This window comes from Myodes glareolus, chromosome 9, assembly GCF_982192425.1.
Source record: "Myodes glareolus chromosome 9, mMyoGla1.1, whole genome shotgun sequence".
NCBI lineage: Eukaryota > Metazoa > Chordata > Mammalia > Rodentia > Cricetidae > Myodes > Myodes glareolus.
In genome coordinates, this window is record NC_142034.1 from 93,534,395 (window position 1) to 93,808,130 (window position 273,736).

The 273,736-nt window shown below is 49.6% G+C and overlaps 16 protein-coding genes, 5 long non-coding RNA genes, 1 other non-coding gene and 1 pseudogene across 50 annotated transcripts in view; 13 read left to right on the forward strand and 10 right to left on the reverse strand.

The window, feature by feature from the left end:
• Positions 1–1,338: 1,338 nt before the first annotated feature.
• Positions 1,339–85,055, forward strand: Rab11fip3 (RAB11 family interacting protein 3). 4 transcript variants are annotated; one of them, XM_087910735.1, is made up of 15 exons: positions 1,339–3,366; positions 32,780–32,873; positions 50,681–50,772; positions 58,145–58,356; positions 59,980–60,129; positions 61,867–62,001; positions 64,914–64,949; positions 69,340–69,433; positions 76,390–76,493; positions 79,951–80,091; positions 81,633–81,714; positions 82,392–82,529; positions 82,711–82,866; positions 83,003–83,143; positions 83,234–85,055. In XM_087910735.1, exons 1-15 carry the CDS (start codon positions 1,477–1,479, stop codon positions 83,345–83,347), a joined length of 3,579 nt encoding a protein of 1,192 aa, XP_087766861.1. In that variant the 5' UTR covers positions 1,339–1,476; the 3' UTR covers positions 83,348–85,055. The 4 variants fall into 4 exon arrangements, with proteins under 4 accessions (XP_087766861.1, XP_087766862.1, XP_087766863.1 ...); XM_087910736.1 differs by lacking the exon at positions 61,867–62,001; XM_087910737.1 differs by lacking the exons at positions 61,867–62,001; positions 64,914–64,949.
• Positions 80,198–89,261, reverse strand: LOC148121026 (uncharacterized). The gene is made up of 3 exons (XR_015738910.1): positions 87,967–89,261; positions 86,352–86,498; positions 80,198–83,014 (listed from the first exon to the last, which is right to left on the reverse strand). It is a non-coding gene; the product is annotated as an uncharacterized LOC148121026 (long non-coding RNA).
• Positions 89,262–89,363: 102 nt separating this feature from the next.
• Capn15 (calpain 15) lies at positions 89,364–115,672 on the forward strand. 8 transcript variants are annotated; one of them, XR_015738909.1, is made up of 12 exons: positions 89,366–89,605; positions 100,619–100,907; positions 108,621–110,094; positions 110,628–110,836; positions 110,938–111,121; positions 111,189–111,412; positions 111,978–112,103; positions 112,185–112,337; positions 113,225–113,386; positions 113,472–113,698; positions 114,050–114,228; positions 114,303–114,440. XR_015738909.1 is itself a non-coding variant. In XM_087910741.1 (12 exons), exons 2-12 carry the CDS (start codon positions 100,732–100,734, stop codon positions 114,314–114,316), a joined length of 3,396 nt encoding a protein of 1,131 aa, XP_087766867.1. In that variant the 5' UTR covers positions 89,366–89,605; positions 100,619–100,731; the 3' UTR covers positions 114,317–114,450. The 8 variants fall into 8 exon arrangements, 6 of the variants coding, with proteins under 6 accessions (XP_087766867.1, XP_087766865.1, XP_087766868.1 ...); XM_087910741.1 differs by having other exon boundaries at positions 113,472–113,970; positions 114,307–114,450; XM_087910739.1 differs by having other exon boundaries at positions 89,367–89,605; positions 113,472–113,970; positions 114,303–115,672.
• On the reverse strand, positions 106,714–108,630 carry LOC125401738 (uncharacterized). The gene is made up of 2 exons (XR_007232454.3): positions 108,517–108,630; positions 106,714–107,310 (listed from the first exon to the last, which is right to left on the reverse strand). It is a non-coding gene; the product is annotated as an uncharacterized LOC125401738 (long non-coding RNA).
• Positions 115,673–121,129: 5,457 nt separating the features above from the next.
• Prr35 (proline rich 35) lies at positions 121,130–125,906 on the forward strand. 2 transcript variants are annotated; one of them, XM_087910745.1, is made up of 5 exons: positions 121,130–121,314; positions 121,670–121,815; positions 122,194–122,342; positions 123,677–124,782; positions 125,052–125,906. In XM_087910745.1, exons 4-5 carry the CDS (start codon positions 123,716–123,718, stop codon positions 125,695–125,697), a joined length of 1,713 nt encoding a protein of 570 aa, XP_087766871.1. In that variant the 5' UTR covers positions 121,130–121,314; positions 121,670–121,815; positions 122,194–122,342; positions 123,677–123,715; the 3' UTR covers positions 125,698–125,906. The 2 variants fall into 2 exon arrangements, with proteins under 2 accessions (XP_087766871.1, XP_087766872.1); XM_087910746.1 differs by having other exon boundaries at positions 121,130–121,815.
• Positions 122,883–127,098, reverse strand: LOC125401748 (uncharacterized). The gene is made up of 2 exons (XR_015003525.2): positions 126,960–127,098; positions 122,883–123,104 (listed from the first exon to the last, which is right to left on the reverse strand). It is a non-coding gene; the product is annotated as an uncharacterized LOC125401748 (long non-coding RNA).
• Positions 126,670–128,956, forward strand: Nhlrc4 (NHL repeat containing 4). 2 transcript variants are annotated; one of them, XM_085694807.2, is made up of 2 exons: positions 126,670–126,933; positions 127,734–128,956. In XM_085694807.2, the coding sequence occupies exon 2, from the start codon at positions 128,050–128,052 to the stop codon at positions 128,689–128,691; it is 642 nt and encodes a 213-aa protein (XP_085550933.1). In that variant the 5' UTR covers positions 126,670–126,933; positions 127,734–128,049; the 3' UTR covers positions 128,692–128,956. The 2 variants fall into 2 exon arrangements, with proteins under 2 accessions (XP_085550933.1, XP_048292058.1); XM_048436101.3 differs by lacking the exon at positions 126,670–126,933 and adding an exon at positions 127,073–127,286.
• Positions 128,957–129,129: 173 nt separating this feature from the next.
• Positions 129,130–147,662, forward strand: Pigq (phosphatidylinositol glycan anchor biosynthesis class Q). 3 transcript variants are annotated; one of them, XM_048436094.3, is made up of 11 exons: positions 129,130–129,237; positions 134,569–135,268; positions 139,750–139,881; positions 140,025–140,145; positions 142,021–142,147; positions 142,399–142,552; positions 142,668–142,779; positions 143,203–143,283; positions 143,764–143,878; positions 145,411–145,472; positions 146,308–147,662. In XM_048436094.3, the coding sequence occupies exons 2-11, from the start codon at positions 134,580–134,582 to the stop codon at positions 146,458–146,460; spliced, it is 1,746 nt and encodes a 581-aa protein (XP_048292051.1). In that variant the 5' UTR covers positions 129,130–129,237; positions 134,569–134,579; the 3' UTR covers positions 146,461–147,662. The 3 variants fall into 3 exon arrangements, with proteins under 3 accessions (XP_048292051.1, XP_048292050.1, XP_085550929.1); XM_048436093.3 differs by lacking the exon at positions 129,130–129,237 and adding an exon at positions 130,053–130,212; XM_085694803.2 differs by lacking the exon at positions 129,130–129,237 and adding an exon at positions 130,369–130,569.
• Positions 147,663–152,462: 4,800 nt separating this feature from the next.
• On the reverse strand, positions 152,463–155,147 carry LOC146892859 (uncharacterized). Its single transcript, XR_015003523.2, has 2 exons — positions 155,014–155,147; positions 152,463–154,276 (listed from the first exon to the last, which is right to left on the reverse strand). It is a non-coding gene; the product is annotated as an uncharacterized LOC146892859 (long non-coding RNA).
• Rab40c (RAB40C, member RAS oncogene family) lies at positions 154,707–193,599 on the forward strand. Of its 3 annotated transcripts, XM_085694806.2 has the most exons (8): positions 154,707–154,829; positions 154,932–155,116; positions 181,351–181,411; positions 182,520–182,580; positions 190,420–190,497; positions 190,770–190,992; positions 191,763–191,923; positions 193,419–193,599. In XM_085694806.2, the coding sequence occupies exons 1-8, from the start codon at positions 154,744–154,746 to the stop codon at positions 193,434–193,436; spliced, it is 873 nt and encodes a 290-aa protein (XP_085550932.1). In that variant the 5' UTR covers positions 154,707–154,743; the 3' UTR covers positions 193,437–193,599. The 3 variants fall into 3 exon arrangements, with proteins under 3 accessions (XP_085550932.1, XP_085550931.1, XP_048292056.1); XM_085694805.2 differs by having other exon boundaries at positions 191,763–193,599; XM_048436099.2 differs by lacking the exon at positions 154,707–154,829 and adding an exon at positions 173,226–173,332 and having other exon boundaries at positions 154,977–155,116; positions 191,763–193,599.
• A 141-nt stretch (positions 193,600–193,740) lies between these two features.
• Wfikkn1 (WAP, follistatin/kazal, immunoglobulin, kunitz and netrin domain containing 1) lies at positions 193,741–198,147 on the forward strand. Its single transcript, XM_048436097.3, has 2 exons — positions 193,741–195,949; positions 196,607–198,147. The coding sequence occupies exons 1-2, from the start codon at positions 195,770–195,772 to the stop codon at positions 198,083–198,085; spliced, it is 1,659 nt and encodes a 552-aa protein (XP_048292054.1). The 5' UTR covers positions 193,741–195,769; the 3' UTR covers positions 198,086–198,147.
• Positions 198,148–198,436: 289 nt separating this feature from the next.
• Mettl26 (methyltransferase like 26) lies at positions 198,437–200,112 on the reverse strand. Of its 2 annotated transcripts, none has more exons than XM_048436103.3 (6): positions 199,877–200,112; positions 199,512–199,674; positions 199,178–199,237; positions 198,903–198,981; positions 198,737–198,815; positions 198,437–198,663 (listed from the first exon to the last, which is right to left on the reverse strand). In XM_048436103.3, the coding sequence occupies exons 1-5, from the start codon at positions 200,071–200,073 to the stop codon at positions 198,769–198,771; spliced, it is 546 nt and encodes a 181-aa protein (XP_048292060.1). In that variant the 5' UTR covers positions 200,074–200,112; the 3' UTR covers positions 198,437–198,663; positions 198,737–198,768. The 2 variants fall into 2 exon arrangements, with proteins under 2 accessions (XP_048292060.1, XP_048292059.1); XM_048436102.3 differs by having other exon boundaries at positions 198,914–198,981; positions 199,877–200,111.
• A 265-nt stretch (positions 200,113–200,377) lies between these two features.
• Positions 200,378–200,448, reverse strand: Trnag-ccc (transfer RNA glycine (anticodon CCC)). The gene has a single exon. It is a non-coding gene; the product is annotated as a tRNA-Gly (tRNA).
• A 6,362-nt stretch (positions 200,449–206,810) lies between these two features.
• LOC125401526 (protein arginine methyltransferase NDUFAF7, mitochondrial-like) lies at positions 206,811–210,432 on the forward strand (annotated as a pseudogene).
• Positions 210,433–213,401: 2,969 nt separating this feature from the next.
• Positions 213,402–218,546, forward strand: Mcrip2 (MAPK regulated corepressor interacting protein 2). 6 transcript variants are annotated; one of them, XR_015738911.1, is made up of 6 exons: positions 213,402–213,560; positions 213,640–213,769; positions 216,545–216,679; positions 217,511–217,632; positions 217,872–217,979; positions 218,205–218,546. XR_015738911.1 is itself a non-coding variant. In XM_087910748.1 (6 exons), exons 2-5 carry the CDS (start codon positions 213,686–213,688, stop codon positions 217,918–217,920), a joined length of 390 nt encoding a protein of 129 aa, XP_087766874.1. In that variant the 5' UTR covers positions 213,402–213,560; positions 213,640–213,685; the 3' UTR covers positions 217,921–217,944; positions 218,205–218,546. The 6 variants fall into 6 exon arrangements, 5 of the variants coding, with proteins under 5 accessions (XP_087766874.1, XP_085550928.1, XP_087766873.1 ...); XM_087910748.1 differs by having other exon boundaries at positions 217,872–217,944; XM_048436104.3 differs by having other exon boundaries at positions 213,403–213,560; positions 216,545–216,645; positions 217,511–217,638; positions 217,878–217,979.
• A 2,501-nt stretch (positions 218,547–221,047) lies between these two features.
• On the forward strand, positions 221,048–238,739 carry Wdr90 (WD repeat domain 90). 3 transcript variants are annotated; one of them, XM_048436107.3, is made up of 41 exons: positions 221,048–221,398; positions 221,498–221,674; positions 221,760–221,868; positions 222,045–222,215; positions 222,432–222,546; positions 222,640–222,707; positions 223,073–223,167; positions 223,237–223,455; positions 223,801–223,869; positions 225,009–225,119; positions 225,198–225,343; positions 225,423–225,480; positions 226,485–226,603; positions 226,694–226,855; positions 226,935–227,065; positions 227,133–227,249; positions 227,614–227,849; positions 228,169–228,308; positions 228,481–228,611; positions 229,753–229,883; positions 230,157–230,318; positions 230,434–230,562; positions 230,769–230,884; positions 231,626–231,666; positions 231,853–231,984; positions 232,232–232,420; positions 232,644–232,741; positions 233,147–233,249; positions 233,428–233,549; positions 233,692–233,851; positions 233,943–234,133; positions 234,435–234,603; positions 234,692–234,803; positions 235,152–235,323; positions 236,585–236,707; positions 236,824–236,998; positions 237,108–237,238; positions 237,323–237,466; positions 237,539–237,658; positions 237,796–237,880; positions 238,234–238,739. In XM_048436107.3, the coding sequence occupies exons 1-41, from the start codon at positions 221,063–221,065 to the stop codon at positions 238,473–238,475; spliced, it is 5,757 nt and encodes a 1,918-aa protein (XP_048292064.3). In that variant the 5' UTR covers positions 221,048–221,062; the 3' UTR covers positions 238,476–238,739. The 3 variants fall into 3 exon arrangements, with proteins under 3 accessions (XP_048292064.3, XP_085550925.2, XP_085550924.2); XM_085694799.2 differs by having other exon boundaries at positions 232,334–232,420; XM_085694798.2 differs by having other exon boundaries at positions 237,323–237,658.
• A 271-nt stretch (positions 238,740–239,010) lies between these two features.
• On the forward strand, positions 239,011–244,989 carry Rhot2 (ras homolog family member T2). Its single transcript, XM_048436109.3, has 19 exons — positions 239,011–239,159; positions 239,245–239,303; positions 239,390–239,471; positions 239,573–239,616; positions 240,381–240,434; positions 240,806–240,858; positions 240,936–241,044; positions 241,144–241,245; positions 241,391–241,489; positions 241,578–241,686; positions 241,763–241,883; positions 242,151–242,235; positions 242,304–242,446; positions 242,531–242,631; positions 242,704–242,834; positions 242,935–243,015; positions 243,165–243,287; positions 243,386–243,588; positions 243,767–244,989. The coding sequence occupies exons 1-19, from the start codon at positions 239,123–239,125 to the stop codon at positions 243,891–243,893; spliced, it is 1,863 nt and encodes a 620-aa protein (XP_048292066.1). The 5' UTR covers positions 239,011–239,122; the 3' UTR covers positions 243,894–244,989.
• Positions 244,990–246,143: 1,154 nt separating this feature from the next.
• On the forward strand, positions 246,144–248,822 carry Rhbdl1 (rhomboid like 1). 2 transcript variants are annotated; one of them, XM_048436112.3, is made up of 8 exons: positions 246,145–246,320; positions 246,744–246,905; positions 247,120–247,344; positions 247,420–247,568; positions 247,700–247,812; positions 247,907–248,007; positions 248,084–248,144; positions 248,225–248,822. In XM_048436112.3, the coding sequence occupies exons 1-8, from the start codon at positions 246,282–246,284 to the stop codon at positions 248,494–248,496; spliced, it is 1,122 nt and encodes a 373-aa protein (XP_048292069.1). In that variant the 5' UTR covers positions 246,145–246,281; the 3' UTR covers positions 248,497–248,822. The 2 variants fall into 2 exon arrangements, with proteins under 2 accessions (XP_048292070.1, XP_048292069.1); XM_048436113.3 differs by lacking the exon at positions 246,744–246,905 and having other exon boundaries at positions 246,144–246,320.
• Positions 248,823–249,029: 207 nt separating this feature from the next.
• LOC148121027 (uncharacterized) lies at positions 249,030–250,421 on the reverse strand. Its single transcript, XR_015738912.1, has 2 exons — positions 250,109–250,421; positions 249,030–249,896 (listed from the first exon to the last, which is right to left on the reverse strand). It is a non-coding gene; the product is annotated as an uncharacterized LOC148121027 (long non-coding RNA).
• Positions 250,422–250,426: 5 nt separating this feature from the next.
• Positions 250,427–252,673, forward strand: Stub1 (STIP1 homology and U-box containing protein 1). 2 transcript variants are annotated; one of them, XM_048436115.3, is made up of 7 exons: positions 250,431–250,680; positions 251,069–251,267; positions 251,350–251,515; positions 251,696–251,783; positions 251,969–252,025; positions 252,105–252,221; positions 252,297–252,673. In XM_048436115.3, the coding sequence occupies exons 1-7, from the start codon at positions 250,522–250,524 to the stop codon at positions 252,420–252,422; spliced, it is 912 nt and encodes a 303-aa protein (XP_048292072.1). In that variant the 5' UTR covers positions 250,431–250,521; the 3' UTR covers positions 252,423–252,673. The 2 variants fall into 2 exon arrangements, with proteins under 2 accessions (XP_048292071.2, XP_048292072.1); XM_048436114.3 differs by having other exon boundaries at positions 250,427–250,680; positions 252,105–252,673.
• On the reverse strand, positions 251,563–254,415 carry Jmjd8 (jumonji domain containing 8). 2 transcript variants are annotated; one of them, XM_048436116.3, is made up of 9 exons: positions 254,116–254,402; positions 253,940–254,035; positions 253,773–253,821; positions 253,602–253,698; positions 253,445–253,513; positions 253,233–253,352; positions 253,092–253,159; positions 252,871–253,005; positions 251,563–252,797 (listed from the first exon to the last, which is right to left on the reverse strand). In XM_048436116.3, exons 1-9 carry the CDS (start codon positions 254,271–254,273, stop codon positions 252,717–252,719), a joined length of 873 nt encoding a protein of 290 aa, XP_048292073.3. In that variant the 5' UTR covers positions 254,274–254,402; the 3' UTR covers positions 251,563–252,716. The 2 variants fall into 2 exon arrangements, with proteins under 2 accessions (XP_048292073.3, XP_085550926.2); XM_085694800.2 differs by having other exon boundaries at positions 251,563–253,005; positions 254,116–254,415.
• Positions 254,416–254,526: 111 nt separating this feature from the next.
• Wdr24 (WD repeat domain 24) lies at positions 254,527–259,515 on the reverse strand. Its single transcript, XM_048436111.3, has 9 exons — positions 258,469–259,515; positions 257,376–257,553; positions 256,588–257,260; positions 256,060–256,178; positions 255,856–255,977; positions 255,679–255,783; positions 255,212–255,552; positions 254,916–255,100; positions 254,527–254,838 (listed from the first exon to the last, which is right to left on the reverse strand). Exons 1-9 carry the CDS (start codon positions 258,947–258,949, stop codon positions 254,670–254,672), a joined length of 2,373 nt encoding a protein of 790 aa, XP_048292068.1. The 5' UTR covers positions 258,950–259,515; the 3' UTR covers positions 254,527–254,669.
• Positions 259,516–261,979: 2,464 nt separating this feature from the next.
• Positions 261,980–273,736, reverse strand: part of Fbxl16 (F-box and leucine rich repeat protein 16) — a 12,735-nt gene continuing 978 nt past the window's right edge. For both annotated transcript variants that reach the window (XM_048436118.3, XM_048436117.3), the window contains exons 2-6: positions 266,130–266,776; positions 264,952–265,460; positions 264,526–264,610; positions 264,181–264,244; positions 261,980–263,825 (exon numbers count right to left, since the gene is read on the reverse strand). In XM_048436118.3, coding sequence (XP_048292075.3) covers positions 263,677–263,825; positions 264,181–264,244; positions 264,526–264,610; positions 264,952–265,460; positions 266,130–266,762 — 1,440 coding nt within the window. In that variant the 5' untranslated portion in view covers positions 266,763–266,776 and the 3' untranslated portion in view covers positions 261,980–263,676. The remainder of the gene's footprint in view (positions 263,826–264,180; positions 264,245–264,525; positions 264,611–264,951; positions 265,461–266,129; positions 266,777–273,736) is intronic.

Below are 273,736 nucleotides of genomic sequence, written 5' to 3' on the forward strand. Positions count from 1 at the left end.
CAAAGGACAGATGGATCCTTACCATAACATCCCTAAATAGAAAGGCTGGCACTTACTGGAACCGCCTCTGAGGGTGTTAGCTGGCCAAAGGCTATTTCCAGTCCTTGCATTAGACGGAAGTGACTCTATTTTTTTTAATGCAATTTTCCTTACAAAAGCATACAGTTCTTACAAGAAAATGAGACTATGGTTTGGAGAGGGGACCATATCACATTCTTTTTCCTAAAGCCAGATGCACAAAGCCTCCTATCATGTGCTGGGAATTTTGCCATGGGGGATGACTCAGAAGTCTGGACGGCTGTACACCTAGAAAGAGAACTCAGTTTTCAGCTTTTGCCAAAGCTGCTTATGAAACCATTCTTATCTATGGTACCCACGAATGCAAAAACTGGTTCAATACTTTCTCTTTGCTATTATTGCCTGGATGCACCTCATCTGATCCCAACAGGCCTAGTCTACTGTGCTGCACTCCTGACCGTGACCTCTGATGACAAGGATATTGGATGACAAGCTGACGATCAGCACTGGATATCAAATTTAAAAACCTGCGCTGAGCGGGTGGAGTCAGTCTGTAATCCAAGGCAGGAGGATCAAGTGTAGCTTGAGCTACATGAGTTCCTGTTCCAAAAAGCTACCAAACAACAAATCAAAGAAAAACAAAATCTGTGCCTCCACACTTCACAGTTCGCTCCCGTGGAGGAATGTGCGAGCCCTTCAGATCCTAGCCTTGTCTGACTTTGGGCAACTCCTCACCTGGCGCAACGTCAGAGCGCTCCAGTGCCTCTGCTTGGTAGCCTGCCCATTGGTGTTCTGTTCTGAGCTACCAGCTAGAGAAGGAGTCACACAGGAGAGACTAGCGGCTTCTCTCGGTTATGGGCATGTTTGGTTTCCTGTTCAGCAGTAGTTTCCCAAAGCCTATCCTCACGCGCCTCTTCCCGCGACATCACGCTTCGCTCGCTACACCCGCGCAAATCATACAAACCTCCCAAATGGGGGAGAAAGAACAGCATCACCCCTAAACAGCGTCTGCTTCGAACCTGCCTTTATAGAAACTCATGGGGGCGTGGTCAGACCACAGGACGTACTGACGTCACGCGCGACGGAGGGCGGGTCAGCGCCGGCGCCGGCGTCCCTCACTGGGTCCCTAAGCTCCGGCGCTCAGGCTTCATCCTCTGCTGCCCGGCTGGTACCTGTCTCCTACTGTCCGCTCCCCGCCGCCGGGTCCTCACGTCGTCCGGGCCGCGCCGCCGACATGGGCCCGCGCCAGCCGCGCTGCGGGGCCGGGAGCCGCTAAGGCGCGTAGCGAAGATGGGCGAAGGCGGAGCAGGGCCCGAGCGCCAGCCCCAGCAGCCCGGGCGCCCCGCGCGCGCCCGCCCGCGTCGCCGCGGGGATGCCCGCGCCCGCCGCCGCGCCCTGAGCGCCTTTGTCTGCCTCCCGCGCCGCTCACATCATCCCTAGTTTAGCCGGCGCCGGATCATGGAGCTGAGCCAGCCGACCTCCCTGTCGGACCACGACGAGCCGGCGTCTGGGCCCCAGCGCGGGGTCAAGGGGCCGTTGGGGCCCGACGCTCCTCGCGGCTGGTCAGATGAGCCCGAGGAACACGCCCAGCTTCAGCGGTGGCCAGAGGGACCCAACGCGCCAATCTGCTGGCCCGAAGAGGTAGAGGAGCCTGACGCTCCTAGTCGCTGGGTCAAAGCGCCCAACGCCCCTCGCTGTTGGTCTCAGGAGCCCGACGTATCCTGCCACTTGGTCAAGGAGCTGGAAGAACCCGACACCCCTCGCTGCCGACCCCAGGAGTCAGACGCACAGTGCCACTTGGTCAAGGAGCTGGAACAATCCGATGCCCCTCACTATTGGCCCCAGGAGTCAGACACACAGTGCCACTTGGCCAAGGAGCTAGAGGAACCCGACGCCCCTCGCAGCTGGTCCCAGGAGTCAGACACTCAGTGCCCCTTGGCCAAGGAGCTGGAAGAACCCGACGCCCCTCGCTGCCGACCCCAGGAGTCAGGCGCACAGTGCCACTTGGTCAAGGAGCTGGAACAATCCGATGCCCCTCACTGTTGGCCCCAGGAGTCAGACGCACAGTGCCACTTGGCCAAGGAGCTAGAGGAACCCGACGCCCCTCGCTACTGGCCCCAGGATCCAGATGCACAGTGTCACTTGGCCAAGGAGCTGGAACAATCCGACGCCCCTCGCTGCTGGCCTCAGGAGTCAGACACTCAGTGCCCCTTGGCCAAGGACCTGGAGGAACCCGACGCCCCTTGCTGCTGGCCTCAGGAGTCAGACACTCAGTGCCCCTTGGCCAAGGACCTGGAGGAACCCGACGCCCTTTGCTGTTGGGCCCAGGAGCCAGATGCACAGTGCCACTTGGCCAAGGAGCTAGAGGAACCCGACGCCCCTTGCTGCTGGCCCCAGGAGCCAGACGGACAGTGTCACTTGGCCAAGGAGCTGGAACAATCTGAAGCCCCTCGCTGCTGGCCTCAGGAGTCAGACGCTCAATGCCCCTTGGCCAAGGAGCTGGAGGAATCCGACGCCCCTTGCTCCTGGCCCCAAGAGCCCGACGTACCGAGCCTTTTGACTAAGGAGTGGGAGGAATCCAACTCACCGTGCCTCTTGGCAGAGGAACTGGAAGAGCCTGACGCCCTTCCCTGCTGGCCCCAGGAGCCCGATGCACCGTCCTTCTTGGTCGAGGAGTTGGAAGAGCCAGACGCCCCTTACTGCTGTTCTCAGGAGGTGAACACAGGGTGCCTCTTGGCCAAGGAGACAGAGGAGCCTGACGCTCCCCACCTGTGGCCGGGGAAACCCGATGTACCGTGCCTCTTGGTCAAGGATCCGGAGGAATCCGATGCACCTCGTTGCTGGCCCGAGGAGCCCGATGCACCCAGCTCACCGTGTTTCTGGGGCAATGAACCAGAGGAGTCCGACGCATCTCGTTGTTGGTCGGAGGAGCCCCAGGTGCTGTGCCTCTGGCCGGAGGAGCAGAACGCAACGCTGTGCTGGCAGGAGGAGCCGGATGCGCCCTGCTTCTGGCCGGAGGAGCGAGAGGAACCCAGAGTTCCATGTCTCCAGTTTAAAGAGCCAGAGAAGCCCAAAGTCCCGTGCAGCTGGCCGGGGGAGCTGGAAGACTGCCGCCCTACGCGGGGCTTACCCCTAGAGCCTTTGCCCTCCGAGGGCGAGCTGCTTCAGGCATGTCCCGGGCCACCCTCGGACCCAGGCCCGGCGTTGTCGCTGTCCAGCGAGCCCGGGACAGCCCAGGAGGAGGGTGCGCGCCTCAGGACGGTGTTCGACGCCCTGGACAGGGATGGGGATGGCTTCGTCCGCATCGAGGATTTTATCCAGTTCGCTACGGTCTACGGGGCGGAGCAGGTACGGTTCTGGTAGGGAGAGGTATTTTGCTAATTTCTATTTAGGGTAGTTTTCTGGAATTCTTCCCTTTTAGAGGAAGGTATATCCAGTAGTCAGGCGTCCCCTCCTATAGCGTTACTCTTGCTACTTATTTCCTAGAACCGGGTGTGGGAAACCGTCTTCAGTGCGTCGCTTCTGCCACCCTTGTTAGGACATCAGAGGCCAGACTTGTAGATGCCTCTTGAGTAGTTTACTGTGTATCCTGTTTGTTGTACTCGGGTTTGTTTGAGAGACAGTGCAATTAGAAGCCAGAAGGACTTAGGAATAAAAAATTGCTGGAGATGTAGATCAGTGGAAAAAGCATCTACTTCAAGCTCGGGGCCTGGAGCTCAGTCCTTTGAACCACCTAAAGGATTTCTGCTCTGCAGTAAAGTGACAAAATCAACACGCACAAAAATAAATCTTAAGCTGGGCGTGATGGTGCATGCTTGTCACCCCAGCATTTAGAAGGCTAAGACAGCATTGCTGCAAGCTGAAGACTAGCTTAGTCTGCATAGTGAGTTCAAGACTAAGTTGGTCTTCAGAGTAAGATCCTGTTTCAACACACACACATGCATGCCTGCACACACCAGAGTACACAAGAGTTAGTTCTGCACCATGATCAAGAAAAAGAGAGAAATGAGCCCAGGAGCTTCATGACAAGTGCCAGAGCTAGCAGAGCTCTCAGGGCCTCCTCTCTTACGGGAGTGGAGAGGGAGAGATGTGTGGAAAGGTGACAGGTGCAGTTCATGTGCAAAGGTCTCACACATTTACTGCCCGTTCTTGGGGGAAGCTGGTTCTGAGACCAAGCCCTGGCTGTCCCCTTCAGCACTTTGTGTTGGCTGAAGATGACAGCAGGGCTGTTTGCTCTGCTAGTAACCTAGAAGACATCAGCTAGGTTACATGTTCTCCTTTATTTTATTTATTGGTTGGAAGTCTCTGAAAAGACATCAGTTAGGTTATATGTTTCCTTTTATCTTACTTATTGGTTGGAAGTCTCTGAAATTTTCATCTGTTCATCTTCATGTTATTCATTTTTCACACATGCAAACATTTGTTAAGTGGGTGTTCAAGTACATTTGCATGTTTGAGCTTAATTTTTTTTTTTTTTTTTTTTTTTTGGTGTTTTGAGACAGGGTTTCTTGTAGAGCAGGCTGGCCTCAAACTCACAGAGATCCATCTGCCTCTGCCTCCCGAGTGCTGGGATTAAAGGTGTGCGCCACCACCACTCGGTGAGCTTAATGGTCTTTAAGAAAAACGCTAAAAATAAGCAGGGTGTGGTGGCACCCAGCATTCAGGAGGCTAAAGCAGGAGGATGTCAAAATTGAGGTCAACCTAGATACATAACAAGACTTTCTCCAAAAGCCTAGAGGAAGAAAAAAGCAAAATTGATAGATTTCTATTAGTCATAATGTTAAAACCTCTGTTTGCAACATCTTTGGAACAGTTGGAAAGCACTGGGCCCTGGTTAACTCAGCTGACACCTGGGCCAGCCAGCTTCTGCCAGGCTTCACCGGTGAGCGCTCCCGCTGGCCTTTATCCATGGAGCTGCTTGGTTCTTATAGTACTTTCCTTCTTCCTGGCCAGAAGTCTTTCCAGTGCTTGGCAGTTGTTTACTGGTGTGCTGTGTCTTTAAACATACTCTTGCCTCCAGAGCCAGCTTACCGAGCCAGGCCAGAGCTGCATTTGCTCTGTACCATGCCCTGACTCTGCTATTACGTTTTCATGGTATCATTGCTGTAGTCCTCTGAGGTGGTAATTAGGCAGGCCCTTTTCACCCTTCCTCCACAGGTTGGAAGCTGGGAAAGGCTGTGTAGCTTCCCCAGGCCTCACTACGACTGGACTGGAGAGTCTCTTTTTCAGCTCTTAACCCACAGACGACTCTAGATGTAATGGTTGGGGATATTTCTGCCGCATCTTAGTTTAGTGAATTACACACAGTTATTGTTGAGAAATGTCTTTGGTCATTACCTCTCCAACTTGAGTACTTTGGGGAAAACTTGGCTACACTTATTGCCCCTGGCCTTAAGCTTCTTCCTCAGAGGGCCTCACTGTGCAATTCTGGCTAGCCTGGAACTCACTATATAGATCAGGCTGACCTCAAACTCATAGAGGCCCTCCTGCCTCTGCCTCCAGAGGGAGTCACTACTCCCAGTACCACACAATCTTGAATACAGACTAGAAATGGGTCGCAATTCTCTGCTCGGACAGTTCCTGGTGGAATTTGCAGTTTGGGAAGCCCTGATGGCCAAGGATTTGCTGGCATAGAGAGTGGAGGAAATCTCCTAGGTCCTTTTGCTTTTTAGTAGCTCAAGAGGAAGAGATGTTGGTTGACTTAGCCTCCTGGGGTTGTTTTTTCGTTCTGTGAGTGGTCTTACTGTTTGCAGGAGATAATACAGAAAGGAATCTTTTTGTCAGTGTAAGATGAGGCCGGTAGCCCTCATGGCTCAGACATGCTGAATACATTATAGAGGAGCAAAGACAGGAATATTAACCAGTAGTGCAGAAGTTTAGAGAAACGAAGCATTCCCACAATATATATGTATTTTGAAATTTTTAAGATGAAAAAAATCTTGAATATACATAGTAGAGAGAGCTGGTGAGTGATGGCCCTAGAGCTCTCAAGTCCCAGTGGTTTCAGGAGCTAACTCATCTGTGAACATTTAAAGGATTTATTTTATTACTTTTTATGTGTCTGTGTGAGAATACTCGGCAGGGGCCTGCCTGCAAAGCTGGACCTACAGGAGGCTGTGAGCCGCTTGGCTTGGGTGCTGGAACGTGAACAGTCTCTAGAAAGGCAGCAAGCCCTCAATCACTGAGTCAGCTCTCCAGCCCCTCCACCTTTCAACGCAGATTGCTGACGCTTTGTAATTGTTATCTGTAAATGATTCTGTATTTATCTAAAAAATTGAGGTGGTTTTTTGGTGACACTGGGTCTCACTCTGTAGCCTTGACTGGCCGGTTAACTCAGGGTTTACTTATCTCTGCCTTCCAGGTGCTAGAATTAAAGGCGCACACCTCCTAGCCTAACCTAGGCCTAACTTAAACTAAGGTTTCTTTTTCTTTTTTACATTTATTTTGGGTGTGAATGAACAGGAATGCTTAGACTTGTGTGAGGGTCAGGGGACAGCTTTCAGGAGTTTGGTTAACTTCTGTATTTGTTGTCAGGCCTCAGGCTTGGCGGTAGGCACCCGACCTACTACTGAACTTTTTCACTACCCTCTGTGCTGTGGAGGGTAACCTTGAGCCCCTAATCTGCCTGCCTCCACCTCCCAAGTGCTGGGATTCTGAATGTTAACCACCGAACTGGGCTTCAGTGTCTTTTATGTAATATGTTTATGAAGATAGTGTTTTCAATTATTAAGCAGGTTGTCTGAATTTTTTATAGAGCACTCCCATTTATAATAGAGATGACTGTCATGTCCCTCTCTGTCATGGTCTGTGTGGATCTTATTACCTCACCTGGTGGCATATCAGGTGTGGTGTAAAACCATCCAGTGTCATTCTCAACAGTCTGAAGGTGGAAGAAGGGGGAAGGGGCATGGTAGAATGTCTAGTTTCATAGTGCACGCTCGCGCTCTCTCTCTCTCTCTCTCTCTCTCTCTCTCTCTCTCTCTCTCTTTCTCTTATTTATTTATTTAGGCTTTTTGAGACAGGGTTTCTCTCTGTAACAGCCCTGACGTCCTGGAACTCACCCTGTAGACCAGGCTAGCCTTGAATTTACAGAGATCCACCTGCCTATGCCTCCCAAGTGCTGAGATTAAAGGTGTGCACCACCACCACCCGGCTCTCAGCATTTACTTTTTTTTTTTTTTCTTCTTGAGACAGGGTTTCTCTGTTTAACAGTCCTAGCTGTCCTAGAACTTGCTCTGTAGACCAGACTGGCCTCCAATTCACAGAGATTCACTTGCCCCTGCCTCCCAAGTGCTGGTATTAAAGGTGTGCGCCACCACACCTTCAACATTTACTTTTTAAGGGCCACTGATCCTTTCCAGAAAACACTACTGGTTGGAACCATGAGTACTCTGATTTTGGAAGTCATGGACTGCCCTCCATAGCACTTGCAGAGGATGCAGAAGTGAACTTATTTCTTCTGCACAGTGTTCCTGGTTCTTGTTCCTGCACTTTTGCCCTTGGGCATTTGGAAGTTCTTAGAGATAGTTGGTATTATGCTTAATTACTCCCCTGTTCTTTCTGGTCTCTGACCTAGCTTTGTGTTGGAATGAAAATGGGCATGTGTGATCTGACTTGGTGGCACATAACTTTAATCCTATATTTAGGAGACAGAGGCAGATGGATTTCTGTGAATTTGAGGCCAGCCTTGGCTATATAGCATGTTCTACGTCAGTCGGGCTACATAGTGAGATCCTGTCCCAGAAGGAAAGAAAGAAAGAAAATGGGCATGCATGAGCTTGGATATGTGTGGAAGTATTTGTGTGTTGGAGCGGGCTGTGTGTGTGAGTGACTGTGTACGAGAGTTTGCGGGAGTGTGTACTTCTGGATCCCTGTTGACTGAATTGCTAAAATCAGATGAAGTTCCTGTTTGTTCTTGGATAACAGATAGCTTTGTTAGCATCTAAAAAAAGAACTGTTTTGTATTCTAAAAGTAACACATGCTTATTATTAAACAAAGCACAGGAAAACAGTGGTGTAAAATATAAGACCATTTGGGCATGGTGGTTCAGAACTTTAATCTCAGCACTCAGGAGGCAGAGGCGAGCAGCTCTTGGTGAGTTGAGGCCAAACTGGTCTACATAGTAAGTTACATTCCAACAAGGGCTACATTGTATAAATAATTAAAATAAAAATAAAAATTGCAGAGTGGTGGTGTCACATGCTTTTAATCCCAGCACTTGGCAGGCAGAGGCAGGTGGATCTCCGAATTTGAGGCCAGCCTGGTCTACAGAGCAAGTTCCAGGACAGCCAGTGTATCTAGGGCGACACAGAGAAAGTGTCTCAAAAAAATCCAATAAATAAAAATTAAACAACAAAATAAAAATTATTATATGGGCCTGGAGAGATTATTCACTTGTTAAACACATATACTACTGCAGAAGACCCAGGTTTAGTTCCCAATACCCAGGCTCACAACTGCCTGTTAACTCCAGCTCAAGGAGGTGCAATGCCTTTGGCCTTTACAGGTACTGGAACACACACACACACACATATACCCACACACAGACACTTAATTAAAAATAATAAATATGTCTTTAAAATAAGTAATACAGAAGCCAAGTGTGGTAACCTTTTTCTCTAATACCAACCTTAAGGAGGCTAAGGCAGGAAAACTGATGTGAGTTCAAGGCCAGCCTTAGAGTGCAACCCTGTTTCAGTACCCACCAAAGGGAAAGAGACCCCTAACGATAACAGAATGTGTGATCAGTATCTCCTACCCTGAGATTATTACATGTTAGCACATTTCCTTTCTAAATTTTTTAAATTAAAATTTACCTTTATTTTTAGAGTTGTGAGACCCTATCTCTCTGTAGATTGCTGACCTTGAGCTCATGATCCTCGTGAGTGCTAGAAGAGGCATGTGTCTGTTGTAGGAGGCCACTGTTTGTTTCTTGGCCACCCAGACTCCCAAAATAACCACACAGAAACTGTATTAATTAAGTCACTACTTGGCCTATTAGCTCTAACTTCTTATTGGCTAGCTTTTGCATCTTATTTTAACCCATTTCCATTAATCTATGTATTGCCATATGGTTGTGGCTTACCAGCAAGGTTTGACATCTGTCTCTGGTGGCAGCTCCATGGATTCTCTCTGACTCCACCTTCTTCCTCCCAGCATTCAGTTTAGTTTTCCCCGCCTAGCTAAGTTCTGCCTTGCTATAGGTCCAAAGCAGTTTCTTTATTAATCAGCAGTAATCACAACATACAGAGGGAAATCCCATGTCACCTCTCCTTTTCTATTTAAATAAAAAGGAAGGTTTAACTTAAACAAAGTAAAATTACATATAACAAAAACAGTTATCAAGCAAGAATTACAGTCACAATATTTATATCTACTTTATCTTTTATCATAACGAAGGAAAACTAATAATAACTATTCTTCAACTTCATCAAAGACTCCAGAAGTGGGCTGGAGAAATGGCTCAGCGGTTAAGAGCACTTCCTGCTGTTCCAGAGGTCCCGAGTTCAGTTCTCAGCAACCACATGGTAGCTCACAGCCACCTGTAGTAAGATCTGGTGCCCTCTTCTGTACTGCAGAATGCTGTATACATAATGAATAAATAAATCTTTAAAAAAAAGACTTCAGAATGATATATTACTTAAGTAAATAGAAAGTGCACTGTAAACAACTTCCAAAACTCTAGAAATGACAGAGACATCTCACTGTCTGGATAGTCACTAAAAGTTCTTTTGTAATGTTGAGGGCATCCAGTCTTCAGCCTACAGTCCCATAGTATCCAGCAACTTTTCAATTTCAAAGACAGTTCCACCTATATTGGCAGTTTGTCAGTCACTTTCTTCTGTGTCCTGCAGAATGTCTGGCAGACTCTTTTGTGTAGCAGGAACCCCGAAGGACTGTCTCACCTTTAGTCAAGTTTAGCAGTCATTTCTCTGTGGGTCCTGCATATCTAGTTCATACAGTATAGCATTAAGCAGTCCAGGCAAAGCCAGTTTCTTGCCCACATGGCTAACCAACGCCATAAGGAGCCTCTTTGATGCCCATCATCCTCTTGAAGTAGATTGGTGCTGCCAGGAGCAAATGTGTCTCACTGTCATGAAAAGTCCTAACTTCGTAAAACATTTTAAATGCCACATTCTGAAGGTGTCCGAAAGATTTGAAGAATACCTGCCTAATCGAAATACATCTTTATATATCTAGAAAACCTAACTAACATGACTATAAGCTTGACTATTATGGATGACTATCTTTTAACCTATATTTCTTAATTATGCATTATATTTTAAAATAAGCTGCACAAATACAATACCTTAATCAAGAGCAGAAATATATATACTGTATAAAAAATTGACCTCAAATTTGTATTAATAAACCAAGATCTGTATCAATGCAAATCTTTATAGCATGTGCTACCATGTCAAATTTTTTCATTTTTTTTGAAACTGAAGTTTACTGATGTCTAGTTTGTTTAAACAAACTGTGTTTGTTTAAATTTTGCTTATTATTTTATGTGTATGGATATTTTGAACTACTGAGCCCCCTGCCTCTGCCTCCCAATATGTATTATAAAATATAATACATATAATACACATATATGTTAGTAGTTAGTATATATATATGTATATTTGCATATATATGCTATAATAATCACAGGCATGTGTTACCATGCCTTGCCATCTCATCTTTTTTTGCTTATATTTTGCTGAGATATATCACCTCCTGACTTATTCTCCTACACAGAGGCCCATGTGTACACACACCTTTTCAGGCTTGTAAAGGCAGATGTGAAATCCTTCCCCTCTATAAGTCATTGACCTAATAAGTGGAACATTGTTCACATGAGAACTTTGTAACTGTTGTTTAGGTTACATTAAGCAGTCTGCCAGTAAGCTGATTACTCATACTTTTTAAAGTTAAATGGTAATTTTAATTTTACTAACTCAGCACCAATAAAAGTGAACAAAAGTCCACTTGATTAGTAAGATTAAAATTTTCTCTAAAGAAAACCAAACAAACAAACAAACAAAAAAAAGAAAACCAAACAAGAAGATCATCTTTCTTGCTGGCAGTGGTGACAGGAGGCAGAGATAGAGGCAGGTGGATCTCTGTGAGTTCGAGACCAGCCTGGTGTACAAAGAGAGTTCCAGGACAGCCAGAGCTACACAGAGAAGCCCTGTCTCGGAACACCAGAAGGAATATCATCTTTCTCACTTACAGCTCAGGTTTTGGGGGAGAGAACGGAGAATAGCTGGCTTTCTGCTTCTCCTCTGCACAGGCTCTCACTGTGCAGCCCACACTGCCCTCAGCCTCCCAAGGCTTGGATCACTGTGGTTTCTCAATGGATTCTTGATGCTCTTGGGCCCTGTTGAGTTTGATCCTGATTATGCTAGTGGAGGAACTTCGGATCTTTCGGTTAGTTGTCTCTGCAGCTGGGTGGAACTCAGGATCTCACATGTGAAAACAGTGTTCTTACCACAGAGCTCCATCCTCTCCCAGCATTCCCAAGCTGTCCCCAGCCTGTTGTCATTGTGACACTATGTTCTCATCTACAGAATTCACTCCAGAACCATGCAATTGAGTTAACAAACAACCCTCCCCACCCACAAAACAAAACAAAAAACCCAGAAAACCTACCTCTCGATGTTTAGAATAAGTTTACAATTCTGTTGGCTGCCTTCATAGCTATCCCGAGTCACACACAACTCATGGGTCAGACTGCCTTTGTTCAGTGTATTTACCTTTTGTTTTTTGAAAAATTGTTTTAAAGATTGATATTGTTTTTAATTATATGTGTATATGTGTTAAGTCTGTGTGTAGTTAATGCATGTAAGTGCTCGTGCTCAAGGCCTGAGGCATAGGGTATCCCTGGAGTGAGAGCTGCAGTTGTTATGAGCCACCTGACACTGGTACTAGGAATCTAACTCTGGTCCAACCCCAAGACAGGCTTACTCTGTGTAACCCTGGCTGTCCTAGAACTGGCTTTGTAAACCAGACTATCCTCGAACTCACAGAGATACACTTGCCTCTGCCTCCCGAGTCCTGGGATGAAAGCCTGTGCCATGCCCACCTGGCTACCCCCGCTCCCTCCCCATTAATACTCTGAATCACTGAGCCATCTCTCAACTTCCCCTTTTAAGATTTACTTTTTTTTTTTTAAAAAAAATGTTTGTATGTGTCTTGCCCACAGAAGTTAGAGGGGTCAAATTCTCTTGGGGGCTGGAGTTATAGATGGTTACAAGCAACCTGACACAGGTGGGAACTGAACTCAGATCCTTCGCAAGAGCAGCAGTACAATCTGAGGTGATTTGCTTATTTTTGGAGGCAGGGTCTCATCTAGCCCAGTTGATCTCAGCCTTGTTACGTAGTTGAGGATATGAACTTGAACTTCTGATCCACCTGCCTCTGCTTCTGAGTGCTGGCATTTCAGGCACATATGACCATGTCCATGTCCGTTTACATGGTGTCAAGGCTCCATGCTAGGCAAGCGCTCTGCCCACTGAGCTACAGACCCAGTCCTGGGAAGTGATTTCTAGGATCTGCTGGTGGAGAAGAAAATGTAGGTTGGTCTGTGAGCATAAGGACTATCCTATAGAATTCTTCGTCTGGGAGGTAACCAGAGCAGCCAATTGTAGAGACCCAGTAGGATAGCTTGTGAGGGATTCCTGGAGGGGTTTGAGGTTGGAATGGGGTGGTTTATGGGGGGTAGAGTTCAACTGGGGAAGATAGATGTGAATGGTGCTTACATAGAGTGCATCAGTTCTTAATACTGCAAAAGCAAACACACAAATCGACCTCCCCCATACGTTAGCATGAATGGCTTTATAGCTTCTCTCTCTTTCTTTCTTTCTTTCTTTCTTTCTTTCTTTCTTTCTTTCTTTCTTTCTTTCTTTCTTTCTTTCTTTCTTTCTTTCTTTCTTTCTGACAAACAGGGTGACAGATAGCCCTAGCTGGCCTCAGATGTACTCTGTAACTGAGAATAACCTTGGACTTTTGATTCATTTGCTTCTACCATCCATGTCTGGTTTATGTGGTGCTGGGGAGCAAACCTAGGATTGTGTGTGTTAGGCAAGGTCTCTACCAACTGAGCTACATCCCTATCCCTGTAAATGGCACTTTTATAAAAAAAAATATTGTAAAGACTGCTGTTGGATGATTTTTTAAAAACCGGGCAGGAGCCGGGTGTGGTGGCACATGCCTTTAATCCCAGCACTTGGGAAGCAGAGGCAGGCAGATCTCTTGAGTGTGAGGCTGGGGTTAAGGTGGGAGGGGGAACTGTGGCAGGGTAAGAAAGTAAACTTTAAAAAATTAAAAAAGAGAGAGAGAGAAAGAGGCTCAAGACAACTAGGGGTGCTCCCAAGGAGAACCCAGGATCTGGACTCAGGATCTCAGCAAACTCATTCTGAGATCCAGACTGACGCAGTGGTACAGGACCAGGAACGCAAGGTAAATCTAAGTCCCCAAGCAGAGTCCAGGAGGAACTACTGAGGCTGCACTTTTGGGGAATGTACCATCCCCCCCAAAAAAGCTTGAGAACAAGCTTCTTGGGTGGCTCCCGCCTGAGGCTGGCTGCTGTACCTGCTTCCCCAGTGTGGATGGCTGCAGAACTGTGCCACCTGGCCTGGCCTCTCTGCATGAGCTGCTCTGTATGGAGCTGTGATACAGCAGGTGTCTCTGAGGTCCTTTACGTGTCCTTTTACATATATTGCGCAAGAGCCATTCTTCTATCTACAAAATGAATGAAGTTTTTGTTGTTTTGTTTTTGAGACAGGGTTTCTCAATGTAGTCTTGACTGTGCTGGAACTCGCTCTATAGACCAGGCTGGCCTCAAACTCACAGGGATTTGCCTGTCTCTTCCTCTGAAGTACTGGGATCAAAGGTGTGCATCATCACCACCTGGCTTGTGGATATTATATTTAAGGCAACAAACTCGTAAGTCTCTCTGACGTTGGGAATAGACGGGCCTGGGTTACCAGTTCCACAGCTGCTCTTTCCTTTGCTTAATGTTTTTGTGTCTGCTGGGCATTAGGCAGTGTCCTGTGGAGGTTTGTGAGTAGGACGGCCCAGGTCCCCTTCTCTAGGCAGTAGGCAGCCCATGTGTAAGTCTGGAAGGTGGAGGTAATCTGGAGGTTGTATAACTGGGAACCTGACCTACTTACAAAAGCTTCTTTCTGCAGGAAGCAAGTGCCTTGCTTTTTATTTCTGAGGTGAAAGAAAGGGTCTTGTGTAGTTCTTCCTACATCCGCGCTTCCATGTAGCTGAGTCGGTGGTGAACTTCTGACCCCTTGTCTCACCTCCACAGCACTTGGAATCTCAGCATGCACAATCACGCCCTTGAGGCAACTTCTGAGCTTACATTCTGCAGCCAAGTAGTATATTAGTAAGGCAAGAGTGAGGGGAAGGAGCCTTCCGTGGTGGTGAGCCTAGAGCTGTGTGTGTCTCTGTAGAAGTGCAGGGTAGTAAGTTTGAGGGAGCTGTTGCCATGCAGAGGCTGTGGGTCCATTCTGAGAGCGACTGGAGGAACCACCTTAGGGTGTAAGTAGAGGACAGCTAATGGGATTTGGGGTTTCACCAGGTGGCATAGTTTGGAAAGGTAAGAAATGGACAGGGCAGATGGTCAGGTGGTCAGTTCCTGGTGCTACAGCTGGAGAGCCTGAGTGACAGAGAGGAGTGGGGCCAGGAGGGACCTACAGGTAGGACTCTTTCGGGAGAGCTGGGCACAGGCTGTGGAATGAAGACATCCTGCAGTATCCAGGTCCTTCTTGTCCTGCAACTAGAGAAGAGTCAACAGGTCAGAGATGTGATGGATGGACAGTTATAGGGATTGGAACATCCTCAGTAGCATGGGTCAGGAAGTCCTGCTGAAATCCAAAGAATAATGAACATACATTGTCTCCTCACACAGTGACACTAGGATGGGTGGCACTTCTCTCTGCCTCCCGTGCTACTCACTGTCTCCAGAAACCCCACCTTGTTTTCTCTTCTGTAAGGCAGTCTCCTATTGCCCAAACCGCTGATGGCCACGGTTGGCAGTGTCGTGTCCCCCAGCTTGGTCTTGGCCTGTGGCAGTGGTGCTGGCAGTGGCAGAAGTGTTTCTTGTGAACTCCTTACGAAAGCTTTTCTGCAGCTCTGGGCCCATTGGTCCTGTAGAAAACCCTGCTTGCTACAGAGATCAGGCCCTAACTCACTATTGTAGACCAAGCTGCCCCTGAATTACAGAGATCCACCCGCCTCTGCTTCCAGAGTGCTGAGATTAAAGGTGTTGCACCACCATGCCATGCATAATTTTTATTAAGTGGAAAGGCTAACAAGGCATGTGCTAGGTGCTTGGTGGCACAGGCCTGCACCCAGCACTTAGGAGTGGGATATAGGGTCAGAAACTCAAGGTTATCCTTGACCACTATATAGAGAATCTAAGATCAGCTTAGGCTGACCTAAGGGGCCTTATTTACCTGCCTCTATATGTGAGCAGACAGCTGCCTTTATTTTATTTTCTGGTAAATTGCCAGTTATTTTACTTGGTAAACTGGTAGACATTTTCACAAGTTGGAAGGCATTTAAAGTCTTTGTGGAATACCAAGTCTGTATTCCTCTTTATTTTTATTTTTTGTTTATTTAGAGACAGGGTCTCACTGTGCAACCCTGACTGTTCTGGAACTCACTACATAGATAAGGCTGGCCTTGAACTCACATAGATCCACCTGCTGGGATTAAAGGTTTGCCCCACCATACCTGGCATTCCTCTTGTTGTGAAAGATTTGATGTGAGTGACTTAGAAGCTTAAGATTCCATGCTAGGGATGCTTTCCACCAAATTGGGAACAGAGAAGAAGCCAGTCTGCAGACTCAGCACACCTGGGACCTTCGGAACTTTTGCTTTCTTCTTTCCTCCTACAGCAGTGAAATCACCGTGGTTATTCTTTTAGATTTTGTCAGTACCCAGATTTCTAAAGAGAATTTCATTTGACCGAAAGAGGTATCTTTGCTTTGCTGTCAGTTTCTTACTGTTGGCTTTGGTGAGGTCAAGGGTGTATCTCATAAGGGATATCACAGATAGAGTCTTTTGTCCTTCATGGGAATGAAACTCACTATTCCTAGCCCTTTCTCTCCAAGGGTCCCATATATTTCAGGCTGGCCTCCAACTTCCTGTGTAGTGGAAATAACCCCGAAAGTAACTTCCTGCCTCCGTGCCCCAAGCTCTAGGATTATAGGTGTTGGCAACCACACCCTGTTTATATAATTCTGGGGATGCAAACCCAGGGTCTCATGCATGCTAAGTGAGCACAGTGACAGCTGAGCCCCAGCCTCCGCCCAGGAGAATCACCCTGGTGATGCTGTGCTGTAATCTTGAGTTTGGACCAGAGGCACAGCACACTGCAAGTATGGAGAGGCATTCCTAGTGCCAGCTCGTGTTCAGCTCTGTGGACCTGCGTTGCGCTCTCCTCCTCTTCTCTCCAGAACCACGGAACATCTGCCTGGGCTCAGTTTTTCTGAATTAAACTTCTCGTGATTCAGTAACTTGTTAGCCCTGTCAACTAGTATTTACTCTTAATGAAGCCAGTAAGTGTTGAGCATGCACAGCTAAGCATGGTCACTGAGATTTCACTGAGAACGGACACACCACCCTCTGCACTACCTCTGGTAGACTCCTGACAAATTTTACAGGGCCATGTATAGGCAGTTGGTGAAAATAAATTACTTGAAATACCCTATAATAGCAATAAAGTGACCCCTGTACCTACTACTACAGACTCATGTCACGGGTATAAATCCCACCATGCACTGGGTATAGACCACAGTTGGTGCTGGTCCTCTGAGCTGCAGACTTGAGTACCTGGCTGCTCCCACACCTGGGGACAATCCATGCTGCCTCTTCAACTGGGATTTCTGTTTGAGGCTTGTCTAATATAGTCACTCTTCCTACTGGTAGGTTTTGGGAGTGGAGATGGTAGTAGGAATTACAGATTTAACCCAGACCTTTGGTTTCTTTATCCATTGAAGTCTACCCTGAGCCGGGCCCTGTTCATCCAAAGCCAGAGGTTCCTGAGCTTGATATATCAGATCACCTACAGGACACATCGAACAACACTCGGCTTTGCCTTTACAGTTCTTATTCAGTGGTGCAGCCAGTCTAGGCCCAGTCCATAGTGCTACTTCTTGGCTGGCTGAGGATTCTGTAGGACTTGAGGGCCTTGTCTCTGCCCTAGACAATTTTGAGGGCAAACAAGGGGATACCTTTAGACCTTTTTTTCTCTGAAGAAAAACCTCATTCTTAAAGATTTGGGAGTGCTTGAACTTAGTTGTTTTTGCCGCACTAGAGATGGAGCACAGGCCCTCGTGCGTGCTAGGCAAGTGCTCTTCCACTGAGCTACATACCAAGTCGGGATGCTTGAACTTGGAACAGATGTTGGGTTCTCCTCTTTAGTGGGTCTTAGCACAGGTTGTGATATGGAACCTGTTGCTGGTTTGTCAGAGGACAGCTTTGGGACCAGGACACTTTGTGAGAGGGGTTGAGTTTCATATTAAAATAATTTTATTATTATTGTTGTTTTGTTTTTTGGGACAGGACTGTATAGTCCTGGCTGTCCTGAAACTTCCTTTGTAGACCAGTCTGGCCTTGATCTCACAGAGATCCACCTGCCTCTGCTTCTCAAAGTGCTGAGATTACAAGCATGCACCACCATGCCTGACTCTTACTATTTATTATATATCATTATTTTAATATGCATAGATGATTTACCTGCATTTATGTATGTCTTATGTATGTGTGATTTATGTATGTCTCTGCACCATATGTGTGCAGCACCTGAGGAGGCCAGAAGAGGGAGGCATACCTGGAACTGAAGTTAGAAATGGTTGTGAGCAGCCTGGGCCCAGCCTTAGTACATGGAGGGTTGCTTAGTCTTACTGCAACTTGATATACCATGTTTTGTTGATACTCATGGGAGACCTGCCCTTTCCTAAACATAGGAGGAGTGGATCTGGGGGTGGGAACAAAGGGGAGTGGGGAGGGGAGCTGGGAAGGGAAACTTCAGCCAGCATGTAAAATAAATAAATAAATAATAATATTATTGTATATGTTAGGTTTGTGGCGATGTGTGGCCTGTGGCGTGTGTGTAGGGCAGAGGACAACTCTGGAGTCAGTTTTTTCCTTCTTCCTTCATGTCGTGTTGGGCACTGGACTCGGGTCATCAGGCAGTATGACAAGTGCCTCACTCACTGAGCCATCTCACTAGCCTGATATTGAACTGTATCCTACATGTGAGGGACTCTAAGCTAGTTCTCTGTCATATTGTCCATAGGTGGCCTGGTCTACAGGGATAAAAGAGTCATGGGTCTAGGTGGCTGGGTATGGAACCTTTGTTGCTGAACCAGAATTGTGTCCCATGGCTTCATTCGGTTCCCTGGGGACACCGTCTCACAGTCCTGTCCTGCAGATGGAGTTGCTGGGCAGGGTTCTGCCCCTGTGTAGTGTAGGCTCAGTTAGTTCAAAGCGTTCTCAGTACAAACTTTTGGGAGCTAGTGAGACGGCTCAGTAAGTAGATAAAGGCAATGGGTGGACGGGACTCAGGCTGTGGGTGGAGATAACTGACTCCAGCAAGTTGTCCTCTGGCCTCCACACTCTCTGCGGCGCCTGCAACCCCTCAAGTGAATAAATAATGTGATTTTAAAATGTTAAGATTTGAGTGGCTGCATGAGCTTTGACTCAGAGAAAGTATTTTCTCCCCTCTTTGGAGCCTTCCCTAACTCACAAGGGGTGTGGTTATCTAAAGGAGCTGATGGACTCTGCCCTGGTGGGCAGTCTGCTTCTTGCTTCCCTTCCCCAGAGTCTCAGGATACCTCTGTGGGCTTCTGCAGTGGGTGGCAGCAGGCTAAGATAGTCAGGGAGCCATGAGAACTTCTTTTCTTTGTCACTGGGCTTGTCAGTAGAAAGCCTGACAGTCTCTGCCTTTGTTTTGTCTTTGTTTTACTTTGGGTCACCTCATTGCTTCCTCGGGTTAGGCAGGTTAATCATTTAAGGAGTGTCTGTCCAACTTGTCCATCCCCCTTTAAGCTTGAAGGCACAGCGAGCAAGTCATCGCTTTAAACCTGCAGTCACCTTGGATTTCAGCAAGAACAGAGTCTTGGTTCCCCTCTCCCCCAACAAGGGCTGTTGTCCTTGAGGAGCAATTGTCTGAACCCTTGAGCAGAAGTAATCAGTGTCCCTCTAGAGACTAACAGTTTGTCAGGAGTAGACCACCCTGGAGGAGCTGAGCTAAAACCATGATGGGGCCAAGATAGATGGGGATTTGACTAACTGCTTAGTTATTTGTACCTCCTGGCCTCTGTTTAAACCTAAATTTTATGTTAGTACATGGTGCCTTTTCTCCCTTTTAACAGGAAATATTTTTATTACTTATGTTTTGCCTTCCTTGTCTGTGCGTTAAGTGTGTGCCTGGTGTCTGTGGAGGCCAGAACAGGGTGCTGGATGTCCTGGAGTTACAGATGCTTGTGAACCACTATGTGAGTGCTGTGGGGCCTGGGAACTGATTCCAGATCCTCTGGAAGAGCAGCAGCCCCTAAAAGATACAGCTGCATATCTCTATTTCTATCTCTGTATCTGCCTGTCTGTCTCCGTATGTGTGCATGTATTTGTCTGTCTGTGTGTCGTGTGCATGAAGCTATCACTAAAGGCTAGAGGGGCATGGGTCCCCTGGAGCTAGAACGAAAGGCAGAGATAGGGTGGTAAGGTAGCTCAGTGGGTAAAGGTACTTGCTAAGCCTGACAAACTGAATTTGATCTCCAGGGCCCAGATGGTATAAGGAGATAACCAATTCCTTAAAGTCTCCGACTTTCACATGGTGCTGTGGCACACACAAGATGTAACTTTAAAAGTGAAGACTTAAAGGAGGTGTTGGATGAGGCCTTTAGCTGTGTTTCAGGTTCTGTTGGTAAGAGAAACCCCATTTGCTATTTTAAGGCAAGCACTGACTGCTTCATAGCTTGGTTCTGTTGAAGGACAGGGACAGCTGGGGACCTTTCAGCACCTGAATGTAGATGGGTTCTCCAATGTGATTTGCCTCTTTCCGGGCCCTTGGAGTGGCCTTTTTCCATGTAAGACAGTGTTTTATCCTTACAGTGCCTGATCAGTTCATCCTCGCAGGCAATTGGCGTGGGGTGTCCCTGCCTGGTGATACAGGGAGCTATTTTTATATTGAGAAAAGCAGAACTGCAAATGAGCACATTCTGTGTTGGAAACCTCCCAGTATTTAACCTACCTGTCTCACTTTCAAGTTAAGTTCAGGAATAAACACACATTGCTTTTAGGTTGCTGTTAAAATAGACATCAGATTTGCGCAAATGATGTCATTTTCTCTATTAGCACCTCGTAACCAGTGTGGTTAGTTGTCTTTGCTTTGTATTACAGGGCCTGTCATTTTTTTTTTAATGACAATTCATTTTATTTATTGCGCATGGTGGTGCATGTGCACCTGTTTGTGTAGAAGTCAGAGGATAATTTCCAGGAGTTTCTACCTTGCACTGCATGGGGCTCGGGGACTGAACTATGCTTGTCTTGTTTGGAGTCAAGAACCTTCACCTGCTGAGCCACCAGGCTGTTGACTAGTCAAGATTTTTGTTTGTATGTTTTGGTTTGGTTTTAGTTTTTCTGAGACAAGGTTTCTCTGTATAGTCCTGGCTGTCCTGGAACTTGCTCTGTAGACCAGGCTAGCTTCAAACTCAGAGATCTACCTGCCTCTCCCTCCTGAGTACTGGGATTAAAGGCCTGTGCCACCACCACCCAGCTCCGCTTAGTCAAGTTTTTTAAAAGTGTTTCTAGTTATCTGGAGAAGTCTCTTCAAAAACTCATGGTTTTCTTCGGTCTTGTTTATTCGCTTGAGACTGTCTTTCTCTTTCTTTGTTTTTTGAAAGAGGGTTTCTTTGTGTAGCTTCAGCTGTTCTGGAAATCCCTCTGTAGACCAGGCTGGCCTTGAACTCAGAGATGGTGTGTTACCACTACATATCCCCAGTCTATAGCCTTGGAACTTGAGGGGATCTTTGTGTGCTGGCTGGTTTTGTTTTGTTTTGTTTTAAAAGACTTTATTTATTTATTATAGACACAGTGTTCTGTCTACATGTATGCCTGCAGGCCAGAAGAGGTCACCAGATCTCATTATAAATGGTTGTGAGTCACCATGTGGGTGCTGGGAATTGAACTCAGGTTAAGAGCCAGTGCTCTTAACCATCTTAAGACATCTCTCCAGCCAGTGCACTGACTAATTTTATGTCAGCTTGACACAAGCTGGAGTCGTTTGGGAAGAGTGACTCTCAGCTGAGAAATGCTTCCATAAGATTAGTCTGTAGGCGCGTCTGTAACATATTTTCCTGGGTGCTATAGGAAAGCAGATGAGCAAGCTATAGAGAGCAAGCTATAGAGGCCCTCTTCTTCAGCTCCTGCTCTGACTTCCCTGGGTGATGGACTACAAGCTCTAAGATGAAATCCATCCTTTTAAACCAAGTTGATTTTGGTCATGGTGTTTCATCACAGCAGTAGAAACCTAACTAAAACATTAGCTTTGCCTTCTTAGTACCAGGACAGCAAACACGTCACCCTGCTCAGCCAAAAAACAATTGCTTTTTGAAGAATATTAAGCATACATGTAAACACAGTCTCAGCATGAAGGAAGGTGACAAAGAGGACGATGAGATCCAGGGTGGCTTGGGCTGTGTGCTATGATGGCATCTCATATTAACCAAGTCAGAAAGGCTCCAGCATTCGTGGGAAGTAAGTCTGTCTGTCTTTGCTCCTCCTTTTCCCTCATTTAGTGTTTAAAAGATGTATTAGTTTCCTTTCTTCTGCTGTGATAAACACCGTGACCAGGGCACTTAGAGAAGGAAGTGTTTATCTGGGTGTATGGTTCCAGAGGGTTATGGTGGCAGGAGTGCAGACCTTGAAGTAATCAACAGAGTTGAGATTTGACGTCATCAGGAGAATTTAGATGTGCTAGTCCCTTCCAGGTTGGTGCAGCACAGGGTGTCTGTGATATCATCTGATAAACAGCAGAACAGTCTGCTATGTGCATGCTTAGCTGCTTTGGCAGCTTGTTAGAAGGAAGAATGGGTGCAAAAGATGGGCTGACTGCAGGCTTTGTGGTGTGTGTGTGTGTGTGTGTGTGTGTGTGTGTGTGTGTGTGTTTAGATTCACTTTGTAGTTGAGGATGACCTTGAATTTCCTGATCTGTCTACACACACACACACACACACACACACACACACACACACACACCGTGCTTAGATTACAGGCATATATCATTACACCTAGTTTCATAGAGTCCTGGGGAATCTAACCTAGGACCAGTGCACACTAAGCAGAAACTGCTTTCTCAGCTTTCTGGAGCCCACCCCTTCAGTGGAATCTTTAGAAATTCCCCACAGTTGAGTGTCTCTCCTGCCCATGCTGATAGTGGGGAATTTATAGATAGCAAAGGGGTTCTCTGCTGGGTGGTTGTGGCACACGCCTTTAATACCAGCAATCAGAAACAGAGGCAGGATCTACAGGGCAAGTTCCAGGATAGCCAGGGCTACATACAGAAACTGTCTTGGCGGGGTGGGAGGGGCATCCTCAAGGACTCTTAGTGTCTGATAAAATACATCTTGTTGATTCATGCATGACAACAAAATTCAAACCTGGGACTGTTTTTCCTCGTAGTAATTTTCCATAAAGAACTCTAGCACCCTCAGGACCGTGACTAGTGTATTTGTTCTCTCCCTCCGTTCTCAGATTAGTGCGTTGTGTTTTAGTCTCTGTGATAGAAATGGTGTAAATTCTGTTGTTTCTTGTTTAGGAGGCAGTGGCATTTTGTGTGTCTTAGAGTGGCTTACTCTCCTGAAGAGTCTGTGACTGTCCTTGTGGGGTGCAGGGTTTTATTTTTTTCTTCTTTTTTAATTGATTATTTGGGAATTTCACATGTACCTTAGTTCGTCTCCCTCACCTATGACTTCCCCCTCATCTATGACCTCCCTCTCACCTACGACCTCCTCTCCCTCACCTATGACCTCCTGTCCCCGACCTGTGACTTCCTCCTTCTCACCTATGACCTCCCCCCCCAAAAAAAAATGGAAAAAGAAAAGGGGGGGAAGCCCCTCAAGGAAAGGTGTGACTTTCTACACCTGTACCCCCACCAGAAGCCATCAGCTGTGGAGAGCTGTGTGGCAGCTGCTGAGGAGCTAGCCAGCTCTCCTGCTCCCAGGCCTGTGAGAGGACAACTGTCCCTCAAGCCTACTCCGCCACATCCATGCTGTTGTGGTGTGTGGCCAGCTCTCCTGCACCAAGGCTGGTCCAGGGCCAGCTCTCCTGCACGCAAACCACAGCTGGCAGAGCCAGCTCAGGAACATCAACAGGGCTTTAGTCAGCAGCTCAGATCATGTACATCCGCATGACCTTTGGTGGTATACTGGCCACAGACATCAACACACCCCCTGACTGCTTCATGAACTCTGATCCACTCATGAACTTCAGTGACTGCATGGCCCATGGGCCTCAACATGGCCTCCATTGCCTACACATGCCACTCACATCCAGAAGGTTCCCCGAGGCAGCAAAGCCTGAGGACATCACTGAGGCATCAGGCAGCGACACAGACCGCCTACTTCACAAGGAACTCAGGCTTCCTTGTGGCCTGGGGCAACAGCATGGACCACGGACGCCATCATGATCTCCAGTGACATCATGTACCATGGTGGACCTTTGAGGAGGTCCAGTGCAGAAAATAAGCCTTTCCTCATTTTGGACCTTTGTAGTTGCTCAAAGCCAGGGCGATCCCGTGACTGAGTCTATGTCTACGTAGGCTCCAGGCTGCTACACACCGCTCTGCTGACACAACACTCTGTTTTTCTATTTTTCCATCTCTCCATCGTGTATTTGCTCATCGTAGTGGTACCTGCTGGACTCGATTGGCCTGGGTTCCGCCACCCATGCCCCGAAGCTGGTGTGGCCTGGAGTTTTATTTTGTTTATTTATTTTTAAACTTTATTTTATGTGCATTGGTGTGAGGGTGTCAGATCTCCTGGAATTGGAGTTTCAGATTTTTTTGAGCTGTCATGTGTGTGCTGGGAATTGAACTCGTGTCCCCTGGAAGAGCAGCCAGTGCTCTTAATTGCTGAGCCATTTCCCTAGTCCTTGAGTTTTATTTTTAATACTTTACTTTTTCCCTCTGCTTTATGTTTCTTGGCTGATTTTTCAGCTGTGCTGGGTTTTGCAGGCCGGAGTAGTATGTGTGTATTTCTTAGTCTCAGACTTTTCTAAGATGCCCACCAGCTGCGTCGCTCTGGATGAATAAAGCAGGACTCTTCGTAACATCCTCAGGTCCATGGAAGTTGGTCTGCTCTCCAGATTATGAAGAAAATAAAGTTTAAAAAAAGTTTCATAGGGACTGGAGAGATGGCTCAGAGGTTAAGAGCATTGCCTGCTCTTCCAAAGGTCCTGAGTTCAATTCTCAGAAACCACATGGTGGCTCACAACCATCTGTAATGAGGTCTGGCGCCCTCTTCTGGCTTTCAGGCATATACACAGACAGAATATTGTATACATAATAAATAAATATTAAAAAAATAGAAAAAAACATGGACCTCAAGGTCCTCTATTAAAAAAAAAAGTTTCTGGCACAGTTGTGGAGTTTAGAGGACACTTGTAGAAGCTGATTTTCCTTCCATCATGGGCATTCAAGCAACAAGTGCCTTTACCCAGTGAACTATCTGAGTGGCTGAATACGATGTTTTTGTTGTTGTTGTTGGTGGTGGTGGTGATGGTGGTGGTGGTGGTGATGGTTTGGTTTTGTTTTTGAGACAGGATTTCTTTGTGTAGTAGCCCTGGCTGTCCTAGAGCTCACTTTGTCGACCAGACTGGTCTTGAACTCATAGATTTGCCTACCTCTGCCTCCAGAGTGCTGGGATTAAAGGTGTGCGCCACCATTGCCTGCCTGAATATGATGTTTTTAAAGTTTTGGTTTTTTCAAGATGAGGTTTCTCTGTGTTTCTTTGGCTGTCCTGGAATGCTCTGTAGACCATGTTGATCTCAAACTCAAAGAGATCCTCCTGCCTCTACCTCTCTGGTGCTGGGATTAAAGGTGTGCGCCACCACTACCTGGTGACACTTTTGAAGTTAAAATGGAGTTTTGATTCTGGAGTTTAGGTCTCTCCATGTAGCCCAGGCTAGCTAGACTCATAGTGGCTTTGGTGGCACATTCCTTTACTCTCAGTACTCAGATAGCAGAGGCAGGAGGATTTCCAAGTTGAGACCAGACTGGTCGACAATGAGTTACAGGCTCCTATAATCTTCCCCCCGCCCCTTTTCTGGGACAGGGTTTCTGTAGACCAGGCTATAGATGGATAGAGATTCACTGCCTCTGCCTCCAAAGTGCTGGGATTAAGGGCATGCACCACCACCACCCAGATTATTTTTTTTAAGAGGCCGCTGAGAACTGAACCTGGGTCCTCTGCATGACCAGTCTGTTTTTAACCACTGAGCAATCTCTCCAGCCCTCAATTTATAAAACTTTTTAAATGTGTACTTTTTAGGGCTAAGTATAGCAGTGTACTTTTTAATTTTCCCCCTGAGACACAGTGTCTCTATGTAGTTCTGGCTGTCCTGAACCTATAGTGATCCTCCTGCCTCTGCATTTCCTTCATTCCAGTAATGAGCATGCAGAGGTAGGGTCTCTGCAGATTTGAGGCCAGCCTGGTCTACACAGTAGAGTGACTCTGTTGTAAGTAAATAAATTTTTAAAAAAGTAGTAAATGACCGGGTGATGGTGGCGCATGCCTTTAATCCCTACCCTTGGGAGGTAGAGGCAGGCAGATCTCTGTGAGTTTGAGGCCAGCCTGGTCTATGGAGTTAGTTCGAGGACAGCTAGGGCTGTTACACAGAGAAACCTTGCCTCAAACAAAAGAAACAAAAAACCCCAAAAGTAGTAGATAAGTAAAGTAAAACATCCAAAAGTCATAAAAAAGAGTATGCTCCCCATTCCTTCTTGGGCATTCTAACATAGTAATATATAAGAGGGCCTGTTCTTCGTTAATGATTTGCTTAATAGTGTTTGGCTAGGGTTTCAGAATGAACACCAGAGTACTTGATGTTCTGTTAGTTTTGCTGTTGCTAATCCTAGATTTCTCAAGGACCGTGCAGCCAGTGTGGTTCTGGATTGAATAGCCTTTCAGGAAACAGCAGGGTTCTGCAGGTTTCTCTGCTTAGCAATCAAGACTTCTGTGAAGTAAGGAGGGAGGCATTTGATACCTCTGTCCATTTGTACACAAGAAATCAGCTTTTGGGACTAAAGAGATGCCTCAGCAGTTAAGAGCACTGCCTGTTCTTCCAGAGGACCCAGGTTTAATTCCCAGCACTCACATCATGGTTTATGACAGTCTGTAACTCCAGTCCCAATGCTCATCCATATAAGCAGGCAAAACACCCATATATATCAATTTAAAGGTTATTTTTTTTTTAACTCAGTAGGCTCAGAGTCCCATGGGTACCATTGTGGAGGAGACTTGGTTCTGGCTTAAGAGCCTTGTTCTGTTGGGGCCAGTCATTCTGAGTCTGATTTGAAATTGCTTGTGACATGATGGCTTGATTTCTTTGGGTCTCTTCTCTGGTGCCTGTAAGGCTAGATTCTTTTTTTGTTTGTTTGTTTTTTGTTTTGTTTTGTTTTTTCGAGAGAGGGTTTCTCTGTAGCTTTGGAGCTTGTCCTGGAACTTACTTGGTAGACCAGAATGGCCTTGAACTCACAGAGATCCACCTGTCTCTGCCTCCCGAGTGCTGGTATTAAAGGTGTGCTACACCACCACCCGGCCAAGTCTGGATTCTTGAGGTAGTGTCCTGCCTTTTGGGTCCGGGGCCTATGATGGACCCTTGAACTCTGACGTCGTGCTGGAGTCCCCAGAGGCTCTGGTTGTGAGCTCTCACCATCCTGCGCTGGCTTTGTTGTCCAGTTCCTTCATCTTGTGTTCCTATGGGGCAGGCGAGGTCTTCTTTCCCTTCTCTTTTCAGTGACTATTTTATGTTCAATGCCTACATTTATTTAAAACATTAGAAATTATTTGTCTAACGGAATATTAACTTAATATTTAGAATAGATTAGATATGTATATTGAACAAGTTTCAAAAGTGGGGCACTACTCTCAGTGACTTGACACTCCTGTTTTTTTGTTTGTTTTTTGAGACAAACCAGTCTGGCCACGAACGAACTCACAGAGATTCATTTGCCTCTGCTAGCCAAGTGCTGGGATTATAGGTATGTGCCACCTCTATAGAGGTAGCCTGACCTCTATGGCTAACTAATGGCTTAACTCTGCACTCTGATCTTCAGGCAAACTTTATTTGTTAGATCACAAACAAAATACCAAAATACCACCACACGTCTCCTCAAACAAGGCCACACCTATAAGAGAAGACGGGAGGGCATTCTTTTTTTTTTTTTTCTTTTTTTTTTCTTTTGAGCCTGACTTAGAACCTGCTCTGTAGACCAGGCTGGCCTCACAGAGATCTTCCTGTCTCTGAGAAGAGGTGCATTCTTATTTCTTTTTTTTAAAGATTTATTTATTGTGTATACAGTGTTTCTTCTGCATGTTTGCCTGAAGGCCAGAAGAGGGCACTAGATCTCATTATAGATGGTTGTCACCCACCACATGGTTGCTGAGAATTGAACTCAGGACCTCTGGAAGAGCAGCCAGTGCTCTTAACTGCTGAGCCATCTCTCCAGCCCAGGCATTCTTATTCAAGCCACCACAGCTATCCCCCATCTTTTAGGTTTCCTTTGTTGTTCTTCTTACACTCTGAGCATAAGTCTCTTCTTAGTCAATGTTTGACTCTCCACCTTGTCCCCCTCCCTCATTCTGAGACTTTCATTTGTGGAAGAGTACATACCCATATAAAGTGGGGGAGAGTAGTGCCCCCACCTTTGAAACTTGGTCAATATATATATCTAATGTATTCTAAATATTAAGTTAATATTCCGTTAGACAAATAATTTCTAATGTTTTAAATAAATGTAGGCATTAATATAAAATATTCAATATTTATATAAAATATAAAATACTTATTTAATTTTGAGATACAAGGCCTCATATATCCCAGACTGGTCTCAACTCTCCATGTAGCCCTGGATGACCTTGTATTCCTCCTGATTCTTCTGCCTCCACCTCACAGGTGCTGCCATTAAAGGTATGCACCACCGCTCCTAGCTGGGTGTGAAACCCAGGACTTCCACAATGCTACGCAAACATTCTACCAGCTAAGGTACAAGCTCAGCTCCTGAATTTTGAAGCTCCAGATATATCAGTAAGTGCGTGTAGAAACCTGTGCTCTAAAATACTGTCAGTTCTATAGCAGTTAACAGCAGCTCCACATTATCCATATTCAGTGAGTACTCAAACTTCCAGCTACCTTTCGGTGTGTGTGTGAGTGGAGGCCCCAGGTTAACACTGGGTGTTTTTCTCAGTCACATTCCACATTTTTTTCCAGACAGTCTCTGAACCTAGAGCTTACTGATTCAGCTATACTGTCTGGCCAATAATCTCCAGGGTTCCTCTTTTCTGATTCTCACACTGGAATTATAGGTGCCTGCTGTTGTACGCTGCATTATTTAAAATCTGGGTGTGGGAGTTCAAACTCAGGTTCTCATGTTTACGTGGCCAGCCTGCTATCCTCTCCCAACTGAGCCAGCTCCCCAGGTCTTCCCTTTGGTTATGAACTGTGCTTGCTTGGGTCCATATCCATCAAAATACCATGTGTCTCTAAGTCTTCTTGAAATTGGTTGATTTTTGTCTCTGTCAAACTTCTCATGGACTGTATTTGTATCCCTAGGTTGTATCCTTTGGTATGTGTTTCATGTTGCTTGACTATAATGTCTGGTTCTTTTTTTTTTTTTTTTGGTGGGGGTGGGGTTCAAGACAGGGTTTCTCAGTAGCTATGGAACCTGTCCTGGAACTCGCTCTGTAGACCAGGCTGGCCTTGAACTTACAGAGATCCGCCTGCCTCTGCCTCCTGAATGCTGGAGCCACCACCACCCGGCATATGGTTTTATTTTTAAGATTATGTGATGTGGGATTCCCCTCTGTATGCTGTGAATATCATTGGTTAATAAAGAATCTGTCTTGAGCCTATAGCAGAGAGCATGGCAGAACAGAGCTAGGCAGGAGGTTGGGAGTTCTGAACTGAAAGCTGGGAGAAGGAAAGAGGGAGGAATCAAGCAGAAGCCATGTAGCCCCACCGGAGACAGTCTCTGGAACTTTGCCAGTCAGCCACAGCCACGTGGCGATACATAGATTAATGGAGATGGGTTAGTTTAAGATATAAGAGTTAGCCAGAAATACGCTTAAGCTATTGACCAAACAGTATTGCAGATAATATAGTTTCTATGTGGTTATTTAAGGGCTGAGCAGCCGGGAACTAACAAGCAGCCTCCCTACAACAATTTTGTATTTGGCTGGACTTTGGTGGTGCACATCATTAATCCCAGCATTGGGGAGGCACAGTCAGGTGAATCTCTGAGAGTTCAAGGCCAGCCTGGTCTACAGAGAAAGTTCCAGGACAGCCAGGGATACTCAGAGAAACCCTGTCTCAAAGAATAAAAAATAAAATAAAGATTATGTATTTGTATTCGTGTGTATGTGCCACATATATGTGTGTGGGTGCCTCTCAGAGGACAGAAGAAGACATCAGATCTTGGAGCTGGAGTTACAGGTGACTGTGATCCACCTGATGTGAGTGGGTGCTGGGAGCTGAACTCAGCTCCTTAACTATTGTGCCATTTCTCCAGCCCCTTTAGTTTTCATTTTTAATTACACATATTTGCGTGTGTCTTAGTGTGGTTAAGTGCATATGAGTATAAGTGCTGACAGAGGCCAGAAAGCAACAGATCCCCTGGAACTAGTGTTATACGGGTGGTTTTGAGCCATGGAACATGGCTGAATTTGGATCTCCTAAAAGATCAGTGTACTCTTATAACCACTGATCCATCTCTCCAGTCCTAAATGTCTTTTGTTTTTTGAGACAGGGACTCTCTGTGTGTCTGTCTTGGAACTTGGCCTCGAACTCATAGGGATCTGTCTGCCTCTGCCTCTCAAGTGAAATATATATAATTTTTTTAATTATAGGGAGTTTTCCTTGAGCATTTTTAGTATTTGTTCTGTTTCTTTGCTTTAATTTCCTTCTCTGGGGCTCCTGTTGGATCTTGTTTGCTCACTCCAAGATTTATCTTAAAATTAAAAAAAAATGTTGTATATTGTGTCTGTACTTATTTCCATGTATGTATTCCATGTGTGTATGTGTGTGTGTGTGTGTGCAGGCTTGTGTGTGCAGGCACGTATGTGCCATGGCATATGTGTGGAATTTAGAACAACTTGGGGGAGTGGGTTCTATCTTTGTACTGTAGAGATCAAACTCAGGCCAGCAGGCTTGGTGACAAGCGTTTTTACCTACTGAGTCATCTTGCTGGCATATTTGTCTTTTCTCTTGATCCCTTTTTAGTTCCTTATTATTTTTAAGAGCTTTGGGATACGATTTGTATTCATGAAATTGCCGCCGTTCTGTGTGCAGTTCAGGGTTTTCTGGGACGTCAATAAGATCAGGGCAGCTGTTGGCACCGTGTAGTTTCACTCTTCCACATCCCAGGAAATGCCTCCCTGGCGTCAGACTCTTCACCACCCTGCAGCTCTTCCAGTTGCACTCATTTAGAGGGCACCGTCTCCTTACATTTGTAATGCTCGTCTTTCATGACTAAGAGTATTGATTATCTTCTCATGTGCTCATCAGTCCTTTATGTGTGTGTGCACAGTTGTGTAAGTGTTTTCAAGACAGGGATTCACTGTGTTGTTCAGCCTAACTTAGAAGTCCTGGGCTCGAGTAGTTATCCTACTTCAACTTCCCAAGAGCTGGGACTCTAGGTGTGGATTAGTAGTACACCTAAATATTTGTGTTTGCTTATTTAGTTTTGTGCATGCATGTTTGTCTGTGCATGTGTCTATGTGGTTGCATGTGCACACCTGTATGGAGACTCAGAGGTCCTCGCTGGTTCTCTCTTTCTCACTCCCTCCCCAACTCACTCACTCTTGATCGTTCTTTATCTATCTTTATTTTTTTTTCTTTTTCTGATACATATGTGATGCCTGTGTGTGTGTGTTGTATGCACATACATGCACGTGGAGGCCAGAGGAAGACTTCAGGCGTCAAATATCCTGCTCTATTACCCTTCACCTATTCCCTTGAGACAGAGTCTGTACCTGAATCTGGAGTTAGACTGGCAGCCAACAGGCCCACAGCACTGGGGTTACAGGTGTGTGCAGCCATGTCCAGCTTTTCACGTGGAGTCTAGGGATTTAAATCTAGGTCCTCATGCCTGCTTAGCAAACATTTGTGCCTGCAGAGCTATCCTCCCGCCTCCACCACCTTAAGCTTCTGAGACAAGGTTTCTTACTGAACCTGGTGCTCACCAGTTTGGCTAGACTGGCCAGCGAGCCTCAGGGGTCCCCGTTCCTGCTTCCCTAGTCCTGGGACCACAGGTGTGTACTGCTGTACCTTGCTGTGTATGCAGGTGCTGGTCTAGCGACGGAACTCGTGCCCTCATGCTTGTGTGAGGAGAGCCTTTCTCGTTTGCAGAGGTCTCGCTATGATTTCTTTTTCCTTTTCAAGTAGGATCTATGCATATTTTCTAGATTCAAGTCCTTTACACATGATTTGCAAATACTTTCACCTAGTCTTTGTCATGTCCTTTGATCTGATTAATACATATTTGAAGCAAGCAAGCAGTTTCCCCCCCTCACTTTAAGTTGGATCTTCTCTGTAGCCTAACTCATTGTGTTGCCCAGACTGGCGTTGATTTTTAGGTAGTCCTCTACTATTGCCTCTGGAGTGCTCTCAGCCAGCCCATCCTGCTTGCTAAAGTTTCACATTTTGATGAGATTCCTCTGATCCTTAACATCAATATAATTATGTCTTCTTTCGAAAAAACTGTGTCTGTTATTGGAGGCCACTTATTCGTTCCTGGTTGCCAGAACTAAAACAATCACTCAGAAACTGTATTAATTAAATCACTGCTTGGCCAATCACTTAAGCATATTGCTAGCTAGCTCTTATATCTAGAATTCACCCATTTTCATTATTTTATATTTTACCATGAGGCTTGTGGCCTACAGGCAAGGTTCCACCTGGCAACTTCATGGTGTCTTGCTGACTCTACCTACTCTCTGAATATATCTTTTCCAGCCCGGCTATATTCTGTTAAGCCATTGGCCAAAAGCAGCTTCTTTATTTATTAACCAATAAAAGCAACACAGATACAGAAGGACTTCCCACACCATGTGTCCATTAGCTTGCATGTGTGGGTTATCTTTCTGCCTTTGGAGAGAGTGATGTCAAGGGTGTGACTGCCTCCAAAGCACAGGCACTATTGAGAAAGCTCATCTTAGTAAAAATGTGCTGGAACAGACCCTAAAACTTCAGACTCCTGATTTTCCCACTGGGGAGCTCAGTGGTCATCTTTCTGAGAACCGGAATGTTATTCCCAAGGTTAAGAACACTTGCGGCTACCGGCAGATTCCTCCAGGATGGTTCTCCCCTGTGGCTAGCACTTGCAGTGGCTGCCCCTGCTTCTGTGCGTGGACCTGCCAGTGCTCTTGAGCTCCGAACTGTGTGAGCACATTGCTGCTTTGTAGATGGTTAAAGGGGTCAGTACCTGGTGTCCCCTGCCAACTGTGGATGTGTGAGTAACATATTCTTGTCTGGCAATTGCAGGTGACAGACTTGACTCAATACCTGGACCCCAGTGGGCTTGGTGTCATCAGTTTTGAAGACTTCTACCAAGGGATTGTGGCTATCAGAAATGGAGGTAGGTCAGTTACCCCTCACTGTACTCCACCACCTTTCTCCTCAGTGTTCTGTAACTATCCATTCTTTCCCAGCCACTGTGTAGGCTAGTCTGAACTCACAGAGATCCTCCTGCCTCTGCTTCTCAGTGCACCATAATACCTGGCTTAGGCCATATCTTCTCGGACTCTCAAAACATTTGGTGTTCAAGATGTTCTCTTCCCTGTTGTTCTTGAAGCCCTGCCCTCCATGATCAACAGGCTCTCAACTGCTTATTTACAGTGCGGAGGGCTACTTTCCTTCCCCAACGTTTCATGAGGAAAAATTACAAAACAAAACTGAAAAAGCGTATAGTTATTATATATTTCCTACCCATTCTGTACGGAGAGCAGCTTGCTGTGTGCGCTGTGTGTGCCCCATTCATCCCTCCATCCATTGTCTACAGTCTATCTTTTCAGTGGGATACATTCAACTCATTATATTGTGCACTTCCCTCTAATGCTCTGGTGTGCATCCTGCTCATCATTTAGAGTTCAGCATTTGTTCAGAGGCTTTAGTTTTAAAGCAAAAAGGTGCCTACTGTGAAATGTGCAAATCTTAAGTGTAGCAGTTTGAGCTGTGACAGATTGCTGAGCTTGGTTATCTCTGACAAGGCTGTCATGGCAAGTTCCTCCTACCTTCTTTTTTCTTAAGATTTATTTTATTTTTATGTGTTTTGCCTGCATGAATATGTGTTTGAGGATGCCAATCCCCTTGAACCGGAGTTACAGACAGTTGTGAGCTGCTATGTGGTTACTGGGAATTGAACCCGGGTCCTCTGAAACAGCAGTCAGTGCTCTTAACCACTGAGCCATCTCTCTGGCTCTCCCACCTTTTTGTCAACCCTATTCTGTTTTCTGTTCTTGTACATTAATTCTTCAGTTGTCACATAAATGTGTCCTGTATATATCTGACTTCTTTCCCTCAGTATGCCTCTCATATCCACCTATGGTTTGCTTGTAGTCATGGCTGTTTTCTGATGTGTGATGGTGGCCTATTGTGATGAGGCATCTAGCTTATCTATTGGGATAAAGTTTGAGTAAAGTTTAGAAGACTGTGTGCAAGTTTTTGTGTAGATACATGTTTTCCTATCTCCGTGTCCTGTGCCTGGGCTCTGGGTGACTGGCCGTGTGCTGGGTGTGTATTCATGTCTTCACAGTGTACATGCCACTTCACACTCCCAGTTAGCCCATCTAGTTTCTGTTTTTGTTCTGTTTAAATATCTATTTATTTATTTATTATGTATACAATATTCTGTCTGTGTGTGTGTCTGCAGGCCAGAAGAGGGCACCAGACCTCATTACAGATGGTTGTGAGCCACCATGTGGTTGCCAGGAATTGAACTCAGGACCTTTGGAAGAGCAGGTGATGCTCTTAACCACTGAGCCATCTCTTCAGCCCCCGCTTCTAGTTTCTGTTCTGCAGCTATGAAAATAGCTTTTCAGCCAGGCAGTGGTAGTGCACACCTTTAATCTCTCGGGAGGCAGAGGCAGATGGATCTCTGTGAATTCAAAGGCCAGCCTGGTCTACAAAATCAGTTCCAGGACAGTCAGGGCTACATAGGGAAACCCTGTTGAGAGAGAGAAAGAGAGATTTTAATTTCTCTCTCACCTGGGCTGGAGAGATGGCTCAGTGGTTAAGAGCACTGACTGCTCTTCCAGAGGATCTGGGTTCAATTCCCAGCACCCACATGGCAGCTCACAACTATCTGAAGATCCAGTTGCAGGGGATCTGACACCTTCACACCAATGCACATAAAATAAAGTTAAATAAACCATAAACATATTTTTTTTAAAAAACTTTCTCTCTCACCTGTCAGAAGTTATGGGGTTGATGGAGCTGGGGTATGTTAGCTGCAGGCTTTTTGCCTCCTTGCACATCTAGTCTGTTTTTTTTTTTTGGTAAACTTTTTGTTTTAATGGAAATGTAATTACACACATCAAATCTTACTTAGTTTCTAGTCACCAGGTGAGGTCAGGTCTGAAGATACCCTTGGACCTCAGATCTCAGCAGCTGTCTTGTTTGTCATTACCCCAAATTATTACGGACAGTGTCACTTAGGACCGAGTTTCTAAAATATTGAGTCCTCAGATGGTTCTAGAGAAGTTGTGTTACTCTTTGACTGTTTCTCACCATAAGTCTTTTATGGAACCAGCCCCCTAGGGATAATATTGTAAGCCAGCATCAAAGTGAGCCTAGTGGGTGGTGACAAGAAGTCAGATGGATGAGGTACCACCGCTGTCGAGGCGGTAGGCAGAAGCTGAGGCCACCATGCAGGCCAAGCCTTGCTTAGGGAGGAACAGGAGAGAGAAAGGAAGGCATGATTACCAGGTGAGGGACGCCTGGTCCAGGTGAGCAGCAAGCCAGCCTATGTGATGGGGGATGGACCAGGAAGAGAGGCCATAGTGATGGTCTGGTGACTTTCCCAGTGAATAGGACTTGGGGAGAGGTGGACAAGTCAATGAGCAGAGCTGAGCACAGGACCCTTGGTAGGGAGTGAGGTCAGTTCACCGAGGGATGAGATGGAGAACAGCCAGGATAATGCAGAGTCCCCAGACCAAGAGCCCTGTGTGCTCTCTGTTAGCCTGACCTATAAGTGATAGATTGCATGTAGTTAGATTTTCTTTCTTTTTTTAAGATTTAATTTTTTTCAGTGATGTGTGTTTATGAGTATGGGTATATGCCTGTGAGTTCAAGTACCCATGACCAGAAGAGGGCATTAGAACCCCTGGAGTCCCTTCATGATTCTTTATATTTTATTTTTTTTATCCAAATATATTTATATTTTGTCATTGAAAACTTCATATAGTATCTTTGTGTTTTACTTTAATTTCAACATATTGTCCAATTAGCTTTCTTTTTTTAATGCTTTTTTTAATTGATTTTTATTGAGCTCTACATTTTTCTCTGTTCCCCTCCCTGCCCCTTTCCTCACCCCCCTCATGATTTCTTTACCTATCAGTTTTGTTTTGTTTTTTTTAAATCTTGGTCTTTAAATGTTTGTTAAAATCTTGGCATTAAACCAGGAATGGTGATAACTGTCTGTGATCTGAGTGTTTGGGAGGCTGAGATGGGAAGATTGCCAAGAGCTCGAGGCTAGCTACATAGTGATCTGTGTAGTGAGTTCCAGTGGGTTCATAGTGGGTTCCAGTGTGTGACTCTGCCTCAAAGACCCCCCCCATACCCTAAAATTCACAGGAAGTATTTGGGAATGCGATGGGATGGGAAGTGAGACAGCAGTCTTAGAGGCAAGCATGGCTGGGCTCCTTGTCACCATCAGCCTTTCCCATCTAGCCATGGAGATGAGTGATAAGTTCCCACGAGACATGTCACAGCTGTCACTCTGAGTGTTTGTCATGACTGCCCCTTTCCTTAAAGACATGTTAAATAATGTCCCGTTTCCTTTGGAACCACAGAGGTGCAGAATGCTTGGCTGGTCTCTGCTTGTCAGGTTATGAAGTTATCTTTGCACCATCTAACCAGTATTCCTAGTTCTGTCTGCACAGGTGGGAGGGAGGTGTGCTATTTGGACTGTCAGCCCCAGGGTGCTCTCGTACCGTCAGGGTGAATCAGGGGCATTCATTGGATTGTTCAAATTTGAGTAGTTGACTGCACAGACCTCTTCAGGCTGGGAGGCACAGCAGCTGGGCTGTGGGTAGGTGGGAAGAATCTGTCTAACAGGAGATGTCTGTGAGGTGATTCCTCCATGGCTGCTAGTTTGTATGCTCTGCTGGACCTCAATTAATACGAAGTGGTGAACTCTCTGCTGGGGGTGTCCTGTTACCTCTACTTGGGAGGCCTCACCCTCCGTAGACGGTTCTCCCGCTGTCTATGCTCTTCAGGGTCAGCTTCTTTCTGTAGGAGGGCTTGCTAGCTGGTGACCATGTCTCTCTTCTGAGTGCCTGGGTCTTGGTTTAGTGACTGAAGGTGCATGTAGATATTTTTTAATCCCTGGTGACAGCAAACAATTGTCTGAGGATGGTTTATTACTCCAATTCTACCCCCGTATGCCAGATGAGACCCATCCCTAAAATTACTGTGTCCCCTTGCCTTTCCTGGGCTGATTAAAGACACTGTGGTGTCCTGTGTCCTTTCCACAGACGACCTAGGAGGTACTTCTTAGCCTCTGCCTGAGAAGGCAGCAAGCTGGTCTCAATGAAATTGCTAGCTTTCTCTATCTCTTTATAGCCCACTCTCTTCTGCCTTCTGTGAGGAGCCATTTTCTGGCCTGTCTTTTGGTAGGTCCCACCTGTTAGACCCAAGCCCTGTCCACCCTGCTGCTGTTTCTGCCCACTTTTCTGGGGTTCTGTTTTGTTGTTGGTTTGGTTTCCTTTTCATTGTTTGTCTTTTGAGACAGGATCTCACTATATAGCCCTGGCTGGCCTAAAACTTGCTATATGGAGCAGTCTGGCCTTGAATTCAGAGATTCATCTCCTCTGCTTCCTGAGTGCTGGAATTAAATGTGTACACCACCATTCCCAGCCCTAACTAAGTTAGTGGGTTTTTTTTAAATTTATAAAAGTTTATTAATTTATAAAAGTTTCCATTTCCGCCCCTCCTCCCAACACCCTCCCCCCACTCCCTCTCCTCCTCCCTCTCCATCCCTAAGAGCAGTCAGGGTTTCCTGCCCTGTGGGAAGTTCAAGTTCCTCCCCCCTCCCTCCAGGTCCAGGAAGGTGAGCATCCAAACAGACTGGATCCCAAAAATCCAGTATATGCAGAGGAAACAAGTCCCAGTGTCATTGTCAATGGCTTTTCAGAAAGACCCCGTGCCAGCCACATTCAGAGAATCCGGCCACATTCAGAGAATCTGGTTGGATCACGTGCTCATTCAGTCCCAGTCCAACTGGCCTTGGTGAACTCTCATTAGATCAGTCCCCTTGTATCAGTGGGTTAATGCACTCCTCACGGTCCTGCCTTTCTTGTTCATGTTCTCCCTCCTTAGTTAGTGGGTTTTTGAAACTAATTCATGTAGCCCAGATTGGCCTCAAACTTGCTATGTAGCCAAGGATGACCTTGCACTTTGGATCTTTCTGTCTTTCTCTGCCAAGTACTGAAATTCCAGGTAAGCTTCACCACTCCCATCTAGGCTGTTTGCTTTGAGACAGAGTCTTGTTCTGCAGTCCTGGCTAGCTTGGTTATTCACTGTGTAGCCGATGGTGACCATAAACTCAAAACAATTCTACTTGAGGTGAAGTGACTGCTGTGGCACACCCACCTCTGAAAACATTACTTTGTAGTTGCAGCAGATAGATATGGTACAATTATAGGTGAGTAATTCTGAAGCAGGAATAAGTAAGTATGTGTAATCCCAGTGCTCAGGACTGCGGTGGTTTTCTTTGTGTGTTTTGAGACAGGGTTTCTCTGTTTAGTCCTGGGTATTGTGGGACTTTCTCTGTAGACCACAGAGATCCACCTGCCTCTGAGATTAAAGGCATATACTACCACCACCCAATCTTGGGGTTTATTTTTAATTTCATCATTTTTGCATTCTTTCTGATTGATTTAATTAGGAATGTAAATCTCCCAGCTAGTTGTTAGAAATAGTTTAATGTTTCAGAGTCTCACCCTGCTACCATACTGGGGGTACATTGCCTTAAGTTCAGCCTAGACCTGGAGGATAGTGGGGTCCTTACAGTGAGCTGTGGGGATCTGCAGAGATGAGGTTAAATGAGGCAGACCTGTGCCAACTATTCTGGAGACCAGAACAAAATCCAGATGATAAAGTGGGAGACTAGGGGGTATGGGAGTGAATCAGGGGTGACACCAGGCAGGGTGTCCTATAGGGTGGCGGTGTGTTCCTGGTGTGTAGGGGACTGGGGTCAGAAGGTAGAGGAATAAGCAGTGGAGATCAGCTGTCCAGTGGTGTAGTGGGAGGACTGGGCCTTTTCTGGGACTGAGCAAACTACCCCAGCCTGAGCCATGGAGAATGCTGAGCAGGATGTTGAAGGAACTGCCCAGTGCACCTACCGATTAGTCCTGAGGCTTTGCTTTTCTGCCCTTGTCGTTTTGGGGTTTTATTTCCCTCTGATTAGAAGGACACAGTGAAAACAGAATAAAAGATGAAGTCAGAGGTGACTTTGAATGATTTTATAGCACTTAGAAGCATTTAAAAGGAAGCCATGCTTATCTGAACTAGGTTTCCAGTGAAGTTCATTTCAGGTCCTACTGTAATGTACTGGTGTAGCGATGGGCAGCATGTATTGCCTGTCATCCTCATTCTACTTCGGAGAGCAGCATAGTAAACCACACAGTATATTGACCTAGTTTGCAGGGAAGCGCAAGACGCCTGCTGTCACAGCCACAAGCACTATTCCAGGAATAGAATGAGACAGGGAACTGTTACAAATAGGCCATGGCTCTGGCTCATACATCCCTAGCTCTGGAAGGACAAGATAAATACACATTAAAAATTTCCACTTATGGGGCTGGAGAGATGACTCAGGGGGGTGGAGAGATAGCATTAAGATGGTTAAGAGCACTGACTGCTGATGTAGAGGACCTTGGTTCAATTCCTAGCACCCACATGGCAGCTCACAAATGTTTGTAACGCCAGTATCAGGGGACCCGACACCCATGGCAAAACACCAATGTACAAAAATTCTACTTAACAAATAGCTGTGATGGTGCACACTGTTAATATTAGCCCTTAGGAGGCATGGACAGGTGGACGGATCTCTGTGAGTTCAAGGCCAGCCTGGCTTATATAACAAATTCTAAGCCAACCAGAGCTACATAGTGACAACCTGTATCAAAACAGAGTATTTCCATATAAGGAGACTAAGGCAGGAGGATCTCAAGGTAAGGTCTGTCTGGACAATTTAGTGAGACCCTGTCTCAAAGGAGAAATGAGGGGCTGCGCCTGACAAGGCAGTATACTTCTTTAATCCCAAATGGCACCCATAATGCAAGGATTCAGGAGTCAGAGGCAGGTAGATCTCCTAATTGGAAGCCAGCCTGGTCTACAGAGCTAGTTTCAGGACAGCTAAAGCTACACAAAAAAATACTGTCGGGGGGCAGAGGGGGGTGTCTGGAAAGATGTCATAGTGCTTAAGAGCACTCCCTTGGACTCTTATTGTTGCTTCTGCAGTCCTGTCCTCAGTTACCCAGGTCTGTTTGTTAGTGTCCAACTCTCAGAGCCTCTGGTGGGTTTTTTTTTTCTTTTCTTTTTTTTTTTTCTTTTTCTTGAGACAGCGTTTTTCTGTGTAACAGCCCTGGCTGTCCTGAAACGAGCTTTTGTAGACCAGGCTGGCCTTTAACTCACAGAGATCTGCCTGCCTCTGCCTCCTGAGTGCTGGGATTAAAGGCCTGACTTGTTGAGGTTTTGTGGTTGTCTTTTTCTTCCTTTGTCTATAATGGCGAATCAATCCCACACCAGTTATGTTTTAAGGGGGTATTTATTTTGAGGGGTAAAACTTACATACACCATAAACCGTCAGGAAGGGAGCCTAGTCGCTGGAGCAGGAGCCGGGAGCAGGAGCTGGAACCAAGCGCCGAAACCACTCGGCCAGAGACTTGCGGCTCTTTTTAAAAGAGAAATATATACCACGCCCCATGGAAGGTACTCCCGCAGCACCTCCCCCTTTTGTTTAAGTAAGAGAGTTCTAAGCCTACTACGAAATTATATATAGTAAGTACAAACCTATACAATAAACTTATATACAATAAGTACAAATATCCTATTCTAACTAGCTAAAGTCTTGTATAGTAAATAACTTGGCCAAGTCATAAGAGGAAAGTAGCTACATTTATCTAGTCTTCAACCCCATAGAAGATCCAAGAAGGGAAATAATGTTACCTGAGTAATTGGGAAGTGCAATCAAAGAACTTCCAAAACATGCAACAAATCACAGAGACAACTGGCTACCTGGGCAATCACCAAAGACCTGTTTGCAGGGTTGAAGCAACCAACTTTGACTAAGGCCTAGAATAACTAACAGATTATTTTTAACAGGCAAGAGATTTTTCAAAGCCATCTTACCCTGTCTTGGCAAGATTTAACAGTTCTGTTTATCCATTTCCGGATTTTACCCATTTCCGGATTTTAACAGGCAAGAGATTTTTCAAAACCGTCTTACCCTGTCTTGGCAAGATTTGACAGTTCTGTTTATCCATTTCTGGATACCGTGTATTTGTCAGTAGTTGAGGTATGGGCAGTTTCTTGTTCAGAGGCCAGTTTTGTCAAGAAGACAAGCTCCAAGAGGAGTGTCTTTGGTGCTCAGCAATCTCTCGGGAATAGGTCGGTGTTGCCAGGAGTGATTGTGTCTCACTACACAGAACTCTAAGATTAAATTGAATGCCATTTTCTACAGCTCTTCGAAGAGGTTGAAGACTATTTATATATAATCTCTATGTATCTAAAGAACCTGATTAGTCTAACCATAAATATGACAGACATAGATGACTATTGATCTACAATTCTTAACATGTATCTAACTTAAAGACTAAGAGAATAAACAACTGTGCAATAAATGAGGACAATGACCTCCAAATGTAAACAATAAATATCAATACATAAACAATATATGAGTATCTTAATCAGAGGAAGAAATGTACACTGCAATATGGTATACATATATCAATACAATATATATCAATACATAAAAATGTTTTAAACAGGTAGAAGCATGCATGCGTACAATATTCAATATATGCCGATGTAATTATCTATAAACAATAACTCACAAATACCATTATTATCTATCCAATTATCCCTTTTCTTTTTCCAAAAGATCCCTGAGCTTATAAAATTCCTTTCCCAACTCTCAACCGTATACTAATTATAATCAATCCCTAAATATTGTTCCTAAACCTGAGGACAAACTTTGCTGAGAGAGGAGACATCGTCCTCTAGAATTACTTCCAGCTGTCATGGGGGTGAGGTTCTTTCTGGAGGATCCTGTAAAAGTAAAATGATGGTTAAATTTCAAGATCACTGTCTTTTAAAATTGCAAACAGTCTCTGAGTATTTTGTGGAGGTCTGGCCAGAATGTTATTCAAGATGTGCACCATTTCAGCTAACCAAGTTGGAATCATCTGTGCAGCTGATACCCGGAACAGGACTTGTAGTAACACTATCAGTATCATGACGTCATATCAACCGAGTGGAGTTGTTGTTATGGGGTCCCATCTTCTTCCGGGAAACTTCAAAAGTCAGTGCACGAAAAACTCATTGTTCATTGTGGAAAACTTAAACATTAATTATATAGATATATACAAACATATATTCAATGAAAGGTATGATAGACATATTCAATGAAAAGTATGATAGATATAAAGAAAAGCAAAGATGTTTTCTAAACTCATATTTCTTTCTGTCTCATATCATGGCTCTTGACATAAGACAGAAACTCCAGAAACTCTGGGTTTTTCTCCTAACAACAGGCTTGGAATTAGAGAGGGACCGAGCCAAGAGTCCAACTCCAAAATCAGCTCTATAAATTCAGAAATATATTTAGTATATTCCAGAGCTTCATACTCAAAGAACCTATTCAGTTTTCTTGATAATCCATATTGGGTAGTTATTTTTCCATCTGTCAGTATTCAAACATCCAGGGTCCTTTGAATTTTTCAAGGACGAGTGTTTTCCTGTGAAGATAAGAACAGAACCCTGCCCCCATTCTATGTTTTTCTTACCACCTGTATGGTCATCATCATTGTAGATGCTGTCATTTCTCCTTTCCAAGAGGTTTCTTCTCTTCAGATCTAACCTTTATTAATTTTGATGGTATCCACAATTTTTCTTCTCCTGTGGAAACAAGAGCAAAACCCCTTCCCCAACGTAGCACATCTCCTGGCTTCCACTGAGAGGTCAACACATCCTTGATATAAACCGGTTGATTTAGTTCAGCAGACTTTTCCATTATCCAATGTCTTTCTGCCGTTGTTATTCCCTTCTCATTAGCGTTAAGAAAATTCAAGGTTAATAAGGCATTATGTAATCTATTTCTGGGGGCATTTTCCACCCCTTTCTGTTTATTTAACATATCCTTTATAGTTCGATTTGATCTTTCTATGACTGCTTGACCTGTGGGATTGTATGGTATACCTGTAACATGCTTAATATTATAATAAGCAAAAAACCGTTTCATTTTCCTAGATACATAAGCTGGACGATTATCTGTTTTTATTTGTGCAGGTATACCCATAATGGCCATAACTTCTAATAAATGTGTGATTACTGAGTCAGCTTTTTCTGAGCTTAAAGCAGTTGCCCACTAAAAGCCTGAATAAGTGTCAATGGTGTAGTGTACATATTTTAATTTTCCAAATTCTGCAAAGTGGAACACATCCATCTGCCAAATTTCATTCCTTTTAATACCCTTTGGATTAGTCCCTGCAGGCAATGGTGTTTGGTTATAAAAAGAGCAAGTAGGGCATTTCTTTACAATCTCCTTAGCTTGTTGCCATGTAATAGAAAACTCTTTTTTCAAGCCTTTGCTATTGACATGATGTTTTTTATGAAATTCAGATGCCTGCAGCACACTACCAATCAACAATTGATCAATATCTGCATTACCTTGTGCTAGAGGACCTGGCAGACCCGTATGGGATCGGATATGTGTTATATACATAGGGCAGAGCCTGTTCCTGATCATGTCTTGTACCTGGATAAACAATGAGGTCAGTTCTGTATCATCAGGTATAAATTCAGCAGTTTCAATATGCAAAATAACTCTTTCTGCATATTGTGAGTCAGTAATTATATTAAGAGGTTCTTTAAAATCCCTAAGCACCATAAGGATGGCATATAATTCTGCCTTCTGGACAGAATCATAAGGACTTTGTTCCACTTTACTCAATTCTTCTGATTTGTAACCTGCTTTCCCTGATTTATTAGCATCAGTATAAAATGTATGGGCCCCGGTTATTGGAGCATCACGGACAATTCGAGGAAGGATCCAAGAAGTTCTCTTTATAAAGTTAAGTCTCTTGCTTTTTGGGTAATTGTTATTGATTTCTCCCAAAAAATTAGGACAAGCTCTTTGCCATGGTTCATTGTCTTCCCACAACTTTTTTAAATCTCATCAGCAGTGAAAGGCACTATAATTTCTGTTGGGTCTATACCTGCTAATTGACGAAATCTCAATTTTCCTTTTATAATCAATTCAGAGACTTTTTCCACATAAGTTTTTAATTTTTTACTTGGTTTGTGTGGTAAAAAGGTCCATTCCAAGATAATATCATCTCTTTGCATCAAGATTCCTGTAGGAGACATTCTGGAAGGCAATATGACGAGAATACAACTAAGCTTTGGATTTACCCTGTCCACATGAGCCTCCTGTAATTTTTCCTCAACCATTGTCAGTTCTTTTTCTGCTTTGGCTGTTAATTCTCTGAGACTGTTTAAGTCTTTATCACCATCCAAGGTCTTGTTTAAATGAATTATTAGATCAGGTGTTATCCCAACAGCCGGTCGTAGGCTGGAGATGTCTCCTAATAATCTTTGAAAGTCATTAAGAGTTCGTAACTGGTCTCTCCTGATTTGTGCTTTTTGAGTCTTAATTCTTTGTAGACCTATTTTATAACCTAAATAATTAACAGAATCTCCTCTCTGAATTTTTTCACGAGCAATTTGCAATCCCCATTTAGGTAATACTATTTTTACTTCTTCAAACAGCCTTTCTAAGGTGTCTTTGTTTTGATCAGATGTCAGGATATCATCCATATAGTGGTATATTATGGACTTAGGAAATTGTTTGCATATAATTTTCAATGGTTGGCTTACAAAATATTGGCACAGGGTGGGAGAGTTTAACATTTCCTGTGGGAGGATGGTCCACTGGTACCTCCTTGCAGGCTGAGAGTTATTATAAGTAGGCACTGTGAAGGCAAGCTTTTCTCTATCTTTTTCTTGTAATGATATAGTGAAGAAACAATCAGATCAATAACTATAAGAGGCCATCCCTTTGGTAACAGGGAGGGCAGAGGCATTCCAGATTGCAGAGGGCCCATAGGTTGAATAACCTTGTTGATAGCTCTAAGATCTGTCACCATTCTCCATTTACCAGATTTTTTCTTAACAACAAATACAGGAGAGTTCCAAGGGCTGGTAGATTCTTCTATATGTCCAGCATCTAATTGCTCTTGTACCAGCTGTTCTAAAGCCTGTAACTTTTCCTCAGCTAAAGGCCACTGTTTAGTCCATATTGGTTTCTCAATCAACCATTGTAGAGGCATGGCTGTTGGTACCTCTGAAGGGCCATCAATTGTGTTGTGTTCTTGTATAGCTGTAATGGCTGGTTTCCGCCATCTGTATTATCTTGTAATATTGTCCTCAGAAATATATGCCCTGGAAGCAGCAGGAATGTTAATTTGGGTATTCCATTGCTGCAATAGGTCACGGCCCCATAAATTCACTGCAATATTGGCTACATATGGCCTTAGTTTTCCTATTTGTCCGTCTGGACCTATACAATTGACCCATCTCATGCTTTGTCTTACTCGAGATAGGGTTCCAATTCCTAGGAACTGAATATCTACCTCCTGAAGAGGCCAATGCAGATGCCAAGATTCTGGAGTAATGATACTTACATCCGCACCTGTGTCCAGTAGGCCAGTAATAAATTTACCATTTACACACACTCTTAGCTGTGGTCTTTGTTCATTTATAGAAGTCTGCCAGAATATACGTTTACTTTGTCCTCTTAGATTTCTTGATTATTCACCACATTTAACTCATCCTTCAGGCCGTTATTGCTTTTAACAGCAGGCATGGGACATTCTAATTTCCCTGAAGAGGCATGTTCTCTGCAGTGATTGAAGATGACTGGACCACATTTGCCATGGGGGCCTGCGTGAGGCCCCCCATTGAGTTTCCCAATGGCAATGGGTTGCCCTGTTTATCTCTTGTTGACCTACACTCATTCGTCCAATGCCTGCCCTTTCCACATCTCCTACATAAACCTGAAGGCTGAGTCCTCCTATTCCTGTTATTCCTAGAAGAGGCATTATTCCTGGAATTCCATTGTCTGCAGTCCCTTTTCATGTATCCCATTTTGCCACAATGAAAGCATTTTGTAATCTGATGTCTCCTTTTACCTTTGGAAATTGTTTCTTGAACCCATGTTTCATTGCCATAATCAAATGTATCAAGATTCATTGTATGTAAAACCCATTCATCCAAAGGCGCTGATCTGATGTTTAAAGGCCCCAGGATCCTTTTGCATTCTACATTGGCATTCTCATAAGCCAAAGACTCAATTACTATATTTCTTGCTTCTGGATCAGGTATCCCTATTTGTACAGCCTTAGTTAGTCTTTGTAAAAAGTCACTAAAGGGTTCTCTCTGACGCTGTTTGACCCTGATATACGATTCTACTCTCTGACATGAGTCTTGAACCCTTTCCCAGGCCCTTAGAGCTGCTGTAGCACATATGGATAAAATGTTTTCATCATAAAGAGCTTGTTCCTGAGGATCAGAGTAAAGTCCTTCCCCTAGAATTTGATCTAGAGAAACCTCAATTCCTTTCGCTGATTCTTGTTGTTGTAAAAGTCTGGCCTCTTGTTTGAATAGCACTTACAGTCATGGACTGGAGGTTACGAGTCATTTTGGTTGTCCCCTCCTCCAGAGCAGTGAAGCTCCTTTCTAAAGAAGCAATATCAGACTGTACCTTCTTGATATTTTGTTCAGTCGACCGAGTCATATCAGACAAAGATCTAGTCTCCTCCTTGAGAACTCCAAACTCTGATCTAGTCTCCTGCTTGAAAACTCCAAATCTGATCTAGTCTCCTGCTTGAAAACTCCAAAGTCTTTTTTGAGGAGGTTGGTGTCAGTCTGAATTGTCCTTAAGATTTTAATCTCTGCCCTCAGCATTGTGGATTCAGTCTGTAAGGACTGTATCATCCTGATAAAATAGCCAAACACCAGAAAAGTGTCAGATTCCAGGAATAACCAAGTAAGAGGAATATCAGAGACATCCTTCAGAATATCCTCCATAGCGTAATTTAAAAAACCATTGAACTTTTGGATATTAATATTTTCTGACATTTTCAATCAAAAGAAATTGTACTTGTATGTATGTATGTATGTATGTATGTATGTATTTTCAACCGAAAAGAAAAATCTTACCTGTAATGACCGTTGCCTGCCAGTAGGTGGCGGGGGCGCACCTGAATCCACGTGGCAATGGCGTCAATCCAGGAAGTAAACTCTAGAATATATACACTCAAATCCAGAGGTTAAATTGACAGATCATGTGCTCTGGCGAGCACAGGTCGAGCTCTGGACTCAGCCGGGCGGCGGGGAAGACAGTGCCCGATAGGGGTAGCAGAAGCCAAAAAGTTCCCTCCCCGATCCGCCCAAAGTCGGGGCCAGTCGGGAGCCAGTAGCGGTGTGCAGCTCTGGTTGCTTGGCCCACGCCACGACGGGGGCGGGGGGGAGCCCACACGTTCGGGCGCCAGATAATGGCGAATCAATCCCACACCAGTTATGTTTTAAGGGGGTATTTATTTTGAGAGGTAAAACTTACATACACCATAAACCGTCAGGAAGGGAGCCTAGTTGCTGGAGCAGGAGCCGGGAGCAGGAGCCGGAACCAAGAGGGGCCGAGCCGAGACTTGCGTCTCTTTTTAAAAGAGAAATATACCACGCCCCAGTGGGCTAGTATTTCAGTGGCTATTGGCTGACGGAGCGGAAGGCGCTCCCGCGGCACTGTGGGCTCGTGCTTCAGCGACTATTGGCTGAAGCAGCGGAAGGTACTCCCGCAGCATGTCTAGATGAAAGCATGGACTTTCTCTGGTCTTTTATGGCTCATTTAGAGGAAGCCAGTACCGACTGTTCCAAAGCATTTCTTCCCTGATCATCTGGGGAAGGTTGCTGCTCCACTTAGCTGTTGAGATATGACTATATGAACTGGTTATGGTTCACACTTGTAATCTAGTACTTGAGAATGGACACAGAAGGCTGAACGACTGATTGACAATCAGCCTGGGTTTCAGAAGACCTTGCCTCAAAAACAAAACAAGGGAAGGACTGAGGTTTTTTTTTCCTATTATTTATTTATTTATTTATTTTGTTTGTTTGTTTTGTTCTTTTTTTGAGACATGGTTTTTTTGTGTGTAGCTCTGGCTGTCCTGGAATTCACTCTGTAGACCAGGCTAGCCTTGAATTCGGATATCCGCCTGCCTCTGCCTCCCAAGTGCTGGGATTAAAGGTATGCACGACCTCATCTGACTTATTTTTAGTGATTTTTGTGTGCGAGTGTTTCCGTGAAGTGAGCATGATAATCACTACTCTACAGAAGCGAAGCTGTGTGAGTGTTCACATATGTGTGGGTGTGGGATGGAAACAGAGACCAACCTCAGGTGTCAGTCCTCACCTCTACCTTGTTTGAGACAGGGTCCCTGCTGTCTGCGCTGTGTGCACCAGGCTAGTCGGCCCATAGGCTTCGTAGGCTTCTCCTTTCTCCATCCCCCATCCTACATTTGGAAAGCTGGGGTACAGGTGTGTGATATGGTACCCAGTTTTATATGGGGTCTGGAAATTTATAAGTCAGTGTACTCCATGAAAGAAATTACTTAGTAATGAGACTTTGGTATGGATGCCCTTCTGTATCCTTCCTCGGGCACAGTGCCCCTTGAGCATCTTGGAGACCATGGATGTTGACACCTCTTTTCTCAGAGGAAGATGCAGGTGTTTTGTAATTGAAATGTTTAGAAAATGTCTCTGGGGACTGGAGAGATAGCTCAGTGGTTAAGAGCATTGGCTGCTCTCCAGAGGTCCTGAGTTCAATTCCCAGCAACCACATGGTGGCTCACAACCATCTGTAATGAAATCTGGCACCCTCTTCTGGCATACGGGCATACACGGAGGCAGAATGTTGTATACATAATAAATAAATAAATAAATCTTAAAAGAAAAGAAAATGTCTCTGGCATTGAGTTCAGAAGTTGGTGCTTCTTTACAATTTACTTTCTTAGCTGCTGGAGAGATTAGCTGCTCTTGCAGAGAACCTGGGTTCGATTCCTAGCACCTACATGGAAACTTAAAGCCATTTATAACGCCAGTTCCAGAGAATCTGATACCTTGTCTGGCCTCCACAGGCACCAGGATGCCTATGGTATTCACATACATATATGCAGGCAAACATCCACACATTTAAAATTATAAAAAAGAAGTCTTTTTTTTTTTAAAAAAAAAAACATATCTTATAGCTGGGCGGTGGTGGCACATGCCTTTAATCCCAACACTCGGGAGGCAGAGGCAGGTGGATCTCTGTGAGTTCGAGGCCAACCTGGGCTACAAGAGCTAGTTCCAGGACAGCCTCCAAAGCTACAGAGAAACTCTGTCTCAAAAAAACCAAAACTAAAATAAAAACAACTTGCTGGGGCACACACCTTTCATCAAAGTACTCTGGAAGGGGAGGCAAGCAGATCTCTGAGTTCAAAGCCTGCCTGATCTATATATCAAATTCTAGTCCAGTCATGGCTATACAATAGGACTCTGCCTTGGAAACAAGCAAACAACAAAACAACAATAACCATAGCTCATGGGGACTGGAGAGGTGACTTAGCAGTTAAGAACACTTGCTATTCCTGCAGAAGGCCCAAGTTCAGTTCTAGCATTCATTTCAGGTGGTTCACAACTGCCTATAACTCTGTCTTTAGGGGAATCTAATCCCCTCTTCTGGCCTCTGTGGGCACAGGCACACACGTGATATATGTATGGTGTTATACACCTTTAATTCCAGTGCTTAGGAAGCAAAAGTAGATGGATGAATGTCTGTGAGTTCAAATCCAACATGGCCTACAGAACAAGTTCCAAGGCATCCAGGACTATACAGAGAAGCTTTTTCAAAAATAAAGAAAAATTTTAAAACTTAACTTCATATTTTGAAATATTTTCACTGTATTATTTTTTGTGTTTGAGTATGCATACATATGTGGACACATACATGTCATGGCATGCACCTGGAAGTCAGAGAACAACATTGGGTCTTGGTTTTATATTTTCCCAATGTGGGTTCCAGGGTTCAAACTCATCTTGTCAGACTTGGTGGCAATCACTTTTATCCACTGAACTTTCTTGCTGGGCCAAACCCACTTTACATACACACACACACACACTCACACACACACACACACACACACACACACACACACACACACACCAGTAAAACAGAGTAAAATAAACTGTTGAGTGTAACATCTAGACACTGCATTTTTCAGTGTTTCCCCAGACAAGATGTTGGTAATGTTGAGTGGGGTTTGTATGTAACCCCTTTCAAGGCTGTATGTTTTTGCAGAACTTGGAATCTTGCACTTTTCCTTTCAGTGTTGTTTGGTTCTTTAAAAAAAAAAAAAAAAGATTTCTTTATTAATTATGTATACTGTATTCTGTCTGCATGTACGCTGCAGGCCAGAAGAGGGCACCATTACAGATGGTTGTGAGCCACCATGTGATTACTGGGAATTGAACTCAGGACCTCTGGAAGACCAGTCAGTGCTCTTAACCTCTAAGCCATCTCTCCAGCCCCGGTTCTTTTTTTTTTTTTTTTTTAAGAAAAAAAAAAAAAAGTCATGTACACACAAACTTCCCAGCACCCTAGCAAGCACTGTTGTCTAGTGGGGGTGTGGTTCTTGTGCACCCCCTCTGCCCTCTCCCGCTGGAGTTCTCAGCTTGAGGTACATAGTAGTGCGCCTTTAGCTGCAGTGAGTCCTGTCTACCCATCTCACGGCAGCTCAGCCTTAGAAGCGCGGAACTGGGAGTCCTAGTTACACTCTGCTCCTCCACCTTGGACCCTCTGGACATCACTGGGTGGCCTGCTGAGGCCTGGTCTTCTCTCCACAGATCCTGATGGCCAGCTGCACAGTGTGGAGCCTGTCCAAGATGAAGAGCCCCCTGCCTGCGCCGATGAGTTTGACGACTTTGTCACCTATGAGGCAAGTGCTTTCCTAACTGCGAACCCCACTTCCCTCCTGTGTTCTCCTGAGCAGCACAGCTGTTCTCAGTGCTCCGCCCCGTGCGTGTGGGTGGGAGGCCCTAGGAGACCTTGACTGTGGCAGAAACCACGGATGATTTTCACTGGCCTGGCTGGGCCCAGGATCTACATGTTCAAAAGTCATCTCTTGGGCCTGTTGTGTAGAGGTTTGTGGACAGCTAGGCTCTGTGGAATCCTTGCTGTCACCTTCTGCCACGCAGAGGCAGAACAGAAGACACTGAAGGTTTCCCTTTGTGAACTTGAAAATAATTGTGTTTGGAAACATTGACTAACCTGCCTCCTGCCTTGTATCCCTTACTGTCTACTCCTGGGAAAAGCTAGGGTTGTGCTTTGTGGTGTCTCTTATAACTGTGGGTTCCTTGTCACCTAGCTGGGGACAAAGTCACAGCAAAGGAAGCCAGACCACTGTAACTGCCCAGCAGACTGGAAAGAGCTGAATCTCAAGTCGTATGGCTGATCTACGGGATTTTCTTTATAAAATACATGGAGTTGTTGCCCTGGTGTTCAGAGTGGCTTAGACACAGGGTGCTTGAGCCCAGGGATTCTGGGCTGTCCTGCCAATGCAGTGAGACTAATCTTGAATACATGAGTTATAACTGAGCCCTTGGTTTGTGGATAGAAGTGGCAGCTGCCAGCATTTCAGCCTTCTAAGTGATACAGACTGGTGAGACCGAAGGTTCTTACGTTCTCAGAACCTTTGCTCCTTTGTAGCATGAGGAGCTGCCCTGTAATGTCTAAGTAGGTTCCTTTTGAGGGCTAATGTACCACAGAACTTAGGCTTTTTAATTCCCCCCCCTTTTTGTTTTTTTGAGACAGGGTTTCTCTGAAGCTTTGGAACCTGTCCTGGAACTAGCTCTTGTAGACCAGGCTGGTCTCAAACTCACAGAGATCTGCCTATCTCTGCATCCCAAGTACTGGGATTAAAGACATGTGCCACCACTGCCCGGCCCTAATTTCTCTCTCTTTCTCTTTTTTTAATATTTATTTATTAATTATGTATACAATATTCTGTCTGTGTGTATGCCTGCAGGCCAGAAGAGGGCACCAGACCTCATTACAGATGGTTGTGAGCCACCATGTGGTTGCCGGGAATTGAACTCAGGACCTTTGGAAGAGCAGGCAATGCTCTTAACCACTGAGCCATCTCTCCAGCCCCCTAATTTCTCTTTTAAAGACTTATTTTTAGTATGTGTGTGCCTGTGTTTGAGTAAGTGCACATGAGTGCAGGCACCTATGGAGGTCAGAGCTGGAGTTAAAGACAGTTGTAAGCCACGTAATGTGGGTACTGAGACACACAAACCTGTGTTGTGCAGAAAAGCAGTGACCCTTAACCCCTGAGCCTTCTCTCCTAGCACTCTGATTTGTGTTTTAGATGGAAGAAACAGTTCTACATGTTTTGTTTACTTTTAAAATCTTGAAAGATTTCATTTTTGAAGGTTTTGGAGTTTTTAGTACATGGACCAAACAGTGCAGAGGATTTCCATATGATGCCTTGCCTGGGCCACAGCTGATGCTTCACTGTTGACCAGCATTTGCTACTCATGAAAACATGTGTCTTTGACGGCATCACAGATCGTCGTTGCCACTCACCAAGTTCCCTGTGCTCCGCCATGCCCCACGTGCCCCTGGTTGCCCAGGGTTTAGCAAAGCTGTGTTTCTGCCTTTCCTGGGTGTCTCTGAGCTACACTCAGACCTGCTCTTCTTACTCAGGCTCAATGTTTCTTCTGTGTCTTGCTTTTTAGGATTGCAGGTACCGTTTTTCAGAACTAGGTACTGCTACAAACTTACAGTTTTTTCTTTAAATCAAACAGCTAGTCATGGGTGTTACAGGCTCCAATCCTCGTGCTTGGGAGGTAAAAAGAGGAGGATCAGAAATTCAGTAACATTTGTTGACATCATAAGTTCAAAGCCTATGTAGACTGGACTATATGATACCTCGTCTTTACAAAAAGTGTTGCCAGATGTGTTGGCTCACTCCTTTAATCCCAGCACTCAGGAGGCAGAGACAAGCAGATCTCTGAGTTTGAAGCCAGCCTGGTCTACACTGTAAGTTGCAGGACAGTCAGAACTACACATTCAAAAAACAAACAAAAACAAAAAATCAAACAAATGTCAAATATCCTTTTGTTGGTTTGTTAGTTTTCTGAGACAGGGTTTCTCTAGTGTTCTAGGCTGTCCTAGAACTTGTTCTGTAGACCAAACTGGCCTTGAATTTACAGAGATCCACCTGCCTTTGCGTCCCAAGGGCTGAGATCCCAGCTTCCAACATCTTCTTGAAGTGGAGATCTATATGTCAAACCCAGATGCCGTATTTGGTACTTAGAGACGATTAGCCTTTTACTGATTTGCTGCAAATAGTTCTAGTGGAACTTGGTGTCTGTGAGCACGTGCTGGCAGGAGTACAGGAGCCATTACTTGCTCATGCGCACTCTCTGTAATGGTCTCCTAGTAGTCCTGGCTCTACTGCCTCTTTCCTGGGGACCTTTTGGGTGCTTAGCTTGCAATAGCAAAATATTAAGTGAGGCAGGAAAGGATTAGGGACTGAGTTAAGTTGCTGATGATGTTTACAGGAACGATCATGAGAAGAAAGCTCATTGTCCAAGAATCTGAGCAGGCCAAGGGAGGACCATGGTGGGTAGAGACCACTTATCGTGTTTTCTGGAAGGGCAGTGAGGAAGTCCCAACAAGAACAAGCAGGACCAGAAGATAAGGGTGTCCTAGAACTGTCCTGGCTGTGCTTTCTGTGTGCCTCCCTCCTCTCCCACTGCTGGGAGCTGGAGAGACCACTTTTTTGACGAGAATGTGTCCTTTGTACAAACTGTTATCAGGAAGGTTAAAGTGTACAGCCAAGCTCTGCTTTGTTCCCTGCCTGTTTGTTAAGACCAGCAAGGGCGCTTCCTGGACTTTGCTTCTCCCCACCTGGCCAGCAGCAGCTTAACGGAGCGTGTCTGGGAGCAGGTTAAACTTTCTCTGAGGTGGTGATGTGCTGTCAGGTGGGCACATGGATTTCGCAGGACGCCAGCACAGCTAACAGACAGGGAGGTGGCAGTCAGTGAAGAGAAGCCAGCGACTTGGTGAGCTGGGACACATGATGAGGAGGTCATCAACAACAACACACCCTTCCCAGAGCCTGGGCTCAGAGACAGGCTTGTGAAGATGCTTGGCCGTCATCTGAGGGTAAGGAGAGACCTGAGAGTGCACTGTGCCTGGATTGTGCCCAAATTCTATTTCTATGGAGAGAAAGGGTGAAGCCATAGCCTGGACTATGGGAACTACCAGGCATTGTTAGCCATACTTGATAGACTGAACTAAGGATCTCATCTGTCGGTTGGTGCCTTAGGTGATTGGTTACCTAGTGATTGTAATGACACATTTGGAAGCTTTTTAAGACACTTTGATTTTAAAGTTAGTTCATCTTTACTTTGGTAGTAGGTAAAAATTTTAGAAGTTGGTAATATAAAGTTGTTGCCTTCTGGGCAAAGCTAGGTCCTAACTGGCTGGTAGATGTGGCCCAGTGGGTGAGGCTGTGTGCACTGCTTGCTTTGTGTGTCGTGAGCTGTGTAGTAGTACTGTGCTCGCAGCTGAGGGGTTTTGTGCCTGTTTTGAAGGGCCTTGGGAAAATAGATTTGCTATTTAGCTCGTTGGCACCCAGGCAGGGCCCTTGCACGGTAGTGGCTGGCAGAAGAACCAAGTCTCAGGTGCTGTCGGGGGCAGGATCTCAGCTGGGCATCTATCCTCCCATTGCCTCAGAGTCTGGGTCTTCCTCCTTTGTGGCTGAGTGCATCTAGTAGACTATTAGCTACACATAATAAACATGGGGCTTCATGTTTGTGTCCCACATCCAACAGAGGATCCTAAGTGCTTTTTGCAGTGCTTGCGGATGGAACCTCTTGACCTTATTAGTTTGTACATACGGCTGTGTCCCCCTCTGTGACTGGGGCTCTGCAGTTACTCCACAATGCTCCTTTAGAAATGAGACTGTATCGGACAGCCTCCCTCCAGGATCTGTGGTCCAGAGGGAGACAGTGACATGTACATCTTTGCCCTAGTATCGGTAGAGTTGATTCTGTCTCATACTCTGCCTAAACCCCCTGGAAGGTGCCATCCTTGGCCTGTGCTCCCAGGGACACCACCCTCAGCCTCATGAGAACTCCATGAGTAGAGTCCAGCTTTCGGACTCTCTCCTCCCCAGGAGGAGATATGCTAACTCCACTGAGAACTCTTTCCACCCCAGGAGGAGATATGCTAACCCCACTGAGAACTCTTTCCTCCCCAGGAGAAGATGTGCTAACCCCACTGAGAACTTGTTACCCTTATTCCAAATGGCCAGGGTGCAGCAGTGAGCACCTGGCATATGTACACATGGGCTGGTTTTAAAAAACAAATCATTACATTAGTCGTGGAGCAGGGGGTCGCCCATTCTACAGCGCAGGTATGGAGCTCACTATTTGGGTCCTGGGGATCAGACTCCAGTCATCAGGCTTGATGGCAAGTGCCTTTACTGGATGAGTCATCCGGTTTTTGTTCTGACATAAGGTCTCACACTACAGACCAGGCTGGCTTTGAACTCAGAGATCCACCTGCCCCTGCCTCCCAAGTGCTGAGTGAGATTAAAGGATTGTGCCACCAAGGCCTGGGGATATTTTTTTTATTTTTTAATTAAAAATTCATACAGTATATTTCAATCATGGTTTCCCTCCCCTATTTCCTCTAATATCCTCCCTACTTCCCTACCCATTCCAACTCCAGGCCTTCTTTTTGTCTCCTTCTTTAGAAAGCAACAAAAAAAAAAAAGAAAAAAAGAAAAAGTGCGGAAACATACACCCTGAGATACACATACAGAAAAAAAACAGTACTCATAAAAACACAAATCAGAAACCATAATAAACAAGCAAAAGGCCACTAAGATTAAAAAAAAATGTACAAAGAAAGCAATAGGAGACATAAAAAAAGATCTGTAAAAAACCCACTCTGGGTTGGCTTTTTCAAAAGCTGCCTCAAGCTGGCGAGATGGGTCAGCAGTTGGGAGCACTTGTTGCCCTGCATCAGGTCTGAGTTCAATTCTCAGCACTCTAAAGATTTTAAAGTTACCTCAAGGTCACCTTTTACATAAGCAACAACCTGTTATGAGGTCTTGGGAAGGTTAGTGTTGGGGTCTTGTCCAGTTCTCGGATCTGCCTGCTTCCTTTGTCTAAGATCCGCAACTTGGTGCTGAGCATGGTCTCTTGTGGGGCCGTATTTATGCACCAGGACCAACATTCTTTTAGAAGTTTTTGCTTACTACTAATGAACTGTGTCTAGTCTTTGTTTTTATTCTCCTCGGAAATCTACAGGGTTTTCTTAGTGCCTGGGTAAGCGACTCTCAGCCTCCCCTCATGGACCATCAGGAGTCTACACAGGATGGTGTCCTGTTTGCCCACCATCTCCTGTAGGCCAGGCTTTGGACAGTTGCCTGTGCCTGCCTGCTGTGCTAGCCTCTCTGAACTGGCTTCTGCAGGATGGAGTTCTGGCCTGCCTCATTCAGGAGAGAGCTGCTTAGGTGCATGGGTAAAACAGAACTGGACTGTAAAGGTCACTTTCTTGTTTGGGTTGTTTTGTTTTTAAAGACAGGGTCTCACTATATTGCCTTGGCTGGAGCTATGTAGACCATGCTGTCCTTGAACTCATAAAGAACTGCCTGTTTCTGTCTCCCAAGTGCTGAAATTAAATGTGTGTACTAGTGTTGTCTGGCTTTGGTTTTAGATTTTTGACTTGACTGCTTTCCACAAATTACTTAGAATTGATGAATTTTGTACCGTTTGGAGGCATAAGAACGCTGCAGTCTTGTTTCTTTCCTTGCTCTAAGAAGTGCCCACCCATGTCACCCACTGGAACCCTTAAGACAAGTCCTTATAGCTCCCTCTTCGTGTGTCAGGTCACAGACTGTTAGTGGAGTTAACAAGAGTGAAGCTGGCTTCTCATCAGCCCAGAGGCTCAACTGGACGCCATGGCTGTTGTCCTCACACTCCTTGGAACACCAGACCTCAGGGACAAAGGGCATCTTTTTCCTGCTAGAACTGCGAGTTTTCTGAAATCCTATTTACAAATTGTTAACCTCAGAATCTTCTGAATATGAAATGTCAGAGGCTATCCTAACTTGCAGCTTTGTTGTAATTAAAATTGAACTTTTAAGTAGAAATACCCTCTTTTATCCCTTAATTTTAAGTTTGTTGGTATTATTTAAATTAGTCTGCCATAAATTGGGCCCTGTGCCATGTTCTGTCCATAGGGGAAAACAAGTACTGTTGAGAAAACAGACATTGAACTATAATAGTTGGCTAGATGATTGACTAATTCCAGCACTGGTGGAGGAGAGGCAGATGGATCTCTGAGTTTGAATCCAGCCTGGTCTACAGAGCATGTTACAGGACGGCCAGGGCTACACAGAGAAACCCAGTCTTGAAAAATCAAAACCAAAGAAGGAAAAAAAAAATCAGCAGTAGCCTAAACATACAAAATAGTTGTTGGTGATGATATCTTAATTTGATCTTTATTACATTTTTACTGTGACTAATTTTATATGTGTTTATGAAGGGGACATCCACATTATGTGTGTGGAGGTCAAGGGACACTTTTGGGGAGCCTGTTCTCTCCCACCATGTGTGTCTTGAACTTATTAGGCTTGGTGTCTAGTGCCGTTGCTCACAGAGCCATCTGGCCAGCCGTTGATGTCTTCATTCTAAAAGGTATACTCAAACTCGTGTGTTAACTCCTTTACTGTAAGTAATATTCATGCTGAAGGCCGCAAAACAAGCGGTTCTGTTGGGAATATTTGTGATTCTAGGATGCTTTGTATCTTTTAGATGTATTATTATTCAACTGATTTTAAAATTACTCCACTTTTGAATTTTTTTTTGATTTTTTTTTTTTGTTTTTTGTTTTTTGGTTTTTTTTTTTTTTTTGAGACAAAAATTTTTCTGTTAACCCAGGCTGGCCTTCAACTCATGGTCTTCCTGCCTTGCCTTCTGTGTGCCAGGAATACAGGTGGGTTCCACCGTGCCCACCTTTATGCATAATTTTGTCTTTTCTTTTTCATTTTAAAAATAAGGGACTGAGGGTACAGCTGAATGGCAGAACACATAGGGCATCTCAGAGGCCTTGTGTTTAGCCTGCAACAAATGTGTGTGTGTGCTCGTATGCATGCACACATACTGAGTCCTAATTTCTAAGCTAATATTGATGTTTAGGAATATGGTTATTTTTACTGATGCCGTGTCCTCTCTGCAGTGTGGCCTCCATAGCTGCTTAGGCTAACTGTTGGTTTTCTCTCCTAGGCCAATGAGGTGACAGACAGCGCATATATGGGGTCTGAGAGTACCTACAGTGAGTGTGAGACCTTCACAGATGAGGACACCAGCACCTTGGTGCACCCTGAGCTTCACCCTGAAGGGGACGCTGATAGTGCTGGTGGTTCAGCTGTGCCCTCAGAGTGCCTAGACACGATGGAGGAACCTGACCATGGTGCATTGCTGTTGCTCCCAGGCAGGTCTGTACCCTTGCTGTGTGTGTATGTGTGTGTTTCTGTGTATCTGTGTGTCTGTATGTCTTGTAGATTCCCTAACTGTACTGCAATGGTAGAAACGGTTTAGGCTTTACGTAGCTTCCTACTGTCTCTGTGGAGCTGCACCTGTCTGGTTTCTAGCCAGCTGACATCCCTTTATGCTTCTTTCTAGGACACTCCTGGATTTAATGCCCTACGGGGTCTGGCTGTAGAGACAGAGAAATTATAAGAGATAAATATTAATTCAGTCCTCTGAGGTTTTGTTTGTTTTTTGAGACAGGGTTTCTCTGTGTAACAGCCCTAGCTGTCCTAGAACTAGCTCTGTAGACCAGGCTGGCCTCAAACTCAGAGGTCCACCTGCTTCTACCTCCCAAGTGCTGGGATTAAAGGCAAGTGCCACCACTAGCACAAAATCTTGACGCCAGGGCTAGAGGACATAGTATTCGCATATCTTTGTGATCCCCTGCATTTACTGCATATGGACATAATAAATAATAAATAAATATACCCCTAAAAACTTGACGTTGGCCGGGTGGTGGTGGCACACACCTTTAATCCCAGCACTCGGAGGCAGAGGCAGGTGGATCTCTGAGTTCGAGGCCAGGCTGGTCTACAAGAGCTAGTTCCAAGACAGGTACCAAAGCTACAGAGAAACCTTGTGTCAACAAACAAACAAAAACAAAACGAAACTTAAAGTTGACAGGTGTGGCAGCACAACCTTTGATCACAGCACTCAAGATGCAGAGACAGGAAGATCTGTGAGTTTGAGGCCAGCCTGGTCTACTAGTAAGTTGCAGATAACCAAGAACTCCATAGTGAGACTCTGTCTCAAAACAACACAACAAAATGACAAGAAAACACTTAAAAAGTATAGTACACTGTTGTAAGTTATTTATTTAAACTGTTGGGTTGTGGTGTGACTTCAGGATTGTCTGCCTAATGTGCATAAGTCCTAGGTTCTAGCCCCGACACTACCAAAGAAAGTTTTTAAAAACTCATAAATTGTTTATTTGTGATAGTTTTCATATGTGTGTATGTGTATTTTCTTTTTTTTAAATTGAGACATAGTTTCTTTATATAGCTCTGACTGTCCTGGAACTAGCTCTGTAGACCAGGCTGGCCTTGAACTCAGCAATCCTCCTGCCTCTGCTTCCTGAGTGGTTGGATTAAAGGTGTGAGCCACCACCACCCGGCTCATCCTGCAGTGTCACTGATGTGTTTGTTCTTCAGCTGCTAACATTGGCCACGTATGTGCGTTTCATGAGTGTCAGAGTGAAAGCTGCAACCCTGTTGGAGCACTGCGGTCAGCCAAAGAGCACAGCCCTGCTGACCCTACTGACCACCCTGCTCATGGTCTGTCGCTTTACTGTCTCCTTTTCCCCAGAAGAACAGCCTCTTTGAAATGATGCAATTTCATATCTGTTAGTAAATGAATGACATAGCACAGTTACTGAAAATCGATTTCACCTGTTTCTGTTCTGTTCTGTTCTGTTTTAGCAGTGTGGCTCCTGGGGTGATGGGACTCAGGCTTGTGACTTATCGAATAGTGTGCATCCCGTCAGGTGTCTGTGACTGTGACTCAGAATTGCTTCTGTCTATCTTTTGTAGAACCCGCCCCCACAGCCAGGCTGTCGTCATGGTGATTGGCAGTGAGGAACACTTTGAAGATTACGGTGAGGGCAGCGAGGCAGAGCTGTCCCCAGAGACCCTCTGTAATGGGGAGCTAGACTGCGGAGACCCTGCTTTTCTCACCCCCAGGTGACACCCTGCACTGTGCATGGTCCACTCCCCCTTCATGCCTAGTTATGGGGAAAGTTTTCTGTGGGGTCCTGTGCTGGTCAGAGGAAACTTGCTTTATCTGCCCCGGTGTAGTGAGACGCCATGCGGATGAGTGTGGAGACTGTCCCAGACTGAAGGCTCGCTGCAGCTCCTCTTGTCTGTTCATTGCAGTGTACTGCAGACCTTGAAGAACCTGCTGAGCCACTGCAGCCCTAAGCTGCAGCTCCCTGATCACTTCATGGCCAGTGGCTTGCTTTGAGGGACACTTTAGAGTCATAAGGCAGGCTCTACCATGTCTTGATGTACCCCCAAATTTTCTGAAAAGTTCTAGATTTGAGGGACCCGACGTATGGCATCTTGGAGGCAAGACATTTGCCTTTCCTAAGTTGTGCCCCAGGAGACGGCTTGTATGCACACCTGGCTAGCTCTGACTGAAGACCTGAGTAGCCTCCTCTTGAGTATTCAGTCTGAGGAAGCCACTGTCTCTCAATGGGGCCCAGGCCTGACTGGACAGCTCTTCCACACTGACCACATCTCCCTTTTGCTTTCTGGTTCCTGATTTTGTCCACTTCAGCCTGGTTATCACGGCAGCACAGGCCTGTGGAGCCAATACTGGAAGGGCTTTCTGTAAGCTAAGCCTTTACCCCTCCCGCTCATATGCCACCTCAAAACAGCCCTGACTGTGAAATGGGCTCTCTGAGTGCCCCCAGGTGACGTCCTCCTGGGGAGAATCCTGGGAACTTTGGTTGGAGGTAGTGGGCTTGTTCCAGAATTTGGCGTTTCTGCATCCGTGTCTACTGGACTGTGGCAGTCTCTCCTTTTTGTGCAGCTTGCTTCATTCCCAGCTGGTGTTTCTGGTCTAAAGTGTCATTTTATGGATTCCTTTCTACCCTTCTTTAAGTTGAACTTTCAGGTTAGTTTTCCACAGCCTGTGGGTCCTTTCCCCGGGATGAGGCTGGTTCCCTGACCTCGGTGCCCAGGAACAGATGTGTCATGGTCCACTAGTGTGCTAATAGCTTGTTGAGTTAGAATCACAGTTCAGGGGCTAGAGATGGCACTGACTCCTCTTCCAGAGGTCCTGAGTTCAAGTCCCAGCAACCACATGGTAACTCACAATCATCTATCATGAGATATGGCATCCTCTTCTGGCCTGCAGGGATAAATGCAGACAATATTGCGTACATAATAAATAAATATTTTTTTAAAAAAATCACAGTACAGCGAGCATCCCTAGAAGGCTAGGCAGAATCCTAAGTCTTTAACACAGATCTCAAAAGTACAAATGTGTCAATGTACCCTTTTATTTTTTAGTTTTTGAGACAGCAAGACTGTCTCAAAATAACAACAAAAATCTAGCAAATAAACTCCCTCTGGAGATACACTTTGCTGTCACATTCATATGATTTCCAGGGGGAGAAAGCCGTGTCTGCACTTACCTTCCTGTTAAAGGGAGTTTGTGTTATAGCCCTCACTGTGTGGTCTTGTGGACTGCCTGGCAGGGCAGGTGGCAGCCCTGGCTGCTCCTGGTGACGGGTGCCCCAAGCTCCTCAGGTGATGTGAGGAAGGACTCAGGGTCCTCAGAGCACAGCCAGCACCCGGAGCACTCATTCTCTTCCTCTGCTTCTGTCCAGCGCCTTTCCCTCTCCCCTCTTCCTCATGCCCGGTAGACAACCTAACGGGGCCTCCTCTCTCCTGACTGGCCCTCTGTCTTTCTAGCTCCAACCCTCTTGCCTCAAAGCTGCGCACCGTCCTCACTGATGAGGTCTTTGAGTTTTACTGTAGCCAGTGCCACAAACAGATCAACCGCCTCGAAGATCTTTCTGCCCGCCTGACTGACCTTGAGATGAATAGGTAACATGGAGGACCTGGTCTTCCTCTGTGCTCCCAGGGAGACTCCCACTGCAGTGTGCTCCCCATCACTGGGTGCTCCTGCTCTGGTCACCTAGTCTAGCAAGGCACTCAAACAATGGGACTCTTCCTGCGGACCCTATCCCTGCATGCCTTGCTCTAGCTTGCTGTTATGTCCCTTCTCCTTTTATGCATGTGGCAGCCTTGTTGGCTGCCGTCCCTGTAGGGAAACAGCCTACCATGTGAAAGAGGACTCTCCAGCATTTTGTCAAAAAATTGTCTTCAGCTGAGTCATGGAGGCCGAGCTAGGGAATTTAAAGATGGGTTTCTGAAAACAAATTTGTAAGTAGTTTTCTGGGATGCTAGGTTAGTCTTGCTCACCTGTGCCCTGGGCCTTCAGTTCTGTAGCCTGCTCTCATTCAAATGCAGAGGCTTGGCATTGCTTCTTTGCCCTTCCATGTGTACCTGCTGCTCCTCTGCCCACTCTCCTGTTTCTCCCTCACCTGTGCATTGCTCATCTCTGCCCTTTGCCCCCTGCGTCTCTGTGAGCAGTCCCAGAAGAACCAGCATTTTAGCGAGTCCAGCATTCTAGTGAGTTCCCTTTGCTATCTCCAGAAGTATAGCCTCACAGACTCATAGGAAACATCTTTGGGTTCTTTGTTCATATCAACGTGCCCAACTTCCCATTGGCTCAGTGTGTAGAGGGATGAGTTTTTAGCTGGGGCCTTGAAAAAGGGTCTGGAGAAGAGATGGGTTGTCTGTGAAGCTATGGATGGCATCCCCTGCTAAGCAGAGGCAGCAGACAACCACACAGGCTCTACTGGTGAGAAGTGTTGTAAGACCATCCCGATAGTGCAGCATGCTTGCAGGCCTGTTAGAGGCTGCCCCATGTCTGCCTCCCTATTGCAGGGCTTTAGGCAGGTGAGATCTACACCTCTGTCCTGTTCCAGCTCCAGTCCTGGGGCCCTTACATGTTATCTTGTTTTCTTGTGTTAAGTGCAGCATCACAAAACTAGAGGCCTTTATCCAACACCCAGTGAGGTAGGATCTTGGCCAGTTGGGAAAGATCAGAGGGAACCTGGTGGGATCCTGATCACAATGCTAGAAGTATTCTTTAAGGGCATGTCTCTACAAGACTTGGTGGCAGGGGGAATCCAGTCTTTGGTGATTCCAGAAGCCCTGCTGGCTACCATTGTAAAGGATGCATGCTTTCATCTGCCCAGTATTCAGTGCTGGGAAAGGTGCCAGCTGCATTCTTCCTGCTGGTGAACCACTCTCCCACTGATGAACAGGTGTGAGTTACAGGCATGTTAAAGAAGACATGTATGTTGTCTCAATCACCAAAGATTTTTTTTTTCTCTGCTAAAAACCTGCCTCCGAGATGCAATGATCATAGCAGTTAGGCCTTGTGGGGCAGAGGTCAGACTAGTACGTGGCTCAGCATGAGTGGGGTGGGGTCTCTCACCCTACAAGGCTCTGCTTTCGTTAGGACACAGTCGTCAAGTACTAGCACCCCAATGCTAGTGAGAGAGCTGAATTGTGCCTCCTGGCCTGCATGGATTCCCGCAGGATACACTTCGTGAACTCACTGTGAAGCATCAGGGTTTACATTATGTCGCAGGCGTTTGCCCAGTAGGTCACAGCATTCCTGTAGTGTTGTGTTCTTCAGGTACCTTGGAGTATCTGTAAAAACTATGCACTTTATAGAAACCGAGCTGTCTGATTTACGCAGAGATCTATCTTCAGAATTGTAAACTGTTGCAGGATTTGCTGGTGCCAAGGCTGATAGGTAGACAGAGCAGTCTGTTCTTACTGTGCCAGGAGTGTCCATGATCCAAAGATACAAGCAGATTTGTACTAAAATATATAGTGCTAGTCAGGAGTCCGGCCAGGAGAGGGAGCCATCCAGTAGGCAGAGGGACCCAGCTGTGGTGGTAGGAACACCAGTGCATGACAAGAGCTCTGAGGAGTCACAAATAGCAAACACCACCCAAGGGATCCGAATCCCACTACCCACCCAGGAAAAGATCTGAGCCCTTCAGCAGCCAGCAACCCAGTGGAAATGGTGCCACGTTTCTCTTTAGGTGCTATGCTATTAGCACCATCTCTTCAGTGCCCTCTATTGGCAGAATGTAGCATCACAAATGAAAATGAATCCCAGCCGTCTACTCCCCAGAGCCACCACAGGGGGTGAGTTTGAGACCAGCTGAAGTGATAAGGGAATGACTCTCCAAGTAGATGGCCAGCCTGCCTGCCTGCCCTTGGAAGAGGGAAAGGAGGCTGGCGAGTCCACTGTGAGCTAAGACAGGTGGTTCTTGTTCCTGGACACAGTTGTATCTTCCTTGGGCCCACAAATTCAGGAGGAAGGCCATGCTCTGATTGGCCCCAGAGCTGGAAGAGGCATGTTGGGCTGGCTCTTGCTGCTGGAGCTGGTCTGTGTTATTGCTCTGGGGTGGCTCCAGGAAGGGTGTCTAAATTCTTACCCTACAGATATTTGGACATTGAAGTGTCAGGACCCAAGCAAAAATGATTACAGGCTCTGCTATCATATAGGAGGGCCTGTGTGATAGCCAGTCAACTGGGATAATGGCTTCAGAAGCATTTGGGGACATGACAGTAGCCAGTGATGTGGACCCAGGTGCTGTCAGCTGGTGGATTTAGGCAGGGGGCTTGGTTGGGTACTGTAGTCCTGCTTGGTTTCTTCTGAGGTCGTAGGAATAAAATGATGAGACCTGATGAAGACCTTTACAAAGGGTGTCGTGCACGCAGGGTGGGCATTCTGTGCATGCGACTTGTCTGGGGCAAGGGGCTGCATGCCTGTGCTCTGCTATCTCCCCAACCCAAGCTTCCTGTTTCCTCTTGTCCTTCGGTCTGCTCCCTGACACTATTTTCCTGTTTGTTTGGTTTTTGCACAGCCCAGCCAAGCGGCTCTCCAGCAGGAAGGTGGCAAGGTAGGCAGAGCCTCGATAACTTGTGAAAATTATGAAATGTTCTGATAGTCATAGTTTCTGATTTTTTTTAATTCAAACTTTCAAGTTATAGTTCATGGTTTGATAGAAAGCAATTGAGAGGAGAGGTTATGGAAGGCATTTCTAGGGCCGTGGGTTTAGACCTGGACCTGGGGCTGATAGTAGTTTCTGATGTTCCCTCTGTCCTCTCATATTCCCTGTAAGGGCTGGAATGGGAATGGACCGCAGTTTCTGTGTGTCTGTCTGCTCTAGGAGTCGGTCTCTTAGACTGGGTGGCTGCCTGCCCAGTGACTTGTTAGGTTTTTTTTTTTTTTTTTTTTTTTTTTTGCTTTAGGTTTTCGTTTTTTGTTTTGTTTTATTTTGCTTTTCAAGACAGGACTTCTGTGTAGCCTGTCTGTCCTGGAATTCACTCTGTAGACCAGGCTGTCCTTAAACTCAGAGATCCACCTGTCTCTGCCTCCCGATTGCTAGGATTAAAGACATGAGCCACCACCACCTAGAGTTTTAAAAGCCAGCTTCTGTTTTTTGGAGTTTGGCTGCTGTCGACTTCCTGGTATAAAAGGTGAGTTATGCTTCTGCCCTCCAGTTGGCTCCTGGAGGCTTCACGAAATGAGGGTTCAAGTCTAAGATGCTGACAGCCTCCGCTGGGCCAGGCTCAGGTGGTGGTGTTTCCTCCCTACCACAGGCTGCTGCTCTGAGTCAGTGGCCATCGTTATGCTCATCGCTGTCTCCCGAATCTCAGCCTGTCCTCACTGCCCGGCCCTCTCCTGGGGCCATGGGGGAGCACCCCTGCTGTTTTGTACAGGGTGTCGCCTGGCTTTCCAACTAGGGTCCTTGCATGCCCCCCACACCCACACCCTGTGTATTCTGTTTCAGAGATTGGGTCAGCCAGCTCCCTGCCCCAGCCTTCTCCTGTCTTACCTCTTTTTATTTTACATATCTTTCTGTGAGCTTCCTGAGAAGGGAAAGAATGGGGTAAAATTTGAGAACTTAGGTAGGAGTGTCCTTTGGTTGGTTTGAGGCAAGGTTGTGAATTTTCCTTAGATTTTTCTGTAGTCATTGGTCACAGCCTTTGGTATTGAAGTTGCTGATAAATCAAACTTCTTTGTTTCTTCATGACTTTTCTCTCTGTGGAAGCTTTGAAGATGTTTTCTTTGCTTCTAAAGAGACTTTTAGTTCATTCTGGTGCTGCAGGCCTGTATTCACAATTACTTGGGAAGCTGAGGCAGGAGATCCAACTTAGCTTGTATCTCAAATTTTTTAAGAAGTTCTGGGAATGTAGGGTGTATCCCTAGCATGTATGGGCCTTGGGTTCAATTCCCAAAGCCATGTAAAAAAGAAAAAGATAAATTTCATGAGTCTTGTTGCAGGCCCCCTTTCTCACAAGTAATGAGGAGCAAAGTAAAGGTGAACCCCTCACCTAGAGGCTTACTACTAGCACCTCCAGTAGAACTGTCTTTCTGTGCCTTTGTATCCCCTCATCCTGAAGCAGTGGCTTCCTGACAGCTTGGGGCCTGCGGGAAACAGACTGTATCTGCACTTGACCTTCTCTGGTTGTTGCCTCTTCAAGAGGGGCACTGAGCCGATAGAAACCACCCAACTATATAGCCACCCAACTATACTTAGCTACAGTTCCACAGGAATGACTTGGCCATCCTGCTCACATTCTCTCGAACAAGCAGTGGCCAGAGGAACTATCAGAGAGCTCAGCCTCCCTTGCTAAGATCCTGACATGGCCAGGGGCAGCTGTCAGACTCTGTGTCTAGAGAAAATCTCTCCAAAGGGTCAGAGGAATCTCATGACTGAGAAGGCTGACAAGTGCAGTTTGATCCTTTGAAATAGTCTCTGAGAATTTGTTTTTCTTGTCAGGTGTATTTTTTTTTTGCATCGAAACTCAGCCTTCATGTTCATAGTTAATTTATGAATCAAAAGTACATCCTGTAGTGTACCTGAAGAATGTCAAAGCATACATGCAGATTTTAATCCGCTGCCCTCGTGCCCTTAATTCTGTTCCTATAATTCTCAGGAAATACAGGATGGCTGTCCTGTAATTCATGTTGCAGAATGTCTGGGCCTTTTTGCAGTGTCCAGCTGTGACTCTGTGACCTGGCTGTCCTTGCTTATGGCCCTCTCCCTGGACAGAACTGGCCCAGTGGAATTCACAGCAGGGATGTTATTTCTACCCCTTGGGTAAAATATGGTTCTGGGGAGTCCCAGAGCCTCATGTTCCTCTTGTTACCCACAGTCCCTCCTTGTGGGGATTCTTGAGTGGAGTTGAAGGAAGAACCCCTCTTCTTGGTGGGGATTAAATAAGCCACACTCCCCAAACTAGACAACCTGAGCTTTACCAAGGGGCCACATCCTGGGTGCGTAGGGACAGCATGTTCCCTTATCCTGAGCTAGGCCCAGGCTTTGGCCGCTGCACAGGGTGGCCTCTAGGGTCTCGGATGGGCAGTTTCCTTTCCAGGGAGTGGCATGAATTTGGGGTCAAGTTTCTATTGAAAAGCAGTGACTGACTGAGAACATAGTGCTGGTCAGCAAACAGCCTTTTGAGAATTTGAGGAAACATAGAGCAGGCTCCAGAAGTAAATGGCTCTCCCAGTGTGCATGAGCTTTTGTTCCCAGGGTAGAGGAGTTTGCTTCCTTTTCCCCCTAAAATATTCATGAGGGGAAGAAAAAAAAAGGAAAAGGAAATGTACAAGCTCAGCTAGTGAGAAAGGAAATAACTTCATTCACTGATAAAGAGAAATGCCACAGTTGAATCCTCAGTCTGTGGAATCCTTACCAAAGCTGCCTATAAAATACTCTTGTTAAAAACTCACTGAAACCCCTTACTTGCCTACAGATTGTTTCCCCGTTTCCTAAGAGAAGGCTCAGTGAGCTTGAATGCTCTCTTAAGGTCACATCGATCTGAGCATCAGGCCATCAAGTTTAGAGCCTGACCCCAAGTGTGGGACAGACTGAACACACAGCTTTGCTGCCACTTCTGTCCAGTGCCCTGAAAGGCGTATGAACTGCTGCTAAATTAGACTTAGCACAGATGAGCAAGTTCACCTACCCGGACATCTGCAGCTGAGGAGTGGCCGCTGCCAAGAGCAAAATGACAGATCCTTATGGTTCCTTGAGACTTCAGGTTCCAGTCAGCAGCTTTGACCGCTGGCACTGGTGCCCCAGAGGACTGCACCTGGGTTCTTCTTCCCTAGTCATCCTGTACTGAGCTCCACCTGTGACTCAAGGTTTGACCTGAGTGACTTTTGGGGTTCACAATCCCCACAGGACCCCTAACTTTTAGTACCACAGAGAGCACAATGGAAACTAAGTGTTAAGAATATAGGTAGAAGGGGCTGGAGAGATGGCTCAGCGGTTAAGAGCACTGCCTGCTCTTCCAAAGGTCCTGAGTTCAATTCCCAGCAACCACATAGGGGCTCACAACCATCTGTAATGAGATCTGGTGCCCTCTTCTGGCCAACAGACATACATGCAGGCAGAACACTGTATATATAATAGATAAATAAATCTAAAAAAAAGATGTAGGTAGAAGCTGGTTATGGTGGTGCACACCTTTAATCCAGCAGAGGCAAGTGGATCTCAGCATTTGAGGCCATCCTGGTCTACATGGCAAATTCCAGGCTAACCAACAAACACAACAAGATGTGTCTCAGAACAAAAATAAAATATATGTAGATCTGGGCACATTGTCCCATAGGAATCAGCCTGCTAAAGCAGGAAGACCTGAGGCCAGTCTGTGTTACATATATATCAAGGACGACCTAATCTCGGCTGGGCAGTGGTGGCAGGCAGATCTCTGTGAGTTTGGAGCCAGCCTGGTCTACAAAATGAGTTCCAGGATAGTTAGGGTAGTTGCACAGAGAAACCCTGTCTTGAGACAAAAAAAAAAAAAAAAAAAAAAAAAGATCTCATATCAAAAGAAAAAAAAAATCAGACACATGTAGGTATACTATGCAGGAGTCAAGATCCTAAATTAATATTTGATGAACCTCTAGTGGATTTGAGATTATTTCATATCATGCTGAGGAATGATGTGTTTTATTGCACCCTGGTCCAAAGTACCCTGTTGTCCCCTCTGCTGGCAGGGGGAAAGGTTGAGCTGACAGGTTCCAAAGAGTGCAGGGAGGACTCAAGCTACGGAGCACAATCTTCTTGTTCCCGGCCCCTTGGTAATGCTGATTGGCCCAGGGACGCCCCTTCTTGGTGCAGCGATAAGAAGAACGGTGGCCCCAGGAGCTGGGGATGGCATGTGCTCCATGAGGCTGATGCCTGCCTTTCAGAGGGACTTGGAAGTACTCTTGTTTGAAGAGTTTATCTTTTGGGTTTTTCCATTCTTCCCTCTGCTATTGGTTCTTTTCTGTAGGTATCTGCATCAGTCGGGTACCCTGACCATGGATGCCCTGGAGGACCCTCCCCCCGAGCCTGTGGAGTGCCCAGAGGAGGATATTGCTGACAAGGTAGGTGCTGAGAGTTGAGAAGAGGTGATAGGCAGTGTCATAGAGATGCTACAGGAGCTGAGGCCTTTCCTGGTGCTCTGTGAGGTGGTGGTGGTGCTTGGGAACACATGGTCTCTTCTGGGCACTTGAGGAATATTGTTGCTACAGCTTAGTGGAAGTGGCAATGGTGTCATCTGGTTATTTAAATCCTCTTTTCAGCCTTGGCTCCCTCAAATGCCTATGTCATATAAGAGAGGCATTTCATAGCATTTGGGCAGAGCAAGCCACAAGGAGTAGACCCAAACAAGAGCCATAATTTTTTGTTTTATATTTATATTTATTTATTGTTGTATATGTGTGTGGTTACACTAATACCACACACATGTGTGTCAGTTATAGGTGGTCCTCTCCTTCAACCGTATGGGTTTCAGGGACAGAACTCAGGTTGTGAGGTTTGGTAGCAAGGGCCCAGTGAACTATCTCAACAGATTGCCACTAGTTACTGTATGAGATTGTCCCAAGTTCCTTTATATGAGTCATTTCAGGGGAGTACCAAGCCGGTGACACCAGAGATAGTTTACTTGGAACTTATAGTCTCAGGTGACTGGGAACATGGCAGCAGGCAGGCTGGCATGATACTGGAGCAGAAACTAAGAACTCACATCTTGAGACACAACCATGAGGCAGAGTGAGCTAACTGGAAGTGGGTGGGGCTTTTGGAAACTCAGTATCTGCCTCAGGGATACACCTCCTTCAACAAGACCACACCCCCATCCTTCCCAAGCAGTTCCTTCAGCTGGGGACCAACTACTCAAATATACAAGCCTATGGAGGCCATTCTCATTCAAACCCACATTTCACTCCTTGGACCCATAGTTTTGTGGCCATACCATAATAGAAAATGCATTTAGTCCGTCTTCCAACATCCCATCATCTTTAACAGTCTTAACCCAATTTAAAAGTTCAAAGACTCTCTGAGCCTCAAGGTAATATCTTTCTTCTCTCTCCCCCTTCCTCTCCCCCTCTGTCCTTTCTCTCCTCTCGTTCCCTCTCTCTCCCTCTTCCACACAGGGTTTCTCTGTGTAGCCTTGGCTGTCCTGGAACTCGATATGTAGATCAGGCTGGCCTCAAATGCACAAACATCTGTCTGCCTCTGCCTCCTGAGTGTTAGGATTAAAGGCATACACCACCACTGCCCATCTGTAATCTCTTAATTACAACCCATATAAACACAAAAAGGAAATCACATATTTCTAGCATGCAGTAGCATAGAATATATTACCATTCCAGAATAGAGCAATAGGGGCACAATGGGGAATACTAAACCAAAGCAAGACCAAAATCTAGCAGGGCAACCTCCAAATCCTGTAGCTTCATGTCCAGTGTCAAAGAGTTTAGATGACGCCATCCTCCCAACCTTCCTGACTGCAACACACTTCTCTCTCTTGGGCTGGTTCTGCCCCCTGGATGCAGCTCTCCCGGGCAGACATCTCATGGCTTTGGCATCTCAACATCCCAGGGTCTCTAAGGCTTTACTTTCAGTTTCCCTGCCACATGCCTGACCTCAGCTGCGGTCTTTAACCTTGGAGCAAGAGTCCCTAATTCTTCACTCATGTACTCTTCATGACTAAAGACAGAACCACACGGAGTTGGGATGGAATCTGGTCCCCTCCAGTACGGCACATTTCTTGTTGCTTTGTAGCAGAAAAGTCCTCCAGCATTTCATTTTGTCAAGGGGAAGCACAGCTGGGGTGGGGGGGTCTTGCCCTGAGGCACCCCTCCTTTATTCCATTTCTCATCAGGCCTCTCTATCTCTTTCAGCACAAACCCTGGCTCTAATGTTAAGTTTCCTGGTTTTCTTTTCTTCTTCAAACTGTACGTTTTGCATTTCTTTTTGCCCCACTGTAGACCTGCATAAAGGTGATAGCTAACAACCACACAGTGGAGTCAGTATTAAGCCATCTTGACATCTCCTCTGCCAAAATAATTAATTAGTTTTCAGTTTAGTTTTAGGCAGAGTCTTGGGATATGGGTTAAAGGCGGCCACATTCTTTGTTAAAATACCATAAGAATGGTCTCTAGCCCACTTACTAATATTCTTTCCCTCTTTTCCAGGCCTCCATAGTCCACATTGCTCTCAGCATTGCTGTCTTCCCAGGTCCTCCTAGGGATGGGTGGTTAAACTCCATCTGTAGCATTCAACCCTTTCTGAGTCCCAATGTCTGACATTCTTCCCAAAAGCAGCATGGTCAGGCTGAGACAGAAGTAGCCCACTCCTGATACCAGCTTCTGCCTTAGTTATTTTTCTACTGGAATGAAATAAGGATCTGACTGCTCCAATGGTTGAGGAGAAAGTTTTTATTATAGATATAAGGGGGAAAGCATGGCCAGAGGCCTTTGGAAGACTCCAGAGCAGGAGAGAAAGTAGTGAACATGACCAGCTGACTAAAGCGGTCCATTTCAGGAGGGGGAGAGAAGAGAGAGGCATGAGAGAGGGGGTCTGGAGAAAGCCAAGAGGGCAAGAGAGTTCATGACCAAAATGAGTTACATAGGAATGAAAAGCTGGAGAATTTTAGGGTAGGGTTGGTGGGGGGGGGGGTGGAGAGCTGAGAGGAGCCACAGGTACTGAGGGAGCCTGGAGTCTCGCAGATGCTTCGCTATGCTAGTAGGAACCAGTTAGCCATTTGTCCTGAGTTTCTTTTAGACCTGACACTATTACTGTGATAAGATACCATGACCAAAGCAACTTACAGAAGAAAGAGTTGATTTGGAGTTACAGTTCCAGAGGGATAGGAGCCCATCACCATCGTAGCAGGCAAGCAGGCATGGCACTGGAGCAGCCGTGAGGGTTCTACAAGGAAACAGAACTTAGGATTCTCTCCCTCTCATTAGAATAGTTTAGTCTGTGGTCCAGCTAGTCCAGCAATGGCCGTCTACCAAAGGAAGGTCCAAAAATCCAGTGGGTAGTTCAGTCCACAAGGCTGGATCTTAGAATAAGCCAGAATCCCAAAAAAGTGGGCTCTGATTCCAGTGAAGGGATGGACTTGCAAGCGAGATTGGGAACGAGCAGGCAAAGAACAAGCTTCCTTCTTCCATGTCCTTACGGAGGCTGCCAGCAGAAGGTGTGACCCAGATTAAATTTGGGTCTTCCCACTTCAAATGCTTTAATTAAGAAAAAAATCCCCATCTGGGGGCAGTGTGTGTGTGTGTGTGTGTGTGTGTGTCTAGCTGTTTGGGAATGAAGCCTGTAGACCAGGTTAGCCTTGAACTCGCAGAGATCCACCTGCCTCTGCCTCCATAGTGCTGTGATTAAAGGTGTATGCCACTACCTCCCAGCTTTGATATTCTCTTAATTGATGTTATTTTTTTATTTGTTTGTTTTCTTTTGTTGAGACAGGGTTTCTCTGTGTAACAGCTCTGGCTGTCCTGGAACTCACTTTGTAGACCAGACAGGCCTCAAACTCATAGAGATTCACCTGCCTCTGCCTCCTAAGTGCTGGGATTTAAGGCATGGGCCATCACCTCCTAGTTGATGTTATATTTCATGGTAAAGAAACAGAAATTGAGGAAGGAAAACATAAATATCTGTATAACCACATTCTTAACAAAATAGGATAGAAATACTAATGTTAATTATAATCCTTGTTTCTGCAACTGGACATGTGCCCTGAGCTAGTATTTATAACTACCTTCCTTGGCTACTCATTCTGTATCTCTTCCACCCTCAGTAAGCAACTTTAGTAGATCTTGACTCTTTTCCTGGAGGAGTGGCCCACATCTTCACTCCTAAAGAGTCTGTGTCCTTTGCCATCCTGTCTGGATTAGGCTGTTACAGTTTCGCATTGATTTTATTCCTAGGACATGGTAGCACCAAGAGACAGGTGCCCTAAAGAATCACCCACACTCCACACATAATCTTTTTTACCTCCATTGTGGAGAAGCAATTCAGTTTCCCCTTGGTAATCTAGATCAATCATCCCTCCTAATGACTTCCTTTTTTAGCCTCTTGGCTTAAGGGTTTCAGGCTCTGCTGATCATATAATAACCACAGGATCAGTCCAGGACCTGGACCTACTATGAGTCAGACTATAGAAAAGCTCCATTAATCACCTGACCTCCATAAACTCCTTCTCTAACCGGAGGCCCAACAATGTTTCTTGGGGTCTCCTGGAATCCACATCAACTCAGAACCAGTGTCCAACGGACCCCAGAAAGTCTGATTGTTACCTTTCCCCCAGTGTACAGTTCTCCTTGGGAGAGGCTGCAGGACCCTCTGGGGAAGGACTGGAGAAAGACTAACAGTAAAACTCTTACGTATTTTATCAACATCCTTCCTCAGAGGACCTGGCCATCCCTTCATTCAAGGGGTTCTGGATCTGCAAACTGGCTCAAGTCTGGCAATTGGTTCACAGGCCTAGATTCCCCTTTGTCATGATCCAATATAGCCTTTCTTTCCTTTGAGAATTTTTCTGCTTATACAGATCAAACAAAAGTGCAGTAAGCTTCTTATCTGTTTCATGCCTGGGAACATTTTGATTGATTAGCCAGTACCAAAGGTTCCTATGTGAGTCATGCCACCATAAAAGTTCCTTTGTTTGTGCTGACCATTACAATAACTAGATCACCCTGCCTTTGGCAATTCAGTGTTGCCACCTAGCCCTTGCTACTTCCAGGCCCAGTTAAACCCTTTGTATTTCTTTCTTCCAAGCTAAGGTCTGGCACAAGGAGAAGGGCGACAACAAAGCTCTTCAAATGTGCTGGTGCCCCTCACCATTCTTCATCATGTACAGCTAGTGAAGGGCATGTCTCCTGGGCCTTCCCATTGTGAAGGCTTAGGTTTACACAGTGCCCACTCCAGCATCGCCATTTCCCTGAGCCTAAGTCCCTTTGTCAACACTAAGCCAAGGGTATCAGCATCTCCAACTCCTTGTCAGCAAGCCATCTTTTGCCAAATGTTTCAGCCAACCATTCAAAAAAACTTTTGACACCTTTTTTAACTGTGGGAGCTTCTATATTAAACCAAGAATCTCCACTCAGTGGTCCCGTATCTGTAACCTCAACCTGATCTAGTTTCTTGTTCCTTCCACCATTATCCCATACTCTTAAAACCCATTCTCTTGGGCTGGAGAGATGACTCAGTGATTAAGAGCACTGGCTGCTCTTCCAGAGGTCCTGAGTTCAATTCCTAGCAACCACATGGTGGCTCACAACCATCCGTGGTGAGATCTGGTGCCCTCTTCTGGCCTGCAGGCATACATGGAGGCAGAATGTTGTATACATAATAAATAAATAAAATTTTTTTTAAAAAAAAAAAAAACATTTCCTTGCCAGGTGATAGTGGCACACACTGTAAACCCCGCACTCAGGAGGCAGAGCTCTGCAGATCTCTGTGAGTTTGAAGCCAGCCTGCTCTATAAAAATAGTTTTAGGACAGTCATGGCTATACAGAGAAACTCTGTCCTGAAAATACAAAAATAAATAAAATCCATTCCCACACATATTCTCCAGACTTCTGCTTGAATGAGTTAGTAAGGTCATTAAGCTCTTTAGTAGTGTGGTGCCCCTCCTCGTGGACTACACTTCCTACCCCCCCTCTAGAGCCAGCTTAGCTTTAAGTCTAGTTATGGGTCTAGAGGCAGCTATTGGTCAGCCATAAGGAACATCAGTGCTGTGTTGCCTGGCATCTCCTTGAGACAAAATCGCTGCTGGTTTAGCAGACAGTGAAGGATTAATTTCTTCAGTCAAAGGCATAATCAACAGTATTTCAGAGTGTTGGGGTGGGAGTACATCTCCTGCTGAGTGTTGGGGTGGGAAAGAATGACTTCCTCGGGTGAGAAATCCTTGAGAACCTGAGGGTCCCAAGTCCTCAGCTCCAGTAGGGTCCTTTCACACGTCCCCATCCCAAGTTTAACTGCTGACTCCCTCTTAGGCTGGGACTCCCAGGTGGGCTCAACTCCTTGGGTTGTAGTTCATTTCAGATATAGTCAGACTGGCAAACAAGAATGGCCATCACACCAGCTATTCCAGTATGAATACTGGAATATTCCTTGAGCCCTTAGTGCATTCTCATCTCAAACTCCACCATGGGCTTGCCTTTTGTATATTGCCACAGCCTGACCTGAAGCCTCACTGTGGCCCTTTGCTAAGGGCCAGCCTGAGTCTAGGAAGGGTGGCAGCAGCGGCCCTATGTGGTTCTTCCTGTACCTGCCAGGCGTCCGTGCCTGGCTTTGCCTTCCCTTGCACCTTATCTCACCCATCTTCCAGCTCCCTTACTTCCTCTGTACCGTACCGCACTTGCCTGTACACCTGCCTTTCCTCACACTGTACTCACGATTTCCACTTAGGTTTTCCTAGCCATCTGACTTCTGTGCTCTGCCTTCAGTCACCTGTGCCCACTTTGTCGACACCCTACCTGCCCCCTCCCCCCGAACCTGCCTTGGCTGCTCCTGTTTCTACCAGGCCTCTTCTCTGCCACGCTTCACCTCTCACTGCTCCCAGCCTTACCTTTGCGGTCTCCCCTTCTCAGATCTTCAGGGTCTTACATTGTATTCTGAGGCTAAATCCTTCCTCGTAGTACATTCTCCCCTAAAGGAGGAAAAGACTGAGACATGGCCCTTTCTGTCCCTACTGTCCCCAGACATCTGGGCTTTCTCTGTGTGTTTTATCTGTCAGTTGATTCTCACATGTAATGTGTGTCTGGGTGAGCCTCATGATCCCATGCACAAACCAGAAGGTAATCTTGATATCCTTTAGAGCTCAAATTTCTCAATGACATTTGTCTTGTTCTGTTCAGTTGACTGTGACCCTGTCACAGTGCGGGGCTGCACATTGTGGGTTTATGAGATAGTCTGTAAGGATGAGCTCTACTCCCGCCCAGCAGGTGGGTGGGAGTTCCCACGCTGGCTCCCAGATGCTCCCTTGGGGCACAGCTTCTGCCTCTTTCTGCTTGTTCCTCAAGCATTTATCTCTTTGCCTAGGTTGTCTTCCTGGAGAGGCGTGTGTCAGAGCTGGAGAAGGATAGTGCAGCTGCCGGGGAGCAGCATGGCAGGCTGAGGCAAGAGAACCTCCAGCTGGTGCACAGGTGAGTGCGGCCATGGCCTGGCCCCGCCAGAGCATCACAGCGTCACTCTCCCCTGTGTATGCTTTTCCTGCAGAGAACTCGCTCCTACTTCATACTATCCATCCACTCAGGTGCTGGGTGAGTGCCAGGCATGGCCAGAGGACTGCAGCAAGTTGATCTGAAGCTCTGACCTGAATAGTCTACCCTGGCAGATACTGCCACGCGATTATAGACGGTAGGGCCCAGAAAAGAGAACAAAGGCACTACGTGCCTGCATGCAAGCAAGACAGTTCTATCCACCAGAAGTAAACATAAAACAGAGAACTGACCATTTTGATGCATATGCACAATCCAAATACTTGGGAAGTACAGGAGTGTTGTTAGTTCAAGGTTATTCTTGACTGTATAGTGTGTCCAAGACCAACCTAAGCTGTATGAAATAGTACTAGGGGGATAGCTCAGTCAGTCAAGTGCTTGCCTTGGCAAACAGGGACCTGGATTATGTCCGCAATCCATGTGAATGCTAGGCATGAGGGCGTACACTTTTTTTTTTTAAAGATTTATTTGTTATGTATATAGTGTTCTGTACAGAAGAGGGCACCAAATCTTATCACAGATGGTTGTGAGCCACCATGTGATTGCTGGGAATTGAACTCAGTACCTCTGGAAGAGCAACTAGTGCTCTTCACCTCTGAGCCATCTCTTGAGGAGGTAGAAACAGGAGGATCCTTGGGACTTGCTGGCAGCCAGTACAACTTAATCAGTGAGCGCCACAAGAAGTGGACAGGATGATAGCCGAAGTGTTCTTCTCCTTCCTTACGCACACACAACACATGCATGCACTCGTGTGCACACACACAGAATTTAAAATTTTTAAACAAGGTGTTGGAGAGATGGCTCAGCAGCTGAGGGGATCCAGGTTTGATTCCCAGAACTTGCATGGCAGCCCATAACTGTCTGTTACTTCTTTTGGCCTCCACAGACACTGTACACATGTGGTCCACAAATATTCATGCAGTCAGAACACCCACATAAAATAAAAATAAAATAAATCTTTCAAATGATAAGCAATAAATAAATCCGTGTGGAGAGTGGCTCAGCAGTGGAGCATGTGCTGTATGCGTCTGAGTCAAGACAGATCCACAGAGTGGCGGGCATCACCGCACCCAGAACCTTCATGCATCCGTGTCCTGGCTTTCCTTGGTTTTGCTTTGGTGTGGTTTTTTGAGACAGGGTTTCTCTGTGTATCCTTGGCTCTCCTGAAACTCATTTTGTAGACCAAACTGGCCTCGAAGAGATCCACCTGCCTCTGCCTCCCAAGTTCTGGGATTAAGGCTATAGGTCAGTTTCTTAAGCACTTGGTCCATCTGCAGCCAATTAATTCATAGTATGGGAGCCTCTGATGACTCCATTTCTGAGAGCCTGCCCTGAGGGAAACATTCCAACCTTGACATTGGTCCTGTCTTGAGGCTCTCGAGGCTCTTGCTCCCCTCACTCATCCTTCAGTAACTGGGAGGCAGATGAGGAAATGGAGTCAGTGCTTTACATGGTTGTCCAGGGTCAGAGGACAGCAGTAGGGGCCATGCAGCTGAGGGCAGAGTGCTGTCTAGAGGAATGGGTAAGGGGGTCCTGTGCAGGGCTTGACCTCTGCAGACCTCAGCCTTTTCAAGTGGCTTAGCCACAAAGTAAACTGAACATGAAGACCAGATGTGTGGTCTCACGTGAGAGAAATGAGGCGCCATTGCTGTCTGCATAGAGCAAAAGAGAAGAGGCAGGAAGATGGTAAATTGAAACCAGCCTGAGCTACAGAGTAACACCCTGTTTCAAAAAACAAGGAGGGGGGGGGGCGCTGGAGAGATGGCTAGAGGTTAAGAGCATTGCCTGCTCTTCCAAAGGTCCTGAGTTCAATTCCTGGCAACCACAATCATCTGTAATGAGGTCTGGTGCCCTCTTCTGGCCTGCAGGCATATACACAGACAGAATATTGTATACATAATAAATAAATAGATAAATAAATATTAAAAAAAAAAACAAGGAGAGGGAGAAGAAATGAAAAGAAACCAAGGAGCTGGAGACTTGCAGAGGACTTGAGTTCAGTTCCCAGCACCTGCGTCTCACAGCTGTCTACGACTTCAGTGCCAGCATGTCTTACCTCGTGAGCACAAAGCACACATGTGCACACTTGCATACTTGCAAGCAGAACACACATGCACACAAATCTTTAAAAAAGAAAGGAAAAGGAGCCAAGTCTGGGGTTGTTAGCCTGTAATCCCAGCACTTGGGAGGTGGAGCCCTGGAGACGTGCTCTGAATGTGCCTAGATGGAGCCCGTGCTGCTGTTCTTCAAATTCCCTGCCTGTCTCCAAGTGACCAAAAGGTTTCTGTGCTGAGCATTGATTGTCAGTTTTTAACTCTGAGGAGTGTGTGTGTGTGTGTGTGAGAGTGTGTGTGTGTGTGTGTGTGTGTGTGTGTGTGTGTGTGTAGACTGAGGCAGTTGGTTCTTTCTTTCCACCCTGTTGTCTCTGGGACTCAAGTTCAGGTAGTTAGGCTTGATGGCAATCTCCCTTACCTGCCAGGCCATCTTGCCAGCCCACCAGGAGAATCCTAAGGCTCTGTCTATAGTCTCCTCTTTTCTCATCAGCCTTAACTTCCTTTGGTCATAATAGATACCCCCAAAATTTAATCTTCATTTTCCTAATCTCTAAGCATATCACTCTGCCCCTCGCTGGAGTCAGCCTGGGGTCTGTGTATACTGAGCAGGCACTCTACTTCTGAGTCGCACCCCCTGACATTTCTAAGAGTTGGGGTTTTTTGTTGTTGTTGTTTTGAGACAGGGTTTCTCTGTGTATCCCTGGCTGTCCTGGAACTTGTTCTATAGGCCACACTGGCCTTGAACTCAAGGACCTGCCTTTCTCTGCTGGAATTAAAGGTGTGCACCACTACCCCTGGCTTTAAGAGTTATTTTTTAGTCTGTCCCCCCTCAGCATGCCGTTCTTACTTTCTCACAGCCCCAGACCTGGGACTGTCCAAGCTGTAGGCACCTGTATGATACGTTTCTTCGTGTGTGCTATAAAACCCTATGCTGTTTGGTGCTCTTCCCTGGTCTTCATTCTCATATACCAAAAAGGAGCTAAGGTGTGCACACTGGGGCTATGGCTTTTTTCACAGCTGCGGGAGGGGCTGGCAGTATTTCCCTCAGAGATTGATTACCAATGGCCATTTCTGTCTTCTCCAGGAAGGTGGGAAGAGGCACTGAAGTCTGCACTTGCCTCAACAGCACGGACTTGCTGTCACACTTGCTTTCTACAGGACCCTGTGGCCCTCAGACCCCAGCACTTTTTGGCTCTTTCTTTCAGACCTCACTTGTCTGAGTTTGTAGTGGCCTCCCTAGGACAGCTGCTACCTGGTCAGTGCACAATGGCTCAGAACAAACTTGGTCTACTTTACAGATATGCATATCTCCTCCCCTTTGCCCTTAGAGCCAATGCCCTGGAAGAGCAGCTAAAGGAGCAGGAACTCAGAGCCCAGGAGAGGGTCCTGGAAGAGACCAGGAAGCAGAAGGAGCTCCTGTGTAAGATGGAACGTGAGAAGAGCATTGAGATCGAGAACCTGCAGGCCAGGTGAGCAAAGCTCCGGAGCAGACACAGAAATCCAGTCTCCCTGGGAGGCAGAAGGAGAAGCTTCATGACAGAACAAGGGCTACTCATATGGAAAGACGCTGAAAACTTCCTTTTTAATTTAAAATTATAGTAATTTATTATGTGTTTGTGTATGCATGTACAAGTGGGAAAGTTAAAAGGACAGCTTGTAGGAAATGGTTGTTGCCTACCATGTGGGTTCTGGGTATTAAACTCAGGTTCAGTTGAACATAAGGCCAGCCTAGGAAAGACACCTCATCCCCCCCTCCCAAAACATCAGCTTTTATTTTAAGAGAATTTGGTAGAATGACTTTTGTGTTCACTTGGAACTGATACCATGGGTGTTTGATACATTAACAGTCACACTCCAGGAGAAACTGATAACCGAAATACCCATATACACTTACATACTGGATTTGTGCCATAGGGATACTGGAACCAACTGAAAGAGCTTCCAGTGACCAGAGCTGCAAATGGCAATGGTAACAATCCCATGGGAGGATAGCCATGGTGTAAATGAGATGGGCAGGAGTCCCCAGCCACACAGTCAGTCTGTAGATAGAAGGCAAGAGTCTTGCTTCCAGCTTCCAGAGAAATACTAAATAGTGTCTGCATACACCCCTCCAGGAGCTTGTGTAGGATTCTTCTCTTGGGGTGTAAACTAAGGGACCAACAGATATATACCTAGCAGACACAGCTTAATCAAGTGACCCATGATGGTACTGGGTGTCGGGGAAGTGTGACAAGGACCTCACTATAGAATTTTTCCTAAGCACATCCCCCCAAGTCTAAATACCAAAAACTAGTTTGAGGCACATCCTGCAGAACATATGTCCAAGACTACCACAATATGATAATCTGGGTGAAACACAGACCATGGGATAGAAATATAAAAGACATAAGGATAATGTGCGAAGTCCTAGGATTTAGTGGAATGTGTGCCTTGATTTGATTATCAGTGTATGGGTATGGGTTGTGATGTCCTACCAAGGAAAAACAGAGGCTCTGCAGTGTCCACAGCCTTGCTTTCCCTTTTTTGTTTGTTTGTTTATTTGTTTGATTTTTCGAGACAGGGTTTCTCTGTGCAATTTTGGAGCCTATCCTAGAATTTTGCTCTGTAGACCAGGCTGGCCTTGAACTCACAGATATCTGCCTGCTTCCTGAGTGGTGGGATTAAAGGTGTGCATAAACCTAAATTTCCTAAATCCAAAGTGCCTTTAAAGCCACTGTGGTCAGTGCAAGGCAACACACACCTGTGCTCCCAGCATTTAAGAGATAGAAGCAAGAGAATCAGTAATTCAGGGTCATCCATATCTACACAGGAAGATTGAGGCCAAACTGGGCCTCATAATACTCTGTCTCAAAAGACAAAAACAGACAACAAAAAAGCTGGGTGGTGGCATTTGGGATTATTGTAGTTCACAAAACAACTCCCAGTGAGTATTTCTCTAGAGGTAGGCTTCCCTTGTCCTGTGGGGGCACAAGTTAGGGAGAACAGATCCTCACCTGTCCTTGTGTCCCAGGTTGCAGCAGCTGGATGAGGAGAACAGCGAGCTGCGGTCCTGCACACCTTGTCTGAAGGCCAACATCGAGCGCCTGGAAGAGGTAAGCTGTTGGCTTGGCACTTGTGGGGAAGGTCCTGCCTAGAATAAATGCTGTCCTCTACCCTGTGCCTGACACATCCACACACTATGGAGCCAGGACATAAAGCCATGGCCTTCCGAAAGGGAGGCAGGGGCAGGTTGGCAACACTTGTCCCTGCTGTGCTCAAATATGAAGGAGCTGCTGTTAGACATTTGATCCCGCCCAGCCTTTCTGCTCTCCCACAGACCTAGGATCTGCAGACCCAGAACCCACACTGTCTACTCATGTCTGAGTTGACGGGAAGACAGTTTTGCACACCAACAGGCAGAGGCAGTACTGTTAACTTCTTTTCTAGTTTTAACTGAGAGGCCACCCTCCAGGTACCCTCATAAGAGTGCCTATGGGAAGGTCTGAAACCAGAATATTTCCAGCCTACCTAGACTCTGACTCCTATAAACCAGAGGAGGAACAGGATAGAAGTGCCCCATGGATACTGGGCTAGATCATGGTCATATGGTCCTCTGACCCAAAGGCAGGGCAGCTTTGACAGAATGACCGTAAATCACAGACAGTCCTACCGTGAACAGAGTGGGAACCACAATGTCACTGGATGGTCTAGAGCATAGGCCATTGAGTTAGGCTGCATGTACCGGTAAAGCGGTGCCACTACCTGTCTATGCTGGTGCCTGTTTTTACAGGAGAAGCAGAAGATGTTGGATGAGATTGAAGAGTTGACACAGCGACTCAGTGAAGAACAGGAGAATAAAAGGAAGATGGGGGACAGGTTGAGCCATGAGCGGCACCAATTCCAGAGAGACAAGGAAGCAACTCAGGAGGTGAGCAGGGCCATGTGTCCCTTCCCATGTTCCCATATTGTCTGATGTTGCCTGCTCCCTGGTGGAGGCCAGGAACCCCTTTTGTTTACTGACACTGTGGGCAGCAGCCTCTTGGAGCACAAGTCAGCACCCTCCCAGGAGAGGGTGGTCAGACCAGCTAGTGGTTATGGTTGCCTCATAGCTGATCGAGGACCTCCGCAAGCAGCTAGAACATCTGCAGCTCCTCAGACTTGAGGTGGAGCAACGACGGGGCCGCAGCAGCAGCCTGGGCCTGCAGGAATATAACAGCCGTGCACGGGAGAGCGAGCTCGAGCAGGAGGTCCGCAGGCTTAAACAGGTATGCTCTGCCTTTCCACCCACCTTCAGGCTTCTGGGAGGCTGGCATGCGAGGGGGCACCAAGCCGGAGTCCTTCCTGGCAGGTCCTTGTCCCAGCAAGGGGTGTAGCCCAGTGTGACACTGCCATGTCCCCTAGGACAACCGCAACCTGAAGGAGCAAAATGATGAGCTAAATGGGCAGATCATCACCCTCAGCATCCAGGGTGCCAAGAGCCTCTTCTCCACATCCTTCTCTGAGTCACTGGCTGCAGAGATCAGCTCTGTCTCCCGAGATGAGGTACCTTGTCCTGCCTTTGTATACTCCTAGGCCTGTTTTTGCTGCACATGTCTCTTGGTCTCCCTTTACTGACTCTTTGCTTTACTGCAGCTCATGGAAGCGATCCAGAAGCAAGAGGAGATCAATTTCCGCCTGCAGGACTACATTGACAGGATTATTGTGGCCATCCTGGAGACTAACCCATCCATTCTAGAGGTCAAGTAGGACATCTTAGCCCAGTTTGGGCTGAGTATAGACTCCACAGCACCCCAGAGTGGCCAAGCCGACCAGCAGGTCCTACAGCTTACCAAGCCTAGAGAGTGTACCAGGAGCCCTCGTGCAGCTGGACTGGGAGAGTAAAGATAAGGGCTGCAGAGGGCAGTACTAAGGAAGAAAGGGAAGTCCACAGCAGGTGAGGAGTGAGGCTGGGCTCCCTGGATATCAGGAAGCCAGGGCCTCCCACCACAAGCTCACCTAGCCAGCAACACCCATGTCTGCTCAGCAGAATACAAATATGTGGAGGATAGTCTCTCAGGCAGGGATGGGCCCCTCAATGGCTCTGGCACACCCCTCTTCCTGCTGTGCACCCTGTTAGGAAGAGAGGTAGAAAATGAACCCTCACCTCAGTTGCTGCCTCTCACTCATGTTGACATGGTGCCACCCAAGCCTGGCCATTCCCACATGGTATGCAAGCTGAGGATCCATAAGTTGGACATAGACGGAGTAGTTATGAAAGACAGGCAAAGATGACATCCGTTGGGTCTGGTCCGGAGCCACAGGCCACCTATTCTCCTGTGCTGCTCAGGCCTTCTCCTACCAGATGGGCTTCCATTCACCTTTGGACCCAGGGCCTCCAAGCCACACAGCCATTCTCTGACCAGACCCTCGCTACAGTCACTCGTCAGCTCTGGTCCTCGTGGGGCTGGGGCAGCTAGTTCATGCTGACTGTGGAACTTACTTCCTGGACTGGTGAACACCCCAGGTGCAGGTGCTGCTTCTCCTCAGGTGTGGCCTACCCTGGCTCCTGGACCCACACCTCCTCAGGCTGACCAACTGCCTTGGGATAAGTTGACATTTCCCAGACAGTAGTCTAGGCCTCTGGGACAAAGTTTCCTTCTCTGCTTTTGACTTAAAATCCTTGGGTGTCCCCCCAGGAGTCATTTTGCTGGTGGGTAGGTGGACGAGGCTCTGCATAGACCCAGAGGCAGAGGAAGGCTTGCTGCTTGCCCTTGCACCACTCCAAGTGCAGCTCAGGCCTGAACCTGAGCACTAGCCGGGAGTCTGGGCACACCGTGTGAGACCACACCATAGGCTGTGTGAGTGTGCGTGCGTGTGTGTGTGTGTGTGTGCGTGTGCGCATGCATGAGTGTGCACACAGTGTGAATGTATGTACGCTTGTGCCCACACATGCTGCCCTGCATCCCTTCACTGCCTACCCCTCCCTCACACCTACCTTCTACACTACGGTTTAAGATATTGCCTCGTATTGTACATTTTGGGGAAAGCCTTGTGTGTAAATCAGTGTAAACTTGGAGGAGAGATTTTTCTATCATGTAGAGTAGGTATTTTTTATAGACTGAAGGTTGATCAATTTTTTAATACTTTCCAGAGAGAAAACTATCTGTGTATACATATGAAATATATATATATATATATATGTATAATATATCAATACTGGAGCCCTGCCTTTCTGTGCCCAGGTCCAAGTCCTGTGTAAGGGCTGGTGGCCTTCTCTGCTGTCTGCCCTGCGGTTCTCACTGTAAACCCAGGTCTCCGGGAGACACTGGGAAACACACCCATTACCAGCTTGCTCACAGCTTCTGCTTCAGCTCCCTGAGAAGTAGCTCTTTCTCCAGGGCATGGAAGGATGGGGGACCAGCAGGATCCTGTCCCATGTGTCAGCCATGACAGATTAAAGCTGTTACCGCACACAGAGGCTGGCTCCTTTCTCCATAGGGGTGGCAGGGTGGGTGATTATGGGCCTGGCCTTTGTTTCCCTAAGGTTTCTAGGGAGGTGACATTGGTCATTTAAGTACAGACCACGGGAGACACTTGGTTCTCTGCCTTGATCAGCACTCTAGGATGGGCTACTTCCTGGGCAAAGTCTGAATCCTAAAGTAGGTAGCTCTACTGAAAGTCATTTCTTTCTTTTTTTTTTTTTGTTTTTTTTGTTTTTTGTTTTTTTTTGAGACAGGGTTTCTCTGTGACTTTGGGGCCTGTCCTGGAACTAGTGCTTGTAGACCAGGCTGGCCTCAAACTCACAGAGATCCACCTGCCTCTGCCTCCCGAGTGCTGGGATTAAAGGCGTGCGCTGCCGCCACCACCACCCGGCCTGAGAGTCATTTCTAAAGGCAAAGTCCCAGTGACCTCCAACAACCCCTTACTGGTAGGACTGTGCCCTGAATACAACCCAAGAGGACCACAGTGATCCTCAGGTGAGGTTGGCAAATGGGCAGAGGGGGAAGTATTGGTGCGGATATCACAAATCTCCAGCACAGTGCTCTTAACACTGGGCTACACATCCTATGTCTGAGAGGAACCGCTGTGTAGTGTGTTCAAGGATGAAATATTCAGAGCCTTAAAGAGTGGGAGGAGGAGCAGCCCCAGGAGAAGCCAGCACAGAACACCAAAGCAGGGAAGAGAATAGGCAAAAGCCAGAGGGCAAGTGTGACTCGAAAGTCAGTCTGAAGGGCTGAAGAAGTTCTGAAGACTTGGGGTGGCTCTGGAAGTACTGACAGGTATCACCAGAGCAGCAAACTACGGGCATTTGGTTGGTACCAGCAAGGCCCTAGGAGAAGCTGGAAATGAGGAGGATATCACCACAGCCTTGCAGCTCCGCAACTTGGTTTCCAATTAAGCATGGTCTAGTCAATCCCCAGTGGAAGAGTCTGAAGACAATGAAGCCCAGAAAGACAGTTCCCCATTTGGGATATAGTGGAAAGGGATCACACAGTTAAAATGAGTTGTTATTAGAAACATTCCACTCAGGATGGTGGTGGCACACGCCTTTAATCCCAGCATGAGTTCGAGGTCAGCCTGGTCTACAAAGTGAGTTCTAGAACATACAGAGAAACCCTGTCTCAAAAAAAAAAAGAAAGGAAGGAAGGAAGGAAGGAAAAAAGAAAAAGAAACATTCCAGAAAGAGCTGCCCAAGAGTTTCTTGTAAAGAGCCCAATGCCTAAAGGATAATTCCCGAAGTTGGTAACCCCTAGCAGGTTCCTCACTATACCTCTGATGGTAGGGGGGGTATAGAGGGAGTGGCCATTGGGGCTTGCCAAATTTTGGTCCTGCAGCAACCAGAACTCTCTTCCCAAGGCAGATACTTTCTCCAGCTGGCTCCTGAATTCGCTCTTATCTTCCAGTGTTGGTCAGTTATCTGTTAAAAACAGCATAAACAGGGTGGCTGGAGAGGTGGCTTGGGGATTAAGAGTACTGTTCTTCCAGAGGTCCTGAGTTCAATTCCCAGCAACCACATGGTGGCTCACAACTATCTGTAATGAAATCTGGCGCCCTCTTCTGGCCTACCAGCATACATGCAGACAGAACACTACATACATAATAAATAAATTTTAGAAACAAACACCTTGGAGGCAGAGGCAGGCAGATCTGTGTGAGTTGAGACCAGCTTGGTCTACAAAGTGAGTTCCAGGACAGCTAGGTCTATTACACAGAGAAACTGTGTCTCAAAGAAACAAAACAAAGCCAGGAGTACTGTTGCACTTCTTAATCCCAGCACTTCTGAGGCAGAGGCAGGTGGATATCTGTGAGTTCAAGGCCAGCCTGTTGAGCTAGTTCCAGGACACAGAAACCCTGTCTCAAAAAAACAAAAAACAAAACAAAATAAAATATCAGCATAAATGGAGCTTGGCTTCTGCAAACTGAAATTGACATTGGTCTCTCTAACCACCCCAGGGCACACCCACTATTGGTGAACCCAGGAAGGAGCTTTACAAACTAGTTAGAAACAAGGACAGCTGCCTAGACATATCTGCCCTGAACTTGCTGGCATTTTGGAACCTAGAAGAAACCCAGAGCACAGTAGGACTTTTAGCCAGGAACCTCCATTTATGTTTACTGTGAGGTTAGTGTTCCGATTTATGTCATATATCACTCATGGAAGTCAGAGAAACTTAAGTTTTAGACCAGACTGGCTGAGCTGCCAGTCATTCCTAAGCACATGAAGATTCCTGGGTACTCATCTATTGGGGACTTTTGATTCTCTAATAGCTTCTGAGTCTTTCACTAGGCTTAGGGTTTTATACGTGCTAAGCAAGCACTCTCACTGAATTATATCTGCAGAGTGCTCCTTTATAATTATACCTTTTTGGTTTTTTATGGAGACAGGGTCTTTGTGTGATTTAGATTGTCCTCAAACTCACTATGTAACTGAGGATGGCCCCCAACCTCCTTTGGTAATCATAGGTATGTTCCACAGCCCCCCCCCCACACACACACACACAGAATCTCTTTTTAGTCCTGGCTGGCTTCAAACTTAGAGATCTGCCTGCTTCTGCCTTAGTGCAAGTGATGTGGTTACAGGCATTAATCATCATGTCTCACCCCTCTACTTTTTGAGACAAAGCCTATTGATCATGCTGGCCTTGAACTTATTTCCTAGCCCAGGCCAACTTTGTATTTGTGACCCTCCTTTCTCCACTTCCCGAGTAAGACTAGGCACCTATACCCAAAGTAGGTCCTTTTTACTTTACTGCTATGTCCCTAAATCCCAGAACAACGTGGGGTTCCATCTGCTCAAGACACGGGCTGATCTGTGGCTTCTGTCCCTGCAGAAGTGTTCCTGCCCTTCTTGACTCTGACAAGCTGTCTGTTGTCTAATCACTCACCAGGGTTCTATCTTTTGGCCCATACTACATTAGCATTGATCAGGGCTCAGCCAACAACCTGGGATGATCCAAAGTCTCCTGCTGTGTGATCTGCAGGGTGCCTCATGCACTAAGGATGATCCGTAGTGACCAGAGATGCTGCAGAGTTTGTCCTGGATCCACCTTGGCCATTCCTCTGACTCAACCATGAGGCTCACCTACTGATGTCAGTCTAGTCAGGCTTCTGGATGAATGATCCATCTTGCCCCTTGTCTATTTTCTTGTCTTCATGCCTGACTCACCAAGGAGGCCATAGAGTGACTGCTCATTGCTGAGTTAGCAGTAACTTGACCACCCTGTCAGTGGGTTCAACCCCACTGCTTCTCTCGAAGTATTCAGATGCCAGATTCTGTTCCAGTGTTGCCAGAATGTGGGGTCTCCCACATTTGGACAGGTGTCCCCACACAGCATCTTGAGTTCAATGGCCTCTCTTTAGCTTGCTGACTTCTAGGGCATGAATGATTTCCCAGAAACATGACTAAGTACCTGTAGGCCCTACTGAGCTAGGCTCAGGCTTTCTGGGTCCTGGGGCAAATGTCACCCAATCTCTCATACAATATCCAGAGTGCAGAACATCCCACGGACTTCTTTTTGGTTTCCCTTTGCTATGTACGTTCTCCTCTGCAGCTTGATTCTTAGCGCATCTTTGGGTTACAAAGGACAAGTAGCTAGGAGTAATTCAGTTACTTCTGGTAGCCAAAGGGTCCTAAAGGGAAATACCTTGGGGCTTCTTGAGAACATCACTCCTAGGACCTGGGAAGACGTCTCCATTAGATGCCAGTGTTTCTCTAGGAAAAGAGATGTGCCTATATGGCACACGTGAGTAAGTCCAGCACGATTACCGTTTCAGACCACTGGGACAGAAGCCAGAAGTCACTGCAAGGGTTGGGAGAGGTGGAGAGCACTTCATGTAGCCAGGCTGGTCTGGATCACCTTCTGACCCAACGTCGCAGATAACCACCTGGGACCTTGTACAACCGTTACCGAGACTACCAACATTGCCCCCTGGCGCAGTGAGTCTCAGGCGGCGAAGACGGCCACTAGAGCTGAAGTCCCTCGCAGAGAATCCTGGGAGCTGTAGTCCATTATCTCCCCGGATCCTACGCACCTTATTAAATTGTCATGGGGCTGCTACCTGAATCGGTGGACAGAGCGGCACCTGCCGCGTTGGGAAGACGAGATCTTAGGGAAAGAGCGCAGGGAGTAGAGTCGTCCGTGGACTACAACTCCCGGCGTGCCTTGAGCGGCGTCGCTCTGCCCTGTGGGAGCTGTAGTTCCGGCGCGATTCCAGTGCCGCGTGCGCCCCCGACGCGCCGTAGCCGCGGGCCCCGGCTGGGCGCCACGCTACGGAGGAGGCGTAAGGCGTACCGGGTGGGCCGGGCGGGACGGCGGGCGCTACGGAGGCGGCGTAAGGTTGCCGGGCCGAGACTAGAGCTTCGGGGCCGAAACGCGCTAAGCCGACGGAGCATCGCGGCTGGCGCGAAGGGGGCCTAAGTGCCCTCCGGTTGAAGTTGTGGGTCAACCGATTGAGGGCCGGCATCAAGGCCGCGCCCGCCTAGCCCGACCGCGAGCGCTGAGAAGGCGCCGCCGGCTCGCTAAGGTGAGTTCCACGGTAGGCGGCGGGCCAGCCGGCCTAGGGACTCATAGAGCTCGGCCTCGGGGCATCAGCCCGGATACTCCGTGTTTGCGTTGGGAGCAACAGCCTGGTTTGTGGCCAAGCTCGTGGGTGAGAGGGAAGGGCTGGTCGTGTGGGTCACTCGAGGCCAGCCCAGGAACCTCAGACGCAGGCGACCCTCAGTGCCTGCCTGTCCTTGAGTGCCCTCTTGTCTGGGACTAAGCAGCGTTGGCCCACTCTGTACGAAGGTGTATGTAGTGAGGGCTCTGCCTGAAGAAATCTGCAGCTACCTGGGGCGGCAGAGAGTAGCGCGTAGGGCGTCCTGTGTGCCTTCCCATCCCACACTTCCTTCTGTTTTTGTGGGCCTGTCAGTAGACTGGGAAAGTTACAGAGTGGCCCCTTGACAGCTGTGGGATTTTCTTTTTGTTGTCTGGAAAGGGAGCCCTTCTAGGTCTGATCTGGGAACCCGTTTGTGTGACTAGATGCCCCTTGCTGCGCTGGCTCTCAGGATCCCTGTAGTTTGTTACTAGACACCAGTAACAGGACCGTGAAACACCTAGACTCTAAAACAGGATACTTTCCCGAGCTTCAGGACTCTAAACACCCAGGCCGAGAACCTGAGAACCTTCGTGGGCGTTTGGGGCTGGCCCTGCAGGTCAGCAATACCTGCATCAGGAAGAACCTCTCCTCAGTAAGGAACTTGAGTTCTGCTCCTCCAGTGGCAGTTCCCTTGTCTCAGTCTGGAGCTTGCCTCTGAGTTTCTCCCTGCTTCCAGAGTCTGGCTGTCAGGGATGTCTTCAGGACCACACAGTTCTGTAGACTAGGACAATTGTGTCTTGTTGAACAGCAACCTTGTTTCCATGAAGTAGCTGATCCTACTTCCTTTATGGTCTTCTGCTCCAGAGTGACGGGCCTATTTCTTTCCCAACATCTGAGAATCCCAGGAACTGTTTGAATGGCAAACAGGTCAGTGACCTCAAGGAAGGCAGATTTAAACCTTGCTGGATCCATGGCTCCAGATACTGTTCAGCTTTATGGGGACTTACCCGTCAGAACCTCTGCTGGTCATGGTATCTGAGAGTAGGAGGAGCCAGGCCCTGACCCCACATCTGGGTAGAAGCCTCAGCTTGGCCTCCAGAAGAAATGGGTTCTTTGCTCTCCATCCTTGGATCCAGACTTTGCCCTGGTTCTGACTATCAGGCTTTGTCTACTCCCAAGCCTTCCTGGCCCCTATTGTACATTATCCGGGCCTTGGGGCAAAACAGGTAAGCCCCATTTTACAGTTAAGGAAGCTGAGGCTGGAGGACAGCAGTTGTCAAGGTAGGGGTAGGTGGAGTTCTGAGTCTCTGAACCGCTTTCTCCTGCCACATTCTCACTGGTGGTACTTGAGAGAAGAACCTTTTTTGGTGATCTAAGAGCCCTCTGTGTGTGTGCTGTTGATGAGGTGATCCGTTAAGAGCCTGAGGAAGGTAGAGCAGTCCTTTGTCCAGTTCTGTGCTCTTTAAGGTCAGCGCTGCCTCTCCCTCCCCTAGACAGTCGCTGGGGCTGAAAGCAAAATTTAAAAAAAAAAATTAGAAAAAAGCGGTAGATAAAAAATGTTGAACTCTTTGGAAAACAAACACAGAAAGCCAAGATCACCAGTAACTTGTCACATTGGTTTATTCTGGTGTCCTCACTGCATGGCCTGGGAGGCAGAATGTGAAAAACACAGCTATGGTCTTAAGGCTCTGGGCTCAAGCCTGGAAAAAGGACACTTCCTGTCTCTCCCCCTCCCCCTCCCCCTCCCCAGGGGTGTAGATTGTTCTTTTTCCTGGCTGTGCATCTCTTGCCTGGTCCCCACTTCATACTGGCTGTGTCACCTGACAAGCAAGAGCATCCTGAGATGCATGCGCTCCTGGTTCCAGGTGTTCCTAATCTCCTAATTCCTCAGGTTGAATGCTCTCTGCCATTTGACCTTTCCACATTCATGGTAGAGCCATTTGACCCTTATACGTCTGATTCCATTCTGCTTTATCCTGAGCGGTCTACCAGGGGCACCCCAGCTTCCTGAGTCTCCCCTTCTCAAGTCATGTATGTTATTTCTTGGAAGGTCCTGGTACCCGACTCAGTCCAGCTCCACCCTGAGCAGGTAGCCAATAAACATTCTCAGTTGGCTGCTGATCATTGGTAGCCTTGGGTCAATTGACGTGTGTGTGTGTGTGTGTGTGTGTGTGTGTGTGTGTGTGTAATTTATTTATTTAATTTTAAGCACATTGGTGTGATAGTGTTAGATTCCTGATCCAAACTGAGTTACAGACAGTTGTGAACTGCCATGTGGGTGCTGGGAGCGTTTGAACCCAGGTCCTCTGGAAAGGCAGCCATTGAGCCATCTCTCCAGCCCCGGGTCAATTCTAAGGTTGAAGAGATCTCCTTATCTACAAGGGCAGCATGTGGTCTCTGGAAACAGGTACCTGGCCTCATCTTGTTTCTCAGTCTGAGAAGGAACATAGCAGCCTATGACCCTTGTGTGTCACTGAAAGGAGACAGAGGAGGCTGAGGGTTGAGGCTGTGCTTGAAACCTGCTTTGCCACACGATTGCCACTTTGTGAGTCATGGCATAACCATGTAGAACCTTGCGACCAGTGGACCAAAGAGCATCTTGATGTGGGCAACATGTTGCTTCCCAGGCTGGCCCTACAAGGCAGTTTTCCGGGATGGAATTAGAGGAGGACAGGTGTACTCTACCACAGTGTGGAGATACAGGAGTGATAGTGTGGGACCCTAAGGTAAGTCATCCTAAGGTGCTGAACCGCCTCACTGTTCTTTGTACTCTTCTGCACAAGCTGCCGTATGGGAAACCAGTGATGTAGCTGTCTCTCTCTAAGGATTCACCAGGCACTAGGGCAGGCTTCCTCAAGTCTCCATGTTAGGAAACCAAGGGGAATACGTGCATTGGCCTCAACCCTCTTATTGCCAAATGCATAGTCATGGCCTCCTGCTTCCCTGATACTGCTTTCCCCACTTCCCTGGTGGCTAAGCTGGAGGATGGGCTTGGGCAGAGCTTTGGGATAGTGGAAGAAATGCATGTCGATAGTTGCCGTTTGAAAATGTCAAGGTGCAGCCGTGCTGCTGCTAATAGGATGGGAAAGCTGTGGAGTGCTCCTTGCTGCAGAAGTTGCTCCCATGCCCTCCTCCAGGGTTCTTAAAAAGTTGCCCTTTAGATTTAAAGAACTTCCAGACTTTCTGTCCCTTTCTTGATCTTGCTGACCATACACCATTTGATGAAAAATCAATGAGTTGTACAGCTTTCTGGAGCGCCTGCTTTTATGCAGATGTGGAAAGGTCAGAGCTACTGGGGAAGGAAGTGCTGCGAGACACACTATGGCCCCCTAGTGCTCCTATCTCCTTTTGGAGCCAGCAGTGAGCTTGAGTGTCCCTGTGATTCTTGTTCTGCTGATGGCAAGGCCACCAGGCTACCTTCTACCTTCTCTTTTCAAATTGTATTCCACAGCAAACAACACTGAACTTGTGAAATAAAAACTGAAATCCTTTGTTTTCCTGACAACATTTTGAAAAACATAATTTCCCTTTTCATAGTGTATAACGAAGGTGGTGTGCAACTCCAGAAACACAGAAAGAAGGGCGTTCAGGGACCGTTTCCCTGTCTAGGAGGCAGCAGGGCCAGCATGTAGATGTCTCAGACTAGCCTTGCCCCAGCCTCAAGAGCTGCTGTAGTTCACCTAGCAGGATCGGTGTGTCTCATTTGTTCTGAACAGGCCTGCAGCTGGGGGCCCCACTGCTGCTCTGAGGTCCAGCCTTGAGAGAGAGAGAGAGAGAACACACACACACACGCGCGCGCGCGTGAGGCAGTGTCACTCTGTGTAGCCCTGACTGTTCAGGACTCACTCTAGACCAGGCTGGCCTTGAACTCAGAGTCCCCAGCTCTGGAGTGCTGGTGTGCACAGCTATGCCCAACTCCACTCTCAGTTGCTTACTGCTACTTACAAGCTGGAGACCAGGAAGTACTTGGCAAAAATAGAAAAAAAAATCTCAAACTCAAGGTTAAGAACTACCTTGTGACGTGTTCTGGCTTCATCTCCCATTCAGGAGAGTGAGAGGCTTTAAGACAGCACCCTTCTACCTAAGTCTTTATCCTACTCTTGGCCCTTAGGTGGGTTTTTCATTTTCAGTAGAATCTCTGGTTCACTTTCTGAGTTCAGCTTGCACCCTTCCTGTGGTGTGCAGGTGGAGGGTGATGGCCACTGTCTCCAGTATGATTCATATGGGAAGGCAGTGGCTAAGAGAGTAGAGGAGGGTACAGTGGCCCAGAAAGGAAGTGCAGGGTGAGGACACATGAGTATCCTGCCTGGCATGGCAGCATCTGCCTTAGTGAGCAGGTGCTGAGAAGAGCAGAGCTTTGCAGCTTGAAACAGTGGTTACCATTGGCAGTTGGAGCGACTGAATAGTGCCAGGACCTGAGTCCAGGGAATCCTGGTGACACTCTGCTGTTCCCCTGAGCCCTGCCCCAACCTTGGCACAGTTCCCTGGCAGTACCTAGACAGCCTAAGCTTCCTTGCCAGCTACTACTGATCTGTGGCCCTGACGATGAACTCAACCCAAGGGCAGAGCGAAGTTGAGAAACATCAAGACAGGATCTTGCATTACCCCCTCTGTTGTCCTACCAATGCCACAGCCTGTTTGCCATGGACAGGTTGGTTCCTGTGGCAATGGCAGTAAAGAGCCAGCAAACCATGTTGTCTCCTGTGGTCTCTGGCTAGGGAACAGACACAACTTTTTAAAGGGAAGGAGTGCCTAGGTTGCATATGCTTAGGTGGGGCAGTAAATAGAGGCTCTGGGCATAGCAGTGTAGAAGAGGGCAGGGCCTGAACCACATGGCCAATCAAGACTCATTTGCAGGACTTTGCTCATGCAGATAATCCCAAAGGCTGCATTTGGCATTCTTGGGCCAAAGTCCAAACCCTGATAGGAGGAGCGTGCTGTCTTGGTGAGTGCTGCAGTGGACACACTGACATTTTGTCATCTGCGTGGCCCCAGGTGAGCTATCAAGCACTGTGGCTTGGTTGATGGAGCCCCAGAGGTGAGAGGGAGTGAAGAGCCCCTTTCTCCGGGCCGGTGCTCTCTGGTGACCAGCCCTCCGCCCTGCCAGCTGGGTTCTCTGGCTTTACAGAAACTGTTTTGGGGGAAGCTGTTGCTAGTGGGGTTTAATTCTGTCTTTTGGGCCTCATACCCTCTTGGATGTACCATCTGAGATGTCTGCCTATGGCCTGCCCGTGACCCCCACCTGGAATTCTTGTGCTGTGATATCTTGGCCAAAAAGAGGCTCAAAGAGCGGAGGGTGGTCCATTTCTGTGGAGGCACTCTGCCTATTTTCAGGGAATGCTGTTCAGCCAGTTCTCACATGGTTGAGTCCTCCCCTGGGGTAGATCCCAGCCTAGTTTCTTGAGGAGGATTCACTTCCTGTCCCCAGGCCATTTCCTCTGGAGCTGGCCTTGATGTCAGCTGTGTTGCCTGAGTTGCGGCCCAGCAGTGGTTTGTTCTTGGTTTCACAGCTGGACTGCCTGCCTCCTGCCCTGGTAGGTACAATGCTAAGGTATGGTGGATCCTATTGGTACCAGGTGCGGCTAGCACTCATGTTCTGTCTTGCCATCCACTGTCTCAAGAGACGAGTGATATTGGGGTTACTGCAGTTAGAATGGGAGAAGATGGCCCTTCGTAAAATTACCAAGAGGAGGAGCTTGTGTGGTAGGTCTTCTAATCAGTTGGTGTGAGAAACCGCATTCTGTTCTTATTTTACTGAGGTTGGGTACTGTGCTCAGGGCACTCCTAAATGGGGAGACAGGGAGACATTGTACTTCCTATACCAAGAACCCTTGAAACACAAGGTCTCCCTAGCCTTGACTTAGTGATATCCCCAGATTGTCCTTCTGAGAATGAGGTATCCCACAAGTCTTGGGGAGCTCTGGGCAGGAAATACTGACTTGGCTGTTTTAGTGTGGGGCAAAAAGACAGACTCTACTAAGGGACCCTCACGGTAGGTTTTGCAGCCCTTAGGTCTCATGGCTTATGAAAGCCATGATGGTCCCCACCCAACCTCCAACCCTGAGCACCCGTGAGGAAGAACTGTGGGCCTGGCCTACCTGGGATGTACTAAGTATCTCACCTCCAGACTACTGTCATGACCAACACCTTTTCTCAGCTGAAGGCGGAGCTGGGGACAACAGAAAGAAGCTGTTGATGTTATCACTAGGACTCCTGACAGCGAGTATCGCTTTGTGGTTCTATGCAGAATCCATGGAGGCATCCTCCTGTCTTCTCATGCTTGTCCTGGGTGGACATTCTCCAGCTGCCCTCAGCATGTGCAGAGAACATCTCACACCAAGGCTGGGGACATGCTAATCCACCTTGATAATTAACACTTTGGCTTTCAGAACAGTGGCAGCCCCACTTCCTTGCTTCCTTGAAGCCTCATCTAGGCCACTGTCCCATTTAAAAGTAGAACAGTTCCCAAATGCAAATAAGGGAGGAACTGACTGATTTGTTTTGGAGTGGGAAAGGCATAAGCCCTAGGACTGATAAGATGGGTGAACCTATCTCTCAAATCTTGTGGTCCTTAGTACCCCCTGCCCCTTCTGCCTCTTGTTGGAGACTGCTGTGGTTACACTTAAGTCATGTAGCAGTGAGACAGCGTCTGGGGTAGGATCTCTGAGAATCACTATTTGCTGTGTCCAGCCTCCTAAGACAGCCTGACCTGCAGCAGGGGTCAAAGGGTGTTTGCTAAGCACACAAGCTGGAGTAAAAGGAGGTGCAAGTGAAGTGCTTTCAGGAGGAGGGAGGGGCTTTGTCCACCAGCAAGCCCTGTCAGAGAAGACAGCCCTTGGGGTGGCTCAGGCCTGCCACCCAGATTGGGGGACATACTCTCTTCTCCTTCCTGTTCTCTTTGGAGTACAGCCTAGGCAACCAGAATGTGAACAAAAACTGGATCCACCTGTGTTGGCATTCTTGCGCATCCCTGCCTGTCACCACATGCTAATTATATTGGTATGCTCTGGCCTAGATGGGAGAGACCTGGGAGGGGCCAGCCTCCTTCACTCAAAGGAGGTCCCAGTGTCCTTGGCAAAGTGGCCTGGGTGTGATAATTGCTTCCGTAGAGGGTTGGCCAAGCCAGAGAAACAGCCAACACTCTCTAGCTAGGGCTGCTACTGGATTCCCCTTCTACCCTTTCAGAGGTCCCTGAGTGCAGTTGTCAGAACCCAGAAGGAAGTCATGTAGAACCTTTTTTCTATACAGCTGTCTACCATACATGTGGAGTTAACAACCACAGAAGGTGCTGGAGCCTATAGTTGTGCCAAAAAAGCCTGCAGAAGGAAGGTGGGTTTCAAGAAGCACATGTGTACAGTTGGGTGTGGTGACACATGCTTATAATCCTATACTTGGAAGACAGTGGCAGGAGGATCAGGAGTGGAAGAATATCCTTGGTTACATAGTGTTTTAGGCTAGCTTGGGATACATGAGAAATACTGATGCCAGCCTCTTGAGGTAACAGGGCCCCCTAGGCCAACAAAGACCTAATAGCCAACTGCTCTCTGGTGTGTGTGTTGGGGGGTAAGGGTGTACTAAGACTGCTAGCATCTTTTAGGTGGCCTTTAGTCAAGACAGAGGCTCTTCAGCACACCAAGGGACTCTCTCCATCCTAACATTGGATATGGTTGGGACTTTATAGCATGGAGAACTGAGAGCATTGCTCTTCCTGCCTACCTTTCTTCTTTGCTCTGCATACTTAGCAAAAAAAGAATGTGCTGTCCCTACCCTTTCAAGAGATTCTATGCTCAAGGCATCCCCAGTGAGCAAGCACAAAGGCAGGAGGAGGATAGTCCCTGGACAGGATGATGAGAGGGATAGGTGGGGATTATAGGAGCTATGGGTCAAGCAGCACTCAAGTTCATGCAGAACTCTAATATCTTCTGGAGAAGCAGGTAATCCATCCTCCTGGAGGCAGCCCATGAGTATAGTGCATGCTTTCACAGTGAATGTAGCAAAGCCCAGTGTTGGCAGTAGATCACCTCAGGACCCTATTGTAAGCAGTTTCTGTGTCATGGGCATCTCCGCTGAGCCCAGTTCCCAACACTCTTCCCTCCCTCTTACCTGCTCGGGGTTTGAATGTGAGAGAGGAGCATCAGAAATGTTGGGGTGCATTTCTCACAGGAGTCTCCTGTATTGCTAGGGCTTGTCAGTTTGGGGGATTGTTCTGGCGCTGACAATCACAGGAGAGGCAGGTGCACAGGGTGACCATTATAATGTGGGTCTGGTGGACAGAGTGTGTGTTTCTGGGCGCCTGAACAGAATCCTGTCACCAACACCAACGGTTCACTAACACCCATACAGAGCAACCAGCACGTGTGGCTACTGAGTCCCATGAAGTGACATGTCTTTGTTGAGCTAGAAAACAGTCTAAAGATCTTGATCAGGGCCAAGTGCCATGGTCATGCCTGTAATTGTAGTACTCAAAAAGCTGAGGCAGGAGAATTGGGAGTTTGCTCCCAGTTTAGGCAATGTAGCAATGTAGGCAATGTAAAACCCTATGTGAAAACAATCAAAGGCCATAAGAGTGGGCGATTAGCTAAGGTTACTTAGTAACACCATGAATGGGCTAGGGAGTCAGGAGAGGCACCTTGACCAAAAAGGGGATACTTAGTAACTCAGTAATGTCATTTGTGATAATTTCATACTGAAAGGACAGCTTTCTAGATATGTTAGATTACACAAAGTATGCTGAAATCTTTTTACCTGATCTTTGTTTTTGTTGTTTTGTGGGGGTTTTTTAAAGATTTATTATTTTATATATACGAATGTTTTGCCTACATGTATGTATGTGAATCATGTGTGTCTGGTACCCATGGATTTGAGAACAGCATGTCAGATCCCCTAGAACTGGAATTATAGATGGTTGTGAACCATCTGGGAATCCAACTCAGGTTCTCTGCAATAGCAACAAAGTACTCTTAACCATTGAACCATCTCTCAAACTCCCTGTTTTGTTCATTTTTGAGACAGAGTTTCAGTGTGTACCCCAGACTGTCCTAGAAACCTTGATTTCTTCTTTAGCTTCCCTTGTACTGGGTTACAGATCTGAACATACCCAGTTCCACCTGTTATTTTTTTAACTTTTTATATTATTATTATTGTTATTATTAGGGCAGGGAACATATACACACATGTGGAAGTCAGAAGATGATTTTGGGAATTCTTCCACTGTGGCTTATGGCCAGATCTCCAGCTGTCTCTTAGTTTTTGTGCCTCTTTTGTGTGGCTTGCAGGAATCATGAACCTGTACTCTACTGTCTGATCTGGGCCAGCCAGCCCTTGGTAAAGGAACACTTGGGAGCATCTGTGGTGTCTTGTGCTGTGTAATCTCTGAGAGAAGCCACAGACAGCATGTAAATAAGTGAGCACAGCCTTGTCTAGCCAAACCATTTGTAGACACTGAAATGTGAATTTCAAGCCTGACGTGGTAGCTTACACTTGTAGTCACAGTACTTGGGAGGCAGAGGCAGGAGGACCCTGAGTTGAAATGCAATCTGGGCTGCATAGTGAGACCCTGTCTTCAGAAAAAGGGCGTGTGTGTGACATTTTAGCTCACATAAGTTTCATTTCTCATACCCTTTCATTCTTTTTTTTTTTTTTTGAGGTGTGGGTTTGCAGGTGTTAAAACAACTCTGTAAGCCAGGCTAGCTTTGAACTCACAGAAATCCATCTGCCTATTCCTCCTAAAAGCGTGCACCAAAGCTACCTGGCTTGTTTTGTTTTCTGGCCATTTCAAAGTATGAATTAAAAACTTTCAAATATCACAGGGTCACCAAGCCAATAGGACCAGTCCCTTGGCAAAAGCAGTCCCTTACATGCTAACTCAGAAGCTGGAAAACATTACTTCATGGGAGAAACAGCTGGTTCTAGCTGCAACTTCATGGTGAGAGGTTGCAGGACTACCTGGCCCCATGCCTGACTGTGTTGAGAGAGTTTGGGCTTGATGCTGGTGGTCCTCTCAGGTGTCAAGTTGCTGACTCTCAGAAGTACTACACAGGCTGGTACTTGTCATGTGGGACTGTCCCTTGACCCCATAGTACTTTAGGTGTGTCTCTTGGCTCCTTATATCAGCCTCCCCTCATCTATACCCTAATACCAGAGTCAGTGTTATAGAGGCTTACTCAGAAGCCAGAGAAAGTGCTGTCAGTGGTGGTAGGGGAGCCAGGGTGGGAACTGCTGAAACCAGGACAAGTGTGTGGTCTACCTATCCAGACATCTTAACCTACTGCCCAAAGAGGGGACACACACACACACAGACCCAGTCACCCTGTGTGTGTTGGTCTCCCCAACTGCCAACAGGTATAAACTGGCTCTCCTTGCAGCACAAAAATCTACCCTCTTCCTCCTGGTCATGGACAGTTTCTCGGGTTCCCTGGCATTCTCCAGGTCTAGGGTTTGCCTGGTAAGTGTGTTTACACAGTCAGCTGCTGCCCTTCTAAAGGCACAGTTTGGCCCTGACCTCTTAGCTCTTCAAGGGCCATCCTGCTGTGCCCTCTGCTCCTTCATTGTTTTTCCTTTCCTGTGGGCTAAATGTCCCCTTGATAGTCTCTTCAGTGGTAAGGCAAACTGTTCTGATGGAAGACTAGAGACTAGTTTGAGAGGACGGTGGGTTTTTCAGGTTAGGGTGATAACATGAAACCCTAATATGCCTCAAGTCAGGAACTACAGCTCCATTTGGTGCTGACCTTTGGTCTCTGACCTATATTCCCTTGTGGGGCTTGTCTATGGGATGTGCCCTACAGTACTGAATACTTTAAAGTCATGCCCAGGTCCCTGAGCCCCACTTTCCCCTTGTGTACCCCAGGCCGCTTGGCATACTGGGAAACTCTCCCAGGGCCTAGAGTTTCATCTGTGTGAATCACACTGTTTCTTCTCTCTTTTTATTCTGTTTATTTCTGTTGTTGTGTCACTGACCAGCCGGCTGCCCTTCCTCCGGTGTGGGCACTCTCCTCTCTCCATGCTTCCGTTCGCGTGCCACCGGCCAGAGGTGACCAGGCCCGGCTCTCTTCGTGGCCACTGTCAGGGGGGCCATGGGGAGCTCCGCCTCCTCCTTGGCTGCCGAGACGGAGTCAGACCACGGCTTCCCTGGGGGGCCACCCTACCCAGGGCCCCCGGCAGCAGCTGGCTGGTGTAGGAGCGGACCTGGGGAGACTGTCTGGGGAAGTGCTCTGGTCACCAGACAGCACCCACGTCCCCGGGCCCGAAGGTAAGAAGGTGGGGAGGGGCAACCCTGAGGGGTCTTAGGCAGGAGACCTCTTTTTCAGTGTGTCCCTCCTTGGCACAGATGCTTGCTCAGAACAGGGGTTTCCGTTTATCAGTGCTCTCTGTCAGCTCATTTCCCCTAAAGGTGCAGGAGCTATCTGATCTGGGTTATTGCTGCTCTTGGCTGGCGAGTCTGAGACTTTCCCTTGCCTGAGGTTTTGCTATGGTCTACTGTTGAGCAGTACCTGCCCAGGGTCTTCTGAATTCCTATGAAGGCTGTCTGGAGACCCCTGCCTTGGAGGCTGATAACTTCAGCCCTTGTAGCTAGCATGTATTAAGAGTGCTGACTGACTTACTTCACACAGTCGTCAGAATTGAGCACTGCTTCCCTTTCCCAGCCTGTGGTACCTATGCTCCAGTATGGCTGTCTCTAAGGATGCCAGCCTGGCTGTGGGGAACCACAGCCTTTACCTGCGAGTCTTTTATAAGACATGCATGTCATTTTTAAAGGAAGGGTATCTGGCACCCCATAAATACCCAGGGTTCACCTCAGAGAGGTTGCAGACCTAGTGCTCTGGTCTAGAGAACCCAGGTAACACTCTGATCTTTTCTTTACTCAGAGAAGTGCATGGTTGTGACTTCCACAAACAGCTCACTCATCCATCTGTCGGCCATAGGAAGTTAGCTGGGCATAGAGCGCAGACAGGAGACTTCCTTCTGAGCTGGCAGACAAGTGACCTTTAGGAGATGCTGGAAGAAGGCACTGACACCAAATGAGTCTGTAGATCTGAGTCACTCTAGTGGTTGGGAGAGTCAACCACTGGAAATTCAAGGTCCAGAGACAGTACAAGCAGCACTATAGCAGGGCTCTTCAAGCAAGTGGAGATGGTGCAGTTTCTCATGTGCGTGAAGACATTACAGTGCCTCTGTGCCCTTAGTACTCAGGATGCTCCAGGCAGTATCTTTAATACAAGTTTTAATTCTGTTAAGCAGTTTTATTAGAATATGACTTATACACTGTCTTAGTTTTTCTGTTGCTGTGAAAAAAAACACCATTGACCAAAATCAACTAGGGGAGGGAAGAATTTATTTTAGCTTACAGTTCCACAGCACTGTGTGTCATTGAAGGAACTCAGGGTGGAAACCTGGAGGCAGGAGCTGATGCAGAAGCCATAGAGAAGTGCTGCTTGCTGGGTTGCTCCTTGTGGCTTGCTCAGCTTGCCTTATAGCATCCAGGACCACCAGTCCAAGAGTAGCACTGCCCGCAGTAAGCTGGGCCCTCCTACATCTATCATCAATCACGAAAATGCACCACAGAATTGCCACAGGCCAGATAGTGGGGTATTTTCTAATTGAGGAGCGCTCTTCCAGAATGACCCCAGCTTATATCAAGTTGACATAAAGCTCCACACACCATCAAATTTACCTGTTCTCAATGTATGTACACATCATTTTCAACCAGTTCATAAACCCTTCTGAGTTAGTTTGCACCTGAACGAGATTCTGTTTGCAGTCATTCTGTCCCTGCTCTGGCCCCAGGTAGCCACTAACGTGCTTCCTGTTTGTAGGTTTACCTTTTCTAGAGATTTCACATGTGACCACATGTCTGACAGGCTGCCTTCACTCAGCATACTGTCCCCTAAGGTTCATCCCCATTGCAGCATGGACTTCCATTCTTTGTGTGCTCCCGTGGTCTTCTGTTGCAGGAATAAGCTACGTTTGGCTTGTCTGCTCACTTAGCTCTTATGATGATGCCGTTTATAAACTTTCATGCGGAAGGTTTTATGTGGGCATGTGTTTAATTGTTTTGGGTGTATCCCTGATCTGGAGCTGCTGCTGTGTTTGTGGTGAGTTTACACAACATTCTGAGAAACACTGCTGTCTCGGGGGTTGGCCCACTTACATTCCACTAACAGTGTTGGCAGTGTCCCCTGACTTTGATAATGCTTGCTATCATCTGTCTTTGACTCTAACCATCCTGCAGGGTGTGCAGTGGAGCTTTACTTGATTTAATTTGCATTTTTCTGATGACTATTGGTGTTGAACAGCTCATGTTTTCATATGTGTGTATATGTATGTGTGTATCTGTGTGTATCTCCTGAGGGGAAACTGTTAAGAGTCAAATGTCTAGGCCCACTGTGGCTTTGTGTGCTGAGGCTATATGTTGCACGTGTTTTCTCAGTCTTGTGTCAGTAAGCAGTGTTCCAGCGGAGAATGTCACCATGTACTTGTCACATGGGTGGGTGGCTGTCCTACTTTTATATTTTCCTAAGTTCATGTGTGTAAATGAAAGTTCAAGGTTTAAATTTTTAAGTGAGTTGCGGGGTGAGGTGTTGCTCAACATTGTGTATCACACCCTATTGCTACAGATTTTGGCAAGCTGAGGCAAGAGGCAAAAGAACATTGCTGAGAGTTTGGTGCAGCCTGGGCCACATAATAAGTTCCAGGCTAGGCAGGCTGCTGAGTGAACTCTGTCTCATAAAACAAAAGTAAAAGCACAAGATTTAGGAGGTTATAGAGGTGGCACAGTGGCTAAGAGCACTTACCACTCTTCCAGGGGACCTGGTTCACACTGTGGCTCCTAACCACCTGAAACTCAGTTCCTGGGGATCCAATGGCTCTTCTGACCTCTAAGGGCTCCAGCATGTGCATGGTACATATACATACATATATTGCTTAATATATGTGTATATTTAAAGCACAAGATTTTTTGTTTCGTTTTTGAGACAGGATTTCTATGTAGCTTTGGAGCCTATCCAGGAACTCATTTTGTAGACCAGGCTGGTTTCAAACTCACATAGATAGATCTGCCTGCCTCTGCCTCCCAAGTGCTGGGATTAAAGGCATGTGCCACCACTGCCCAACTAAAGCACAAGAATTTTGAGGCAGGTGAATCTCTGAGTTCCAGGACAGCTGGGACTACAAAGAGAGACCCTGGCTCAAAATAAATAAATAAATCACAAGATTTTAAAATCCAGAACTATGGCCAGGCGTGAAAGTGTGTGCCTGTAATTCCAACACTCTGGAGGCAGAAGCAGGAGGCTCAGCAGCTCAAATACAACTGGGCTATGTGAAGAAAGGAAACATTTAAAGACATCCAGAACTGTTTGGCTGGACAGGTTCATCTGAGCTAAGCAAGGAAGTGGGATTAAGAGGAGAGAAAGAGAGACCCAAGACTTGAGGATGTCTTTACTTCCTATTACTCCAGCCTCTTGCCAGGCCCTTCCCCTCAAGTGGCATCCCCAGTATGTACTAGTTCTCACTAGGCCTAGGACTTAAGTAGGCAGCGGGCATCCAAGTTGAATCAGAAATAAACAGTGTTAATGATCTGGAAGAATCCATACTTATCCAAACTAGAGAGGGGATGGACATCAGAGGTTACTGGACTAGATAGGTGGCAGGAAAGCCGAAGGTGACACTACTCTGTGGACACCCTTCAGGACTCCTTCCCCACATATGTGTGTATACTCACATAGAAGTAACACAGCACAAGCATAGGAAACAGAGAGCCTTTCCCCCAGTGTTTGTAGGACATCGGGTGGGCTGGGAGAAGCATAGGGCAGAAAGTAGCAGTTCCTCATATCTCTCAGGACTGCCGCCCCCAGCTAGCTGGTACTCTCCTTTTGGGTAACACCCATTGTATGGGTAAAAAGACAACTCATCACCTGAGCCCAGGAGATCAAGGTACAGTGGATTTCCCTCCTCCACCAGTGAGAGCCCAGTATAGGAACCCTGCTTATATCCAACCTCACCTGACTGGTTAATCAGTAGACAGTTGATTCAGGCGTTGGCTGCCTAGGGACAGAGGCAAGGAGGACACACCCATCCAGAAAAACTGAGCAGTCCAGCCTGTAGTCAGCCCAGGAAAACAGCTGGGCTGTTTTGTACATTTCCCTGGGAAGGGAGACACTACCCTCACCCTTATATAGGTCCTCAGGACAGGGTAAGAAACTGGCAAGGGTAGGGTGTGAAGCTGCTCTGTGGAGCAAAGGCATCTCATCTCTTTTTTTTAAAAATATTTATTTATTATGTATATGATATTCTGTCTGTGTGTCTGCCTGCAGGCCAAAAGAGGGCATCAGATCTCATTTCAGATGGTTGTGAGCCACCATGTGGTTGCTGGGAATTGAACTCAGGACCTCTAGAAGAGCAGGCAGTGCTCTTTACCGCTGAGCCATCTCTTCAGCCCAAGGCATCCCATCTTTTAATGACCTAATTAGCTAGCCAATCCTTCCTAAGAGGTGAGAGACTTCTTGCCAAGACCACAGCAGGATGCAGCAACCTCTAGGTCCTCTGGATGCTCATTTCCTGGTTACTCAGGTAGACTCTGTTGTAGCTTTGAAGCCTGTCACCTCCCTTTGCATGAAATCTGAGTGTTGCTCTGCCCAGAGAACCAAGAACAAAGCCAGTGTTCTGAGTGGACTTCTGCCGGTTGCCTCAGTTTGCTCTCTGTTCTGAGCCCGTGTCCTGAAAAGTTGGAACTACTTCTGTGAGCTCATGTGCTGTGATTTAGGAGTATTTGTGTTGAGAATTCTAGAAAATCAAGTGCAAAAACCCTTTTTAATTTCTTTTTACTTCTGGATCTAGGAGTCGAGCCCAGCATCTCATTCATGCTAGTCAAGCACTCTGCCACTTAGCAACACTCTCACTGTTGTGCTGAGAGTTTCTCAGAGGTTTTGCCAGTCTATATACAGATTTTATTGGGTCTTCAGCTCTACACAGACTTTTTGTGGTGGTTTGGCCTTGCCTATGGACTTCAGGTCTTGAGCCCTGGGTCCATTCCCAGGCCTTGCAGTAAAGGACTGGTCATGGACTATGGGCATTAGCAGGTGAACCAAGGAGGGTAAAGGGTCCTGGGAGGTTCATAGCACAAAGCTGACCGGAATTACCCTAAGAGTCCTTGGTATTGAGAGGTTTTCTGGTTACAGAAGACCCTCAGCTTGGCCTCTGGAATAAGTTTGATCTTTAGGCATTGTTTTCTTTGGAGCTGTCCTATACTACAGCTGGAGTCTTCCTGATTGGGCTTGTCTACTATGAGCTTCCTGTGTGGTTCCTCTTTCTCCTCTCATCCCAGTCAATGGCCGTGCTTTAGGTTCAACTGAGCCAAAGCCAGACCCTGGCCATCCCGGCTATTTCCTGAGATGAATGAGCACCTGAACTTCCTCCCTAATATTTTTGAAATTTGTATTAGTCATTTTTCTTCTTGCTATGACAAAGTACCTGACAAAACCCACTTAACAGAACAAGGATTTATTTTAGCTTACAGTTTTTGTGGGTACGTAGTCCATCAAAAAGATGGGCTTGCCGGTAGGATTCAGTATATTTCAGAGGTACGAGAGTGATCGCCTGCCTCTGCCTCCTGAGTGCTGGAATTATAGCCACCACACCTGGCTCATGTCAACAATCAAGTCAGTCTCTTAACTATGAAGTTTATATAATTCCAGTATACAATGGCATAGAGTAAGCATACCCCCTTCCAAAAGAGAGGAAATGGGGCATTGCAAAGTAAAATAGGGCCAAGGAAGACCAAACCCATACCCAGAAGCTCAATGTCCTGCACCTGTGGCTTATTGTGACATTCTCTAGACTCCAACAGCCTTGAATAACCCCATTCTCCACTTGTGCTGTCTCCAGCACACATAGCCGCTCTCTTAAGCTAGCTCCACTCCACTGCAGCAGCTTTCCTCAGCAGACATTCTATGGTCCTGGCATTTCCAGCATCATGGGGTGTTCATTGCATCTTGGAGTTTACCTTCACAGCATTGTGCCTTCTCAAGGCCTTGCAGAAAATCTGACTAAGTATTCAAATATATAAGCCTACTGGGCCATTTTTATTTAAACCATCACAGAGGGTACACAGTCCATTATTCAAGGAGAGCATGGCCATGGGAGCATGAGACAACTGCAGTTAAGAATCAAAGAAGCTCATGCTTTCTCCTTTTTTACATATTAATGTATGTTGTGTGTATACATCCATGCATGCCGTGGCTCACCTGTGGAGGCCAGAGGACACTTTATGAGAGTTGGTCCTTTCCATCCACCATGTGGGTCCCCAGATGTCAAACTCAGGTCATCAGATTTAATAATGGCCCTCCTTTCCCCCTTTTTATTTAACCTGGAATCCCAGTCTATGGGATAGTGCTGTCCATATTCAGAGTGGGTGTTTTGGGCTCGGCGTGGTGGGACATGCTGTTAAATCCGGTCAGTACTTGGAAGAGACAGAGTCTTTATAAGTCTGAGACCTGCCTGGACTACAGAGTGGATCTTCCCTCTTGAGTTAAACCTCTCTGGAAGCACCCTCAAAGATTCTGCCAAGGTGTGTCTTCTATGTGATTCCAAATCCGGCCGAGTAGACAGGAAGCATTAATTAGCCATCACAACCTTCCTCAGTCTGTTCGGTCAGTGGCCTAGGGTTGAATCAGAGAATGCCCTGAGAGCCTCCTAAGGAACATTTCATGAGGATTGACTTACCTCAGGAGGTCCCTGGGAGGTAACCTGTCAAACTTACTATGGCTCACCAGGGCCCTCTGGGATGCCCATCTTGTTGTGCTATGAAGTAGATGTGCAGGTGGAGACAGTAGTGCTCTTGTATGGGAGAGGTGTAGGGGACACCTCAACCATGAGCCCTCTCCAAGGAAAGGAGTGGAGGAGAGAGGTCTGGTGAGCTCCAGGCTCTGACCTGAGCCTGGTATACCTGCACATTTGCTGCTCCAGGGCTCTCAGAATGGTGGGCAAGGCCATGGGCAGCTCAGAAGCTTCTGCACAAGAGTCTAAGCACCTCTACCTGTCTCTCCTGGGGTTACCCAACCTACACAGGCTGGTGGAATGAGAATCAACTCTGGGCCCTTAAGCGAGTCATCTTTTGGAGGGAAGAATTAGTTTTTGTTTGGTTTGTTTGTTTTTATGAAGAGGAATGTTTTCTTCTTCCTTAACCAAAGGTTAGAAGCATAACGGTGCTTCATTGTAAAAAGCAATTGATTTTCCTAGAGGCAGAGCAGCTATGGTCAGTTCTACAGATCGGTATTGTGGAAGTGTGTTTGCAGCTCATCCCTGTTGTGGAGTCTAGCACCCTTTCCATCCACCTGAGGGACCCATCCTGGGAGCAGGCAGTCAGGCCAGGAGCCCAGGAAACCCGCCTCCACCCAAGCCCAGAGACTGCACTCCATGTATTCTATGTGTTTGTTCAAAGCCCAGAAGCATGTCAAATTCTTAGAATAATGCAATGTGCAAGCCTCATAACCTCAACCTCCATCCAGGCTCACGCTGTGTCTGCTTTGCATCCTCACTGCTCAGGTAGCCTTTCCAAGAAGGATCTACAAGCCTCCCAGTCCTCACTGCCACCCTGCTACAAGTCTAAAGGTGTGGAGTGTGCTAAGCCCATAGGAAAAGGCCAGAATGCCCAAGTTTAGCTCTAATTCCACCCTGACCTGGGCTCAAGGAGTCTCCCTTGGCACCTATGGATGAGGAAACTACAAAGCTGAGGATGCACACTGGGCAAAGGCTTAGGCTGTTCTTGAATAAGACTGCTCCCACCATTATCCCTCAGAACATTGCTGACCGCAAGGTGACCACACTTTCCATATTGCTGGCTCTACATCCAGTCAGGCACCTACCTTAGTCCCAGTCACCCTCCATGGAATAGTGCTGCCCGTCTCCCCATGGAACACAGTGACTTTAGGCCTCAAGAAGTCATACTAATCAGGTTCTTCCCTTGCAGCCACACGCATTCTCCTGGGTCTATGGCCACAGTTGGGGAGTGGTCCTGTGCGCGCTGCACCTTTCTGAACCCTGCCGGCCAACGCCAGTGCTCCATCTGTGAGGCCCCCAGGCACAAGCCAGATCTTGACCAGATCCTGCGACTCAGCGTGGAGGAGCAGAAATGGCCCTGTGCGCGTTGTACATTCCGGAACTTTTTAGGCAAAGAGGCTTGCGAAGTGTGTGGCTTTACCCCAGAGCCTGTTCCTGGAGCCCCTCTGCTGCCCATTATCAATGGGGTCCTGCCCAAGCCACCCACCATCCTGGTGGAACCAAAGGGCAACTGCAAGGAGGAAGCAGGCTCTGTGCGGACAGCAGGGCTAGTGGCCATGGAGCCAGTCAGAGGGCACCCTGAGAAAGAAGAAGAAAAGGAGCAGGAGGACGAAGGGGAAGGGGCTGAGCCTGGCAGTGGCTGGGCATGCCAGCGCTGTACACTGCATAACACACCAGTGGCCAGCTCTTGTTCTGCCTGTGGGGGACCCCGGAAACTGTCATTACCTCGCATCCCCCCAGAGGCCCTGGTGGTTCCCGAGGTTGTGGCCCCTACTGGCTTCCATGTTGTTCCTGTTCCATCCCAGCCTATCCTCCCTGGGGAAAGTGCTGATGCTGATTCTCCTTCTACCAGCCAGGGTCCCATCTCCACTGACCAGGAGCCCCCCAGGGTACCACCCTTCAGCCCCTTCTCACCCACCCTACAGAACAACCCTGTGCCCAGAAGCCGCCGGGAGGTCCCTCCTCAGCTTCAGCCACCTGTGCCTGAGGCTGCTCAGTCTTTGACCTCCACAAGCTCCAAAGGGCCTCCACAGGGCCCTGGAAGAGCTGCAGCTGGGGCCTCCCGCCTAGCTGAGCTGCTATCAGGCAAGGAGTTGCTACCAGGCAAGCGACTGAGTGTATTGGAGGAGGAGGCCCCAGAAAGCAGCCCTGCCCGCTGTGAGTCGTGCAGTGATGTCATTGACCTGGCTGGAGACACTGTGCGCTACACACCTGCCAGCCCCTCCAGCCCTGACTTCACCACCTGGTCATGTGCCAGGTGCACACTTAGGAACCCCACAACAGCCCCCAGGTGTTCAGCATGTGGCGGCTCCAAGCTGCATGGTTTCCAGGAGCACAGTGAGCCCCCTACCCACTGCCCCGACTGTGGTGCCGACAAGCCTGGCCCCTGTGTCGGCTGCTGTGGACGAGCTCCCTCAGCACACAAGGCTGCCCGCCTCTTGCCTGATCGCCTGGGCCAGTGGGCCTGCCCTGCCTGCACTCTGATCAACACACCGCGGGCCAAGCACTGTGCAGCCTGCCATACACCACAGCTTCTAGTGACCCAGTGCCGGGGGGCTACACCCCTGAGGCGCAGGGAGAGCATGCATGTGGAGAAGCGGAGGCAGACAGACGAGGGCGAGGCCAAGGCACTCTGGGAGAACATAGTGGCTTTCTGCAGAGAGGTAAGGAGCTTCTTTTCTGAGGCTGAGAGCAGCTTGGCCCAAGGTAACTTTTACCTCCACTATTCATGTCACAGTCCCTCAGCTCGTAGGCCTAGGAGGCTCCCAGACCCAGTGAGGCTGTCTAACACAGGGCAGCATACCCCATTAGAGCTCAAGGGATACCTGGTGCTCCATTTGAGCTGCAGAGCCTGAACCCTGGGTGGCTTCACCCTTGGGTCAGCTGAAGGAGCAGCTGGAGCTGTGCCATCTCCTAGGCTAACATGCTCACTGTGGCATGGTTGCCATTGGCCTACAGTGTCATGGGCAGGAAGGCCATGTGTCCCCATGCCCACTCAGGATCATCCTGATGGTGAGCCCTTCAAACCATTCAGAGTTGCCTAGCACCAAGGTCGGTATCATATGCAAGAACCCCACCCTAACCTTCTAAAGCTCTCTTGGGAGGGTGGGGGTCTTTCCCCCAAAAGGTAGAGTGGAATCATTCTGGGCCTGAGGCTGCCCTGCCCAGCCTGAGTGTCCGGCCATGGTCCCTGCAGAACAGTGTGAACTTTGTGGATGACAGCTTCCCCCCCGGGCCTGCATCTGTCGGCTTCCCAGTGGGCGACAGCGTCCAGCAGCGAGTGAAGCAGTGGCTGCGGCCCCACGAAATCAACTGCTCTGTCTTCAGGGACCAAGGCACTCCGTGGTCAGTCTTCCACACCCTGAGGCCCTCTGACATCCTACAGGGCCTGCTGGGGAACTGCTGGTGAGGCTCCAGGTTCCTGCCAGGAACAGACAGGTTCAGGGGAGGATGGAGGCTACTGGTCCAGTTGTGGGCATGTTGTGAAGTTGCCTGGCTCCATCCAGGTTCCTGAGTGCGTTGGCAGTCCTGGCTGAACGTCCCGACCTTGTGGAGAGGGTGATGGTTACACGTAGCCTATGTGCAGAGGGCGCCTACCAGGTGCGGCTGTGCAAGGATGGCACGTGGACAACAGTACTTGTGGACGACATGCTGCCCTGCGACGAGGCTGGCTTTCTGCTCTTCTCACAGGTGGGACAACCAGGTGGGAGGCCGGGTCGGAAAACCAGGCAACCTATGACTCTGATCCCTCCCCCAGGCACAACGGAAGCAGCTGTGGGTGGCCCTCATTGAGAAGGCGCTGGCCAAGCTGCACGGCTCCTACTTTGCACTCCAGGCAGGGCGTGCCATTGAAGGCCTGGCCACACTCACCGGTGCCCCCTGTGAGAGTCTGGCGCTGCAGGTCAGCTCCACTAATCCCCGAGAAGAACCTGTTGATACTGACCTCATCTGGGCCAAAATGCTGAGTTCTAAGGAGGCTGGGTAAGAGGCCGTCGCTGCCATGGTCTGTGGCATTGGGAGGAGAGAAGAGTGGAGTGGTGGGAGAAGTGGGGCCAGTGCCCTCTGACTGTACCCGCATCTAACTAGGTTCTTAGTGAGCCATAGCTAAGAAGTATAGCCATTCTAGGTAGCCACCCTAGAAAGAGGCCAGATCTCATTACCTCTCACTTAGGAAAATACAGGCAAGAGTTCACAGAGAGACCCTGAGGAGTAGGAGGAGGTGTTCTGAGACATGCCACACCCTGGTCGGTGTTGTGAACCTTGACACTCCTTTCCCAAGGTCTAGAAGAGTCTAGACCCAAAGACCTACAGAAGTTCTAGTCCTGGGAGAGGATGCCAAAATCCCTACCTCCAGCTGAACCTAGGCAGTAGTACTGCCCACATTTCAGGCCTAAGCCTTCAGAAACCAGCTTGTTCTAGCCAGACACACTGAGCTCATCCAGAAAGCGTGTGTCACATGGGTCCCAGACTATACCCCCATATTCAAGAAGGGTCATCTCCCCTGTTACCACCCATTCCATCAGCCAGTGTCACTCTGCCTAAACAGGTTTCTCATGGGTGCCTCCTGTGGGGGAGGTAACATGAAGGTAGATGATGCTGCTTACGAGAGCCTGGGTCTGCGCCCCCGCCATGCTTACTCCATCTTGGATGTTCGTGATGTTCAGGGCTCCAGGTAAGGGCCCAACTGGCTGAGGGTGGACAAGTGCATGGACACAAGGCACATAGTCTTGGTTCTCAGTCCTGTGATCTATAGGCTCCTGCGACTCCGGAACCCATGGGGCCGTTTCTCCTGGAATGGCAGCTGGTCGGATGAGTGGCCACACTGGCCAGGGCACCTACGAGCTGAGCTCATGCCACATGGCAGCAGCGAGGGTGTTTTCTGGATGGAGTATAGTGACTTTATCAGGTACCTGGATGCCCTCACCTTTCCTGTGACCAGATCCTCAGGGATCTGGTCTAGGTAAGCAGCTTGTCTGTGTCCCAGCTCCTGCGGGCCTCTGAAAGGCAGCTCTTGGTCTGGCCAAGGAATTTAGGTTTATATGAAGCAGGGCTTGTGTGTGTCATTCTGCACCCCCGTGGTATTCAGGAACCATATCAGTTGCTGTCACTGTGGCAGATGCTGGAGAACAGTTTAAAAGCAGGAGTGAATAGGTATGCTAGCACACACATCTGTAATCCCAACGCTCCAGCAACTGAGGGAGGAGGGTCCCAAGTTCCTGAAGTCCATGAGTTTCAGGCCTGCCTGGGCAATATGAGACCCCATCTCAAAAACAAAACTTACTTTGTTCATGGCTTCAAATATTTCAGTACAGATCAGCTGACCATTGCTATAGATCTGGTAAGGCAGAAGGGTATGGTATGCTCACCTCGTTGCCTTCAAGAAGCAGAGACAGACAGGTAGAGGCCACACATATCCTTCAAAGACCAGGCCTCAACCTGGAAGTGTCCTTCCTCCAACCAGGCACCACCTCTTGATAGCCTGTTCATTCAGCTATGAACTCATCAATGGCTGATGAGGTCAGTTCCCTCCTGACTGCAGTAGTACCACCAGCCGGGGACCAGATACTTCATGTGCAAACCACGACAGGGCTACAGCTAGAGAAGTGCTTCCCGCTTAAGGGGCTCCCAGGGCCGGGAAAGAGTGGTGAGAAACAACTGAAAGGGAACGGTGAAGCAGGGAGACTGCCGTGAGTGCTGAAGACTGAGAGCAGAGGCCGTAGTGTGGGCTCCGCATCCCAGAGCTGGGGCATCGGGCTGCACTCTGCTCAGCTGCCCCTTTCCCTCACTGTCTAGGTACTTTGACTCTGTGGACATCTGCAAGGTGCACTCAGATTGGCAGGAGGCACGGGTTCAGGGATGTTTCCCAAGCACTGCCAGTGGACCAGTGGGTGTGACCGCGCTGACAGTGCTGGAGCGTGCCTCCCTGGAGTTTGCCCTTTTCCAGGAGGGCAGCAGGTAGGCAACAGGTTGAGCAATATACCAAGCTAGAAGCTCATGGCTATGGCCACATGAGCAGCAGCCTGTTATCTCTGGCCCTCAGGCGCTCGGATTCAGTAGACAGCCACCTCCTGGATCTCTGCATCCTGGTGTTCCGGGCCACTTTTGGCACTGGTGGCCGCCTGAGCCTGGGCCGCCTCTTGGCCCACAGCAAACGTGCTGTTAAGAAGTTTGTGAACTGTGATGTCATGCTGGAACCTGGCGAGTATGCTGTGGTGTGCTGTGCCTTCAACCACTGGAACCCTGCTCCACCAGGGCCCCCTGCCCAGGGTAAGGGCCCCAGCCAGATGAGGCCCATACCCACCTTCCCATCCTCTGAGCCCCAAAGCCCACCCACGGGAAAGCTGCTGGCTCCGCTATCCACACCCCTCACAGCCTCCAGCCCCTCAACAGGGGCCCCCCGAGGTGCCCCCGAGCCACCCGGCCACGTACTCGCAGTGTACAGCTCCAGGCTGGTCATGGTGGAGCCGGTGGAGGCGCAGCCAACCACACTGGCCGATGCCATCATCCTGCTCACTGAGAGCCGGGGCGAGCGGCATGAGGTGGGTGGGGTCCTGATGGGGGAGGGCAGCGGGTGGGCAACCACCAGCCCTGGCCCACCCACCCTGTGCCTGTGCCCAGGGCCGAGAGGGCATGACCTGCTACTACCTGACTCATGGCTGGGCGGGGCTCATCGTGGTAGTGGAGAACCGGCACCCCAAGTCCTACCTGCATGTGCAATGTGATTGCACCGACAGCTTCAATGTGGTATCCACACGTGGCAGCCTGCGCACCCAGGACAGTGTACCACCTCTGCACAGGTGGGTACCTGCTGTTTTTTTCCCCTACCGTAGGCCCTGGTCTCCCACTGATCCTCATCAGCCCTCTTCTGCAGGCAGGTCCTGGTGATCTTGTCCCAGCTGGAAGGCAATGCTGGATTCTCTATCACCCACCGCCTGGCACATCGCAAAGCAGCCCAGGCCTTCCTCAGCGACTGGACGGCCTCTAGGGGTACCCACAGCCCCCCACTCACACCTGATGTGGCTGGTCTCCATGGACCCCGGCCACTATGACTACAGTTCCCTAGGGCAGGGCCTATGTGCAGATCCACCCACCTGCCCTCCCCTACATGCACTTTATGAGGGAGACCCCCAATGGAGGATGCTTGAACCAGAATCTCAGGACCCTGCCCAGGGAGCCGCCGGCTACAGGGTGCAGCCTCCCCTGGGCCTCCCTCCCCTCCTCCCACACTCCAAATACCCTCAGTCCCCCACCAGGCCTCCCAGCTGCCATGCTGAATACCTCGAGCCGGGTGGGCTTCATTCCAGTACTTCTATCCTGAGCCCTGGGGACAGCTTCAGGTGGCCAAGGCCCTGTGAATATGCAGTCACTTGCTATAGAGAGGCAGTCCAGATACATGTTCAGAGAACCAGATCTGGGGGTTCAGAGGCCATGATCCTGCCTTGAGAGCCTAGGCAACCCTTTGCGGAGGCTCTGATCTGCTGCTTCCCCCCCCTTGGTTTGTTCCCAAGCCCAGCTCCCTGCCTAGTGAGCAGGGTCCTGATAGCCCTGGCACATGAGCGGCGCATTGCAGGAAGCAGATGCTTGGTGGCCATCAGCCAGGGCTTGGGGACAGCTGCCTCTCCTGCAACACTATGCAATTCCTGGAGCACCTGCCAGGATCGAAGCCATGATGAGGTGGCAGGTTGGGAGCCGGACCCTTCCTGGCTGTCTGGAGAAGCGCTTCGTCCTTAGCTTCCCTGGCCACCATCAGCGCTGTCCCATTGCCTCGGTCTGTCCACAAAGGACACCCTCCAACCCAGTCCCGTCACAGGCACATGTAAGGTGTGACTGACTACTTCCTCTCCTAGATGAGGGAGCTAAGCTGTCCACCTGCCCAGCATTCCCCTAGCTGCTTGTCAAGATCAGAGCCCTTATCTGTCACATGGACGCCTGAGTCATTTCCTGTGCCCCCCCCCACCTGGCCGCCACTGTCCTGCAGCCCCCTAGGTAGTGGGCAGCTCGCACACCCACTGTCCTTGCCTCTATGGGGCTTGCAAGGGTTTTTATACCTAGAGAAACATTCCCTTCCCCTCTGGGCCTCCTTTTACTCTGAGCTGTGAATATTTTTAACCCTGTAAATAGGACCAGCTCTTCGAACACAGAGACTATTTTATCAGCTATCAGTCCCTTCCTTGTTCGATGACTCCATAGGCCATTTCCACTCAGGCTCCAAGGACCAAATAAAAGCGTTTTGTTTTGTAAGGGAGCTTTCAGTCTTTTGTCACCCTCTCTTTCCCTACACACACAGAAACAGGCTGTTCCAGAGGCCAGCGCGGGGATAGAACTGTATGCAGAAGAGTACCAGAGTGGGTGGGGGGGCAGTTCTTGCTTCTGCCTAAGGTGAGATGAGCTGTGAGCCAGCCAGATGAAGTAGTAAGTATCCAGGTGAGACAGAGGCTGGAGCCAACCCTAGGGTTTTAGCCCTACAACCAGGTAGGACCAACATGGTGGGCAGGACAACATGTGTGCAAGTATCTTTTTTTTCCTTCCTGCACTGGGGGGGATGAAGGCTGTCTGAATCCATCAGTCACCAGGAAGGAGCAGATGGAGCCAGAGGGTGAGTGGGACTGTAGCTGCTGCTCTCTTCTTAGCTGTGTCCCCTCCCAGCTTGGTGCAGGCTGGGCCCATCTCTGGCCAGCAGCCCAGGCCCCTTCAGGAGCTAGAGGATGCCCCTGGGCAAGCGGGGGCTGGGGGTTCACGGCCAGAGTGCACCGCGTGTAAGAGGCCTGTCACAGGCCAGCCCCATCGAATGTGAAAGCAATTAAAGCCACCAGCAGTGTTCGCTCCGGGCGGGCCTCGGGCAGCGGGGCAGCTGCCACAACACATCTCACCTCGCCGCCCACAGCGCCTTCCCTGCCCCTATGCGGCTGCGCACCAGGCTGGACCATCTCTTACAGTGGAGGGGCAAGACCTGCACCTATGTGTACTTACAGCAGGAGCCAGCTCTGGGCACCTTTGGCAGCTAAAGATCAGTTAGTTCCTCTTCTGCCCTATTCCACCTGGCACCACTACACTGGCCCCTGCAGCTCCAGCCCCAGAACAACTCAAGAAAAGGCAGGACTCTAGTATTGGGGCAAGATGGAGGTCCAGCTGCTAGTGCTCACCCACTCTGGTTGGTCCCAACAAACACTTTACCCTTCCTTTTCCCATGGACCCCAGCATATGGGGGGAAGGGAAACAAAGGGGCATTCAGAAGGAAGTTATACACATAAGCAAAACTCTGGCTAGTATTGGGAGGGAGCTAGGGCTCCTCAAAAGGCTGCTGAGTGCTTGATTCTGGATAGGGTGAGAGGCCTAGAGGAGGGAGGTGGGCAGACTAGTCAAAGCAGTAGACTTCACACTATAGCACTAGGCTAAACTGGGGTGGGTTATCATGAGCAGGAGGTCTGAAGCCCAAGATCAACAGGACTAGTCACTGAAACAGTTCTGGGCATGAGAGTGGTCAGGGGCAGCAGGACTAGTCACTGAAACAGTTCTGGGCATGAGAGTGGTCAGGGGCAGCAGGACTAGTCACTGAAACAGAATTCTGGGCATGAGAGTGGTCAGGGGCAGCAGGACTAGTAACTGAAAAAGAGTTCTGAGCATGAGAGTGGTCAGGGGCTCGGCCCACTTATCTCTGTCTCATCCTCACTTTCCACATTTCTTCCTCAGACCTACCTTTCCAATAGCCGTCAGCATGGCTTCCCCCAAATTCCTGGTCCCTATTGGCCCTGTGGACCCAAGGCCCTTTCTCCTGGGCCCACTGTCTTCATCACTAGCCGTTATGGCCTTCCCAGGGCAGGCAGCAGCATGTTCTCACTTGTGAGGCATCCCTGTCAGAAGCACTTAGTGTACAAATTAGCCATGACCTCCCTACCTCCCTGTGCACAGCTCTGGGCGCTGGGCTGACAGGGCTGCGGCTCCCGGCCCTCTTTCACCTGCCCGGGGCACACAGCAAGCTGGCGTGGACCCCTGGCCACCACCCACAACCAAGCAGGAGGTCCCTCCCTGGTGACCAGCCAGGAATCTTCTCCTGAACCCCAACTTTGAGCTAAAAGAGGTGCCCGCCACAGAGTTCACTCAGTGAAGTTCTGGGGGCTTCAAAGCCGAGGCTCGGATTACTTCAAGAGTGGCAGTCCCTGGTATTGAGGGCAGTGAAGGACCTGGACATAGGGTCAGCTCCCTGGCCCCCACTGCCCCACCCGCCATCCTGCCTGCCATTCAGGCAGGGAAAATCATCTGTGACAGGCCCAGGAAGGCTGGTCCCGGGGCCGCAGAGCAACGCACACAGCTCCACTTCCCAACATATGGCTGCTGTCGGCCCCAGGCACTGCTCAACCAGTGCCAACCGGGCTCAGAGCCCGGGTGGGGGCTTGGGCAGCATGAACTTGTCCCACCCACCTGAACAGGCCAGCTGCTCCCTCTAAAGGAAGAGGCTCCTATCCAGCTGGGACGTTCCCATTAAAGAGGGTTTACAAACACCACCGCCGTTTACATACCACACCTGGCGCAGACCCTCCAGTAATCACTGGCGTCTCATCCATTCAGTTGCCCAGCACATAGTGGCAGCCCTTTCCTCCCCAAGTTGGTGGGTAACCCAGCATGTCCTGGAATGGAGCACTCAGATCCCAGAAAGAAGATTCATCAGACTCCTCCGCAGTCACCAGGTCCTGTTGCCTCCCTTCCCATACTGCATACCCACTGTGGCTCCCTGGGGCTATCAAGACCTGCAGCCTCCAGCTCGCACAGAGCTTCAGGCACGATCCTCTGCTCTCCCACCAGCCTGCAGTCCCCAAGGACACTTTGTGCAACAAAGGTGAAACTACAAGGGTGTCTCTTCCTCTCTGGACCAGGGATTTCACATGGACTGTGGATGCTGCCATGTGTCCTGTACTCAGAAGGTGAAAAATGAGCCACTGCCAAATATACTATGCGGCCCTCTGGGACTACAGAATTGCTGCCGCTCCATGGAGTCCCTCTGTGCGTGGGTTTTAGACCCTGTTTGTTTGGCTCTAGCCTCGGTCCCTCTGCCCACTGTGGAGTACCAGCCAGCCCCATACCTGTCTTGGGGAGGGCTGCAACACTGAGGGAATGAGACAGTGCAGAGTCCAGAAATTTTAGCCAGCTCATAAGCCTCCAGCACGCACAGGGTCAATGCTAATGGAGGTGACAGGCGGGCAGCCATAGGCAGGTCAAGAAGAGAAGGTTAAATGGCTGAAATAAACCTCCAGCTGAGGGTAAAGGCAAGACCCACACCAGGAGAGACCACCAGGCCCCTGTCCTAGTCAAGAACCCTATTAGGGTCTGAAGCTAAGACTAGGTGCTCTCTCTATTCCAGAGGGGGAGAGGTACTGCTTCGGGACTGTGGGCAGGATCTCAGGCTCAGGGTGACAAGTCCAAACGCCAAGCTATGTCATCTCAGCCACTCAGGAGATAGTCATCTCCTAGAGCTCGTGGTCCCTCATTCCTAGAGGGGTGGGTGGAAGGCCCCAGCCGAGGAATGGTCCGAGGTAAGAGAGGAAAAGGAAATCAGGAGGGGCTGGATGTGCCTGAGAGCCCCTTGGGCAGAAGGGAGGGGCTGCCAGGCTCACCAAGCTCTTCAGACCTCCATGAGCAAGCCCAGGGCTCAGGAGTTTCTTTCCCCTCTAGGAAATCCAGGAGTATGCTCAGGTAATAGAAACCCTTAGGGTCATTTCTGGATGTGGTCTCTCCTTCCCGTCTCACACGAATTTCTACAAAGGCCCATGAGAGGCGGCACTGCCGGGCATATGACTGCTCCAGTTCCCTTCTGCTCTTCCCATCTCCCTTCTCTGGGCCTCCATAGAGCTGGCCTGGGCAGTGATCCCCGTTACAGCTATCAATCTCATACCTGAGGTGCTACACGGCGTATCTCTGGGGTTTGTCCTGCAGACCACAGGTTCACCTGAGCTGCACCAGGCTTTGTTCCCTGCGTGTTGAAGCCAGGCCTTCCCTGGACAGTGGCAGTAACCTCCGGCCTGCCCCTGGTGTCGTCAGCCAGAGGCTGTTCCACAGTTCCCAGAAAGGACAGAGCTGTCCTTGAGAATAAGGGGCCCGTGCCGCATGTTCCCACTCTCCTTGTCTCAGAGTGACCTGAGTTTCCCATCATCTCTAGTTAGTGCCCATGAGGAGCTGGACTCCTGGTCCTAGGACTACTGGCACATTGGCCGCTCAAGCTGTCTCCCAGCCCCGGGCCACCTGCATGGTCAGCTGGTTAGCTGGGCCAGGCAGGCAGAAAGGAGTATGCTATACAATTCACAGCACCGCTTCCAGCTCTGGATGGCCCTCAGTTGCCGGTGGGCTGCTTTCTAGGAAGGTGGCATGGAGACAGGAGGAAGCTAGACTGGAGAGGCCCTACTCTTTGACCTATAACCCTTGGACTTTGGCCAACATCTGGGTTCTGGCCATTATCTGCCACACAGACGTGGGAACCAAGTCCAGGTTCATGGAACTAAGAAGTACTGAACCCCCGGTGCCCTCCACCCTATGACTGCACCCAAAGTCATTTCAGAGATTTCCCTTCTTCCACAGATCTGAACTGGAGAGATCCCAGGAGCCAGTAGCTGAGTCTCTTGACCTCTGAGCCTCAGCAGTGCAGGCCTGGGGTAGCAATCACCCTTCCATGCTTGAAATGCCAAGCAGCACACCTCTGGGCTAAGGTTTTTTCCCTACACACAGGCAAACAAGAGAGAGAAAGAGAGAGAGAGAGAGAAAGAGAGAGAGAGAGAGAGAGATTATCTGTCTCTGTCCAGGCCATGCCCACTGCCCACATGCACCTCTGGAACCCACAAGTTAAGGAAATTTCCCTGGGATCTAGTTAAGAAGTGTGACCCCAGAGGTTACGTTTTGACAACCCAGGAGCAGTTCTGGCCACAAAGACATTAAAGAGAAGGAAGTTCCAGCATTTATAGTTGCCGGGCATTCCAAACCCTCCTGGGTCCTTTGCCACCTCACAGTCCTTCTAGGAAAAGCCACCACCGAGGATGAGGCCCTTCGGAGAGTGAGCAAAGGTGTTGGATCTGTCCTGACACAGAGAGGAACCTCCTAGGAAGTCGAGAGTGAGTCCTGGGAGTGGCGTGATGAATCCAGGGGTGGGGGTGCTAAAGCATTGTGTCCATTAGCCAGCAGAGCAAGGGAAGTGGGGGACGCCTCCTGTTTGGAGTAAAGGAACCACACAGGCGATCTGGCTTACCCAGGAGAAGCTGGCAAGGACACATAGGTTCCACCGCCTGAGCTCTGGACTTGGCCCCCCCTGGTCTGTTCTGGAGCCCCCCTATTCTAGGGTTCAGCCCCCAGAACCAGCCCCAACCTGGTTTGGGTGGACAGGAGGCTGTCAGGGGCCACAGCCCTGACGGATGTGTGCTGACGCCCCCTCTTGCCGCTGCGGCGACCCGGGAGACTTGGCAGCCTCTGCGCACCCCCGCGGCAGCCTGCAGGCGTCGGGGGCGGGGACGGTGCCAGGAGCCCCTCACTCGGCCCGCACCTGCGCGCCACTCCAGGCTTTTGCAACACCGTGGCGGGTCCGACCTCACTCCCTCCCGGAGCCGTCCCAGCGCGTCCACTGAGTGTGCGGGGCGTGCAAGGAGATGTGAGCCGTCTGCGACTGAGGCTGTCCCGCCTCCCTTGCCCAGCCTGGTCGGAGGTCGCTGCGTTTGGGAGCTCGCGCAGTGGCGCACGCGCTTCGCTGCCAACTTTGGTGGGCGCCTGCGAGTCGGCGTCGGGGGACAAGGAAAGCGGCTGCGGCCGCATCACGGCATCGCTACCGCTTCCAGCTCTGGACCTCAGTTACCCCGCGGTGTCCGCAAGTGGGAAGTTTGCCCCTCCAAGGGCTCGGTTCGGCAGACGCGGTAAGGCAGACAAGCTGCACTTCCAGTGAAGTTGGGGCTCAGGCTCAGGACAGAATGGAATGCGTGGAAAGGGCTGCTTGTGATCCCTGCACCTTGAGGGATCTTCAGGGCGGTGCCCGCAGCGGGGAGGCAAAAGAAAGGTTTTAGGGTCCCAGCTGTTCACCTCAGCTCCTGTGCCCATCCCTGTAGGGTACTGAATCTCAAGAGGATTAACGCGTGTGTGGGCTGGCCCCTCCAGCTATTAGCTCTGACCAGGCACTAAGCCAGATTCTATGGGAGCACATGCCAGGTCATAAGTTGGGGCTGGGACTGGGTGGCGGCAGGACGAGTGCGCCTTTGTGTATGTGTGGTGTAGGAACGTGCACTGTGGTGGACCAGTGCCCAGCATCCACTGGGTCTTGGAGAGGTCAGCACCTCGGGTGCCTGGTTTGGAGAGAAACACAGGAGCCTCAACCCCTGGGTCCAAGGCCCCAGGAGGACCCCTCCAGTCCGGGCTGGGAGGTAGGTTAAGCAGTAGCACCAATCAGCACAGCTGTGTGGCTCCCAGGGCTGGGTGATCGATGGTCCCCGCACAGACGCCTCTGTTGCCTGAGCACACATCCCTATCTGTCATCACATCTTGCGGGGCGCAGGGCGGGAGGGGGGTGGGGGGGACTGGAATGCAAGCAGGAGAAGAGACTGTCTCTGTACATGCCAAGTCCAGGCTGGGTCTGCAACCCTTCAGGGAGGCCCCGACCCTTTCCTGAGCCAGCATCCACCTCCTAACCTAGGAGTCTCCCTTAGCCTGTGTTTGCCCCATTTCCAGAGCCCAGCCTGGCCATGTGGACTCCTCTGTATGGTCCCAAGCCTTTTGGCATGCAGTGCTTTTCACTCTTCTAGCTATCCACCTAAGGGGTGACAACCTGATCTTTGGTGAGAATAAAGGTGAATATCTGCCATGGGCAAAGTGCAATGGTCAGCATGCAAGAAAGAGGAGTTCAGCAACTGTCTTCCACTCCCAACCCCGCTGCTCCAATCATGAGGCTCATGTATGTCTGCATCTATGATGAGTCTATGAGCAAGTGTGAATCCCAGCCATGTCTGCATGTGTCTTTGGGCATAGTCTGTAATGTGGGTTTACCCTTGTGAACAGCCATATCCATTCTGAGTGGGAAGTGGTATGGATGTGTGTGCCCTTGGTGGCACACCCTGTGCCTGGTTAGCTCAGCCATGCAGTTGCTCCTCCAGGCAGAGAGCAAGGATTCCTTGGGAATCTTGCACGCTTGTATGCACACACCCAAAGCCTATGTGCACATGCACCATGCCCAAGCGCTGGGATAGTGAACGGCCCAGGTGGTGGCCCAGATGGAGGGAAGAGGAGCTTCTGAGCCAGTGTGCAGGACGTGAGGAGAAGAGGGTCTTGGCTGAGCGTGGTCACTGCAGGCTCAGTCACTGACCTGCCTGAAGCCACCCAGATGGAGCTGGGTTGAGCAGGTGGCTATGCCATGGGGCCATACTGTGACATCCACTCCCCCCAGCCTGGGTTGGGGGACCTCATGTGTGGCTGACCCCCCGAGAGACCTCCAGTGTCCACTTGACACTCTATTAGCTCGTTCCGGTATACATACATACATGCATGCACACATGCATTTGCAGGGTTTCTGGTGGCTTCTAATCTCGGTGATTCACTTCTGCTTCTGGCAGGGGCAGGTGGCTCAACAAGAAAGTGTCTCTAGAGGGCCATCAGACTGGTGGCTCTGGTCACACACGGCTGCTCTCATTCTCTTACCAAATGTTCAGTGGGGACCTGCCTGGCGCAAAGAGCAGAGATAAATGGGGACCAGTTACTCCAGAAACTGGCCTTCAGGACCAGTTTGGCCCCAACAGTGGTGATTTGTACAGGATCACTTGATAAATAAAATACAATACACCCATTTAAGCTTAATTTCAGAAAAAAAAATTCTTCACAATTTCTAGATCCTTACATTACAAACTTACTTATGTGTACCTGGGCCAGAACATCTAGGTGCCTTCCTTTTTCCTTTCCTTTTTCCTCTCTCCTCTCTCCTCTCTCCTCTCTCCTCTCTCTCTCTCTCTCTCTCTCTCTCTCTCTCTCTCTCTCTCAGACAGAATCTCACTCTGTAGCTCAGGATATCCTGGAACTCACAGAAACCCCACACCTCAGGTTCCCAAATTATGGAATTATGGGTAAATGCCACCACATCTCCTCCCAAAAGGATGAAGGGTCTGCAGTACAAAGGCCAGAAGCTTTGAGGCGAAGCAAATAGGGGCTTCTTGAGTTCTAATGAAGAAACCCCAGTGAAGAGGAACAGAGAGTGAGAAGACCTGGTGGTAATCGAGTCCTTGTCTCTCCTATCTGCAGGTGGTCATGGTGCCCAGGCTTGCCTGCTAGTAGGCTGCCATGTCTCGCGAGGCAGGTTCATGTCGAGTGGGCACTGGGACAAGGGCACGGTCAAGAAAGCCCAAGAAGCCACACTACATCCCACGACCCTGGGGCAAGCCCTATAACTATAAGTGCTTCCAGTGTCCCTTCACCTGCCTGGAGAAGTCCCATCTCTATAACCACATGAAGTACAGCCTCTGCAAGGACTCCCTCTCTCTGCTGTTAGACTCTCCCGACTGGGCATACCGCCGTGCACCCCCCTCGCCCAGGCCTCGGGCACCCACCCCCAGCTGCTCCATAGACTTCTCAGACCCGGGTAGCCAGCCTACTGTGCCAGATCTCATCATCACTGACAGCCTTTCCCAGCGTCGTTGTGGCAGGGGCCCAAAACCTGGACCAGAGGAGTCCCCAGGGTCACTGCCCCCTCTGACTAGAGCCATCCGGAAGGGTCCAGGCCCCAGTAACCTCTTGACAGAGTCGTGGAAGCCAGGACTGAGTGGTGGTCTGATAAGTGGGGCTCTAGGGGCTGTAGCTTCAGCAGATTCTGAGAGTAGTGTCCCCTGCTACCCACCGCCTGCCCAGGGAGAGTTCCCTGAAGCCCAGAGCCTCCACTTGTCATTGCTGGGTGTCAACTACCCTCTCGGCCCAGGCCTCTTCTCCTATCTGGGGCCCTCACTGGCGGCTGCTGCTGCCCACATGCCCTTCCTGGCCTCAGCAAGCCCCTTGCTGCCCCCTGCAACCTTCCCAACCCCACAGGCACCCGAGCGCCCAGGCCTGGCCCCCCGCCTGTACTACCCGCTGCTACTGGAGCATACCCTAGGACAGTCAGCAGGCAGGACTGCCCCTACCAAGTCCTCTGTGTCCCTCAAGGGGCCTCCTGGGGCTCTGGCTGCTCCTGGGCTGATGAAGGTGCCTGTGCCAGGGCTGGGGGCACCCTGGCCCCATAGCACTTCCAGAGACCCAGGGCATGAAGGAGAGCTGGAACGAGTGGCTCAGAGCAACCAGCAGAAGAGGCTGCCCCCGGGCAATATGCCTGAGTTCCCAAAGGACCCCTTGAAACTGGCAAAATTTGGCTGTCAGAACAGGTGGGTATCAGGCTCTTTGGGTCTTGGGGTGGGGGTGTCAGGGTGGGCTGGGTGGGAGACTAGGCCATCTTTAGCTTACTTAGCAGGAGCAGAGACTCCAGACCACAGAGGAATCTGATACCAAAGAGCCCTTTTTCTCTTTTCTTTTGAATGTGCCGTTCTAGACTTCTTTCCCCTGGGGTGTGGGTGACACTGAACGGAAGACACAGGCTGGGGCTGGGGGTACTTCACCGGGCAGGATAGCCTTTTGACTGGCTTCTACTTCTCAGCCTACCAACAGGGTCCTCCCTGACATTCTGGCTTGAGGACAAGGAGCCAGGTAATCCTGAAGCCCCAGGCCCTGAGGTTCATCTTCTGCAGCAGCCACAAGGCCAAGTGCTAGGAAGTCCTGGCCCAGTGGGAGAGGACCTGACCCAGGCCTTTGGTGACTACGCCAGGGTGGAGCAGTGCTTGGGGCAGCTGGTACCGACTGGGGATCTCGCCCCTAGACCTTTACGGGAGCAGCTTGGCAAGATTCGCCGCGAGCTGTTCACCATCCATCAGGCGCTGGCCCGGGCAGCTCGGCCGCTGGACACACCTCTGGACCTCTCAGTGAAGCGGGTGCCTACCAAGGGAACTAAGGCACCTGCAGAGTCCTGGGGGCTGCCCGAGCCAAGCCCCATGCTGGCAAGGGGGGCCTCTGAGCCCTCCAGGATACTAGGTCCTGTACTCGAGCCTTTCTCTAGCCGTACCACCAAGTGTGAGGCTGACTCCAGCGTCCCGCCTCCTGCCCTCCCGCTCCAGGCCCCTGAGGACCATGGAATTCCTGGTAATGGCTGGGGCAATCGTCTTGGGGCTGGCAGCTCCCAGACCCCTAAGGATACCCCAAGCTTGAAGATCCTCCCAGGTACTGAGGTCTGTCCACAGCCACCTTAATGTGTGGGCTCCTCTCCCTGGCCTGGGCCCCATTGTCTGGGCCTGTCCAGTGTCAGTGTGCATGCATTCTAGACAGATGCTCCCCATCCCCCCCACACTAGCCCATGGTAGAGGTTTATCTCTGGTGTCACATGGACATAGGAAAGTCATGCTTTATTTATTGGACGGAGTTGTGGTCATTAAAATAGAAACCACCTTCAAACACCCTACTTGGGTTTCTTTCCTTTTCTGTCCCTGCATAAGCACCTGGGCACCCTCAAGGAAATGTCCCTGACCTGAGCATCCCTGGGAGCAGTGTCTAGGACACCATGCTGGGATTCACCTTCGGCTTCAAATTCCTTATTGTGGACTTGATTCTTCCAAAGAGTCTGGGGCCAAGGGATGGGCTGGGTACACTCAATTAGGGGACTCAGGGAAGAGTGGCAGAGAGGCAGACATGTCAGGATGACCTGGTCTGTTTCAGCTCACAGGGGATGGGCAAAGACCCTGCTCGTCCTTGGGCCTGAATCCATCCAAGCAGCCCAATGCCAGCTTTGCCTGTGGTGGTCAAAGCCTCCTGCCTTCTATGGCTCCAGGCTGCTCACCCCGTGTGGCCTTCCTGGGCCCCCCGCCAGTCCCTGCAGCCATGATAGGCATCAGTGGCCTTCACAGCTCACTGCTTCCCTCCCAGTACAGCCCTGCTCGGCCTTCCACAGGCCAGGGTGGGAGACAGCCAGGGAGGGGTGCTGGGGCCCCCCAGCCATAGCAAATTACTTTTCTCCCTGGGGAGCTGGGCTGTAGCCTCCATGCCCACCCAGGAATGCCCTCAAGTACAAGCTGCCCTCGGAGGAGGCACTGTTCTCACTGGGGCTGGGTTGCCCAGGCTGGGGCCAGTCCAAACAGGACCTTCAGTTGCTCCATTAACCATCCGCCTGGTGATAGCATCAGGTAGCCCCCCCACCCCCACCCCACCGTGAGGCTTTGCAGGTGCTATTGGGGCGAGAGTTCTGGCTGGCTGGACCAGGGTGCTGTGCGGCTGCAGGCCAAGGCTGACAAACGCTAGCTGAACACTATTGACCTGAAGGCTTCCTGGGGAACTGCTGGGGGCAGAACCAGGCATCCAAGGAACCTCAAGTCCTAAATCTGAGGCAACTTCCTCTCTCTACTCCCATGTGCCTATTGCATCCTGGTTTCTGATCCTGGGAGGCAACATTGCCAGCTTGACCTTCTGGTGGAGATGGCAAGAGAGTGACCAAGGTTAGTTCCTCACACAAATGTCTTACCTGGAGAGGCAGCCTATAGTTGTAGAGGGCTCTGGGTCCCTTCTGGAAAGGGCAGGCTTGTCTGAGACATTCAGCTAAGAAGGGACAGTAGGAAGTGTCCAGGGTAAGGGTAAGGCCCATGGGAAGACCCAAGCAGGAGGGTGCAGGCCTGGAGGCCAGGGACTCAACCCAAACAGCCCCCCCTTCCTCCTTGCTCAACTTGTCCCTGCAGGGGACTTGTCTGGTGACTCCTCCCCTACTCCCTACCCAGGCCACACAGACACACACCCAGCCTGTCTCTAACAACAAAGACAGGAGTTAAAGTCCAGGGCAGGAGCCTGGTCCTAGGTAAGGGATATCCTGGTCTCTTGGAAGGGGCAAGTGGAGAGCCCTGGGAGGCTGGGGTTTGGCTCACTCTCTGGTCAAAGCAGAGGGGCTCTGTGTGGTGGTGGTGGTGGGGGCAACACTAACAGGAGCTTAGGCCAACCCTGTGGAAGAATCCCAGGGCTGATGTGTTTGAGAAAAGCTGCTTATCTGTCTCCCCTCGCCCTCACTCCTAAGCTGGGACACAGCGATGCCTGTGATTTGGGCTTCAGTACAAAACCTTTGACCTTCTTGAGTGGGTGGTGTTTCTCAGACCACTGTTGCAGACACCTCACCACCTGTGTGGTTGCTGGACTGGGGGACCAGGTGAACACAGCTCAGTCTTACCCCCCATCTCAGTTCAGCTCCTCACCGGTACAGTAGGAGGGCGCCAGCACTCATCAGTCACCGTCGGCACCCACTCTTTTGCAGCTGCGTGGAAGCCGAGACCGACTGACTTACTGCCCTTGGCCTCCCATCTGTCCTGACTCCTTGAGCTCCTGGGCCACCCCTACTTCTAGCCATCTATACCTAAGGGCCTGATCTCAGGCTGGACCAGCTTAGAGATGCCAGTTGCTCCCGGCAGCCCCGGCTGCTGGGGCAAATCCTGGTACCAGCAGGGGCTGCCGGGGCCCCCCGAGGCCTGCACTGCTCCCCAGATGGCCTGCTCTTCTTGACGGCTGGTGCTGCATCCTGTGTCCATGTGCTGGATCTTGAGGGACGTTCCATTTGTCAACTACCCTGCCGCATGCCTAAAACCGGAGCCTTTGTTCCAGAGGATGTGGCTGTGACAGCTTCCGGGCTTGTGGTGGTCAGTGACCTCATCCATGGGGCCGTGTGTGCTCTTCGGTACACTTCCCGGGAACCCCAGGGCCGCTGGGTGACTGTAGGCACATTCTTGTCCCCCCGAGGGTTGACTGTGGATGCCTTTGGCCACTTCCTGGTGACAGACTATTTGCCAGGAACTGTGCATAGCTTCATGTTGGGACCAACTTGGGAGGCCCTGGCTCCATCCTCCATGCTAGGTCTAGAGGGCCCTTGTTGGGTAGGTCCAGGCCCTGATGGGGGCCTTGCTGTGAGTGAAGAATTTGGGGATGTGCAGCTGTTTGGCAGTGCCCACCAGCCTCTGGGCTCCCTGGGAACCCTGACTGGGCATAGCTTCGGCCAGCCAGCAGGTGTGTGCTCTGACTCGGAGGGTAGTATTATTGTGGCTGATGAGCAGAAGCATCAGGTAACCCTGTTTCCCCGGGTTGGGCCACCCATCTGCTTGCAGCTGGAGGGACTAGAGAGGCCCTTGGGTATAGCCTGTGCTCCCCAGGGCCAACTGGTGGTGGCAGATGCTGGGGACAACTGCATCAAGGTGTACCAGTATCTTGGAGAGATGGCCTGAGGGAAATAGCCTCTTGCTATCTCTGGCCAGCCCTGAGTCCTTTACACTATAATGGGAGATTGATGGGCTCCTTGGGGGCTGCTGAGCCTGCTTTGACACCTGGCCTTAGCTGGCCTTCTGATCTCCTCTTGGCACGTGCTCCCGTCCATTAAGCAGCTATGAACCACTACCTCCCCCCAAAGGCTCTAAACTGAGCCATCTCCATGTCCCTGTTCAGTATGTCCCTGGCCTTTCATGCCCCAAACCCCCAAGTGTCACCCAGTCTCAAGATCTGCTAGCTTGGGTCTCAGGAGGCCTGAGCTTTGAGGTGACACTTGAAGCTACAGATCCTGGGTGCTGAGGCCATCTGCCAGTACATAGCCAGGCAAGATCTCCTGCCAGGTGCCCCAACCCCTATATCCTAATCAGAGGCAGGCAGGCAGGGAGGGAGGGTGTGGCTAGGTTGGGTTGTGCAGCTTGGGGCAAGGGTGTGGTCTTAGTGCCCCCCACACCCTCAGAGACATCCCCATTCTTGAGCCTCCAGTGACAACTCTGGACCCAACAGAGGTAAGGGGCAAATTAGGGGGCCAAGTCCTGGAAGGAGCACATGGCAAGGGTTGGGTCTCAAGGTGCTCTCCTGGACATGGCCCTTTTGGAAGATGCCTTCAGTTTCTCTTGCAATCCGGGTCCGAACCACTCTTGAGCTCTTGGGTGGGGTACTGGGAGGGTTCTGGATGGCCTTTTCATTCAAGACAGGAAAACAGTAGCCTTCCCTCCCATATTACAAATGAGATCTGGAAGGGGAGGAGGGAGAGAGAGAGAGAGAGAGGAGAGAGAGAGAGAGAGAGAGAGAAGGGGAGGTGGGGGGCTTACTCAGTGAGAATCCGGGTTTCAGTCCTGATCTTCATGTGGGAAGGAGCAAGAAAAAAGCATTTGCTTTCGCCCCTTCAGGGTATGGGGTGGCACACCCAGTCTGTCATCTGGACATTGAGATCCGTGGTTATACCACCACACCTGTCGCCCCTCCAGGTTATCCCAATTATGCCCTGATCATTATGTTGTGGGGGATTAATGGACAAAGTAAGATCTTTGCGTGTAAGTGGATGCTCAATAAACACTAGTTGCTGCGTTTTTCTCGGACTAGGCGGCCCAAATATGTCGGCGTGCACCCTACCTGCAATGTAGAGAGACAGATGGGAACGCCCGGGACTTAGGAGCCTAGGTAGGGCATGAAGGTGAGAATAAAGCGATCTGGGTCCCTAAAGGCTGGTTTCACCCAGTCTTTCAGAACAGTTAAGGCGGACGTAAGTTTGATGGCTGGAACCGCGCACGCGGAACTCTCGGGCTCAGTTGGTGAACAGCCCGGGCACTATTGGAGACTGGACCGTCGCGCGGCAACGCGCGGAGCCGGCGGAAATGGGGCTGATGTCCCGCGGCGGGCCTGGGGGCCTCGAGCACCTTCGTCCTCCCGGGCCCGCCAGACGTGGTGCCCAACCCAGTCCCTTCCCTACCACTCGGGGACGCGGCACAGGGACGCAGCCGGTGAGCACTAGTGGGCGGCGGGGCCGGGAGAGAAGGAGGAAATCCCGAGGCAGCGCAGGCCTCTTGGTCCTCAGTGCCTGTCTTCCAATACTCTGAGATGGGAGATCAGGAGGCCGGAGTGGAGAGAGCGGCGGCCACTCCGCAGCCGACCTCCAGGCTCGGCGGCACCCGTTGTGGGTCTGGCCTGCAGTCCTGAGCTTGAGGGCGCCGAGCGGCCCCTCCTCCCCACCAGGCGGGGACTAACTGGAAGATTCCTGGAGCACCGGCGGAGAGGCTCATGCTTGTCCTTGACCCCAGTAAAGATCGGAAACAGATTTACCATCTCCTTGTGAAATGAAAAAGGAAAGATTCACACAGGCAAGAAAGTGTTTCTGGACAGGTTCTCTTGTAGCCCAGATTGACCTCAAAGTCCCAGAATAGCAATGGATGACCTTGACTTTTTTTTTTCTTCCTGCCTCCACTTCCCTGTGACAGACACGTACTGCTATTACCTGGTTTGTGAGGTTTTGGGGACTGAGTACAGGATCTCCAGCAAGCTAAGCAAGCACCCTACCACCTGAATTACATCCCCAGCCAGAAAAGTAGTTTTTATTTTGTTTTTGGTTGTTTTGAACTTGGAATGTTCAAAGGCCAATGTGAACCTTCCTCGCTAAGATTCACAAAGGAGAGTTTCAGCTAGCTATGATGTGTCCCTGGTCTCTCTTAACTGAGCCATCCCTCAAGCCTGTCCATGCAGGGGAGGTAAGCAGTAGTTCTGCTTCTACTGAAGTCTGACTGGGAGTTCGACGAAGAGACTTCCTGAGGCCTCTTTTTATTAAACCCATCCGGGAATGGGCTGTTGTAGAACTGGCTCCTTCCTAGCACAGGCAGCTTATCCAGGTTTGGGCTGTTCTTTTAATCTTTAAAGATGTTTGCACTGCCCAGGTTTCTGCCTTCTTTCTCTCTCCAGCCTCTCACCTTCTCTTGTATCGATTGCCTGCTCTTTCATCTTTTTCTGCTGCTGGAATCCCAGCAGCCCAGTGAAAGCACACTTCAGTAGTTCTGGAAGCCGAGCTGGGAGTGAGAGTGGGAATTTGCCCCATAACTACTTTGAGTTCTCCCAGTACCCCACAGATCAGAACACCAACATCTGCATCTGCCTTTTTCTTTTGATCTGAGATGCTTTTTGTTTTGTTTTGCTTTGCTTTTTTTTTAAGGTAAACTTTAAGTGAAGCATTCTCTACAGAAAGGATGTGTACAAATTATGTGTACAGCTCATTGAATTCACTCATTGTGAGCAGATTCAAAACTAGCCCCTCCCCAACATCTGTTTATAATCAGACCAAGGGCATTTCTCTCCCCACACTGTTGGAGCATTTTCCCCTGGTTCCTGTGAAGTGTTCCCCAGGAGAGTCAGATGGTATTTCACTGAGCTGGTGTATCATTGCAGGGTTGTTCCAGAAAAACTTGGGCTGTGCTGAATTGACCGTCCCCTTTAGAGCTCTCAGCTTTGGGCTGGGCTCAGAGCTCATATGAGACCCTAGGTCTAACCCTCAGTTTTAGAAAAACAAAAACCTTTTCTTAAGTTGTTCGTGCAAGGTCTTCTATGGGCTGGCTTACCTGGAGGGAGGGGAGCAGCTGCACGTAGGTCCCTCAAGCCCTGGGCGTTTGTCTGTGGGATGAGTACCCATCATGTCCAAAAGGTTTTGCGTGAACCATGGGCCAGGAAGCTTGGGTTCATCGCAAGATCTATGCTTCCTCAGGAAAGGATCCAAAACTGGAGGGGGGGGGTGTCTTTGCTCAGGATTGCTGTGTCCTTCACACTGGAAAGATGGGGTAGTGTCTAAGAAAAAGCAGTTGCACCCCAACCCTGCTAACCACCCAGCAGGTCGGTTTAACAGGAATGCTGATGAGGAATCCCACAACCCCCAAATAGCTACTCTCCTGGCTGCATCTACCAACAGTACTGCCTGGCTACCAGGATGGAGAGACCACAGCCAGCACTGGAAGCCTGGCTGACATCTTTGTCACGATGGCTCACAGTGAGGTGCTCTTCCAAAATGACTACTTTGATGAGGGCCCGTTCTACCTGAGCCACTGGCAGTCAGAGGGTGTAGAGGGAAAGATGCAGGGGCCACAGAATAAAGAATTTGTAGCTGCTGTGGTGGTTCTTGGTGTTCATCAAGATCCTGAGAAGCACTGGGCGGTGGTGGCGTATGCCTTTAACTTCAGCACTTGGGAGGCAAAGGCTGGCAGATCTCTGTGAGTTCCAGGACAGCTAGGGCTGTTACAGAAAAACCCTGTCTCGAAAAACAAAAACAAAGCAAACAAACAAAAAAGATCCTGAGAGACCAGGAAGGCTGGTGTTCCCCCTCAGAGAAAATATGTTGGCATTCTCCATGGAGAGTCCCATCTTGGTCTGTCTGACAGGAATTCCAGAGGAAGATGAATACTACCCAAAAGTACCTGGGGGTGGGGGGGCAGAAGAGAGAGTAGAGGCAGCTCTGCAGGCCCCTTTCTTTTTGGTTTTTTGGTTTTACAGGGTTTCTCTGTAGCTTTGGAGCCTGTCCTGAAACTTGCTCTGTATGTAGATCAGGCTGGCCTCAAATTCACAGAGATCCGCCTGCCTCTGCTTCCCAGGTGCTGGGTGGGAGTAAAGGCGCGCGCCACCACTGCCTGACTTGCCTTTTTTCCTTTTTAAGACAGAATTCTCACTACATTGACCTGGTCAGCCTTAATCTGACTCTTGAATTTACATTCCTCCCGCCTGATCTGTTCTCTGACCCCAAGGGCAGGAGGACATGTTCGCTGCTCAGGAGAGATTCCCTCTGAGTTCTAGGCCCTAGACCCAGTTCTAGGACCAGTACTGTATGTGTGCATCTGGTTTTTCTGAGCCCCAAACAAATTTGTTTCATTTGCTTTTATTTTGTTTATTATTATTATTATTATTATTATTATTATTATTATTATTATTATTAGTGTTATTGAAGATCAAACTCAGAATGCTGGTCATGCTAGGCAAGCACTCTACCTTTGAAAACCGTCCTGAGCTGGAGAGATGGCTCAGCAGGTTAAGAGCACTGGCTGCTTTTCCAGAGGACCTAGGTTTAATTCCCAGCACCCACTGGCAGCTCACAACTATCTCTAACTCCAGGGTTTCTGATACTCTCACACAGACATACATGCAGACAAAACACCAATAAACATAGAATAAAACATAGAAAGAAAAAAAAATTCCTCGTCCTCCAAACAGATCTACTATTTTTTTTAAGATTTATTTACTTAATGTGTATGAGGTTTTGCGTGCATGTACGTATGTGCATCACATGTGTGCCTGGTGCCCATGGATCTGCTAGAACTGGAGCTATGGATGGTTGTGAGCTACCATATGGGTGTTGGGAATCAAACCCAGGTCCGTCCTCTGCAAAAACAACAAGTACTCCTAACCCCTGAGCTAGCTCTTCAGTCCAGGTTTTAAACTTTTTTCTTAATTCTTGGTTAAGTAAATCCTGTTTGTTGTTATTTGAGTTGATGCCTTATTTTGTATTCCTCATGTGTAGACCAGGCTGGCTTCGAACTCATAGTGATCTTCCCGCTTTAGCCCTCAGAGTACAGAAAGTACAGAAACTATAGTCAAGAGCCACCTTTCTTCTGTTTCCTCCTTCTCCTCATCCTCCTCCTCCTCCTTCTCTTCCTCCTCTTCCTCCTCCTTCTCCTCCTCCTCTTCCTTCTCCTCCTCCTCCTCCTCTTCCTTCTCCTCCTCCTCCTCCTCCTCCTCCTCCTCCTTCTCCTCCTCCTCTTCCTCCTCCTCCTCCTCCTCCTCCTCCTCTTCTTCCTCCTCCTCCTTCTTCTTCTTCTTCTTCCTCTCTCTCTCTCTCTCTCTCTCTCTCTCCTTTCTTAAAGACTGGCCTCGAACTCCTGGTACACCTGCCTCCACCTCTCCACTACTGGAATTACAAGTGTGCCTTACAGCTGGCTTCTGGTTTGTTAAAGTTAGGATTTGTGTACGTGCTCACACTGTGTGCATTTACCTATGAAACACCAAGGAATCCTTTCTCATTAGGTCCTAAAAGACCTCAGGCTCAGTCCCCTCCTGTTATCAGTGGCATATATCTGGGAACCTTACTTTGCCCTGCTTCAGGCTGCTTGTTTCTGAACGTAAGGAGGCAGTAGCTTGCCATCACACACATAGTGCTTCTTCCTAGGTCAGTGCTTGGAAGAGTTCAGTCTCTGTGAGATGCAGAGCCATGACCCAATCTCTGCCACCAAATCCACAACTGTGCTTTCCCAACCTGTGGCCAGATGAATATGCCTGGCACAGCATCTAGCAGCCACAGAGTGGCAGTAGCTCTAAACCAACTCTCTCTTCTCTTCCAGGGCCCCCCGGCATGGTGCTCAAGGCCTTCTTCCCCACGTGCTGTGCCTCGGCAGACAGTGGCCTGCTAGTGGGACGATGGGTCCCGGAGCAGAATAGTGCTGTGATCCTGGCTGTGGTGCACTTTCCCTTCATCCCCATCCAAGTCAAGAAGCTCCTGGCTCAGGTGCAGAAGGCCAGCCAAGTACAAGTGGCTGTGCTAGGCACCTGGTGCCACCGTCAGCAGGAACCTGAGGAGAGCCTGGGGCATTTCCTAGAGGGCCTAGGTGCCATCTTCTCCCATGATCCCTGGTTGCAGCTATGCCGGGAGAGGGGTACCAGGTTCTGGAGCTGCAAGGCCACTTACCATCAGATGTCCACCACTCTGGGCACACCCTCTGACGACCAGGTCATGCTCATCTTCTACGACCAGCGCAAGCTGCTGCTCTCCTGGCTGCATCCCCCAGCAGTATTGCCTGACTGCCAGGATGGAGAGGCCACAGCCAGCAGTGGAGGCCTAGCTGACATCTTTGACACAGTGGCGCGCAGTGAGCTGCTCTTCCAAAATGACCAGTTTGATGAGGGCCCGGTCCGCCTGAGCCACTGGCAGTCAGAGGGCATGGAGGCGAGCATACTTGTGGAGTTGGCGAAGCGGGCTTCGGGGCCTGTCTGCCTGCTGCTGGCTTCTCTGTTGTCCCTGCTCTCAGCAGCTAGTGCTAGCTGGTAGGTACAACAGACTGGACAGGTAGAGCAAGAAGTTGATCCCCTGAGAATCATGGTCTCTCCCTTCCATGTATAGTGACATTGACAGCCAGAGAGTTCATCCTGAGGTGCTTATTCTGGGAGCCAGGTCTCATCTTGCCTTTCCTCCTTTTGCATCTCAGAGGATGTCCTAGTAGAGGCTGCTGTTCCTGTGTCACTTCCTGTCCAGCATTGTCCCCCTGGAACCTGTGATTGGTTTTGTTTATTTGTTTGTTTGTTTTAAGACAGCATCCCAGCTATGTGGCTTTGGCTGGCCTGAAACTCACTAAGTAGACCAGGCTGGCCGCAAACTCTGCCTCTCTTTCTTCTGGGAGTGCTTGGATTAAAGGACACTATCTGCCCTTCCTGGAGTTGTTTGGCCTGTGAGGACATAGAGCTGCCCACTCCCCTGCTTCTCTGTCCTCCCCACAGCTGGCTTCATCGGCTGATGTAGTTCCTCTCTAGGCCGGTCAGTTGCCTGGGATGGTAGTCCTCACCTAGGCTCTCTAGAGATTTGGAAAAATTCCTAAGTCCGGAGTGCCGGGTAGCACCATAGTTTAGCTTGTGAATGAGAGCCTGGGGGCCCCTTTCTCTCAGTGTTCTCTCTTAACTTTCTCAACTCTGCCTCTCTTTATGAAATAAGATGGTTTTTATGTATATCTCAAGCTGGGCACAAATTTTCTATGTAGCCATAGATGACCTTTAGCTTTTTTGGGGTGGGGACAGTGTGCCCTACGTAGTTATGACTGCCCTGGAGCTCTTTATGTAGACCAGCCTGGCCTCGAACTCACAGATCCACTTCCCTCTGCCCCCAGAGTGCTGGGATTAAAGGTGCGCACCACCACCATGCTGGGCAAGCAATCTGGCAGCTTAGCTATCTATTCCGCCTAGGAGGACATTTTTCTCGGTGCCGCTGCCCATAAGGACCAGCACTCCCCTTCCTGGCCTGGCCTGGGGTCCAGCTGACCTTTCCACTTTCCAGGGGCTCTAGGGACCTTCGGATACGTTCCCAGAAAGAGAGCCCTGGGTAACCTATGAGGATACATTTTTTTAAAAATTTATTTCTTCATTATGTATACAACATTCTGCCTCCATGTATGGTCACATGCCAGAAGAGGGCACTCATTACAGATGGTTGTGAGCCACCATGTGGTTGCTGGGAATTGAACTCAGGACCTCTGGAAGAGCAGCCAGTGCTCTTAACCACTGAGCCATCTCTCCAGCCCCGAGGATACATTTTAGGTTGGAGGAGCTGCTCAGGCTATCTTGATGTATGGTGGAGACTTTTTGGCAACCTTAGAATTAATAAGGTGGAGGTTTTTCTGGGCCCAGGTACCATTAAATCAGAGAAGTTCTAGTTTTCTTTATCCTCTCAGGGGACTCAAGAAAACTGAAGAGATGCTTGTTATTGATTACAGACAGCAGCCTACCCATCAAGCAAGAGTCAGTGGTTGCTGGGCAGTGGTGGCACACTTTAATCCCTGCACTCAGGAGGCAGAGACACACAGATCTCTGTGAGGTCGAGGCCAATCTGGTCTACAGAGCAAGTTCCAGGATAGTCTCTAAAAGCTGTAGAGAAACCCTGTCTCAAAATTATGTTATGATGCTGGTGTACTGGCAAGGCTGTCACTACAGAGTCAAGCTCCTCTACCCTTCATGACTTTGTGCCCTTCTCAACCAGCCCCAACGGTGTTGTGAGCCTGGACCATGAAGGACTGACTTGAACTCTGGGAGTTTTACATGGTCAGTGAGAGGTCACTGTGGTTGGCTATTTGAAAGGGAAGGCTCTGTTGAGGCTGCTCTGTGGAAGAGGGGCCTTTAAATCTTCCAAGGTCAAGTCCTGCTCCCCGCACCAAGGTTACACACAGCTCTGTGTCCCAGGAGTCCTTAGGTCCCTCCCCCCTCCAGCAGGGCTCTACGTGGGAATATGGCTCCTGATGCTACCCGTTGTGCTCCTCCATGCATGTCCTGGCTCACATGGGTGCAGCCCAGGTGCTGTCAAGCACTTCCTCCTTGGCTCAGAGGTATCTCTCATTGTGAGAGCATCTGTGGAAACATTTCCATGCCTCCTTTGTAAGGAATTCAGTCTTGCTGGAAAGCCCAGCAGAACCTTGCTGAGCTGGGTTACTATCTAGTATGCAGGGAAAGTCCTGGGTTGGTGGGAGGTGACCTAATCCCTGTTTGGGGGGCCCTTTTTCTTTCTTCTTTCTTCCTTCCTTCCTTTCTTTTCTTCCTTCCTTTTTTTTCTTTCTTTCTCTCTTTCTTTCTTTCTTTTGAGAAAGGGTTTCTCTGTGTAGCCATGAATGTTCTGAAACTTGTTCTATGACCAGGATGTCTTTGAACTTATAGAGATCCACCTGTTTCTATCTTCCAAGTGCTGGAATTAAAGGCTGGGTAGCTAACGGTAGCTTGTGAATCCAGCTCCCAAGACTACCTGCAGGGTTCAAGTCAGAAGCCTCAGTGTAGCTAAAGGAATTTAGGACATTTCTAATCTGAAGGTTACAGAGTAACTTCCACATGTGCTGTTTGAGCCATGTTCTCTATTCTGCTGGCTCCGATTCTACCTCGGCAGCTTCTAGTTCTCTTTTGTTTCAATTCTGTTCCAATTCTTCTTGCTTCCTTTTTCATCTAGCCTAAAAAATAATTTTTTTTTTACAGGAGGTTTAAGGCAGTAAAAAAAGTTACAAGGGTCACATCTCACTGGTCATAGCACATTCCTTGGATGACTGATGAGGGCAGAGCCATTTACCATGGCAACACAGAATTTCAAGGTTTCTGGTGTAAGACTGTGACCAGAAGCCAGGGACACAGTGCCCAGTGAGACAAGCTGCTAGACATAGTTCATTTTTTTAAAAAGATTTTTATTTATTATGTATACAGGGTTCTTCCTGCATGTATCCTGTAGGCCAGAAAAGGACACCAGATCTTATTACAAATGGTTGTGAACCACCATGTGGTTGCTGGGAATTGAACTCAGGATCTCTGGAAGAGCAGCCAGTGCTCTTTACCTCTGAGCCATCTCTCCAGCCCTAAGACATAGTTCTTTTATCAGCAAGCAAAGAATTGGCATGATTTTTTAGGCTTCTTTGTGTTAATAACCTTGGTTAGACACCTGTGATTCTGACCTTGTGCATAAGTGTAAAGTTTTTAACTTAAGATCATATACAAAAACCTTTAGTCTAGTTTGAACTTGCTCTGAAGTAAAAATGAGCTAATTGTGTATAGTTTGTCTAAATTGAGGAGAAATTGTTGTTTTCTGATATGAGTCAGAGTAAAAGGAACAAAGCAGGCTTCTAAGTGTCTACAGTTCTCATGGGACAATAGCTCTAGTTATGAAGCATATCCTAGTGTGTTTTCTATATATCTAAAACATACAACTTAATAGGAAGTCATCTTCCTGTCCACCCACAGATATATGTGCCCATAATATTGAGATGCAATCATAAGCCAGGCAGTGGTGGCACAAACCTTTAATCCCAGCACTTGGGAGGCAGAGGCAGGTGGATTTTAGTTCGAGGCCAGCCTGGTCTACAAAGTTCCAGGACAGCTAGGGCTACACAGAGAAATCCTGTCTTGAAAAACAAACAAAAAGATTGATATGCAATCATGAGATTATACATACATATTTTGTGAGATTACACAATACAGTGCAGGTATGGAGAGACACCATAGCTGCTTTAGCAAGTGTGAAATTACAGACAGGAGCAACAGTTTTCAGAGTTGGTGGTCCTGCAGGCCCTGCCTGGATGGGATTCTCCATCAGAGAATCATTCCTCTGGTGGATTGACATCCGAACACTAGTTATCACCTTCTGTATACTTGTATGCTTCCATGGCCTTCGATAGGTAGCCCTGATCAAGCTGGCCTCAAACTCAGAGATCTGTCTGCCTCCTGAGTACTGGGATTAAAGGCATGTGCCACCACTCCTGACTCACTTTTAGCCATTTTGAGACTTTTTTTGTTTTGTTTTTGTTTTTTGTTTTGTTTTGTTTTTTGAGACAAGGTCTCTTTGTGTAACAGCCCTGGCTGTCCTGGAACCCACTTTGTAGACCAGGCTGGCCTTGAACTCACAGAGATCTGCCTGTCTCTACTTTAATTCTGGGATTAAAGGCATATACCACCACCTCCAGGCCCGAGACTCATCCTTATATTGGCTGGTAGGCTCAGGTTTGCCTGAGGCTCTGTGAGCGGGTCAAGGTTTGTAGTGACAGTAAGCTCACTGGAGTGGGACGGCGGGGGTGGGGGGTGTCTCAAGAGGGTGCTGTGCATTTCACACCTATGCATCCTTGCTTGGTCATGTTGACTTTCATACTTGCCTGGGCCTTGCTGAGCTTTGGAGTGGAACCAAAGAGCTCAGGTGAGTGTATTTAGCCCTTCCTCTCTAGAGTGAGGAACCTTGGCTGGAAAACCAAGGAACTGAAGGCTGGAGCCCTTATATTCTTAGCCCTTTATATTCTCCCCAGGCTGTGGAAGCTGTGGCCCCTTTCTTTCATCAGAAGCAAGCTCTCCACTTGTGAACAACTCCGGCACCGACTGAAACACCTCTCATTCATCTTTAGCACAGAGAAAGCCCAGAGTCCCATGCAGCTAATGAGGTATGGTTTCCTTTCCAAGGAAGGGTAGTATGACCCAGCCTCTTCTCCACCTCTGCTCTGCATTGTGCCTCCAGCCAGGCCTCTCTTGGGTCACAGGCTGTGTCTAGCTGTCTCTCAGCTGCTTTCCCTCATTTTGCTTCCAGGAAGGCCAACATGCTGGTTTCTGTGCTGTTGGATGTGGCCCTTGGCCTGCTGCTGCTCTCTTGGCTCCACAGCAATAACCAAATTGGACAGCTGGCCAACGCCCTTGTCCCTGTTGCTGATGTGAGTAGATTTGGGTGATACCCAGCATCCTGAGGATGGGGAATCCTCCTAGGCAGTGCTTTAGCTGTAGTAGCAGCTATTCCCTGTCCTCACCCCAGACACATTCCTGGGCCCTAGCCTGACACATTCCCTAGGTGCTCTTGGTACCTGTATCTCTCAGAGCAGCATTGCTGCCCCTTCTTGAAGGTGGCAGTGTCTGGAGGCCACTTGTGGTTGAGGCTTTCATGGAACCCTTTTCTGTGCTCAGCTGATCTTGATGAAAGCCAGCCTTGGGACACCTCAGTGCTCTGGGCTGTTGTTGGACGGGCCAGACTACTGGCCAGTCACTACTTCCAGATTGCTCTTACCCTGGAAACAAGAGGCCCAGACCTGTCCTCTGTGCTCCCAGCATTCCCATGCATGACATGTGCAGCACATCCATACTGGTCCCTCCTGCTCTCCTCTACCTCCTCATTTCCACCGAGCCTCGGAACTTTTCAGTTCTCCATCTCATCTTCAATAGAGCCAAAGCCATGTCTATCTCTCCTGCGGAAGCCTTCAAGGTCTCCCCATGGGCTCACTCTCTGATCCTTCAGTGCAGCTGTATGCCAGGTCTGTTTGTTGCCAGGCCTGGAATCTGGAGGCAGTAGTGGGCTCCCCTCAGTTTCCTGAATTATGACATATATGGAGGTCTTCCCAATAGGAAAGAGAAGCTGAGGTTGGGGCAGAAGGGGTTAGGCTGTTTCTAAATTCTGGTTCTTGGCCATCTTTGTCTGAATTCTTCTTTTTGCAAAATTGCAAAAAAAAAATATAAAAAGTCATAAATATTTAATTAAAAAGTGGATCTCTTTCCGCTGCCAGGCTTTTATCTCTTAAATATTAAATAAGTCCTATTTATAAAGATTTTGCTCTTCCCTACTGCTCCTAAGACTCTTGCACAGAGTTCAAAAGGATTTGGGAAGAACATATAGGATACAGGAGGTACTCCTGTGGCTTCACCTTGGTGACCGAGTAGAGCATCCCTTAACCTCCTAGCTTCCCCCACTATGGCCATTGACTAGCACTCCATCCTGGCAACCAGGACCAGTTTTCCTGCTTACTGTTGAAGTCCCTCTGCTGTTTATTGAACTTGATTTGTCTTTTCTCTGAGTGCCCTGCTTTCCAGTGCTCCCACTTGCTTTCCTAGACCCTGATAGACTGGACACTCTCTCACTCACCCGAGGGACTAGCCATTGCTGGGTGACCTCAACTTCTGGTAGCAAGTGACAAGAAGAGGTCTTTGACTGAGAGCTTCAGTATTCTCAGACTCCCCTGCATGGTTTGAATTGAGCCAGGGTCAGTCCAGTCTCAGCCATACCCAGGTATCACGAACTTAGGGCCCTATGGTTCCAGGGCTAAAGTAGCAAGATAGTGAGCATAAGGGAAGTTATCAGGATGAGGTAGATGTCCCTGGAGACACATGCCCAAGGAATTCCTTTATGTACTCAGGCCTGTTGGGAGGTGCCTCAGACCAGGATCTTAGAAATTGTCTAAGGGCCAGGGTCCAGTGGCACTGCTCCTATGCAATGTTAGAAGATATGATTTGCCAGGTGTGGTGGTGCACACCTTTAATCCCAGCACTCGGGAGGTAGAGGCTGGCAGATCTCCATGAGTATGAGGCCATCCTGGTCTACATACTGAGTTCTAGGACAGCCAGGGCTACATAGTAAGACCTTGCCCCGCCACCCCCCCCCCCCACACATGATTCTGAACCTTGGAAGGAAGGATGTTCAGGCTGCCTTTGCCCTACTCCGGATAGACTGGCTATGGTGGGAGCCCATTGGACAATCCTCAACCCACCCGCCCTCTTACCTCAGTGTGACCATGTCATCCCTTCCCCGCCCCATGTCTCTGTAGCGCGTGGCTGAGGAGCTCCAGCATCTGCTGCAGTGGCTGATGGGTGCTCCTGCTGGGCTCAAGATGAATCGGGCACTGGATCAGGTGCTAGGCCGCTTTTTCCTGTACCACATCCATCTGTGGATCAGTGAGTGCCCAATGGGCAGGGTTGGGCAGCCCAGCAGGGCACCCTAGCCAGGCCCCATCCCCTCTGCTTCCATTTTCTGGCCTCCCATTTGTATGAAGCCAACTGTGTTGGCCAGCTACTCAAGTCAAATTCTGGGGCCAGTGGCTCGGTCTGTGCTCACTTGTGTCTTGAAGTGTTAGGTGTCCATTCTCAGGCACTGGGGCTCCCTGTGCCTTGCTGGGCACTTCTCACGGCTGACCTCCATCCTGCAGGCTATATCCACCTTATGTCCCCCTTTATTGAGCACATCCTGTGGCATGTGGGCCTCTCAGCCTGCCTAGGACTGACTGTTGCCCTGTCCATCCTTTCGGACATCATCGCCCTCCTTACCTTCCACATCTACTGCTTCTATGTCTACGGTGCCAGGTATGTATATGTTCACATGTAGTTTTCTAAGCCATGGGCACTCAACAGGGTCTGAGCAGATGGGTAAGGTATGGCACAGGCCCCCAGCTGGCCCTCATGAGCCTGTGTCCTACAGGCTGTACTGCCTGAAGATCTATGGCCTCTCCTCTCTCTGGCGTCTGTTCCGGGGGAAGAAGTGGAACGTTCTGCGCCAGCGGGTGGATTCCTGTTCCTATGACCTTGACCAGGTACCTACAGCTTTGAGCCTGCTGACCTTGTCAGGGCAGCTACTTGGACACTATCAGTGACCAGCCTACTGCTGTCCTGCAGCAATCTCCCAGCAGCTGGCCTAGTGGTTGGTGCCAGCAGACTTTCCCCAGGTGGACATAGGGCCTGCTTTGGCTTATTCCATTTGCTTACCTAGACCTGATACACCCATTTTCCTAACCTCCTATTTGTCTGTGTCCCTGCTCGCTGTTTCCCTACAAGCCACCAGGTCCACAGGATATGTGGACACATCCCTCATGGTGAAGTGAACATCTCCTGACCTTGGTGGCTCAGGAGGCAAAAAAATCCCAACTGCAGTTTAAGGATGGGTGTGTGTGGCCAGTCATGGAGTGGCCTCCCTTGGTCTGGGTCTTGTGATAACCAAGTGTCCTTGTTCCCCACAGCTTTTCATTGGGACCTTGCTCTTCACCATCCTGGTCTTCTTGCTGCCTACCACTGCTCTGTACTACCTGGTATTCACCCTGGTGAGCCCAGTTCCTCCAGCCCTGGACCCTACAGAACTTAGTCTAGTCAGTGCTGGAGCCAGTCACGCTCTCCAACTATGTGCTGGTCTTAAAGCAGTTGGGGGAGGGGGTCCTGTCCTGAGGAGGGCTGGCTACAGGGGAGGTCAGGGCCCATAGTGGACAGATGAGATCATAGAAGAGCCCTCCTTTAGTGCTGAGCACCAGGGTGGGCAGTATGAGATAAGCGACACCCGGATGACTCAGGCCCTCCTGGTTTCTATACGTGTTAGGAATGTGGATGCACAGTCTCTACTAGCAAGGGGTGCCAGCTGTCCTGATGTCAGCCCTTTAGTCTCCTTAGGGTGGAGTCTATGCTTCCTGACCCTCTGGTCACCCTTAGTGAGTGTAGCTCAAGAGCCCTTCAGGCTACTCTCCTCCTGGGCCTGTCTAATGTGTGGCTTCAGCCCCAGTTAGTGGCCCTGAATGTCACTTTTGCTACAGCTCCGGCTCCTGGTGATCACTGTGCAGGGCCTAATCCATCTACTTGTGGACCTCATCAACTCCCTGCCTCTATACTCCCTTGGTCTTCGACTCTGCCGACCCTACAGGCTGGCTGGTAAGTTGGGTGCTGGGTGCCTGGCTTCTGACAGATGGTACAACATACCCACAGGCCTTCCACCTGCGCCATGTGCCTCCTGCCTGAACAAATTGGTTATGTGGTGTGGGTGGGTGAGCAGAGCAGTGAAAATAAACTTGGCCCTGGGAACATGCGGTCTGCTCTCTCTCCCTAAGAGTAAAGTTCAGAGACCCAAAGACCCAAGGCCTTATTCTTCCTGTGGTTTGGAAGGCTTGTTGCAGGGTCTGTGCTCGGAGAGTCTGTCTCCATGTGGTTATAGGCTATGTGTCTGCTCTTTGATGACCCTCGCCCTTGGAAGCAGGCCAGGATGAGGGCTGCTGCACTGTGAGAGGATCACCCTGCACTGCCTGTAATCATCACCTAGTACCCAAGCTGTCCCCTGAATCTCTGCATTCTGATTCCAGAATCCTTGAGGGTAATCTAGCTGATAGGGACGTGCAGGTTCCTTGACTTTGAACCGAGGTCTGCCTGAAAGCATCTTCATGCTGCTGAATGCCTATAAAACATTTTGAGAACATCCTTCTAGCTAATTTCTCCATTAACTTCAGGAGGCCCAGGCAAGAGACTTATTTGCAATGTTGCATACATGCCCTATGCATCTACTTCTTTACCTCAGACACAAACACAGGTGGGCCACAAGAGACTCAGACCCAGCCTGGAATTCAGAGCCTTCTCCCTAGCCTGGAGCCAATAGCTTGGGCAGGATAGGTAACTTTGCTCAGCAGGCCGTGGTTTTGTCCCTTCTCACGCACTGGCTTCAAGGAAGCTTCATTTCCTGCTTTTTTTGTTTTCTAGACAGGGTTTCTCGGTGTAGTCCTGGCTGTCCTGGAACTCACTCTGTAGTAGACCCCGCTGGCCTTGAATTGAACTCAGAGCTCTGCCTGTTTTTGCCTCCTGAGTGCTGGGATTAAGGGAGTGCACCACTATTGCCTGGCTATTTCCTGCTCTTTTTTAAGAACTTTCTTCCTGGGGCTGGAGAGATGGCTCAGAGGTTAAGAACACTGACTGCTCTTCCAGAGGTCCTGAGTTCAATTCCCAGCAACCACATGGTGGCTCACAACCATCTGTAATGAAATCTGGTGCCTTCTTCTGGTTTGCAGGCATACATGCAGGCAGAACACTGTCTACATAATAAATAAATAAATCTAAAACAAAAATAATGAAATTTAAAAAAAAAAGAACTTTCTTCCTGGGCATTTCCTAGACTGGGAGCCCAAACTACAAGCCAGGGGTGCTGTGAGTCCCCAAATCAGCCAGACCTAGAAGCTAGAAGTCGTAAGACACTGAACCATTAATAGGGCATCTGCTACCCAGCAAAGAGGCAGATGGGAAAGGTGGAGAAGAGAACCATGTGTGCTTAGACAGACCTGCTGCCACCTGGGTGGGCTCAGAGGGGCTTTTATTGTACAAATTGCCCTCAATAGCCTCTGCTAACTCACAGTGGGACCAATGAGGCTAACTGGGGGTGGACATTTGCCACCTTCTTTTTAAGTACCTTGCTTTTCTTATAGCTGGTGTGAAATTCAGAGTTCTGGAACAGGAGGCAGGCAGGCCCCTGCGCCTCCTGATGCAGGTAAGAACTCCTACCCTTCACTGCTGCTCAGACCTGGACCGCCACCCCCACCCCTCCCCATGTTCTGCCTGTGTTCTGGGACAGCTGGGGTCAGCTGGTGTGATGCTTTGGTGGTATGTCAGCCAGAGGTCAGAGACAGGTAGAAGGGCCCACTGGGGCTAAGGGGTAGGTTCCCAGGCATCTGAGTATCATAATTCACTGTGTCTAGAGCTTCCCCCTCAGGGTTGTGGGACACCTATTATGGTCTACATAGTTGACATTGATATATAGTCTGGCCTGTGAAGTGGGGTCCCATCGTGCTCAAGGTTATGATGAAGCAGAAATGGCTTAGCAAAGGCCTCAGGATAAGCAGTCACTTCCTGCTGGACTTGAACCCCTGTCTCTTTCATTGTTTAAGTCTTGGGTCTTGGTCCCAGTGGGAGGGAGCAGAATGAGTTTTGGGGTGGCCAACCAGGTGCTGAGTTGTATCTTGGTCCTAGTCCAAGTGTCATGTCTTTCAGATGCTGAAGCATCTGCAAGGTCATCCTCCCCGGCTCCCAGACGGAGTAGATCCTAGGATAGTGCATTACTGACCCAAAGGGACACGGAGCTCCCCATCACCATCCCTTTCTCAGGGAATCAGTGCTGCGTGGCCCGCTTCTCTGCTGGTCAACTTAGCTATCTCACAGCCAGAAGTTTGTCAGGGCCTAGCTGGGCTTGCTCTATAATTGCCTAGCCAAAGATTCCCCAGAGGGCCAGTCAGGCCCAGGATGCCAACCCTCAAGACCTTCCTTTATAGACACAGCTGAAGCATCCATGACCACCCACCCTACTAATAATTACCCTTTCCTTGCAGATAAACCCCTTGCCCTATAGCCATGTGGTGCACACCTACCGCCTGCCTAGCTCTGGCTGCCATCCCAAGCACTCCTGGGGTTCCCTGTGCCGAAAGCTGTTCTTCGGAGAGCTTATCTACCCCTGGAGGCAGAGAGAGGACAAACAAGACTGAGGATCTGGACACAGTCTACCCATAGCGACTGCACAACCATCGCGCTTCCTCTCTGCCAGGATAGCACTGACCATGGGTGGTTTATCTCAGGTCCTACATTGTCCAATTAGACACTGTGTACTGAATGTAGGCAGGCCTCGTCTTTGAGTTACTACTCTAGCTCTCAGGCCCTGTCAGTTCCATTCCTGCACGCCATCTCTCTAGCACAGTGGTTCTCAACCTTCCTAATGCTGCGACCCTTTCGTGTTATGATGACACCCAGACTTACATTTTCATTCCTACTTCATAATTGTAATCTTGCTACTGTTATGAATCATAATGTAAATATCTGTGTCTTCCTATGGTCTTAGGAAACCCCTATGAAAGCGTCGTTCAACCCCCAAAGGAGTTGCAACCCACACGTTGAGAATCACTGCACTAGCATCACCTATGTGAGGATTCCCTGGTTTGCTATAGTCATTGCACTGAGCCTGCTTCCCAGAAGGGCTCAGACTCTGGATATGCTAGCAGGCTTCCTTGACTGCTTTAGTGGGTGGGAGCACTCCTGGGGTACCTGGTACACTCCAGAAGCCTCAGCAGAATATTCCCATCTGGGGAACTGAGGCAGCTCCTGACCCCCTGCCCCAGCAAACTAATCCCTCACTCTGTGCTTCACTGGGTTTGCTTGTTGCTGCTCCCTGGAGATTGCTTTGTGAAGGTGCTGCTAATTGGCCGCTGGGTGCCCTTTGCTTGAAGTCAGACCATGTGGAGTAATTGGGTACCTGCCCACCTGGCTGCCCTTCTCTTGCTGAGTGCCCCATGTGGGAATAGACCTTTTGGCAAAATATTTTCTTCTCTCATTGACTCCTTACAGGACCAGACAGCTCCCATCTGGACAGGCACTTTTGTGGCTCAGTGTGTGAATGACCTTGGGGAGGTGGAATGGCCAAGGTTTCCTGCCACTTAGTAGGATCCCATGTGAACTAGTCCCTAGGGGGCAGGAAGCCTCACTGTCTGATGGTCTCGAAGTGTCCACTGCGGACAGGAAAGGTGCAGCCAGCCCTGCCTGTCTCTCAGGGGCATTTAGGACTATCTACATTGGTTCGTCTGTGCCTGCTTCCCTTTGCTCTAGGCCACAGCAACCCTTAAGCACCCAATGGAGGGTGTTGGTGAAGATGGATCCTGACCCTGTGGTGACAATAAAAACCTCTCATGAATTTGGAGTATCAGCTTGGGTGTGATTCAAGTCTGGCCAGGCTCTAGGTGGGTGGGCTGAATGGAGCATTGTCTCCATGACGACTGCCATCATTTCCTTCCCGAGGTTTTTCCAATAACTGCTGGGTGTCTCTGCAGCCCTAAGCACTTGAAGATATCTTAGATATCTTAGATGAACAAACCTAGGGCCTCAGGGCTTCTGGCCATAGCCTCACCCTGGTTCTAGGGGCAGGCATACAGTCTGGTGGAGAAGGGGTGTCGGGGGGGATGCTTTGTGTTTACTCTGAGCTCTGAGTATGTGAATTTCGTACATGACAGAGTACTGACCTGGACTGACAGAGTTTCTCTATGTAGCACTAGTTGTCCCAGAACTCACTGTGTAGACCAGGCTGGCCTCAGACTAAAAGATCTGCCTGCCTCTGCCTCCCGAGTGCTGGGATTGAAGGCGTGCACCACCACCACCCAATATGAACTAACATTACCATCTGCAGTCTTCAGATGACTCCAGGCCTGTTGTCCTGGTTATGCAGAGGAAACCCTTAGTGCTTTCTAGCTTAGGGCTCCACAAAGGAGCAGTAGAGGCCAGCTGGGAAGTGCCAGAGGGCCCTGTGTAGTCGTGCATCCATCCAGAGCTCACTGAAAGTGGTATCTGTCATCTGCAATACTGGAGGTCACACTTTAGGTAGGCCTCACAGCTGTCTTGCCTTGGACCTGGCCTACTTGGTAACCCTTTAGGGTCCATCTTCACGCAGGTGGCCATTTCCTGTGTATGCATTCCTTACCTACTGCCTGGCCACCCTGACACATCCTTTAGCTGCCTGTGTTCACCCCTTCACCCCTGGACTTCCATTAGGAGAAGGTGCTGAGCTCAGCCCAGCTGGCCCTTGTGCAGCCCTGTCATGAGATTTGCCTGGCAGCTGTCATTCTGTGCAGCAGAATACTGGGCTGTCTGCCCTTCTGGGGACCAGTCAGGACCTGGCACCAGAGCTGGCTGAAAGAACACTGGCATTGGAGCCACAAGAGTTTTTGCAGAGAGCTGCGTCTGTGGAGGTTTTTCTGATTATTCTCAGATATAGCTCATGCATTTGTAACAACAAGGACTGTTGTCTCTGTGGGCATTACCTCGGTAGACAGGTGCCTAGTGCTGTCAGACTGGTGGCTTTTCCCAGGAGCTGCCAGGGTTCCTATCACAAGCTGCCTTCCTTTGTAACTAAAAGCTTTGAAATCTGCTCTCCTAAAAGATACAGATTTTTGATTGTGAATGGGTACTATTGAAATTTGATCCACTTACTAACTCTACCTAGACCTGGAGCTTGCTGTGCAGATCAGATTAGCTTCATGAATTTGCCTGTCTCCCAAATACTGGGATTAAGCTTTGTGTCACCATGCCTGACTTTACCCGGTGTAACTAAAAGCTTGTCTACAGATATGTGGGACATGAAAATGGCCTGCCCTCCTCATTCTTTCTCCACTAACTGCAATGTCCATCCAGGTGTCTGGATCTGTCTACTATGAGAGGTTTGTGGGACCATTCCTTGCTGCCTAGCTAAGGCCAGGACTTCTGAGTAATTGAAACTTCTATTTTGAAACAGGGTCTCATGTATCTCAGGCTGGTCTCAAGCTGGCTATGAAGCTGAGGATGATTTTGGCTGCTGATCTGGCTGCCTCTACTTCTTGAGTGTTGGGATTACAGTTTTGTAACACACAGTTATGCAGTGCTAAGGAGCAAACCCAGAGTATAACACGTGCTAGACCAACTATCGGCTGAGTTCTGTTTCCAGCTCAACTGAATTGTTTGTGGGTACTTCTGAGTTTCCTGGACATGGGTTGCAGGACCCAGGGTCTGTCCCTTTGTATGGTTCCCAGAGCTCTCTGAGGACTTAGGGTCCCACCCAGAGTGAGGAAGTTTGTCTTAGTCTGTTCTAATTATAGCAAAATGCAAGAGACCAGTTTATGGATAGAGGTTCATTTTGCTTGTCCAGAGGCTGTGAATCCAATCACACAGTCAGCAGCATCTGATTATGGGCCTTTTTTGTCAAAACAGTATGATACCAGGCATCACATGGTGAGAACAAAGCATGTGTGCTAGCTCAGCTCTCGTCCTAAAGCCACTAATGCCACCTTGGGAGCCACCCTCATGACTTCATCAATGTCTTACCACCCATGAGTCCTGCCTCACAAATTGTGAAAAAGGTGTGATTCACCATGCTGGCTCAGTCCACTCAGACTCAAAGTCCGTCCTGTTTATGTAAATATTCTCAAAGAAAGCCTCAAAATAAAGTATAACCAGTTCTCTCAGTGTTATAATATACTCAAGTCAATACCTGAATTCACCTGCCATGGGCTGTCTGTGATGTACAGTCTCTGGAAAGGGGGACTGGGCTTCTCCCCACCATCCGTTCCAGAGAGTCTCAGCATCTGTAGATGAGCATCACTGTTTCAAGGCTTACATCTCTGAAGAAAGGCTCTTACAGACATTACTGCTAGTTCAGGAGGTGAGAGCCATCAGAGCATAGGCTGGCCTCAAGTCTGGGCACAGTGGCCTCTACAGCGAAGGATCTTCCTGAGAAGCAGGTTCTGGTTCTTTAGGGACTCAGTCCTCAACTCCTCATCAGCCGAAGGTCAGGACTTTCTGAGTTTCTGTTGACCTGTGGATGGGTGTGATGTTCTTATTAATCTCCTGTGACCCAGAGTCCAGCCAATGGCCACTCCTGGGCAAAAAAAAAAAAAAAAAAAAAAAAAAAAAATGTAGCCTGAAGAAAAGGTACAGGTAAGAACTTCTGGGATCCTTTGAGATTAAGTGTGAGTTGAGAGCCAGACAGTGGTGGCGCATGCCTTTAATTCCAGCACTCGGGAAGCAGAGGCAGGTGGAGGCAGGTGAATCTCTGTGAATTTGAGGCCAGCATGGTCTTCAGAACTAGTTCCAGGACAGCTTGAGTTGTTACACAAAGAAACCCTGTCTCAGGGAGAAAAAAAAAAAGTGAGCTGAGAGTCCTGCTGGAAGGCCTCAGTGTGGTTCTGCACTCCTGGGCCCAGGAGCCTCCACCCAACATACCCTGACCAAGAGAATAGCAGGAAACCCTGTCCCTGAAGGCAGGTGAGGAGAGCTCTCTTACTACTTCCCTGCTACTGGTCTCTCACAGAAGCTTCCCTGAATAATGTATCAAATCATGTGGCAGTGTTCACAGGGTCAAGTGCTCATAAAGGCCATGTCTTCAACTTTGGAGGGGGATGGTCACTTAGTGTGTGGCTGCCTTGAAAGGTACCTGCTGCTGGAGGCAAGGTCTAGATCCAGCAATCCCTTGGGGGAAAAGAGGAAAGACCCCTCTATGTCTGTCTGTCTGTCTGTATGTTTGAGCAGGGTTTCTCTAGGCTAGGTCTTGAACTTGAGACAGTCCTCCTGCTTCAGCTTCCCAAGTGTACTGGGATTAGAAGTGTGAGCCACCATGCCTAGTTGGTATATGTGTGTGTGTTGCTATTCTCTTGAATGATTGTTCACTGACCTCCATTCTATACAATCTGGGAACACCAATCAGTGAAATTGTCACACAGCTAAAGAAGCAGTTTTAGTGCGGGAGTCTGGTAGCTGTCCTGGCTTTTCCACATGCTTGTCCCACTATGGCTCAGCTTCTGCTGTAAACTGTACCTGCTGTTCTGTGGCCACCGGACATGGCAACCCAGCATCGCCCAGCTTGGCCATTGTTGGCCTGAGGATCTAAAAGGGTTTATTTATAATTCTAGAAATAATGTATGTCTGTGTGAGTGTATGTGAATGTGAATGTGGGTACCCAAGATGGGCAGAAGTGAGCATTGGATCCCCTGACAATGGAGGTGTAGGTGTTGTGAGTTGTGTAGGGATGTGGTACTAGGAACCAAACTCCAGTCCCGCACAAGTGCAGCAACCATTCTTAACAGCTCAGCCATCTCTCCAGCACCATCCTTCTAATCCAGGGTTTTGTTTTTGTGGCCCAAACTGGTCTTGAACTCATGGCAATCCTTCTGCGTCATCCTTCTGAGTACTAGGGCTATAGAGGCAATCGGTCTGTTGGGGAGCAGGTTCTTGCCTGGTCCTGTTCCTTACCTTCCCAGCAGTCAGGGAAGATGTCAGCTGTGGACAGGCTCAGTACCGCATGGGCTCCTGATCACTGTGGTAGCACCCTGACTTTTCCTGTAGACTTGTATTTCAGAAAGTGTTGACTGTTCAGTCGTCATATGAGGAAGCAGCATCCAAGTCCCAGGGGGTGCATCTGAGTCAACTTTGCTAGAAACGTATCTTCCCAAGCGGCTGGGATTATAAATTTGTGCCATCACACACAGCTTATTATTTTCTCTTTTTTTTTTCTATATTGAGACAGGGTTTCTCTGTGTAACAACTCCGGTTATCTTGAAATTTGCTTTGTAGACCAACCTGGTCTCGAACTCAGAGATCTGCCTGCCTCTGCCTATGGAGTGCTAGTATTAAAGGTGTGCACCACTATTGCCCAGCTCTTAAGACACGGCTTCCTTTTCTGACCTGGAACTCTGTAGACCAGGCTGGTCTCATACTCAGAGATCCACCTGCCTCTGACTCATGAATTCCAGTATCAAATTGCTTGGCTATCACCTCTGGCCAAGATTCACTCCTTTTTAAAAAATGGATTAGCCAGGCAGTGGTGGCACAGGCCTTTAATCCCAGCACATGGGAGGCAAAGGCAGGTGGATCTCTGTGATTTAGAAGCTAACCTGCTGGTCTACAAATCGACAGCCAAAACAATAAATAAATAAATAAATAAATAAATAAATAAATAAATAGTATTTTATGTGAAGGGTGTTGTGGAATATTTTTTTTAATTTTATGATTTATTTATCTTTTATTTTATGTGCATTGGTGTGAAGGTGCCAGGTCCCCTGGAACTGGATTTTCAGACAGCTGTGAGCTGCCATGTGGGTGCTGGGAATTGAACCCGGATCCTCTGGAAGAACCGTCAGTGCTCTTAACCGCCGAGTCATTTCTCCAGCCCCGGAATATTATTTTAAGTAGGCAAAGATGTGTTACATTTGTTTATGCTACAACTGTGCATAAACACAGTTTATTATTACTTTATTAATATTACTTTAACTGTGCAAAGGTGTGTTACATTTTTTGTTTGTGCTTTATTTAATTAGGTAAAGATGTGTTGCATTTCTTTCACCTTGCCTGCCTGAGGAACCTGGTTGGTCTAATAAAGAACTGAAAGGCCAATAGCTAGGCAGGAGAAGACAGGCAGGGCTGCAAGGCAAAGAGAATAAGTAGGAGAAATCTAGGTCCAAAAGAAGAACGAGAGGAGAACGAGGGTGACATCTAGGACAAGAAGCCAGGCAGATGCCAGCCAGACACAGAGAAGCAGGGAGGGTAAGATATACAGAAGATATACAGAAGAAAGGTAATAAGCCCTGTGGCAAAAGGCAGATAAAGAGTTTAAATAAAAAGAGCTAGCCAGAAACGTGCCTAAACTAGGTTGAACATTCAAAACTAATATGTCTGTCATGGTTTGGGAGCTGGTTGATGGCCCAAAAGAAAAATCCTGGTACCGAAGGGTGCTTTGCCTGTTGTGTATGTCTGTGATCACACGTGTGCCTGGTGCCTGTGGAGGTCAGAAGATGTAAGATCCCCAGAAACCAGAGTTACAGACAGTTGTAAGTCTTCACATCTGTGCCGGTGTTGATGTGCCAGCATCAAATGCTCTGACGTGCTGAGTCAACTCTCCGTCTAGCCTGTTATCCGTATGTTCAGGAAGTGTGCACAGACAAGCATGTGTGGAGGTCAGAGGACACCGTTCAGAAGCCAGTTCAGGTTTTTCCACCTTGAGGTGGAAACAGGGTTTCTCCTGTTCCATCGCTTGCTGCTTATTCAAGGCTAGCTAGCCCCAGAACTTCTGGACAAATTCTGGCTTTACTTCCTTTCTTACAATAAGAGCCGGGGTGGGGGGTGGGGGAAATTACAGATGGAAAGCCACAGGAGAGAGCGCGGACTCATATCTTCAGGCTTACATCGCAAGCGCGTTGGCCCTAATCTGCGTTTACTTTTTGAGTTTCTTGCAATGGATGGCATGGCTTGAGAATGCACTCATGAAGAACGATGTCCGTGGTCCTCCAGTTTTAGAACTGGCCGACAAAGTGCACCTGCGACGGGTTGCCCACCCTGGGAGTCCGTCGGGCCAACGCTGTCCGTAGCAGGTTCAAGCCTTCAGGATCCCCACTGAGCCCCTGGAAGTACAGCTCAGAAGAGGACTTCAGCAGTCAGCCGACGGCCTAAGCTCTCGGCGGCGGCTCCGCCCACTCCCCAGCCAGGAGGAAGTCCCGCCTCTGAGAACAGCCCACCTGGGAGAGAGCCTCGCCCCCGCCGCGAAGATCGCTAATTGGCTGCCCCCGCCCTGCCCCCGGGGAAAGCGAGCCCGAGGTTGTACATCCAGGTCGCGTTTCTTTCCTTCTGGGGTCTAGGAGAGCAGCCACCGCCGTTTGGTAGATAGCCTGGCCGTCCCGCATTCAGCCATGTCGCCTTAGGCAGCAGCTATCGCTATCCTGCGGCTTGTCCACGAAGGGGGAAGGGTAGACTTGTGCAATGTTTGACTCTTGATTGGCGAGGAGGAGGAAAGGGGTGGACCTAGAAGGTTATGATCGATAGGAGACGGCAAAAATGCCTTAGCAGCAGTAGCCAATAGTGATGGCGAGGGGGCGGGAGGCCAGGGTGTTGCAGGTCCGTGAACCCGGCCGCGACGGCTCTGAGGTAGTCTGCAGGAAGCAGTAGGGCAGACGGACGTGCAAGGCGACCAATGATTCAGGAAAGTCAGGAGGAAATGACCAATGGTCACAGTGAGGAGGCGGGGAATAGCCAGCCACCGCAACACTGTGTACGAAACGGCGGGGCGGGGACTGCGTTGACGAACAAGGGTATAGACCAACAGTGGTGGGAAAGAGGGTGGCAGGAGACCAATAGTAGTGGCGAATGGGTAGGGCGGGGCGACCGGGGGCTCAGAGGCACTGTGTGTGTGGGGAGACGTGGGGGCGGGGCGACCGTGACGGCCAGGCTGCCAGGCCAATGGTCCGGGGAGGGCCGGCGGAGGGTGGCCAATGGCGGCTGCGCATCCGGGGGCGGGGCTGCGGAGCTGCGCGGGGCTGTGCGGGAAGCGGCGGGCGGCGGCGGCTTGGAGACTGAGGTGAAGCTGGCGGCACTGGGGCGGGTGCACTGGGGGCGGTGGCCAGTGGGCGGGAGCATTAGCGTGGAGACCGCACGGCCGCTCACCAGCCTTCGCCCGCAGGTCAGGCGGCGGCGCCGTGGGCCGCGGTGCGGCGGGCGGGAGGATGGGCACCCAGGGCAGCCCAGTGAAGAGCTACGATTACCTGCTCAAGTTCCTGCTGGTGGGCGACAGCGACGTGGGCAAGGGCGAGATCCTGGAGAGCCTCCAGGACGGCGCAGCCGAGTCTCCATACGCCTACAGTAACGGTAGGCCGGGTTTGACGGTGGGCGCGCGGGGCGGGAGCGGCCTGGCGCGGGCGGCCTTTGCGCGTGTCGCTGCGGTCCCCTCCGGTCCTGTCCCGGAGATCTGTCGGAAAGTGGGCGCGGGCCGGGGTGACGGCGCCCGGCTAGTAAGAGTCGGCAAGTCTTTGGAGTCTCCTGGGGCCTAGAATGGGCCGTGCAGCAGATACCGCTCGATGGGCCGGGTCCTCATCGCACTGCCCCTCAGCAAACGCTCAGAGACACCGCACCCTGTGCGGGGAGAAAATACATCGGCCGCGATGTGATTCTTGTTAACTTCCGGGTGCATGACAAAAAATACACAAGGTAGATTGCATCATTGGCACTTGCCTGAGCTTGTCTCTTAATTTGGGTATTTAAGGTAAAATTGTAGTTAACAGTGGGTGGGACTAGATCACAGGCTACTTGGGCTGCTGACTCCGGAGGAATTAATGTCCAGTGGGCCTTCCGTTCTTATATCACTGGGTGCGTTTTACCTTCCTGATCTCTTCCTGGGTCCCTTTTCTCTGCCTCCTTACCTCGTTCTCTGGGGTCTTGTTAGTCCTTCAAGCCCTGGCTATTTTGTAAATAACAGTTGAGCGTGTGAGCAAGGCATCTCCCACTCTTTGGACTTAGGACTTGTCCAGGGTGATGAGCACTAGGACTTTGGTGGAGGACCCTTCATTCTGAGCAGCAGTGTTGAACCTGCTCTATATCTCCCCAAGCTCCTGCTGTCGTCCTCCATCTACTGCAGACATCAAGGGCAGGAAAGGAAGAGCCATGGTTTTATTTACTGGCGCATGTCAAGGGACCTCTGCACCAGCCAGGCCACCTTGACTGGCATTTGACTGGATGTCTCAGGGTGATAGTCCTGCTCAGAGAGGCTTTAGGGCTGCCTTTCCAGCAGGGGAGTATGGAAAGGGATGGGCTTGCCTTCAGAAGCGCTTTGGGGCAGGGGGCCACAAGCTCTCTCCATTTCTGTCTAGCACCACCAGTTTCAACTGTATGTACACACAACCTCCAATTGGACCCTCTTTCCTCAGCTTCTCTGTCGACTATGTATTGCCCTATTTCCTGTGATGTGCTAACTGAAGTGGGGCCAGTAGCACTTAAAGAGTATAGAGATGTGAGACTGTGAGCTGCCATTCACCAAATGCCTTTACACTACACAAGCTGTAAGGCCAGGGCCCACTAGCAGGTCCTTGTGTGACTCCTACAGTGTGCAGCAGAGAGGGAAGAGTGCTGAACTGTAGCAGCATGTTTCTTGTGTCGGGTTGAAATGCAGATAGCATACCAGCTCTTTGTGCTGGGAGCCTTGGGTCCCTGACCCAGGGACCATTCTTTACTGAGTGAAGTTGGTGGATCTGAGAACCCTTGGCCCTCTCACAGAAGAGGCGTTTGGAAGTGATAAAGTAGTTGGTTCTGGAGACTGAGCACAGTGTGTTTGCTGTTGAAAGAGCTGGACTTTCAAGGATAGGTAAATGTTTCATTTTCCTCCTCATTATTAAAAATCTTCAGTCTGTGCAGTGGTGGTGGCACACACCTTTAATCCCAGCACTTGTCGGGCAGAGGCAGGTGGATCTCTGTGCGTTTGATGCCGGCCTCGTCTACAGAATGAGTTCTAGAATAATCAGGGCTACACAGAGAAAACCTGTCTCAAAAAACAAAACAAAATCTTCAGGCCAGACAGTGGTGGCGCATGCCTTTAATCCCAGCACTTGTCGGGCAGATACAGGTGGATCTCTGTGAGTTTGAGGCCAGCCTAGTATACAAAGTGAGTTCCAAGCCAGCCAGGACTGTTACATAGAGGAATCCTGTCTCGAAAAACAAAAAACCAAAACAAAACAAAAAACAAAAAATCTTCAATATGGGAGCTGGAGAGATGACTCAGTGATTGAGAGAATGGGCTGCTTTCAGAGGACTCAGGTTCAGTTCCTAGCACTCACACTGTCTGTAACTCCAAGATCTGACACCCTTGCATAGACATACATGCAGGCAAGACACCAGTTCATATAAAAGAAAAATAAGTACAAAAAATAATTTAGAAAAAACTCTCAGTTTGTATATTTAGCCTTTTTTTTTTTCAAGGTACAGGGCTCTTCTGATTAGAGGTGGGTGGGCCTGCCGCTTGATATTGGCTGCTGAGCTCCATTTTGATCACAGTCTTAACATCTCGTCTAGCTTGTTCCTCAGGTGTGAACATCGCTCTCTCCCTGACTTCACAAACATGTGAGTCATCAAAACAGCTTTTTTTTTTTTTTAATTAGCACTGGCACCTGAAACAGTGACATTATGATACTGGAACACATGCCTAGCATCTGCAGGAGCCCCTAGGTCTGGTGATACTGATTATTTGTGGAGTTGGAAACACTGGGGCTTTGAAGGTGCAGCAGTGACTCCAGAACAGTCTCTTCTTCTAGATGGAGCAGGACGGATGTTTTTCAGAGAGCATTCTCAGGGGATTTATACTCCATAGCAAAGGCATTGTGGATTCTCAATTATGGGGACATGAAGGGGAGGACCATGTGTTCTGTGAGCAATTTCTGCTGTTCTCATGTATGGCCCTGGAATGATAGGTCCATGTTGGCCTCAAGTCAGCCAACTGGGTATTTACCCTTGAGCCCAGGAAACATTATTGCTACAGCACACAAGATTGTCCTTGTTTGTGTTACGAGCTTGAACATCCTCAGTTAAGACAATTACATCTTGCCCTAGCTCCTACAAAGATTCCTGAGTGTTAGGTCCTTCAGGAAAATCCCCTGTGGTTTACATATTCATGGCCTGAAAGATCCACATCTGTTAATGAGTCCATGGGTGTTATTTCATTTCTCTGTTCCTTTGGGAGTTAGTGTTTGTAGAAGGAAGCTGCGGAGTGATGCCATTGTCCTTTGAGCCAGGAGTCGGGAAGGAAGCAAGTTACAGGACAGGCCAGCATTGGGTTTTGCTGTGAATGTTGAAATTTGATGGTTATAGAGATGTCATGATGCATGTACCCTAAGTGAGGATAATGTGTGTTGTTGTCACAACATGCTGGGAGGTCCCTGCTACACTCAGGGCTGTGTTGTCCAATCAGTGACCCAGAGGCCAGCAACATTCTTGCTAATCCTGGCTCCATGTTTCTTCTCATTTGGGTTAGTCCATTTTTCTCTAAGTGACAGGTTCAAGGGTTTTGTTTTGCTTATTGGTCTTTTTTTTTGGTTTTCTGAGTCAAGGTTTCTTTGTGTAGCTTTGAAGCCTTCCTGGAACTTGCTCTGTAGACCAGGTCGGCCTCAAACTCACAGAGGTCCACCTGTCTCTGCCTCCTGAGTGCTGGGATTAAAGGTGTGCGCCACCACCACCTGACTTCAAGGGGAATTTTAAATGTTTTATTATTATTGTTATTATTATTATTAGTGTATGTATGTGTGTGTGTACTGAACTGCACATGCTATGTTACTCACGCAGAGGTCAAAATAAAGCTTTTGGTCAGACATGGTGATATATGCCTTTAATCTTAGCACTTAGGAGGCAGAGGCAGGCAGATCTCTGTGAGTTCAAGACCAGCCTAGTCTACGTAATGAATTCAGGACAGCCAGAGCTATATAATGTCTCAAAGATACCAAAATAAAATCGGTAAATAAGATGAAAAAAAAAAGACTGCTTTTGGGAGTTGCTTCTCTCTTCCACCTTTATGTGGGTTTTGGGGATCGAACTCAGGTCAGGCTTAAGCAGCAGGCACCGCATGAATGTTTTGTCTACACGTATGTCTGTGTGTCATGTGTATACCTATTGCTTATGGAAGCCAGAAGAGGAAATCAAGGTCTTGGGACTGTTGTTACAAATAGTTGTAAGCCGCCACATGGGTGCTGGAAATTAAATCCAGGTTCTCCTTAAGAGCAACAGGTACTCTTAACTGATGAGATAACTTTCCAGCCCCCCCCCCAAGGGGAAACTTAAAACACTCATATACTCCATGTCTCATCCATTTGCTTCATCTCCAGCTCTCGCACGAAGCTTGCATAGACCCCTCTTTCTTTTTTAGTCATCTGTTTTTGAGACAGGGTCTTACTCAAGCTGGCTTTGTACTTGCTACCCTCCTGCCTCAGCCTCCCTAGTGCTAGAATTGCAGATCCTCTGTGCCTGACCTAAATGTATATTTCCGAGCGAATGAACAGCCTGTGTACAGCTTCCCTATGCTGACTGTTACTTGGTGCTGGTTCATGTGATCACTATGGTAACCCCTCACAGACCTTTCTTTTCTCTGTTTTACTGTAGATTCTCTGGGGTAACTTACTGGAGTGGGGGTTGTCTGTCTTCCCTATGTTAGATGACAGATTTTCTGGCAGACTGTTGTCCCAGGAGGAATAGGAACAGTCACTGGAATAACAGCTAATGCCTCCAGCGTGTGGTTTGTGCCAGGCATGCTTATAAGGGTGGCTCTGTTCATCATTTGATCTTCAGGACCATGATTCCCATTTTATTGATGAGGCTCTCAGGAGCACAGACTGTTTCCTGGGTGGTATGGTCCCTGGGTTCCTGGTACAGGGAGCTGGGCAGACCTCAAACAGTGGAGCAGTGACACTTTGTCGTTTTCTTCTCTTTCCCTTCATTGTGCCCGGGGTTGCCAGACAGTCACTGCTTCTGCACACTTTGAGATCCACGCCTTGGAAGGCCTGTCCCAGATCCTACCTGACCCAGCTATCATCTGGGAAGCCACATCATCCTTACTGAGAGTTGTCGCTTCTTGACAAGCCATTATAATTTGTCACAGGCCTGCAAGTGGTGACTTGCTTGCTCCATTCCCAGAGAAGCATACTGTCATCCACCATGAGAATAGTCTAGGCCTTCTCATTGTGCTTGTGTACACCATCACAGGGCCGAGCAAATTCTGCCCTGGGCATGTAGATCACCTCCTGGCGGGTTGGTGGCCTTTTGTTTGCTGTAACTAGGTCCCTTTTTCTCACAGTGCATGTACCTTCACCTCAACCTCATCATTTCATTCATTTGTTCAGCCATATATTTGTGGATATCTTACAATGCACCCAGCTGTAGGCCAGGAATTCAGGGTACAAGGCAGAACAGATGAGAGACAGTTGGCTTTTATTAAATTTTTGTTGTTTCTGAAACAGGGTCTCACTATGTAACCCTGGCTGGCCTTGAACTTGAAGTGATCCTCCTGCCTCTCCTGAGTGCTAAGATGATCACCACTTACTAGAATATTTGTTTTTTGTTGATCCTTAGCATTGTCATAAGCAGGACCAAATGAATGCTCAAATAGCAAGTACACAGCAAGACCCATCCGCTTTCTGGTAGTATTGTGTGGTCACATTTGAGATTGTTATGTTGCATATATAATGTCATCTTTTCCATCAGTGTGATTGTTTGTGGCTTGGAGGTGATCTAATTTTAACGGCGTTTCAGGAAGGAAACAGTTTCAGGGAGTTAAGTGGGCGGAAAGGACATGAAGGGAAGGAACTAGCCTTGGCAAGTCCTTTTACCTCCTGTTCTTTTTGAAGATTGAAGCTGGAAAGGTATAAAATTGCTTGATCCTTGCAAAGCTGCCCTTACTCAGCCCGAAACTAGGACACATTGAACAGGAAGCTGTGGAGCTGTACATTGGCCAGAGCTTCATCTTCTTTGCTATCTAGGAGTGCAGGGAATATCTTCAGCATTTAGCCTGCTGGCTGAGAGAAAGTTGAAGACAAGAAGGAAGGCCACCAGCCTGTAAAGCAGGTGTTGGGGATCAGCAATGAGAAGGTGATGGGAAACAGAGCGTCCACAGAGAGATGGGCTGGCTGGGCCAAGCAAGACCTGTGTCTAGGGGACCGTGCAATGGCAGGAGATAGATGGAAAACCAGACCCTCTGAATCCTTGTATCAGTGATGGTAAATGAATATGGTAAGCTCAGATTTTGAACTTAAAGGGTAGAGGAGGTGTCCTAGTCATCAGCAGATCTGGTAATGACAGGTGACTCTCACCAGTGTGTGACTCTTTTGTTATGGTCAGAATATCAAATGTAGCATTTATCTGTGGACGCTTGTCCTTCAGAAAGTAGAGAGGATGGGAATAGTGGAGAAGGGAGGGTCTGAACAGGAAGACAGAACACTTGTTCTTGCAGAGAATCTTGGTTTGATTCCCAGCTCCAACATGGTGGTTCAGGCATCTGTAACTCCAGTCCCAGGGGATCTGACTTCCTCTTCTGACCTGAGGGCACCAAGTGTGCAGGTGGTACACATACATACATGCAGGCAAAACATTCACACACATAAAAATAATTAAAATAAAAGGAAGTATTAGATGGGAAGTGATATGGTCAAGCCCCCAGATGGCAGTGAGGGAGGAGAGATGGACTGTGGTTTCTGGAGGGGTCTTATAACCGATGTATGCCATCGGTGCTGTGCCAGGAGGGTGTGAACTGCAGAAAGGGCTGTGCTTCACCAGAGTTGATCCTGTGTTTCTGGATGACAAAAGAAGCAGAGCAGCCTTGGTCTCCAGTGGAGGTTGTCCTGAAGCCAAACTGTACAAACTTAGATCTTTACATAATGACACATGCCCGTAACTAACCTTGGTGAAGGACATCTCTGTCCTGAGAGGGATATCCATCCTAGCAACTGAAAAAGAGCAGAGGCTAGAACTGAGTACTGGAATGGGATAGGTAACCTCATAGTTTATGAACTATTTCGAAGAATTGACAGCCAAATGCCAGAAGTTCTGGGCTGGTGAGTTTAATGTCAGCTTTGGAGGAAGAGCTAAGCCATATGATGGATAACCATGTGTTTGTGTGCCTAGAGGCCAGACTGCTTCTTCTGCTCAGTTGTGGGGTGTGTAGGGGTGGGTGGGTTAGGTTGGATGCTATTGCTGAAGTGGACCTGGTTCCTTCCAGATGTGCACACTGTTGTACGTTACTTGGTACTTGTAGACATCTTTCCATTGTCCTTAGGCAAAAGTGTTGTCTGTTAACCTTTTAGGTAGTTAATAGGGTAAATGCCTCAGGATTCAAGACACTTTAAACCTGTGTGAAACTGAGCAGTGGTGGTGTACAGCTTTAATCACAGCACTCGCGAGGCAGAGGCAGGCAGATCTCTGTGAGTTCGAGGCTAGCCTGGTCTACAGAGCGAGTTCCAGGACAGCCAGGGCTGTACAGTGAAAAACCCTGTCTCGAAAAACAAAATAAAACAAAACAAATAGGGCTGGAGAGATGGCTCAGTGGTTAAGAGCATTGCCTGATCTTCCAAAGGTCCTGAGTTCAATTCCCGGCAACCACATGGTGGCTCACAACCATCTCTAATGACGTCTGGTGCCCTCTTCTGGCCTGCAGACATGCACACAGACAGAATATTGTATACATAATAAATAAATAAATAAATAAATAAATAAATAAATATAAACCCATGTGAACAAGTTGCAGGTGCAGTGACATCTTTCAGGGTGGCTCAGACTCTTCTTTAGATTCAGAAAGTCACTGCTTAAGGAGTGGAGTGTGACCAAGGAAGCTAGGTCACTGTCCAGACTGCCTGCTCTGCCCTGCCCCATGCCACCACTTTGCTCGAGGAGTGTGAGTCAGCAGTCTTGCCTATGCTGTGAGTCCTTATGTCCCTGTAGCATCTTTAGGCTGAGATCTGCTATATCACTTGTCAGGGCCCATAAACTCTGGGAACAGATGGAATAGGACTCTGACAGTTGGAAGATGTCTCCTGTACCCACTGATTTCCCACCCTGTAGGAATTGTTGTATCAGTGGATGCCAACCATGTTCCTTTACCTTCTCAGTGGTGAAGCGGTGGCCTTCTGTTGCTGCCCCATCTCTTCCCTCACTACTGTCTTCCTGGTGATGTTCACATGGTGCCCTGCTTGTTGTGTGTCTTTGAGCAGTTCTGGGCTGTGTCCTGAGTGCCTGAGCATCCCCTGCTTTTGGTGCAGTTGATACTTTAAGTACATGCTGGCTCTTTTTTCATGGAGATAAGCATTATGCCTTCTACAGGGTTTCATGTAACCCAGGCTGGCCTCAAGTCTCCGTGCATAAGAATGGCCTTGAACTCTTTTTTGTTTTTGTTGTTTATCAAGACAGAGTTTCTCTGTGAAACAGCCCTGACTGTCTTGGAACTAGCTTTGTAGATCAGACTGGCCTCAAACTCAGAGATGCACCTGCTTCTGCCTCTCAAGTGCTGGCATTAAAGACCTGTGCCACCATGCCCAGGTTGGCCTTGAACTCTTGATCCTGTTTCCACATCACAAGTGCTGGAGTTATGGACATGTCCAACTATAGCTAGGTTATTTATGCTGCTTTCTTAGATGAATCTTATTAAGTAGGGAATCTTTATAAAATACTGCTATTCATAACAGCAAATGCAGTGTGTATACAAAGCCTAGGAATGGCAAGGTGTAATCTATCTAATCTCGAGTTTAAGAAATTGTTCCTTTGAACCTTTTGGAAGGACTTTGGTGCCTAAGTTTATTGCACAGGTAGTTAAACTCAGTTCATCATGAGCAAATGAGTAATACCCAGGGCGTTGCCTATGTGAACAGAAGGGCTATGACTCCAGTGAGAAGTTTGCAGCATTTCTGGACCTTGGGGCTTTGTGGGAAGGGTCCCTCAGGGAGCACCCAGCTCACGGTCTGCTCTCCTCCACTTAGCTCTCTCCCTGTTGTTGGAGTTGAAACTTTTGCCTTTCTTTAAAATTCTCATGGTTTAATAAATATTTGCTTACTGCTCACGTGAGAGAGATAGCAGCTCCACGTGTGTAGAGCTGGTTTGGCATTTAAAACTCACAGAACCTTGAGATGGAGAGATGGCTCAGGAGTTAGGACTCCTTCTGCTCTTAGCACCACTTCAGGCAGCTCACAAGTGCATGTTACTCCAGCTCCAGAGCTTCCAGTGCTTCTGACTCTGTGTGCCAGCACCACACACACAATACAAACAACAAAACTCAACTCATGTTGTGTGCACCACATTTATGCAGTGTCTGTGAAGGCCAGAAGAGGGTGTTGGATCCCCTAGAACTGGAGTTACAGATTGTGAACTGCCTTTTATGGGTGTTGGCAATCAAAACCAGCCATTTGGAACCTTGAAAATCACTACAGTTGTGTTTGAAATTTTGTTGATGTTGTTTGCTTTGCTTTGTTCTATTTTGAGACAGTATCTCACTGTGTGTCAGAACTAACCTGGAACTGAGATTCACCTGCTTCTGTCTTCCAAGTGCTGAGATTAAAGGTGTGCACTGTCACTATCAGTGGGCAGAGCCTTTTGAAGCTAGCCTGGTCTCTGGTCTATATAGTGAGTATTGGGCTAGCCAAGGTCACAAAATGAGACCTTGTCTCAAAAAAAAAAAGAAAGAAAGAAAGAAAGAAAAGAGAAAAGAAAGCTGTGCTAGAAAACAGCCCACTTTGAAAGTTATCTTTTATGATTTAACATGAAAAAATTGTGTTAGGCTTCTTATTAAAGTCATCAAATTAGCTGCAATAGGGAAAAGTAAGTCTGCTCAGTAGCTAAAGTGTTTTAAACTCGGTTGTAGAACCCCCTTGTAGCCAGTGAGGCTAAATCTCAAGAATCAAAAGATATATTCTGGGGCTAGAGAGATGGCTCAGTGGTTAAGAGCATTGCCTGCTCTTCCAAAGGTTCTGAGTTCAATTCCCGGCAACCACATGGTGGCTCACAACCATCTGTAACGAGGCCTGGTGCCCTCTTCTGGCCTGCAGACATACACACAGAAAGAATGTTATATACATAATAAATAAATAAATATTTTTTTTAAAAAAAAAGATATATTCTGAAGACCTGCATGTGAACCAGGGAACTCTAGACTTTTAAGAGTAGTGCAGACAAAGCATTTTTCATTTTTATTATCAAAACAAACAAAACATGAGGTGACATGTACAGTTAACTTAAGCAAAGACAAGTACAGTGAGGAGTGTACCTGTGTTATGTCCTGTCTTCTTTGGTCATGTGAAAAGAGCCAAGGATAGTCCTCCCAGGCCTTTGTGTTTCCCACAAAGATAATGTGGGCATGCCAGGGCATTCCCTTACCATAGTTTATGCAATGCTTTCTGGAAGTCCATCTTGTAGAAAGAGCATTTTGCATTCTGCCCCATCTGTAGTTCACAGTAAATTCCCAGCTTTCTTATACAGGCTCCCCCACACAGTGAAAAGGTCCTGGAATTCTTAGGAGCCCATATCAGAGTTCATGTACTCTCAGGTATGTCTCAGACCTGTGCTGGCCCCCATAGCAGCTTCCTCTGCTAGGGCAGTCTGGTCCTTGTAGATCCAGGGCAGCTGTCCAGGACCACATGTACAGTGTACAGAGAGGAGACGCTAATGGAAAAGGGTAGACAGAGGTTGAGCCCTGAACTCAGCAGAAGGGTGTGCTTACCCATAAAGCTCTCCAGAGACTGCAGCTGGTGACTCACAGAGCTCGAGGTGTGTGGGTGTACTCCTTCTAAAGGAGTGTGTCAGCAGCATCCCAGAAATTCTTCTCTTTGGCCAAGTAATTAGGACTCTGTTCTACGAAAATGCTAGTTAGAATAGAGGGAACCAAGACTGTTTATAAAAAGTGAAAGACAAATTGCCTGAATGTCTCAATGGAAACATGATGTGCTTGTGTTCATTGGGTGAACTATACAGCCTTTGAATGTTCTTTGTTTGTTTTTGAGACAGTTTCTCTGTGTAACATCCTAGAACTCTCTTTGTAGACCAGGCTGGCCTCGAACTCACAGAAATCCACCTGTTTTTGCCTCCCCTGTGCTGGGATTGTAGGTGTGCGCTGCCACCACCTAGCAAATGTACTTATTTAAAGGAACATTTAATGAATTTTATTGAAACAGGGATATTAGCCGGGCGGTGATGACACACGCCTTTAATCCCAGCACTCGGGAGGCAGAGGCAGGCAGATCTCTGTGAGTTCGAGGTCAGCCTAGTCTACAAGAGCTAGTTCCAGGACAGGCTCCAAAGCTACAGAGAAACCCTGTCTCGAAAAACAAAAACAAAAAAAGAAGAAAGAAAGAAAGAAAGAAAGAAAGAAAGAAAGAAAGAAAGAAAGAAAGAGGGATATCCCCAATATCTTGTTAAGTGGGGAAAAATGTAATCATCTGTGGGTGTCCTTAGATCTCTTGGATGTCCAGATACATAGATGCCCAAGTCCTTTATGATACTGGTACCCAGCCAGGAGTACTGGCCCATGCCCTTAAATCCCAGCTCTCAGGAGGCAGAAGCAGGTGGAGCTCAGAGTTTTAGGCCAGATTTTATATAGAAAGTTCCAGGATAGCCAGGGCTACATAAGAGAAACTTTGTCTCAAAAACAAAAAAGAAGCCAGGCATAGTGGCACACACCAGCACTTGGGAGGCAGAGGCAGGCAGATCTCAGAGTTCAAGGCCAGCTTAGTCTACAAAACGAGTTCCAGGAAAGTTAGGGCTACATAGAGAAACCCTGCCTCAAAATACAAAACAGAAAACTAGAAAGTAAAAAGGTACAGCACTTGCGTTTAACACTGCACACCCTCCTGTCTGCTTTAAATGAGTTGTGGAGGACTTACATACCGAAGACAAAGTAAATGATCTATATTGTTGGAGAAATAATGATATTAAAAATGTCACAGACTGGCAAGAGGACTCGGCAGGTAATGGTGCTTGTTGTGCAAGTCTTATGGACTGAGTTCAATCCTGGAACCCTTGTGAAAGTGAAAGAGATAACTGACTATTCCACAGAGCTATTCTCTGACCTCCAGAAACGTGTTGTGGCCTGCTTGCCTCCCTCTCCCCCGCCCCACGTAGACATACACATACATGGGTCCACATGGTGACTCACAACTATCTATAACTATAGCTTCAGAAAACCCAACACTCTTCTGACCTCCACAGACACTGCACAAACCTAGTACAGAGACATACCTGCATGCAAAACACTTAGAGAGTTGAGCCAGCTATGGTAGCACACACCTTTAATCCCAACACTCAGGAGAGGCAGGTGAATCTCTCTGAGTTTGAGACCAGACTGGTCTCCATATCAAGACCAGGCCAGCCAGAACTATACAGTGAGATCTTTAAAAAACAAACAAAAAAACCCAGCTTTTCAAAAAAAAAAAAATCTTCATGTGTTGGGTAAAATACATTTCCTTTTCTTTTTTTCTTCTTTCTTTCTTTCTCTCTCTCTCTCTCTCTCTCTCTCTCTCTCTCTCTCTCTTTCTTTCTTTCTTTCTTTTTTGAGACAGGGTTTCTCTGTGTAACCCTGGCTATCCTGGAACTCACTCAGTAGACCAGGCTGGCCTTGAAGTCAGAGATTTGCCTGCCTCTGCCTCCTGAGTGCTGAGCCACCACTACTTCCCTGTGAATTTTAAGACTTTGTTTTGCAGTTGTTAAAGCCGTGGATGTGGAACTCATAGATATAGTGGGCTGATTGTGACTTACACTTTATAGATATCAGATGAAGTGTAATGAAACACATGAAAAGTTAATGATGAACTCCGTTTTTTTTTTAATTTTTGAAAGATTTTTTTTTATTATGTGTATAGTGTTTTGTCAGCATGTATACCTGCAGGCCAAAAGAAGGCACCAATCTCATTACAAATGGTTGTGAATCACCATGTGGTTGCTGGGAATTGAACTCAGGATCTCTGGAAGAGCAGCCTGTACTCTCAACCCCTAAGCCATCTCTCCAGCCTGACTCCTGGTTTTGGTGCTAAAGTGGTCATGGTTTTTAACTGTTCTGTATTTTACTGAGATTTCCATGCTGAGTGTGCTTGCTTTTAGTAGACAGAAGAGATTTGGTTTGATGTGGGTTCTGGAACAGTAAGTAAACACTTGTACACTGCAGGATCCTTGTGTACAACTCCCCTGGCATTCCTTCCTCTGTTTGGCATTGGCATATCAGTATAGAAGACACTACTGTGCCTATTAACATCTTCCTCATGCCCTGTACTTCTGCAAGCATTGGTTTCCCATGACAGCAGATGCGTATGTCCCTGTTTCTGAGGGACATCTGTTAGGTGCATCATGAGCAGGGTGGCACATTTCCACAGTATGGCAGGTTCCTTTGTCGATAGCTAAACTTTGTTTGCCAGTAGATCAGATCCCAAGCTCTCCCTCTGTTTCCGCTCTGCATTCTGGCCCATCTTGTAGGCAGTTTAGTCTTCTCATTTGAAAGGAGATTACTAATCTAAAGGCAGATCAATATCTTGCATGGGTTTATTTTATTATTATCAGTATCATCATCATCATTATTATTATTTTGGTTTTTTGAGACAAGGTTTTTCTCTGTGACAGCCCTGGCTGTCCTGTAACCTGCTTTGCAAACCAGGCTGATTTTGAACTCAGAGATCTTCCTGCCTGTGCCTCTTAAGTCTGGATTAAAGGCATCCAACTCCACATCTGGCTATGGTTTTAAAATTTTTTGATATGGCCGGGCAGTGGTGGCGCATGCCTTTAATCCCAGCACTCGGGAGGCAGAGGCAGGTGCATTTCTGAGTTTGAGGCCAATCTGGTCTTCAGAGCCAGTGCCAGGATAGACTCCAGAGTTACAGAGAAACCCTGTCTCAAAAAACCAAAAACAAGGGGCTGGAGAGATGGCTCAGAGGTTAGGAGCACTGCCTGCTCTCCAAAAGGTCCTGAGTTCAATTCCCAGCAACCACATGGTGGCTCACAACCATCTGTAATGGGGTCTGGTGCCCTCTTCTGGCCTGCAGACATACACACAGACAGAATATTATATACAAAATAAATAAATAAATATTTTAAAAAAAACCAAAAAACCAAAAACAAAACCAAAAAAATTTGGAATTTGGTTTTTCTTTCTCCTCCCTGTTTCCCTCTTTTCCTTCCCCCAACCCCTTCTCTCTTTTTTTGTTTTTGAGTTTTCAAGACAGGGTTTCTCTGTGTAGCTTTTGGAGCCCATCCTGGAACTGGCTCTGTAGACCAGGCTGGCCTAGAACTCACAAAAATCCGCCTGCCTCTGCCTCCCAAGTGCTGGGATTAAAGGCGTGCATGCGTCACTACCACCTGGCCTCTTTTTTCTTTTTTTCTTTTTGTTTGAGATAGAGTTGTGTAGCCCTGGCTGGCCAGGAACTCACTAGGTAGCTTCAAACTCAAGAGTTCCATTAACCTCTGTTTCTGAGTGCTGAGATTAAAGGCATGCGCACCAGGCACAGTTCTTAATTTGATTTTATTGATATAGTTAATTTATATATAATAAAATGTACTCATCTTGGGAGTCTGGCTCTAGGACAACCTGTGGGTTGTGACCTCTAACAAATCTGTCTCAAAATATTTACATTATGATTCATAACAGTAGCAAAATTAGTTATGAAGTAGCAACAAAAATTTTGTGGTTGGGGGTCACGAGAACATGAGGAATTGTATTAAAGGTGTGCACAGTAGGAAGGTTGAGAACCACTTCTGAGAAAGCTATGACAGATGTAGATATCTAGGTAGCCATTCCCCTTATCAAGATACAGTGTTCATACCCCAGAAAGTTCTCTGCCGCCCATGTGAGGTTAGTTACTGCTCCAGTCTACTAGTCACTACAGGTTCTTTTTCCTACTCCAGAATGCCACAAATGGAATGTGTTTCATTTATTTATTTATTTATTTATTATGTATACATAATAAATAAATAAATTTATTTATTGGAATAAGCAATGGAAGAGCTTCTGTTGGAAGAGCAGGCAACGCTCCTAACCACTGAGCCATCTCTCCAGCCCTGGAATGTGTTTCTATGTCCATTAACATCCCCTCCCCCAATAAAGAAGGAAAATATCAGGATTTTATTATGTAGGTAGGCTGACCCCACTTCCAGCCCTCCTGCCTTAGACTCCCCAGTGTTTGATCATTTACTCTCTGATCCCATCGTGACACAGCACAGGAGGTCCTGCCCCTAGTAGTAGTGTTATGTGAGAGAACCGACTCGTTTATCTGTTTTTCTGCTCTAGATGTCTGGGTTATTTTTTGTTCTAAATTAAGAGGTATTAAACACAACCACAATACACAAGCCCTTTTGTGGGTCTGTTTGGTTCTCTCGGGCAAATACCTACAGTGTGCATTGTTTGGGGTTGCAGGTGGGCCATTTTAAAGACACCAGTGACTCTTTGCAGTCTGGCACATGATGTTCTCAATAGTGGTGCGTGTAAGCCCTGCTCCAGCATCTGACACTGTCAGCCTCTTTATCTCCTACTCAGCCTCATTGAGATAAATTTACATACATAAAAACTGGGATTTCATTGAATGTTGACAGACCAGAACCGTGTGCAGCCGCATGCTGACCACCCCTTGCCTCTAACCCCAGCAACTGCTGGTCAGTCTTGACCTTACTGTAGACTAGTTTTTGTTTTCTAGATTTAAACAGAAATATATAAATGGAGTCACTTTGTATATTCTTTGTGTCTGGCCCTTTTCCATCTCATTAGGATTCTCCCATGTGTTGTATGTGGTATCCTTTCTTCTACTGCGTGGCATTCTGTGTGAATACTGGAGCAAGCCTGTCTCTTCTGTAGACAGTGAGGGTTTGGATAGTTCCCATATTTGAATTCTTCTAAGGAGTGCTCCTTTACAATTTTTTATAAGTGGACTGGAGAGATAGTTCACCTGTTAGGGGTGTGTACCGCTCTTCCAGAGGACCCTAAGTAACTCACAACCTCCTATAACTCCAGGTCCAGGGGAGCCAATGCCTCTGGCTGCTGAGTGCACTAACACTTGTGTGCACATTATCACATACAAGCAATCTTAAACAGTAAAAGTATAATTCATATATGGGCTTGGTGAACATGTGTGTGGGTTTCTGTCAGAGAAGTGCAGGGTTACAGGTCATTCCTGTGTTTATCAGCCCAAGAGACTACTAAACAGTTTCCTATGTACCTGTCCTGCCTGGGGGATAATGCCTCTGCATCCTGCTTTCATTTCAGCCTTGCTCATGGGTGGGTGTCTGTTTCTGTGCAACAGCCAGAGAACAGTTTCTATCTTATGGAGACAGGTTATGTTATTTAGCCATTCTCTGAGCCTGTAAGTTTTAGTTTGTATCCAGTTTGAGTATAAAGCACAATACCGAGGTGGATACCCATCCGTAACTTTTATGCAGCCCTAGCTCTTTCGCTGCTGTAGCGCTGTCTTACAGAGCTGGAGGTCATACTGGGGCTCTTCCCTAAGCTGATGTCAGTGTGTGGAACTGAGTGTGCCTTGGTGAGAAAATATCTATTTATTTATTTAAATATTTTTATGGTTTATTTAACTTTATTTTATGTGCATTGGTGTGAATGTGTCAGATCCCCTACAACTGGATCTTCAGACAGTTGTGAGCTACCATGTGGGTGCTGGGAATTGAACCCGGGTCCTCTGGAAGAACAGTCAGTGCTCTTAACCACTGAGCCATATCTCCAGCTCCCCGAGAAAATATTTATTGAACATGTGGGAGACCCAGGGTTTAATCCCTAGCATTACTAAAAAAAAAAAAAATCAAACAGAAAACAAAACACAGCAAACAGGTGGTGGTGCACACTTTAACCCCAGCACTTGGGAGGCAGAGGCAGGCAGACCTCTGAGTCGGAGGCCAGTCTGTTCTACAGAGCAAGTTCCAGGAGAGCCAGGACTACACAGAGAAACCCTGTCTTGAAAAAGCAAAAACCAAAACTAACCAACAAACCAAAAAACAGGGTGTTGGCAGCTAGCATTGTTGGGTAAGCTCTGGAAAAGGTTTCATTTCCTTGCTCACTGGGTTATTAGCAGAATTGGGTTCTTTATGGTTGTGGGACTAAAGTTTCTGGGTTTTTTTTTCCTGATTTGCAAACCAATTTATAGAGGGTGCCAGCAATTTATAGAGGGTCCTGCTCAGGTTTGGATCGTTACTCTTCTAACTCTGCTGGAAAAAGCTTCTAAGTAGTCTTTTCTTTCTTCCTTCCTTCCTTCCTTCCTTTTTTTAAAATTTTGTTTTATTTGTTTGTTTTTATTTTTTAAGACAGGGTTTCTCTGTAAATGCCATGACTGTTGTGGAAGTCGCTTTAATAGACCTGGCTGGTATCAAACTCACAGATACCAGCCTCTGCCTCCCAAGAGCTGGGATTAAAGGCATGCACCCCCTACTACCCAGTCTCTCTCTCTCTCCCTCTCCCTCTCTCCCTCTCTCCCTCTCTCTCCCTCTTTCTCTCTTTTTTAGACAGTTTCTCTTTGTAACAGCCCTGGCTGTCCTGGAACTTGCTTTGTGAACCAGGCTGGTCTTGAACTCACTAAGATCCTGTCTCTGCCTCCTGAGTGCTGGGATTACAGGCTACATCACTATGCCCAACTAGTGACTTGTTTTTTTCTCATCACTTCCTCTCTACTGCCCTTGCCCAAGTTCATGTATGAAGTAACCCTTTGAGGAACCACTGAGTAAGCAACCAGGTAATTTTGACGTTCTATTTGGCTGACCTCCTGAAACCGCTTTCATATCTCCAAGCCTTGAGCTAACATGTGCTTGCCCCTCCCTGCTTCCATTTATCCTCAGTCATCCTGAAAGGCTAGACATAGACCAGCAGTGGAAGGATGGGATTTGGGAGTCTCAGGACCTCAGCTTCAGGCTAAGACCTACAGACATGGCCCTCAGTTCCACCAGGCCCAGAGCTGCTCTCAGACAGTGCTTTGTAGAAACTCATTTATTGTTTTGAAAAGAAACAAAATGCAAGTGATACATTGTGCACTGACTTTAAATGTGCCTAGATACATATCTGCAAAGCAGTTCCTAAAGAACCAGGTGTGATGGAACACACTTTTAATCCCAGCACTTGGGAGGCAGAGGAAGGAGGATCACTAAATTCTAGACTAGCCTGGTCTACAGAGTGTGTTTCAGGACAGCCAGGGCTACACAGAGAAACCCTGTCTCAAAAACCAAAGCAAACAAAAGAAAACAGTTCACAAAGAAAAAAGGGTGATTGGTGATGAAATCAGTTATCAGATTGTAGTGCACAGGTGGTCATGTTGGCTAGAGTAGGGCTTGTGCCTGTCACTGAGGTAGGAGAAGGGAGCGTTCAAGGCTAGCCTGGGCTACATAGTAAGACCCTGTGTGGAGATGAGGTAGGCAGCCTGGCCAGGCATTTGACTGATTGTGGACATCAGCATATTCCTTAAGCTTCAGAGTGGTCCTGATTATAGTTGTGGTGTCTTTGCCCCAGTGACAAAATGTCCCCCAGGGATGAAGAGATGGCTCTGTCGGTAAAGTGCCAGCTACACAGGCATGAGGACCTGAATTTGGATCCTGAGAACTCATATAAAAAGCCAGGTATGGCAGCATATGCCTGTAATTCCAGAATTGCGGTGTGGGGTAGGGTGGCAAAGATAGGTTCCTGAAGCTTCTTGGCTGGCTAACCTAGTCAAATTGCTGGACCACATCTCTCAAGGGAATGTTTAGAATCTATGAGGGTAGTTTGTGCGTTTGTGTTAGTAATATGTGTGTATGTGTGAATTCTGGTTTGCTCTCCACATTAATTTACTCATTCATTCTCCTACCATTGTATTTGTTTTCTTTGAGACAGGGTCTCTGTTAAGTAGCTTTGACTGGCCTGGAACTCAGAGAGATCCGCCAGCCTCTGCCTGTAAGTGCTGGGGTTAAAGGTGCATTTAATTTAAAAACAAATGTTATTTTGTGGGTATAGGTACACATACCATGGCACATTTGTGGAGGTCAGAGGTCAGCTTCGTGGAGCCGGTCCTCCCCTTCCACCTTTTAAAAGGTTCTGGGTCTCTAACTCAGACTGTCACCCACTGAACCCACTTGAGTACATGAACCTGACAGCAGTTGGGTGATGACTTAAGCCTCTGTGGCACCTAAAAACAATGCCTGGAGTGGGGTAGGAATGTATAGAACTCTGCAGTTAAGTGAACTGCCACTTCCTTGAGAGTTGCTCACTGAGTAATAATAAAGTGTCTTGAAAAATGCACAAATCTGGGACCAGCCAGATGGCTCAGCTACTGAGGGTACCACAAAGCCTGACAGCCTGAACTTGATCTTTAGAACCTATGTGCCAAACTGGGCAATGGTGGTGAACGCCTTTAATCCCATCACTCGGGAGGCAGAGACAGATGGATCTCTGTAAGTCTGAGGCCAGCCTGGTTTATAGATCGAATCCCAGGACAGCCAGGGCTGTACAGAGAGCCCATCTTGAAAAACAAACAAACAAACAAACAAACAAACAAATAACAAAACAAAAAAGAACCTAAGTGGTAGAAGGAGAGAACTGACTCCCCTAGTTGTCCTCTGACCTCCATATGTGTGCTGTGGTATGCTCATGTTCTCACCACCATATACACAAAATTAATAAATGAAAAAATTTAAACATAAATTTGTAAGATACAAGGCTGTTGGTTTAGCAGGCAGGATATGCAGCCATAGCTGAGTGAGGGGGGTGGTCACAAGAATTCTGCTGAACTCAGAGCAGGTGCCAAGTGGCTGGCATGTCAAAGTCCCACTCTACCAGGAGACACAGGAGGCTTATTCTCTTAGAGAATAGAGCCATGGACACCAGACACCACCGGGTGCATGAGGGTGGAGAGAAGCAAGAAGCTAATAACAGAGTCTTCTTAGGCCAATTTCATTCTAAATAGGGGAACTTGGCACCCCTTGGCTCCAGCACTGGCCGGCAGGGTCCCAAATCAAGTGTCTGGTCTTCACTGCACAATTGTCAGTTCAAGAGACACCCACAGACCAGCAGCAGCTCCACAAACACTGGTTCTCAAGCCAGAACCACAGAGCCTTCTGCAACTTCTGCAGCTTTTCAGGTGCTTTTGTAGGGAGCAAAGGGACAAACAAGTTTGTCAGCACATATAGTAAAGGACCCTGGGAGCACCAGAGAGCTCCAGACATCTCATCACACCTCTGAGAACAAAAACCAGGTTCCTGCCCTGTTGGGTTATCTAGACCCCAAAGAGCTAGAAATAACAGGTCAGTGGATATTGTAAAAAGACTGGAAATTAAATTAAGATAATCTCCCAGTAAATAGAATATAAAGGCAAGACAAGGGGAAGATGAGAAACCTGGACAATTATTTTAACAGTCACTCTGGCCAGCATGGGTCAGGTATTGGCTCTAGCCATGTTTATTGCTACAACTCTATGGTGTTTCAAGGTCCCTGCCAGCAAGCAAGCTGCAGCAGTCTGCTCACAAACCACACTCAAATGTGGACCTCCTGCCTGAAAGAGTCAGAGTTTGCATTAGCAGGACGGTCCAGAAAGCCAGCATTTTAAAACGGTGCAACTTTTTTCCTACTACAGCTGAAAACCAAAAAGCATGCAGTCAGCTTTTCATCAACACCATTTAAGTGTTTCGTAGCAGGACCTCTTAAAAGAGTTGCAAGGTTTTGCAGCTAAAGCTGAATCAGGAAGCCTCTCTTAAATGAGACGCATTTGCCTCTAGCAAACAGAGCCCACCTGAGAAAATGCTACTATCAATAAACCATGCTTTACTCTATTCTTTTCTTTCTATAATTACTTCTCAAGCTCTTTCACGCTTTATGTGGATGCAGTTGTCCACATGGGCGCCATTTGTTGACTGAGTTTTCTGTCCTGCCCTGTTCCTGCAATTGTTAAGTCCCAAAGAAATCACACAGAGGTCTACATTAGTTATAAACTGATTGGCCCATTAGCTCAGGCTTCTTCTTATAACTTATATTAGCCCATTATTCTTGTGTATGCTAGCCATGTGGCTCGGTACCTTATTCAGTGAGGCAGTCACATCTTGCTTCTTCTGTGACTGGGCCAGAACTCCAGCATGGGTCAGGAAGGACATGATCTGAACATGTGGAGGAAGGCAAACAGAGGGAAAGGCAGCATCCAGCACCAAGGATGGAGGCCGCACTGATCCCCAAGCAGAGAAGACATTCTGATAGAGGTTAGAGGAAAAGGTTGGGAGTTGCAGGGCACTGGGCACAGTTCAAGGGTAGCTTTGTGAGATTTGGTTTCATATAAACTTAAACAAAAGGCCTTGAATATATGGTAGACAGAGCCAGAACCCTGGCTAGTCATTTTATTCTCATAAGTGGAGCAAGTATTATAACCTCCTTGCCTCGGTTTCTTTGTTTGATATGCATCTCATAAGATTAAAAATTGTTTTCAGGGGGTTGGAAAGATGGCTCAGGGTTTAAGAACACTGGCTGCTCTTCCAGAGGTTCTGAGTTCAATTCTCAGCCTCCACATGGCAGCTCTCAACTGTCTGTAATTCCAGTTCTAGGGGCTTTGACACCCTTATATAAATATACATGCAGGCAAAACAGCAATGCATATTTAAAAAACAATGTGTTCAAGTCTGCCAAGGGACAGCATTTTGATGGGTTTAAATGACCGAGAAGGCTACAAGGACAGATCCAAACTGTTAGGTGAGGCTTTCAGATCCAGTGTAGTGGCTGGGTCAGTGGCCCTTTTGCTTAGAGAAGCCTTAGCACTCTTGGGCCTGAGGGGCAGGTGGTCCTCTGGGGGCTTGTGCATCTTGAATTAAGCTGTGTTGTCTTGGCTGATGAAAAAGAAGAATACTTCTAAACAGAAGGGGAAAGTGAGTAGTGCTGACAGAGTGTTCACGTAGACGGGCCCCTACTGACACCCACCAATCCCCTTACAGCCATGTTCAGACTTGAGCTTGCCTGTGGCTCTGCCAGCCTTCGCCTTGCATGCGTGCTGTCTGTCTTGTGCCTGGCTCAGGCCCTGTTCCAGGTCACTGCTCTGTGTCTTCCACCACACTCCACCTCTGTGCCCCCTCCTTCTCAGGGCCTACTTACCCTCAAGCCTTGGATAATTGCTCCTTTTAGAACCCTTCCAAGCCAAGGGCTCCTTCCCTGGTAATCTTGGCATAACACTTTAATGTGAACTGTCATTAGACCCCCAAGCATCCTCTTCTACTGAACTATGCTCTCTTTGGTTGCTTAGTGTAGAGCCCCTTCAGAGCTGTATAATGAGCAGTGGGAGTAGTGAGGTCCTGCTCACTGAACTGGGAACCAAGAGATTAAAAATCACCCAACTCTGCTGGGGAGAATGGCCCAGAATCTGGAGGAGTCTCGGGGGATGCTGACTAGCCTTGGGCTGTAGCTCAGCCAGGCTAGAAGACCAGAAGTCAGGGAAGATGCTTTCCAGGTGAGGACAGCAGTTTTCATTTTCCTGACTGTCAAAAAAAAAAAAAAAGAAACAAAGAAAAGAAACAAAGAAACAAAGGAAGAAAGAAAGAAAGAAAGAAAGAAAGAAAGAAAGAAAGAAAGAAAGAAAGAAAAGAATTGCTAGAGGGTACTGATGCAAAGCCACCTGTCACCGACCCTGTGACCTCCTTAAGCCACAGGTCTACCAGGCAACACCTGCACTTCCTGGCAGGAAAGCTGAAAAGTCTAGCTCAGTAGGTGCGTGTGGTGAGCATTCACTGGTACTTATGCAGTACCATATAGCTAGACTGCTCCTGCTCCTTTCCTTTTTCTTTCTTTCTTCTTCTTCTTTTTTTTATTTTTAAGGCAGAATTTCTTTGTGTAGCCTTGGCTGGCCTCGAACTCGTTCTGTAGACCAGGCTGGCCTTAAACTCAGAGATCTGCCTGCCTCTGCCTTCCAAGTGCTGGTATTAAAGGCATGCATGTGCGCCACTGCTGCCTGGCTGTTTATTTATTTTTATTTTGTTTTTGGAGGCAGGGTCTGTCTGTGTAGTTCTGGATGTTCTGGAACTATATAGACCAGACTGGCATGTATTCAAGAGATCTGCCTGCTTCTGCCTCCAAAGTACTGGGATTAAAGCTCTGTGCCAGCATGCCTGGCACATTGAATGATTTACTTTGTCTAAAATTCCCACCCTTTTATTTTGGGTGCTGGCAGTTGAACCCAGGACCTTGTGTATGTAGCAAATCACATGTTTTACTGTTGTGCTCTACTCCATGCTCCATCGTTTAAAAATCTGCTGAATGTTTAAACCCTTTTGTGGGAGAGGCTGGTTCACTGGCTAGCGGATGACTGTGTCCCATGTGTCCTCTGAGCACAGAATACCTAGGTGTGTATGGAGCCAGTGGCTAGAGAACAGGCCCTTGGTCCTCCCCCCACTCCCCACCAGGTAAGCTCCTCTCTTGAGATGCTTGACCTGGTTCCCAGAGTTGCAAACTATCTCCATGTTGAAGTGTTCCAGGCCCTCCTGGTGCTGGAACTGCTAGAATGTTTGATTCTGAAAGGCAGGTGTGCTGGCTGGGGGAGCCTTTCAGTGTCACAGTCAGCAGGGACCACCTCAGAGCCAGCTGAGGACAGTGACAGGCCCATTAGCATAGCTCTTTATGTGGCTGACAGATCTGTTTGTTGGTGACCTCATGGTCTCTTTGTAGGCTCTTCCTAGGTATCCACTGTTGTGTTGTAGCTGCTGCACTCTTGGCAGGCCTAGGGCCACAGCACCATCTAGGGGTAGTTTAGTAGTCAGGCATTGTTTTCCTCGGGGATAGGATTGGAGAGTCCAGCTCACAGTCAAGGCTATGTATGCTGTAGCTCTTGCTGATAGCTCTCAAAGAGGACAGACAAAAATCAGTACAAAGTGTGGTGGTGCATGCCTTTAATCCCAGTACTCAGGAAACAGAGGCAGACAGATCTCTATGAAAGATCTCTTGAGTTCAAGGACAGCCCAGTCTATGTAGTGAGTTTGAGGACAGCCAGAGCTACAGAAGTAGCTCTGCCCCAAAACAAACAAACAAATAAATAAAAACACACCAGGCAGTAGTGGCACTTGCCTTGGCAGAGGCAGGCGAATCTCTTTAAGTTCAAGGCCAGCCTGATCTACAAAGTGAGTTCCAGGACAGCCAGGACTACACAGGAAAACCCTGTCTTGGCGGGGGGGGGGGGGGGGGAGAAAAAAAATCACCACAATAGGGTCCCCACAAGCTTCTCTTGGAAGCTGCAGTTGCCAGCATTGAACTTCTACCAGAGAAACTGAGGGGAAAGTAGGGAAAGGGTACAGGAGCACCGTGACCTGGTCCAGCAGTCAATCCTGCCAGTATGTATGCAATGCCCCTACCTTATATCATGGAAGTAGAGGAGTCAGAGGCAGGAGAATTGCTGCAAATTCAAGCCAGCTGTATAACAAGTTCCAGGCCAGGTAGACTACACAGAGAACCCTGTCTCAAAAATTCATGTCTTAACCACACTTATCAAATATACAGCTCAGGAGCACCACTTATTTGGACATTTGTATAATCATTATTGTATTAGCATTCCCACCTGTTTCTCTATAGCTCACTATCTGTTTTGTGTCTAGCCATGTAATCCAGTATGCAGTGGTTAGCATAGGGTTCTGATTGCATTTTCTGATGTCTGTCAATAATGCTACAAAATTTTTTTGTGCTTGTTATGTCTTTTGTAGGGATATGTCTTTGTCCATTTTTAAATTGAGTTGTTTTATTGTTGAGTTGAAGGAGTTCTTTATAGAACTCTCGGTCTTTTTGTTTGTTTGTTTGTTTTATTCGAAACAGGGTTTCTCTGTAGCTTTGGAGTCTGTCTTGGAACCATAGAACTAGCTCTTGTAGACCAAGCTGGCCTCGAACTAAAAAAGATCCACCTGCCTCTGCCTCCCAAGTGCTGGGATTAAAGGTGTGTGCCACCACTGCCCGGCTAACTCTTGGTCTTAATAAGATTTACAATTTGCAAATATTTTCTTCTGTATGTTGCAATTTTTCACTCTGTTATAGTGTCCTTTAATGCATGAGAACCAAGTTTGGATGCAGTTACTAGTTGACCAGGCAGAAGATGGCTCAGAAGAAGCTGCTGATGCCTGTAGAGGATGTTGTACTGTAAGGTAGACATAGAGATACACAGGGACATGGGTGCACAGACAACAATGTACACCACATTCTGTGAAAGTGGTACCTGTGCATTTTAAATGTCCATCTCCAAGTCCTCTTGGAACACAGTTAACTTGTTAGGTTTTCTGTAGATCAGACAGCCTTGAACTTACTACAGTGCAGAGAAAAGTGACCTTGAGTTCTAGATCTGCATCTACCTCCCAAGTGGTAGAATTATAGTTGTGTATCACTACACCTAGCTTGCAAGTATTATGTGAAAAATAAGAAACTGATGTCTTTAAGGTTTAAACTGGAGATGAGAGAGGGAGTTATTGTTCAGGAACCTTTGCTGCATAGTAAGCCCCATTGTATCATCGTTGTTCATCATTGTTGGTGTCTCCCCCCTTCCCCCATTTAAAAAACAAACTTGGGCACCACTGGTGGATCTGATAAGAGTCGAGTGTTTTGGGCCAGAGAGATGGCTCAGTGGTTAAGAGCATTGCCTGCTCTTCCAAAGGTCCTGAGTTCAATTCCCGGCAACCATGTGGTGGCTCACAACCATCTGTAGTGAGGTCTGGTGCCCTCTTCTGACCTGCAGACATACACACAGACAGAATATTGTATACATAATAAATAAATAAATAAATATTTTTTAAAAAAGACTCCAGTGTTTTATATAAATTAAGTATTCAGTGAGGCCTGCTTCCACCAACGTCTGCTGTTTGTTTGTTTGTTTTCTTCATAAAAACATGAAAACATAAAGCAAACCCTCAAGGTAGAGTAAGCATAAAGCTCTTTGAAGAGCTCTGTGGGGAGCAGCATTTTTAACAGATTACTTTGGTCCTGTGTGGTGGTCTCATCTGTAATCCTCGGGTGCTCAGACAGGAGACTGCATGAGCTTAAGGCCAGCCTGGGCTACATCTGAAGACCCTGTTTCTAAAAACTAAGTAAGTAGCCAGGCAGTGGTGGCACACACCTACTCAAAAGGTAGAAGTAGGTGAATCTCTGATTTCGAGGCCAGCCTGGTCTATAGAGTAAGTTCAGTATGGCCAGGGCTACCCTGTCTCAAAAAACAAACAAAACCTAAGTAAGTAAGTAAATACCCTCGTCTTGGTGATGCATCAGTATCTAAGAACTGTGATAAATCCAAGAATTAGGAAGTACTTTGTTTTTTGAGCATTCAATTGTAGAATCTATAGGAAGGACATGTCACAGTGGGAGTGAACCATTTCCCTCCAGGCATTCTGGGTCCAGAGCTGTTAGAGAGACTGGTGTGGCCTGAGTGTATCTAATGTCCCATTCTGATCTGGGCTTCTACCTTGCCCATGGTTGCCGTACAATGTGAGCTAGTCAGGTGCCCTGAGAAAGCCATAGCCGAGGGCAATGAGCACCCTCCTCCTGCTTTCCTGGGGGTCATTGTGGGATTTGAGGAAGTATATTTTTCTGTTTAAAACACAAACTTGGGCAGGAGGGACCTCACAGGGAAGCCCATTACTGATGGACACTCTCACCCTCTGCTTCCTCACAGGAATTGACTATAAGACTACCACCATCCTACTGGACGGACGGCGTGTCAAGCTGGAACTCTGGTGAGTTGGTAATCTGATAAGGACATGGAAGCCAAGTGAGGAAGCATCTTTTTTAAAAAATATTTTATTTACTTTTATATGCATTGATATTTTACCTGCATGTATATCTATGTGAGAGTGTCAGATCTTGGAGTTATAGACAGTTGTGAGCTGCCATGTTGGGCTGGGAATTGGACCCAGATTGACTCTGGGAGAATAGCCAATGCTCTTAACTGTTGAGCCATCTCTCCAGCCCCATGAGGAAACGTATTATTTGCAGTAACCTTTTAAATATACTCTGTTCAAACTGGATTTTTCTCCATGATGAGCAAAACAACCCAGGATGTTTTATTTTAAAGCCTCCTCCAATTTTGTTTGTTTGTTTTTGTTTTTGAGACAGTTTCTCTGTGATACAGTCTTTGCTGTTCTGGAACTCACTCTGTAGATCAGGCTAGCCTTGAACTCACAGAGATCCTCTTCTGCCTCCCAAGTGCTGGGATTAAAGGCGTGCACCACCACTGCCTGGCACCTCCTCCAATTTTATCCATAAAAACTGTTTTCCCTGGGGCTGGAGAGATGCTCAGAGGTTAAGAAAAGGACTGCTGCTCTTTGAGAGGACCCATGCGATAGCTCACAGCAGTCTTTAACTTCATTTCCAGTGGATCTAACACCAACTTCAGGCCTCTCGTGGGCATCAGGCATGCATGTGTTGTTAATACACATAAAATTAAAAATTAAGACTGGGCATGGTGGCACATGCCTGTAATCCCAACACTCAGGGAGGCAGAGGCGGGCAGATCTCTGTGAGTTCAAGGCCAGCTTGATCTAAAATGTGAGTTCTGGGACAGCTAGTGCTGTTACACAGAGAACCTGTCTCAAAAAACCAAAACAAACACAAATTAAGAAGGAGCTGTGTGTACACTTGCCTTTAATCCCAGTCAGTACTCAGGAGGCAGAGGCAGGCAGAGACTTTTGTGAATTCGAGGCTAGTCTATTCTATGTAGCCGATTCTAGTCAAAATTACACAGTGAGACTCCGTCTTAAAAAAAAAAAAAAGGAGAAGAAAAAAAGACAGGACTCTCATACTGGGAATACTTGTGCATACTGTTGACCCTCCTGTGTGTTTCAGGGACACGTCAGGCCAGGGCAGGTTCTGCACCATCTTCAGGTCCTACTCGAGGGGCGCACAGGTAAGACCAGCACCATTATGTTGTCTGGTAGGTACCTCTCCTGATTCTTTCTGAACCTGTATCACTACTATCCTGCCAGTTCCCTAAGAACATTACTCCTTTTGATCAAGTGTTTTCTTCCAGCACTGAGGATTGAGCTCTGGGCCTTTATTGTACATGTTAGGTGGGGTTTCACTACTGAGCTGCATCCTCAGCCCTTTTTTTCCCAAGGATTTTGACCTCCAGACACCAAGTCTCCAAAAGCCCATCTGTGTAGGAAGGATTCTTAGCCTTGTAGCCTCATTTCGAGGCTGCCTATGTGGGAGGCAACTGAGTCTCTATTGTACCTGCCTCTAGTATCCCTGTATGAACCCTTGCTGTTTTTATGGTGCTTCAAGATGTGCTCTGAACTTAGCACAGCTACTGCAGTGGCCTCTCCAAGCTGTTGAGGTGCATCTTATCCATTTGTTTCACAGAAGCCAAAGGTGTTCCCCCATACTTCCCTCACACACAGAATTGTGTATCTCCTAAGGGTGTGACTGAATATGGAGGTGATTTGGGCTGTGTCAAAGCTAGAATTCTGCGGATTGGAAATGTTAAAGATGGGCTGCAGCCGATTCTCTGGGCAGGAAATAGGCTATGGGGATCTTGTCTTGGCTGTAGGAGGGCACCATGGCATGGTATGACTAGCTATTCTCTGTTCTCTGGAGTCCCCTAAAGCTTTCAGATTTTTTTTTCATCATTCTGAAACTAGAGGGGAAGTAGTTGAGACATGTGTAAATAGAACTGCTTTAGACCCTGTGCTGCTTTGCATGAGGGATGTGAATGGAAGTTCAGTTCTGTTTGGTGCACCTCAAACTTCTGGAAGAGCCGGAGAACCCCCAGACCCAGACCCTACCTCTAGACAACCAGGAACAACCTTGGAAACAAAGGGGCAGAGCCGGAGAGAAGAAGCATAGTTTGAAGTCCAGATACTTTCAGAGAATAAGGAAGGAGTGAGGAACATTAGTCTAAGGATAAATTCTACAGGACCCTCTTCACTTTATTTTTTTTAAATGTGTTTTATGTATATGGGTGTTTTGCCTGCATGTATGATTGTGCATCACATGTATGCCTGGTAGCAATGGAGGTTAGAAGAGGGTCTCAGATCCCCTGGGACTGGAGTTACAAATGGTTCTGAGCTGCTATGTGGGTTCTAGGACTCAAATCTGGGTCCTTTGTAAGAGCAGACAGTACTTTTAGGCACTGAACCATCTCCACGACTCTCCCTGACTTTTGAGATAGGATCTCATACTTCATAGTCCAAGTAGACCTCAAACTCTGCAGGGAGCCTCCTTCTCTAGCCTTTCAACTGCTAGAATTAAATATATGAGCCATCACTCTCTGCCCCATTATTCTTTTTTTTTTTAAGTAAAACAAACAAAGCTATTATTGCCATGGTGTCACTGATTTGTATTTATTTTCTTACCCTTTTACTCTTTACCCTCTTCTTTTTTATCTTAATGTATTTATTTATTAAAAATTTCCACCTCCTCCCCTCCTCCTATTATTCTTTTAAAAGAGAAAGATGAATATATCTTACATTTAAAAGTTTTTGAGTTTTTTGTTGCTGTTGTTGTTTTTGTTTTGAGAGGAAAAGAACACACACAAACACAAGCACCAGGCTGTCCTGGAACTCACTCTGCAGACCAGAGAGTGCTGGGATTAAAGGCATGCACCATCACTGTCTGGTTTGGTTTTTCAAGACAGGGTTTCTCTGTGTAGCCTGCCTCTGCCTCCTGAGTGCTAGGATTAAAGGCATGCGCCACCACCATCCAGCTCTGGCAAGGCATTTTAATAGGACATGTTTTACTGCTCTCCTATCCTTTGTCAACCCTTTGTCTCCTTCTGGGTCCCTCAAGGTCTGAGTATTGCACATAGCACAAGCAAAGGCTACTGGCTTCTCCTTTGCTTTTGTCACTTGTCACATGTACCACTGTTTCGTGGCTGCTGCTGAATCCCTTTCATCCTCACCAGTTTCCAAGCTTGTTTTTATGGTTGAGTCCTGAAGCGTCCTCTTAATTCCTATAGTCCTGTGCTGCCTCCTGGGAGAGAGAGGGTGCCCCTGGCGTTTGGAGGTCCTAAGACAGGCTTGACAATACCTCCTCACTGTGGGGCCACACCAGTACCAGCAGGAGGTGCTGTCCAGCTGTGCTTGCAGCTACTTCCATTAGTACAGGAGTGTGTTGTCCTTTAAGGGCAGAGTGGATTTGTGTACATGGAAGGGTTTCTATGAGAAGTGGTAGAGGATACACTAGTAGGTCATTGCTGAGGAGGATATCCGCATGCCTCTTGGCACCTGGCAGTTGCTCGTGCGTGTGTGTCTGTGTCTGTGCGCATGCGAACATGTGCATGTGTGTAGGAGAAAATGTTTTAGCACAACCAGGGTGTGTGAGGTGGGATGACAGGATTTCACTCTGGCTCTTTGTCCTTTGGGAGTTTGAACCACACAGATATATTATGTTACTAAGTGCCTACCTATTTACATGTATTATTTATTTGAGGGGAGTGTGCATAAGTGGAGGTGAGAGGGCAAGTTTTGGGAGTTAGTCCTCTTCTTCCTCAATGTGGATTGCTGAGATCAAGCTCAGGTTGTCAGGCTTAACAGCAGAGCCATCTCTGAGGCTAGTCCTGAGCTGGTCTTCCTGCCTCTACCTTCTAGGTGATAGGGTAATAGGTATGTAGAATCATGACAGCTCTTTCTCCCCCCCCCCTCAGGGTCTTACTATATATCAGCTGGCCTTGATCCCACAGCAGTTCTCCTACCCCAGCCTCCCAAGTACTGCATTTAGAAGCACATACCACCAGACCCAGCTTAATTTGTAGGGTTTGGTTTTCATTTGTTTGTTATTTTGAGACAGAATAAGTCAAAGGCTTACTATGTAGCCCTGGTTGGCCTGCAGCTTGATAGGTGGGGCTAGCCTCAAACTCACAGATATCTGCCTGCCTCTACCTCCTGAGTGCTGAGAGTAAATGTTCAATTTTTAATTTTTTTAATTATTTATTCTTAGTTTATTTGCACTGGTGTTTTGGAAGATCAGCCAGTGCTCTTAACCTCTGAGCCATCTCTCCAGCTCCCCTCAATTTTTATTTTTAAAAGGTACTTTAGAGGGCTACAATGATGGTTCAATCAGTGAAGTGTTACCATACAAGCATGAAGACCCAAGTTTGGATCCCTAGCACCCATATTAAAAGCCAAGTAAATTAGCATGTACCTGTAATCCAAATACTGGGGAGGCAGAGACAGCAAGAGCCCTGAAATTTAATGGTCAGCCAGTCTGGCCAAATTGACAAGCTCCAGATTCAGTAAGAGACCTTGTCACACTCTTGTCACACTCACACACACTCTCTCTCCCTTTCTCTCTCTCTCTCTCTCTGTCTCACACACACACACACACACACACACACACACACAAATGGTGGAAAGTGATTGAAGACAACATCTGACATCAGCTCTGTCCCATCCACCTGCCCCCATAGGGCCTCTACATCTTGGCATGATGATTACATGGGTATATTTCTTTGTCAAAAACTTATCAGTGTTCTTGTCTCAACTTACGTGTTTTCTGGTATATAAATTAAAGTGTAGTGAGATGGCTCAGTAAGTAGTGCTTGCCATACAGGCATAAGACCTGAATTCAGTTTCTAGTACCTATGTACAAAGATGGACACTGCAGCAAACACTTATAATCCCAGCAATAGGGGGGCATAGACGGGATCTCTGAGTTTGAGGCTAACCTAGTCTCCATAGTGAGTTCCAGGACAGCCAGGGCTGCATAGTATTGAAAAACAACAACAATCATAGTTGTGACAGTAAGGAACCTACTCTTAGGCTTAGTTCCACTTCTCAAAATGTATCTTATGTTTTAAACTGAACTAAAACAGTGTATATGGCCAGGCGGTGGTGTTGCACACCTTCAATCCCAGCACTCAGGAGACAGAAGCAGGTGGATCTCTCTAAGTTCTAGGCCAGCGTGGTCTACAAAGAGAGTTCCAGAACAGCCTGGACTATTCCACAGAGAAGCTTTGTCTCAAGAAACAAACAAAACAACAGCAGCAGCAGTAACGAGAGTAACGAGCCATCTATAATGGTATTCTCTTCTGGTGTGCAGGTGTGCATGCAGGTAGAACACTGTATACATAATTAGTAAGTAAATCTTTTTTAAAAAAAAAATAAGGTAGCCGAAAACTAGTTAATAGGCCTGGTGTAGTGTGCTACTTGCTCTTCAGAAAGGGCTGAGCACTTAAATGTTGGGGTGGGTGGAAAGTACCTTTGAAGGGCATTTTCCAGAGTCATTTGTGAATGGAGCAGGCCACTGGAAAGGGGAGCCTGTGTCTATATTTTGAGTTATGAATGATTTAAAAATCAGTATTATCTGAATAGCATCAAGAAGACAGAATGATCTAGAAAGATGGCTCAGAGATTTTAGGAGCACAAATTGACTACTCATGACCTGAGTTCAGTTCCCAGCTTACAACCACTTGTAACTCCAGTTCCAGAGGATCCAATACCGCTTCTGACTTCTGTGGGTGCCTCCACATATGTACATACACTTGGGCACACACATATACACATAAAATAAATAAATATTTTTTTAAAAGAAAAAGAACACAAAGGCTGGTGGCACATGCCTTTAGTCCCAGCACTGGGATGGGGAGTGGGGCACAGGTGGGTCTCTGAGTTAAAGGTCAGCCTGGTCTACAAAGTTCTGAGTTCCAGGACAGTCAGAATTGTTATAGAGAAACTCTGTCTCAGAAAAAAAGAAAGGCAGAGGAGGAAGAAGACCGAATGTGCAGGAGAGTCTTTTTGTCTTTTGTACTTTCTCTTTGAGACACAGTTGGTGGTTTGGGGGCTGGTTCTAGTAAGAAAGAACTTATTTCGGTTCTCACCTGTCTTGTCCGCAGTTCATCACAGATGGTTTTCTCTAGGAAATCCATGACTTTGGTTTCTCTACTCCAACCCTCACTCATAGAATGTTCTCCCAGTAAGACCTGACAGTAAAGCTGGGAATGCTTTTGCTAGGAGGGGTAGCTGGGGTGAGGGGCAGCCAGGTCAAGGGCTTGTCTTCCAGGAGGTGGGCCTTCTGCTCACTTGTTTTAAATATAACACAGATTCTTGTTATGGCAAAAAGTAAGGGTCTACATAAACAGGAAATGAAAAGCCGTCCAGCCTCATACCACCTGATGGGTGTTTGTGTCAACTTCTTATACACGGTGCCCTTTGTGCTTTCGTTCTTTCAAGTGTCAGCATACATAGCTATGGGAATCTGTTTCCCACTCCACAGTGTACTATGCACGCTTACTGTGATTATCAACTATACTTACTTAGAACTTTTTGCTTTTGTTGCTTTTGCTATGCTCTGTATAGAATCCAGAGCTTTGTACATTGTATGCTGTGCCACTTAGCCGTACTCCCAGCCACTGGACATTTTCTCTCTCTCTCCCTTCCTCCCTCCTTCTTTTGTGCCAGGGTTAGAATCCAGGGCCTCATGTATTCTAAGCTACGACTCTGCCACCGAGCTACATTCTAGCTGCCCTTCCTCGCCCTCCCCCAAAAAGAAAGCCTTCATTGTTAAAACCTGCTGAAATGAGTCTCCCGAGGGTGGGCTTTGGCACACCTTTGATAATCCTCAGGAGCCAGATTGCTACATGCCGTGCTGCTGTAGGTGGCATTGTCACCTGCAGAGTCTGGCCTCTCTCCCTTGCTTCCCTGTGCTCAAGCAACAGGTACATTTTAGATATGTTCTTGTTTGTTGATTTGGGAAGAGAGTAGAGACTTTGTTACTAATTGTTGGTCTTGTCTTAGGTAGTTACTGTAGAGACACCAGTGACCAAGGCAACTTCCTTTTTTCCCCCCCAGGGCAATTTCCTTTTTATTTTTTTTTTATTTTTATTTTTATTTTTTTGAGACACGGTTTCTCTGTAACTTTGAAGCCTGTCCTGGAACTAGCCCTTGTAGACCATGCTGGCCTCGAACTCACAGAGAACCACCCCATGCAACTTCTGAAAAAAACAACAACGGAACATAAATAAATAGATACACTTTTTTTTGTTTGATTTTTCAAAATAGGGTCTCTCTGTGTTGTCCTGGCTATCTTAGAACTGGCTTTGTAGACCGGGCTGGCCTTGAAGAGATCCACCTGCCTCTGCCTCCCGAGTGTTGGGATTAAAGGTGTGCGCCATCATCTCCTGGCTAAAAGAACACACATATTGGAGGCATGTGTACAGTTTCAGAGGGTTAGTTTATTATTATCATTATGTCAAAAGCATGGTGTTATGCAGGCAGGCATGATGCTACAGAAGTATCTGGAAGCTTTATATCCTGATTTGCAAACAGGCAGAGACAGACAGAACACTGGGCCTAGGTGAACTTTTGAAACCTTAAAACCCACCCCTAGCAACTCACCTCCTCCAACAAAGACACACCTCCTAATCCTTCCTAATTAGTTCATCAACTAGGGACTAAGCATGCAAATACATGAGCATATGGGGGCCATTTTTATTTAACTATCAGTTTTTGAGTCAGGGTCTTGCTATATAGTCTGGCTGGCCTAGACCTAGCTATCTAGACTAGTAACCAGAGTGGCCTCCAGTTTGCAGCCCGTCCCCCTGCCTCAGTCTCCTGAGTGATGGGATTATAAATGTGACCTTCCATCGCTGACATATTTGGTTATTATAAATATATTTTTCACATACTGACCTCTCTCCTTGAGGTTGGGCAGTTTCAGTTTGGCTCCTCTCAGTGGTACCTGACCTCAAGGTAGGTATGGGGTCCCTCCAGGATAGAGAAGTTCCTCCCCAGCTGCTGCCCTGCTTGAGCCAGGCCTGCTACCTACCTCTGGGTAAGGGTATCTTTATCTCAATAGGACTTGGGACTAGCGTGAGTTTTCAGAAATGGCTGTTCTGTTTCCCTCTTCCTACTCCCATCTTTGCCCTTTTTTGTCCCCCTTCTCTGTCATCCATGTATGAGAACCTGTGGGAAGAGGAGTGAGGGATTCAGTGGGTGAACTCTGATTGCTGACCTCTCAAAGTCAACTCATAGGATGAGACACAGATTTGCAGTGTGTTAACCCTTTGTGATGAACAGTGTGCTCAGTACCACCCCTGCTGTAGAGTCCACGATGATGGTCCCCCTGGAATATTTGAGGCAGATGAAGACAGCCCAGAGCTGAGCTCCCAGTAATTGGTCTCTGAGGGATGTGGCAGGAAAGGCCCTGTAGCTAATCCTGCTTAGCCTGACTGGGGCAGCCCTTACTGACTACTGCTCCTAGTGACTGACATTCTGCTGTACAAGTTTGGAGCTGAAAAACTCAGAGCTGCCTCCATTCAGCCCCAGGTGCCCCTAGAGCAGAGTTTGCTGATAGACTGACTTCCAGAATGCTTGGTCTTTCAGTGAATTCTGTGGCTCTTCACACCCCTCCCCCAACCAAAGCTTAGACCTTTGTTGGGGGGGGGGGGCCTTATAGCCTGTGTGGCTTTTGAATGATTTCAGAGTAATTTCAGAGTAATGCCTGTGACTGGCCTGGATTTAAAAAATTGTTAAAAAGTCAGTTCTGCCCCAGCAGTGTTCTCAGGGGGTGGACAGGATGGCATGTGTGGGCTGGGTCAATTTAACTCAAAGAAGGTCCCTTCCCTGCTGCTCTCCTGTTGAGTGACAGATGCATTTCTGGTCCGTAGGTTGTGGCCATGCTAATTATCTGTGGTCTTCTGGGCCATATTCCTAGCCCTGCCTAGGAATTGTGACTACTCCTATCCAGCAAGTTTCTCCTGGGAATGGGCCCAAATATGCCTGTAGATAATCGCCATTCTTCTAACTTGCAGGGAATCCTCCTGGTGTATGACATCACCAACCGTTGGTCCTTTGATGGCATTGACCGGTGGATCAAGGAGATCGATGAGGTAGGTGTGGGTTTATGCTTCTCCAGGAGAGACTATAGGACCAAGTTGTGACTGGAGTATGCCTTCATGGGAGTGCTGCCCAATGTAGTCCTCCCCTACCCTGGGAGTGTTGTTCAGCATTGAACAGCTGAACTCTGCTGTCTACCTGGCTCCACCCAGACCTTTCTGGACTTGCTTCATTGCAGAATGCAGACACTAGGAGCCCTGCCTATGGCCAAGGGGTGGGGGTGGCTTGTGACTGTGCCTCTGCTGAGTTCTGAACCCCTCCTAAGCATGCACCTGGTGTTCCCCGGATCCTGGTTGGGAACCGGCTGCATCTGGCCTTCAAGCGGCAAGTCCCAACGGAGCAGGCCCGAGCCTACGCAGAGAAGAACTGCATGACCTTCTTTGAAGTCAGCCCCCTGTGCAACTTCAACGTCATTGAGTCCTTCACTGAGCTCTCTCGTATCGTTCTTATGCGGCATGGCATGGAGAAGATCTGGAGGCCCAATCGAGGTGGGACTGAGGCTTAGTTCAACTAGAATGCTAGCTAGTGTGGAGTCATGGGGGCTGATGGTGGAGCTGCAGGTATTGATAGTACATTTAGAGTATAAGTAGTCTCTTAAGAGCTGCAGTCATGTGGCTGTCCACCCAGACCTAGAGCAAGTGATCTCTTCCTTTGCCATGCTTTGAGAGAAGAGCTCTGCACAGTCACCTGCACTGCTAATGGTCACAGAAGCAGTGTGTGCAGCTCGGCAGTATCTATCATTGTCCATGTACTTGACCAGAAGCCCTAACAATGACCTTACTCACAGGGTACTTTACAGTAGGGCTCACTGCTAGGCACAAAGATGGTTACAATGTTACCCTAATATGAAGCCACAGAGGAGAATAGAGTAACTAAATCCCTCCTTTGAGCCAAAAGAATTCTGCCAGCTATAGCCAGGCAAGACTGAATTAACCTCCAACCAGAACTATAGCAAGGGCTGTATTCCAAAGTTAGTCTGCCTCCTTACCCACCCCAGTCTTATAGAGCATCTGGACAGAGTGGCCTCTCTTAAGAACGCTTTGTAGTGTTTTCTGCTCTAAGAAGGCAGGAGGTAGGAGCCACCCAGTATACAGATAGTGGGGCATCCAGGATCCCTGAGCTGGTGAAGCCACCAGGAGTTTTGAGAGACTCAGCCAGGTTTTACAGGTAATATGAAAACCATGTACCTCTCAACAGTCCCCCTCATAAAATCTCATTACCTATCTGTTCCCTCCTCCATCTTACCCTCCCCTCACAGTTTTCAGCCTGCAGGACCTCTGCTGCCGTGCCATTGTCTCCTGTACCCCTGTGCACCTCATCGACAAGCTCCCACTACCTGTCACCATCAAGAGCCACCTCAAGTCCTTTTCCATGGCCAACGGCATGAACGCTGTCATGATGCATGGCCGCTCCTACTCCCTGGCAAGTGGGGCCGGGGGCAGTGGCAGCAAGGGCAACAGCCTTAAGAGGTCCAAGTCCATCCGTCCCCCTCAGAGTCCACCTCAGAACTGCTCTCGGAGCAACTGCAAGATCTCCTAGCGGAACCTGTGGGTTCCGCCTGTTCAGACTCGGGGCTAATGCTGGAGCACTCCTGGCTAGGCACTAGGCCCTGCTGTGTGCAGGAAGACTTGGCTACACAACCATGCCTGGGTCTCCCCAGGCTTTCCTCCACATCTGAGCTAGTGGAGGGAAGGGGCGTGCAGGGAGAGACATGCTCCACAGACCAGGCAGCAGGGCTGCTGGTGCTACGGGGACCAGGTCTGAATCAATCCTGGACTCCAGGCTGGGAGTGAGCCTGGCTCCCCTTTATTTATATGGAGAACATTTTACCTGTTTTGTACATTTTTAAAGGGCTGTCAGGGAAGCCTGGATGCCCCTCATAGCCACATCAGCCGTTGGGAAAGCTCAGGATATCAGGGAAGGAGGGGTGAAGCAGTGATGGAGAGTTTCAGCGTTGAAGCCAGATGACCTTTGGATTTATAAACACCCTTTCTGGGTGTTGATGTTGCCCAGAGGCCAGTGGGAAACAGATGGGGCCAGGGTGTGCTCCAGATGCTTCTGGCAGCAGTCTTAGCTCCAGCTTCCGTTTCTGACAAAGGTGGTCAGTATGCTGGACATAGGCAAGGCTTCTGCTCCTGAGACCTAGGAGAGAAGCTGGTTGCACCTGGGAGCCCTACTTGTATCCCTCTCCACTGTGCCCTGGCACTTTGGGTGATGTTTACTATACACTCAGTATCTCCAGGTTGAGGCAGAGCTTTCTGCAGATTTAAGTGCTTGATGGTCTTCGGTGGTATCTGAGCTTTGGGCACAAAGCCTGGGACCCCAGGGTCTAGCAGCTTGTACTCATCAACCTTGACTGTGTTTCCTAGCTACTCCTTGCCTATTGTGGCCCTTCTACCTGTAAGTTTATGTCACTGGAATCTCTTTAACTTGTTTCTTAGTGACACTCTGTGGAACAGCAGCCTCAACCATAGGGACCCACTAGCTGGAGCAACTTCTGAAGCCATGGACTATTCCTCCACAGTGCTCCTCCTACCCCAATCTGCCCTAGTCAGCCTTCTCCCCTGTGGGGTTGTTGTCCCCAGTGGATGTCCTATGTGACTGCTTTCCTGTCCTTGCCTGGTGACACAGTCCTCAGGCACGCTGGTGCTTAACTCTACCTCCTGCCCTCAGGGCCCTGGCCATAGCAGGAGCCATGACCCCTTACTGGGGACTTTCTTAGTGCACATTTCCTATGACCATCTTGCCATGGATGATACTAGGGCACTGGTAGACACAGCGCCAGCCTGCTGTTCAGGGAGGTTGGGTTAATATCTGTAGGGACAGGGCTATGGTTGTGGGAACTGCCTGATAAGCAGCAGCCCCTGGGACCTGGCCCAGAGGCTGGATACAATCAAGCATCACCTTTCCCCACCAGTCCTGTTGCTGTTGATAAGAGACCTTTTCTCTGGAATCGCGAATAGAGTGGTATAGACTTTGAGGACCTGGATTGGCCTGCGTGTACACCATCAACACTACCCTTGCTGCTGTGGACTCCACCATTCCTGGGTTCTTCATTCTTACTTCTTTGTACAGTAAATGTACTTCAGCAGTGAGCTCTTGTCTTTCTTTGTGAACATTGGTCTGGCTTCGTGGGCCTGTAGCTTGTTGGGGGTGGTGAGGGGTGTCTGACAGTGTGCTCTGCCACAGGAGCCAGCACTGCTTTGTGCCTGCCAGAATGATCCCAGGCTTTGTTAACTGTCCCCTGCAGCTGACCTTGGTGACCTGCAGCCATCCATCCACTGGGTTCACATTCCCAGTCACAAAGTAGCCAGGCCTGGTTACAAGCCACACGGTTCCTGGGGTCTAATCTTGGCCAGGCCAGCATCAGGCAGCCTCAACTATTCACAAGAGCCTTCGTTCGTAGCCTACAGCAGACTGTTTCACATAGTTTACCACTGCTTCAAGAACACATTTGCAAGTGGAACCTGGAGCTGGCACCTTTCGCAGGAAAGCATCTAGCAGGTTATGGGGCTTTGCAGGGCCCTGCTCAGCTAGGGTTATGTCTGATATACTGGAAGGCAAACCTGAATGGGGCGGTACAGTTCACTCTAAACATGGCCTCTGGCTTAGGTGCCACCTGCACTTTTCCGTAGGCGCATCCCTGCCCCCTCATCACCAGGAGTCAGCTCACCCACAGCTCTTTTGTAAGGCTGCAGACACTGGCGCCTGGTAGCCATCTCTTGATCTCCTGGGCCAGACCAGGCTCTTATTACCCTGCCTCCTGGGTCAGGGGGTCAGACAAAGGGTCACACAGACTTCTTCCTTCCTGTCTCTGAGAAAACCACTCCCTGGGGACCTCTGGACTCACAGAAAGGGTTTGGAAAGGCAGATTCCAAGCAGGCCCTTTGTCTTGCCATCAGCTTTGATCTCCCCTGCCCTCCCCCACAGTGGTAGAGTCTCTAGTCCAGTTAAAGAATGGATGCTGGCCCTCATGGTGGGTATGTGGGGCAAGGCCTGAATGTACTTAGATCCCTGAGCAACATCTAGGATGCTTGCTCTTTGAAGGATGAGCTGGCCATCCCTTGAGACATCCACATATCCAGTCCTGTGTGTGGTCAGTTTGGTGACCTCTGGACCCTTGTTTGCACTATGAACTACAGTCAGTGTCAGGAGACTGTCTTTGACCAGTGCACATAACTTTTTTGCACATCTTTTTTTTCACCCAGACAAGATAGCCATTTGGTTTTGTGCCTGCCTTGCCCATTTGAAGGAGCTGAGTGACACAGCACCCTGGCTATGCAGCCAGGAGCCCTGTTTTAGAGAAACAGGTCTATCCAGGAGGGTGAATCCTGTTGAAGTGTGCTCTCAACCGGTGAGATGGCCAAAGCATGACAGGGTTTTTTTGTTTTTGTTTTGTTTTGTTTGAGACAGTGTCTCCTTATGTAGCAAGGCTGTCCCGGCACTTACTATGTAGCTCCAGACTGGCCTCAATCTGGATCCTCCTGCTGTCACCTCCTCAGTGCTGAGATTACAGATGTGCACCACCATGCCAGGCACCCTAGCAGGTTTTTTACTCTATGCCAAGACCTGGCAGATGTGATACATGAAGGGTCCTGGAGAAGAACAGAACCTCTACCACTTGCAAGCTGAAGATGTGCCTTACTTGTACTTGTGACAGGTGCCATTCTTGGCAGCCTTTGGAGAAAACCTAGGCTAGTAGTCAGCTAGGGCTGGAGACTGGGGCTGAAGACAAAAGCTGAAATCTACCAGCCCTGCCCCTCCTCCCTGAGTAGAGGGTAGGAGGGTCTTTAAGGATACTTTGATCCCTGCTGGGTTTCAGCTTGTAGAGGGAGGGGCTCAGATTACAGCATCCCCCTCCCTGGTTTAGCTGGCCCTTCTCCGCCCCTTGGTGACCCTAGTGGTCAGTTGCTCTGAGCTTCAGGGCCTCTGGCCCCTCCCCAGCCCTTCCTCTTCTTCTGTTCCCAGTCCTATGCTGACCAGAGCCTGAGAGCCACCCACAGTGGTTGGGAGAGGGCCAGCCAGTACTTTGTGGACGGGTTCTGAAAGATCCCAGAATACCTATTCACACTGCCAGAAGGGAGCATCAGCGGTGGGCTCCAGCCTTTGAGGGGCAGGGGTCCAAGGAGTCACAGAAGAGGGTCCATTTGAGGCAGGGATAGCAATCCTAGGCCCAGGACCCTATAAGGTGGATGCCTGTAGGAAGTCCTGGCTCCACGAGTGGCTGGTGGCCACACACTCCCACCCCCTGGCCCTGTGGCCCCCATGCCTGCCCCACAGCCACTCCTGCCTCTGCTCTTTGTCTTCGTGCTCATCCATCTGACCTCGGAGACCAACCCGCTGCCAGAGCCTGGAAGCCACCCTGGCATGTGCCCCAACCAGCTCAGCCCCCACCTGTGGGTGGACGCCCAGAGCACCTGTGAGCGTGAGTGCACCAGGGACCAGGTGAGCACTGGCATCTCATGGGATCCTGGGCCCCACCCCAGCTCTTTCCTCCGTGGGGGGAGCAGACCCCAACCCTAGGAGTCCGCTTTCTCCAGGGTGTCTCCATACTCATTTCCCTGGATTTGGGGCCATGACCTGTCCAAAGGGCTCAAGGGATGCCCCCATTCTGCCCTCACCTGTCTGAAGAGTAAGAATATCTCCCATCCCTGAACTGAATGGTTTTCACCAATCCTGTCACTAACCTGCCTGAGCACATCTTTAAGTGATGTGGACCCAGGCCTCTGACCTACCCCTGCAAATGGCACCACCCTTCCCTTCCCTGCCCTACCTGTGGTCCTTTCCTCATATCCCAGACTGGGAAGGGGAGGACAAAAGAGTTCCCTAAGTGGTGCGCCCTCTGATGGCAGAGCAGCTTCTTGCACACTGCTCCATCTGCACAGCAGGGGTGCTAATGAGGCCTGCTGCGGGTGTCCGTACAGAGGATTCAGTGGGAATAAGGTGACACATATAGCCTTGCTGCTCATACTGTTCAGAAAGCACTGCCACCATTTTCCATAGGGAAACAGGCTTTGAGAGAGGCAGCCACGTCTCTGAGGGTAGTGCATGGGCAACGCTGGGAAGGGGTCAGGGTTCCACTAAACTGTCCCTGTCCCTCAGGACTGTGCGGCCTCTGAGAAGTGCTGCACCAATGTGTGTGGGCTGCAGAGCTGCGTGGCGGCCCGCTTCCCCAGTGGTGGCCCAGCTGTACCTGAGCCAGCAGCCTCCTGTGAAGGCTTCCAATGCACACAACAGGGTTCTGACTGTGACATCTGGGATGGGCAGCCAGTTTGCCGCTGCCGTGACCGCTGTGAGAAAGAACCCAGCTTCACTTGCGCTTCTGATGGCCTCACCTATTACAACCGCTGCTATATGGATGCAGAGGCCTGCCTGCGGGGTCTCCACCTGCATGTTGTGCCCTGCAAACACATTCTCAGTTGGCCACCCAGTAGCCCAGGACCACCTGAGACCACTGCTCGACCAACCCCTGGGGCTGCTCCCATGCCACCTGCCCTGTATAACAGCCCCTCACCACAGGCAGTACATGTAGGGGGAACAGCCAGCCTCCACTGTGATGTTAGTGGCCGTCCACCGCCTGCTGTGACCTGGGAGAAACAAAGCCATCAGCGGGAGAACCTGATCATGCGCCCTGACCAGATGTATGGCAATGTGGTTGTCACCAGTATTGGGCAGCTAGTGCTGTACAATGCCCAGCTGGAGGATGCAGGCCTATATACATGCACTGCACGCAATGCTGCTGGCCTGCTGCGGGCTGACTTCCCCCTCTCTGTTTTGCAGCGGGTAAATACTCAGGACAAGGACCCAGGTGTCCTGGCCCTGGCTGAGTGTCAGCCTGACACACAGGCCTGTGTTGGGCCTGTCACTCCTCACCATGTCCTTTGGCGCTTTGACCCACAGCGAGGCAGCTGCATGACCTTCCCAGCCCTCAAATGTGATGGAGCTGCCCGGGGCTTTGAGACCTATGAGGCATGCCAACAGGCCTGTGTCCGTGGCCCTGGGGATGCCTGTGCACTACCTGCGGTTCAGGGCCCCTGCCAGGGCTGGGAGCCACGCTGGGCCTACAGCCCATTGCTACAGCAGTGCCACCCCTTTGTATACAGTGGCTGTGAAGGCAATAGCAATAACTTTGAGAGCCGGGAGAGCTGTGAAGATGCTTGCCCCGTGCCACGCACACCACCCTGTCGTGCCTGCCGCCTCAAGAGCAAGCTGGCTCTGAGCTTGTGCCGTAGTGATTTTGCCATTGTGGGTCGACTCACAGAGGTACTGGAGGAGCCAGAGGCTGCAGGTGGCATTGCTCGTGTGGCCTTAGATGATGTGCTCAAAGATGAGAAGATGGGCCTCAAGTTCTTGGGCACCAAATACCTGGAGGTGACACTGACTGGCATGGACTGGGCCTGCCCATGCCCCAATGTGACAGCTGGTGATGGGCCACTGGTTATCATGGGTGAGGTTCGTGAAGGTGTGGCCATATTGGATGCTAACAGCTATGTCCGTGCTGCCAGCGAGAAGCGAGTCAAGAAGATTGCAGAGCTGCTTGAGAAGAAGGCTTGTGAGCTGCTCAACCGCTTCCAAGACTAGCTTTATCCGTAATCCCCATTCCCACCCTCCTTCCTGCTGAATAAATGTCTGTGCCTGTGGGATTCACAGCCTCTGGTTCCCTTCTAGCTGCAGTCACCCCATCACCACTGTGTTCAGTTGGAGTCCTGCGAGTTAAGGGAGCTCCAGTTTCTGCCCAAGGGTTACTAAGTAGCGCCACGTCACTCTTGGGGACCCTCCTACATACCTACAAGTTTCTCTCCGGGGACATATGAAAAAGCCAGCTCAATCCTGCTTCAGCCATCCTCCAAGCTCTAATCTTCCCTCAGACCAAACCCCCTTTGCCTTCCCACAACTATTCCCACCAAACAGTGTGGTAGAGATGCCCCACAGTGAAATGGAATGGCTTTATTTCATGGCCCATTGGGCCCAGGTTCTCTGTAGCACTGTGGCCACCAGATTAGGAGGGACTTATTTATCCCAAGGAATGACTCAGGTAGGGGCTGAGGTCTAGCTTGTACCGTGACAGATCCTTTGACAGAGATGCAGGCACATGGAAGGTAGGAAATAAGCTATTCTTTCCGGAAAATCAGGCACTTGTTGTTGGCTGGCATGTCCACCTGGAAAAATGCTTTGCTGGAGTGGCCCTTAGTCCCAGGGAGATTGCCTACCCCCCACCATTGCCCTGCCTACCATCCTCTCCAAGACCAAGCCGCTGGCCTGGCCTAGTTCCTCCAGGAGGGCTGTGTCACGAAGCCCCCACTCTGGGTTCCTACAGTTGGGGAGGGAGGAAGATGTCACTTGCAGAACTGAAGGTTTCATCCAGCCCACCTGCCCTCTGAGCCAAGCCCTTCCCCACCTAGGTCTGACCTGCATCTGAGGGTCAGGTCAAAGTCGACGTTGCTCTGGGGAGAGATCTTTCCATTGACTGCAAAGGGCTGTGGGGAGCAAGAAGACACAGTCTGTGGGCCCAAGGTCAGTTCCCATAGGACTCATTTTTAGGCTGGGACCAAGAGTATGCAAAGAACACCCTCTTTCCGCTCCCAAGAAGGAAAAGGGCAAGGACCCAGCTTCAGGGCAAGAGACTGAGAAACACCTGGACTGTTAGGGGCCTCTTAAGGTAGGGTCACTCACCCCATAGGTGATCAGCACGGCCTTGGTTTTAAGCAGCTGTCCTGCTGCTTTGAAGAGTCCCTGAAGAGAGGGAGACAGGGTAAACTGGGCGCTTGAAACTCAGGCCTGATTCAGCACATCTGCCTGTCACCATCTAGCTAGCCAGGGTCAATCTGACTTCAGAACCTGTCTGCTGAATCCGGGCAACCTTGTTTTTGTTTTCTCTATGTTGTTGCTTGTTTGGGGGCAGGTTGTAAATTTGTACAATTAAATCATTTTTCCTTCTGGAAAGGAAAAAAAGAGACTCAGGTCTCCTTTCTTGCAACACGAAAGCTGGGTTCCACAGTGTCCTTACCTCAGTGCAGTTCAGGGGGCTGATGTGGATCATATTGATGCAGAGCAACAAGTCCAGCGACCGCGGCTGGATTCCACCCCATTGCTCCCACTCCCAGGTCACGTCCAGGTACAGCGGGGCCTTCACATTGGACAACCCTTGGGCTTGGGTGGTGGCGGCAATGCTGTAGGGGGCAGCACGTGGGCAAGGGTCGGCAAGCGCCCCCCACCACTACCACCAGTGGGTCAGGGGCTAAATCCTGAGGAGCGGCCAGCGGGTACCACTTCCTCAGTCCAGCACCCAGACCTGGTCCCGCCCTCTCTTCCCGTCCGCCGCTCCCCGCTCAACCCAAGCCCGGGCAAGTGGGAGACTCCGAGCCGCCACACCTGTCCAGGCAGCGCTGGTCCACGTCTGAGGGCTGCCACTCGGCGTGCGGGAAAGCCTGTGCAAAATGTGCGGCGTGCTGGCCGGAGCCCGAGGCCACCTCGAGAACGCGAACGCCGCGCTGAGCAGGATTCACATACTGGCGGAGCACGCACAGGATGGGCTCCTTGTTTCGCTCAGCAGCCGCAGCCACCATCATCGCAGCGGTGTTGCCAACCGGGCTAGGAATGCTCGCGGGGCATGACGAGAGTTGTGGGCCAGCTTCTGCGCAGGGCACTACGGGAGTTGTAGTCGCTTGATACAGGGTAACTGTCAGGAGGCCGCTCGATTCCTTAAGGGGTCGGTGTTGGGCTTGGCTGTGGGTGTCCAGGTGTGATTTTCTCTAACATCCAGCACCTTGTTTGAGCCAGTGTTTTCAGCATATTTGTCACATTGAAAGTTTGTTGCGTCAGCGCCACACTGTCTTATGAAGGGTGTTCAGATTACAAAACAAAAAGAGTAACTGCGCCGCCCGGGAATCGAACCCGGGTCGCAAGAATGGGAATCTTGCATGATACCACTACACCAGCGGCGCTGTTGAGCGGTGCATCAGTCCACAGAGTATACGAAGTGTGACGTAGGCTGGCCAATGCAGTAGCATTGCGCATGCGTCTTTTCTACTGTGTACCACTTTTTGGTTGACAAGAATTTGTTGGACGCGCTAGCCCAACCCACCGGATCCCTTAGTGTTGCTGGTGATCGAAAGGAGAAAAGGTGGGGACGCCAGATTTATAGACAGCCAGGATTGAGTTCTGCACCGTGGAAACCATAGCAGCCGCGAGCACTTGGAAGTTGAAGCTGCGGTCAGGTCCTGACGTTCGGACTGGCCAGGCTTTGAGGGCGTGGTGGTAGTGGGTGGCAACAGAGTGGAACTTCCGAACCCTAGATGCCGGAATCCTCAAGTCGGGGAGCGCTGGGGTTCAGATGAGCTTTGTGTGACATTGAGACGGCTGGCCCCAGCTCGATAGCAGGAGGTGGGCAATGGCCAGTGAAGTGAAGTTGGAGACGACGAGTGTGCAGACGAGTACTTTGCTGGTGGTCCCCTGAAGCACGCCCGGGTTGTGGGGGTATCCATGTCTAAGACGGGCTGGATTTTAGAAAGTGACCCAACTTCCGAGGCCAGATGTCAGTAGTTTACATGGGCTACTCTTGTCCTCATGCTACAGCATGGCTCCTGCTTAGGGTTGCTGTTGAGGTGTCTGTCCAAAGTGTGTTTGGTCAGCTGGGGTGGCCAGCGTGTGTGTAGACAAGACTGAAGAATCTGAAAAGAGGTCTGAGTCATTTACTAAAATTATACAAGGCCCAAAAGAAGCCTTCACTGATTGTTTGCAAAGATTGACCTCAATTGTAAATAGAATGATATCAGATCCAGAAGTCAGATTAATATGAATAGAAGTTTTGGCTTTTGAAAATGCTAATTCAGAATGAAAAGGGGTGATTAGGCCCTTAAGGCAAGTTCGGCACCAATAGATAAATTAATTAGAAATACAGCCGCTATTGGATCTCATAGGTATTATGCAACTTTAATAGAAGAAGTAATCTCTAAAGTTTTAAGAAAAATCAAACTGTCAGATGTCTTGACTGTAGCAAGCAAGGTTATTTCAAAAGGGATTGTACGCAAGGTGTTCCTAGAAACAATGTATTTTCTAGAGATTGTACAAAGAGAAGGGCGCAGCCTTCTGGAGTACGCAGAAGGTGTGGCAAAGCATTGGACCAATGAATACAGTGCACAATGAATACAGTCAACAAGGCACAAACAAGCCCTAGGGGGCTTCTCAAAAGGCATTGATATCAAATTCAAGTCTGCCTTTGCAGGTTAGCCTTTGCAATACACCTTTATTAGAAGTTATGCCACTGGGCGATGGTGGCCCACACCTTTAATCCCAGCACTCAGAAGGCAGAGGCAGGCGGGTCTCTAAATTCAAGGCTAGCCTAGTATGCTAGAGTGAGTTACAGGACAGGTTCCAAAGCTACACAGAAAAACCCTGAGGGCACTAAATCTCATGAGGGCTGGTTGTGAGCCACCATATGGTTACTAGGAATTGGACTCAGGACCTCTGGAAGAGCAGACGGTGCCCTTAACAGCTGAACCATCTCTCCAGCTCCCTAGTTGCACTTTTAAAAGAGATGTTTAATAAACAGAAAGGGGCAACAAAGACCCCCAGAGATAGATTGTATAGTACTTTTTTTTTTCTTCTTCAAGACAGGGTTGCTCTGTGAAACAGTCCTGAGATGGTCCAGCCTCACAGACGACCCCAGCCCGGACTTCAGATAAGCTCTTCACTTTCTCATCACACAGAGACTGGACAACAAATGATACAGCTAGCTCTCCCAGGACTTGACCATTATCCCAGTTATTTTAGGGCCTCCTAAAGATACTGTCATCACCAAGCAACAGGAAGTAATTTTAAGAACACAATACCCACATTCCTGAGAGGCAGGGTGGGTGGGTTTTGGTTGTTTGGTAGGTTATGGATGTTTGTCATCATTTAGGGGGATTTGTTACAAGTTGTTATTGGTGATAGTCAGAAAGAGAATTAAATAAAGGAAATTAGATTCAGGGATCTCTTTCTTTTTTCTTTCTTTCTTTCTTTCTCTCTTTCCTCCATCTCCCTTATTTAGACAAATGGGGGTGAGGGATGGAAAAAGGGGGTATAGGAATGATAGGATAGAAGAGTAAATTATTGAATCTACTTTTTGCATTTTACATTAGTGTAATTCTTTTTGTTTTTGTTTTTTACTCTTCAGGAGCCCACCACCTAGGTCCAAATAAATACACAGAGACTTATTCTTACTTATGAGTGCCTGGCCTTAGCTTGGCTTGTTTCTAGCCAGCTTATCTAACTTAACTTAATCAGTTTCCTCTTCTACATTTTGCCTCTGGGCTTTTTGCCTTTATTCTGTATTTCTTTTTTTAATTTTTAATGATTTATTTATCTTTATTTTATGTTCATTGGTGTGAAGGTGTCAGATCCCCTGGAACTGGATTTTCAGACAGTTGTGAGCTGTCTAAATGCGGGTGCTGGGAATTGAACCCGGGCCCTCTGGAAGAGCAGTCAGTGCTCTTAACCGCTGAGCCATTTCTCCAGCCCCTATTCTGTATTTCTTTACTTTTTACTCTGTGGCTGGCTGTGTGGACAGGTGGCTGGCCCCTGGTGGTCTCCTCTCCTACTCCTTTTCATACTCCTCCCTCCCCTCCTTCTCTCCAGCCCAGATTTCTCCTCCTATTTATTGTCTGCCTGGCAGCTCTGCCTATTTTTCTCTTCTGCCTATTGGCCATTCAGTTCTTTATTAGACCAATCAGGTGTTTTAGGCAGGCAAAGTAACACAGCTTGACAGAGTTAAAGAAATGCAACATAAAAGAATGCAACACATCTTAAACTAATATTCCACAACATATTGGTATGGATTTTTGTACAAATTTAATGTTATTTTTGTTACAACATACTGTATATGTCTCTATTCTTGTTTAAGGTATCGTACCTTATTCGACTCATTCAAAATGTAATCTAAAGTTCTAGTCCTTGAAAGCCACTATTACAAACTGTTTAGGATAATTAAGAAATGCAGGTTAGTCGTCACCTATAACAATCAAACTTGTAGTCATGTTAGTTATGTTTTCAAGGTTAAGCAGAGATGTAGTTCAGATAAGTGGTCTTCAAACACTTCAGAGATCTACAAAATATGACATTAAAATGTTTTAATAACATAAGGCTTTTCATGAAAGTAAGGCATGTTTACCCCTGGCAGCACTACTCTACTTCAAAGATGAGGAGCATTGAAGAACATAGAAATGGATTTTGCTTTAGTGTGGCAAAGTAAGTCACTGGGCAAGAAACTGCTGTTGCCTCGACTGTTAACAGTGTGCTGTCCAGATTGGACAAGCAGGACAAAAAGAAAGTGACTGTCAACCTTTGCCAAGACAAGGGAAGTCAGTCCTTCAAAATTCCTCCTTCACAGAAAAATTTGTCAGATATTCTAGGACTATAGGCCAAAGACTGATGCTCCAGTATCATAGATGAACATTGGGTTACTGTCCAGGTAGCCAGATGTTTCTGTCATTTTTTTTTAATAATTTATTTTGGCCAGGTAGTGGTGGCCTTTAATCCCACCACTTGGGAGGCAGAGTCAGACCGATCTTGTGCAGCCTGGGCTATCAAGTGAGTTCCAGGACAAGCTCCAAAGCTAGACAGAGAAACCCTATCTTGGACAAAAAAAAAAAAAAAAAAAAAAAAGCTTAAGTTGTTTATCTAAAAAAAAAAAATGGTTTGGGGGCTGGAGAGATGGCTCAGAGGTTAAGAGCACTGGCTGCTCTTCCACAGGTCCTGAGTTCAATTCCCAGCAACCACATGGTGCCTCACAACCATCTATAATGATATCTGGTGCCCTCTTCTGGCCTGCAGGGATATACATGCAGACAGAACACTGTATATATAATAAATAAATAAAATAAAATAAAAAAATAAAAATAAATAAAAAATGGTTTAAGGTATAAAAAATTTAGGTTGGTAATACAATTTATAATAAAAAATGATTTCGGTGCAAAACTTTGGACTCATCAAGATAGGATAGATAATAGAGTAGTTTTTCCAAAATTGCCAAATACAAATGGACTAGACACTGTGAATGTAATTCTTTTTATGGTTTTTGGTTTTTTGAGACAGGGTTTCTCTATGTAGCCCTGGCTGTCCTGGAATTCCCTCTGTAGAACAGGATGTCCTCAAACTCACAGAGATTTGCCTGCCTATGCCTCCCAAGTGCTGGGATTAAATAAAGGTGTGCACCATCATTACCCAGCTGTTAATGTAATTCTTACCTGATTACTGTTCTTATTGTATATAGTTCATTGATATTAGAGAAAGAGCCTTGTATTGGACTAAAAGGAGAGGTGTTGAGCTTCTTGTCTCTGTTTTACTTCTGCCTAAGACACCTTCTGATTGATTTAAAAAAAAAAAAAGCTGAACAGCCAGCCAGGCGGTGGTGGCACAGGCCTTTAATCCCAGCACTGGGAGGCAGAGGCAGGCAGATCTCTATGAGTTCAAGGCCAGTTCCGGTCTACAAGAGCTAGTTCCAGGACAGGCACCAAAGCTACAGAGAAACCCTGTCTCAAAATAAACAAACAAAAAGGGCTGAACAGCCAATAGCTAGGCAAGAGAGGATAGACTTCCAGATAGAGATAAGAACTCTGGGAAAGGGGGCTGGGGAGATGGCTCAGAGTTAACAGCATTTACTGTTCAATTCCCAGCAACCATCTTACAACCATCTATAAGGAGATCTGATGCTCTACTTCTGGTGTGCAAGAAAACGTGCAGACGGGACACTGTATACATAATAAATAAAATAAATTTAAAAAGAAAAAGTCTCAGCAAAAACAAAACAAAAAAAACCAACCCACAAAACTCTGGAAAAGATTCTAGGAAAGAATCTGAGGCTGGCAATTCACAGGTAGAAGAAGTCAGATGTGCGGTGCTGTGGAGAAGTAACAAGCCACATGGCAGAATGTAGGTTAATAGAACAGGTTAACAGGTTAAGTTTTAAGAGCTAATCAGGAGCAAGCTTAAGGTAAGGCCAAGTTTTCATAATTAATAAAAAGTCTTGGGGGCGCCAGGCAGTGGTAGCGCAGGCCTTTAATCCTAGGACTCGGGAGGCAGAGGCGGGGGGGGGGGGGGGGGGGGGGGGGGGGGGGGCTCTGAGCTACGGAGAAATCCTGTCTCGAGAAAAAAAAAAGTCTTGGGGGCTAGAGAGATGGCTTGGTGGTTAAGGACACTGGCTGCTTTTCCATAGGACTTGGGTTCAAATCCCAGCACCCACATGGCAGCTCACTGTCTGCAACTTCAATCCTGGGGGTTCTGATATCCTTTTCTGGGTTTCTTGCCACCAGGCACCCTGTAGTATAGAGACATTCATTCAAGCAGAACACCCATACACATAAAATTATTAACATTTTTTAAAAAGTCTCCATGTCACTATTTGGGAGCTGGCAGTCCAAAGAAGACAGAAGTATCCTGAAGTTCAACCGTTTACTCACTCTGAGCAGCCCCCAACAAGTGGATATGAATATCTGACATTGGAGGTGACCCTGAAGGGGCCTGCAACAGGCTCTCCCCAGCCTCTGGTTCCCTGGCCTACTTTTCCATAGATTCTTCATGGGATTTTATTCAGGGATGTGGTGTGGTGTGAGTGTCTTCCAAATGTCCAAGTTCAGGAGAAGTTGAGGATAGCCCTTTCTCTCCTTCAAAGTGCAACACTGTTCTGAACCCCCTAACTCAAGGGGATCCACAGGAAGAGGGCCTGTGATAGCCAAGAACCTACTTAAACTCCAGTTGGGATTCTCTAGGCACTGGGTATGGGGAGGGCAGACGGACAAACCTAAGATTGATCTTCCTTCTTCCCCTCTCCCAGTGATACTGACTTAAAGAACAGTGCCCAACAAAATGTTTAAGGGATCTTGGCCTCTGGTTAATACCTTCCTGTAGGAGTCGCTGCTCTGGGATGGGTGTTGGATGGGTCAATGCTTTCCCTAGGTAAAAAAGTCGGTACATAGATGTCATTAGATGGGACAGGAGGCTTTGCTTGCAGTTGGCCTGTGTGGGCACCTACATCCTAAAAAGCCTGAGCGCTCCATGCTGGCCATGGTCTGGACTCTGTGAGGTGGACTCTCCTTGGGTAGCCATACGGAGCAGAATTGTTGAGGCTGGATTCCCGCCAAGAAGTGCCGGCTTCTGGAGCTGATTTCGGCTTTTCCAAATGAGCTTATTTTTATTACCAAATTATCAGGGCCCTTGAGAGTATTAGGTCCTGGATTTTTGTGGCCCTCCTATACTCCCCTGTCCTCAACTTGTCCTGGCTCTCCTCTCTGGGCCTACTTCTTCTTCCTGTTCCTTTTTGTCTTGGGGTATGGCGTACAGGCGGGACTTGGGCAACACTTGTGTGAGCGTCCAGTTCCACTACACTTCTTCCCTACCAGTGGCTTGTCTCACCACACCCTGAACTGAGCACGGCTCAACTTCTTTGGCCCAGTGCCATGTGTTTGTAGTTACTATCTTTAACCCAAGGAGAGTCCATTGTCATTGAGGTTTCTCCCCAAGTCCTTGCTGTTGCCCTTCTCCACGCCTTGCTATGCCTTCTGTGGTTACTGTAACAAATTAGCTGGGCTTTAGTAGAGTGGCCGGTGTGGGCGTTCCCTGTAATTGGAGAGGGAAATGCTTCAGCTCCGGGAATGAGCTGGTAGAAAACAACTGGGTGATGCTGATGCTGTGGCATCTTATGTGTAAGATAAAGTCTACAGGCCCCGTCAATGTGGCAGATTACCTGAAGGGGGTTTCGACCAATCCAGCCAAGGGATGTCATGTGCGTCATGATATGCTGGGAGAAAAGGGAGACTTCACAACTTCACCCGAAATGAGTCCAATCTTTGGGGAGCTGCTAAGGATATGGTCCCTTAGTGAATGGATGATCTCTAGAAAAAGTACAGCTTTCCAGCTGGTGGAACTGGGTCCAGGTCGGGGTACCCCGCTGGAGATATTCTAAGGGTATTCAGTCATCTTGGGTCTGTATTAAAATATGATTGACAGAATACAGACAATTCTCCCACACCATTTCCCTCTTTTTTCTTTTAAACAAAGGAAAATACCCATAGTCCATTTGTTGGGAATGTGGGCGTAGTATTTCAGGCTACTTCCTGCTGGTTGGGGGCGCTGATGATCTTATGGGGACCTAAAGAAAATTTAGAGTTATAATCAAATCCTGACTGGAGTATCCTGTGAGTCTTGATCATCTCAGGCAGCAGTCTTGAATCTGTTCTGGATGTAGACCTCTGTCATCTGGGTCATCTGTTCCTATCGGAGATTTCTCAGGTGGTCTTCCTTTTTCGAACCTGATTTTTCTTAATTCAGAATGAATCCACAGCTTCTCATTTTTCTGTGGAAACAAAAGCAAAATCTCTTCTCCAAAGTAGCATACCTTTTGACTTTAATTTAGAAGCCAAGGTATTTTCAAAATATCTATCTTGGATTAATTCAGCAGCATTTATAAGCAAATATCTTCTAGCAGCTGTTGCTCCTTCCTCAGCATTCAAACAATTCAAAGAGAGCATAATAACACACAGTATCAAGATTCTCTGTGCATTTTCCATCTTTATTTTAACCTCTATTTCTTCTATTTTTACTTTTACTTTTTGAGACAGGCTCTCTGTATATCTTTGTCCTGGAATAATTCTGTAGACCAGGCTGTCCTTGAACTCACAGAGATCCCTTTGTCTCTGCCTCCCCAGTGCTGGGATTAAAGGCGAGTGCTACCACACCTTAAACTCACAGAGATCTGTCTGTCTCTGCTTCCCAGGCATTGGGATTAAAGGTGTGTACTACCACACCCAACTACTCTCTTTCTTTCTTTTTACTTTAAGAACTTTAACTTTTATCCTGCATATATTTTTAACACACTAAACCGTTTTGAGGTTTTCTTCCTCCTTGAATCTCTCTTTACTGTATATCTCTCTTTTTCTGATCACATGAGCCTTTAATTTACTAAGCAATATCGGTAGGACTAAAGCCGTGACTTTGACAGCTAGATTCAGTCCATTCCTTAGCTTTCCAGCATCATGGCTGAGATACCAGCCAGAGCTGTGTTTACTGCCACAACTCTATGGTGTTTCAAGGTCCTTGCCAGCAAGCAAGCTGCATCATTCTGCTCACAGACCACACTCAATAGGACTGCCTGCCTGAAAGAGTCAGAGTTTGCCCTGGCAGGACGGCCCAGAAAGCCAGCATTTTAAAACGGCGCAGCTTTTTTCCTGCAATGGCTGAAAACTGAAAAGCATGCGTTCAGCTTTTCATCAACACCATTTAAGTGTTTCGTGGCAGGACCTCTTTAAAGAGCTGCAAGGTTTTGCAGCTAAAGCTGAGTCAGGAAGCCTCTCTTAGATGAGAGTGCTTGCTTGCCTCTAGCAAGCAGAGAAGACCTGAGAAATTGCTGCCACCAAGAAACCATGCTTTACTCTATTCTTTTTCAAGCTTTCTCAGGCTTTCTGTGGATTCAGTTATCCACGTCTGGGTGCCATACAGAAAACACAAACAAGCAGGCCCTACATGCTACAGGTCTGTGCTAAAAAACTGTGACATTTCAATCCACCTAGTAGAGGTGAGCCAAAAATTAAATGAGATCCAAGCATCGACATTGGGAAGAAGCTCCCTTTGAAGAGAGATGTTGAATCCCTGGTGTTCATGGGAAGTGTCAGCAAGTCTGGGATTCCCGTCTCCTGGTACTGAGATCTGAAGGATATTCCCAAAGGATGTGGCTTTTCTCTCACACATGGGTTTTTTTTTTGATGTTCTTCCCGTGCATAAATTTCAGAAAACACCACAAGGATGGAGGGAAGTGCTTGTTGATATCAGCCCACACATTTCTGATAAACTGAGGTTTGGTGTGGGACGTCCTGTGTATGTGTTGCTTTTATTGGTTAATGAATAAAGAAGCTGCTTTCGGTCAATGGCTTAACAGAATATAGCCAGGCTGGAAGAGATATATAGAGAGAAAGTAGGCAGAGTCAAGAAGTCACATAGTCCTGCCAGAGACAGACGCGCTGGAACCTTGCCGGTAAGCCATAGCCACGTGGTGATACACAGATTAATAGAAATGGGTTAACCAAAGATATAAGAGCTTAAGTGACTGGTCAAGGAGTGATTTCAATAATATAGTTTCTGTGTGATTATTTCGGGAGTTTGGGTGGCCGGGAAATGAACAAATGGCCGCATACTACAGAGGTTCGGCTTGGCTTCTTGTCCAACCCCAGCATAAGCCTTCATAGAACATGATGAAAGAAGGAACCATGTAAAAGTCTATCCCCATGCTGGGATGATTATACAGGAACGTTCTCAAGGCATTGCACTAACTGGAGGCGCTGCCCTGAGTGCTGACTACGATCATGATGGAACAGAGACAGACACCTTCAGAGGCTCCTGTGGACTCCAGCTTCACGGTGTCTTAATTCTCTAGGAACAGCCGACCTAATGAGGACTTCAGTTAGCTGTGCAGAATGGCGCAGGGAGAAGTAGCCTCTCTGGGTCCAGTAGAGCAATGGACATTTGTACAAAACGTGGGCATTGACATCCGGCTGAAGGGTTTTTTTTTAAAGATATATTTATTTATTATGTACACAGTATTCTGTCTGCACACCAGAAGAGGGCACCAGGTCTCATTACAGATGGTTGTGAGCCACCATGTGGTTGCTGGGAATTGAACTCAGGACCTCTCGAAGAGCAATCAGCGCTCTTAACCTCTGAGCCGTCTCTCCAGCCCCCTGAAGGTTTTTTTTTTAGATAAAGCAGACGAGGCATCTGTGAAGCAACAGTTACTCCAGGGATATGATATGTTAATGAACCCTCAAAAGATGGGAGAAAGATTCAACTTCTTTGCCTTGCTACCTCATCAGAGACTTCATGGCGCAAGTCACGAGAAAAATGCCTGTCAGTCAAACCCCGCACCCCCCCCCCCCCCCCGCATCAACTGTAGCTGGGTTTGATGAACTTGTTTGGCAGTGATAGTTCAGTTTGAACTTTTTATTCCTCAGTGTGCTTTAAAAATCAAAATAAAAGGGGCTGGAGAGATGGCTCAGTGGTTAATAGCATTGCCTGCTCTTCCAAAGGTCCTGAGTTCAATTCCCAGCAACCACATGGTGGCTCACAACCATCTGTAATGAGGTCTGGTGCCCTCTTCTGGCCTGCAGACATACACACAGACAGAATATTGTATACATAATAAATAAATAAAGAATGTCTAGGATCAAAGCCCAAAAAACTTAAAAAAAAATCAAAATAGGGCTGGAGAGATGGCTCAGAGGTTAAGAGCACTGACTGCTCTTCCAGGGGTCCTGAGTTCAATTCCAAGCAACCACATGGTGGCTCACAACCATCTGTAATGAGATCTGGTGCCCTCTTCTGGCATGCGGGCATACAGGGAAGCAGGATATTGTATACATAATAAATAAATAAAATCTTAGGAAAAAAAAATCAAAATAAAAGAAACTCATTTTGTATATTGAAGATTATGTAATGTTCAAACTATCTCTTTGCAGTCAATAAGGTAGCTTCTTTTATATTAAAAAAAATTAACCCAAAGCTTGGCAGTTGAAATCAAATTCATTTTGTTATAGTTCTGGAGATCAGAATACCATAAAAAGGTTTGGGTCATTATCAATACCCTCAGCTTTGGTCACAACTTCAGCCTCTGCTTCATTTTCATACCTGCTGCTCTGTGTCCAGGTCCCCATCTCTTTCTCTGAAAAGATACTAGTCAGGGGATGGAGCATTCGTCCAGTTCCACCTCTCTTATGGCTCTAGCTGTGATCTTCCTTAGCCCTTACCTGCCAGATATCAGCCTTCACTGCTGGTACCTCACCAAGGCTCCATCCTCTTGCAGCAGAGGGTCTAGCGCATCTTGAAAGACTTCACAGGTGAGATCAACCCCTAACAGGCTGTCTGCCCCTCCAGCATGTCCTTCCATCTCCTCAGCCCCACAGGGACCACTGGATTTCCTCATCCCGGCCTCATCTGCCTATGCCCTAGCCTCAGAACATGCCCACCTGAGAGCCCTTCTAAGGACCTCTGCACCCAACCTTGGGCTTCTGATGTAGCTATTGAATAGATATCTTGCCCTCTAGTTCTGGCCAACAAGCAAAGACTGAATTTGTCCATTGATGAGGTTTTTGAAGCTGGGCTTTAGGCTTTCTGTAGTAGCTAGTAGGGGTTGCAAATTCCTTTGTAGAGAAGCTGTCGCCAAAGAGCTCCTGTCAGTGTGTGCTTTGCAAACTCCCCACACTAGGCCCTGTACCGCCATTGCTAAGCTTCATTCTGAGCCTACCGATCCCTCAGTATGGCTGTCATTCCAGGGGGACCTGCAAAAACCAGCATGGACCCCCCAGGTGTAGCATAATTAATAAAAATCCAGAGACAGATATTGGGGTTCAACCTGAAGGTCAGAATAGCAAAACAGTCAGCCCCTGGCTCTTACCTCTACCTCAGTCTGAAATGGCGGTCCTGCCTCCAGGAATCTCAGATTGAGTCTGTGCGTGAGAGATGTCTCCTCCTGTCTTATATTCCTCTCTAGGGCGGGGACTAAAGGCATGCAGCCAGTTTCTATGGCAAACAAGTGTGACTACTGAGATTAAAGGTATATGTCACCACTGTAAGGTCTATAGGGCTGACCAGTGGGGCTGTTTTACTCTTTGATCTTCAGGCAAGCTTTATTTATTAAAATATAAATATCACTACACCCAGTATCCTATCCTACCTCCCTACCGGGTACGAGTGTTCAAGGCCACCAGATTTGGGCTACAGTGGCCTTGGAGGAACTGGCTGTTTGGTTGCTAGTGAGCGTGGATCAGGCATTGTGGAAGTGAGAATGAACCAATTTGGCCAGGAAGTGGCCCTTTCTTTCCATACACACCCAGGTCTTGATTCCCTGGGCAGGGCTTGGGGGACAGTGAGGTGCAGGGTGGGGTGAGGGGTGGGGTTAGGCAACCTCTTCCCTCCCGTATCCCCACTCAGTTTTTGCAGCCACGGGCCTGGTGTACAGTTACTTCCTGGGGATTGAAACATTCCTCCTGGATGGAGGAGGGAAGCACTTAAGGCTCAAGAAGCAAAGGAAATTTGCATCTTGCCGAGAGCAGGAAAGCTTAAAGATTCACATGCGCCCTCCCCAAAGGCTATCTAATCAGGAGCCAACTGCTGGGAGAGAGGAGGCTTGGGAACAAGTCCAGTGATTCAGCTTTCATGAGCTGTCACCTACACTGTGGTGGGCTTTTCAGTGATACAACTTCAAGAGAGTCGTGCTCTTACATGCTTCAATACGTAACCCCAATAAACCCATGGGGTCACCAGCTCAATTTCAGTGGCATTCTTGGGTCTATCGCGAGTGTCCTATCTCAGCAGAGAGATCCCCTGGTCTTCCCCTGGGTCCTGGGCCTTCAGGCTCCCAGCAGGGCAGCCTTGATGTCCTTCTTGTCCACTGGGGAAAGTCACAGGACTTCAAATGTACTTAAACACACCTCTTTCCTTTTAGACCATTCAGTCTAGTCTGACCCAAGACAACGGTGACCCCATCAGTCCAGGCTTAGCCAAGCACTTGTCTGAGGGGCCTCAAATATACTCTTGATTTCAGGGTTTGCACAGGGTCTCTAGCTCAAAGAACTACCCCAGCACACAGAAGCCCCTCCCCTACTCGAAGAGCCTCCCTCTCCAGAAATCCAGAAATCTCAAACACAGATGGACAGACAGATAGACAGACTGACACACACGTAGGTGCGCGCGCGCGCGCTCCAGTGCTCCAATCTGGAGATGGTTTACAGTCTGGCGTACTCGTTGGTGAGTGCACCCCGCCCCTGGTTCAAATCTAGGGACTTGGCCAATTTTCTAAAGGACTGGAAAGGCTACACAGTGGGCGCGGTTCCTTTAAGGGCAGGGGGCGTGTGTGGGTCGCTCCGCCCCTCCCCGGCTGTCCTCCGTCCTTAAAGGGGCCGTGCCCCAGGGGCCGCAGAGTGACGCTGGTGGAGGGTGCCTGCCTGATCTATCCGCTGCCAGGGGCAGGCGGTACGGCGCACTATGTACACCATCACCAAGGGGCCCAGCAAGCTGGTCGCGCAGCGCCGCACAGGTGCGCAGGGCGGGCGGGCAGGCGGGACGTCCTGACCGCTGAGCCGCGGCGGCTGACGCGCCCTCCGCCCGGCCCGCAGGTCCCACGCAGCAGCAGGTAGAGAGCAGGCTCGGCGAGCTCCTGAAATGCCGGCAGCCCGTGCCGCCGACCGCGCTACACACGCGCGAGCAGCCCTCGGTGCAGCCTCAGGGACCCTGGCCCCTGGCAAGGTGAGCGGGGCCGCCCGGCATGAGGGTGACCTTGGAGAAGGTTGCTGGGGACCACGCGTCCTGGCGGGCAGGGGGCGGGGCGCAAGCGGCTCACTGGCTACTCGGGGGCCCGGCTGGCCTGCGTGGACCCTGGTGGCCACGTGGGGCCTTGCCGGCTTCCAGTCTGTCAAGGACCGCAGGTACCCAAGACCGAGAAACCTGGCGACCTTGGGTCGCTAACTTGGACCCCTTAGGAAGCGGTTGAGGTCAAAGTTGGGAAAGTTGCCCAAGGCTCTGGCCCTCAAGGTCTTCAGGCCCTGTCCTTGCAGAAAAAGTGCACGTGTTCCACCGCTGGCCTTATCAGAGTCCCTGCCCTTCATTGACACCCTAGGAGCACTGGAACCCTCCTCCCCAGCAGGTGCCAGGACCTGTCAGATGGAACAGTCAGTTTCCTGACTTTCCCAACCAGAAATGTGCCTAGGGTCCCAGGGAAGCTCAGCCCTGGCTACGTTGGATTTCAGCTACTGTGACTTGGAAGTGATCCCACTCCTTCAAGGCTGAACCTTATACTTCTTTGGCTTAATTTACTGTTTCCTGTGCCTCTTGATCTCTGCAGGCATATAGGCTTTTGGGCTCAAGATTCTGGTATAGGTAGCATGTGACCAAGGACCCTAGGCTCTCACAGGGAACCCAAGTTGAGGGTAATCTGTAAGGAGGCCAAGACTTAGACTAGCCTCTGTTGGAGAGTCCCTGTGATTGGATTTACCGCTCTTTTTTTGTTTTGTTTTGTTTTTTGTTTTTCAAGACAGGGTTTCTCTGTAGCTTTGGAGCCTGTCCTGAAACTAGCTCTTGTAGACCTGGCTGGCCTCGAACTCACAGAGATCCACCTGCCTCTGCCTCCCAAGTGCTGGGATTAAAGGCCACCGCTGCCCTGGGTCTACCGCTCTTCTCTGTCAGCTCCTGGGTTTCAGATACCATAGGTGGGAGATGCCTGTGTGGACTGTGTTTGCTGTTCTGGTAGAGCGAGGTGAGGGCTTCCTGCTAGAGAAGCATGGTGGTGACTCTGCTTCTCATAGTGAATGTTGAGTTCTCACCCAGAAATCTGTCCTGGGAACGGGATGAGCAGGGCCTAGGGGCTTCTTGATAATAGTTTACGTCCTCCTTGCCCTAGTCTGTGGGAGGACTCTGGTGATGGAGAGGTGTGACCTCGAAGTGGTCCCCCAAGCTGGAGTAGCCTTGATGACCAGCTCATCTGTTATCTGGGAAACGCCTTTTAAGTCCTCATTGTTGAGGGACAGCAAGGACAGGCTTGTGGCAATGTTGGCGTGGTGTCCAGGAGTAGGACAAGGTAGTGACATTCTCCACAACTCTAAGGGACACCACACTGGCTATTTACTCTACGCAGGAAGCTAAACTGGTGTGGAGGCCTGGAGGCACTGGTCAGCTGCCAGCTAGAGCCCCTGGAGCCTGAGGGACATTGACTCCAAGAACTTCTGGGCTCTGGGAGCTGAGGAGACAGGGCAAGGTGTCCTTCCTATTTCCTCTAAGGTTGCTGGGTAACTGCCCCTTCCTGTTCCCTGATAATGTCCAGCTCCTATAGGGCTTCCAAAGTAAATCCACATCTAACCCTGTATCATTCTAAGGCCATCAAAATCGCCTCTGTCCACCATCTTCCCTGTCTTGTCTTCCGGGAAGCCTCAGCTACCGTCTCTCTCTGACCAACTCTAGGAGGAAAGAACATGGGAGGCCCTGGTCATCCTCCTGCTGGCATGTGACGAAATCTCAAATCTTTCAACCCACTCAATGGTTGGGTATGCGTGCTGCCCATGATGATAGCCAGGAGGTGGGGACCTCTGACATAGTCTTTCTCCTGGCAAGAGACAGATGGGAGAGACTCCAGATGAGATCATGTGATTGACCACCTGCTCCCCAGAAGCAGGTGAAGGAATGTTCAGGGAGCAGTCGACAGAAGAGAATTGGGGCTGAGGCAAAGTTATAAGCATTGGGGACAGGTACTGCTAAATCTTGAAACTGATCCTCTTCATTGTGTGACACAGGCAGGAAGTTTCTTTTCCCAGACTGAAAAATGGGTGACCAGTCGGTCACCTTGAGGGGGTAGGCGAGTGCATGAGAGGTCTGCAGGGCACTACGGCCTGGCTGTGCAGTCAGTGTCCCCAGGAGTGGTTACAGGTGCACTCTGGGACTGGTGCCCTTTCCCCTACAGAGCCCTGTCTTACATAACTGTGACCTCCAAGCAGGGGCGGGGAAGGGCTTAGCTTTGGGTTTGGAGTCCTTGCCCTCTGGGGCCCCATTGCAGCTCCAGGGCCACCAGCCTGATCCATTACTATTCACAGCCTCTGGCTGGGATTTCCTTCTTTTAAGAATCCCTGTAAGCCACAGCTAGGCGTGGTAGTCCACACCTACCTGCACCCTAGCCTCAGCGAGGCGTGGTATTCCACACCTACCTGTGTCCTGATACTTAGGGCGATTTCTGTAAGTCTAGACCCTGCTGCAACAAAATGAAAACAGACGTGTAAAAAGTACCTGTGTCCAGCCCTCATGCCTTCATCAAGTGTGAACCCTTTTGGGGTGTAGGTGGTTGCAGGCAAGGGGGGATTTCCATTAAGAATGCCTTTATGCCCTCTGGTTCACCTCAGGTACCCTATGGGTCTGGAAGGAGTCCTGCCTCCTTGTGGTCCCCACCTGCACATCTAAGATTTTCTGTAGCCTCCAGACCCTGCCAGCCCTGGGGCTGGCAGGACCCTGTGCCCCTCAAGAACCTCCTCTTTATTTTAGTGCCCCTCTCACCTGAGGAGGAACCCAGAGCGGCGTGGGCCACCTGAGCCCAGGAAGGCGAGCAGGCCTACCGGGACCGCGAGTGCCTGGCGGAGTGGCAAGTGCAGCCCAGGACTCCGGCTCCCACCTCCTACTGTAGGTGCGGCCCCATTCCCCCCATGGCCCCATCCCAGGCTTCATGAGCACAGGGCTTGGCCAGTTGCCACCAGCCAGCCAACTGCCATGGCACATTCCTGCCCTAACCTGGGCCTGCATGGCTGGGCTGGGCTCAGCTGCCCCTCCTCCCTGAATGTAGATTACAGCACAGGGTTATGGGGGGACAGCTCATTCAAGTTGCCCTTTTTTGCTAGCCTTGAGGAGTGGGCCAGGCTTAAGGTCATGTTGTTCCCACTCAGTGACCTCCCTCCCCAGCATTCTGTGCTCACCGCCCTGGGGCCTGGGGGCAGCCAGGGAGAGGGAAGGGCAAATGCTGACCCCTCTTTGTTCAGTTTGTTTTCCAACAGTGGGGGTGTCATTGCAGTGACTGGGGTTGTGGGGCATCTCTAGGAGGAGGGGGTGTCTGTGCCGAGTGGGTGGGGACAGGCTAGAGTTCTGATTAGGCAGAGGTTGGAGCCTTGCTCCTGGAAGCCTGCCTAGCTGGGAGTTTGGGAATGTGGAGGAGTACTCTGAGGGAGCCTGCCAGAGGTCTGGCTAGAGAGCTGAGGCACTTTCTGACTTACAGTCACTCAGCCTTCCCTGGGTGCAGCGCGACAGATGTGAGCTGAGCTGGAGAAAGCTCAGAGTCTGTAGCAAGCAGGCCTTGTCCCTCAGCAGCGAAGGGCAGCTGCTGTGTGGTTAAGGAAGGGTCTAGCTTGGGTCTGTGCCTGTGCAGGTGCAGTGGGTATGTGCTGAAGCTGCTCTTGAACTCTTCAGAGTCGCTTCTGGTGCTGGCTGTGCCGACTGTATCTCTCTCTTACCCTCCCACAGTCCAGGGCCGAGGCTTGTGTTCAATCGAGTGAATGGCCGGCGGCCCCTCACCACATCTCCATCCCTCGAGGGAACCCAAGAGACCTACACACTGGCCCACGAAGAGAACGTCCGATTTGTGTCTGAAGGTAGTAAGGGACTGGGGGTATGGCTCAGGCCACAGAATCCCAGCAGTGTGGCCCTGTCTCTGCCCTGTCCTTCCCCACTATAGCCTGCCTCTTAACAGCCCAAGGGACGGACTTTTCTTTGGCTTTCTACCTGGTCATGTCCATTCCTCGAGCTGGGCTGGCGTCCAAGGTGGCCATCAGGTTCTGGGGTGGTAGGGATACCGGGGGCCTGGTTCATTCTAACTGTCCTTCACCCGCAGCCTGGCAGCAGGTAGAGCAACAGCTGGATGGCAGCCCTGCTGATGAGAGCGGCCCACGGCCTGTGCAGTATGTAGAGAACACTCCTGATCCCCGGCTGCAGAGTGAGCCTTCCCCCACGCCCTGTATCCCCACAAATCCCCTGGCCTCGACCTCTCCACCAGGTTCTAACCCTAGCGGGTTGGGGAGGGAAGACTTGGGCCAGACTCCCCCATTTTCCATTGAGTGCTATGCTTGGAATCCAGGGTAGATGCTGTGGTCGGCTAGAGGGCAGAGGTACCGCCGGCTTAGGAAGCATCACTACTGCCCAGCCTTTCTTCTACCCACAGACTTTGTACCTATCGACCTGGATGAGTGGTGGGCACAGCAGTTCCTGGCTAGGATCACCAACTGTTCCTAACGCCTGTCCAGGAAGGAATGCTGCCATAGTGGACCCTTTGCCCAAAGAGGACCATGGTGCGCTGGTCCACCTTGTGGCCTGGCTGGGTACCGGCCACACCTGAAGTGCCAACATTTGGACTTTTGCACCTGTCGTTCCTTTGGCTTGGCTGTCTCAAGTTGCCAGAGCCAGAGGCCAAACCTGTCTAACCTCAGTCCTGCTCACTATGCCCAGGGACCAGCCCCTGGGACTGGCAGGGAGGAGCCCAGGCTAATAAAGTTGAAAAACTGCCCTTGAGAGTGTCGGTGCCTGGGGAAGCCAGGGGGATGTGTGTTGGGTCATGTGTCTACTTCTCTCGTTCTCAGCCTCAGACTCTGTGCTGCTGAGAATTGAACTCAGGCTTTATGCACGCGAGGTCTGTGTTCTACCACTGGCCTACATTCCCAGCCTTCTGCTTACTTCTATGTCTTCCTCTTCCTTTGTCTTTTTTCTTTTCTTTTTTTGGTTTTATTTTGTTTTTTTGTTTGTTTGTTTGTTTTGTTTTTCAAGACAGGTTTCTCTGTAGCTTCTGAGCCTGTCCTGGAACTCACTCTGTAGACCAGGCTGGCCTTGAACTCACAGAGATCCGCCTGCCTCTGCCTCCCGAGTGCTGGGGTTTTTTGTTTGTTCTTCCTCCTCCTCTTCCTCCTCCTTCTTTTTGAAACATGGTCTCGATATGTAATCTAAAGACATGTGCCACAAGTCTAGAACTTTTGCTCCTCCTGCCTCCCCAGTAGCTGGGATTATAGACTGGGTGTCAGCATCCCCTTGTAATCCCATCTCTTTACTCTTGGGAGTAAGTAGCAGGAGTTACAGTTTTGTCCAGCTCTCCTTTGCTTTGTTTGTTTGTTTTTATTCTTGATATAGGTGGCTGGCCTGGAACTCACAACTGCTGGGATTAAAGGCATGCCCCATCATGCTGGGCTTAACCAGGGTGATGGGGCCCTTGACCAGCTCACTTTGGAAGTATGTAGACCCAAGCTATCCCATCTGACTCTATTACCTCTTTTTGGCAATTGGCAGACACCAAAATCAGACACCAAAGTCAGGTGATGCTGGTTATGGGTACAGGGGTGCGTTTTTGTTTGTTTGTTTGTTTGTTTATTTTTCTGCCAAGAAAAGAATTAAATAGCAGGAAAGGAGTGTTACCAGAAATCTTGGTGATACCTGGTCTCCTCTTGGGGTTCTTAGCTTCATTAATATTAGAATCTAAGAGGTCAGGCAGGCCAGGCAGTGATGGCACTCACCTTTAATCCCAGCTCTGGAGGCAGAGGCAGATGAATCTCTGTGAGTTCAAGGCCAGCCTGGTCTACAATAGGTTCCAAAGCTACTGAGAAACCCTGTCTCAAAAAACAAAACAAAACAACAAACAAAAAAGAGGTCAGGCAGGAGGATTTCTGTGAATCTGCAGCCAGTCTGGTCCCTTAAAGTGAGCTCCAGGACAGCCAGGACTACATAGAGAGAACTTGTCTTAAAAAAAAAATAATGGCCACCAGCAGAAGCTTAAGAACAAAGAAGGGTTTGAGAATGTATTAGCTTTTAGAAGAAAAACCCCAGGGCAGGCAAGCTGTAAATAAATCTCTGAACTGCAGGGAAGGGAGGAGGAGAAGGAAGAACAAAAGCTTTGCTGTAGCAGATAAGGCAGAGAAGGTCAGCCACTGGCCTCTGCAGGTCGAGGTGGCCCAGGCCTTTAATCCCTGAATTCCAGAGACTGACACTAAGTTCAAAGCTAGCCTGGTCTATATAGCAAGTTCTAGGACAGCCAATATTATATAGATTCTGTCTCAAAAAAGTTGAAAAAGAACAAGGAACCCAACACATTAGTTGAGTTTTAGAAACATAGAAGGCTGAGCCAAGCCTCACACTGGCTTGGCCGGTACAGACTGCACTAGGGCACAGGGATTCTAAAAAGGAAGAAATAGCACTTTATTGTAAGGTGAATTCTAGGGGTGATTCCCTCCCTAGCCAGGTTCCTAACACAGGATTAATTAACCCTTAAGGGGTAGACTAGGGCATGTCTCCACTTAGAGGTAGAGTGCATTCATTTTTTAAATAATTTTTTTATGTGTATTTGTTTGAAGGTACCAGATCCCCTGGGACTGGAGTTAGACAGTTGTGAGCTGCTGTGTGGGTGCTGGGAATTGAACCCGGGTCCTGTGGAAGAGCAGCCAGTGCTCTTAGCTGACTGAGCCATCTCTCCAGTCCTAGAGTCCATTCTTTACATAGGGACTGAACTGGACCGGGACCCTAGCTCTAGACTGCAGGTCCTGCCTCCTCCTCTCTCAAATCTGTAGGCCTGGATGTGGGATATTGTGAAAGATGTCTCAAGGGTCTTTGTGTATGCGGTGTGCTAACTGTGATTGTTTGGCATCCTAGCCCCAGTGGGCACTGGTAACTTGTTTTCCTGAAGTAGAGAGACCCAGAGTAACTGGGTGCTGATCAGGTGCCTCCAGAGGGTTGGAAGGCAGAGATGAGGCCCCGCCTGGGTTCAGCCCCTCAAACATGGGAGGCCTCAGAGAGTGTTGGTGACCACCCTTACTGAGCACAGCTGCCGGTGGCCTGGGTGGCTGGGTGTGGCCACAGGCCCAAGCAGGAAGCGACAGCAGTGGGTGAGGCCAGGGAGAGCCCAGAGAAGCCTGGAAACATTCAAGGGGGCGGGGTGTTGGGGGGCTGCTAGGCAACCGGGTGCCACGCAACCATGGGAGTGTCTGTGCGTCGCCTTGGCGGAAGTGACGCGACGTTGTCAGGTGGCTGTTGCTAGGCGCCGTGATGCGTGTCTTGCGTAGGACAACGTCAGCTGAGGCGGGAAGCGCGAGCTGTAGCGCCATGGCTGGAGGTAGCGGTGCGCGCCCGTCGCGTTGTCGTCTTGTCTCGCGTCCCGGGAGTCCCGGGTCCGAGGTTCCCCCTGCGTCACTGACTATCCGTCGCGCGGAAGCCCGTCCCGCGAGCGGAGGCGAAGGGGCGCGGCGCGCTGCCCAAGACCGGTGCTCGGGCGGCGTTCCTTCTCCTGCAGCCTGGCAGCACCCCTTTCTCAACGTATTCAGACACTTCAGGGTGGATGAGTGGAAACGGTCCAGCAAAGAGGGAGATGTGGCCGTGGTGACGGTACGGGCCGGAGGCCTTCCTGCTCCTGAGAAATCTTCCGGTGGGCACTCTTGAGTATCCCCCAGCTTTGCCCTGTTCACAGCTCCTCTCTCTTTGTAGGACAAGGTCCTGAAGAGCACTGTGTATCGCATCCGTGGATCGGTCTCTGCCAGCAACTATATCCAGCTCCCTAGAACCAGCACCCAGTCTCTGGGGCTGACTGGGCGGTACCTGTATGTGCTTTTCCGGCCCCTGCCCACCAAGCACTTTGTCATCCACCTGGACGTGTCCACCGAGGTACTCAGCCTGGAAGGAGGGCTGTGTGTTTGATGCTGCCTATTCCCTCGTAATCTCCATCTAATGACCTCACTCTGCCTCACAGGACGGCCAGGTCATCCGTGTGTCTTTCTCCAACCTCTTTAAGGAGTTCAAGTCCTCTGCCACATGGCTTCAGTTCCCCTTTGTCTTCGAGACTAAGACGCCCAGAAGAGGTGGTGACACCTGGTTCAGGAGGGACAGCTTGAATTCAGGCCTAGAACGGGATGGTACAGGCCCGGTTGGGCTTGTGTGTGGCCCTGAGGACGGCTGGGGTCTGGGGCTGAGAGGGTTGCAACTATGGAAATGGGGAAGCAAAACTATAGGTGCTGACCTTGCACCTGTTATACAGACCTGGCAGGGGTAGCGCCTCCTAATGCCCGCTGGACCTGCCTGCAGCTGGACCTGCGTGACATTCTGATGTTCTACCTGAGCCGTCACTATGGCCACCTTAAGAGCGTCAGGCTATGTGCCAGCCTACTAGTCAGAAACCTCTACACCAGTGATGTGTGCTTTGACCCCGGTAAGGCCCACATTTCATGCCCAATCCTAGTCAGAAGACTGGAACCCTCCCCTGGCAGATCAGAGCCACACACCAATGCCCCCAGTTCTAGAAAAAGCATTGGGGTGAGCTGGTGGCCCAACAGTATCCTAGCAGATGCCTGGGTTTGCAACTTGTCTGCGATGGGAAGGGATAGGACAAACTCCCCTTGATCTAGAACAGCCCTGACCATTGTAGCTGTCACCGTCACTGAGGCCCGGCGTGCAAAGTTGCCTGTCAACCCTGTGCCTCGAGAAATGGCCTTCCCAGTGCCCAAAGGAGAGAGCTGGCATGACCATTACATCCACGTTTGGTGAGCAGTTCTGAACCTCTGGTGGTGAGGGGCCAGTTGACCTTCAGCCCCCAGATACTGATTTTGCCTCCACCTGTGTTCGCCACCCATGAGGTTTCCAAGTGATGGCTCAAAAGTGCCTTATGAGCAGGTTGAGAAGAGGCGTTCCCCTCCACAGGCAGGTGAGCTTATGACACTACATGGTGCATACATTGGTGGGAACAGAATCGGGGGATCCTGAGAAGGGTTCAGTAGTGTGGAGACTATAGCTGGTGTGTGCCTGGGGCAGCCTGGAGGTAGGCACAGAGAAGGGCCTAGCCAATGGTCGTCTGAGCTTCTAGAACCACTTTTAAAGTCTGCTCAAGTGGCATCTGATTCCCAGGCTTTCCAGTTGGAAGGAGAGCTGCAGGGTCTTGGGTAGAATGATGGCAACATTTGTGGTGTGATGTGTATAGAATGGGTAAGGGAAGCCACCTCTTCCGCCCTGTACCTTTGCTGACCTCTGCTTACTCCTCTCTGACTCTTTACTCTGTTGTGTTCTTCCTAGGGCATATGTCACGGTGCCTGCCTCATCCAGAGGTCTTTGGCAAGCCTTTACGGAGCAGTAGGTCCCCTGTGGCCCAGATATCTAGTCCCATTTTGGTGAGTGCACTTGGGAAAGGGCTAGGGAGTGGTGGCCCTAGGGTGCTGATGGCACACATTCTGCTACAGCCCTGCAAGGTCCCCTCAGTACCCAGACTCCTTCCAGATGTCAGCCTGACCTACAAACATCTAGAGGTCTCCAGTGTCGCTGCCTCCAGCATCCCTGGCCAACATCCTTCAGCCTGGGGTGACACCACTGATGCACATGCAGTGGGCGGTGGCAGACATGTGCTGGCCGACAAATCATCTGGGGTGCCCATGGCCCTTGAGGACTTTGGCTCCTGTAAGGTGAGTGCCCAGCAGAAGGGTTTTGGGCATTAGTGAGATGAGGTGCTGGCCAGCCTGTATTCACAGTGCCTCTAATCCTTCCTGCATTGAGCAAGAAACCTTGTAGATGAATCCAGAAGGGTTTGTTCTTGTTGCCAACTCTAAGGGTCATCCCAGATAGTCTGTCAAGTGATAGGACATGGCATTTCTGGAGGCTTTACAACTGCAGCCAGAAGATGACTGCTAACAGGAGACCCCCACCCCCACCCCGTACCCAAGCTTTTCCTTTCGAGGTCGCACAGGTGGGGGCATTTGCAGGGGCTGGAGTGTCTTCCTCAAATCTCATTTTTCATTTTCCTTTTTCAGCTCTTCCTCCCAGACCCAGTCCTGAGGCTCAAGGGAGTCATCGGTTTTGGGGGTCACAGCACGCAATGGGTGAGGCTTTGAGGCAGTTTCCAGGCCAGTTCTCAGTGGGTGGCATGAGTGAGTTGTTGGAAAGAACAGATTCCTAGTCCTGTCTTGGACACTTTCTTCCCTGTGGTCCTTAAGAAGCCCTGCCCTGCCCACATCTGCTCATTCCTGTGTGGCCAAATGTGAGTCAGGTCATGGGTGTCTGACAGGCAGTGGCTGGATCAAAGGGCTCCCAAAGACCCAATAGCACTGGGTTACATCTTTTTTTTTTTCACTTTTTAAAGATTATTTTATGTGTATGAGTGTTTGACCTGCATGTATATATGTGTCCCATGAATGCGCTGGATACCGGGGAAGTCAGAAGAGAGTATTGGATACCGTGGAACTGGAGTTACATAGATAGTTGTGAGCTATCGTGTGGGTGCTGGGAACTGAACCTTGGCTCTCTGTAAAAGCATTGCTGCCCCATAGTCTCCAGCCCCATAAAGATTTCTTTATTTTATGTGTGTGTGCCTGAACATATGTGTGGTTACTGTATGTGTGCAGAAGCCCACAGAGATCAGAAAAGGACAGAAGATCCCCTGAACAAGAGTTACAGACAGTTGTGAGTCATCGTGTGGGTGCTTGGAGTGAGTAGAACTTGAGTCCTCTGCAAGAGTAGTAAGCCCTCTTTGCTGCTGAGCCATCTCCAGCCCGTTGTGTCTTTAGACCTTCTTGAGTATGGGTCTCTCTGATCCAGACTGGAACTGTTGGAATTGGGTGTGATGTGGAATACTGACTCCAGCACGTGCAGTGGGCTTCTAGGCAAAGCCTCGGTTAGAAAGCAGTAGTATTTCTCTCCTTCCTGCCCACCAAGGATCCTGGGCACTCAGCTGACCTTTCTGGGCATGGTCTCTGAGTCTTTGATCTTTTGCTACCAAGATCACCAGTCTCTTATGTTGAAGGGCCTTTAGTTGTCTTCTCGACAAATGCCTGTAATGTGGGGACAGATGCCTCATGTGTGTGTGCCAGCCTCCCCTTTTAGTGATTTGTATGCTAGCCTTCCCTTACACGTGTGAAGTATGTGTGTGTCTTTGCGTGTGCGTGTGTGCCTCCCCTTCTAAACAGTCAAGAGGGACTTGACTGGGTTTCTGTGCGTGACTTTGGTTCTTGCCCTCATGTAGGCCCTGTGGACCAAAGATGGCATGGCTATTGTCTACCCCTGCCATGCAGTCATCGTCGTCCTACAGATTGATACCAGACAGCAGAGATTTTTCCTTGGCCACACAGACAAGGTACACACCTCTTGGGCCTGGGTAGGGAGAGGTGAACCTACAGGTCATATACTCTCCCTCTTTATTATCCTTCTCCAGGTCTCTGCCCTGGCCCTTGACGGGAATGATACACTGCTAGCCTCAGCCCAAGTGCAGCCTCCCAGCATGGTGCGACTCTGGGACTTCCAGACTGGAGGATGCCTGTCCCTCTTCCGCAGCCCGCTGCACACCATCTGCTCCCTCAGGTGCAGTGGCCTTGGGGCAGGGCAGCAGTGGGAGTGGGGGGTGCCCAGAAGCTGCTGACATCATCTTCCACATCTCCAGCTTCTCCGACAGCGGGGCGCTCCTCTGCGGTGTGGGCAAAGACAGACATGGAAGGACGGTAATGTGTCAATACGCTTGGTACAGGAGATGGGGCCCTGTCACTTGGATGGTGAGCTCCATCCAGCATCTGGTTTCTAAAACTCTTGTCTTTGTTTCTGTTTATTAAAGTAGTATTTATGCCTTGCTTTGAGGTGGGGCTAGAGAGATGACTCAGCGGTTAAGAGCACTGGCTGTTTTTCCAGAGCCCACAGGTTCACTTCCAAATACCCACATGGAGGCTCACAACTGTGTGGATCCCCAGTCCCAGGGGAATCAGATGCCTTCTTCTGGCTTCCGTGAGCACTGTACATACATTGGTACACAGACATACATTTAGACAAACGCTGATATACACAAAATAAAAATAAAATATTTTTTTAAAAAGAGAATCGTGATGGGCTGGGTGTAGTGACACATTCTTTTTGTCATCATTCTCCCTGCCCCCTAGACAGGGTTTCTCTCTAACAACAGCTCTGGCTGTCCTGGAACTTGTGCTGTAGACTTGACTGGCCTCGAACTCACAGAGATCTTCCTACCTCTGCCTCTGAGTACTGGGTTTAAAGCCCTACCACTGGGGAGGCAGAGACAGGTGGGCATGTGTCTAGGCCAGTCTGGTCTACATAGTGAGCTCCAGGCCAGCTGAGGCGACACACTCCAAATCTGTATTTAAATGCTCAGTGCTGTCAGAGTTGCAGGCATTTAGTGCTTGAAGTGACCCAGTGTTTCATTGTGAGCTACCTCTGGCCTTTTTCCCTTGGATGCTAGGGATTTAATCCAGGGCCTCACCTGTTAGGCAGTAGCCCAGCCTCAGTCGAATTTTGTGTATATTTTCAGGCAGCTACAGCTGCACACTGCAGACTTGACATCTAGGGACAAATATCTAAGTCCGGGGAGAGCCAGGGAAAGCCTCTGGCTCTCGAGGGGCTGTGGCCTCAGATAGTCCTTTCAGTTCAGGGCAGGGCCAGGCAAAGATCTCACAGGGCTTGATGTCTACGCCTGGAGTTCATTGTGGGTTTGTTGCAGGTGGTAGTGGCCTGGGGCACAGACCAGGTGGGCCTTGGTGGCGAGGTAGCCGTTCTTGCGAAGGTACATACTGACTTTGATATTCAGACCTTCCGGATTGCTTTTTTCGATGAAACCAGGTGATGTGGCCAGGCGATATGGTACTGGGGCAGGGTGTGTGGGGCCTTGAGGCCCTCTGCTCCACATTGCTTACTCCTCCGTGCCTACAGGATGGCCTCATGTGGTCGGGGCAGTGTACGGCTGTGGCGACTGCGGGGTGGTGCCCTACGCTCCTGTGCTGTAGACCTAGGCGAGTATTGTGCACTGGAACTTACTGACCTCGCTTTTGCACATGCCCTGGATGGCCCCTGGACACCCTTGGATGGCATACTGTGAGTCCCCGCCTTCGTCATTACCCAGCCCACCCTGTATCTTGAGTTCCCTGCCTCACCTCTTACCTTCCTTGGGCAGCTTTGTGTGTAGCCATAGCGGCCACATCCTGGAGATTGACCATCAGCGCATGGCTGTGCAGCACATCCGCCGCCTGCTGCCCACACAGTCCCCTGGGGTTCCGCTCACTGAGAAGCAGAACTTCAGCTTGGGTAGGTGGGCACCCCGTCCCTGGGGGAAGTGGCATCATGTTGAGGTGCTGATGCCTGCCCTTTCCAGGGTCCGGCATTGCCATCAGCAGCCTCAGCGTCTCTTCTGCCACATGTGCTGTGGGCTCTGAGGATGGCTACCTGCGACTCTGGCCCCTGGACTTTTCCTCAGTGCTCCTAGAGGCTGGTGAGACCCAGATATCTACTTATCCTGGCATGGGGAGGGCTCCCTGCCACAGGGGAGGGTGGGGTTCCCTGGCTCCGGTTTTGGTAACACTAGTCTCGGTCTGGACAGTGAGTTATGAGGTCAGGCCACTGTCCTGAGCCTGACTCCTATCAATACAGGAGTGACTGCAGGCTTATTTCACAGGGGCTTTGGGGGTAGTGACTAGTGGGCAGGATACTCTGAGAACCCTGGTGACCTTGGCAGCCATAGAACAAGTAGTTGGTGTCCTGGGGACCTCAGTGCCCACATAGTGTGGTGTGACATTTCCTGGAGTTAGTTCTGAAGCTTGCCATGCCGCAGTCCTGCTGACCCACCCTTCCCACAGAACATGACGGCCCTGTGAGTTCAGTCTCCTTCAGTCCCGATGGCCTGCGCGTGCTGTCCACCACTACCTCAGGACACCTGGGCTTCCTTGATGTCTCCTCCCGGGAGTATACTGTGCTGGCACGCTCCCACATGGCCCCAGTGCTGGCACTTTCTACAGAACAGAACCGGGGACAGATGGCCACTGTGTCCCTTGACCACACTGTCCGCATTTGGGACCTGACTACCCTCCAACAGGTGGGGAATAGCAAAAGGCAGGTAGGGATAGGTCCAGATGGCACACAAAAAGACTGTGGGCGGGGGCTGGAGAGATGGCTCAGCGGTTAAGAGCATTGCCTGCTCTTCCAAAGGTCCTGAGTTCAATTCCCAGCAACCACATGGTGGCTCACAACCATCTGAAATGAGATCTGATGCCCTCGAAAAAAAAAAAGACTGTGGACGGGGGCCCACAGGGATTTGGTCCTTTCAGCCCAATGTCTGGAACTTAGTATTAAAGTCACCTAGGGTACTCTTTTCTCTTGGGTCCTCTTGGCCCCTCCCCCCCTCTTCCCTCCAGCTGTACGACTTCTCGTCCTCTGAGGAAACCCCATGTGCCGTTGCTTTCCACCCCACACTGCCAAACTTCTTCTGTGGCTTCAGCAGTGGGGCTGTGCGCTCCTTCAGCTTAGAGAACTCGGGAGTCCTGGTCGAACACACGTGAGTGCCCCTGGGGGATCAGGGCTCACAGACATTTAGCAGTGAATGTGGAAGCTGAGGAGATCTGCGGGATTCCAAGTGGGGAAGACCCTTTGCAGGAAAGCCAGTACCACCACGAACCCCATCTTAGCTCCCAGGACCAAGGTCAGTGAGTGTCCCATGTGTGGTGCAGGCGTCACCGAGGGGCCATCACCAGCCTGGTCATCACCCCTGACGGCAGATTCCTGTTCAGCTCCTGCTCTCAGGGCTCCCTGGTCCAGTACAACTGTGCTGTCTCCCGATGCTGCGTCCTACGTGTGGCAGGTCAGGCTTCTAGCCACTCACTGGTTCCAAGGCATTGCAGAAACCTGTCTTAGTTTGCTCTCTGTCGCTGTGATAAAGACCATGACCAAAAGCAGCTTGGGGAAGAGAGGGTTTATTTCATCTTACATCTTACAATCCATCAGGACAGGAGCTTAAGGTAGGAACTGAAGCAAACACCGTGAGGGAGAGCCGCTTACTGGCTTGATCGCTATGGCTTGCTCGTCCTGCTTTCTTACACAACCCAGGACCACCTGCCCAAAAGTGGTACTGCCAAAATGGGCCCTCCCTTGATTAATCAGTCATTAATCAAGAAAATGTTCTGCTGGGTGTGGTAGTGCACACCTGTAATACCCACACTCAGGAGGTAGAGGCAGGTGGATTGCTGTGAGTTTGAGGCTAGCCTAGTCTACAAAGCAAGTTCCAGGACAGCCAGGGCTGCTACACAGAGAAACTCTGTCTTGAAAAATTACAAAAAAAAAAAAAAAGAAAAGAAAAGAAAGAGAGTAAGTGTTGGAGAGACGGCTCAGAGGTTAAGAGCACTGGCTGCTCTTCCAGAGGTCCTGAGTTCAATTCCCATAAACCACATGGTGTCTCACGACCATCTGTAATAAGATCTGGTGTCCTCTTCTGGTGTGCAGGCATAGATGCAGGTAGAACACTGTATATATAATAAATAAATCTTTAAAAAAATCAATCTCTATGATGTATCACATAGAAAGAAAAAACATCCCCACAGAATTGCTTACAGGCAAATCTAATAGAGGCATTTTCTCAGTTTCCTCTGCCCCGAAGACCCTTGCTGTGTCAGGTCTCCAGGAATATCTAACCAGAGCAGGGCCATTGCCTCCACTCTTAGGGCCTATGTTGTGCCATGTGCTTCCTCACAAGCCAAGGGTCATTAAGGGTCTGTGCCCACTCCGCTGTAGAAGGTGGGCAGCCTGGGCACCAGGAAAATGACTGGAAGAGACCTGTTAAAAGGGCATCTATGCCTCTGGTGAGTCATGTGATCATGGCCTATGAGGACTGATGAGCTGAAGTGCGTGTTCTGTGGAAGCTGTAGAGGGCCAGTGCGTGCTGCAGGGGAAATGGGATTAACTGTCTCCTGTCACGCCTGCTGACCCACTGCCCTGTGCTTCTTCAGCCAACATGGTATGTCAGGATGGCCGCCCCAACCCCAATATCCTGGCAGTCAGTGGAGACAGCTGCCGGCTGGCCTTTGTGGGCCCCTCTAAGTGCATGGTGACAGTCATGGAGTCAGCCTCCCTGGACCAGGTGAGTGTGGGACCTCCTGGGTCAGGGGTTCTACTCGGCTAAATAAAAAGTGGTCCAGGGGTAGGTAAGAGGGTGCACTACTCAGGAGCAGGCCCAGGCCTACCTACTATGCTAAGGGGGTTCTAGGCTCACCATGCTCTCTGAAAGGTCAGCTTCCTATGTGGGGGTTATGTCTGGGTGCCCAGGTGGGTGCTCCTGAAGTCACTTCCCTCCCAAGTTCTGGGTGGTACCACTAAACCTGCAGTTGGAAGCTAGTGGTCACTTGCCCCCCAGCTGCTACATGTTGATATCAGCACCCTCAACCTGGCCAGCAACCACCTGGACTGGGCTGTGGCCATCTGCTTCAGCCCTGGGGACTCAGGCCATCTGCTGGTGTCCACATCCTCTAACAAGGTTGTGGTACTGGATGCTGTTTCGGGACACACTATCCGGAAGGTGAGTCATGGGACTATGGGCAGCTGGCCTGCTGATCCTTCCCTGTTCCTGCAGCCTTGCCCCCAGTGCCCACTGTGCCACCACAAAGGGGCATCTTTGAGAATGTTTCCTCTAGTTTTCCAGTGTCCGCTCCAGAGCCTGCTCCTCCCTGGCTCTTAGTGAGGATGCTCGTTTGCTGCTGGCAGCCACTGGCCGGACCATTACAGTGTGGGATTATCCAACACAGGTGAACCCCAGCTGCCAGGTATGTGCTGAAGGCAGCAAGAAGCCATGGCTCCCCATAGGTGGCTGAGGAGACTCCTGGAGGACCAAGTGAGGGAAGGCAGGAGCTAGAAGGAGGGAGGGCAATGTGCAGAACCCTCTGCCCGCTGAGGCCAAACGCTACACGGGGATCCCTAGATACTGGGAGTACAGAATCCTAGACATGTGTGTGATGCTTGTTGTCCCTAGGTATACATTGGTCACTCAGAACCTGTGCGTGTTGTAGCTTTCACCCCTGATCAGCAGCAGGTCCTCAGTGTGGGGGATGCCATCTTCCTCTGGGATGTCCTGGCCACCCCTGAGAGGCAAGTGTCTGCCCTTCAACATGTCTCTGTGTGTTGGTGGTTGTTTTTTTACTCTTTTACTCTTTGGTCTTTTCAGGGGGCCTGCCACCAGTTCCCAAATAAATCACACACGGAGGTGTATTCTTAATTGTTATAAATGCCAGGCCTTAGCTTGGCTTGTTTCTAGCCAACTTTTCTTATCTTACATTATTCTATCTTTTGCCTCTGGGCCTTTTCTTACTTCTGTACATCTTGCATTTACTCTTACTCCATGGCTGGCTGGGTGGGTGGCTCCTGGTGTCCTCCTCTCCTTCTCTTGCTCCTTCTTCCTTTTTTGTTTTGTTTTTTTCGAGACAGTTTCTCTGTAGCTTTGGAGCCTACCTGAAACTTACTATGTAGACCAAGTTGGCCTGTTTCTGCCTCCTGAGTGCTGGAATTAAATGCGTGCATCTCCACTGCCCGGCCCTTCTTTCTTTTTCTCCCTTACTTCTCCTTCTATTTATTCTCTCTGCCTACCAACCCCACCTATCCTTTCTCCCGCCTCGCTATTGGCTGTTCAGTTCTTTATTAGCCCACCAGGTGTTTTAGACAGGCAAAGTATCACAGAGTTAAACAAATGTAACATAAAAGAATGCAACACTCCTTTGCATCATTAAACAAATGTTCCACAGCATTAACAAATGTAACACATCTTAAAATAATGTTCCACAATATGCATGGGCCTTTTGCTGGCTGCCTCCTGACACCTTTTCTTGTTCTCAGTGACCAAAGTGAATCTGGGGCACCTGCTGTCCATGAGGCTGGTGAGTGATTCAGGCTTAGCTGGCAGAGGAGGGTATAGCACTGTTAGTTGGGTGGAACTGACACTGGGTAGGGCAGATGGCACATCTCCTCTCCCATGCCTGATATGTCTGTCATCACCACAGAGACTGTCTCCCTAATAGACAGATCTGATATGCCCAACCCTGATATGGTCTTTCTATCTCTAGGCTCCAGTGTAGGACAGCTGGAGGACCTGGCATCTGGGGCCAGTGGACTCCCTCGGCAGCAAGTGCCCATACCATCTCAGTCATCACCACCCCCACTGAGTATCCATGACAGACCCCTTGAAGGCAGCGCTGGTAAGGGCTGGAGTCCTGAGCAGGTCTGGGTGTACCTGGACTCGGTGTGTGCTTTGATGCTGATTCTGGGGTGGTGTCAGGCCAGGTAGCTGTTTTCCTCGTCTTCTTTCTTTCAAGACAGGCTCTTAGCATATAGCTCTGTAGATCAGGCTGGTCTTGAACTCACCAAGATCTGCTTGTCAGGATTAAAGGCATGTACCACCATATCTGGTTCTGGTTTCCTTCTTTTTGTTGGTCCTAACCCTAGGCACCTTTTCCACATCGGATGAGGAAGGGCTCTGTGAGGAGAGCCATGATGTTTCTGAGGCATTCCTCCAAGCCCAGGCACCAATTCCACCTGTGCTCGTAGAGAGAGAAGCCAGTGGAGCTGGGGATGGTTCTCGGGAGACTGCAAAGGGTTCTTGGGCACCGGCTGTAGTTCATCATAGCCAGACAAGTAAGCAGGTGGCCACAAGCAGGGATTGAGGCCTCAGTCAGGACAGTTTGGGGGTTTGTAGTAATCTTACCTGAAAGATGAGTTGAGGTCACCTCCAAGACCCTGGGAATCCTGGTGGGTGAAACACAGCTGTCAGCCTAGCAGGGTTGGGGGGTTTGTGTCTGGGGAGGGGTCTCGGATAGTAGTAGTTCAGTGTCCTTTGGTCTCCTTCTTCTCCTGTCAGGTGAATGGAACCTTCGGAGAGTAAAGACTGGGCTCCCAACCCGTCCAGATTCCTACAGGCACTTTACAGCTCGATATAAGGCCTCTATACGGGTCAAGGTCGGCAGCACACCATGCTGCCACTCTCGGGGTTTCTGAGTATTCCTCTCTGGTGACTGCGGGCCCTCTCAGTCTTCCCTGGGGTCTCTTTTAGGTCTTCTTCCCAGAGGGTAGCTTTCATGCCTTCTGGTACCCACACACGCACCATTCTGTGGCACATATGTATATATTCAGCCTGCTGGCGCTCTGCTAAGCCCACCTCTGTCTCTCTAGTGCTGCCCCTCCTGGGCTGCTCCACACTCAAGGATCAAGTCCTAGTTCCTATGGCTCCCACGTGTCCCACCTAGCTCTGTATCGTTACCCTGGGTCCCTTACCTGACCACTCTATGTCTCCAGTCAGCTTGCCCATGTAGTTTTGGGGCCAGCTGTGCTGATTATCAGCTTTCTGGGTCTGCTTCCTTGTAGAGTATCTCCTTCCCTCCCGTTGGCAGGGAGCAGCTGCGACTGAAGACTGTTGTGGGCTACAATGGGAACGGGCGGGCCAACATGGTCTGGAGGCCCAATACAGGTAGGGCTAGAGTGCCCAGTCTCATCCTCTGGGGCGGGTCCTCCATAGCAAATGGACGTGAGATATCAGTTGAAGCTTCTAGAGTGCAGGGCTCTGGCACATGCCCTTGTTATGCCAAGGCCCCGTGAGGTCTGACTGTCAGCGGTGACAGGAACCTTGGCATTTTTCTTGCCTACAGGCTTCTTTGCCTACACATGTGGTCGACTGGTGGTGGTGGAGGACCTGCATTCTGGCACCCAGCGACACTGGGTTGGCCACCCCCAAGAGATCTCTACTCTGGCACTCAGCCAGGATGGCCAGGTGCGTGTCCGTGGGCACAATGTACAGCAGAGCTGAGTTCTAGCTCAGCATGGAGGACACTGTCCTAGCTGCTCCTCCACTTAGCAAGGGCTAGGGCGTACATAACGATTTCCTCCCTGACCACCTACCCTCTTGCTTGCAGGTCTTGGCCTCTGCCTCCTGCTGTGGCAGCACAGCTGCCCGCTGCCAGATCCGCATTTGGGATGTCCCCAAGGGTGTCTGTCAGCACCTCCTTTCCCACCATGACACAGCTGTGCAGGCCCTGGCCTTCTCCTCAGATGATGAGTTCCTTGTGACCCTGGGTAGGTGGGTTTGGGGAGGCGAAGAAAGGGTAGCCTTCCGAGGATCTCTGGTGGCCGGACTGTGCCTGACATCCCTGTTTTGTGTCCCCAGGGGACTATGCTGACCTCACCCTTGCCCTGTGGAGCATGGCTACCTATGAACTCCTGTCATCCACTCGCCTCCCAGAGCCTGTGCATGGTATAGCCTTCAACCCCTGGGATGCCAATGAACTCATCTGTGTGGGCACAAGTGCCATTACCTTCTGGCTCCTGCAGCACCATGGGACAGATACCAGCTTCCAGGTACTGGACTGCTGGCTTTGCTATGCTTTTTTTATTCTAATTTTTTATGTGCATTGGTGTTTCACCTGCATGTATGTCTGTGTGAGGGTGTTAGATCCCCTGGAACTGAAATTACAGACATTTGTAAGCTGCCATGTGTTTGCTGGGAATTGAGCCTGGGGCCTCTGGAAGAGGAACAGCCAGTGCTGTTAACTGCTAAGCCATCTCTTAAGCCCTGAGGTGTTTAATGGGCAACTTCAGAGGATGGAGTCTGGTTGCCTCAGGGCATCACTGACCCACAGCCACACTTGTGCTCTGTCAGGTACACCGGGAACCAGTCCCTGAGGAACTGGGGGCATCCGAGTTGACCTCACTCTGCTACGGGGCCAGCCCCCTGCTCTACTGTGGCTCCAGCTCTGGCCAGGTCTGTGTCTGGGACACTGGCACTGGCCGCTGCTTCCTGGCCTGGGAGGCTGATGAAGGCGAGATTGGTGGGTGCCCAACAACCTCTGTGACCCCTAAATGTACTAGCTGTCACAACCTGGGGGGTGGGTATCCCATGCCCATCCTGTCTTCTAGGAGTGCTGCTGTGCTCGGGTTCGAGACTGGTCAGTGGCAGTAACACAAGAAGGCTGCGTCTTTGGGCTGTGGGGGTTGTACCAGAGCTGAGGCACAAGGGTTCAAGTGCCAGGTGAGCTGCCGTGGGCCTCTCTCCTGCACTATTCCCTTGGGTTTTGGCTGCAAAATTTCAAGTCCTTGTTGGCTCCTGCAAGCCACACCCCTTCTATAGCACAGCTCTCACATGAAGGCTGCCCTACATACCTGTCATCAGCTGGGTCCCTCCTTGAGAATACACTCAGGCATAGCATGGGCCTTGCAGGCTGCAGACCAAGGAGAGACGGGCTTGAAGCACCTGCGCTCTGTAGGGTCCTGGTTCCTTTACCCGTGAGAACACAGCACCAGATGACTGCTGGTTCCTCCATCACCTGGCGTACTCGGCTGGCTCGTGTCTCAAGACTCCTTTCCCCTGTCCTTTTAGATCCAGTTCTGTGTTCATGGAGCGTGAGCTGACCCTGGATGGAGCTGTTGTGAGTGCCAGCTTTGACAGTGGCATGGACATGGGTGTAGTGGGCACCACAGCTGGCACACTCTGGTACATCAGCTGGACAGAGGGCACTAGCACCCGCCTCATCAGTGGCCACAGGAGCAAGGTGAGCCTGCTGGGCTGTTAAGGAAGACAGGATTTCCACCACCCCAGGCATGGCAGGCTAGGGCAGCAAGCCCATTTACTATCTTCCTCTTACACCCTAATCATCCTGTCTTCAGCTGCTAGTGTTCTTAGGGAGACTCAAGTGGACCCTCTTGAGTCCAGGCATTGTTTATATCTGTTATGGGCCTGACTGACTCTGCAGTGTTCTAGATCCTTGCTAGTGTTTCTATATTTTACTTTTCTATCTTGTAACTTGTTGAAGAGCCCACATCACCTGCTTAGCACTTCCCAGAGCTGCCTCTGCTGACATCATCAGAGTCCTACTGTCAAGTCCAGGTGGCAGGAGGCCCCAGAAGGTTCTGGTTGAATCTGCTCAGATCCAGCTGGAACTGGTCTGGGTGTTTCAGGTGTGGCCAGGCCAGTCAATTGATGGGAGTATCTGGATTTATTCATGCCTGACAGTCATGTGATAGATAGATCCTGCAGTGGCCTGTATCGGGCTCCCTCCACTGTCCATCAGATTTCCAGGTTCATACAGGCTGTGTGTCAGTGTGACTGTCCTTTCTATGGCCAGTCTCCTCTTGTTGAAGTAGCCAGCATGCTCTTCCTCCCTCAGAAGTTTGGATCACAGCCCTTGAGCTGTGCTGGCAGTCCTAACTGCTTTCCAGCACTAAGGGTTGATAGGAGTTCCAGGCCCACAGGCCATGATATGAGCCTCACAAGCCTACTGTTGGATCAGCTGAATGGAGCTGGAGATGGGGCCCAGGACCCCTGAGCAACCCCTAACCTTGAATTTTTCTCCAGGAGATGTGCTACATTAGCTTACACTGAATTCCATTGGTTCGTGGTGTCTGTGCCACCTTCCTCCAAAAACCCTGATTCTTAGTGGTGCCCACAAAATACACATCTGTTTTCTCCATCAAAACAGTCAGCAGCCTGACGGGGAAAAAAGCCACAAAGCCACGCATGTCACAAGCCCTGGAGACAGCCAAGTGTTTTGTGCTTTTGCTTTTGGTTTGTAGCCTGCTGGAGACAAATGGTCACATTATGTGTTTTCGGTTCTGACAATGTTTCCCATGGATTTCCAAGTCCCACCTACTGATTGGGTCACCCCCAAGTCTAGGGAAGTAGCATGGATATTCACATGGAGATGGTTGGGCCAAGTAGGCTTGGGCAGAAGACAGATAAATGTTCCTGGTCCTGGAGACCAGGGTGGGAAAGGCCCAGCTAGGCATCCCCTCAGCCATCCTGGGGTCCAACAGGTGAACGAGGTGGTCTTCAGCCCCAGCGAGTCTCACTGTGCCACCTGTGGCGAGGATGGCAGCGTGAGGGTATGGTCTTTGGCCAGCATGGAGTTGGTGATTCAGTTCCAAGTGCTGAACCAGGTAGGTTGGGAGTTCTGAGCAGGGATGGGATTTAGTGTATGCTCAAAGTAGAGCCCAGGTCATGTGCTGCGCTCCCATGGGCTGAAGCTGGTGCTGTCACCTCCCTGGGACACTAGAGCTGCCTCTGCCTTGCATGGACCCCTCCGTCCTGTGGACGCCCAGAGCAGCAGCAGGTGGTGGCAGGCTACAGTGATGGCACACTTCGAGTCTTCAGCATCTCTCGTACAGCAATGGAGCTCAAGATGCACCCCCACCGGACTGCTCTGACAGCCATTGCCTTCTCCACTGATGGTGAGGAGATGGGGCCACAGAGTGATGTGTCAACCTCATCCCACCCATATCACACTTCGGGGCATCGGCTAGGCTCACAGGGTGGCAACCTAATCTCCATCTGGCACAGGTCAGACCATCCTATCTGGAGACAAGGATGGGCTTGTGGCTATAAGCCGCCCCTGCACAGGAATGACCTTCCGTGTACTCAATGACCACCGGGGTGCTCCAATCTCTGCTATCCAGAGCACAAGCAAAGAGGTAAGGCAACTTCAGGTGATGGTGGGAAGAGGTTTGGGGTGCTTTGGGCAGTTGGCAGGGTGTCACATCCCTCATTTCTCCCAGTATGGAGACCTAGGGGTAGAGGGTGTTGACCTGTGGCTGGCTGCGAGCGGGGACCAGCGGGTCAGCATCTGGGCCTCTGACTGGCTCCAGGACCGCTGTGAGCTCCTGGAGTGGCTGAGCTTTCCTGCACCTGCCACCTCAGAGGTAAGAGCTCCCAAGGCATATGGGTGGGGATTGGGACCTGCACAGTTCAACACAACACACTATTTCTCACAGACTTTAGGCCTCCTGCCCCCCTCTCTTGCTGCCTTCTGCCCTTGGGATAGGGCGATACTGGTGTGCGTGGGCCTTGGTGCACATGAAGAGGTGGTCTTTTACAGCCTCCGCCAAAAGCAGGTTTGTGATTTATGACAGAATTGCTGCCTTGGAGATGGGCATCCAGGGCTGTGCATGCACGGTCATAAAGTCATGGAGTCTGGGCTGTGTCCCTAGCAGGAGTCTCCAGTGTCATGCTGTCTGCTGTCTTCCTACAGGTAGTGCAGAAGACACCACTGCCCTTCTTTGCCATGTCCTTGAGCCTGTCCCCAGGGGCCCAGCTCATGGTAGTTGGCTTTGCTGGTGAGTGCTGGTAGATACACTTGTGCTGTTTTGGGGAATGGTAAACTGGCTCACCTGCTCTTCACCTCTGTACCTTGGGGCTCCCTTTCTATGAAGAGTGTGGAGATGTAACCCCAAAGAGGGCCTAAGCTCAAGGCAAGGTGCAAGTTACCAACTGCAGCACCTGCGCTGAGGCCAATAGGACAGCTTTGCTGGCCTTCGGCCATAGCAGGTTTGGGGATATAGAGATTGACCATGGTTGTGATTCCACTCAGCAAGATCCCCTGGTGTCAGCACTGAGTCAGGCGGCGAGCACAAGATTGGGCATCCCTGTGGATGTTGCTTGGCCTTCTCACCCTGTCATCTGTCCACAGAATGCATGCTGAGACTCCTAGACTGTGTGTCAGGGACTGCCCAGGACTTTGAAGGCCATGATGACTCAGTACACCTGTGTAGGTTCACCCCGTCTGGCAGACTGCTCTTCACAGCTGCACACAATGAGATCCTGGTGTGGGAAGTCACCAACCCTGATTCACCCCGTCTGGAAGACTGCTCTTCACCGCTGCACACAATGAGATCCTGGTGTGGGAAGTCACCAACTCTGAACTCTTGCTAGGAACATAGGCAGAAAAGCCTGGCTGTGGATTGCTGCATGCTGAGCCAGGATGGCTGGGACAGATTTCAGAACTACACTGTTTTGAATGTGGGTAACCTGGAAAGATTTAAGGAGGCTTAGAATGTGTGAGGACATGGATTTGATCTCCAGAACCATTCCAGAACACACAAAAGACAGCATACTGGGAAGGTTTTTCACACAAAGGTTGTTTTATTATGTTTTTGTACAGTTTAAATAAATAAAAGCTGGCATTTGTTATATTGATACATTGTTTTATTATTGCCTCATAAATTACATCTCTGCATCACTTCTGTCCCGTACTCAGCCTTTGCCTTACGCCGGGCCCTGTTCTTTGTCCAGCCTTGCTAGCCACTGTCCTGTCCACCTGAGAAGCTTATTGGGTCCAAGGCAACTGGCTGCACTACCTGCAGTGTTACGAGCACCCATGTGGTGGCGCCGACGCGTAGCTCAGCCACTAGCTGGTTCTGCGCGGGCGGGACCGGAAGCTTGGGTGAGGGCGGGATTAAAGACAGGAAGTGTGGGGGCTTGAGCGGGGTGAAGGAGAGGGTTGGGATAGAGGGTTAGGTCTAGTTGGTCCGTTTTGGGCTGGGAGGGGTGGGTTTGGGGTGCTGCTGAGGGCGGCAACCATGCGGCGCGACGTGCGCATCCTGCTGCTGGGCGAAGGTAGGCGCTGGGGCCGCGGGCAGATGGGCAGGGTCGGCGTGACCTCGACAGTGCTCCTGACTACTGTTCCCCTTACCGTGCGCAGCCCAGGTGGGGAAGACTTCTTTGATCCTGTCGCTGGTCGGCGAAGAGTTTCCCGAAGAGGTGCGTCGGCCGGAATGGACTCTCGGGGCAGATGCGAGGCTCTGGGTGGCCGGACTCCCCACTCAATCCCAAACCACCTGTTGCAGGTCCCTGCCCGCGCGGAGGAGATAACCATCCCCGCCGACGTCACCCCGGAGAAGGTGCCCACCCACATCGTGGATTACTCAGGTATTCCCAAGTGCTGTCCCCTCAACCGGTATGTATTGGGCCTTCAGCCGGTTTGCACCGAACTCACCAGCCTCTCTGCATTGGGTTCTCTTTCCCTCTAGAAGCGGAGCAGACAGAAGAGGAACTTCAGGAGGAGATCCACAAGGTGCGGTGCATCTTGAGGGGCCTTGGGTACTGAGCCCGATTCATTGGACCCAGCTCTGCCACCTAGTCTTAATCGGCTTCCTCTTCTGCGGAGCTGGATTAGGTGACAGGCTGTGCTTGACCCTGATAATTCTGTTTTGACCTTCAGCACTGGATGTTGTTGGCTTTCCCAGATCACAGCTTTCTGGGAACCAGGATCGGTCCAGTGCCTCTGTTAGTGCTCAGGGAGAGAAGGGAGCTTCTTCCTTTGCTCCTTCCCAGGGTCTAAGGGGAGCAGATACGTATCCTCCACTGCTTCTCCTTAGACAATATGCTCCCTTTCCCCAGTGCCATGGCTGTGTACTGTAGTCTACTGCTCTGCTTCCCCAGGCTGTGGTGGATGCCATCTTAATTAGGAGTTAGCCATTGCCAGAGTTGCCATGTTCCTGAATGCAGCCCTTCAGCCTCTGTGTCCTATGGGTGCAGGCAGTGTCTCCTTGCTTTTGTCCACAGCATCCTTGCTGCCTGTACTGAACTAGAAGTGACAGCTTTTGTACCCTTGCGTGTGGAGGGTCTGTCATAAGCACTTAGGGCAAGACTGTGCTGACTGGAGCCCAGGGTGCTAGTGTCTGGGGTCTCTTGGAGAGTGTGGCAGGGAGAGGCTTGTTTGATAAAGGTGGGCTTCCCAGTCTTCAGAGCCCCTGCACCCAGGACGTGCTGGAGTGGCCTGTGCTGTTTATAGTGAGCAGGCAGCCTCTGGTCACCCTGTGTCTTGCTTTTCCTTAGGCAAATGTAGTGTGTGTGGTGTACGATGTGTCTGAGGAAGCCACCATTGAGAAGGTGAGCAAGAGGGGAGCTCCTTGTCCATTCTCAGCCCCTGCTGCTAGTGCCTGGCTTAGCTGGCAGTTGACCTGAGCAGTACACAGTGGCTCTTGATCCTCTCAATCCTCATTCCCAGCCTCGTCTCTGTTGAGCGTTTCAGGGAGCCCCATACCTCTGAGCTAGGGACCCCAGCCTGCTTGGGGAGATTGCAGCTGTTGGGATCAGGCAAGCCCCTATCTGTCACCCACAGTCTCCCACCAGCTTCGGCCACAGGACCACAGCTGGCTTCCAGCTCTCCTCCAGTCCTAAAGCTTGTTTAGCCCCAGGTGGGGGAGCGTGCGCTGGTGAGCATGTGCATTCTTTCCTTGAGCTTGCGCCTTGTGTTTCAGATCCGAACCAAGTGGATCCCGCTGGTGAACGGCAGGACCGCGACAGGGCCCAGGTGACCCGCAGGGCCTCAGCTAGGGGGACTAGACCCCACCTGCTCCCCATCCCTGGTGATCATGGCCTCTCTCCCAGGTTGCCCATCATCCTGGTAGGCAATAAGTCAGACCTGCGACCAGGGAGTACCATGGAGGCTGTACTACCCATCATGAGCCAGTTTCCTGAGATAGAGACCTGCGTTGAGGTGAGCGGGGAGTCTGGGAAGGCCCATGTTAAGACCCTGCAGCAGCTCTCCTATATCCGTCTTAGATCCCTCCTTGATTCTGTCCCCACCCTCGTCCAGTGTTCCGCCAAGCACTTGAGGAATATCTCAGAACTGTTCTACTATGCCCAGAAGGCTGTTCTGCACCCCACGGCCCCCCTCTATGACCCCGAGGCCAAACAGGTGAGCAGTGAGTGAGGGCCACACACTTCCTCGAGACTCATCCTAAGGTACCACAGGGAGCACTGTGTTCTGTAAGGAGAGCAAGTGAACGGGAGCACTGGCAGGGTGAACAGGGAGAGGGCCCCTTGGCGTTGTGTCCCTGCAGCTAAGACCTGCGTGCGCCGAGGCTCTCACACGGATCTTCAGACTCTCAGATCAGGACCTAGATCATGCGCTCAGTGATGGGGAGCTCAATGCCTTCCAGGTGTGGTCCTGCCCCAAGACCCTAGCTGCCCGCCTAAGAGAGTAATCGGGCAGCTGACTGACCTGAAGCCCTTTCTTACCGGAGGCAGAAGTCCTGCTTCGGCCATCCCCTGGCCCCACAGGCCCTGGATGATGTGAAGAGGGTAGTAAGCAAGAACGTGGCAGGTGGCGTGCAGGACAACCGGCTGACCCTGGAAGGTGAGGTAGACATCACTGTACGCCTCTGAGTGTGGGGAGTGACTGGGCTGAGCGCGAGCCCTCCACCCTTTCACAGGCTTCCTCTTCCTGAACACGCTCTTCATCCAACGTGGCCGTCACGAGACCACATGGACCATCCTGCGGCGCTTTGGGTACAGTGACTCACTGGAGCTGACACCTGACTACCTCTCTCCACCGTGAGTTGCAGGCGGGTGGGCAGCGGGGCTTATACTCTTGGGCCTCTCTGGGATTGGGGGGCCCTCAGCACTGGCTTCCTGATGGATCTACCTTGATCTTGCAACCTGGGACCTATAGCTTGGCCTCTCAACACACACTCATGGCCACTCCCTTGCCTAGCCCCAACCATATGACCAGAGGGTTCAGTTGGGAGTGCCTGACTACCCAGGCAGGTCCTGCATTGTGGCAGTCCGAAGTGCACTAGACTGCCTCTGGCGTCCCTACAGGCTGCATGTACCCTCTGGCTGCAGCACAGAGCTCAACCACCGCGGCTACCAGTTTGTGCAGCGGGTGTTTGAGAAGCATGATCAGGTGAGCATCGCTCCCCTTGCTCCTCGACACACCCCAAGTACGTGTCACCATAGCCCCTCTGTCTGCAGGACCATGATGGTGCCCTCTCACCCACGGAGCTGCAGGATCTCTTCAGTGTGTTCTCAGTGGCACCCTGGGGCCCTGAACTCTCACACACAGTCCCCACTCAGGCTGGCCGGCTGCCCTTGCATGGGTATCTCTGCCAGTGGACGTAAGTGCAGTCTGTGCCTGCCTGTCTAGTCCTCCCCACCCTGGCCTTAACTCTCTTGAGCACCGTGCCTCCCTTTACCCCCAGCCTGGTGACCTACCTAGATGTCCAGCAGTGCCTTGCACACCTTGGCTACCTGGGCTACCCCACCCTCTGTGACCAGGACTCCCAAGCACAGGCCATTACAGGTGGGTAACTACTTTTTTGGTCCTTTGGCCTGACTCCTTAATGGCCAGTCCCCTCACGTGAGTTCTTTACAGTTACCCGTGAGAAGAGGCTAGATCAGGAAAAAGGGCAGACACAGCGCAGTGTGCTTATGTGCAAGGTGTTGGGAGCCCGAGGAGTGGGCAAGTCGGCCTTCTTACAAGCCTTCCTTGGCCACAGCCTGAGGGTGAGAACCGTGGTGGCCCCAACCCTTTACCTGAGAACTCAAGGGGTAGGAGAGGTACCACAGGGAGCAAATCAAGACTTCTTTACTACTGTTCACACAGGAAGCCAGGGAGCTCCCTGAGGGACCCCCCAAGTACACCATCAATACAGTGCGGGTCAGCGGACAAGAAAAGTACCTGATTGTGAGTGAGGGACCATGCACCCCATCTTGGAGGGTAGACCTGCGACAGACACCCCATGTTTCCTCTTACTTCTCCTAATGGAGCTGTCCCGGGGTGGCTGTCGGGGGACTGAGCCTTGGGGAAGACCCTAAGGCTACTGTTTGTCCCAGCTGTGTGAAGTAAGTGCTGATAGCCTGCTGGACACCTCTCTGGACACTACCTGTGATGTCGCCTGCTTAATGTTTGATAGCAGTGACCCCAAGACCTTTGTACACTGTGCTACCATATACAAGGCAAGTCCTGGCCTAGGGTCCTGTGAGGGCATCCCAGCCGCCACAGGGTAGCTAGAAAGGCCAGCAAGCTCAGCTCTCACTTGTTTTTTTCCTGGTAGCGCCATTACATGGACGGGCAGACCCCCTGCCTCTTTATCTCCTCCAAAGCTGATCTTCCTGAAGGTGTTGCCTCACCGGGCCTGTCACCAGCTGAATTCTGCCGTAGGCACCGGCTACCTGCCCCTGCCTCATTCTCCTGCTTGGGACCAGCACAGCCCGACACAGCTGTCTTTACCCAACTTGCTACCATGGCTACCTTCCCGTGGGTATACCTTACACAGCCTTAGTGTGGGGTCGTTATCCTGGGGCTTAGTCTGTCATCTGGTTATGAAGGTGTCAGAGCTACAGGGTAGGGCCTGTGACCCAGAGAGCCATGCTGGGGGGCCTCCTTTGGCCTGGCCTCTTGGCTGCACACACATGGCACATTCATGTCTCCACAGGCACCTGGTACACACAGAGCTGCACCCCCCCTCCTTTTGGCTCCGAGGAATGCTGGTGGCTGTCGGGACTGCGGTGGCTGCCATCCTTAGCTTCTCACTGTACAGGGTCCTAGTGAAGAGCCGATGATAAAGGACCCATGAGCCCCTCTTGACCAAGGCACAGCACACTGTGGTGCCTTGTGGAGGCCCGTGCGGCAGAGGAGTATGGGCTTTCAGCTTGGTGGTGTAGTGGCTGTGTGGCTACAGGGTCCCCGGGACTGATGTGGGGTACCTGCTCAGGGACTTTGTGTCTAAACTTTGACTTCCAAAATCTCTTGCCCCCAACAGGGCTGTGTTTTGCCCTGTCCTACTGAGCCTGAGGGTGCAGGTTGGAGGTGTGAGGCCATGACCTTGAAGGGAATATTGTGTGGTAGGGGCTGGGCTGTGGGTAAGGAAGCCAGGGACCAAGACCAGGGGCTCTCAGGGTGCTTCCTGGTTCTGCATGGCCAGTAGGCATGTGGGGGACAAGAGGTGGTGGTCAAATAGGGGAGGGACCCGATAGTCACTGAGTTCCCACCTTTCTGTACGGTGTGGAGCTTTACACTCTCCCAGCTGCAGAGCAAGTGGAATTGGGTCCCCTGATTAAACCTCCCCTGTCTTCTCCAGCTCTTGGGTACTGGTGTCTCAAGGCAGCTTTTTTTTTCTTTCTTTCTTTAAAAAAATGTGGCTGGGCTGTGGTGGTGCACGCTTTTAATCCCAGCACTTGGGAGGCTGGGGTAGGTGGATCTCTTTGAGTTCAAGTCCAGCCCAGTCTACAGAGTGAGTTCCAGGACAACCAAAGCTACACAAAGAAACCATGTCTCGAAACAAAACAAAACAAAACAAAAAAGTTTATTTCTGTGTCTGTTTTGCCTGCATGTATGTAATTGTACTATGTGTGTGCCTGGTGCCCACAGAGACCAGACGAGTGTGTCAGATCCCCTGGAACTGGAGTTAACTGATGATTGTAAACCGCCATTTGGATGTTGGGAACAAATCTAGGTCCTCTGCAGGAGCAGCAAGTGGTCCCAGCCACCAAGCCATCTCTCCAGCCCCATAAAGATCACTTTTCTTAGCCATTCTAAATGTGATTTCTGTCTGTATGTGTATTGGAAATGTCACCTGACCGTCCTGTCTCCCTCTGTTCCTGGATCCCCATTCTGAGGTCTGATTAGTCGCGGTGATAAATGGCTGTGGAAGATCCATTTGGAGCCTGTTGTCCAGTAACGTCAGCATTCACCGGTGGGGTGGGTGTGTGCGAGACCCTTCTTCCCTGTGTTTCTGTGCTGGGGGTTCCTTACTACCCCACACTCCAAACTTGAGCCCAATCAGCCAGCCTGGCTATGCTGAGAACCTAGGCTTTCTGTGTAGCTTGACAGTTACAAGTTCAGGAGTTTAGGGGAGGATAGACTGGGGCTCAACATAGCCTAGCACCAAGGACACCAATACAGGAATCCCCACATCTAGGTAACCAGTGTGTCATTTGACAGAATGTCTGCCTGGTGGGGAGGCTCTTCCCCTCTGCCGGTGTCCCAGCCTAGTGGCCTGTCCCAGTAGGACAGGATGCTTTCTGTAGGCAGCTGTATTCTCTATAGAGGAATTGCCATCACATCTATATCTGCAGCCAGGTTCTGTTCTGAGTGATACTGGGGGGCGGGGGGGCTTGCCGTGGTTACACATCCCATTGATCTGTCACCTTCACTCTCCTCAGGAACAAATCCCCTCCTTATCCAAACTGCGGTCTTACCTTACTTTAGAAGTCTATGGTTCTGCCTGGCTATCCCCCATGTCTGACTGGTGCTTCTGCACTGGAGGCCCTGCTGTTTCAAATCCAGTGCAGGGGTATTTGGTTAGAGTGTCCGGCCTTAGCCATGAGTACTGGGGAAGGGTGAGTCTAGGTCTGAGCAGCAGCCTTAGGAATACCCTACCACCTGGTGTCTGCTTGCTTTGCCGAATCTGGTGCTTCCTTGCTGCAATACTGCAAATAATAAGGACGAGGGTGTGTCTACTGCAAGCAGCTCCCAGCTCAGGAGAAAGTCTGAGTGCGGTGGGGTGCAAATGGACCTTGACATTCTGGGGCTGGGTCACAGGCCTATTTTTTGGTCAGGGAAGCTTGCTAGAGAGGGTGTTAAGCATACCGAGTACAAGTACAGAGATCAGAAAGGCTGCATAAGAGGGATATGGGTGCCGCAGCTTCCCAGCTACTGGGAGAAACTTCAGCACGAAGAGCAAGACCAGTGCGCAGGCGGTGGTTCTGGGTCGAGTTGTTAGGTGGGGGACGAATCTACCCAGGATGTGCGTCGAGTCGGGCGGCGCGTGCGCGTACAGGGTAAGCGCGTGCTCTACCCGTGTGCGCGCAGGGCTGCTGGCATCTCGGTGACGCTGTCTGAGCTTGGTGCACGCAGAGCAGGTGGAGCGGGCCGGCCGGGGCGGAGCGGAGCGGTCCGCAGAGCAGCCCCTCCCGGCCTCGGCCGACCCCAGCCCTCGGCCCGGCTCTATGGACAGGAGCTCGCTGCTGCAGCTCATCCAGGAGCAGGTGCGTGGTGGGTGGGAGCTGGCACTGCCTTGGCGTCCTTCCAGCCGGTGAGGGGCCCGGGGGAGGGACCATGCTCGCAGAAGGCTCTACCAGGCAGCCACCTCTGAAGCTTCCCCTCCCTGCACGACCTTGGCCTCTGCGACTCACTATCCCAAGGTCTGGCTACACTGGTTTTCCACGGAAAGCTGAGTTGGGAGGGTGGTGGTCCTTGGTTCTAGATCCTCCCCTTTAGGTCCTCCCCCTTCTAGGATTGATAGGGTGAATATGAGGTGGTAGAGCAGCCGCACCAGGCACCTTGCCCTGCCAGGGCCTGGAAACAAGATGGTTCTAGCAAACAGGCACTGACTAGCACAAAAGTCCAGCCTTTCTAGCCAGCCTGGCTCAGCCCTGTGGCTGGGCCCACCCTCTACTCCCCCACCACAGCAGCTGGATCCTGAGAATACGGGCTTCATCGGTGCGGAAACCTTCGCTGGTCTGGTACACAGCCATGAGCTGCCCCTGGACCCCACCAAGTTGGACATGTTGGTGGCTCTGGCTCAGAGCAACGAACGGGGCCAGGTCTGCTACCAGGAGCTGGTGGACCTGGTCAGTGCCATAGTGTGTGGGCAGCAGGGGAGGGCCCCAGACCTGGCCAAGCACAGCACTCTGGCCAAAGCTGGGTGGGCAGACAGCTTACTGGGCAGGGCTTATGGACCTGGGCAGTGTGGAATAGGGCCTCAGTTTAACAGCGACCTAGCCAATTAGGGCAGGGTTCCACAAGGACAGTACTGTCACCCGCACTAAGACCCCTTCCCTTCAGATCAGCAGCAAGCGTTCCAGCAGCTTCAAGAGGGCCATTGCTAATGGACAACGGGCGCTGCCTCGGGACGGAATGCTAGATGAGCCAGGCCTGGGTGTCTACAAGCGGTTTGTGCGATACGTGGCCTACGAGATCCTGCCCTGTGAGGTGGATCGCCGCTGGTACTTCTACCGGCACCGCAGCTGCCCACCCCCTGTGTTCATGGCCTCTGTCACCCTTGCCCAGGTGGGCCTGCCCACATGCTGCCCCGGGGCCTCCTGAGTCCCTAGTCTTGACCAGCCCTAACACTAGTGTCTCCAGATCATCGTGTTCCTGTGCTACGGGGCACGTCTCAACAAGTGGGTGCTCCAGACCTACCACCCTGAATACATGAAGAGCCCTCTGGTGTATCACCCGGGACACCGCGCTCGCGCCTGGCGCTTCCTCACCTACATGTTCATGCATGTTGGGTAAGTGAGCCTGGGCTTCCAGTAATCCTGTTCCCTTACCTCCCCCAGGGGGGCTGCAATGACCAGAGTTAGTCTGAGGGTAGGCAGGGCACACACCTGATCACCCCTCCCCAATGCTCCGTTGTGGCCAGGCTGGAACAGCTAGGGTTCAATGCCCTCCTGCAGCTGATGATCGGGGTGCCCCTGGAGATGGTACACGGTGTACTTCGCATCAGCCTGCTCTACCTGGCAGGTGTGCTGGCAGGTGAGACAGGCACACTGGCGAGAGGGTCCCCTGCCTACCTCACCTGGTGAACTGAGGGCCAGCTGTGCCTTCACCTCTCTCCCTTTGCCCACAGGCTCCCTGACTGTCTCTATCACAGACATGCGTGCCCCTGTGGTAGGGGGTTCTGGAGGGGTCTATGCGCTGTGCTCAGCACACCTGGCCAATGTTGTCATGGTAATGGGGCCGCCCTTCAGGGGAGGTGGGAAGGGGCCCACTGGGCATGCTTCACAGCCTGTCTGCCTGCCCCCAGAACTGGGCTGGGATGCGGTGTCCATACAAGCTGCTGAGGATGGTGCTGGCTCTGGTGTGCAGTGAGTAGCGGGGCAGGTGGGGCGCTGGGAGGCCCTCTACCTGCAGACAGGGCCCCTCCCACCTGTTGCTCCCTCTGCAGTGAGTTCCGAAGTGGGCCGGGCTGTGTGGCTGCGCTTCTCCCCACCACTGCCTGCCTCAGGCCCACAGCCCAGCTTTATGGCACACCTGGCTGGTGCAGTGGTGGGTGTAAGCATGGGCCTTACCATCCTGCGAAGCTATGAGGAGCGCCTGAGGGACCAGTGCGGCTGGTGGGTGGTGCTACTTGCCTATGGCACCTTCCTGCTTTTCGCCATCTTCTGGAACGTCTTTGCCTATGACCTGCTGGGTGCCGATATCCCCCCTCCACCTTGACCTGCTCCTTAGGGCCACATGGCTAGAGCCTGGCCTGCAGGGGGTCCGCCACCAGGTGGGCCTGCATGTCTGCCCTCTATGAACGGACCTCTCGGGGCTGCTTTTCCCTAGGGGGCAGGCGGGCCCTGTGGTCCACCAGGTTGAGGCCAAGTCTTACGGCAGCCCTTGCTGCCCCTCCCAGGCCTTTCCGGGGGAGGGTGCTACTAGGCCAGGGCTGGGTGGAGGTCCTTGGATGTGGCCCCAGAGGAGACTCCCTCCCTCCCCACCGATCCCCAGGACTTGCAGTCTGAGCCTTTTTGGAGAGTGAATAAATATTTTACACATCACTAGGCAGCTGTCCTGGGGCTCTGCAGGCTTGTCTGCCCCTCACCCAGACCACATGGGACACCTCCCCTCCAGGATGGTCTGTGCTCCCTGTCCCCTTAAAGCTCTGCACCTGGCATGAGGTGGTGGCTTTACTCCTCCTGGCCAGGACTGGCCAGATTCCATATAGGAGGCAGGGCCCGTCGTGTAAGAGACCGTCAACTTCCGGGTCAGGCCAAGTTCAGCAATCATTTATTGTGCTCCAAGGGCTTCCAGTCTCCAGTTTATTCAGCCTCCCTTCCAAAGACAAGCCCACAGCAGAGCCAGGCTCACTTGGCCTGGGTCCTGTAATTCTTGGCAGGCTTACAATCTTTGTGGGAGGCCCAGTTGGGGTTAAGTTCAGGCAGCAGGTCAGGGTATAGCTTCTGCCCCATAGCCCTAGGGGGTAATGCTGTCTTCATAAAAGGAAGAGTCTACAGCCCAAAGACACTCGGTAGTAAGGACCACAAAGGTCCTGGGGTACAGAGTTACTGGCCACCTGAATTCTGATGGGGTCCTACATGACCTTCCAGGCCCTAGCAGCTAGCTCACCTTGGCTCAGGAATGTAGTGCGCTCCTGCACCTGGGCCAGAAACAGCAAGGGTGCCAGAAACACCCAAGCAGTCTTGACTGTGCACTGCAGGGCTAGCAAGCTAGGCACTGTAGTCACTACCTCTTTGTATGTGAAAGCTGTCACCTCAGCTCCTGCCGCCAGGACCACTGCAAAGAGTGACAAGGAGATTTTGGAGATAGCTTCTTGAAGCTAAACCTCCTAGAGTCCGCGCCCAACTTGGGCAAAGATGCTCCCTACTCACTCCGAGGCAATGACAAAGGACCACGCAGAGGAGTGTGACTGCGGCGCACAGATCAGCAGAAAGTCGAGTTCTGGTTCTCCAGTTCCGGGGGGTGGGGTGGGGGAGTCAGCAGACAGCAGCTGCTGCAGTGGCAGCGGCTCTGAATGGTTCTTCTACAGACCTTTAGGTCAAAGGGTCCGAGGTGCGGGCGCTCTCCAAGGAAACCTGCTGGGCCCCCGCCTTTGAAGAAGCTCCTCCCCATGACTGCAAGAAAGGGAGAGCAGTCCAGCCGCGTACCCGCAGTTTCCTCTATAGCAGCCACTGCAGGTCCTTTCGTGTCAAGGTGTCACGTGCTTGCTTCTCAGCCATTAATGGCCGCAGGCAGTTCTTCCCGATTCCCAGGGAAGACCCGCGAGGCCGGTTTGACCAGCCGGCCTCCCTCCCTCCCTCTCTTTCCCTCTATTCCGCGGTCCTACCAGCGGTCCAGACGCTCCCAGACTCCCGCGTGCGCCCGCATGACGAGCTAGGACAGCAATCCAGTGACCGGTCCTCGGAGCGCCACCTCTCAAGGGCCGCTGCCACGTTCCCGTGTCGTGGGCTGGAGGGCGGGGCTTGAACGTCGAGGGGGCGGAGCCTTGGTCCGAATAGTGAGGATAGGTCCTGGTTACTGTGGGGCGGGGCCCGTAGAGAGCGCGGCCATGGCGTCACCGCGCTTCGTGAACTGGCTCAGCAGCCGCGAGGCTCCGCCTCTGCTCACGTGTCCTCATGTCAGCCCCGCCCCACACCGGAAGTTCCGGTGGCGGATCGCCGACCGGGCGGAGCTGATCGCTGCGCGGGCTGTGAGAGCTAGGTGGCTGGGCGCGGAGCCCAAGCCGTGCCGCGCGGCGCCATGAAGGGCAAGGAGGAAAAGGAGGGCGGCGCGCGACTGGGCACTGGCGGTGGCAGCCCTGATAAGAGTCCGAGTGCGCAGGAGCTCAAGGAGCAGGGGAACCGGCTCTTCGTGGGCCGCAAGTACCAGGAGGCGGCGGCCTGCTACGGCCGCGCCATCGTGAGTGCGGGGGGCGGGGGCGGGGGCGGGGCCCGATGTGCCTCCCAGTTCTGTGATTCCGAGACGATTTTCTGGCAGCCAGGACTCGGTGGCTAGCTTGTTCCCCTGGCTTCCGGATTACTGTTCCCGAGCCCAGGGATGGTCGATTAAGGCAGGCTTAGGATGACACCAAGAACCCTTGCCCCAAAGCTGGGAGAGAGGTTCTGGGTAATTTTCACAAAAGCAGTTCAGTTGGAGTTAAGAGACCACAGCCGGAATCCAGAGCTCTGGAAACCTTCAGTTTCTCGATCCCAGTCATGGGATCCAAAGCTGGAGCATTACCTGTACCATTGGTGGCAGTCAGCACCCTGAGCCCACACTCTTTATGATGCCTGGCTTTGGTCCCTAGACCCGGAACCCACTTGTGGCAGTGTACTACACCAACCGGGCCCTGTGCTATCTGAAGATGCAGCAGCCTGAACAGGCACTCGCTGACTGCCGGAGAGCCCTGGAGCTGGACGGGCAGTCTGTGAAAGCGCACTTCTTCCTGGGGCAGTGCCAGCTAGAGATGGAGAGTTACGATGAGGCCATTGCCAATCTGCAGCGAGGTGGGCTGATACCATGCCAGGTTGTGGGTACCTTGGGGCCGGGATTGTTGATGAGTGTAACTTAAAGTGTCCGTTCCCCCAGCCTATAGTTTGGCCAAGGAGCAGCGACTCAACTTTGGGGATGATATCCCCAGTGCCCTTCGCATTGCTAAGAAGAAGCGCTGGAACAGTATCGAGGAACGGCGCATTCACCAGGAGAGTGAGCTGCACTCCTATCTCACCAGGCTCATTGCTGCTGAGCGGGAGAGGTGGGTCTTCTCCCCGAGCCGAGCTACTTCATCAGGTTGACACTGAGTCACCAGCACAAGTGTTTATTGAAAGACAACACTGGCACATGGGAAGCCCAGGAGGAAAGGGGCCTGAAACGGGGAGGGCTCTGACCTTTTCTGGTCAGGACCATCCCCGACTACCTTCTGGTTACCCCTCAGGGAACTGGAAGAGTGTCAGCGGAACCATGAGGGTGATGAGGATGATGGCCACGTCCGGGCCCAGCAGGCCTGCATTGAGGCCAAGCACGTGAGGGTGCCCCTAGTCCACATGTGGGTCGTTGTGTGTGTGTTTTTGTGTGTGGCATGAAAAGTGCCCCAGCCTATGGTGGATCTGTTGGCCCATGCATGACATGAGTGCCCTGGTGGACATAAGGTGTGTGTGTCTGTATGGAGGAGATAGGAGTTGCCCACACATGGCACTCAACTCTACAGGATAAATACATGGCAGACATGGATGAGCTCTTCTCTCAGGTGGACGAGAAGAGAAAGGTGAGTGTTCTTGAACCCATGGGTAGGTACTGGTGTGATGACCCTTCCAGTTCCAGACATTTTCCCCATTGTGCTGTAGAAGCGAGATATCCCTGACTACTTGTGTGGCAAGATCAGCTTTGAGCTGATGCGGGAGCCCTGCATCACACCCAGTGGTATAACTTACGACCGCAAGGACATTGAGGAGCACCTGCAGGTAAGGGGCCTTGGCCTTGGGACTAGGATCAAACGTATACTCAGACGGTTGACCACCTTGACTCTGTTGTTGCAGCGTGTGGGCCACTTTGACCCTGTGACCCGGAGCCCTCTGACCCAGGAACAACTCATCCCCAACTTGGCCATGAAGGAAGTCATTGATGCATTCATCTCTGAAAATGGCTGGGTAGAGGACTACTAAAGCCATGTCCTGCCTGGCATCCTAGCCCAGGAGGGTCTGGAGACAGAAGCTCCAGTTCCTGTATATAGCTTGTGTCCCTGGGCCTGCCCCCATCAGTCCTGCTGATGGGTTCTGAACTGCTCCCCTTCTCGGCATACCCCTTGCTGGGCCATGAGCCTCCCCTGTCCCCCTTCTGGGCTGGAAAGTGGGTGAGGGTGGGCTGAGGTTGCTGCTGCTGCCACTGTCCTGTAATAAAGTCTGTGAGCACTACATTGGCATGTGCTGGTGCAGTGGGCTTGCCAGTTGCCTGTTTGGCTAGCCAAGGAAGGTAGAAATAAAGACACTGGTGTCCAGATTGAGTGTGGCATGCCACCAGCGGTCAGGGAAGTACAACACCTGGGAGAAGAGAGCACAAAGATTGGTTGGGGCTTTTTGGGTTGGCCCAATCCCCCACCGACCAGCCACTGACTTCACCAGCCTGAATGGTACATTCCAGGGGCCGAGCTGATGGGGCTAAGGATGGGTATATTTCCTGAAGCCAGGCCAATGTGGTCTTGTTGGGGTGGAACTCTGGTGTCTTCTCAGGAGGGTAGAGGAACCAGCGCTGGAGGAGGAGTATAAGATCACTTTTGTGTGTTACGGACTACAGACCCCAAACTTCAGCTCCTAACCTTGTTCCCTTGTACTGACCTTCCGACCATAAATCACCTCTGAGAAACCAGGTCCATGCCAGTGGAAGGGTACCCCAGATCCAGCTCCTGTGAGGTCATTTGTGAATAGCTGATAAAATATGTATGGGCTTCCCCAAATCTGTTTTGAAGAAGCACCCACCTGCTATTCCAAAGCTGTAAGCAGGGGTGGTTCCCAGTAGACGAAATGGAGGCGGAGAATAGTGCTGGAATAGTGGTGCCCACTCAGTAAAGTTGTTGTCTCCAAAAAAGTACAGGGTGTCTGCCAGCAGAGAAGATGAGAGGCAGGAATACTGACCCACAGCAGTGGAGTCCTAAGTGTCCCGTTCCCAATGCTGCCTAGGTTTGGCTCACCATTGCCTAGGGATGTGGGATCCTGGGGATGCAGCAGCTGCTCCACATATTCCTGAAAGGGCAGGTCCACTACAAGAAAGGGGCCAGTCGAGACAGGTCAGTCCTGCCTTTGGGCTGCTGGCAAACAGGCAGGCCTTGAAGAGTGTGATAAGCTCACCTTTCCGGTAGGAGTAGGTGTTGGCTGTACTCAGGCGAACAACGTTGTCCCCAAACGAGGCCAGCAGGTTTTCCCGAGAGCACAGGGCCCTGAACCGCTGGGGTTGGAGGATAAAATAACTGAGCAACTGGTCAATCTGGACTAGCTGCCCATATGGGTACAAATACTCACCGAGTTGTCTGTGAGTCCCAGTAATATGACCGGCTTGACGAAGGCATAGCTGGGAGAGAAAGAACCTCGCGTTCATACTTCACTCCATCAGGCAGTGAAGGTATGACCTCCGCAGCCAAAAGGCCATGCTTGGGGTATGCCTAGAAACTAGGGTCAGGGACACATACTGCTGCATGAATTCGGCGTATGTGAGGTGTGCTTGGCGCTCCACAGTGCAACGCTCCTCCGGCACTGCTGCTGCAGTCCCCAGCCCGCTCTGCTGCCTGCGGGGACAACAGGTTAACGCAACGTGCCAGGGCTCTGAGCTCAGGCTCCCTCCCGCCGCTCATTCCCAGCCGCTCACCATCCCCCTTCGCCAGAGCCAGGCAGAACCACAGTCACCATCGTCCATAGTACAAAGAGCAAAAGCGGCCCTAGCCGGCTAGTCGCCGCCATGAACATACGGGCGCAGGCGCGCAGCACACTGGGAATTCCGTCGACACTTGCGTAATCACGAACCATTGGCCTACCGCCCCGACTGCTGTAGCTATCGGAAAGCAGCAATCAGCCTGGCCCTGGGAGCCTTCTCTTTCATACACACGCACACACATACACACACACAAACCATCCACTCTCCCACCCTCAATCATTTCCTCAAGGTGGAGTGTTTAGCAGCCATTGGCTATTGCGGGTAACCATGGCTACAGCACCCCTACCGGAAGTTCTCTTCTGTAAGGAAGTTCCCGCCTGTGGCGCAATCAAAGTGACAAGTGGCTAAGTAGCTCCTGTTTTTATTGTGTTAACAGGTTGCAGCCACCTTCCATTCCCGTAGATGGGATGGGTAAGAAGCTGTGGGTCTAGACAGGTGGACTTCAGGGTTGAGCTGAGGAAGCTGTCTCAGTCTCAGGGAAGGCCAGGTCAGGAGTATTCGCAGAGATGGCCGCAGCCTGCAGGGCACTGGGAGCTGCCTTCCAGCCATTTCATGATGTGCTGAAGATGCCCGCCGTGACTACAGCCCTGACACCACACGAACAGACCTTTAACCACATGATGGCAGACGGCACACATGCTGGCACAGCGGTGGCACCTGGGAATGGGAGGGCCATTCAGTTGGGGGTTCTGGGTCTCCTCCCTCCCACCCCCAAATTCTGCCTGTCATTGCACCTGTCGCAGACCCAGCCACGGCTGCTCATGGGCCGCTTGCAGTGACTACAGTTGACGTGCAGAGTGGTGGAGGCTTGGTTGAGGCAGCTAACTGCCCGGCTGGTGCTCAGCTTCACCACCTCATTGGAAACATTCCAGAGGCAGAAGCGCTGCAGCAGGTCAATGTAGGATGTGTACCAGTGCTCCTGGGGGAAGGAGACGGTTCAGGTTAGTGTTTCCAGGCAAACTGGGGCAGGGGTACAGCAGAAAAGAAGCAGGCTCAGATGAGGGGACAAGTGGCTAGACCCATCACACACCTGGGTCTGCTCGTCGATGTCCTTGCGTACTCTCTCACCCAGCACAATGAGAACAGACACAGCCATCTGCACATCGCCCTGCTCGGCATAGAAGTGCAACATGTCCCGCACCAACACACTGAAGAAGTCAGGCGGCAGGCGGCTGTCATACAGGGCATGTGAGACGGAAAGGAGGGAGGAGGAAGAGTCTACTGGTGCCAAGGAGGCTGTGTCTGCCTCGTTGCCGCTGACATGTGGAGAGTCAGCTTTGTCCTGCAGATGTTCAGGCCCGGATGGTGTGTCTACTATCTCATGGCGCAGTGGGAAGGCCTCCTGCGGCAGCACATATTCAGGCTCTTCCGCTGAGGGGCAGGGGTGAGGAAAGATGGACCTGAGCCTAGGCTTCCCACTCCCCTCAGCTCCTGTCAGAGCCATGCTCCAGGTCCGAGCCCTCTACAGCAACTCTACTGCACCCAGCCCCCACTCACAGTGCACATGCTCCGGGTCCAGTGGGTACAGCTCGTCCTCCTCTCCCTCTACATCGCCCAGCAGGTAGTCAGCAGGCACGTCACTCCCCTCAGTCTCCTCATTATCTGCTCAGCAGGGAAAGGAGGTCATTCAGGGAGTGGCTCCCCAGCCCTCTTCCCATCAACATCCCTGCCTACCCTCATTGGTGATGAGTGTAGCTGAAGAATCAAGCAGAGCTGTGTCGCTCCGTGTGTCCCCTTTGCTGCGATCTAGCCGAGTCTCACTGGCCAGCCCTGGGCCCATATCCTTCAGATTGAAGCTAGAGGTAGGGAAGGCTTGTGGGTGGCCAGGCCCCAGCAATTCGCAGGGGAAGGAAGGGCAGGAAGTGGCCAAGGATCTACCTGTTCATGAGTGGTAGGCCACAGGAGCTGCCTTTGCCGACGCTGTGGTTGAGATTGGTAGAGGACACCAGGCCAGGGCTACAGTAGATAATCCGTAGCATGGTCCATGTCTGTGCCACCTAGGGGTAGGCACCAACCATTCATGGGTTCTGGGCACCCAGCACCCAGGCTAGCCCCCGTCTTCTGGGCAGAATCATATACCAATCCGTAGGGAAATTGTGGCACATGGAAAAAGGACTATCTCCACCTATGGTGACAAAACTGTCACCAGAGGCAGCTCCAGCACCAAAAGTGAGGCAGAAGAGGGTGCTGTGGGCACTTGACTCCCTAGGCCTCCAGCCCTGAGGCTGACCCCAGGGTCTGGGCTACTCTGGCTCTCATGATCTTTAACACTGTCAAATACTTTGGCAAAGGCTGGCATGGTGACCGACCAGAGCAATGTACAAAGCTCAAGGTGGTTGTGGGTATGGTGCCCTATCCCAGCAGCAGGGGCCCAAATCGTAGCCCCTGGGCCCCCAGCCCACATACCTGGTTGCGGCCAAGCTCCCGAGCCACTTTTGCGTTGTGATCACAGAGCTCAGCCAGTGGCCGACCAGCCAGAGCATAGCGCTCAGCTGTATCCACGAACCAGCTCATGCTGCCACCACCGGACTCTGTCTCAAAGACACTGAGCGCACTGGAAGCCAGACCAGAAAAAGGTTCAGCAGGATCTAACTTGCGCTTGAAGAAGATGGGGTGGCGCCGGTCACCAGCATAGGGTTTGCGCCCAGATTCAGCAGCTACCAGGCTCTCCTTAGCAGCAAAGGCCAGGTCCCCAAAGAGGCCATAACAGAGGCCCTCAGGGTTGGCACGCTCAACAGGCTGGCTGGCATCACGAAACAGGTGCTGGCACAATGTGCTGTCCTTGGAGCCAGAGAGTAGGAAAGAGGGGTCATGTGGGTGGCGCCAGGCAATGCCTGTTGTGACATCACGGTGCTCTTCAAACATAGCAGCAGGCACGAAGGGCCGGCGTACATCCCATACGTAAATGTTGTGGTCCACCATCATGGAGCACGTGGCCAGGTGGTGGCGGCACTCAGGCCGCCATTTAACTCGGGCCACTGAGGCGATGGTCTGCACACAGTGCATCTCCTTGGCACGATGTGTGGTCATGTCCCAGACCTTCACCATCTTGTCTCGTCCACCTGTGGCCAGCCAGCCCCTGTGGAGAAGGTCCCATTCAAGCTCTCAGTGACCGCTCCTGCAGGAAGGGAGACCCTGCCACACCCCACTGTCTTGTAGCCTCCAACCTTAATGTCCCCCCAGCCCCCACACACCTGTCCTCTGGGTGCCAGTCACAGCAGAAGACAGGCCCGTTGTGGGCTGTGAACATCCTTTCGCACCGGTCTGGTCGGCGGATGTCCCAGAGCTGGACGTTGCCATTCTCAAAGGTGGAGGCGAAGGTAAAGTAGTCACGGATACTGAACTGCACGTCTCGCACACTCTCAGACTGGCCTGTGGGCACACATCGGGATAGGCATCAGGGAGAGGCTGGCTCTCAGGGGATGGGGGAGCCCTTGAAGGTGCTGGAATGGTGTCGTTCACCAGTCTGTGACCAAACTAGGGAGCACAGAGGACTGAGGAAAGCACCAGAATCTGCCAGGAGCGGGTCTCCGAAGCGTAGGCCAGAGAGCATGCCAAGCAGTTTCTGCACAAATCCCCGGGCCTCAATCTCCTGGATTCTGTGAGAAATGAGGGTATAAGAGCCCAAGCCAGTTGGCTATCTAAACTATCATGGGGCCAAGGCTTGTGACAAACCACATGAATGGAAGAGGAGGTTGCCTCATTAACTAGCTGCCCAGTTAGCCTTGAAGGACTATCACAGCCCTGAAGGACTATCAGGAGCCTGCACGGGCAGTATCCAGTCTTCCCCATCAGACAGCTCAAGATCCGTCTTATCCCACAAATTCTCCAGAGACACAAGGCTCTGCTTCTGCTTCATTTGGTTTCATAAGAGCCGGGGGGAGGAAGCTCAGGGCTGCCATGAAAGGAGCCCTGTGTTCTTCCCACCTCACTCCACGTCCCTGGGCTGAGAGGCCTGATGACACCAGTAGATTCGCTGCAGCAAAGCGAGGAGAGGGGAAGGGAGACACAGCTCCCCGTTAGGCTGTGTCTGCAGGCTCCACCTTCCTCATCAGCTACACCCAATCTGCACCCAATCTGACCTCCTGCCTCGCCCCCACCACCAGGGCTTGGATTCATCCTCCACTGGGGCCAACCTACTCCCTCTCCACCCACTCTTCCTCCCAGTGCTGTTCAGCCTCCAAGAGGGCAACGAAGGCTCTCTGAGGAAGCGCATTTCAACCTGCTTGTAAGACTGAGCTCCCACGGAAACACACATCTCCCCCAGCCTGTCTCTGTGGGCCTCACCAGAGAAGGTGCTGACAGAGTCCTTCCGACGGAGGTCAAAGCACTTCATGAAGCCATCCTGAGAGCCACTGAGCAGCACGTGGGCCTCAGTGGGGTGGAAACAGACTTTGTTCACTGTGCGCTTGTGCTCTGTGAACAGCTGGTCCTGCTTGTTTCGGGATGGCCGACCCAGGTTCCACGTAACCACCACACCATTGGTGGCTGCGGTGGCCAGCAGATTCTCGTCCATCTGGTGCCAGACCACATCAGCACAGCTCAGGTTGAGCGAGGGCTTCCGGCCCACACGCAGATTCAGCTTCTCTACAAACTGCTCCTCCTCGATGGCATAAATCTTGAAGATGCTCCGGCCTGCCACTACTACCTGAGCTGCATCACGGCACACACTGATGGCATTAGCTGGTGCATCCAGGTGGCAGTGCATGGTACGACCCGTCAGGGCGCTGCCGCTCAGGGCTGTGGTAACTCGGGACATCTTTTCCATGGCCGCACAGGGATCAGGGGCTAGAGGTCAGTGAAATGTGCTGGCCCGGTCAGCCATGGTGTCCTAACAGTTCTGTTTGTCCTCTAGAACCTTCGGCCTGCGATGGTCCATCAGCCAATCACCATCACAGGAAGGTTCAAATGGAGTTCTCCCCAAGGCTCCATAGCTAGCCTGAGGCTCATTAGCACAGTATCTGCCTTCCCCAGAGTCTATGTGGTTAATCCTCCATCAGTGAGGGCCTGGATGCTACTAGAAATAAGTGGCTTTTGCCTTCACAGTTAGCCCCGTGCCTCCGACGATTGCGGGGCTCCCAAGAGGAACGAACAAACGAGAGGAAAGGGTAGAGGAGCTGGAGGGGTCCGGAGGATTGACTTTAAAGACCTGGGGAGACAGAGGAGAGGCCACAGCACTAAGTATAGGTATCTGGTTGCACCTGGCAGCGGAAACCGCGGGACCAGAACCAGGTGCTGGGAAAGCTTCTGCCTCGGTCGCACGCCAGACATTTACCGAAAGCACAGTGTTCCTCAGCTACCGTACAGGAAGAGACTCACCTATTTCCCGCCCATTACCGGAAGTGGTCCGTTCTTATTCTCGCCTTGCCGGAAGTGGACACAACTCTTATAACATACCATAAAGGTTCCAAGTTTGCGCGAGGCGCTTTGGCCAAGCGAATGGACCAAAATTGGGTTCATCAGGCTCCCGGGTTCTGCTTTAGCGATATGTCTGCGTTTATTTGGTTAGTTTTTTTTTCCCCCGAGACAGAGTTTCTCTGAAGCTTTGGACCCTGTCCTGGAACCAGGCTGGCCTCGAACTCACAGAGATTTGTCTGCCTCTGGCTCCCGAGTGCTGGGATTAAAGGCGTGCGCCCCACCGCCCGGCCGCCCGGCCATATTTTGATTAGTTTTTGTTTTTGTGATGTCAGAGATCGAGCCCGGGCAGATCCTAATGCATACAAGACAAGTTCTCTGTCAACTGGGCTATTTTACCGGTCCATGTTTATTTTAATCTTAACATCTTAATACCAGAATTTAAGTGAGTCAATTTCTAAGTAGATCACGAGTTCCTCCACTCTCCCCCAGTGCTGTATCCTACTCCCCCTGACACACTTTGCCGACTGAACTCAGGTGCTGCTTCTTGACGGGTCCTGGGTTCACCATATTCTGCTCTGACACCCGTGCAAGCAGCCTGGTATCTTTTCCTCTCAAGGTTTTACTGCACTGCGAATAAATCCCAGTCACCTGGCCCTGGCCGTCCTGGTGCATCTGCAGCTGTGCAGCTGTGAGTTTCTTGGCTCCCCTTTCCTCAGCAGGGTTCCATTCCAGCTTCCTTCCCACTGAGCTCTTTCCTTCCTCGTCCAGTTTCACAAGCTGTGTATGCCTTTTACCTGTGTCTTCTACCCCTGCAGAATGTTCCCTTTTCAGCCCTCAGCACTTACCTCAAATGCTTACCGTCTTAAACCGTCCCTCCTACCCCAGTCTAATGTGGCCCTGCTTTGTCTATTGCGGATTTTTGTTTTGTTTGTTTTTTTCGTGTAACAGCCTGGAACTCAATCTACAGACCTCAAATCCACAGAGCTCCGCCTGTCTTTACCTCCTGAGTGCTGGGATTAAAGGCGTGCACCACCACCGCCCGACTCTATCTAGGGTGGATTTTATATTTATTTTATGCGGTTACGCCAGTTTTGGTACTTTCAGGGCCTGAGAGCCAGTTCTGTCAGTGGCTAGGTTTAGTCTCAGTTGCCCCTTTCTCTTGGGGTGGGCATAGTAATTGCAGTCTTCTGGCACATGGTGATCTTTTATTTATTTAATTTTTTCCTTTAGAGTGTGTGTTTGTGTGTGTGTGAGTGCTTGTGAATGAGGTGTTTCAAGACAGGGTTTCTTTGTGTAACAGCCCTGGCTGTCCTAAAACTCACTTTGTAGACCAGGCTGGCCTTGAACTCACAGAAGTCTTCCTGCCTCTGCCTCATGAGTACTGGCTGTGTGAGTTTTTTTTTTCTAGACAGGGTTTCTCTGTAGCTTTGGAGCCTGTACTGGAACTAGCTCTTGTAGACCAAGCTGGCCTCGAACTCACAGAGATCTGCCCGCCTCTGCCTCCCAAGTGCTGGGATTAAAGGCATGCACCAGCACTGCCTGGCCCTGTGTGAGTTTTTATATGCACCATTGTGCATTCTAGATTCATAGGAAGCCAGCAGGCATCAGATCCTCCAGAGCCAGAGTTACAGGCAGCTTAAAGCCATCTGATGTGTGTAGCATGATTAATAAAAACCCAGAAACAGAAATTGGTATTTGAATTGAAGGTCAGAAAAGCAAAACAGCTAGCCACTGGCTCTTACCTTTACCACAGTCTGAAATGAAAATCCTGCCTCCAGGAATCTCAGAGTGAGAGCTGTCTCCTCTCATTTTATATTCTTCTCTAGTGCTGGGATTAAAGGCGTACACCACTTCTGCCCTGCTTCTATGGCAAACTAGTGTGGCTACTGGGATTAAAGGTGTATGTCACCCCTGTCTGGTCTGCAAGGCTGATCAGTGCAGCTGTTTTACTCTCTGAACTTCAGGTGAGCTTTATTTATTAAAATACAAACTAAATATCACTACATATGTAGGTGCTGGGAACTGAACCTAAGTCTTCTGTAAGAACAGTAAGAGCTCTTAACCACTGAGCTACCTCCCCAGTGCCACTGAAATCCTTTAGACCATTGCAGTTCCTCATTTAGTGACCCTGTGCAACAGACCCTGTGCTCTTCTTGAAGGAGGGTAGGCTAGACCTTAGATCATTTTGAAGAAATACACACATTGTCATCAGTCTCATTGCTCCCTTTTGTGCATTCAGGGCATGAGAAAACCTCTGTTGGTCAGTTGCTAAGGTCCCAGTCCAGCCTTGGGCCTTCAACCTCTATATGTTTATGGAAGAAATAATTTTGATGAGTCACTTTGATGAGTTGAGAGAGGCAGGAGAACTCAGACCTGGGCCATCCAGAGCAGATTTAACCCTTACAACTTGGTCTAGTGACCAAAAAACAACCCAGACTCGTGTTTTTACAACTTTTTTAATATATATTTTTATAAACAGGTCACGTGATAAAATAGCACAAGAAACACTTACCAAATATAAGGTTATATCTTCCGCATATACAGGAGAATGAGGTCGTTATGTACAATAAGAAAATGATTTTAGGGGTTGGTTGGTTTTGTTTGTGTTCCTCTCTCCCCTTAGGTTTTCCTCCTACAGTCATTGGAAATCTCACAGCTTCAGTTGCAGGAATACTTTGGGCAAATGGACAGCTTCCCCCTCCTGATTGGGGGACTGCGGGAAGAAGGGCTGAAGAACCTGGCTCCTGAGCACTTCAGCCTGGAGCCTCCCTGGCCAACTCTTCAGGGGCAGGGAACTCTTTGGGCTGTTGAACTCTTACTTTCTATCAACAGCATCTCTATCTCTCTCTCTCTCTCTCTCTCTCTCTCTCTCTCTCTCTCTCTCTCTCCCTCTGGCTCTCTGGGAATTAGTTACTCTCTTCCAACCAGATAGGGATGTCCCAAGATTGGTTGTGGGTGCTCAAGGTTGGGAGGGAAGGGGTTCCCAGCCCCTTCCTCAGCACTGCCAAACACATGCCGGGATCCCCTAGGACTTCCAAATGTCTTGGGATCTGACAAAACATGGTTACAGCCCATTTGGACAGGCAAAGGTTTTGGAAGCTGGGAGAGGTAAAGGAGGACTAGAAAGGAGCCCTCCTCCCTTGGGTGTGATGGGTGTGCTGGCCACTGGAAGATCAGAATCACTGGTCGGTGCTGATCCTGACCCTAGGCCAGGCTCTCTGCAGATTCCACCTGAGGAGACCTATCCAGGGTGAAGCACAGTGCTGAGAGGCCTGAGCTCAGCGGGGGTAGAGGCTGGAGTGGGTGGGCTGCTCCCAAAGCCTGACAGCCTTGTGAGTGGCTCCAGATTGGGGTCTGTCGGGTGCCTATTCCACCCTTGCACTTGGGTGGATGGGCACCAGTTAGGCTAATGTTGATTATTCCAAGGTCTGCATCCTCCTAAAGCTGTCCCAGCCTGGCCGGGGCCCAAGTATCTGTAGGCCAGGGGGAAAGAAGGGGATAAGAGGACACAGAGGACAAGAACTGACCCACATGGCAACAAGGAAGAAGGAAAGCCACTGGGTCAGGTGGGCATGGGAGAGTTGGGCTCCTCAGGGGGCCATGGCTTTGGCAGTGGCCTGTGACGCCTTATACCCCTTGGAGGGCTCCAGGCGCGGTGCAGTGGAAGATGTGGGAGGCCCTTGGGGGCTCTTCCAGGCCCCTGAGTCCTGGGGGACCAATCCCTCCATCCCCTTGGGCCCTGCCCGGGATGGGGGACAGCGGGGGAGGCAGAGAGCAGAATGAAATGGGGAAGGCAGTGAGGGCATCTGCACTCAAAGCATCCTCCAAAGGACCTAGCCCCCCCGAGAAGGCGGGCGAGAGATGGCGGCGGCTGTGGCATGGTGGAGGGCGGGCGTGCAGTGCGGGCACGAGGGGCATGCACAAAGTCCCCGAGTGTGCGTGCTTGAGTGGGGCTGGCCCCTCTGTCTCTTGCCCCAGGTGGGGATGGAGCAGAGGAGCAAGGGAGGCACGGGGCGGGATTTCCCTCTGCTTGCCCCGCCTCCAGCGCAGGGCCGAGAAGTGGTGCTCCGGCAGAGATGGAAGAGGGGCTACTGCCCAGGGCGTGGCCGGTTCCCGCGGCCTTTGGGGAAGCCTGCGCTATTCAATGACGAGGCAGCGCGGCAGGTGCTGCGAGAAGTACTTGAAGAGCTCGGGTGTGGCTCCAGGGCAGTTGGTCAGCTCCAGCTCCTCCAGCTCTTGCAGCTGCACGAGGCCCGATAGCCCCGTGGTGGTCAGGAGCGGGCATCCTGCAAGAGCAAGGCAACGGAACAGCTGTTCAGCATCTCAGCTCCACGGGGAAGGAGGGCAAGACCGGAGAGGGCGGTGGCCTGCTGGGGGTGGGTCCTACAATAGGTTTAATGGACGGGACCTGTACTGGGCGTGGAAGGGTGAGAATCTAACAGAATGGGCGGGACCTGCACCAGGGCGTGAACGACGGGAAGGGAGGGGACTGCTAGAGTTCGCCCTTCCTCCCACCCGCTACTTGGGACGTGATTAGCCGAAGCCTGAAGTGACTCTGTCTGCCGCCTAAGGGACCTCAGGGAGGTCAGACTGAGTAGGCGAGTAGACGACACTGCCCACGAGGCATGCAGGAGGTCTCACCTGCTAGAGATAAGAGTCGCAAACTCCTCATGGCTAAGAGGTGCTTCAACCCGAAGTCCTGCACCTGGGCGGAAGTGAGAGGAGGTCGTGTTAACTATTTCCACTTGCCTGGCAGCCGCTAGAAGGGCAGGAAGTGGGGGTTCAAAATGGAGATGGAAGCGGAGCTTGGAAGCACCCATGAGAGCCTTAGAGAATCCTAAGATTCCGCTTCATTTGAATGCTGGGCGTAAAGGGATCCCAACGGGGCCCAGTGCAGTTCAAGAATTGTTTGGATTGATGCTACTCCCCACTCCCCACGCCACCCACCGCATTTTAATTTCCAGATCCCTGGGGGCATGGAGGTACCTGGCAGCACCATCGCAGGTAGAGGCTGCGGAGGGACGACATGGTGGACAAATAGCTGAGGCCAGTGTCCGTGATGCGTACACACCTGTGGTTGTACCAGAGCGGGGGACTGCCCACCTTTAAATCGCTTCACCCCATTCCCACTTAGGTCCCTCCCTCCTTTCCAGAAGTGGTCCTACAACAAGCCCCTGCCCCACCCATCACTGCCCTATCCTGGTCCCACCCCTACACTTGCCCTCCCTGTGACTTCCCCTTTTGGAACATGGCTTTTCCTCCAGGCTGTGCTGAAATTACTCTGACTTTGGGCACACCATTCTCTGTGGCCTTCCCCATCCCAGGAGCCCCGTGGAATGGCACCACCCACTCTAGGCTTCCAGTTCCTGGAGATCCCGCCAGTACCAGCCTGGAGTGTAGGGGTGTGTGCACCTGTCCAGCACGAGCTCCTCCAGGCGGTGCAAGTCGCAGGCCACATATTCTAGTGCCATGTCGGTGATCCGAGGGCACCAGGAGAGGTCAAGGCTACGCAACTTTCGCAGGTTCTCAGCTACAAGCTCCACTCCATCATCAGTGACCTTAGAGCAGCCTGAGAGGCTGAGTGAGGTGAGGTTGGGCAGACTGTGCACCACATTGACCACCCCATGGTTGGTTATCTCCCAGCAAGAGAGCAGGCGCAGCGTGTGGGTGCTGTGGCCCTGGCGTGCTGTGAAGTAGGCCAGTGCAGTGTCAGTCACGTGGTAGGCCTGAAGGCTTAGCTCTGCCAGGTTGGGTAGAAGTTGCGAGATGGCAGCAATGGCATCATCCGCCACATTGATGCAGTCACTGACGCTCAGTGAGGTGATTCGCGCGCTGAGGCTGGACCACAGGCCGGCCTCAGTGAAATCGTTACAGCCTGACAGCTCCAGGCGCACCACTCCCTGCATCTGCTCCAACATCACCTACAGGCAGGTACAGATCAGAGGCTAAGACAGCTCCCCCACACACTCCTGGTGCCCATCCTGCCAGGGGTAACGAGAGTTGCCTATGGAGAGCAGAAGAAGCTTCTGGGAACCCGGAAGCAGTGCCTCTTGGGTGTGGACTTGTGTAAGCATGCATCAAGCTAAATTCCAAGGAACGCACTTAACCTGCTTGTTATACTTTGCCAATATTCCAAAAGAGAGGCAGGGCACAGGAGACCCATGAGCAAGGGCTTGGCCAGTGTGGGTGTTTGGAACAGATGATTTGAATATTAAAATTACAATCCAGGTCCTGGGGGGGGAAAGGGCAGAGTGCCCAGATGCTTCTTCAACCATTGCTCCTAGGAGACTCTTAGTTGTCCCCTCTCTCCCACTCCCTCTGGCATCCCACTCACCAAGGCCAGCTTCACTAGCAAGCACAAACCCACATGAAATTGACCACTCTTCTGCCCCAACCTTGAAATCTTATTCTTTTAAAGAAGCCCATATTTTCATTTTGCATTAGGCCCTGACAATACCATCCTTGTTACTTTTTGTCCTATGTACACCTGAGCATCCTCTTGGCCCCTCCACCTCCCGTGTCTGTAGGACTGCTGCTGCCTGTGTCTGCCCATCCAGCCCTGTCCACTCCTAGCCAATTTTGGGACACACCTCTAGGCCAGCGTCAGTGATGGTGGAGCGCTTGAGGCTCATGGCCTTGACTCCCTTCTTAGAGAGCGCGTAGTTGTCGATGAACTCACAGATGTCTAAGTCAGAGACACCAACTAGGCAGAAGCCCTCAAAGCCTCTAGCGGCGAAGCCCTGCAGGTTCACAAACTCCTTCTCGCCTCCAGGCAGCACGTTGTACAGCTCCTTAGCATGCAGCACAGGCGTGAGGCCTGCCCAGAACTTGGGCTGGTAGAGCACACGCCGCCAAGCCTTGCACACCTGGGCTAGTATGCACTTCTCACATGCTGAGAAATACCAGAAGAGCCCATTAAGGATCTTCTCATCTGTAGCCAGTGGTGGCCGCTCCACTGGGGGTCCAGGCACCGGGCCTGAGGCTGGTCCACTGGCTGGGGGGCATGGCCCCCCGGCCAGAGCAACCCGGGACAGTGGTGTAGCCAGGCTGGGAGGTGGAAGGGTGGGTGGGGGTGGAGGCTGGCAAGGGCGGTTCTTGGCAGCAGGGGTGCCCTTGGTGATGCTGGCTGCGCCTAGACCGTTGGGCTGGCCAGGCAACTTCACTAGACCATTTCGAGGCAAGCATGGAGGCTTGGGGTCACCATCGATACCTGGGCTCGACATTTTCCTTGCGCGTTCTGTGGGTGAGACGGGAGGAACAAATGAGTGTGCCAGTCTCTGGAGTAGCTAGAGAGCTAGCCCTCTGACCATCCTCTTCCGCAGCACTTCCAGGACCACTCAGCAGAAAGGATCCTAGCACATGTCTTTCTTTCTCTGACTGTACTAGAGACTGGCTGATCTTATTTATACTAGCCCAAGCATCCACAGCCGGCCATATTCACTGGCTCAGCTGCACTGCCCACAGGTGCTTTCTGATGTTTTGATTCCCATTCAAGGTTAGGGAGAAAGAGAGCCTTAATTGCTCCCACTACCTCTGCCCTCTTGATGCCCACTACTGGGGCTTACCCTGCTGAGCAGGATCAGGAAAACTAATGAAAAGTGTTTGAGCAGTCTCCCTCCTTCGCGGGGTGCCAGCAGCCCTCAGAGTCATAGACCAGCTCTCAAAAATCTGTGCACCAGGGCGGGAGAGATGGGCTTGGTGGTTAAGAGCACCACCAACTGGTCGTTCTCCCAAAGGACCCAGATTCAATTCCCAGCCCCACATAGCAGGTCACAACTGTCTGTAACTCTAGTTCCAGGGAAATTTGACACCTTCACACCAAATGCACATAAAATAAAGTGACTGGTTGGGCTGGAGAGATGGCTCCGTGGTTAAGAGCATTGCCTGTTCTTCCAAAGGTCCTGAGTTCAGTTCCCAGCAACCACATGGTGGCTCACAGTCACCTGTAATGAGGTCTGGTGCCCTCTTCTGGCCTGCAGGCAGACACGCAGACAGAATATTGTATCCATAATAAATAAATATTAAAAAAAAATAAAGTGCCTGGTGGTGGTAACGCACCCCTTTAATCCCAACACTCCAGAGGCAGAAGCAGACAGATCTCTGTGAGTTTGATGCCAGGCTTGCTCTACAAGAGCAAGTTCCAGGACAGCTAGGACTGTTACACAAAGAAACCCTGTCTCAAAAAAAAAAAAAAATCAAAAAATAAATAGATAAAATAAAGTTAAATAAATATTTTTTTAAAAAAAAGAATTTGCGCACCTATAGTAAACTCTGAAATGCAGGCATCTTCCCATAGTTGCTGCAGTAGCAGTAGAGTGATACCTATAGACATGCTTTTTCATATTAAAAAAAATTAAAATTTTCTGTGTGTGTTTTGTTTGCATGTATGTATGTGTATCACATGGATGCCTGGCATCCTTGGAAGCCAGAAGAGGGCATCAGATCTCCTGGAACTGGAGTCACAGACCCCAGGTCCTCTGTGAAAGTAGCAAGTACTCCTAACCGCTGAGCCACCTTTTTAGCCCCGCTGGACTTGCACTTTAATCCTCCACCTGACCCAACGAGGACGGTGCTGTGCTATCTGTTGTACACACAAGGAAGTGGAGGCCAAGGCCAAGGCCAAGTGAACTGCTTGTTTGAGGTCACAGCCAGTAGTTAAGTAATTGTGCTAAAGTTTGGGCCAGAGCTGGAGGAGGAAAGTCATGTGGCAGGCCAGGGTCACCTGCCCATAAAGCGGGTCTGGGTCACTACTCATCTCAGCTCCCTTCAGATTCTCAGGGCTGCAACCGGGTGGTGGAGGGCATCGTGAATGGACAGCATGGAGGGAAAGGACAAGATCATCACAATGCTATAACCATTTGCTCTGCATTCCAGATAGAAATGTCACGTCCACCACTACCCAACGTCCAGAAAAGAGGTGGTTTTTCCATGGGTTTCACTTGCAGATTCAAATTTGAACACTCTGAGTTCAAATGCCCCTTCCTTCTTTTGTTTTGTTTTTGAGACATGATTTCTCTGTGCAATAGCCCTAGCTGTCCTGGAACTCACTCTCTGGACCAGGCTGGCCTCAAACTCACAGATATCCACCTGCCTCTGACTCCAGGGTGCTGGGATTAAAGGCGTGTGGCACCACCACTCAGCCCCTACTTTGAATGTGTGTTCTTGGCTAGCCACTGGTGACTTTATTTCCTCAACATGAAATCTGGGAGGTGACACCACAGACTCTCTCCTGTGGGAGGGTTTTACAGTGTATGGTAGGGTAAGGGGCTTGGATGTTTCTTTCTGAGTTCCAGAGCTGACACAAAGGCAAATCATGATCTCCTTTCTTGTATGTATGTGTGTTTCTAGAACTGAACTGGATCCACATGTGAGTTGTTAACTCCCTGCCCTACAATCTCAGAGGAGTCAACAAAATTTCCTCAGGTCCTCTGTTATACCTGGTCTTCTGTTATACCTGGTCTTCTGTTAAACCTGGTCCTCTGTTATACCTGGTCCTCTGTTAAACCTGGTCCTCTGTTATAACTGGTCCTCTGTTAAACCTGGTCCTCTGTTATAACTGGTCCTCTGTTATACCCTCATACCTGGTTTCAGTGGGTCATAGCCTCACCAGGGAATCTTGCACAGTACCAAAGGATGCATGAGGAAGCTACCTAAGGGGTGGACACTGGAATATGCACACCCTCAGAAGAGAAAGACTCACGTTACCTTTTAGGCTGGGACCCCTTTCTGGAGCTGCAGGGCCAAGGAAGCTGGCCACTCATGTTTGCAATCTGGCTTGACACAAAAGACAGTGGATGAGAACCACCAGGATGGAGTCCTCCCCTCTGCTTTACAGCACTATCTCGTTGACTTTCTATACTGCAAGGTGATCTGTGCCAGTGGGGCACCTCTGGGGAGGGGGAAAGCCCTGGGCTGGAGTTTCCCCAGAACATGGTCCTCATGACCCACCACCTAGCTCTGTGTCTAAGGATGGCCATTGGCAATCCACCCCAGGCCCTTAGTACTATCTCCCTATTACTTCCCTCCTCAATGTCTATGGGACCTGGGTAGTAGGCCAGTTGTTTCCTGAGGGAGGTTTTCAGCCTTTGGCTGCTCTTCTGTGCTCAAGAACAGGCAGTAGCAGCTACACAAAAGCTAGTAGGACAGTAACTATCTCTCCCCAAATGCACCCTGGGACAATCACATATTTTAGCTTCACAGCAGACACCTTTGTGTAGCCACTATTGTTCCCCAGTCTTTATACAACGAGCCTGAGGCTCTGAGGAGTTGCAGTTGTGTGCCATGGCAAGGGGAGTCCAAAGTGTGGTTACTTCGGTTCCCTTAGAGCAATATAGGGAAGGGGCCTGTTGCAGGACAGCAGCATTCATGATGGGAAAAGATGAGGTTCTTCCTTGACTGCTCCAGTTCTTGTTCAGCACCACCCACATTCCTGGGAACTGTGCTGAAGATGGAGAGACAGCCCCAGCCAGAATACCCGCCATATCCCTGATTCACAGTCTACGCCTAGACCGCCGCCCATCTAACCTCAGCCACTAGGCGCAGAATCAGCGCTCTCGGAGCCCCGAGAACAGCACCATGGACAGCTCCCGCGCTCATTGGGGTCAGCTGGGCTTACTGCCCCACAGACAGTGGCGCGGAGGAGGGGTGATCGGTGGCTCCGGCAAACCCAGCTCCACAGGAAGAGGCAGGGGGAGAAGCCGCCCGCTTGGCTAGGATCCGGAGGAGGCTGCGGAGGCGGTGCCAGGGGAGAAATAATCCAAGAGCTGTGCCGATTTAGGCTGAAAATGCTCCCAGCCGCGGGTGTGCACGTGGAGTGCCTGAGTTGCTGGGGGTGTGTGGGGGGAGATGCACGTGGATGCCCCGGGCATTTGCAGGGCTCCTTCCTGTCCCTTGCTGCAGCGCTGGAACTCAGGTTTGCAGAAGCACACGATCCCCTTCCTACCTTCCAGACTTACATCAAGTAGGTGAAACCAGGCCAGACTCTGTCTAAATGCCCCATCCAGGCCCCTGCCCTTGGTTGGAAGTCACAGAGGCAATCCTGCTGCTCCCCAGCTTTATGCTTAGGGGGATTCTCACTTCTTCTCCCACTTGTGGCAAGATCCAAGCCCAAGCACCTCCTGTTCTGTGGTTCAAAACTGGGAGCAGTTACACCTGGGCCCAAGGAAGGGCTGAGGCTTTCAGAGAAAGCTGGGCACATAGGTAAACAAGAAGTTATTGAAGGGCTCCAGCAAGGATCCCTCTACCCAGCCCTGTTCTCTAGCCAGAGGGTGACATAGGGCCTCCTCCCAAGTGTTGGAGAGACAGGATCTCATCATGTAGCCGAGGCTGGTCTTGTATCTGCAGCACTCCGGCGACCTCACATGCTAGGATCACAGATATGCACTACCATGTCCAGTTAGATCCCCTTCTTCATTCTGCAACTCCTCTCTCCACCCAGGGTGGCTCCCGTAGCCTGTCTGGAGTTGCCTGCTAGAAGGAGGACAGATCAGTGGCCAGGTCACCCAACCTGCCTCTCCCTCCCCAGGCAAGCATCTTAGGCGCTAATACTGGGGAGAGGTCTTCTGGAATGATGACTGAACTGCATTCAGTCTCGGGCCCAGTGTGTCCAGTGTTCGGTTTAGAGTGGGATTCTGGGTCAGCTCTAGGCTGCAGAGGGGCTTGAGGTCCCTGAGTCCATCCTAGGCTAGGAGGAGCTGCCATGTCCTCATCATCCCGAGCCTCATCAAGGTACTCCAGGGGAGAGCTGCCTGTGGCCTTCCATCTCCCTAGAAGACTGTAAACATAAGGAATACGGTGGGCACAACGGGGCTCCTGGGAAACTTCCAGTACTTGGCGATTTCCGGATTAACAAGGTGCTGGGCCACAAGGACTTGCCCCTTCTGTGTATCCAATTATTGGCCCCCAGGACCCGAGTAACTTCACAGGCTTACCTCCAGTCCTGACTTCTTGCCCAGTCAGGCCTTTGTCCTTTATTTCTTTCCTCCTACCCCCATCACCTGACCAAATGGTGACCCTTGCTTGTTCCATAGACTTTCTCTGCTGCTGCCCCCATAGCTAGGATCCTAGTATTCAGAGTGTCACCCATCACAGGGACTGTCCTCACTATCTGTCTTTTCCCTTAGCCTGGTAACTCCTTGAGGACAAATGGTACCATGACTGTGTGGTTTCTGGGTACTGCTGAAGGAAGGAACAAGAACTAGTCACCCAAACTGCTGCTAGGGGTGCAGCTGCCAGAACTTTAGGGGCTTGGCTGGTCAGTGGGGCAGGAGCAGCTCGAGAGCTTAACTCCAGGTACAACTGTGGCTAGTATTTCTAGGGAAGGAACTAGATTGGTGTCAGCACCTGGCTTCCCAGTCCCTGTGAGCTTGAGGTGCAGATACTGGGGAGTGGAGCTCTTGCAGCTCTTTTATGGCTAAGTCCCCCTCTGAAGTTTCATGGCTAAAGAATATGGCTGCCCGTCCCCCTAAATCTGGCCTGACCCTGGAAGAGACAGGAACCACCGAGATGATGGGAAGAAGGCAGCCCTGTCCTCCTAGCAGCCCCTGCCTCATTACTGTCTGGAGCGCTACTGGGGAAAACAAGGCTCAGAGATGAATCTTTCGGAAGCTGCATAAATGCACAACTTGTCCCAAGACCCCAGCATTTTCTGATTCCCAAACCCTCAGACCAAACACGTCCGTTGCATTTTGCTTCTCTTTTTTTCTGTCTCACTGGGTCCCGTGTCTTCCTGTGATCTGGCTAGTGGCCTCTGCGCATAGTTCTCATCCAGTAGGGTCTCTAACCCTGAAGTCCTAAAGATTGCAAACTACACACCCACCAATATCCCACTCTTCGCAGCTATCAGTCTAGGGGTTCTTCCCCCATCTCTGACACAGTCATCTCTGTGAGCACCAGGTCAGGATAGCGGCCACCTTGGATGCTGGTGCCTGCCCTCATAGAACCTGCCCTGATCAGTTCCTCATGCTTGAGAAAAACAACCCAAATACTCATATCCAGCTCAGTCTGTGGTGGTAGCCCCAGGGACTGGGATGACAAGCAGGGTAGCTGGGATTGGGGGCACAGTGCAGGCAACATGATCAGTGTCGGTGCTGTGACTCAGGGACATTCACATCCCTGCCACTTTGCACGTGTCAACAGCAGCATCTCCTTCCACCCCCTGCTGAAGCAGCCTGGGGGGGGTGGATGTGCCAGGGATTTGGGGATAGAGAGACCCATGGCCCAGGAGGTACATGGGCCTTGAGAAGAACCCACGCTGATGCTCCAGCACACTGAGGCTCTGCGACCAAGCTAAGGGCAAATGGCCATGAGGTACTGAGGTTTTAGCTTATTAGGTCTCCCCTGTTCTGCAGAATATGAGACCTCCAAGAGGTAGGCCCGAGGATCCTTTAGACACCTGCCAATGCAGTCCAGCTGCACTCTCCGCAACCCGTTTAGGGTCACTCACTGGCCTCCCAGACCTTGCTTTGTTGCCCCCACCATCCTTCCTGTGCCAGTCCTGGAAGGTACATCAGTGACTCCCACAGGTGAGGACAGTTGAACGGTGCCAGCCAGAAGCCCCTTCCCCTGTTTCTGGGATCCACCTGGCTCAATTTCTCAGGGCTTCCTGGGTCTAGATCCCTTGCTTTAACCTCAACAATGGGAGGAGACAGGGCCCATTCATGTGTCAGGAAGTGAGAATTTGGGTGAAGGGGTGAGTGAATATGTATCCAGGACTCAAGGGAATGGGTGGCTGGGGAGTCAAGAAGTGAGGGTTGCAGGAAGTGGGGCAGTTGGATTCTGAGGTATCTCAGTACCACCCATGTTTTCAACCTTGAATCTCCCTCTCTCTCTCTCCTCCTAATGGCTTCCAGTCCAGCTCTCAGACCGCTTCTAGGCAGGACAGCCAGGCTCCGGCAGGCTTGTGACCTCATCTAGGAAGCCCCCAATATTTCAGGATCTTTTCCCAACCCCCACCTTCTGCTCTGAGGCTCCTGTCCAGCACCCCATCAAAGTGATGGTCTGGAAGAGAGGGTCCTGTGTCCAAAGGGGCACCAGGGAGGCCTGTACAGACCCTGGTCAGTGGGCTATGGTACAAGATGGCAAGAGGGAGCAGGTGAAGTGGCATCTGCCATCTGCTCCTGGGAGGTCAGCTGCTGGCTCAGGCTGGGAGGGGCTAGCAGGAGGGCTGGTAGGCCAGATCCAGGCCTCAACAGTGCAG

What these genes read in the sequence shown, in the direction of transcription:
- Rhbdl1 (XM_048436112.3), top strand. Translation starts at nt 246,282, where the DNA reads ATGGACAGGAGCTCGCTGCTGCAGCTCATCCAGGAGCAG. An exon ending in ACCAGGAGCTGGTGGACCTG is followed by an intron (nt 246,906 to 247,119) that starts GTCAGTGCCATA and finishes CCTTCCCTTCAG; the next exon opens with ATCAGCAGCAAGCGTTCCAG. An exon ending in ACCTGGCCAATGTTGTCATG is followed by an intron (nt 248,008 to 248,083) that starts GTAATGGGGCCG and finishes GCCTGCCCCCAG; the next exon opens with AACTGGGCTGGGATGCGGTG.
- Pigq (XM_048436094.3), top strand. Translation starts at nt 134,580, where the DNA reads ATGGTGCTCAAGGCCTTCTTCCCCACGTGCTGTGCCTCGGCAGACAGT. An exon ending in CCGACCCTACAGGCTGGCTG is followed by an intron (nt 143,879 to 145,410) that starts GTAAGTTGGGTG and finishes CTTTTCTTATAG; the next exon opens with CTGGTGTGAAATTCAGAGTT. An exon ending in CCCTGCGCCTCCTGATGCAG is followed by an intron (nt 145,473 to 146,307) that starts GTAAGAACTCCT and finishes CTTTCCTTGCAG; the next exon opens with ATAAACCCCTTGCCCTATAG.
- Rab11fip3 (XM_087910735.1), top strand. Translation starts at nt 1,477, where the DNA reads ATGGAGCTGAGCCAGCCGACCTCCCTGTCGGACCACGACGAGCCGGCG. An exon ending in AGGAGGATATTGCTGACAAG is followed by an intron (nt 69,434 to 76,389) that starts GTAGGTGCTGAG and finishes CTCTTTGCCTAG; the next exon opens with GTTGTCTTCCTGGAGAGGCG. An exon ending in GCTCTGTCTCCCGAGATGAG is followed by an intron (nt 83,144 to 83,233) that starts GTACCTTGTCCT and finishes GCTTTACTGCAG; the next exon opens with CTCATGGAAGCGATCCAGAA.
- Wfikkn1 (XM_048436097.3), top strand. Translation starts at nt 195,770, where the DNA reads ATGCCTGCCCCACAGCCACTCCTGCCTCTGCTCTTTGTCTTCGTGCTC. An exon ending in GTGAGTGCACCAGGGACCAG is followed by an intron (nt 195,950 to 196,606) that starts GTGAGCACTGGC and finishes CCTGTCCCTCAG; the next exon opens with GACTGTGCGGCCTCTGAGAA.
- Rab40c (XM_085694805.2), top strand. Translation starts at nt 154,744, where the DNA reads ATGGCGGCTGCGCATCCGGGGGCGGGGCTGCGGAGCTGCGCGGGGCTG. An exon ending in GGATCAAGGAGATCGATGAG is followed by an intron (nt 190,498 to 190,769) that starts GTAGGTGTGGGT and finishes ACCCCTCCTAAG; the next exon opens with CATGCACCTGGTGTTCCCCG. An exon ending in GATCTGGAGGCCCAATCGAG is followed by an intron (nt 190,993 to 191,762) that starts GTGGGACTGAGG and finishes CTCCCCTCACAG; the next exon opens with TTTTCAGCCTGCAGGACCTC.
- Mettl26 (XM_048436102.3), bottom strand. Translation starts at nt 200,073, where the DNA reads ATGATGGTGGCTGCGGCTGCTGAGCGAAACAAGGAGCCCATCCTGTGC. An exon ending in GCCCCCTGAACTGCACTGAG is followed by an intron (nt 199,238 to 199,511) that starts GTAAGGACACTG and finishes CCCTCTCTTCAG; the next exon opens with GGACTCTTCAAAGCAGCAGG. An exon ending in GCTTGGTCTTGGAGAGGATG is followed by an intron (nt 198,664 to 198,736) that starts GTAGGCAGGGCA and finishes GCATTTTTCCAG; the next exon opens with GTGGACATGCCAGCCAACAA.
- Mcrip2 (XM_048436104.3), top strand. Translation starts at nt 213,686, where the DNA reads ATGCCGGCAGCCCGTGCCGCCGACCGCGCTACACACGCGCGAGCAGCC. An exon ending in CGTCCGATTTGTGTCTGAAG is followed by an intron (nt 217,639 to 217,877) that starts GTAGTAAGGGAC and finishes CTTCACCCGCAG; the next exon opens with CCTGGCAGCAGGTAGAGCAA. An exon ending in TCCTGATCCCCGGCTGCAGA is followed by an intron (nt 217,980 to 218,204) that starts GTGAGCCTTCCC and finishes TTCTACCCACAG; the next exon opens with ACTTTGTACCTATCGACCTG.
- Rhot2 (XM_048436109.3), top strand. Translation starts at nt 239,123, where the DNA reads ATGCGGCGCGACGTGCGCATCCTGCTGCTGGGCGAAG. An exon ending in GCGAAGAGTTTCCCGAAGAG is followed by an intron (nt 239,304 to 239,389) that starts GTGCGTCGGCCG and finishes CACCTGTTGCAG; the next exon opens with GTCCCTGCCCGCGCGGAGGA. An exon ending in ATGACCCCGAGGCCAAACAG is followed by an intron (nt 241,246 to 241,390) that starts GTGAGCAGTGAG and finishes GTGTCCCTGCAG; the next exon opens with CTAAGACCTGCGTGCGCCGA.
- Stub1 (XM_048436114.3), top strand. Translation starts at nt 250,522, where the DNA reads ATGAAGGGCAAGGAGGAAAAGGAGGGCGGCGCGCGACTGGGCACTGGC. An exon ending in CCTGCTACGGCCGCGCCATC is followed by an intron (nt 250,681 to 251,068) that starts GTGAGTGCGGGG and finishes TTTGGTCCCTAG; the next exon opens with ACCCGGAACCCACTTGTGGC. An exon ending in CCTGCATTGAGGCCAAGCAC is followed by an intron (nt 251,784 to 251,968) that starts GTGAGGGTGCCC and finishes TCAACTCTACAG; the next exon opens with GATAAATACATGGCAGACAT.
- Jmjd8 (XM_085694800.2), bottom strand. Translation starts at nt 254,273, where the DNA reads ATGGTTCGTGATTACGCAAGTGTCGACGGAATTCCCAGTGTGCTGCGC. An exon ending in CACCTACTCCTACCGGAAAG is followed by an intron (nt 253,514 to 253,601) that starts GTGAGCTTATCA and finishes CCTTTCTTGTAG; the next exon opens with TGGACCTGCCCTTTCAGGAA. An exon ending in TTACAGCTTTGGAATAGCAG is followed by an intron (nt 253,160 to 253,232) that starts GTGGGTGCTTCT and finishes ATGACCTCACAG; the next exon opens with GAGCTGGATCTGGGGTACCC.
- Capn15 (XM_087910739.1), top strand. Translation starts at nt 100,732, where the DNA reads ATGGGGAGCTCCGCCTCCTCCTTGGCTGCCGAGACGGAGTCAGACCAC. An exon ending in TAGTGGCTTTCTGCAGAGAG is followed by an intron (nt 110,095 to 110,627) that starts GTAAGGAGCTTC and finishes TGGTCCCTGCAG; the next exon opens with AACAGTGTGAACTTTGTGGA. An exon ending in AGTGTACCACCTCTGCACAG is followed by an intron (nt 114,229 to 114,302) that starts GTGGGTACCTGC and finishes CCTCTTCTGCAG; the next exon opens with GCAGGTCCTGGTGATCTTGT.
- Nhlrc4 (XM_085694807.2), top strand. Translation starts at nt 128,050, where the DNA reads ATGCCTAAAACCGGAGCCTTTGTTCCAGAGGATGTGGCTGTGACAGCT.
- Wdr90 (XM_085694798.2), top strand. Translation starts at nt 221,063, where the DNA reads ATGCGTGTCTTGCGTAGGACAACGTCAGCTGAGGCGGGAAGCGCGAGC. An exon ending in AGATATCTAGTCCCATTTTG is followed by an intron (nt 223,168 to 223,236) that starts GTGAGTGCACTT and finishes ATTCTGCTACAG; the next exon opens with CCCTGCAAGGTCCCCTCAGT. An exon ending in GCTTTTTTCGATGAAACCAG is followed by an intron (nt 226,604 to 226,693) that starts GTGATGTGGCCA and finishes CCGTGCCTACAG; the next exon opens with GATGGCCTCATGTGGTCGGG.
- Prr35 (XM_087910746.1), top strand. Translation starts at nt 123,716, where the DNA reads ATGTCTCGCGAGGCAGGTTCATGTCGAGTGGGCACTGGGACAAGGGCA. An exon ending in AAATTTGGCTGTCAGAACAG is followed by an intron (nt 124,783 to 125,051) that starts GTGGGTATCAGG and finishes TCTACTTCTCAG; the next exon opens with CCTACCAACAGGGTCCTCCC.
- Wdr24 (XM_048436111.3), bottom strand. Translation starts at nt 258,949, where the DNA reads ATGGAAAAGATGTCCCGAGTTACCACAGCCCTGAGCGGCAGCGCCCTG. An exon ending in GACTGGCACCCAGAGGACAG is followed by an intron (nt 257,261 to 257,375) that starts GTGTGTGGGGGC and finishes CCTTCTCCACAG; the next exon opens with GGGCTGGCTGGCCACAGGTG. An exon ending in CGTGGCTGGGTCTGCGACAG is followed by an intron (nt 254,839 to 254,915) that starts GTGCAATGACAG and finishes TCCCATTCCCAG; the next exon opens with GTGCCACCGCTGTGCCAGCA.